General features: G+C 35.9%; 28 protein-coding genes and 1 long non-coding RNA gene across 39 annotated transcripts; 15 read left to right on the plus strand and 14 right to left on the minus strand.

Moving 5' to 3' along the window:
• Nucleotides 1-49,539: 49,539 nt before the first annotated feature.
• On the minus strand, nucleotides 49,540-72,315 carry LOC128857311 (uncharacterized). Its single transcript, XR_008453925.1, has 2 exons — nucleotides 72,053-72,315; nucleotides 49,540-51,186 (listed from the first exon to the last, which is right to left on the minus strand). It is a non-coding gene; the product is annotated as an uncharacterized LOC128857311 (long non-coding RNA).
• Nucleotides 72,316-73,847: 1,532 nt separating this feature from the next.
• LOC128857310 (actin, cytoplasmic A3a) lies at nucleotides 73,848-78,762 on the plus strand. Of its 4 annotated transcripts, none has more exons than XM_054093019.1 (2): nucleotides 73,848-73,971; nucleotides 76,929-78,762. In XM_054093019.1, the coding sequence occupies exon 2, from the start codon at nucleotides 76,937-76,939 to the stop codon at nucleotides 78,065-78,067; it is 1,131 nt and encodes a 376-aa protein (XP_053948994.1). In that variant the 5' UTR covers nucleotides 73,848-73,971; nucleotides 76,929-76,936; the 3' UTR covers nucleotides 78,068-78,762. The 4 variants fall into 4 exon arrangements, with proteins under 4 accessions (XP_053948994.1, XP_053948993.1, XP_053948995.1 ...); XM_054093018.1 differs by lacking the exon at nucleotides 73,848-73,971 and adding an exon at nucleotides 76,058-76,243; XM_054093020.1 differs by lacking the exon at nucleotides 73,848-73,971 and adding an exon at nucleotides 76,058-76,243 and having other exon boundaries at nucleotides 76,932-78,762.
• Nucleotides 78,763-84,018: 5,256 nt separating this feature from the next.
• Nucleotides 84,019-98,462, minus strand: LOC128857313 (putative fatty acyl-CoA reductase CG5065). The gene is made up of 11 exons (XM_054093022.1): nucleotides 98,408-98,462; nucleotides 96,252-96,311; nucleotides 92,824-93,109; nucleotides 88,663-88,813; nucleotides 88,515-88,600; nucleotides 88,284-88,393; nucleotides 85,989-86,184; nucleotides 85,749-85,926; nucleotides 84,617-84,687; nucleotides 84,412-84,537; nucleotides 84,019-84,342 (listed from the first exon to the last, which is right to left on the minus strand). The coding sequence occupies exons 2-11, from the start codon at nucleotides 96,304-96,306 to the stop codon at nucleotides 84,105-84,107; spliced, it is 1,497 nt and encodes a 498-aa protein (XP_053948997.1). The 5' UTR covers nucleotides 96,307-96,311; nucleotides 98,408-98,462; the 3' UTR covers nucleotides 84,019-84,104.
• A 1,353-nt stretch (nucleotides 98,463-99,815) lies between these two features.
• On the plus strand, nucleotides 99,816-109,388 carry LOC128857315 (broad-complex core protein isoforms 1/2/3/4/5). Of its 3 annotated transcripts, XM_054093027.1 has the most exons (6): nucleotides 99,816-100,062; nucleotides 100,132-100,418; nucleotides 100,530-101,103; nucleotides 101,173-101,418; nucleotides 101,481-101,606; nucleotides 108,953-109,388. In XM_054093027.1, exons 2-6 carry the CDS (start codon nucleotides 100,149-100,151, stop codon nucleotides 109,177-109,179), a joined length of 1,443 nt encoding a protein of 480 aa, XP_053949002.1. In that variant the 5' UTR covers nucleotides 99,816-100,062; nucleotides 100,132-100,148; the 3' UTR covers nucleotides 109,180-109,388. The 3 variants fall into 3 exon arrangements, with proteins under 3 accessions (XP_053949002.1, XP_053949001.1, XP_053949003.1); XM_054093026.1 differs by having other exon boundaries at nucleotides 99,816-100,418; nucleotides 108,953-109,387; XM_054093028.1 differs by lacking the exon at nucleotides 108,953-109,388 and adding an exon at nucleotides 102,786-106,005 and having other exon boundaries at nucleotides 99,816-100,418.
• A 52-nt stretch (nucleotides 109,389-109,440) lies between these two features.
• LOC128857314 (serine hydroxymethyltransferase) lies at nucleotides 109,441-116,746 on the minus strand. Of its 3 annotated transcripts, none has more exons than XM_054093023.1 (3): nucleotides 116,464-116,746; nucleotides 111,736-112,597; nucleotides 109,441-110,954 (listed from the first exon to the last, which is right to left on the minus strand). In XM_054093023.1, exons 1-3 carry the CDS (start codon nucleotides 116,668-116,670, stop codon nucleotides 110,410-110,412), a joined length of 1,614 nt encoding a protein of 537 aa, XP_053948998.1. In that variant the 5' UTR covers nucleotides 116,671-116,746; the 3' UTR covers nucleotides 109,441-110,409. The 3 variants fall into 3 exon arrangements, with proteins under 3 accessions (XP_053948998.1, XP_053948999.1, XP_053949000.1); XM_054093024.1 differs by lacking the exon at nucleotides 116,464-116,746 and adding an exon at nucleotides 112,787-112,889; XM_054093025.1 differs by lacking the exon at nucleotides 116,464-116,746 and adding an exon at nucleotides 112,771-112,791.
• A 555-nt stretch (nucleotides 116,747-117,301) lies between these two features.
• LOC128857316 (uncharacterized) lies at nucleotides 117,302-118,768 on the plus strand. Its single transcript, XM_054093029.1, has 5 exons — nucleotides 117,302-117,536; nucleotides 117,591-117,767; nucleotides 117,828-118,016; nucleotides 118,079-118,366; nucleotides 118,426-118,768. Exons 1-5 carry the CDS (start codon nucleotides 117,384-117,386, stop codon nucleotides 118,504-118,506), a joined length of 888 nt encoding a protein of 295 aa, XP_053949004.1. The 5' UTR covers nucleotides 117,302-117,383; the 3' UTR covers nucleotides 118,507-118,768.
• A 1,306-nt stretch (nucleotides 118,769-120,074) lies between these two features.
• LOC128856337 (tigger transposable element-derived protein 4-like) lies at nucleotides 120,075-121,878 on the plus strand. Its single transcript, XM_054091635.1, has 2 exons — nucleotides 120,075-121,505; nucleotides 121,563-121,878. Exons 1-2 carry the CDS (start codon nucleotides 120,407-120,409, stop codon nucleotides 121,787-121,789), a joined length of 1,326 nt encoding a protein of 441 aa, XP_053947610.1. The 5' UTR covers nucleotides 120,075-120,406; the 3' UTR covers nucleotides 121,790-121,878.
• A 1,369-nt stretch (nucleotides 121,879-123,247) lies between these two features.
• LOC128857319 (26S proteasome regulatory subunit 8) lies at nucleotides 123,248-124,741 on the plus strand. The gene is made up of 3 exons (XM_054093031.1): nucleotides 123,248-123,385; nucleotides 123,441-123,582; nucleotides 123,638-124,741. The coding sequence occupies exons 1-3, from the start codon at nucleotides 123,368-123,370 to the stop codon at nucleotides 124,690-124,692; spliced, it is 1,215 nt and encodes a 404-aa protein (XP_053949006.1). The 5' UTR covers nucleotides 123,248-123,367; the 3' UTR covers nucleotides 124,693-124,741.
• Nucleotides 124,742-125,045: 304 nt separating this feature from the next.
• Nucleotides 125,046-126,040, minus strand: LOC128857320 (acyl-CoA-binding domain-containing protein 6). Its single transcript, XM_054093032.1, has one exon. The coding sequence runs from the start codon at nucleotides 125,940-125,942 to the stop codon at nucleotides 125,184-125,186; it is 759 nt and encodes a 252-aa protein (XP_053949007.1). The 5' UTR covers nucleotides 125,943-126,040; the 3' UTR covers nucleotides 125,046-125,183.
• Nucleotides 125,952-126,507, minus strand: LOC128857321 (heterogeneous nuclear ribonucleoprotein A/B). Its single transcript, XM_054093033.1, has 2 exons — nucleotides 126,316-126,507; nucleotides 125,952-126,245 (listed from the first exon to the last, which is right to left on the minus strand). Exons 1-2 carry the CDS (start codon nucleotides 126,379-126,381, stop codon nucleotides 126,048-126,050), a joined length of 264 nt encoding a protein of 87 aa, XP_053949008.1. The 5' UTR covers nucleotides 126,382-126,507; the 3' UTR covers nucleotides 125,952-126,047.
• Nucleotides 126,508-130,313: 3,806 nt separating this feature from the next.
• LOC128857318 (phospholipid-transporting ATPase ABCA3) lies at nucleotides 130,314-153,279 on the plus strand. The gene is made up of 14 exons (XM_054093030.1): nucleotides 130,314-130,548; nucleotides 130,811-131,375; nucleotides 131,439-131,582; nucleotides 133,558-134,775; nucleotides 140,619-140,889; nucleotides 140,952-141,444; nucleotides 144,352-144,695; nucleotides 144,763-144,888; nucleotides 144,955-145,164; nucleotides 147,037-147,175; nucleotides 147,234-147,416; nucleotides 150,329-150,988; nucleotides 152,837-152,902; nucleotides 152,965-153,279. Exons 1-14 carry the CDS (start codon nucleotides 130,331-130,333, stop codon nucleotides 153,155-153,157), a joined length of 4,830 nt encoding a protein of 1,609 aa, XP_053949005.1. The 5' UTR covers nucleotides 130,314-130,330; the 3' UTR covers nucleotides 153,158-153,279.
• A 3,025-nt stretch (nucleotides 153,280-156,304) lies between these two features.
• On the minus strand, nucleotides 156,305-160,664 carry LOC128857322 (probable nuclear transport factor 2). Of its 2 annotated transcripts, XR_008453928.1 has the most exons (5): nucleotides 160,409-160,664; nucleotides 159,993-160,064; nucleotides 159,837-159,935; nucleotides 159,172-159,668; nucleotides 156,402-156,587 (listed from the first exon to the last, which is right to left on the minus strand). XR_008453928.1 is itself a non-coding variant. In XM_054093034.1 (4 exons), the coding sequence occupies exons 1-4, from the start codon at nucleotides 160,514-160,516 to the stop codon at nucleotides 156,474-156,476; spliced, it is 393 nt and encodes a 130-aa protein (XP_053949009.1). In that variant the 5' UTR covers nucleotides 160,517-160,658; the 3' UTR covers nucleotides 156,305-156,473. The 2 variants fall into 2 exon arrangements, 1 of the variants encoding a protein (XP_053949009.1); XM_054093034.1 differs by lacking the exon at nucleotides 159,172-159,668 and having other exon boundaries at nucleotides 156,305-156,587; nucleotides 160,409-160,658.
• Nucleotides 160,665-161,478: 814 nt separating this feature from the next.
• LOC128857324 (inositol polyphosphate multikinase) lies at nucleotides 161,479-163,162 on the plus strand. The gene is made up of 2 exons (XM_054093036.1): nucleotides 161,479-162,700; nucleotides 162,884-163,162. The coding sequence occupies exon 1, from the start codon at nucleotides 161,626-161,628 to the stop codon at nucleotides 162,646-162,648; it is 1,023 nt and encodes a 340-aa protein (XP_053949011.1). The 5' UTR covers nucleotides 161,479-161,625; the 3' UTR covers nucleotides 162,649-162,700; nucleotides 162,884-163,162.
• LOC128857323 (splicing factor 3B subunit 1) lies at nucleotides 163,143-167,746 on the minus strand. The gene is made up of 5 exons (XM_054093035.1): nucleotides 167,636-167,746; nucleotides 167,024-167,422; nucleotides 166,884-166,963; nucleotides 166,623-166,805; nucleotides 163,143-166,554 (listed from the first exon to the last, which is right to left on the minus strand). Exons 1-5 carry the CDS (start codon nucleotides 167,661-167,663, stop codon nucleotides 163,270-163,272), a joined length of 3,975 nt encoding a protein of 1,324 aa, XP_053949010.1. The 5' UTR covers nucleotides 167,664-167,746; the 3' UTR covers nucleotides 163,143-163,269.
• A 2,164-nt stretch (nucleotides 167,747-169,910) lies between these two features.
• LOC128857325 (dolichyl-diphosphooligosaccharide--protein glycosyltransferase 48 kDa subunit) lies at nucleotides 169,911-171,545 on the plus strand. The gene is made up of 2 exons (XM_054093037.1): nucleotides 169,911-170,142; nucleotides 170,215-171,545. Exons 1-2 carry the CDS (start codon nucleotides 169,995-169,997, stop codon nucleotides 171,420-171,422), a joined length of 1,356 nt encoding a protein of 451 aa, XP_053949012.1. The 5' UTR covers nucleotides 169,911-169,994; the 3' UTR covers nucleotides 171,423-171,545.
• A 485-nt stretch (nucleotides 171,546-172,030) lies between these two features.
• Nucleotides 172,031-175,036, minus strand: LOC128857326 (ras-related protein Rab-10). The gene is made up of 4 exons (XM_054093038.1): nucleotides 174,690-175,036; nucleotides 173,942-174,141; nucleotides 172,702-172,791; nucleotides 172,031-172,635 (listed from the first exon to the last, which is right to left on the minus strand). The coding sequence occupies exons 1-4, from the start codon at nucleotides 174,814-174,816 to the stop codon at nucleotides 172,438-172,440; spliced, it is 615 nt and encodes a 204-aa protein (XP_053949013.1). The 5' UTR covers nucleotides 174,817-175,036; the 3' UTR covers nucleotides 172,031-172,437.
• Nucleotides 175,037-176,972: 1,936 nt separating this feature from the next.
• LOC128857328 (glucose-induced degradation protein 8 homolog) lies at nucleotides 176,973-178,582 on the plus strand. Its single transcript, XM_054093040.1, has 4 exons — nucleotides 176,973-177,334; nucleotides 177,398-177,620; nucleotides 177,678-177,849; nucleotides 177,908-178,582. The coding sequence occupies exons 1-4, from the start codon at nucleotides 177,217-177,219 to the stop codon at nucleotides 178,082-178,084; spliced, it is 690 nt and encodes a 229-aa protein (XP_053949015.1). The 5' UTR covers nucleotides 176,973-177,216; the 3' UTR covers nucleotides 178,085-178,582.
• LOC128857327 (nucleoporin Nup35) lies at nucleotides 178,545-179,932 on the minus strand. The gene is made up of 3 exons (XM_054093039.1): nucleotides 179,652-179,932; nucleotides 178,851-179,589; nucleotides 178,545-178,791 (listed from the first exon to the last, which is right to left on the minus strand). The coding sequence occupies exons 1-3, from the start codon at nucleotides 179,800-179,802 to the stop codon at nucleotides 178,650-178,652; spliced, it is 1,032 nt and encodes a 343-aa protein (XP_053949014.1). The 5' UTR covers nucleotides 179,803-179,932; the 3' UTR covers nucleotides 178,545-178,649.
• Nucleotides 179,933-181,734: 1,802 nt separating this feature from the next.
• On the plus strand, nucleotides 181,735-184,153 carry LOC128857329 (uncharacterized). Its single transcript, XM_054093041.1, has one exon. The coding sequence runs from the start codon at nucleotides 182,062-182,064 to the stop codon at nucleotides 183,976-183,978; it is 1,917 nt and encodes a 638-aa protein (XP_053949016.1). The 5' UTR covers nucleotides 181,735-182,061; the 3' UTR covers nucleotides 183,979-184,153.
• Nucleotides 184,154-189,198: 5,045 nt separating this feature from the next.
• LOC128857330 (uncharacterized) lies at nucleotides 189,199-192,622 on the minus strand. Its single transcript, XM_054093042.1, has 4 exons — nucleotides 191,902-192,622; nucleotides 191,543-191,829; nucleotides 191,063-191,285; nucleotides 189,199-190,674 (listed from the first exon to the last, which is right to left on the minus strand). The coding sequence occupies exons 1-4, from the start codon at nucleotides 192,517-192,519 to the stop codon at nucleotides 190,465-190,467; spliced, it is 1,338 nt and encodes a 445-aa protein (XP_053949017.1). The 5' UTR covers nucleotides 192,520-192,622; the 3' UTR covers nucleotides 189,199-190,464.
• Nucleotides 192,623-194,265: 1,643 nt separating this feature from the next.
• LOC128857331 (WW domain-binding protein 11) lies at nucleotides 194,266-196,415 on the minus strand. The gene is made up of 6 exons (XM_054093043.1): nucleotides 196,255-196,415; nucleotides 196,053-196,178; nucleotides 195,897-195,994; nucleotides 195,553-195,840; nucleotides 194,619-195,490; nucleotides 194,266-194,559 (listed from the first exon to the last, which is right to left on the minus strand). Exons 1-6 carry the CDS (start codon nucleotides 196,316-196,318, stop codon nucleotides 194,370-194,372), a joined length of 1,638 nt encoding a protein of 545 aa, XP_053949018.1. The 5' UTR covers nucleotides 196,319-196,415; the 3' UTR covers nucleotides 194,266-194,369.
• Nucleotides 196,416-198,264: 1,849 nt separating this feature from the next.
• Nucleotides 198,265-204,199, plus strand: LOC128857332 (germ cell nuclear acidic protein). Its single transcript, XM_054093044.1, has 10 exons — nucleotides 198,265-198,484; nucleotides 198,550-200,148; nucleotides 200,213-200,791; nucleotides 200,851-201,414; nucleotides 201,510-201,872; nucleotides 202,674-202,784; nucleotides 202,863-203,055; nucleotides 203,337-203,486; nucleotides 203,689-203,796; nucleotides 203,860-204,199. Exons 1-10 carry the CDS (start codon nucleotides 198,412-198,414, stop codon nucleotides 204,116-204,118), a joined length of 3,999 nt encoding a protein of 1,332 aa, XP_053949019.1. The 5' UTR covers nucleotides 198,265-198,411; the 3' UTR covers nucleotides 204,119-204,199.
• LOC128857334 (uncharacterized) lies at nucleotides 204,181-205,510 on the minus strand. Its single transcript, XM_054093046.1, has 2 exons — nucleotides 205,137-205,510; nucleotides 204,181-205,080 (listed from the first exon to the last, which is right to left on the minus strand). The coding sequence occupies exons 1-2, from the start codon at nucleotides 205,428-205,430 to the stop codon at nucleotides 204,277-204,279; spliced, it is 1,098 nt and encodes a 365-aa protein (XP_053949021.1). The 5' UTR covers nucleotides 205,431-205,510; the 3' UTR covers nucleotides 204,181-204,276.
• Nucleotides 205,511-205,605: 95 nt separating this feature from the next.
• LOC128857333 (protein RFT1 homolog) lies at nucleotides 205,606-207,946 on the plus strand. Its single transcript, XM_054093045.1, has 7 exons — nucleotides 205,606-205,767; nucleotides 205,859-206,073; nucleotides 206,129-206,606; nucleotides 206,662-206,925; nucleotides 206,987-207,369; nucleotides 207,430-207,550; nucleotides 207,609-207,946. The coding sequence occupies exons 1-7, from the start codon at nucleotides 205,708-205,710 to the stop codon at nucleotides 207,744-207,746; spliced, it is 1,659 nt and encodes a 552-aa protein (XP_053949020.1). The 5' UTR covers nucleotides 205,606-205,707; the 3' UTR covers nucleotides 207,747-207,946.
• Nucleotides 207,947-215,274: 7,328 nt separating this feature from the next.
• LOC128856338 (uncharacterized) lies at nucleotides 215,275-217,853 on the plus strand. The gene is made up of 3 exons (XM_054091636.1): nucleotides 215,275-215,675; nucleotides 216,072-216,539; nucleotides 216,692-217,853. The coding sequence occupies exons 1-3, from the start codon at nucleotides 215,577-215,579 to the stop codon at nucleotides 217,484-217,486; spliced, it is 1,362 nt and encodes a 453-aa protein (XP_053947611.1). The 5' UTR covers nucleotides 215,275-215,576; the 3' UTR covers nucleotides 217,487-217,853.
• Nucleotides 217,854-219,844: 1,991 nt separating this feature from the next.
• On the minus strand, nucleotides 219,845-223,400 carry LOC128857335 (UDP-N-acetylglucosamine transporter). 3 transcript variants are annotated; one of them, XM_054093049.1, is made up of 4 exons: nucleotides 223,209-223,400; nucleotides 222,618-222,741; nucleotides 222,428-222,547; nucleotides 219,845-221,529 (listed from the first exon to the last, which is right to left on the minus strand). In XM_054093049.1, exons 1-4 carry the CDS (start codon nucleotides 223,227-223,229, stop codon nucleotides 220,616-220,618), a joined length of 1,179 nt encoding a protein of 392 aa, XP_053949024.1. In that variant the 5' UTR covers nucleotides 223,230-223,400; the 3' UTR covers nucleotides 219,845-220,615. The 3 variants fall into 3 exon arrangements, with proteins under 3 accessions (XP_053949024.1, XP_053949022.1, XP_053949023.1); XM_054093047.1 differs by lacking the exon at nucleotides 223,209-223,400 and adding an exon at nucleotides 222,840-223,079; XM_054093048.1 differs by lacking the exon at nucleotides 223,209-223,400 and adding an exon at nucleotides 222,884-222,995.
• A 1,771-nt stretch (nucleotides 223,401-225,171) lies between these two features.
• Nucleotides 225,172-228,076, plus strand: LOC128857337 (activating signal cointegrator 1 complex subunit 2). Its single transcript, XM_054093050.1, has 7 exons — nucleotides 225,172-225,316; nucleotides 225,371-225,454; nucleotides 225,507-225,664; nucleotides 225,723-226,319; nucleotides 226,379-226,543; nucleotides 226,676-226,816; nucleotides 226,885-228,076. The coding sequence occupies exons 1-7, from the start codon at nucleotides 225,287-225,289 to the stop codon at nucleotides 227,924-227,926; spliced, it is 2,217 nt and encodes a 738-aa protein (XP_053949025.1). The 5' UTR covers nucleotides 225,172-225,286; the 3' UTR covers nucleotides 227,927-228,076.
• Nucleotides 228,077-231,343: 3,267 nt separating this feature from the next.
• On the minus strand, nucleotides 231,344-232,442 carry LOC128857338 (farnesol dehydrogenase). Its single transcript, XM_054093051.1, has 3 exons — nucleotides 231,848-232,442; nucleotides 231,606-231,746; nucleotides 231,344-231,503 (listed from the first exon to the last, which is right to left on the minus strand). Exons 1-3 carry the CDS (start codon nucleotides 232,424-232,426, stop codon nucleotides 231,462-231,464), a joined length of 762 nt encoding a protein of 253 aa, XP_053949026.1. The 5' UTR covers nucleotides 232,427-232,442; the 3' UTR covers nucleotides 231,344-231,461.
• A 175-nt stretch (nucleotides 232,443-232,617) lies between these two features.
• LOC128857339 (farnesol dehydrogenase) lies at nucleotides 232,618-240,817 on the plus strand. The gene is made up of 3 exons (XM_054093052.1): nucleotides 232,618-233,245; nucleotides 240,439-240,576; nucleotides 240,642-240,817. Exons 1-3 carry the CDS (start codon nucleotides 232,670-232,672, stop codon nucleotides 240,681-240,683), a joined length of 756 nt encoding a protein of 251 aa, XP_053949027.1. The 5' UTR covers nucleotides 232,618-232,669; the 3' UTR covers nucleotides 240,684-240,817.
• The last annotated feature ends 6,752 nt before the right edge of the window (nucleotides 240,818-247,569 follow it).

Here is a 247,569-nt window from a genome sequence, read left to right on the forward strand (position 1 = left end):
ATTTTTTGTTTGTATTTGTATTTTAACGATGATTTACCTGTATTATATTTTTACATGCCAATTTTCTTCCGAAGGTGTAAACTTTTATTTTTATGATACATAAAATAATATTGTGAACTATCTGCCTTCGAGGTTCGGCAATTTAAGTGTGCTGAGCTGTAAGTTTTTATGTGTGCACACACACACTTGTGCATGTCGATGCGTAAGTGTGCTTGCACGTAGTTTCACAAAATGTTCATACTTCTTTAGATTTTATTTTCTTCCCACCAACATTTCAATAATAACTCTTGCATGTGCCTAGCATAAATAATTTATTACGTACATCCGTTGGTATGTTTATTTTTAAATCCTTAACAAACAAAGTTGACATAAATGGCTTTTTAGAGGGCAATATTTTTGCTGAAAGCGTTTAAGAAAATTATATAAAAATTTTACCGGCGAGAAATGGATATCCGTAGACGTTTAATGAACTTTCTTGTGTACGTTGGATAGGAAGTTTGTTGTTTTTGTAGTAATTAAAATTTGAAAAATAATATTAAAGCTCGATGCTTTCCTATTTCTTAAAAATATTAAATAATACAATACATAGGTATAATCGAATAAATTTGATGAGATTTAAAAAAATTATATAATAATATTAAAAAAAAAATATTTAATAATGTTTAAAAAAAATTTAATAAAAATGTTTAATATTTATATTTATGATCCAGCATTGTCAAAACGAAAAAAAAAACTCTGTATCGATGATAAGTAATAACTTACTTTATGATTACCCAATATCGCAACTTTAAGTCGTTTAAGGCACCTTTCTGGTCTAGAGATGTGAAAACTGAAGGCGTTGAAAATTGAAGAAAAACAGTCGGTATCAATTGAAAATCATGTTTATTCATTAGACCAATTCTTTATTTAGAAAAATTTTTTTTTTTCAATGACACTAAAAAAAATGGTTCCCCTGACGTAACACATGCCACTGGCGTAACTGAATGGGCTGCTCAGGTACGTCTGAAAAAAAAAATTGGTCACTTATTCATCAGGAGATATGTCGCTATGGTGGGTAGCAGATTTACAAAAAAATTTTTTTCTAGATATTTTATCTGCTATTGGAAAAACAAAAAAAAAACGATTTTTTTCACGTTCTCGCTCTTAAAAAAAAATAGAAAAATTGATTATAAATTTATAATTCTGCTACCCGTGAGAGCCTCAAGTATACTCAATAACATATTAAAAATTCGAATCAATCGGTTCAGTACTTTTTGAGAAATTACCAACGCCAACTCGGAAAAAATAGTTTCGAGAAAAACGCGGTTAACGCGCTTATACCTGGGCGTCGTACTCCAAACCGGTCTCGTTTTAAAGGACTGTAACGTCTAAACTACAACGAATTTCTATATAAAAAATTGCAAGTATATTTTTGAAAGTAAATATAAACAATCATAACATGAAAAAAAAACGATTTTTTTCAAAATTCTAGACCAGAAAGGTGCCTTAAGTCAATCGTAATTATCTTGTCAGCAAAAAAGTTTGAGTCGACATATTCACTTTCCAATGTTCTTGTGCCAGTGAGGAAATGCACCGGTAAAAGTAATTTTTCTTATATAAAAACTCCCCCTCGTTTAGAACCGTCGCTTACCCTGGAACCAGTTTCGCATTACTTCAGAGTGACGTTCCATCTTCCTCATTACAAGGTCTATGCTTGTGTGCCTGCTTCTAGGCCCTGTGTTTTCATCTGGAGAATTTAGGCCGCGAAACCACTGATGATTTCCCACATTTCCTCGCTGCTTAGCATCTTGTCGATTGCATTTTCAGTGGTTATGTGACCGACTGCATTCTCCAGCGCTCGACGCTCTTGTTTCCAGCGCATGCATTGGAAAAATGTGTGTTCAGTGTCATCTTCGGCCCCGTCACCGTATATGCATGGGGAAATACTTTAATTTTGAGTTTAAGAAGCAATCAGTAATCTAAAGCTATTCATTTATTCAGGAGTTATAGTAGCTACATTACTTCCCTGATTGAATAAAGTGGCATTATTAATTTTGCATCTGGCTATCTCTGTTGTTTGGCTTTATAGAAGGTGAAGTCCAAAATAAACAAGACTGAGCTAAAATACAAAAGAAAGGAGCTTTGTTCTGAAACTTCGAATTTATTTATTCAAAATAGTCCCCTTTAGGACTTAAAAGCTTTTCGAAAGAGTGTTTCAGGTCATTGCCCGGAATGTCCTTCATAATGTCGGTAAAAGCCTTTTGGATGGCCTCTACGGACGCAAAACGTTTTCCTTTCATGGCCAAATGCAATTTACCGAATAGGTAGAAGTCACAGGGAGCCATATCAGGCGAATACGGTGTGTGATTGATGGTTAAAATGTGATTTCTAGTCATAGAATCAGTCACAAGAGTGGATCAATGAGATGGTGCATTATCATGCAACAAGCGTCAACTTCCTCCTTCGCGGCATTCAGAGCAAATACGACGAGTGCGATGCAACAAACGCTTCAAAACACCAAGATATAAAATTGCATTGACGGTTTGGCCGGTTGGCTAGAACTCCTTGTGGGCAATTCACTTGGAATCGAAAAAACAAATGAGCATCAACTTGATTTTTCCAAACGCGACTTTTTGGGTGGTGGCTCATCTGGGGCCTTCCATTCGGCACTTTGACGCTTGGTTTCAGGTTGATTTTGGGAACACCAGAATGGGCTATGAACCCAAATGTTTCCCACTGAGCAACTGCTTCAACGTAACCTAACCTTTGCAGAACGCATCATGCTAAGTTTTTTACGTACCCAAATTTCTTAATATTCACGACCATTGCATTCAAGCGCGGTAGCTCGCAAGCATTTCCTAGTAAATCTGTAATCAACGATCTACAGGCACAAAAAATCCAAACACATACCATACACTTCTAAGAAAAATCAGTCGCTGAGTCTGAAAATTCACATAACCGCTTGAACAGAATCACAGCGGGTCATGTCAGCCAGTCAACCCTTACCTGCCTGCTGTTAAAATTAGTACTCATTTAATTGCATGAAATTGCACAGAATTGGATCGGTGCTTTTTACGGCATCTAAATAATTAGATTTATGTCTATTTTTTCCAACGGTTTGAAGACTCAAGGTTGCTTTTTTAATCGTTGATGACTATGATATTATTTCCAAGCAATAGCAGGCAAATATCAAGCAACTAATACGACTATTTATTCGATTTGCAAAAGAAAACCCGCAAAATATCAATAGATTAAAAATAAGTTCTTTTTTGTAACAATGAACTTCAACGAGTTGCTTCACAAATATAGCAAACGAAAAGATTTCTCTAAAAAAATTAAGTTTATTCAAACCTCAAAATTTCAGCTGAAAGCCGTCCCGTCGCAATTGTGTTTAACTGAGCGAATTTTCCAATGGAATTGAATGAGCTGATCACAACCCGTCCACCCATTACCCGCTGTCCCGCTGCAATTCTGTTTCGAGTCTACTTGTTTTTTCAGTCACGTAGTTTTCGAAATATCAGTAAAGAAGGGGTTTAAATTAAACAATAAAATTAAATTTAATTTAGTCGATCAATTTTAATTGTTCATCGGTCTCCACAGAAAAAATCCACTCTTTCTGGACAGTTTGCAATGAACCATAAAATGAAATATCGCAAGACACGCTAATCATCTGACAATTTCTGATTTGTCGAAAAAATTGCCCAGTGTTGCCGACTAAGAGAACTTTAGCTAAAACCTCGCAAGATTGTAAAAATTAGTGTATTTCAATTAATTAGCAAAATTAGTGCATTATATTAAAGAAATCTTCTCAACACTCTGTGCCATTTATAGCATTTAGAAGGAGTAAATTATTATTTGAAAAAATACATTTTTTTTGTATTGCTTTTCGAAATGAAATTGCGATTCGAAGGAAGTCATGTCCCATTCCATTTGCGACTTTTCACGCAGACATTAGTACATACTTATTTTTTTCAACGCACAGATGATTCATCAAGCCTTTAACCGCAGATGCATTTTGTCACCCTTTTGATAGACAGACAACGAAGGAGAGGCATATTCGTATAAATAAGGAGCACCAAATAAATACCAAATAAAGTTATGAGGGAGGGAAGCCGCACATGTCTGCGTAGCGTACGTGCATATGTAAGTGCATATGAATCCAATAAAATTAAATGAAATAACAGGAGAACTTAAATGAGTCATTTTTAAGTGCATTATACGAAACACAAACGAACGTATTTGCATATGTATACATGTGCTACAATACTCGTATGTATGTATGTAAGTGTTATGGTTCTGAGTAAAATATTATTTATGTAGAAATTTAACAACCTAATTTATAATATTTTGGTAATACAATCTGTCAAAAAAGTACCAGGAATTGTTCAATAAAAAAAAAAAATTGTTTAATCATAAAAAATTTGTTTTGTCGCCTTCAAAATAGGCTCCATTCGAAGCAATACACATATGCCAACAATTAGACCAGTCATCAAAGCACCTTTTAAACGCGTTTGAAGAGATCTTCTTCAGCTCCTTCAATGAATTCTCCTTAATGATTGATTCAAAGCGGCGTCCGCGGAGCGCCAATTTAAGTTTTGTGAAAAGGAAGAAGTCACGAGAGGCTAAATCCGGTGACTACTGTGGTTGTTCGATGATATTTGTCGAGTGTTTGGTCAAAAAGTGTTCACAATATGAGCCTTAAGAGACGGTACGTTGTCATGGTACAAGATCCATGCGTTTTCTTTCCGCAAATTGGGCCGTTTCCTACCCACATTCTCTCTCAAATTTCGCATAACTTCCAAGCAATATTCTTTATTCACCGTAGAACCATTCGGAATGAATTCCGACTGCACATCATTATAATAATCAAAGAAAACGAGTAGCATGACTTTCACTTTTGACCGACTTTGACGTGTTTTTTTGGGTTTCGGCTCATGTGGATAGCGCCAATCAGCTGCCTGTTGACTGGTTTTCATGTCAAACTCATATACCCACGACTCACATCCTGTTATGATTCTCTTGCTTAAGCATGTCTTCTGCCACCTTCTTCCGATCAATTTTTTGAAAGAATTTCAACTCTGTTGGAACTAGTCGAGCTGCCACTCGTCTCATGCCCAATTGATGGTATAAAATGTTGCGAATTGATTCATGAGACACGCTAAGGCCACTAGCTACCCCTCTTAAACTTAAATAATGGTTTTCCGTCACCATTTTCTTGACTTTGTTGACGTTTTCATCCGTTGAAGACGTTGATGGGCGACCAGATCAGATCGGGGCAAATCTTCCACGACTTCTAAGCCCTCTGCAAAAGCTTCATACCACTCGTAGACCCGTGTTTCTGATAAGGTTTTCTGCAACATTTTCAATAATTCGGCACACGAAATCCCGTTCAAAATACAAAATTTAAGATAAAACCTTTGTTCGATATTTTTATCCATAGTGAAAATCGCAGAGCACACCTGCGGTTGACTGATATAATTATCCTCAATGCCAAAAACAAACTAATTGACAGATCACGCTCAAATTCAGCGCCACTATAGAGGACAATTGTACTAACATTCAAGAATAATTTCCGATATTTTTTTGACAGAATGTATGTATATTAAGAATGCTTCCGATTTCTCTAGATTAAGTGTATAAATACATAATACATCTGAATGCATGTATGTGCCTCGGCATGTAATCGCATATTTTATTTCACTTGCTTTAATGACTCGCTCATAAACTATGCTTTGTTATGACGTATTGATTAAAATATTGTTTTATCAGAGTAGACGCAATAAAAAAATTTCATTACTCGCTTATTCCGCGATAACGAATGGTTTTCTGATGCCATATTAGTGATGATATGTAAGCCAAAATAAATTCCCTTTTATGGTAATGTTTAACGCCACACCATTCAATATAATTAATTTCTTATATGTTTGTATATAAATTTATATATTGTATAAAAAAACCACACATACACACATACGTAGGTACATACGAGTAGAATACATATCCACATATGGAATTCAACAGTTTGTGATGATAAAAGCTAAAATTGTATGAGCGGATAGGCGGTGGCTAAATCGCATATACGTACATATGTATGTACTTGTAGTATATGCCTACATGCATATATCGGGTGATTTTTTTAGAGCTAGAAAACTTAAAATGATAATACAAAACTGCAATATTGTTGGAATGATTTTTTTTTTGGATGACTTGCCAAATGTTACTGAACAGAAATGCCAACACAGTTTGCTCTTCTCAGCTGTCAAATAATAGTTATCGTTAACGATAGTTCTCATGCAACTAAAAACACACCCGATACAATACACATAAATTTATAAAAAAGCTACTCTGACATTGCTTTTCCGCTGATATCTCGAAAATAATGAATTATCTTTATATGGCGACACACTTGCGTACATTTTTGAGTATGCAGAGTAAATATGTTGTGAATTCTTCAATCAACAGTATGCATACATACATATGTATGTATGTAAAGGGTGATCAATTTAAAGGCATCGTATTTTAAATTGACATAAAACAACGAAAATTCTAAATGAATTGGGCAATCTTTATTATTTTTGTGTAAAACAATTCGTGACATTTATTTTTTTAAGATAAAAAAAAAAATAAAATAAATAATTGGCGCGTACACTTCTGTTAGGTGTTTGGCCGAACTCCTCCTCCGATTTGTGGTGTGCGCCTTGATGTTGTTCCACAAATGGAGGGACCTACAGTTTCAAGCCGACTCCGAACGGCAGATATTTTTATGAGGAGCTTTTTCATGGCAGAAATACACTCGGAAGTTTGCCATTGCCTGCCGAGGGGCGACCGCTATTAGAAAAATGTTTTTATTACTTTTGCTTTCACCGAGATTCGAACTAACGACCTCTCTGTGAATTCCGAATGGTAATCACGCACCAACCCATTCGGCTACGGCGGCCGCCAAAGTCCCTTTCAAATGTTGGCCGTAAACTGCGCCGTAATTCAGGCATCCGTAAACACCAATTTTGAATGACTCGCTGGAGGACTTCGGTCGGTATGTCGTGAATAACTTCAGTAATGTTGGCTTCCAATGCCTCAACCGAAGCCGGTATATCTACAAAGCATTTAGAGTTTGCATACCCCCACAAATATTAAAGATGTGATATCCCACGATCTTGGTGGCCAATCCGGACCAATAGACGAGAAATAAATTGCACACCGAAACGACGACGCAGTAAAGTAGCACCACCTTGTTGGAACCAAATATTGTGGAGATCACGGGCTTCAATTTCCGACAAAATCATTTATCATGACGCGATAGCGTTCGCCTTTCACCGCTACATTTCGCCAGCCTCGTTTTTTGAAGAAATATGGGCCGATAATTCCTCCAGCTCATAAGTCGCACCAAACAGTTCTTTTCGATGGATGTAAAGGCTATTCTTGAAAGGCTTTGGATTGCTCTACAGCCCAAATGTGGCAATTTCGCTTATTGACGTAGCTATTAAGCTAAAACCTAGGACGGTTATGTAGTGTCGATTTTCGTAATACAAATGTACTTTGTTAAGGTTAAGTCTTTCCAAGATTAAATGCCAATAAATACTAAAAAAATTATGTATTTAGTTTGACAGTAGACATGCGTGATCTGCCAAAAAAAACCCTATTGGAAAAAGTGCCTACAATCTGATCACCCGCTATATGTATACTATTATGCATATAAGTATAATATACAGTCTGTGTCAGAAGAAAAGAATCGGTTTTTTTTTCTTGTATTTTCAAGATATATTTCGTTCTGTTTTTTGCTGCATAATAGTGCTAACTCAGATTTTAAAGGTACTAGAGAACCCCGGCAGCCGATTCTACATTGCCGGAAAGACCCGTATACGAGTATATGTTATCGGCAAAACTGGGATGTCAGACTATCAGCTCAGCGTTCCCACGGCAGTCAGTGCTACGTTACGGCAACAACCCGATTTATATCCGGCCAAGGATTGTCACTCCAGCTTATTATGCTTTTATAGTTTTGCAACAGTTATATTTGCCTACTCTCTTCCCTAATACGAATGATGTTGTTTTTGTTGCTTATAATGTAAACTTATTTCTCTTGTTAGTGCATATAAAATATAATATTTTTTCTAAAACGCAATAAAAAATATAAGGTAGATTATTGTGCATTTATAATTATGCAACGGGAAGTAATTCAATTGAAATTTGATAAAATCTAATATACTAAAGTGAGAAGTGTTACTGTTTAAATTTTTGATCACGCGAAATACCAGTAATTTTTAATGCGACGTAACTCTTCGAATAAATTGCAAGTTTTTAGAACCAAACGAGGTAAGGCGCACGTGAGGCCTCAAATAATACGATTTGTCACCAATATCAACAAGGTCTCCAATGATTAATCGACGATTTCAGCGCCTTGATTTTCTTGCCGTATAGCACATCCTTAATGTTTGATTGAATTTTTTCAACACATTCTTTGTCTTATCGGAATTGTTTGAACCAATTAACAGTATCTTGTTGGAAAAAGCTAGGCCACCAAAGGTCTTCAGTAACATCGTTAACAAAACTTCATTACAAACAAAATTTTAATAGCATCCATTGGAAAAATCGTAAAATTTAATGTTAGTTCTTAATAAACCACAAACGTAACGAATGATATAATGGCACGAAGTATGAACCAAAACGACAAAACTTCGTAGATCCAACCTAATGTATATGTAGTAAATAAATATGAGGAATCGCATATAAATATAATATTGCTGCCTAAATGCGTATATCTAACAAGGATGCATTTGTATGTCGATCTTATCGCTTCGGTAAAAGAACTCAAGTAGAATTTAAATACGAGTATGGATGGTGCATAATATGGAATATATATTTACATGTGTACATACATAGGTACATATGTTTAATGAGCTAAAAATACGCAGTGCAATCAGTTGGGCACCAAAATAAAATGACAAAGAAACTCTTTCATAAAAATATTTACACCAAAACAGGGGTAAAATTTATTAAAAATACATATGCACATATGTCCAGTTCAAATTAATTGAGTAATCGCTACAATTTGCTTTTAAAACTTTTCAAATTTAACTAAAATGCAATAAAGTTTCTTTCAAGTTCACGTGTGACATCCCCAAAATGATTGGAAATTTTAAAATAAACATTTAATAACTGACCCTCAAGTTATTCGATGAATCTAACAATTTGGTAAAGGTCATTTAGATATATTAAACTTACTAATACTCACATACGGACACGTGTTAGTACTGTCAGTCACGCATACGCATCCACCCACCCTGTTGCACCCAGCTGTCTACATATGGGCCAAATTTCCTGACATACCCATTTCAATTGTGTGTGTATTTATTTTATTAGACATTTCATCTACATATTTCGCTGTCATTGTTATTTTTACTTCCGTGCAATAAATTTTAAGCAAGGCTGTTGTTGCATTATTCACCACCCAGTTGGTTACAGTAGCACGAAGCAGTGCACAAGGATTCTACATTCAACCACATTCAGGTTACCATGTCCGACTTTGTGGACTGAAATTTATTTCGCTGGGTGAGTACTTTCCTCGCAGGCATAAATAATTGTAATATAAAATGAGCAGGGGTACCATAGACATAGCAGAGGCCGAATGTTTGGGGTGTGACTTTTATTCAGTAGGGGGCCGGCTAGCAAATCACTATGCGCATAAAAAACCAAGTGAAATAAAAGGTTACTTCTAAATATCTAATAGCGGTCGCTACTTGGCAGGCAATGGCAAACCTCCGAGTGTATTTCTGCTATAAAGAAACTCCTCATAAAAACCCATCTGCAGTTCTGATGCGGCATATATATTAATTAAAGGTTCCCCCGTTTTTGGAAGAACATCAAGACGTTTACCACAAATTGGAGAAGGAGCTCAGCCAAGCACTTAAGGGAACCCGGGGGTCTAGAAATTTCAAAAAACCGAATTTTTGTTTTTTCGATATTTCGAAAGTATAGTATCTCAAGAATATACTGTGAAATTTTCATGCCGAAATTCTTAATATTATAGCTTCTATAACCCATTAACTAGATAGAGAGCGGTCCGCGCGGTCCTGTACTTCAAACTTTAAACGCATTTATCTCGAAACGACTTTTTTCGGTCTGGTGCTATCAAAAAAAAAACTATTCAACCGAATCGTCTGAAATTTTAATATGTTGTTCACAACATCAATTAATATCGCCTTACTAGAATCGTATTTATATTTCAATTATTTCGTTTTTTTTTATTAAAAACTGAAAAAACCCGATTTTTAGAGTGTCAAATTCAAAACCGCGCCATTTTGTAAAAATTTTTTTTATTCTACTAGTAGCGGGACATAGCCACAGTCATACTGATTAATAATGTTTTTGGTTTTTGTGTTTAAGATAAATAGAAGAGTCAAAATGGACAACACCGACCAGGGCCAATTTTTTGGGAGGGTCAACTTTAGCGCTACTTGTGCGCGACTTTTTGGCCAAAAGCAACACACCAATAATGCCACAGACACCGTATTCCCCAGATCTGGCCTCCTGTGATTTTTTCATGTTCCCGAAACTGAAGAGGCCCATGAAAGGACGACGCTACGCTAGGATTGACGAGATAAAGACGGCATCGAAGGAGAAGCTGAACAAGATAAAAAAAATGATTTTTTGAAGGGCTTTGAAGATTGGAAAAAACGTTGGCACAAGTGCATATCTCATGAGGATTACTTTGAAGGGGCAAAATAGATATTAATTAATAAATAAATACCTTTTGGAAAAAACACCAAATTCGCGATACTTTTTGAACACACCTCGTAGAATTTACGATTGTGTTTTTGCGTGATTACCATTCGGAATCTCGGTGAAAGCAAAATTAATAAAAACATTTTTCTAATAGCGGTCGCCCCTCGGCAGGCAATGGCAAACCTCCGAGTGTATTTCTGCCATGAAAAAGCTCCTCATAAAAATATCTGCCGTTCGGAGCCGGCTTGAAACGGTAGGTCCCTCCATTTGTGGAACAACATCAAGGCGCACACCACAAATAGGAGGAGGAGCTCGGCCAAACGCCTAACAGAAGGGTACGCGCCAATTATTTTTTTTTTTTTTATTTTTATGTTTTAAATACAACATATTTTTCTCAAGGGGTCCCGATGGTCTAGAGCTCGAAAATTTAGGGTATTTTCAGGATTTTTTTTACAATAAAAATGGAAAACGATGTTTAAATTTTTTAAGCTTTTTATTTCACTTCTTTTGCATGCATGAAAAAAAAATTTTAATTTTAATGATTTAAAAAATGGCGCTGAAGTTGACCCTCCCAAAAAATTGGACTTGGACGGTGTTGTCAATTTTGGCTCTTCTATTTATCTGAAACACAAAAACCAAAAAAAATTATTAATCAGTATGACTGTACCTATGTCCCGTACCAGAATAAAAAACATACAAAAATTGTCAAAATGGCGCGGTTTTGAATTTGATACTCCAAAAATCGATCGGTTTTCAGTTTTTTAATCTGAAAAATAAGAAATAATTCAAATAATAATACGATTCTACGGCGATAGCTCTTAAAGTTTCAGACGATTCGGTTGAATAGTTTTTGTTTTTTACAACACCAGGCCGAAAAAAGTTGTTTCGAGATAAATGAATTTAAAGTTTGAGGTACAGGAGCGTACGGACCGCTCTCTACATAGTTAATGGGCTATTATAGAAGCTATAATATTGGGAATTTAAGATGCTATACTTTCGAAATATCAACAATTCGATTTTTTGAAATTTCTAGACCACCGGATCCCCTTAAATTAATTAATTCAACCCAAATGATCTGTAAGTTTTTTTCAAAAAAAATGTAATCCACAGGGGCTCATTTTCCTGCATAACTAAGAATGTATGAGAAAATATACACCGTGGATATTTTTTTGGATTTGTTGTTGTTACCGTAACTGGATAAAACATCACTCATAAATTTTTACCGAATGCTGCTGAAGTGACAGCTCTTGACCGAATTTAAATCCAGGCCGTTCCTATACCGCAAGACCTATTGTCGGGGAACACTTAAGTTTGGTTGTTTTCATTGTAACAGCATAAACATTCTCCATGCAAGTACGGTGAATGCTGCTGGAGTGACAGTCCTAAATCCAGGTCGTTCCGGTATAACCGACTGTTGTGGAAACGCTTTAAGTTTGGTCGACGTTGTTGCTTCTCAACCCGGGTTTATCTTATGGGGTTATTTACAGTTAGAATTTTCAAAAAATCGATTTTGCACACAGAAAATTTAATATCGTAAAGTGCTTCTCAAACATCAAACGCGTTTTTTTTCAAAACCGTATTTTCGTAGTCGGTGGACAAGATTTCTCAAAAGCTGTTGAACCGATCGCCATGAAATTTTAACACAACTTTTTCGGGTTTATTCTCCAGGTATTAATCGAAGGAATAAGAATTCTGATGATTTTTTCTATTTTTTTTTTAGGCAATTTTTCGCGAAAATTTTTGGAGAAAATTCGATTTTTTTTCCTATAGCCGCCATTTTATCAAAAATTAAAATTTTGACTATTCCTTCGATTAATACCTAGCTTTATCTATCCACGAAAAGAATCTTATTGGTTTTTGGATTTCAGATAATCCAAACCGAAGAAGTTTTGCCCACCGCCGAACGCCTTTTTTTTGGAGGAGCCTTGGGAAATCATCTGCAGGAGCCGTGCACTTCAATATTCTCACTAACTTTACGTGCTATAATTGACTTTAAGTAGACATTATTTGAATAATTAAAAATTGCATTTGTTGAATAAAATCGTTCTTTGTAAAAAATTCTCAAAAAAACGTGACTTTTCAGCATTACAAGTGCATATAACCCCTTATGGACTATACTTTATCCTATTAGACTCGCTGCAATATATAATTACAATATATATAATTATAACAATAAATAATTTGAATTTTTAAAAAATAATTGGAGCTTTTAGATCTTCTTTATTTCACTTCATTTTTCAGACTGATTTCTTATTACAACTTATTTGTCTAAATAAACTTATTAGTAAATATGATAAGTGCTATGTTTGCATTCCTATTGGTAATTACATAAATGCTTTGTTTGCATTTCTGGCACTCTTTAATATTTTATGCTGACGTAATGTCTACTTACAATTTTGTTAGTATCGAGTTCGCTCGAATTCTATGGGAAAGTAATAAATTAAATTTAAATTTTACTGGTGTTAACTTATATAAACATATACATACATATACATACATATGTATATTAAATATGGGCATGTTCATATAGCAAAGAAAAATACTTTGTCCAGAAATTAAAAGCGTTTTTTCCTTACAAAGCACATTTCCTCGACAATTCAGTTAGTTTGTGTACAAAAGGGTGTTCCACAAATTTCGGAGTGTACATACACTGAAGATAAAGACATATATGCATACATAAAAATTTCACTTCACCCTCAGTCGATTGCCCTTGAAAGAGGGTGCAGTTTTGAAAAAAAAGCATTCAACCCTCACCAAAAATAACAATTTGCCAAATCCTACCCCAAAATATACCGAAATTGGCTAGTTGCAAGAGAAAAGTCTCGCAGCAGAAATAAAATTCTCAAGAAAAAGGTCATTCGCCCGCACATATTTCTACATGCATAGATATGTATGGACGTATTTTTTTTCAGTAGAGGCGGATTGATATGATAAGTATGTGTTTATACGCTTATGTGTGTATGTGTGTACTATTTTTAAAGACATTTAAAATACACTTCAATCTACTGCTAAATATTCACTGCACTTATAAATTTCCTCCATCTGAGTACTAATATTTTTTCTATTGGAATCTATATCTATATCTATATAATAGGACTATGAATAAGTTCGTGCGGTTTTTTTCGAAATTTGAAACTTTATTGACGTAAAATGGTTACAAATTTAATATTCAAAATATTGTCCATCGCTTACTACTACTTTTTCCCATCTTTCTGGCAATTCACGGATTCCCTTTGTGAAAAATTCGGTCGGTTTTGCCGCAATCCACGAATCGATCCATTTTTTGACTTCATCGTAATTACGGAAGTGCTGGTCAGCCAGGCCATGTTGCATCGATCGGAAGAGATAGTAATCGGATGGCGCAAGGTCTGGACTATACAGCGGGTGGGGTAGGACATCCCATTTGAGCGTTTCTAAGTATGTTTTGACCACTTGTGCAACATGTGGCCGAGCATTGTCATGTTGCAAAATAACTTTGTCGTGTCTATCGGCGTATTGCGGCCGTTTTTCTCGCAGTGCTCGGCTCAAACGCATCAATTGTCGTCGGTAGACATCCCCCGTAATCGTTTCATTCGGTTTCAGTAGCTCATAATACACAACACCCAGCTGGTCCCACCAGATACACAGCATAACCTTCAGGCCATGAATATTCTGCGCCGACGTCGATGTTGAAGCATGGCCAGGGTATCCATACGTTGCCCGACGTTTTGGATTGTCGGATTGCCACATATGGACCCACTTTTCATCGCCAGTCACAATTCGATGCAAAAAAGCCTTTCTTTTGTGCCGTTGAAGCAGTTGTTCGCATGCCATAAAACGGCGTTCAACGTCTCTTGGCTTCAATTCATACGGCACCCAATGGCCTACCTTTCGGATCATTCCCATGGCTTTTAAACGTTTGGAAATGGTTGATTGATCAACTCCCAAAGTTTTTGCAACCTCTTCTTGCGTTTGAGCCGGATCTTGATCGAGCAATTCCTCCAATTCGGTATCCATGAACTTTGGCGGCGCACCCTCGCGTTCTTCGTCTTCCAAGCCAAAATCACCACTTTTAAAGCGTGCAAACCACTTCTGGCACGTTCGCTCAGATAGAGCATGCTCACCATAAACTTCCACCAAGATACGATGACTTTCGGCTGCTTTTTTCTTCATATTAAAATAATGAAGAAGAATTCCCCGCAAAAACACATTATTTGGCACGAAATTCGACATTTTCAAGTGTGGTAAAAATATTGTTGTTTACGCTTCAAATAAAAAACTTATACTGACGTTTGTGCCTTACGACAGTAGCTCTCCAATGAATGTTTGGAAATGTGGATCGATGGAATAATAATCAAGTTACGCCATCTGTTGTAAAACCGCACGAACTTATTCATAGTCCTATTATATAAAAAGAAGTTACATTTCCTTGGTAATCTTATAACTCAAGAACGGGCTCACCTTTCCAAACCAAATTTTTAGGCTTTGTTTGGACTATTCAGTAGATGGTTTGTGTTTTGAAATTTTAAGAATCGGATACCAGGGTCTCGAGAAATAGGCCAAAACGTGAACCCGGGTAACCCTAGGATGTGTTTGTACAATATGGGTAGCAAATGGAAGCTGCTGATGATTCTATAGTATAGAGTATTTTTAATGCCCCTCCGTAACAACGGTCTCGAGATATAGACCAAAACGTGGACCTGGATAACCCTAGGATGTGTTTGAACCACATGAGTATCCATTGTAAGTTGTTGATAAATGCTAATGAAAAGAGGACTTTTCTTTTCGCTGGGTAACTAAGGACTCCAGATATAGACCAATTGGGAGCTCGCCTTCAGGTTAAGAGATTGCATTCTTATGTACTACAACCAGTTAAAATGTTCTTAAAAATTCAGATCCGTTATCTACATATATTTCTCGAACTTTACAGATTCAAGGTCAAATATACCATAGAGCTGGGTCTTTGCTACCATTCCCAGATGGTGACCATCAATTTTTGCAAATATATTTTATTGGTGATGAGAATCGTGAATTAGATCAGCACTGTGCAATTTCGACGAATACGAGAAGATCAATCGTGAATGAATTGCAAACAATGTTCCATCAACACAATGAATTGGTGAAATTGTTCAAAGTGGCACTCGATCTGATGCCCACCGATGGCCACAAAATCATAATAAAAGCCGATAAAACACCAATTGGGAGCACGCCAGACAATTCAATGTACCATCGATTGATGAAGTAGCTATTGTTGTGATTGGTGAACAGTTTCAGCCACGAGATATTGTTTTGTATCGTAGAAATGAGCAATTACAACGTATTTCAGAACTCCATCGCTGTTATGATGCATTGCAATACCCGATTTTGTTTTGGAGAGGGGACGATGGCTATCATATCAACATACCAATGATAAATCCAACAACTGGTACATACACATTTTATTTTTGTTTAAATATAATTTTTAAATAATTTTCATACGCTAATTAATTTTTGCATCGCAGGTCAAAAATCAACGAAAACCGTAAGTGCGATGAATTTTTATTCGTATCGATTGATGATTCGCCCTCAAGAAAACAATTTTATTTTGCGATGCAATCAACTTTCGCATCAATTTTTTATCGAATTGCAAGTCATTTTGGACGCAAATATAATAAAAAATTGAATGCTCCAGGAGGAACTGGAAAAACATTTTTAACTTTATTTATTTTAGCATAATTTATTTAGCGTAAAAAATTGAAATGGAAATTAAAGAATCAAAGTTTAATTACAAGTTTTTATCGGCTCTTTCACCTTACCTGTATATATGTAGGTGACCACAACAATAAAATTTTAAAAAAGTACAGAAAAGGCTATTGTGTCATCTTTAGAAAGTATGTTGAATGAAAAAAATCAACTAATTCAACTGTTTAAACATTTTACGAGTTCTATAAAGAAAACTTAATATGAAAAATTTCTTGCGATATAAAAAAACATTTTATGTATGGTGGTGCGAAGCCCACTGGGTAATGCTAGTTTTAATATAATTTTAAAGTTGGAAAGCTTTTAGGCAGGTTACTTCTCGCACTCATAACAAATTATAATTTTTTGAAAACTAAATGTATTCACAGTTTACATAAAATTGGGCTTCATCGGTATAAAAAACTAATTATTTTAGGTACAACAATATTTTAGTACATTTTGAAGGTCATTCACGAACAATACAAACAGAAGTGCGTAAAGAATTGAACCATTGGAATATCCTTACTTATATGTAAATAGCTGGATATGATGTTACTGGTACGTACAGCTTGTCTACGATCACTGAGGTTTGATTTTATCAAATTCAATGATGGCACTGAAAAATTAAATATTTTTAAGTTTCAAGCCAAGCAGTCCGCGATCAACAGTGTCGAAAGTTTTGGAATGGTCCGGAAGCGTTAGAAAAGTTAAGTGGTTGTTGTCTACGTTAAGCCTGATATTGTCTGACACTTCAATAAGCCGAATGCCGCTCGAGTAATTTAGACAAGGAAGGTAATACTGCGATGGGTTTATAATCTCTATGGGATTTCTTAATTGGTGTGAGCAATTGGAGAAAACAGACGACGTCAAAATATGTAATAAAATTAATGATTTTCCTTCATTATTTCGGTAGTTTTCGCAAATCTACTTATAAACTGCGAGTGTTTTTCTGAAAATAGTGGGAAATAGGAAAAACTAAGATTTTTTAGATCAAATTTAAGCAAATATTCGATTATTAGTGACGAATGAGAGTGGTGGCGCGGCCTGGGGGCTGTGGGAAGGGAGTTCCATCATAAAAACATGCCTATAACCTTCATTGGGTGAAAATATGAATGTATAAAAATTGTTACGTCATTTGGTGTTGTCGTTTCGTAGTGATGCGCGGACAACTTACAGACATTCACCTTTATAGTATAGATATGAAGAAAATACAAGGAGAAGAAATAAATTTAATTGTGCAATTGGCTGCTAATATAGGTAAGGCACAATACGCATGCGAAATTCGATATTACATTTTTTAATAAGTCAAAATAAGCCAAAGCGTTTATGAACACAGGTCTTTGCCTGTAATATAAATGCTTAATTATTAATATCTAACAAACATTTTATTGCCGGCGTCCATTTCATTTAGATTTTACATTACATAACATACAACGTTTCAGATCTGTACAACAAAACTGGTTTGACGCTTGTGTTGAAGATTCCTATTTTAGTGTTTTGATTGTCCGCGCTTGGCCGGATTGTTCCGGTGACGTAGTACCGACTGTCGTAGTTACTCCCACTCATCGCAGTCTTGACAGATTCTGGAATTGAATTCCAGAGTCTCGCAGCATCAGTGAAGAATTGCCTTAACGGAGACAAGTAGAAATACTTGGGGACTTTGATACCTATTAGATCTCTATTTTTTCATAAGGTATTTGGGAGTTGGTAATAAGCCGAGGAAGGAACACCCGGAAAATTTGACAACCCTGGCGAAGGGTTGAAGTGCTTTGCCTACTTTACTAATTTACTTTAATTTCTATAAAAGGCAAATAAAATTGTCTACACTTAAATCTTAAAATATAGTAAAAATGTTAGTATGTATGTACGTATGTGTCTATATATTTATAAAGCTTTCATTGCCAATTGAAATGTTAATATTTTACATTTTAAAGCAGTTAAACTAATTGTATATAAAAAATGTTATGCATACAGTGCATACAACCATTTGTAACAGTCCGTAGATTGTTGCCATGCATACACATGCTCACATGTACATATATGGCAATAAGCTCGTGATGAACGCTTCTGTTTACGGTCTGTTTGGTCCAATGAAAGTACACGCACCTTCAACCAAATTTATTCTTTAATTGTTTTACAATATTTGTTGTTGTTAGCCGTGCACAAATGGCACGTTATCGCTCCCCACCTTTTTTGTCGACGTTACGTACAGATACGAGTGTGCATATGCATACATGCACGTTTGGTGGAAAATATTTCTATTCGTACGTTTGCTGCAACAGCTGCTTTTAACATATTTGGAATTTTTCACTTCTTATTTTATTTTTTTAGTTTTTTTGTGAGTTTTGTTTTTGCATTTTCCAAAGCCAACTCGAAAACAAAGTTTTTGTTTGCAATTTTAACACATCTCAGCCACCCAGAAAACGCTAATTTCACTACTTCGTGTTACAGCTTCGATCATCAGCCGTTAAGTAGCTACATCAGCTACTTAAGCAATTATGATAATGTGAAGTGTTACATTAATTACAATAAATTATAGATAAAACCATTTCTGGGGTTAGAAGAAATATGCGATTTCTGTCTGTTCAAGTTTAATGGTTTCTTTTTCCATCTTTCTTTCATAATTATCATTATTTGTTTGTTAATTAAATGCATGCATTGGAAATCTTTTCAAATACTCATATGTTTGAAGACAAATTACTAATGTCTCTCAGCTATAATTAGCTACCGCGAATATATTCTGCTTTAAGTTTGGCATAAATTTTTAATAGAGATGGGTGAAGAGATAATTTCAGTATTCTTACAACTAAATATCTACAATGTTCCACAGTTAAGGTTTCCTAGAGAAACCAATCGGTGCTACAAGATCGAATATGTTCAAAGTTATTAAGATATAAGGTTAATGTATGAGCCTGTATATCCCCTTCGCTTATAACTTTTCCAAATCACCATTGAATTTGATAAGCGAAGTTCTAAATAAAAATATTCAAAGCTAATATGTTTCCAAATGAGAAGTCTTGGGTTAGGTTAGGTTGAAGCGGGACACACTCAGGCTCATAGCCCATTGTGAGGTTGCGTGGAGAGCTTTCCTATCTCTCCTAAAACCAGTGGGTGCTTTTGAAACATTTTAGAATATCTCAGATTTCTGCAGAACTAAGATCTTCCAATTAGTCAAAAAATTGTCTGCCTAGAATAGTAAATCTGCGTCTAGATAGAGTAGGATAATGGCTCAGAAGGTGCAAGATATTCCCTATTTCTTTCTCATCTAGACAACTTCTACAAAAGTCATGTGCATGCACACCCATCCTTTGGGCGTGCCTACGCAGTGCCTCGTTATGACTGAAATCAGTGTGCTAAGACTGTACTTATTTTCTCTTAGCAGAGATTCTGTGCGTTAAGCATTGAAAGTTGGCCACAATTGACGGGCGATTTTGCAGGTGGTTTCATTACTCCATCTTTCGTTCGCTGCTCTTACGATTTCTTCAAGAATAAGTAGCTTGCATGTTTGGAAGGGTTTCCCTATGTTATTGTCTATGTTCTCATAGATCAATTTGGTGCCGAGTCTCGCTATTTCATCGGCTCTACAGTTACCCTCAATGTCGCGATGGCCAGGAACTCATGTTACCTTTAGGTGAAATGACCCAGCCATCTCGTTAAGAGATGTGCGGCATTTCATAGCTACCTTGGAGGTTGGCAACTGTGAGGGATTTTATCGCCGCCTGGCTGTCAGTGAAAATGTAGATATCATTTCCAGATTTCGCATCACACTGTCCCAGTGTCGCGGCTTCCATTATTGCCATCAGTTCAGCCTGAAATACACTACAGTAGTCGGGGAGCCGAAAACTGAATGATATCCCCAGATGTTCGGAGTATGAAATAACCGAAATAATCATTGAAATTCATAGAATCGGAGTTAAATATCTCCAAAACATCGATTTATCGCATTTTAACTGATCATTTGGGCTTACTAAAGGTCTGTGCACATTTCATTCCGCACAAGTTAGCTGAGGACCAAAGGGACCAAAAATTGCTCAGAATTCAACATTCGAAAGACCTCATTAAAGAGGCGAGAAAAGACGATACCTTCCTTTACAACATTGTAACTGATGATAAGACGTGATGCTTCCAACATGAACATGAAACTAAGTGTCAAAGTGTAGAATGAAAGCCCGCAGACGAGCCACAACCCAAAAAATCGCGTTTGAAGAAGTCAAAAATCAAGTCGATGCTCATTTGTTTTTACAATTCCAAGGGAATTGTCCACAAGGAGTTCGTGCGAATGGGCCAAACGGTGAATGCAGTTTTCTATCTTGGCATTTTGAAGAGTTTAACAGTGCAAAACAATGTATCGAGGCCAGAGGGGGCTATTTTGAATAAATAAACTCCAAGTTATCAGAACAAATCTCCTGTCGTTTCTATTTACCTCAGTCTTTTTTATTTTGGACTTCGCCTTGTATATATATAGAAGTAATTATGGTACATTTATAATAATGTTGGTCCGTAAGAATTTTTTACTTCAAGGCTTGAAATAAATATAAATATAATAAGATTTTTCCTCCATTTCTTTATATTATGATACATACAAATACATGCATAGTTCGTGTGTAGAATATTATTACTTTATATTTTGTCTGAACAAACAATACTCTGGCTTTAATAATTCATTTGTATCGAGGCTCGTTTGCAAAATCCGTGCAAAACTGTAAACTACTTAATTGTTAGGGGTAAACCATTTTTATTTTTCGGCATAGTCTCCTTTTAGTCTTATACATAAATTTCGTCCAACGCTGTTCTAGTTTGTTGATCCCTGTCGAATAATAGGATGTGTCCAAATCTAAGAAATAGAAACTCGTTTCTGCAATCACCTCCTCGTCTCAATAAAATCTTTTTCCTGCCAGCCATTTCTTCAAATTGGGAAATAAATAGTAGACTGAGGAAGCCAAGTCTGAAGAAAAGGGGGGATACGAAAAGAGTTGAAACACTATTTCCATTGATTTTGTGACCACAACTGCTGAGGCGTGAGCTGGTGCGTTGTCGTGATCGAAAAGCGAAATCACTGGACTTCCTCGCATTCAAACTAAAGATAAACAGACAGAAATAGACCGATTTGGCTAAAATTTGGTGTGTGTTCTTCCAAGAGATTTTACTAACTAAACTTACCATCGATAGGCGCCAGTGGTGCCATCTCTCTGACTTTACACGGACTTTTCAAACGCACCTCGTATTTGTATGCTGTGGGAGTCCCATTAAAGCTTAAGTTATTTTAAATAAATACGATTAGAAACTCTCAAAAGTATATTTACATGTATGCACATACATATGTACCTTTGTATGATACAATGTGCATAATGTTGTCTGATCTCATTTCGATACCAAATACGCAACAGGTATGCTACGAGTATATGCTGCCTTATAAGTCGCAATTATTTATTAATAATTTAAGACGCTGGACATACTTTTTTTTTTAGAAGTAAAATGTCGTAATTTTCTTTACATGGTCAGAAATATGCTAAAATGTGTGAATATATAATATATAAGAATACACAAATACATTATCGAGTGGTTAAAATATTGCGAAGGTGGAATGACAATAACTAATTTACATTTTCGCATAAATGTGAGCAAAGAATTTTTCTTGAATCAACTAACAATGGCATAAAATGTAAAGAGGAGAGCTTAATTACATGCCATATGCACATCTATTTATATAAATTTATTATATGTTCGTATATGAAAACCAATATTTTTTAGAAACCGCACTTTAGCTTCACAACTTTTGTAGCAAAGCCTCAAATAAGTTTGCACTTGAGCAGGGGCACATATGACACATGCATGTAAGTATATAAGTACATATAATATGTGCTAGGGTATTCGTGAGAACTACAAATTGAAATTGAATACGATTAAATTAAATTCACTCAAGCAAACATAAGACAGTTGAGTAGCTATGGACTATTCAAGCCCACCAAGTAACCCAAAATAATTGGTCAACCTTGGAGAAATTTGGAACTGGAAGTTGATAGCTAGAATCATTTTCTTTCGGAATTGCAATTGCAACCTTTGATTAATTTCTTTCCATTTATAATTCTCAGATTAAATTCTCATCATTTTTTACTGGATCTCCATCGTTTACGAAATTTTGTATCTCACTCAACTTATAATTATCGAGTTGATATCTCACCAACTTTTGAGAAATTTCCAAACCTCTAATGGATATCAAACATAATTTTCCACTGGTTTGCAATCTGCAAATCTATGTGCAAAAAGTATCTTTTTTAAATTGATATCTGGCATTTTTTTCCAACATCATGGCGTTGGCTTTAATTTACGTAACTATACGGAACAGTCGGCGCATTTAAAAGTGAAACAAATTATTTACTTTAACACTACAGAGTCCGGCCCTGAAAAATGATTTGAAAGTCAAGCCTTACAAGATCCAAAAGGCGCATGATCTCACACCAAAGCAGCAACAAGTCAGACTTGAAAAAGCGAAGGAGAACTTCGATCGGCCGAATGCGGTCAGTTTCCGAACATTGTGACATTCTGACGAGAAATTTTTTTTTAAATTGAGCAGTTCGTAAACTCCCAAAACGATAGCGTTTATTTGACCAATGAATAATTTGAGTCATCGAATGGCCACCAGAAGGCAGGACCCGACACAGGTAATGGTTTGGGCCGCTCTTACCGCAGATGGGCGCTCTCCAATCGGTTTCATCGAGCCTGGTGTCAAGGGAAATGCCAAATATTATCGGCAAAGTATTCTGGAGGTTGTTTTGAAGCCGTGGGCAGACAAACATTTCGGTGGCAGACCATAGGCATTTCAACAGAACTCGACACCGTCTCACAAAACTCAAGTGAACCAAGAATGGCTAGAAATGTTGGTAGATTACGAGGTTATACCGTTGTGCTTGCTTTCAAATTGATTATTGACGAAAGCATGATGGCATATATAAAATCATGGACCGAACTTGGAGCTTGCATTCTATACGAGTATAAAGAGATTCAGCGAGAATTTTATTTTCCAATTAAATTAAGAGCTAAAGGAAAACTATAGAGACGATATCGAGAACACTTCCGTTCCCATGTCGAAAGTTCATAGTGTTGGCGTACGGAAGAAGAAAAGGTTCAAGCGTTATGGGGTAGTCAGAATTTTCAAAAAAATGGATTTTTTTCAATTTCGTAAAGTATAATATCTTAAAAATATTATGTGAAAATTTGAAGGGAATCCGACAAATACTTTTCGAGTTATTCAACCATTAACAAAGGGCGCTTCGGCGCTCCGGAGCGTTCGAGAGTAAGTAGCTACCAGCAGCTGGATGCTAGGTAGAATGCTACGTAGGCAACAGCAAATCGATATTTTGGAAGCTGCTATGACGGCTGAAGAACTATTATATGGCTCAGAAAGAGATAGATGGCACAGTGTAAGTAATTAAATAATTCATATAACTCTACATAAATCGATAGCAAAACTTTAAATGCCTTTTTCTCAAAACTATGTTTTTTGAACTGGTGATCACTGTAACTTAAAAGCCGCTTTTAAAAAGCATAAAAATCGTGCCTGATCGAAGGATTTTTTTTTTTCAAAATTTCGATTTTATATGTAAAAAATGTTTTCCATGAAGTTTGTAATAATAAATATTTTATATCAATTTAATTAAAACCGCTTTTTTTTGCAAAAAGCTTAAATTTTGTTGTATGAGTCAACTGGGCTCACTTCAGTCAAAATAGGTACATAATCAGCACACGTAAATCTAATATATCTGTGGATCCTTGACAAAATTACTTACATGAATTTAACAGGTTTTGTTTGGTCAATAAATTTTGATTATAATATAGCGCAAAAAGCAAGCAATTTAGTGCCCAACGGGTAACAAGGGCTAATTCGACTTAAGTTGTTTTGTCAAAAGTCTACAGATATTTTTGTATCAGAAGCCCAGTGAAAATATACATACTTTCTTCAGCAAATATGAACATAGAATTGTAGATCCAGTAAATAACGAAAATCCACTGAAGCTTGGCGCAGACATTTAACCGTCTTAGCTCATCATAAAATCAAAATTAACGTACATATTCTGAAAAAATTGGAAAACGATTGAGTAAAATTTTTTAATTTAGATACCATGAATTTGTGCAGCAAAAAGCCCAAGCGAATAAATAAAAAAAAATCCAATTATTTTATAGCGTTGCGAATTATTATATTGGGGGCAAGTGGAGAATCTTTTTGAGCACCTGAAATCAAGTTGGTAACTAATTTCCTCATATAAGAAAATGTTTTTTACTGCGATTGCTATCATTTTCAATTAGAAATGTTTTTTCCTTGACAATAAATTGAGTACAGAAAAAAAATGTATGTAACGTTACCATTTAGTATCTTTCCTAATAGGAACATAGGGCGGAGGTTTTAGAAATACCTTAGTTTTAAATTTAAGCTCAAGTTAATCTCAAGCCCGAATGTTCATGGAAAGCCTTTAGTTAGAAAAAACTGCAATGGTTTATTTGAATGCATGTTTTACTCGTTGCATAGTCGTACGATTACACACCCTGATTGTGAACGTGATAAAGTGAGAAATCATTCAGGTGAAACAATGAACTTCGCTTTTTTTTGTTTTGCTTAACTGTTTTTTTTTTGAAATTTCCATAAGTTCATGTACTATATACACCCACATATTTACAAAGTATGACGCACATGGCATAGTCAGTGAGACGATTTTTTATATACCTATAAACGAAAAATCACAAATCTACATATACACTCATAAGTATGCATACAAATAAATAATATATACTTTGTATGTATGTTGTTGGTATGCTGTTAAAATAATTCTGTTGCGCTTATTCGGTGGGTCAGTATAAATTCGTCACAATATGTTGGGCCACACCCTTTAATGATCAGCGAACGCTGATGACGAAGAAGGCAACGCCGACGTTGTCAGCAATGATGATTATGAAGTTGTAGTAGAAGCGACATCAATGACGCCCTGATAAATCTCAATATTGCCATTTCACCGCCAACACCCAGTCGACGACAAGCAAAATTATGCTGAGTAATTTTTAAGTTTAAGACCATAAACAGCTGCACCCCAATACTTAAGTACCAGTTATCTATATGTAAGTACAATAGCTAAATAAATATACTCACATATAAGTGATCTTTCAGAAGCGACGACTAGCTGTGAGTAGTGAATTTTTTGATGTATTTTTAGACGACAGAACAATGCGTTAAAATTATTCGAACTTATTCTGAAATTGGTCGATTTTTAAGAACAGCATATGCCACAGCAAGATTCACGATTGTTTTGGACTAGCAGACTAAAAACTGGACGCACTTTCGAGAATATTGCTGCTGTAGCGCAAAGTGTTGCTGAACAATCTTTAAAGTCGACTTCTCGACGTTCTCTACAATTAGGCATTCGGGAATCAACTGTTTGGCGGATTTTACCATAGCGGTGCTCATGGTGGATATTTAAGTGTTCTAATTTTTCACATATAATTGTTAAAAGCTGTATTTTGCATAAAAATAGTGAAACCTGAAAGAATTTAAATTTGTACATGTTTTCTTTTAAAACAACATCTAGGCGCGTCTTTTGAAAGACCTTCATATTTTACATACATATGTATATGTATAAACATTTGGACTGTTCCACAGGTATTCAAATATATATACAAATCATACATTATCTACACATACGGACAAACACACAACAACTCATTTCGCATTCAATAAAATGTAACTTGAGAAAAAATAATGTATTATAATTAAAAATCTTATTCTACGAAAAATCCACATATTTAATGTATTATTTTAAACTAACATAATCTTAACAAAACTTTACTCCAGGAATGAATGATCATTTCAAGTCTTGGTTACGCGTTATTAACACATCAGAGGTCGGAACAAGCAGACACAACTGAAGCTGATAGAATAAAAAATTGTGCGTATGCCAAATGAGGGCAAATCATGTGCAGAAATCGGTCAAAACGGTGAATTGAAGTTGTTTTACTATTTATAGCATAATAAAGCGTTTTAAAGGGGAAGCAAATCCTAAGAGCCGGTCATAATGATGAGCGTCATATAATAAGAAAAATAAGAAGATAGAGTTCGTAAAGGAGCATACAAATAAGTCACTTGATTTCCGGCGCAAAGTAATTTTTTGCGACGAAAGTAAGTTCAACATATTTCAATCGGATGGAATGATTCAAGCGTGGAGAAAACCCTAACATCATGTGCCTCACATTCTTCCAACACCACCTCAGACTCCAGACTTAAGTCCCATCGAACATTTGTGAGATGAACTCGGTAGGAGTGTCGCTAAAATGAACATAACTAGCAACACCTAACTAAAGGAGGTACACCAACAGGAATGGCGAAATTTGAGTCAAAATGTGACTAAAAAATTAGTTAACTCTATGCCGTAGGCGGCCGCCGTAGCCGAATGGGTTGGTGCGTGATTACCATTCGGAACTCACAGAGAGAACGTTGGTTCGAATCTCGGTGAAACACCAAAATTAAGAAAAACATTTTTCTAATAGCGGTCGCCCCTTGGCAGGCAATGGCAAACCTCCGAGTGTATTTCTGCCATGAAAAAGCCCCTCATAAAAATATCTGCCGTTCGGAGTCGACTTAAAACTGTAGGTCCCTCCATTTGTGGAAAAACATCAAGACGCACACCACAAATAGGAGGAGGAGCTCGGCCAAACACCCAAAAAAAGGGTGTACGCGCCAATTATATATATATATATGCCAAATAGACTTAAGGGGTTAGGGGTAGTCAGAGGCCCGAAAAAATGATGATTTTCAATATTTTTTTCGCTAGTCAATTTTACAAAAATAAAAACATAGCTGATGTATAAATCATATTTCGACTTGACTTTAGCAAAATTTCAAAAAATTAATAATAGTAAGAGTTATCGTAGTTTGTGTGGATCCCGTTTCTCCAGAAGTCCCTTGTGGTCATCATCACAAGTCTTTGAAGATTCATTTAAAATCAATCGGACAAGAGAACTTAGTTTTACTAAAAGGTAATCTTGTGCCTTATCGAAGTTTTTTTTTTCAAAATTAACAATATGGTGGCCTCAGCAAATATTTATCAGATTCTTGAGAAAAAAACCAACAGTTATTTGTTTAAAAATAATCGAAATTTTTGAAAGAAAAATCCTTCAATCAGGCGCGAGCAGTATAAATTTTATTGAAACCTACCAAGCGGTTTTTAAGTTACAAAGTCAAAAACATAGTTTTGAGAAAATTGCATTTAAGGTTTTGCTAACGATTGATGAGAGTTATACGAATTATTTAATTACTTACAATGTGCCACCTATTCCTGGGCCATATAATAGTTCGTCAGCCGTCATAGCAGCTTCCAAAATATCGATTTGCTGTTGCCAACGTAGTATTCTACCTTCTCGAGGGTTATCGTTAACGCGCTCATCTGACACTTTCATACGTGCAGCATCCAGCTGCTGGTACCTACTTGCTCTCGAACGCTCCGGAGCGCCGTTTGCTAATTGTTGAATAACTCGAAAAGTATTTGTCGGATTCACTTCAAATTTTCACACATTATTCTTAAGATATACTTGAAGATAGTGCAAAAAAATCCAATTGTTTGAAAATTCTAACTACCTCTAACCCCTTAATGAAGTCATCAGGAAAAAGGAATGCCTACTAAATGGTAAGATTTCATTGAACTTAATATTTTATTTGAGAAATTGAATTGTGTAAATAATTTTGTCCCTTAGAACTATGAAGAATTCTGTGAATTTTGTTAATTTTTCATTCATGGAGTAAAGTTTTATTAAGTTTATGTTACTTTTAATTAAACAATCAAATTGTATATTTTTCTAAGAATAACATTTTTAATTACATTAATTGTTTCTCAAGATACAGCTTACCGAAGGAAAAATGAGTTGTTGTGTGAATAATTTTATCCGTGTGTGTTTGTACCAGTTACTTATTTTGTTTATAGGAATATTTTATTAATTTTTTTTCTTTTCTCAATTTAGGCTATGATGTCGACGAAAGAACTCAGCGCCGAAGTCATAATAATAGCTAAAAGCAGATGATCCTATTAGAAATACTACTTGTACAATGATAAGTTTATTCGCTTCAATTTCTTCTTCTTGATTGGCGCGATAACCCCTTACACGATTTTCTCTAAGCTTAACAAAGCACGCCTGTCGTTTCTTTCTCGTGCTAATCGGCACCAGTTGGACATACTAAGTGAAACCAAGTCCATCTCCACCTAATCTTTTCAATTCTGACTACTGCTGGTAATGAGCATCGTCATTTTGCATAGCAAACACAAATATTGTGTGTATCGATGATTCTCTTTCTCCAGGTTTAAAGTCCCACGGATAAGGTCCAATCAGTTGGTTGATGGTGGGCTTCAGCCTTTCACACAAGCTCTTATAATTCCTGATTCAAAGCAAAAATATATGAAACCTTTGTGAAAAAGTCAGATCGGAGTTATTAACTAAGATTTCATGACCTAAGCAAAATGTGACTTCCTTTGTCGTGCATTAGTTGCGAGGTCTCACTACGTTTCGACAGTTCATCATATACCATACCAGCATGACCCACTAAATACACAGCACGAGTTTCGAGTCACGATTTTTTTTTCATTACTTGAGATTACCCTTTTTCGAAGCAAAAACATCGTCATATTTTGCGGTTGCATTAGTGGTTTATATGTGAAAAATATTGGTCGAAGCCTCTCTATTTCATTTCTTACGGATTCTTTGTTTTCGGATCATTTCAAAAACTTTGAAGTTTTGTCAATGTGTTAAATGGATTTTCATGCAGAGATGTTAGAGCTCTTTCGTTTCGAAGTTTTGCTTCCAACCGAGATGCTTCTTGTATTCCCCATCACCATTTTTCTACAGACTGTTTAAAGCGTTTAAAACTGAAAACTTACCATAAATTCCCAAAATAATTTGACGCAGTTTTTTTTTTCTACATATTAAAAGCAAAAAGCCATACTATCCAAAAATGACGCTGATTTAGCTGAATGTTGACACTTTTACGCATCCAAAAGGCTTTTGATAAGCATTCGTCGCTGGTGCCATCTATTGCGAAATCTATTGTATTTGTGCACCCAATAATCAACAGATTATTTGAAGTATTTGAGGAAAGACCAACCACAACAATTCTTTTTTTCCTAGAAAGTAAAAGTAATATTCAAACGCACATTCCCACATACATAAATACATACAGATTACGTGCATATATAGCAATCTCGGTACGTAGTAGGTAATGCTAGTGACAGTTTCATAGAAAGTAAAACCCAACAAAGGTATTAATTCGTATTAAAAAAATATATATTGAATAGGAATGAATTGAATGAAATGTTTTTGTGTCTGAAGAAAGCTCTCAAATACAATTGTTTTGTGTTGGTATAAAAGATACATACATACGTACATAACTGTCGTGTACACAATCATAACTCGCATACTAAAATTTTACCCTGTAGAAATATGTGTATACATCTGTATGTGTTGCTGTATAAGCGCAGAAAAGTGGTTTCCTAAAAAGCCAAAGTATTAACACCGTTTTGACGCGAATGGCGCAAAGTCGAAGTCGAAGGTAAAGTTGAAGTTCGCTGCTGAAGTCTTTTATTTATTGCAAGCATTTGTGCGTCCGACTTGCCATTATAACTATGGGTATGTATGCATCTTCTTCTTGTTAACTGCACTACGTATAGACTAAAAAGAAAATGAAAATAAAAATTTGCATTTGCGAAAGTAGTGAGAAAACTTCGAAAAATCACAAGCGTCTAAACAATTTTGCACACTACTTTTTCTCTAACGGCTATAAAATTGTTATTTCTTTACCTATGTATATATACAATACGTTTACATATATGTTTGTATCTATGTTTGTCCACTGCAAACAGTTAGAGCATAAAATGTTGAAGCGTTACTCAGTCAGTTAATTCAACCAGTTTTGGTTGGAGGCAAAAATACATTTGGCGAACAATTTTTAGTCTATGCAGGTCAGCAGGGGAACGCTCGTTCCATTGTCAGTTACAATTAATGCAAATGCGCACAAGACGAGCTCATACAACAATAAGAATCCAAATAACGAAAATCAACAATCAACAATAACCGAGTCAATAACATTTAAATAAGTTAAACGGCAAAAATCGAAACATTGTTAACAACAACAAAAACTAAAAAAAATTAACAAAAATATTCGCAGCAGCCGCAGTTTGTTGGATTAGCTGGTGTAACAGGTGTAGTAGTAGTAGTAGTCGTAGTAGGCTGTGTGACACAGTGAAGAATGTGGCTGGAGAAATGATAACATTGCACCGTATTCATAATGAAGAGAAAGGTGAATTCGCCGATTCGGCTCCAAAGCGACTAAATAAATGAGCATACAAAGCAACGGACATTAAACCAACGAATGGAGAAGCGTGGCTGATGGTTGTGGCAATCATGATTTGAAAATAAACCGTACAAACATACACACGAGTATATATAGATTCACTCTACCAGAAATACAATAGCGAAGCTGTGAAATAAATTGGGGGTAAAAATAGCGAATAGTAGGTAAGACTGATTGGAATGTGTTAATACTTGTAGCATATGATAGCCAAGAAAATATGTACGTAGACTTATATATAAGTTTACTGATGTACACAAAAAAACAAAGAGTAATAATTTCAGTTTAAGTTTAGAACATTTAAGAATAGGGAAAGACCTCTTGAATTTTCAAAAAAAAAAAAAACAAATAAAAACAAGGAAAGTAGGAGCTCAAATTATAAATAATATTTATCAACTGAAAGTTAAAAACGTATTTATTTGTAATATGCAATATTTTTAAAAAATTCAAGAGCTTTGAACATTTTAACAGCGAATTACCAAAAGTTTTTTGATTTATTATTTCTTTATTTCGAATAATTGCACTCGTTTACGCTACTCAAAAAAAATTAAAACGTGGCTACGAGTCGCTGATGAAATGGATCAACTAAAAACCGTTTCTAGGAGTACATGGAATGGGTCCAACAAGCGCCTTTGCTGACCCATCATTATCGTACACAGTAATTTCAAACCCCGGGTGGGGTCAAGAAGTATGTTTTTAATCCAACAGCCTGGAAATTTAAAACCTCTAATTGATGTTGGGCAATTCCTAATTATTTGTCTGAGTATTCCAAAATTTGTGGAGCAATATCCAGACGCACACCGCAAATAGGAGAAGGAGCTCGCCCAAAACAACTAAGATAAGTGTACGCGCCAATTATTTATTTACAATTATTTTTTTTATTCCTAAATTTACATATCTCTAAGTTTATTTTAATTTCAATTATATATACACAAATGTACAGTTAACTTAAGTTAAGTTAGGTTGAAGCGGTTGTCCATTGTAGGACACACTCAGGCTCATGGCCCATTGTGATGCCGCGTGGAGAACTAGCCCTTATGCCTCTTGAAACCAATGTGTACTATTCAAAAATTTCGCAAGATCCTTAATAACTGCCCCGTAATAACTGAAATCAGTGTGTTAAGAAGACTATACTGATCTCTTCTTAGTAGAAGTTATGTGCGTTTAGCATTGAGAGTCGGCCTCATCTGTCGGGCTATTTTGCAAGTGGCTTTATTACGCCATCTTTGATTCGCAACTCTTGCAAGGGTATACCTATATCATTTTCTATGTACTCGTCAGTCAATTTGGTACCGATTGTCACTGGTTTATCGGCTCTGCAGTTCCCCTCAATGTCGCAGTGGCCAGGAACCCATGCTATCATTAGGTGAAATGACTCAGCCATCTCGTTAAGAGATGCGCGGCATTTCATGGCTACCTTGGAGGTTGTCGACTGTTTTGTGAGGGATTTTATCGCCGCCTGGCTGTCAGTAAAAATGTAGATATCATTTCCAGATTTCGCATCACACTGTCCCAGTGTCGCGGCTTTCATTATTGCCATCAGTAACTTTAAATAATAACTTTTCCATTTTTAGTTTTAAGTTTGCGTTATATAAAACATAAATTGATTTTGAATGTTGTATCTTTCAACCAGTTGAGGTATTACAAACTCGTACGAATACAGCCTCATTTTAATAATAAATAAAATAAAAATGTAAAGCAAAAAAAGCGCAACATCAAAATTCGAAAATCAACGAAACTGTTGAGCGACTTCAATCTTACACTTTGTTATACCAAAATTAAATGAGCTAGAAACCTGACTACGCCGAAGCTTTCTAAAAATTCTGATTAAAAAGTTAAGAATTTGCATGTTAATTTTTTGAAGTTTGTTCATCATCATAGCAATTACAGCTCGGGGTGAGCCAGTGCTTCATTCAATATGCTTCCTCCGGGTCAACATCGCTTCTCCTAGCATTTATCAGTCGTAAATCTGCCGCAACATCGTCTGCCCATCTGATTGGTGGTCTTCCAAGCTTTTTACTCCCCACAATAAGAGAGTTGAATATTTTTCGTGATTCTGATTTCGTCCATCCTGAGTGAGTAACCATGTCCAAACCATCTCAGCCGCCGAGCTTCAGCGAAACGCACAATGATTTGACTTGATTTCAGTTCTCCAATCTCATTACCTAGTTCTGTGAGATTCATCAGCTTCCCTTAATGGCCCAAATATCCTTCTTAGGAGTTTCTGCTCAAAGTGGAGAAGGTAGTGTATCTTAGATGTCAGTACCCATATTTTGCTACTGGCCTTATTAGCGTCCTGTATATTTGTAGCTTACACGACCCCGATAGTAATTTATTTTTGAGAAGTTTCAGGTGAGCAAAATAACTTCTATTACCACCTTTTAGTCCATCACTCACACCTATTAGGGGGTATGCAGCGTTGCTAAGGTTTACAAACAGGTATTTAAAACTCTTCACTTTGTGGAAAATATATGGGCCGACTTCTAGTTTGCCTTAGCTTAAAGTGCTAACGAGGTGTTTTGCCTTATAGACATTAGCTTCAACGCCGACTAGCTTTACTTCAGTTACCAGCTCCAGCGCACAGTCAGCAAGTGCGCGTTGATTTCTCGCAACGATAGCAAGGTCATCAGCATAGCTGCAGATTTGGACGCTTTTCGTGAAAATGGTACCGCAAATCAAGTCCATATCGCTTACTTGTTAATTATATAGTATACAAGAAACTAAATTTTTTGTGAAAAATTTCCAAAAAATGTTTAGCATGAAAAGTATTGCGAATATTGCAAAAAGATAAATTGACTTAATTATGAGAGCACTGGTCTACATACATACATATATTGCACAAACAGCCATTCCAATACAATACATTCCATGTTTACTACCCCATCGTCCTTGCGTGGTGCTTCGTCAAGTGAGAGAAATCTCGACTATGTTGGGGAACTACTTCGAAATTTATGTATGACTGTCTATAATAGCATAGCTACTGCATTCGTATTTGTATTGCATACATCCAATGAACAAAGTCTATGCAGATCACTAGGCTTCGAGACATTTTATTCGGTTTGCATGGCGTCTACCACATTCTCGTATGGGCGCAGTTGAATTGCGTTTCCGCCGGTTCGTCGAGGCGGTAGCACAGCCACTGTTGGCGTTAATAGCTTTTCAAGCTTTTCTTAGTCTGTTCGTGACTCGCCGACAGACATAATCTTATTGTATGGACAATCAATATGTGTGCATATGTATATACATACGCATCTACGGTATATAGTTGCATGGTATTGATATGCATAGCAGCCAACCGCCAAGATTACTGAAAGATGGAGAGTGTGAAGTGTAGATATGTGAAAAGTGATTGCCGTTGCTGGCATTGTGATTGACAGTTAGCTTCACATAATGGTGCATTGACGGTCATATATTAAAGTAAGTATTTCCAAGTGTGGGTATCTAAGACTGGAGAGCGTGGGCTTTGTTAGAGACTAACGGCAAACAACTATTTATTTAGAGGAGTCGAAGTGAAATGAAGCGTAAATTTTTTCAAAAATATATGCACATTCGAACACATCAATCCCCATACAAAAAAACAGAATTGGTACTACATATTTTTCCATCGGAATTATAGAATTAATTCTTTTTTAAACTTCCGCCAAAATATTTCGGAAAAATATTAAGATTTATGAGAACTAGTGCGATTTGACAGTAATTTCAAAAATCTCAGTATTTTGCTTCCGTTGGTAAAATTGTTAAACATTTTTATGCAAACCTTTTAACCAATGAACTTTGTTGTGGAAAACAGATGGAGAGGTAGATCTATACTCGTACGTGTCTGCAGCGACAGCCAAACTGCGCTCATGGCCTTAGACAGGTAGTCCAGTCCTGTAAATCCAGGATGAACTATAAAAGCCTGATGCTAACATGGATCCATCTTTAGCCAGAATGGGATCTGAGGCCAACTTCCTTGGACCGGAGCCCGTTCTGCCACTCCCTTCTGCAGCCATTAAAGACACGGATAGCAAACGGGTTACACTAACCCACAAACGAGCTTGGCAAGCTGAGAGCGGCTGCAGATGGACAAAACTGATGTTACCTGTCATGTCCGACCGACTGTCGCAGTTCCTCCTGTCACTAAGCAGAGGGGACTGTAGGCGGCTGGTTGGACTGATGACGTGCCACTTTCTATGGGCGAGGCATATGGAAAAGGTGGGCATCTCAGACAGTGTACCACCACCACCTTGGCTCCTTGGCACCACAAGATCTACTCAGATTTCTTCGGAGGTCGATTAGATTTAAAGAAAATTAAAAAGGGAACGCGAGTGCAGTGCAATGGACTTAATGTGTCTGAGTGATGTACTTGCTAATCTGTCCTGACAAAAAAAAAGCTCTTGCTTAATGCAGACCTTTTAAGCTTAAACTAAAAAAGGACATAAAAATATTCTTGACTTATCTCGTTGGATACCGCATAATTTGGCAATTGCCCAGAAAGGACTCGTGTCGATTGCTGTAGAGAAATAAGAGAAATTCAGCCACGGTGGTTCAAAATACATCTGCGACATCATGACAGGTGGCAAATTTTGGATCTATGGGCATGAGTTGTTAAGAAAGTTGTTCGTGGAAAAAGCACATCAGAGCAAATCGCCTGTTTTTTTCGGAAAATCTGGCCGTGTCGCAACTGTACCACTGAATGAATTTGAATTTGAATTTGAAGAGGTCGAGCCAAGGAGCACCAGGAGATTTAAAAAATAAATAAATAATTGGCGCGTACACTTCTGTTAGGTGTTTGGCCGAGCTCCTCCTCCTATTTGTGGTGTGCGTCTTGATGTTGTTCCACAAATGGAGGGCCCTACAGTTTCAAGCCGACTCCGAACGGCAGATATTTTTATGAGGAGCTTTTTCATGGCAGAAATACACTCGGAGGTTTGCCATTGCCTGCCGAGGGGCGACCGCTATTAGAAAAATGTTTTTATTAATTTTGCCTTCACCGAGATTCGAACTAACGACCTCTCGGTGAATTCCGAATGGTAATCACGCACCAACCCATTCGGCTACGGCGGCCGCCAGGAGATTTGGTGGCTCCTAAAACACTCAGGCTAAAAAGCCCATTGTATTTAAAGCTCTGGAAAGGGGGTAGATAGTTAAGGAGGGAGGGAGAAAAGTATCAGAGAAAGAGATAGGAAAGAATAGAGACAGAGATAGAGATAGTTAGTCCTGTGAGAATTTTCCAGATTCTTTGGCGAATCTGTAAATATCCTCCAGTTTTAGAGAACGAATATTACTCATTCCCATGACATCGGAACCCAATACCCGTAGTCGCGCTCTAGCAAAGGCAGGACACTCACAGAGAAAGTGCTCAGTGCTATCCGCCTCCTCCAAGCAGGACAGGCATACCGGGTCCTCGATGATTCCAATGGTGGTCATATGCTGACCCCATGGGTTGTGTCCTGTAATGATGCCGACCATCAACCGAATGTCTTTCCTTCTAAGTTTTAGTAGAAAGTTTGACAGTTTTCTGTTCGGACTTGTCACAAAACACTTTGCAGTTCTGCAGCGTTCTAGACCGGACCATCGCTCTTTATGTAGATTGCCTACATAATCGTTGATCCAGTTCTTGATTCCTGCGGGACTGATTCCGATTATTAGCTCTGGCCCCTGTGGGGGCACCGCTGATCCACGGTTGGCCAATTCGTCGGCAATTTCGTTTCCTTGAACACCGGAGTGTCCCGGAACCCATATAAGTACAAGCCTATTTTGTCTTGCGACAGAATTAAGCTTCTTCTTACATTCTTGAACAATCTTCGAGGTTTGCTTCGCGTTCTCCAGGGCCTTCAATGCAGCCTGACTGTCACTGAAGACTCCAATCTGTTTCCCGCTCCATCTCCTCTCGATTATCCATTCGGCTACTTTTAGGATGGCAAAAACTTCTGTTTGAAAAACAGTTGCCATTCCCCCCATAGCATAGTGATACTTATTACTATCGTTTAAGTACCATCCGGCTCCAGACCCTATTTCAGTCTTGGACCCATCGGTAAAGAAAATATCCGTCAAACCTCCCTGCATGCATTCTGGATTGCTCCATTGCTCACGCAATGGAAATCTGACATCAAATTTCCTTCCGAACGAAACTGTGGGTATCAGGTCATCTTTAGGTGCCAAGAACAGTGGATACTGCTCCGACAGCAACTTAAAGATTTCTCTGTGTCCCGAAGTTCCATCTTCGTGCCAGAAACCATATTTATGGAGTCTACACATTGCTTTTATTGCTTCCTGTTGTATCTTAAGATCCAGGGGGAGCAGATTAAGCATAGCATTTAGGGCATCACCAGAGGTTGTACTCATGGCACCCGTGATGCATAAACATACACTTCTTTGCAGCCTGTATAGTTCCCGGATTGTGGACTTAACCATGCTCCGTCGCCACCAGACCACAGAAGCGTAAGTGATGATTGGTCTGATAAGTGCCGTGTATATCCATAGGACCACAGCAGGTTTCAGACCCCAAGTTTTGCCAACTGTACCACTAGATAAACTTAAAACAGTCAATTCCGAGGCGTACGGAACCATTTATTTGCCAGAAGTTCTCGGAGAATTAAAGAAAACTAACCACTGAAGACGAATCATCCTTCACACAAACAATGTGAGCGCTCACATATCGGTTCACACGAAAGAGTTTTTGAGCACCCAAAAGATCGAATTAATGGGTCATACACCTTACAGCTCTGATTTGGTACCTATGTAGTTTGCTCTTTTTGTTCTCAAACATCAAAAATGAAATGTGAGGTCTACGTTTTTCAACGCCTGAAAAAGCTTTTGAAGCGCTTAAACAACTCCTTTTGGAGGTATCCAGTTTTGAGCGGCAAAAGTACTTTGCAAATTGACTCAAGGGAATGCGGAAATGTTTGTATTGGCTTCCAAGGTGAATATTTTGAAAAAAAAAATCCATTTTCATTATTACTTTACTGTGCTTTCATTACTGAGCGCAATAAGGCAACCTTCGCATTGAGCATCAGTGGCAGTAATTGATTGATCAGCCTCATTTTCGAAGAATTACGCTCTAGCTCAATATAAATAATAATAAAATAAATAAAAATATAATGTGGTTACATATTACAGTTACTCTCTCCATAGTTGACAAAGATAAATCAATATTCTGAAACATGATAGCCAGTAGACAGCATGCAGATAATATTTCTGCGATAATTAAATGCAACCACGAAAGAACCATAAAGGAATTGATGTTTTTAATATATCCACGCCTACAAAGGCTGGCGTTCCTAAGCATAACAGGGGATATGAGAACTACCCAAACTGCTGGCATGGAACCGCTTTTAAATCTACCACAGCTACATTTAGCAATACTAAAGGAATCTGTTATGCAAGCACTCTCCTTTTATATGAAAGAAAAATTTAAACGAGTAGATCTTACTGCATAGCTCAGTAACCTAAACAGTGTTGAACGTGCAGCATGCTTGACCCAGGCCTATGACCACACGGAATCCGTACTCAATTTTCCTAAGAGATGCAAGGTTATCTTCCCGTCTAGGGAAGAGTGGGCCTAGTAGGTCAGCATGGCTGCATGTTGACTAGCAAAGAAGGTATACAGATGGACCAAAAACGCTCCAGGGGGTAGGAGCAGGAATAGTGGGGCCTAGAGCATACAAATCTTTAACACTGAGTACAGATAAAACAATTATCTATGTAGAGTTTTTCGCTATAAAAGAAACAGCGGAGATCGTATCCTAACGAGAGTTCGAAAAAGTAAGAATAAAAATACTTTTGAACAGTCAATTAATCGTTTACGTTAAGTTTCATTTAAAAGTCCTTATAAAGTGCAACAATACACTCAACAAACTGGCGACTCCTTATCTGATTTGGGACACGAGGGGCACGAAGGAAACGAGAAAGCAGATTTTTATGCCAAAAAAAGAAATCACATTTTAACCATCAAAAACCCTGTGGTTTCTACCTATTCGGAAAATTATATTTGGTCATGAAAGGAAATCGTTTTGCGTCCGCAGAGGCCATCCAAAAGCCTTGCACCGACATCCTGAAAGCCACTCCGGTCAATGACCTGAAACACTCTTTCAAAAAGATTTTAAATCGCGCAAAACAGTGTATCGAGACCAGAGGGGATTATTTTGAATAAATAAACTCGAAGTTATCAGAACAAAATTCCTGTCGTTTCTATTTTAGCTCAGTCTTGTTTATTTTGGACTTCACCTTGTATTATCTATTTTTAAACAGTCACAGATTTTTAAACGTTAAACCTGCCCTGCGATGCCTCTTGGCACGCTCGCCCTTTGACGATTGCAATTTCCAACGCTTACCTCATTTGCCAGTTCATCTTCTTTATTTAGTTAGTTAGCTTTCAACTAAATTAATTATCTGCTTGTGGCCTGAGCTATTATTATTTATTGTTCTCCAGTAGAACAAAAAAAAATATCTGCCTGAACGGAAAAACTCGTTTTCGCGCTCTTTACCTCGTTTGGCTTACACAGAGTAGCCGTTTAGTTAAAACTTTGGCAAAACTGGTAGTTTCTTTTTATATTATATTAGCCCGTTGAAAATAGGGCAAGGCTTTCTCAATTTGCTGGTTTTTAATAGAATTTGTCTATCCTCCCTATAGTGATTGCTGTACTTATACGATAAGTTTATACGATGCCAAATACGCGTTCTCGATTCCTAAATGATCTTGCAACTAAAATCGTAATGGACAGTAGTTCTGAATACGTGGAAAAGTAAATCGAAACGAATTAACTTTCTAAATGCACTTGGACAACTCTAATCAGACGCATACAGTCAAAAATTGGTGGAGTAAAACGTTTAGCCAACCACTTCCGAGTGGATTTCATTGAAATTGCCTGGCAATTTCATATTAAATTTATTTGACTAGCGATATATGTATGTTCGTACGAAAAAGTCTTGGCGATTTTTCTGGCCCATTTTAGTATACTTTTTTTTTATGTGGCAACACTGTACTGTAGTGTCACCTGTTGCTGCTTTCTTCTCTCTCATTACAAGCTTTATTTACATATTTGCTGATCCGATCTGCTTGCCATAGAGAACGCCCCTTGGCGTGCGTTGCTCACCAACAGTGTTAAGAATTCAACTTATTTTTGTGAATGGAGCTTTCAGAAATTAGCGCACGAATTAATGAATGAGTGAGCACCCTGGAAGCGTGTCATATTCACACGATATACACAGATTCACATATGCACATACACACTCACACTCGCACACATGTTAATTAGGGCGGGAATAGCATGTTCGCTTCATCCATGTTCACAGCTGTCTAATAATTATAGTAACGGTTGTTTAACGAGAGTTTGTTTTCCACTTATCTTATCGCTTACCGCAATGCCGTAGGAAAATATTCCGAAAGCAATTATGCAATTTCACAGACATGTGATATTTTGTACGAGCACAGGTAAACGTTTTGGTTGTATGTTTGTAATGAAATTACTTACATATATATTTTTATACCCGTGCACACTCATGCAAAAGGGTATTATGAGTTTGTTCATATAATGAGTGTGTATGTATGTAACAGCAGAAAGGATCGAGGTAGATATAGACGTACATATGTATCTATACCAAAATGCTATGAAGATCCGAGGAGCCAATTTAGCCATGTCTCTTCGTCCGTCTGTCCGACAACTAGAGCAAAAATAAATATATTCTACTGAAATTTGGTACACATATTTACATACATACATATATGTCTTTTTTTTCAAGGTAGTTTGGTATTGAAAATGGGTGAAATCGGTCAATAACTATGCCCATATGCCATGTAATGGTAATTTTTAAACAAGAAAGAAACTTGATATTTCAGTAATAAATGAAGCAAAATTCATTAAATTTGGTACAAGTCATGAACCCAAAAAACGAAATACGACGCATGCAAAATTTTACCACTTATAACTAAATGCGTGCCACTCAATAGCACCTCAAAAAAACACGTCCAAGTGATTTATACTTAAGGGATCCCAGTGGTCAAAAATTAAAAAAAAATCAATTTTTGTTTCGATATTTTGAAAATATAGGCTTTTAAGAATATACAGTATTTTCGATTCTACAGCCGTCTTAGCAGGTAGAGTCAGCTCGCCGCCACTCTCAAAACTTTAAACTCACATATCTCAGAACTACTTTTTTCGGCCTGGTGTTGTCAAAAAACAAACAAAAAACTATACAATCGAATCGTCTGAAATTTTAATATGTTGTTCACAACAACAACGGATATCGCCCTTACTGGAATCGTATTATTATTTCAATTATTTCGTATTTTTTTATTAAAAAACTGAAAAAAGAACGATTTTTAGAGTTTCAAATTCATAACCGCGCAATTTTGCCAATTTTCGTTTGTTTTTTATTCTAGTACGAGACATAGCTACAGTCATAATGATTAATAATGTTTTTGGTGTTTGTGTTTCAGATAAATAGAAGAGCCAAAACACCGCCCAGGTCCAATTTTGCGGGAGGGTCAACGCCATTTTTAAAATTAAGATTTTTTTTATATGTAAAAGAAGTTAAATAAAAAACTTTAAAAATTCAAATATCGTTTTTCATTTTTTAATATTGTAAAAAAAAAATCCTGCAAATTTTCCAGCTCTAGGCCACCGGGGCCCCTTAATATACGCCACCTCGTTTAAATTCCAAATACATTATTCCTGGCTTTTATACGTTCATACTTTCACGTCCGCACAGGGGAATTGCACAACTTATTTCTCATGAGTCCCATTTCTTCACGTGCTATTTCGAAAGCCCTTTGGCCCCAGTACAATAGACACAGGACTCAGAAAGTTTTAGCGACTCCACGCTATTCAATTTACAAACTCGGAGCTGTGTTTACCGGTCATTGGATGATCGGCATGCACGCGGAAAAGCTAGGTTCGCCATTTAACCCCCATTGCAGAAGCTGTAGGGAGGAGACTATTGAGCACTTTCTCTGTAAATCTATGAGTTTGGTAGCTAGACGATTAAGGTCACTGGGTGTTCCTTTCTTCGACAGCCTGAGACCGTGGGCCAACTCATATGCCATCAATCTTCTCCATTATATCAACAGCTCTGTTTGGCTGTAGATATCTTCCTGTTGGAGGTCTCAAAACGGCGCTTTAGTGCTACTAGGGGAGTGCCAGTGTGGTACCTCAACCATTTCACCTATCTACTTACTACTTAAAATGTACAAATTTAAAATATAAAATAAATATAAATAAATTATACTATACTACATATACAGGGTGAACGATATGAAGTGTTACCAACTTCACACTGCTTGTATCTGTAACACAGCTCGTGATATCAACGTCAAAATTGTTCTAATGACAGTTCAATATATTGTTTATAAGCCATCAAAAGCATTTGCGTCTTAGTTTTATTAAATTTTTTTTTCTCTGTGATGGAATTCAGACATTATAATGTGATTGCGTTATATTTGGCTGGAAAATCACAACCAGCCATTGTTCGTGAGCTCAGTCACCTCAAAGTGAATAAAATGTTTGTGTATCGCAGTATAAAACATTACAATGATACTGGTAGCATTGCAAAACGCTATGGAGGTGGACCAAAAAAAACCGCAACAACGCCAGAAATGGTTCGAAAAGTGAGGGCTCGACTTGAACGATATCCACGTCGAAGTGGAAGAAAAATGGCCAAAGAACTGAAAATATCGCAAGACAGCATTCGACGCCTATTCAAAAATGAGCTCACACCATCTTTCAACCCAGCAAAAAAAAAGTTCGGTGCGAAAGAGCAAAGGAGTTGTTGCACTTGCACGAACGTGGCGAATTTCTTAACATTGTGTTTTCTGACCGAGCGCTCATACGAGAATTTGAGCCTACGTATGGCCCCTCGAAGCAATTTCCCATCGCAAGTAATGGTTTGGGCCGCAGTGACCGCTGATGGACGCTCTCCAATCGTTTTTATCGAGCCTGGTGTCAAAGTGAATGCGACTTATTATCGGGAAAATGTTTTAGAAGCTGCTTTAGAGCCGTGGACACGCAAACATTTCGGTCGTAGACCATGGACGTTCCAACAGGACTCGGCACCGTCTCATAAAGCTCGTGTGAACCAAGAATGGTTAAAAAATCACTTTTCCACACTTCATTTCGTCCACACAATGGCTTTCGATAGACTATTCCATCTGGTGAATTTTGGAGAGCAAGGTGAGGACTAAAAAATATGCCAGTATGGCTGAAAAAAGCGATTATACGAGAATGGGCCAAAATACCTCAAGATCACATTCGTGCAGCATGCAACTCATTTTTTGACCGCTTGAAGGCTATAGTCAAGCCAACAGGTGGTCATATCGAGCTAAAGTGAATATATGTTAAAATTGTAATCATTTTTGAACAATTTTGTCTTTGAAAGCAATAAAAACTATATTAATTTCCCAAAAAAAATTTATTTTGTTTTGAATAGGTAACACTTCATATCGTTCACCCTGTATATAATTATTGTATTAAATGTTATTTATCGAAACTATTGAAACACATAATTTGAACATTGAAAACATTAAGATATATTTTAGTTTAATTATAGCACATTTTTTTATTACGCTTCTTTTGAAAATAAAATATCTCCACTTTAATAAAATTCTGCATTTATTGAATATTTTTGTTTTTCATGGTAGGTAGCAAAACAGTTGCCCAAATGTAACGCAACTTGGCAACTTTTACACATCAAATTTGTGATCTCATTTGATGTGGGTATCATACGTGACATCTTCTTCTTTTACGTTTATTAATTGGATAAATTGGAATCGAATCACACGGTAAAAGCTTCTTCGCACTTCAGTAACAAAACTGAATCTGCAGGTTCTGCATCATTTTCACTTGTCTCTTCTAAGTAACAATCGTCGAAATCGTCAGAAGCATCAGAAAGCATATCAGCATAATTATCTTCTAAATTGTTATCTCCTTCTTAATCCATCATCAGGGAATATTTTTACAACGTTACTACCTAAAATTATACACTGAACTTTAATGTGACGCTCTGAAAGACTTTGCAAACGACTTTCCAATAGTACCACGCTGAGGTCATCAGCAAATAACCACATTGGTGTTACCGGACGTGATAATGTTAAGACTAAAACTCCGCCCGTCCCCCTGATGTTACAAGCTATATTTTTTCCATGAGTTTATTTGATTCAAAATTAGCAGCCAGCCCAAATTAGGTTAGGTTAGGTTTGGCAGTCGCATCGCACATAGAGACCACTTAGACCACGAAATGGGTCCGTTGTGAGCCGCGGGGGCTGGGCTAGATTTCCCTCTCCATATTGAACCATCCTGAGCTTTTGACAAAGCATAAAAGGTTGTTGATTTACTAAAGCGTATAGATTATCTATATATATCTATATATATATAAGAAGTAGGATTTTAAAAATCGGTTCCTGCTTCTGGCTAGAGCTGGGCATGTGCAGAAAAGGTGTTGAATTGTTTCCAATTCCTCCTCATTTCTGCAACTACGAGAGAAGTCAAGCGTGAAGTCAAACGCCTAATCTCCTTGCATGATTTTCTATGAGACAATGTCCTGTGAGAGCCCTACTAAGTCCTGATTTGAAGTCTACTCAATTTTATAATACTCTTGGACAGACGTAGATTTAGCCTTGGCCATGTTTGCCTGACAATTTCACAGGTGTTAACGCTAGTCCATCTTTGATTAGCAGAACTGATTAGTGCGTCCTTAATAAGAAGCTTACAAGTTGCGAGAGGCCAAATTAGAGTTTACTAAAATGTGCACGGGTATACAAAATACGGTCCGGGCCGAATTTAGCCGTCCTTACTTGCCCGTCAAGACTACTTATATATTTATTTATTTTAAATAAATTTCCTCTTCTATCGGAGGATTTATAATTTTTGAAATGAAATAGAGTGCGTAAAGATCAAAATAAAGATTTCTATCATTCAAAATCATTTAACCATTTTTTTATTGTATTTAGTAAAAAAGTTATTCAAAAACAAAATTGGATGATTAATTTTACATTTTGTAGAAACTGACATTAAAACTTTATATATGCATATACAAACTCCTCAAATCGAGACTACTAAACAGACAATGCAAATTGATTCTATACAAAGCCATCATTAGACCAGTCTTATGCTATGGCCTGAATCGTGGACGCTAATTGAAGCAGATAAAGTAAAACTGCACACCTTCGAACGAAAAATACTCAGAAAATTTGTAAGAGGAATCAAAGATCACGGCGAGTGGCGTATAAGGTGAAACGACGAGTTAGGCCAGCTTATAAATGGCGGAAATGTTATACGTTTCATCAAAGCGCACCGGTTAAGATGGCTGGGTCATATGACAAGAATGGGTGGTACGGGGGCACAGAAGAAAATTGTAGAAGCCAGTACATTCAACACTAGAGAACACGACCGAGAACAAGATGGGCCGACGAACTAGGGAAGGACATCGACAAACCTGGGATAATGAACTGGAAAAAAGTCGCAAGCGACCGAGATCTATGGAGGCCCTCGTGCAACAGGCCAAAGCACACAAAGAGTTGTAGTGTCAAAAGATGATGATGATATGCATGTATGTACGTATATACATATGTGTGCATGCATCTCCATATCGGATAAAAAGTAGAAAACAAATCATTTGATCATCAAACACATTGCATAATTAATGGCAACTTGTCATCACTGTATAGGTATATTTGAGAAAATATCATCCATCCTCATTTATTTACAGAGCAGTGAACTCAGTAGTGAAAAGGCAGAAATATTTCAACAATAGAAAGAAAAATTGTAGAACCAATTTCGACCAACAAATTTAACACAATTAATTACGTATGTGCATATATGTATTAATAAGAGTATAAACTTATCAATTACATACTTGTTTGTTAAAAAATAACAGTTTCACTCTCATTCCTGACTTAGAGGTGAGATGATGTCATAGTAACTTAGAAAATTAATTTCATCATCAAAGAATTCCATCGAAAACGGTATATATATGTACATATATGTGCACATATATATATAAAAAAATACCTTACCCTATAGGAAAAATTTAAGTTAGTAAAATAAAAGGGAATCTTTTCGTGCGCAGAATTTCGGTCGAAGAGCAAAGAGCCTGCTGAGATTAACTTACTCCCATGCTATTTTAAACCTGACACAAAGACTTTTACAAATATGTAAGTACTTACCATATTTCTAACCAGGCCGTCTTTCACAGTAGAAATCCGTACTGTTGAAATTGCGACATTTTATTATTGTATCCATATGCAATATGGCTGAGAAAGGGAGTTCGAGCCAAGATAATCCGCCTCATCAAAACCCTCTACGAGAACTCCGAACTGGCAGCGCTTCACAAGGCGAATCAGCGATCCATTCACTACCAATGCAGGCGTAAGGCAGGCCTCCTCTCTCACAAACTCTCTGACATGCAAGCGAAAGCGGACAAACTAGTCGTGCTGGCAGACACTGTTGGAGTGGAAGTCAAGATTGGCAAGACAAAGGCTATGAGAGTTAACCACAACATCGCAAGGCAGATATTGGTTGGCGGATGTCCAGTGGAATTCGTCGAAAGCGTCCGCTACCTCGGCTGCATCATCATGGCAGATGGTGGAGCAGATGAATATGTCAACTGCAGGCTAAACACAGCAAGGGCGCCATTCGGGCGAATCTCCAGGCGCACTAAACTACGTATATTCGGTTCTAGCATCATCACACAGAGGCTACAATCCTTCATCAACAAATGCCTTCGCATCAACTGCAGAATATTCTGGCCAAACGCCTTCAGTAAGGACGCACTGTGAAGATTGACTATGCCGAGGAACCCATCCTTAGGCAAATCAAACGCAGAAAGTGGCGATGGATAGATCACACATTGAGAAAGCCACCAGATAGCATCACGAGAAGGGCACTGGACTGGAACCCGCAAGGGATGGTGCAAAAACAACAGCACAGAACCGTGTACGATGGAAGAGTCTTGTCGAGGTCCTACACTCCCGAGACGAGTGGACAAGAAAAAAATTTCTATCTACAGTACATCCTCTATTTCAAAACAAGAAAACAGTAATTTTTTTAATTAGAAACAACCAGCGGATATTTTGTCGAAAAAGTTTATTAATAATCTATATATTCGCCCTCTTCTCCAATTCATCGAACGAGCTATTTGTGGCCTGTTTAGAAATGTTGCTTAAGGTGGTGATCATAGCGGCTTGAAATGCTTTGGTTCATGGTGATAATTGAGATCTGGTGAATACGAATTTTTATTTTTACCAAAAAATCTCTCATCAATAAGAATTATCAATATCTCGATATTTAGGCTAAATATGGCACTAATCAGTTCAAGGCGGTTCTCTAAATCCGCCAATGAGTTTTACATGCATTTTCTTATTATTTTTGATAATATCGCGCCCATTTGGAAGTAATAGAATTCCCTGCAGGGTGGATGTCAAAATATAAGAAAGTATGTGGATATAACCATTCACATTTACATATACATATGCATATGTACATATGTATGTGTGTGTATCAGTCTTGCGGAATGCGAATAAAAATATGAAGTCAACAAGCCTCAAGACCTTTTTTTGCTGTTTTTGCTATTTTTGCTGTTAGCGATAACAAATATCTAAGCACCCACGTCAGCCTTCGTACTTACATATATCTATATTTTGTATAATACCTAGTAAGCACGTAGAGCACAAAAAGACGTTACCTAATTTAAAATAATTGATATATGTTTATACTTTTAAAAGCTTGTTTTTATTTTTTTATTTATTCTTACATACAAACAAACTTCAGTAATGCGTCACAATACATGCATACATACATAGTTGATAAAAAATAAAAAAAGTACACGTATGTACATTTGATATGGATGCATGTGCATACATACCTACATATATATGTATGTATGTATATCGTATCGGATTTAAAGTATTTTGTATACCTACACATACTGATGTATGAATGTATTCTTATGTACTTGTTTGGCGTTTTTTGAATTTTATCATACAGCAGTTAATTAAAGTATAAATGTATAAGTGTGTGGTGTTCAGCGTATATGCCTCTATATGTAGGTATCTGTGTTGTAGCTTTTACGGTATAAAACATTGCTGTTTTTAAAGCCTGTTTACTCTGTTATTATTGTTTTTCTTTTGTTGCTCTTGCTGCCGTTACCATTTGTTTATGTATTAAAACAATTGCTGACATTGAGTTTTCGCCCAAATTAAGCCAACAAAGCGCTACAGATTTCCCCATTCGCACTGATGCGATTGATCGCCAACTCGCTTGATCGCTTTTCGTTTTTGCCTTTCTTGTTGATATGTGCGAGTACTAAGTGCTTTTTTATTGTTGTTCAATTCATCAACAGTGGTCACAATAACATACATATATGTATGTAAGTATGTGTGTAGAGATGTGTAATTTGCTTATGTACACGAGTGTGTGCGTAAATACGCATACATTCATATGAAAGCATACTTGTCATATGTTTGTTCATCAGTTTGCTTTTGACGTTATGTTGACGATTTTTGGCCTAAAATGGCAACACTTTCCGTTCGTTATGATTGTACATGCATACACATATGTATGTCTATATGTATGCATGAGAGTACTTTGTCCAATTTTTTGGTGCGGATTTTAATGAGTAGCTTATAACAATTTTACACACTCACTTCAATGTACCTCCATATCTCCATAAGTACACACATATGTACATATATATACATATATATGTGTAAGCTAGAAACAGTTATTTTCCAAATACGATTTGCACATACTAACGATTACTATGCATATATTGACTTACATAAGTATATACATGCGCATATATTTACCAATTGCTAGTTTAAAATTTACCCACAAAAACCGAGTGCACAGAAATAACTCATTAAATGTGACAGACTCTTAGAGAAAATGGAGCGAGACGACTTTCCCAATGAAATCCTGCCAATTCCATTCGGAGACTTTGTAACAGTTCCTAATTTTTCCCGTAAGTGTTCTCAACTGACGTTGGGTTGAATGAGTTAATAACTTGCAAACCATTTTGATTTTCGTATGGACGGAATCCATAGAAGAGCATTTTTTCTCAGAACACTAAGAGTACTTTTTAGGAATGCATATTCACAGAGAAAGCATTCGGCTGATCCCAATTCCGATTTTTTTAAATATTCACAAACGTCGCTGGACATCTAGATGTTTTAGGCCAGGCACTAAGAAAAATTAAATATAATAGAAAAAAGGAAATTATGTACACATATGTTCACACAAATGTATGTGCTCGTATGTAAATATGATAGTAATAGTGTGGAGTGTTTACCGATTATATTTCAATAATTGCTCTATCCACGGTAATATTCAACGGTAATTTTGATAACCATTTCAGCGTATAAAAACGACAGTTTCACAAATGAAGAAATTTTAATGTAAATATTAGTTTACCAGTTTTTTGGGTAATCCACATACTTATATATGTATGTATGTACAATATATATGGTACATATAAACCCGTAAAAATAATGTTTGAAAAAAGGTAGAACTAATTTTGAATTGCTTTTGTTTGGAAACGGTTTGCATAAATTTAGTTCATTAATAAATAAATGCGTATCCGAACTTTTAATTATTATCCGATTAAAGGTATAAATTAAAGGAAACAAATTTATAATTTACTTACACACAGCCCATAAAGTATGCGTACACCTTACAAATATTTGTAAATGGATTAAAAATAAATATAAATTTATAGTTGAGAACATATTTTATTTATTTACTCTTTCACGCGAATCTTAAGTTACAAAAGCAAAAGAAAATAAGAAGATTCCTCACTTCATTTTTTACATACCGTTTTGGGTACTCAGGTTTTTTTTCATTATTTATTATAATTAATCGGTTAGTGAATACAAATTAAAGGCGATAAATGTAGAATTTACTTATTTAGTCAGCAGCGCAAACATTCAAATTGATACCTATTTTGATCAATTTTGAAATGCCTATCGCTCTTGACGCTTGCCGAACAGATTTTCGTGAATTATCACAATAAGTTTCCAGTTCTTCTTCTCTTGCAGCAATTGTGGATGTACGTGGCCCCACAGAATGCTCTTTAAGCAGGGTTCGGCACTCGAAGTGTAACCAATTAAATTTAGTTTGGAAAACTACTCTTATTCAATTCAAAGTAAAAAATGTGTGAAAATAATACAAAATTAAGAATCAGTATGCTTTTGCTCGACTATGGCCTTGAGACGGTCCAGAAACGAATCGAAAGCTGATCGAATGTGACTTGCAGGTATTTTGGTCCACTCGCGGACAATAGCTTTTTACAGTGCTTCGAGACTGGTGAATCTTTTAGTTCGGACCTTCCTCTCCAAAATGGCACACAGAGAATAATTCGTGTCTGGTGAATTACACAGCCATTGAGTGGACATTATGAAGTTCGGAACGTTGTTTTTTAGCCATTTTTGGTTCACTCGAGCTTTGAGAGACGGTGCCGAGTCCTGTTGAAACGTCCATGATCCATGATCTTCAAAGCAACCTCCATGAATACTTTCCCGTTAATATTTCGCATTTACCTTGACGCCAGGTTCGCTGAACATGATTAAAGAGCGCCCATCTGCGATTACAACGGTCAAAACCATTACCTGTGGCGGATGCTGGCTCCTGGTGGCCATCGATGACTCAGATTCTCGTATGAACGGTCGGTCAAATAAACCCTATCGTTTCGGGAGTTTACGAATTGCTCAATTTGAACAATTTTCCCGTCAGAAAACACAATGTTCGGAAATTTACCGCTTTCGGCCAAGCGAAGCAACTCCTTCGCTCTCTCAAGTCTGACTTGTTGCTGCTTTGGTGTGAGATCATGAGCCTTTTGGATCTTATAAGGCTTGACTTTGAGACCGTTTTTCAGTATGCGGCTAGCATTCAGTCAGATATTTTCAGTTCATTCGCCATTTGATTGGCACTTAGTCGGGGATTTGGCTCAAGTCTCTTCTTCACTTTTTGAACCATTTCACGTGACGTTGCAGTCTTTTGATGTCCACCTTCATGACGTTTCGAGATGCTACCAGTTTAATTGTAACGAAAAATTACGCCATAAAAAAATTGTATTTACTTTACGGTGCTCGAGTTCACGAACAATCGCTGGTTGTGATTTTCTAGCAAAATATAATGCGATCAAATTACGTATGAAATCCATTACTAATTTTCTTTTTTCGCTTTTACTCTCGGTAAAATGCTTCCGCACTCTTGTAAACAATAATCTGGACTGTCATTTAGCCAACTAACAGACAGCTGATGCCCATGCATGAGCTGCGGAGTTGTCTGAAGTTGGTTACACTTCGAGTGCCAGGGTCCGGCATCATGAAGACATCATGAATAATTCTGTCTCTTTCAAACTTGTGCTTGATGCGAGTAGTGGTGAGTAAATTTACGTCTTTCAAGACTAGTCTAATATCAGTTATTCTTGCAAACAGGTTACACCTAGAAAAGAAAAAAAATAATGAGAAAGGATTAGGTAGAATATGGTATATCTAACAAGGAATAAGGTAATAAGCAATAAAGTGTGCAAATGTGTGTACATTATTTTGGCGCAACTACATACATATACACGTTTACATAGGTGTACATAGGAGTTTAGAGAAGATCCTTGAGTTCCCATATAACATCGAATGTTTCTTGCATGATTTTAAACAAAAAAAAGTCGGAGTTCTTAGTAAGTTGACTATTAAATTTTTTTAGTTAGAAGTAAACCCTAAACTGATATGAAGCTATACTAAAACCTTAGTATGTATGTATGTATGCGCAAAATTTATAGCTGCTATAAAATTTTGAACGATTAACAACTTACTTGCGATTAGCAACTACTAACTTACCCACACTTCACCTAATATCGACTAATTTTATTGTTTACAAGATTGTAAATAAAAGTAGCTATTGTTGAAGCGCTTGAACCACTCCATATCAGTAAATTTCTCGTGACTCCGTGAATATATATATATTATATAATTGACGCTTACACCCTTTTTGGCTGTTTGGCCGAGCTTCTCCACCTATTTGTGGCGTGCGTCTTGATTTCTTTCACAAATGGAGGGACCTACAGTTTTAAACCGACGCCGTGCGGCAGATATTTTTTATGGAAGCTTTTTCATGGTAGAAGTACGCTCTGAGGTTTGCCATTGTCTGCAGAGGGTCGACCGCTATTAGAAAAAAAAACGGTTGTAAAAACCGCATTTGTAAAACAGTTTGAAATTACCAAAACAGTTTAAAAGCAAGCAACGAGATTAAAGGGCGCATATAAAGGATGATCAATTTAGAGGTATCGGATTTTAAATTAAAATAAAACAACGAAAATTCAAATTGATTATTTTTGTGTAGAACCATTCATGACATTTTTTTTAAGATAATCCCGCAACTGCGCCGTAGTTCAGGCATCCGTAAACACCAATTTTGAATGACTCGCTCGAGGACTTCGTTTCACGTGATCACCCTTTGCTTCACGAGCTTCACGAAAAACATCTTTACTCCATGCGCAGCACATTGAACGTACCCATTTAGCTCAACCAGATAGCTTCTAAGATGATTCGATATTCTACGATGAGATTAAAATTAGGCTGTAATACAAAGATGTACCCTATAGAGTGGGGAAAGGCGGAATATTCTACCGACAGTGAAATTTGGTAACCTTTCAGCCAGGGTGTGAGGATGGATATCCCGCAAGAGATTGGGTAATTTGGTAACTATAGAAGATAAGATTGATACACAAATATATTTGAATATTCTGCAATGCCATTTGACAAGTACATAGTGCAACTTAAATTGGACTTCCTTGTTCACAACAAACCTTAGTTTAAATTCTACCAGGACAATGATCCGAAACATGAAGCTCATATGGTCAGAATGTGATTTCTTTTTATTACAGGAAAGTATTGGGGACACCAGCCGGATATTAATCTAATAGAAAATTTGTGGGTACATTTAAACGGGTTAGGGTAGTCAGAGGTCCGAAAAAATGATAATTTTCAATAATTTTTTTTGCTAGTCAATTGCTTTATTTTACAAAAATTAAAACATAGCTTTAATACATAATGTTTCGACTTGGCTTTAGCAAAATTTCAAAAAAAAAATTAATAATTGTAAAAGTTATCGCTGTTTGTGTGGAGCCCGTTTCTCCAGAAGTCCTTGGAGATTCATCTAAAATCAATCAGACCAGAGAAATTAGTTTTATTAATAGATAATTTTGTGCCTCATCGAAGTTTTTTTTTCAAAATTAACAATATGGCGGCCTCCGGAAACACTTTTTAGAATTTCGAATTTGTTAAAAAAAATCGAAATTTTGAAAAATAAATCCTTCGACCAGGCACGAGTTTTATGTTTTTCAAAAGCAGTATAAATTTTATTGAAATCTACCAAGCGGTTTTTTAGTTACAGTGATCACCAATCCAAAAAACATATATTAGTTTTGAGAAAAACGCATTTAAAATTTTGCTATCGATTGATGTAGAGTTATACGAATTATTTAATTATAGCGTTTTTCAATAGGTGCGCTTCAACTTTTTTCCGATAGGGAGGGCGAACGACGCAATATTTTTTATTTTTCGCTTGTCATTTGTAAACTTCATTAGTATACATTTCATCATGGAACGCTACACACTTGAGCAACGATTGCAAATCGTGCAAATTTTTTATGAAAATAATCGTTCTGTTGCTGTTACTTTAAGAGCATTACGGCCATCTTCATCATCTTCAGTGATGAAGCGCACATTTAGCTCAATGGCTTTGTCAACAACCAAAATATGCGTTACTGGGCAGAAAGCAATCCACACGTGATTCATGAGGCACCGTTGCATCCCGAAAAAATCACTGTTTGGTGCGGTTTACATGCCGGCGGCGTAATTGGCCCATATTTTTTCGTTGACGAGAACGATCGCCACGTTACTGTGAATGGAAATCGATACCGCGACATGATAAACGATTATTTTTGGCCGCAATTGAATGGTATGGACTTAGACGACATGTGGTTTCAACCGGACGGGGCCACAAGCCACACAGCACACGCTACAATTGATTTGTTGAAGAGTAAGTTCGATGAGCGCATTATTTCCAGAAATGGACCGGTCGAATGGCCGCCGCGCTCGTGTGATTTGACGCCTCTAGACTATTTTCTTTGGGGTTATGTGAAGTCATTGGTCTACAGTAACAAGCCGGCGACGATTTGTGAGCTCAGAGCCAATATTGAACGCGAAATTGCTGGAATTTCGGCCGATTTGTGCAAAAGAGTGGTCGAAAATTAGGTTCAAAGATTGGACTTGGTAAAACGTGCACGCGGTGGTCATGCAAAAGAAATCGAATTTCATACTTAAATGTATATGTTCAAACTCGATAATAAAAAAAACTTAGTTAAAAAAATCAAACCGTTTGTGTTTTATTAAAAAAAAAAGTTGAAGCGCTCTTACTCTTGGTTGCAGCTGCTGGTAGCTACTTGCTCTCGAACGCTACGGAGCCCCCGAGTGCCCCTTTTTTAATTGTTGTATAACTCGAAAAGAATTGGTCGGATTCACTTCAGATTTTCTCACAATATTTTTAAGATAAGAAAATGCAAAAAAAAAGCCAATTTTTTTAAAATTCTGACTACTCCTAACCCCTCAAAGAAAAAAGTTGCATAAAATGACTCTAAAGTCGAGCAGAGCTCAAAAACATTACTTTAGAGGAATGGCACAAAGATGTCCCGGACTATGATGTTCAAAAGTTGAATCATTCTATGAGAAGTCTATGTATGAGAAGCAGACTACAAGGTGTATTGATGTTGTATCCCATACAAAGTACTACTTCACATTTCATTTTTTTGAAACATATAACTTAAAAATATTATAAGCAACTGCAAATGTAAAAGTACTTTTTTGTCAGCTGTGTTTGAAGTGTATATTGTTTTCGTATTTTGTTTTTGTGTTATTTTTAAGCCGCATAAATGTATTTTCTAATATAAAATTATGATTTATTTATACATATTAGTCGAGTAAAACCAAAAGCTGAAAGAAAGCCATAAAAAAAGCATATTTTCTTTAGCAATATGAGTATGTCTACATTTCGCTAGATTAGTAACTGTCAAAACACTTCCTTGGCAAACTGCATTACGAAGGGCGCAATACACACATAAATTCACACATACATAGGCATGTACAAGTATATGATTTGACCAACACTAAGTGTTAAACAAGCAAATAGATTTTGCTAAGGCATTACTCGCACTGACTCATCGAAAGGGGGAAAAATAAATAATAAAAAATCCAAAACACCAAGGAGTACAAATCCATACATATGTACATGTAGATATGTGCATATATTCAATAATAAAATGATTCATCGAATACTGAGGTATATGAATCAACAACGAACACTTGAATCACTTAAAAGAAATAAACAATGAGAAATTAGTTAAAACAATTCGTGGAGAAATGCTGAGTTTCCGCTGAAGTTTAATGTGTTAAACTAAACAGACTTTCGTCTGGTAATGATGAAGCTAATTTGAAACTGTAAACCAGTTCATATTGTTCAAATGTTAAAAAACAAAAAGGTAAGCATTACTACGAGTACAAATACAATAAAGATGAATCGTAAAAAACAACGTCACATATGCAAATGAAACGTCATTTGCGTTGATAATCACAACAGCAGGCTAAGTATTAGTACCGGTTTCAGTACCACTATGTAGACGAGGTCAGCGATTTGATGTTTATCAATAAAACGTGCGCAACGGCAAATGATAAATGTTGTTGTTTTAATTGTGCATTTTTTGTAACTAAACAAATTTTGCATGCAAATGTTTTAATACACCATACATATAAATATGCACTTATGTGTATACATACATACATACATATGTACATAGCATCCAGCTATTCACTTTTACTAGTCCTGCATGCACTTGCACTTGCACTATACGCACCTGTACATACATATGTACATATATATAATATGTCTTTTACTCGCATGTTACTCTGTTCAACGACCCATTCATGTCCATTGACCACGATCAGCTGAAACTGGTGTAACTGGATTTGATTACCTTTTTTTGTACTAATGATCTACTCGTAGACATTTAGTCATACATACATACGTATATACATACGTACATATAGACTCAAGCAAAATAAGCCGCCTCAACGTGTTCCACAGCCATCACTTTCGTATGCACAAACGTGACATGATGTTTTACTAAATATAAATACATTTCATATTCGATTTCAATTCATTCACCATAAAATTACCATTTAATGAGTAACAAGTAATTAAGCAAATTTATAAACGACTTTGTTAATGGCTTGTTGCATATTAAGTGAGGTGGTGGGCATGAGACTATTCAATTCGAAATTTTTCACAGAAAATCTGACCGGTTATTCGTTATACCTTTCGATTGGATGAATTGCAGTTGTTAATCGATCTTGAAAATAATCCAAGCCTATATTGCATTTTTTCAAATGAATGTACTTACACATATGTATGTAATTATTCAGTCACAATATTTTTGTTTTTTAATTTATATTCTTTCATTGTACTGCATAAGGTAAAAACATAAGAAATATACATATGTATGTAATTATGAGTAGCACAAAGTTTTTGTGAGAAAAGATTTAAGCCCTCCTACTTATTTTCTAACAGAACATTTTAGGTACTTGACTTCAAAAGGACCAACTATGAGAGACAATAACGGCTTAAAATGTTTTACAAAAACAACATTATATTTATCTCACATTGAAACTTTAATGTTATTAAATTTTATTATTCGTTATTATTTATTATTAAACGTTATTCTATTATAATTTTGTGAAGCAACTCTCATATTGCGTAAACTTAATTTGACCACCAAAAAAAAGTATCGAACTCCATGGATCGAAGTCTTTTAGAGTTTAGATATACTATATGTATGTATATACAAGCAATTAGAAAGGTCATACATTGAGTTTGGAAAATTACTTTTATTCAATTCAAAGTAAAAAATGTGTGAAAATATACAAAATTAAAATAAATTTTGTTCGATATGACCACCTTTTGCCTTGACTGTGGCCTGGAGACGGTCCGGGAATGAATCTCAAGCTGCCCGAATATGACTTCCGGGTATTTTGGCCCATTCGCGAACAATGGCTTTTTTCAGCGCCTAGAGACTGGTGAATCTTTTAGTTCGGGCCTTGCTGTCCAGAATAGTCCAAAGGGAATAATTCACCGGATTCGCCTCTGGTAAATTTGAGAGCCATTGTATGAACGTTTTGGAGCTCGGAACGTTCTTTTTAATCATTTTTGGTTCACTCGAGCTTTGTGAGTCAGTCCCGAGTCCTATTGAAACGTCCATGGTCTGCCACTGAAATGTGGCTTCACGGCAGCCTCCAGAATACTTTCCCGATAATATTTCGCATTTACCTTTACGCCAGGCTCGATGAACATGATTAAAGGGCGCCCATCTGCGATTACAACGGCCAAAACCATTACCTGTGGCGGGTGCTGGCTCCTGGTGGCCAATCGATGACTCAAATTATCGTATGAGCGGTCGGTCAAATAAACCCTATCGTTTTGGGAGTTTACGAATTGCTCAATTTGAAAAATTTTCTTTTCAGAAAACACAATGTTCGGAAATTGACCTCTTTCGGCTAAGCGAAGCAACTCCTTCGCTCTCTCAAGTCTGACTTGTTGCTAATTTGGTGTGAGATCATGCGCCTTTTGAATCTTATAAGGCTTGACTTTGAGATCATTTTTCAGTATGCGGTGGATGCTATGGTCAAATATTTTCCGTTCTGTCACCATTTGATTAGCACTTCGACGGGTATTTCGCTCAAGTCGCTTCTTCACTTTTTGAACCATTTCACGTGACGTTGCAGTCTTTTGATGTCCACCTCCATGACGTTTCGCGATGCTACCAGTATCATTGTAACGAGTAATGTTGCGATAAACAAACACTTTATTTACTTTACTGTCCTGAAGGACTTTTCGGTCAAGGACCTGAAACACTCTTTCGAAAAGCTTTTAGATCGCGCAAAATAGTATATCGAAGCCAGAGGGGACTATTTTGAATAAATAAACTCTAAGTTATCAGAACAAAGCCCCTGTCGTTCCTATTTTAGCTCAGTCTTGTTTATTTTAGACTTCACCTTGTATGTAAAAGGTGCTCGAGCTAACAAACAAACGCTGGTTATGATTTTCCAGCCAAATATAATGCAATCACACAATTACGTTTACTATCGGCAAAATGTTTCTACGCGGAGGTTGCCATTGCTTGCCGAGGGGCGACCGCTATTAGAAAATGTTTCTTCATTTTGATGTTTCACCGAGATGTTTTCACCAACGTTCTCTCTGCATTCCAAATGACTGCCATGCACTAACCAATTCGGCTTCGACGACCAGTTATATTAAACTAACCAGAATAAAAAATATATATTTTTGGAACCAGTTCGCTTAAAAGTATGCATGGCATGTGAATATAAATAGGTTCCACTATAGCTTAACGATTGTATGGATAATAGTAATGAAAGGGGATTAAGAGAAGAATAATACAAAATATTTGGAGTAGCGTTACTCCTTATTGACCAGTCTAGATTTAGTTTAACTTAATTAATTTGTTGACCAGCCTGCTTTATTGAACACTATGCTAGCGATTAACAAAAAACTTACTGTAAGTAACTAAAAAATTTTTATAACCCATCAAAAAAATAGGTGTAAAAATCATTTTTGAAACGCATTTATTTGATGTAATGTCTTATAGCCTAAACAGACGGTGGCGTTAATCGATATTACCGGCGCAGTTAATTTTGATTAAAATTGTAGTGTTACAGACGGTTATTACGCGGATTAGTGAACAGCTGATTTGCTTATTGGATAGTTTTATCAATTAAAGATGCACCGCAGGGACGGGTAGTAGCTGTTCTGACACCAAGAAATAATTATTTATTAAAAAAAAAAGCTTAAATTGCAAAGCAATTTTTCGTATTAGGCGGCGAACTGTCAAACAGCTAAAAAAGCCAGCTCAAAACTGATATCTCCTTTCAGCTGCATATCTTTGTATGTATTCAACAAATGGCATCCATGGTGAAAAAAATTTAGAAGGTTTGGTCAATATCGGACCGTTAAGCGGCTCTCAGCGGTACTGAAAGAATCAGCTGATTGGCTGATGTCACCAGAGTCATGACAGCGGTTTGTTTACGAAGAAGCCGAGATTGCGTTGGTGATATACGAAAATAATCAACACAGCACTCACTTATATTACTTCGTTAGCGTCTGAACAACGACTTGGCTGGACTGGACGAGTGTGTGAATACATGTGTGATGAGCAGAAAATGGACAGAATTCGGCTGCAGAATACCCGTTGCTCGTACAATTTTGTTTTCCACCGTAGCAGATTTTTCAAACCTGGTAATCTATCATCCTTGAATGACATTGGAAATGAGAAAATGTCATTTTTCCACATCAAAGTCCTAGCAACACTAAATGGGGATGCTAAGGGGAAACGGGCTGAATTCCTATTTGCCCTAACCGCTATTAACAGGTACCCCTACTATTTCTTCTCAAATACACCCCGTTGCAAAATTATGAACACACAACTATTTCGTTCATACTACAACAAAAATCATATAACGCAAAGTTTCAAATCATGTACAAAATTTTTCAACATGTCATCAAAACTTTCAACTTTTTAACCATAATTTTGGCATTTTTCGGGGAATGCAGTTTTATAACCCAATACATACAGTGGCTCACAGCTATTTCATGCAGTTTAAGTTTATAAATTTAAATTATTGCAGAATGAAAAATTTTTGCAACTTAAAAAAAATGTGTATGTAAATATTTAGTTAAATGATTTGCTAACATAATCAGTAGAGCAGAATTCGTGGAAATATAGTCCCACTCACACTTGCTCACAGCTTATTTCATGCAATTTTTTTAGTATGTTTGTTATCGCCAAGTGGACAATATAAAAATATGTATATCAAAAATGGGCCGACGTACTACGATTGAACAGCGAGAACTGGTCATCAAGCATTTTCTAAGCGGAAAGTCGCAGCGAAAAATTTCGGAAATACAATAGTTTGTTTGATTGGTGCTACAGTACAAAGTATCATTGAACGCTTCGTTCATGAAAATCAGGTGCAAAATAAAGGCCGATGTACCCCAAATAAAATATTTAACGAACGTGATGAGCGTTTAATTGTTCGAAAAATAAAAGAAACACCAATGCTATCGGCTCCAAAACCGCTAAACGAAATTCAGCAGGAAGTGGGCAAATCATGTTGCGTCGAAAAAGTCCGACGGGTACTATGTGAAAATGACTTTAATGGTCGAGTAGCACGAAAGAAGTCATTGATAAACAAAAAAAAAAAAATTAAGCCGAGTTGCCTTCACCAGAGAGCTCGAAAATAAAGATTTTGATTTCTGGAAAACGGTAATATTTTCTAACGAGTCCAAATTCAATCTATTCGACTCAGATTAAATGTCTTACGTCTGGCGGAAACCAAATACTGAGCTCCACAAAAGCAACATAAAACCGCCTGCGAAACATGGTGATGGCCATGATGTAATAGTATGGGCATGTATGCCAGCAGCCGGAATAGGAAATTTAGTATTTGTCGAGGGTATTATGGACAAAACAATGTACCTCAATATTCTAAAAGATAATCTACTCCAAAGTGCTGGGAAACTTGGAATACCTCAAGATTTCCGTTTCTACAAGGACAATGACCCTACACATAAGGCGGCAATCGTGTAGACATGGCTCATATGAAACTGTCCACATTTAATGCAGCCACCGGCGCAATCACCTGACATGAACGTCATAGAGAATATATGGTCATTACTGGAAACAAAAATCCGCACACATCACATAAGCAATAGAGATCAGATAAAAACCGTAATTTTGGAGGAGTGGAACAAAATCGGACCGGAAGCAACGAAAAAGCTAGTGGAGTCAATGCCAAAAAGGTTAAGAGCTGTTAATAAAGCCTAAGGATACTACCACACAAAGTACTGAATCATTTTTAAATCATTAGTTTAATTTAAATTTAAGAAAAAGTTAATACTGCATGAAATAAGCTGTGACATACAATTTTTAACTGTTCTGTGTTTTCGTGTTTTATATTTTTTATTTAAAGCTTAAAAAATATATGAAGTACCTTTTTTATACTGCAATTGCGTATAAATTATTTGATATTTAAATTTTTTCAAAAAAATTTTAACTTTCAAAATACAGCATTCGAAGTTTTAGTAGTTCGCCTGCATGGAATGAGCTGTGAGCCACTGTATGAATAGATTATTATTTATTAAAAAAAAAACTTTTTATAGGCGCCATTGTTATTGTTGACATATTAAATATTTCAATCAACCTTAAAACTTGATTTTTTCACTCTTTTGCCACTCTATAGTATTTCGTAGTACCTCAGCACAAATTTTCGCTTAATTCAAAATTTCGAACCAACTTTTTTCACTCACTTGTCTATGCACGCTTTTACACATTGCCTTTCTCGTGATGGTAATACTGCATGCACGAAATGAGAACGATGACTTAAAGTGGCGTTTTCGGCATGGCAGGCACTTAACGGCAATACCAACAACACAAGTGGAAATAAAAGAAACACTCGACCCAGACATTGAGCGGCGCGTCTACAATCAAGTTTGTTTATTTGTTGATGAGATGCTGAGAGTGGATGGTGTTGTTGGAATATATGTGTGTTGTGTGCGCTGGCATACTAGTATGCATGCAAGCGTATGTACATACATGCATACATACATGAACTTGAAGTCATTTACGAGTCTTGCAAATATTCATTACTTAAAAGATATGTATGCAAAAAATTGCTACCGTTTGTAGAAATCACTAAAAATTATAATAACTTTTTATTCAGTAACTAAACGCAAGAATCAAATTCAATTTAATTTATTATTTCTAAACCCATGCGCACTTGCATACTCTTCTGGCATTATTAAATTCAGGCTCAAAATCGAGATATTGCTTTATAATGTCAGCTGCAATAACGTTCGCTGCCCTCTATTTCCTTTCGTGGTCAATAATACTTTGTAGCAAGACCTCTGGGGTTAAATTCATTCCAATAATTTCTTGTAGTCTGCTCCTGTTCACCGTAAAGCGCGGGTGAATACTCAAAGAAGGCAACCTCCCTCGAGACAAAACAAATAAACCTAAACATTAAGAAAATAAATCGCCAGCAATCTCATACCGCAACCCACACGCGTCTAGAAAACAAAATCCAATCTATTTAGGAATCGCTAAGCCGCATATGTATGTATGTGTATAAATATATTGTATTCGCGTCAATACGCTAAAAAACGGTACTCTTAAGCGACGAAAGGAGGTCTGCAAGTCAACTCTAATTATAGACTAGAGAATCCAATACTTCCTGAAGCTATGCACAGTGTAATCCGCTTATGATGGAGGCTCTGTTATAATGCACCCATCCTCCAAGCCTCAGTTCAAACATAGGAAAAAAACTCTGTTAAAATAGACTCGGTTATTCTGGGCTCCACTTATAAAGAATAAGAAATCGCTATTTCGTCCGTTATAACCGGAGCTATCATGAACTGCATGAAAGTAGGTTTTGCGGCTGGAAACGTAACAACCACATTCTGTAGAAAATGTCTATAAAAATAAAGTTCGGTATTTTCCCGAATTCACTCAAATCTGAAGTAAATTATAAATATCAGTTCATTCTTATTTTATACCTATAAGCGATCAGCGACGTTTGCATTGAAAAAATATCGAAAAAATTTAAAGTACGGGCATTTAAACTATGTGAAAACGTACGTGAAAAACATGCAATAATATATTGATGAAAATATGATATTATAGCCACTAGAAACTTCTTGGACAACGACTTAATATAGCACAAACTTACTGACGGAGCTGCTTGAAGGAGACTCAGAAGATGCAAATTTAGAACAGCCCGAAGCTATAATAAAAATCGGAGACGAAAGCCTAGGCAAAAAAAGAAATCCATTACTTTAGATGGCTGTAGTGATGGAAAGTTTATGGAAAATTTGGAGGAAGTTTAGTCTAAGGAAAAAAAAATAGATTTAAGTGTCTGTGTAAGCCAACTTTTATACAGGTCGGCCGTGATGTGGTCGATAGTTAATATAGCTTTACGATTTATTTGAAATGGCATAGGATGGAAATTATATAAAATGGTTCAAGTTAAAAATAAAATCATTTATGTAATGTTTTCGTTGTTGTTGTTGTTGTAGCAGCATAAACATTTCCCATATACACGGGAATGCAGCTAAAGTGGCAGTCCTTGGCCGGATATAAGTTCCGGTTACGTGGAACCGACTATCGTGGGAACGAATCTGTTCTCGTCGATTCGACGGCTTGTTGGAGTTTTATTTAAAAAAAAGTCTGTATGGACCCAGATAAAAATGTATTAAAAAAAATTATTGATCGCTAGCGGCAGCATATTATAGATGTAGTTTTAATCGATTTACGTAGTTTAATCGAAAATATTTACAAATAAATGTTTTGACTTTGCAAGCCAGACCGCTGAAATAGTGAATGGTGTTTATAATGCCGATACTGTAACAGCTAATGACGTGCAATTTTGGTTTCGTCGATTCCATTCAGGCATTTTTAATGTTAAAGAAAATGTCGATGAGGTGGGAAAATCACAGAAATAATCGAGGAACCCATCCTTAGGCAAATCAAACGCAGAAAGTAGCGATGAATAAGTCACACATTGAAAAAACCACCAAATAGCATCATGAGAATGGCTCTGGACTGTAACCCTCAAGGGAGCAGAGGTCGTGGTCGACCAAAAAACACCTGGAGAAGTTCGATGCTGCGCGATTTACGCAAAAAGACTGGATTTCTTTTTCCCCAACCTAATATTACATATCGGAAGATTTACATATAATTTTTGCAAATGGCTTAGTACGTTAATCACATTTGACCCTTCTGAACTATGTAGACAGCTGCGGTATACAAACAAACAAGCGTTGAAGCGCACAAAGGTCAAAATAAAGATTTCTGTCACTCAAATTATTCCAAAAAAAAAATGATTAAAAAACAAAAGTGGATGATTAATTTTGCGCCCCCTTGCATATGTATTATATGTATGTAGAATATTTTACTAATGAAAAAAATATAGTGAACCTAATTTTTGGATGTACATAATTAAATATTCTGTTAAGATGAACGCCCGGTTATAATGGACAGTTCGCATCAGTCCCATGAAGTGCATTGTAACCCAATTGCACTGTGTATAGTTACACATGTACATATGTACATATGAACGTAAATGCCAATTTTCTCATACATCTCATACAAGTATGCGCATACATAGACATTTAAATACACGAGCATCTTTCAATTTCAAATGGCTTGTTTTGCAAATTTTCAAACTCTTTTTACATACGTACTTACATACTTACATATATTCAACAAGTTGATGTGAAGATGTTTTTGTTGTTACTGTTACTGTTGCTTAACTTTTCGTGATTGGCACTTCTTATCATGAATTCCCAGCTCATTTCTACTTTCTCAAGGTGATGCGTGCCTTCAAGGAATGTTGGAATGTGTTTTTGTTACTTTTATTTTCAAGCTTTTTATAATTTACGAGCATTATTATTTTTTATTGTGTTTTATTTTCTGCTTTTGTCTCAAAAATATGTATAAAAAATGAATTTCTGTGACTTTGCGTCTGTGCACAACATCTCTTTTACGATTTATTGTTGTTTTTGAATTAGCTAATTGAGTATTTTTTATAAAAAGTGAAACTTAAGCGCCATCTGCGACTTGGATTGTAAGAAAACGAAGGCGTGCAATAGATGAATAAAATTGGTCAGAAATCTCGCATGCCTTATATACTTGTATAACGGGGGTTTAAAAGATTACATTCAACCAATTTTTATAGAAAAATTTTAGACAATAAATTTGAAGGCCTAAATCGATTTCGGAGAGAAATATTCAATCCCACGAACTCAGTGGCCAGCTGGCGTTGGCGAAATGCGGACATCGGTGCACCTGCGTTGAACCAATATCATATATTTCATGCTGAAGAACTCCAATGGCAATGCCGTCCTGTGCAAGCCTTTTGGTAGATGCTAAAGCTTTCCAAACTCAAATCATCGCATTGCAAATATTTCTTATAATCTATACTATATATATTTTTTTTTTCTTGTTCACTCCTCTTGGCAGCATAGGGTCTCGACAAGACCCTTCCATCGTACACGGTTCTGTGCTGTTGTTTTGCACCGTCCCATGGGATGTCGGCATCTTCTAGTTCGCGCAGCATCGACCTTCTCCAAGTGTTTTTTGGTCGACCGCGACCTCTGCTTCCTTGCGGGTTCCAGTCCAGTGCCATTCTCGTGATGTTATCTGGTGGTTATCCCAATGTGTAACCTATCCTTCGCCACTTTCGGCGTTTGATTTGCCTATAATCTACATATACGAGTATAATAACACAAGAAAAGTCGCGGGCCTAACACATACATAGATGACACTAGTTTTATTGCATTCACCTCGTTTTCAGTTGGTACTAACCTTAACAAGACAGGTATTAAATTTTCATGATATTCTATTCATTAGTTCGTGAGTTATTGTGCTAAGAATGACGCTCCGTTTGTTATTTTCAAAACAATAGATCAAAAATAATTTCATGTTTTAATTGTACACTGCTTCTTGATGGGAAAAATGCCGTTCAAGCGAAGCAATGGCTTCAAAAGTACTATGGGTACTCCGCTCCACCAGAAACAACAATAAACGTGATCGTAGAGACACCGATGATCTATAACGTAGTGGACGTCTAAATGAAGCGGTAACACCAGAAAACATCAAAAAAATCCACAAAATTGTTTTCAATGATCGAAAAGTGAAGTTGCGTGAGTTATCTGATATCGTAAAGATATCAAAAGAAGGTATTGGCTTTGTGTTGCATGAGCAATTGACTATGAGAAAGCTCTGTTCAAAGAGGGTGCCGCGTTTGCTCACTGTTGTCCAAAAATAAGAACATGTTGATGAATGACAAGAATGGCAAAACTACACGAATTGAACTTCGAATTGCTCCCACATCCACCGTATTCATCAGATTTGGATCCCAGCGACTACTGGCTGTTCACAGACCTAAAAATATGCACGTCGATAAGAAATTTCGCTCCTATTTTAAAGCCTATCTTAAAGCAAAATATAAATGGTTCTACAAAAAGTGGTATTGAAATGTTAGAGGGGCGCTGGAATGATTGACGTTGTTCTTGATAGAAATTACGTTGATGCGTAAAGCTAATTTTGAACAGACAAAAAACGTGTTTTACATGTAGGCCCGGGACTTTTCGGCCCATATGTTAATTCTATACATCTATAATTTGCTGCCGCTAGCGATCATACATTTTATCTGTGTCCATATCTACAACTTATTTAGCTCCCAAAAAAACTCTATACAGCTCAAATATAGCACTTTAACATTTGGTCGAACATGCGAACTATTCAGACAGACATGACCGAAATAGAACAGCGGTCGATCGAAAAGCTTGTTAAGATTTAACAGAGAAGCTATAAGAAAAATGATAGGGGCATTAACTGGTCATTGTTTAATAGGCAGGCACGCTAGGAGGTTAGGACTCTCGTACTTCGATTTCTGTAGAAACTGTCTTAATACGGAAGAAGAGGAAACAGTCAGACACCTTTTATGTGAGTGTGAAAGCTTAGCTATAAGGAGGATCCGCACCCTTGACATGGCATTTTTATCTGATGTAGCGGACATAGCACATCTAAAACTAACGAAGCGTTGCTCGTTTATTAAAACTACGGAATGGTTTGAAAAGGAACCCATAGGGTAAGGATAAGTTCCAGTGGTATCACAATGGACCTACGAAAGGTCTAAGTGTGTCATTGCGACAGCCACCCTACCTACCTACCTACATTTGGTCTGTTTTTTTTTTGTTTTAATGTTAATTATTTTTTTTTTAACATAAATAGGTCATGGTCTAACAAAAAAAATATAAATCCAAATTTCATACTATATACAAAAATTATAAATACATATTGCACAAATTTTCAACAAAATTTCAAATTATTTAATCAAAATAAAAAAAATGGGTGCGCATAGAAGTTTTGAGATGATTTGACTATTTCTTTATTTATTTTTAATTAAAACAAAAATTTCTATCAGAATTAAAAAACCACAATTGGGTACGCAGTTTTATAGTCCATTAAATTTTAGTATAAGAAAGCGCACCTTTGAAGTGTCTCAAAACTCTCCTTAGGTTAGGTTAGGTTGAGCTGGCTGGCTGAAAGCCATCACATAGACCTATTGGTCCTTAGTGGTACCAGATGGAGCTTGACCCTTACGTTTCCCTGTAGTAGGCTTCTTGTAATAAGTCTGCGTCTTTTGCGCAAAACTCTCATTGATTTTTTATAATTTTCGCCCTGACGGTGTTGCGTATTTTCTCGATATAACAAATCCGAAATATGCAACACCGTCAGAGAAAAAAATTATCAAAAATCAATGAGAATGTGGAGCCACTTCAAACTTGCATCAAAAATTTAATAAGCAATAAAACTGCATACCCACTTTTTTTCTGATAAATATTTTGGTTAATTTTCATGAAAATTTGTGCAATTCGTAAAAAAAATATTTAAATTAGAAACTAAATAAAGAAATGAAAACTGTTAAACGTTAAAATGTTCAGATGATATATTTTTTTCGCATGCAGTATGTACATACATACATATGTATAAGTGAATATGTGCATTGAGTATGCATTTGAGCGCGTATGCATATAGAGAAGCCGAGATTTGTTGTTGCCACAATGAAAATAGACGTGCATGATAAATAAAAAGGAAACTTGATTAATTTGTTGGAAATTGAAAATATGCCCACATTTGTGTGTACGTAAGTGGCTATCGCACACACGTCGAAATTCAATGACCTTGACAATGCCTTTTAAGGCGTTAACTGAGTACTTACGCATGCAAGTGTTTCGCGAATAAAAATCGTATACACATATATACATACATACATTTGGTAGCATATATGACATTATAGGTTTTGCTTTTTAAATTGATTATTTTGCTGTTTCAATATAGGCAGCTCCACACATATACACACATATGTGCATATTTAAACCATATGACAAATCCATTTGTGACCTTAAACTTTGCAGGCATTGTCAATGCCATATTTCCAAGTATTAAGTAAAAATTTTGCAAATAAAAGTTGTATTCTTATGACTTTTCTAATAAAGCGATGCGAAATTTTTTTTTTTCGTGATCCGCTGTGTAGGAATGCTTGAATTTAAGAAAATCTGCTCATTTCCGCTCAAAGTGATTTTCAGGGGAACTAAAAAGGAGAAGCATAGCAGCTGGGAAGATACTGTGATAATTGAACACTTATAACACTCCTTAAAACAGTTTCCGCAATAAAGACTTGTCATAATATAATATTAGTTTGGGAAAAAAGAAATCCATTATTTTGTATTTTAAAACTTTTTTATTGTAGATCTTAATTCCTATGCGATGCTACGACTACTAACATGCCGGTCGACCTCGATTTTTCTGTGATTTTATCGACATTTTCGACATTTTTGTAACATCAAAAATGCCTAAACGGAATCGACGAAACCAAAATTGCACATAATTAGCTCTTACAGTATCGGCACCATAAGCCCCATTCACAATTTCAGTGGTCTGGCTTGTGTTTTCGCCTTTATCAAAGAAAAACTGTAAAATGTACGGAATTTTTCCTTTATTGACTTCCATTGTTAACTGAATGAAAGAAAACAAAAAGCAGCCAAAGCATTTTTTAGTATGAAATGTCAACTTGACAACGAGCATAAACTTTTTTTTCGATCACTACAGCCATCTATCGAGAAAATAGTGTATTTCTTTTTCCCCAAACTAATATTTTAAAGCCTCTCCCAACATTTTCGGAAAAATATTAAGATTTACGTGAATTGGACCGATTTGAAAATAACTTCAAAAATCGAATTTATTATAAATATCTAATATTCGTTTTTTTTAATTTTTTTTTTTCATAAAATCACACAGGAGATAGAAAAGTGTAGGCTTAAAATTTTTAAACATGTTATCGGCGGGACAGAGGTGAGTTGTTCTTTGCGAAAAGAAAATTAGGACCGTGAATAAATAAGTAACAAAGAAATAAATTAGGCAAACCTCTTCAATGATATTTGGTGAGTTATTCAAAATCCCCTTAAACGTAACTTCAACAAAGTCAAAAATAGCGAAAAAATTTCATTATTTTGATCCTGTTCAATAAAATTTTTATAAATTTTTGTGCAGAGCTTTTAAGCGTAAACTCTTTTTATCATTTGAAGTGATCTTTTGAAAAAAAATTTTTTAAAAATTCATTTTATTTATACTTTACAAAACTATATTTTTGGAGGTATTTCCAAATCGCTTCAGCTCACGTAAATATTAATATTTTTCCAAAATCTTAACCCAAACTATAATAAATCGTATTATTCCGATGGAAAAACAGTACCTACCGATTTTTTTTTTTATATGGAGAGTAATACCCCCTAATGTACATGCTCAATACATGCATTCGGAAGTTAAATACGACAACAATTCTTTACTCTCCCAAGGTGCATTGAGTAGGTACAGACGTGTAACTGGATTTCACTCAACAACCAATCACTTTTATACAAACACGTTTTGCATTTCCATTGATTTAGCAGCATGGAAATTAAATTTTGCTTATTGAACTCACATTCGAACTTAGAAACTTATATGCATGTATGTACATACATATGTGTATCCACATGCATACATACACACATATATATGTGCAAAGGCTCATTCATCTACATATATTACAACTACTACCTCAGCCTATAAAGGAAACGTAAAAAATTTGTATGCAGATGATAATGACGTGGAAGGTTGAGGCGCACACATTATATGTTGATGGATGTTTTATATATTGTACATACATCTTTAATGGCACTTGTGGCTATATGTGTTGCCTTACAGTCACATATACACGATATATACTTTTCAGTGTATTCATGCATACTTATGCATTTATATTTATGCACATTTGCATATGCTAAACTAGACGGCATGCCAAGCATAAACACATTTGATCAGTGAGGTAATTTTTTTAAATTTTTAAACAATGGCAAACAATTTCAAAATTCCTAGGACCATAGCTTTAAATCAAGGCAGAAGACCAGCCTCTTAACTTTGGAAAATAAATGCAATTACTAAAATAGTACAATTGTCTCGAAAAAAAAATGTGATAGATTAAGGGCCCGCACAAATTACTGGTTTTTAAAAACATTTCTTGTTTGGAAGAATGCGAAGTCTCGAGTCGAAATTCTGATACAGCACATTTCCAAGGTCACTGGTTTAGCAACGTTTAGAGTACAATTTATGCTACAGAGTATTCTCGATAGGGACATAACTATTCGGTACATATTTAAATAAAACACAGGTTTATTGAGAAATCGGGCTGAAATGTTTTTGAACTATAGTAAACACTTAAATTTATGCGTGAAACTGGACACCGGTAATACGAAAATCCCGAAAATATCTGCAGCGATCTATTTTGCATACTTTCACACATTTTGTCCGCCGCATTCACAATTTCACATTCGATTCCAGCTCCTCCGGCGAAGTTTCAAGAGTTTCAAGAAGAGTTAATTTGATCTTGCAAAGGTGTAGGCCAAAATCTTTATCCAAAATTCGCCACAATGAAGACTGAGAAATTCCTGCGAAGACAATGTGAACGAAATAAACGCTCCTAAATTGTTTGGCAAGGACTCAGAATTTTTCTGAAACTTGATACATGTACATATATACAGTCTGTCTAATGGAAGCGTGACCGGCAAAGTTCAAGCTTAGATGCGGCTTAATAGGCCTATCCATTCCGCAATACGCGATGTGCAATTTGTTGGTTGTCACTTGTATCTGCAGCAAAATATTTTAAGAAGTCGAAGGCTTTCATAAATAAATGTGTGCAACGATATACCCAAGTTAAAAACGTTGACGATGTCGTCGGACGTGGTCCAAAAAATATACCCCTTCAAAGCAAGATCAAAAGATCATTGATTTGCTCGTGACCAAGCCGAACTTATCGTTGGGTCAAGCTGAAGCGGTTTTATGGAAAAGTGGTGTTAATGTATGCAAAGGCACTATTCGAAACTGTTTACCTGCAGAAAACCTGAAATTTGGGAACACATTGAAAAACCCGCTGTACTCATTATCACACATTGAAAAGGAACTTTTGTACATACATACATATGTATGTGTGTATATATATGGGCTATCGCAAATTCAGATCGGAATCGGACAAACATAATATTCAGAGGTGAACCTTCCTTTGGGCGTCGTGTTTTAAATATAATATTTTGCCGGCTCCGAACTGAAAATGGATTTTTTTGAGAAGCTTTTTCATGACAATGTATGACACGCACAAACGGCAACCACCCGATGTACTTTTCACAAATAGAGGTCACTAAGATGGTGAAATTATAAATTAACATTTATGTATCTTCCAAATTTTCCTAAATTTTTTCCACCCATACATATATTAGAATCTTCATACATCACACGCATATATACATATGTACATACATATATAAAGTCATAAAAAAAACACTCATGCACATACATACATATAGGTGGTGTACAAATGCAGAAGAAATTAGTCAGCTGGTAAAATGATAAACCACAGCACTTTCGAAGCCGGCTACGCCTTGATACTTGCTCAATGCTTGCAACTACATGCAATCCCACATGTGCAAATGTATGTACATACAGAAACAAATGTACACACATATGTATTGTGTTTTTGTATGAAAACACACGGTAAGTGGACTTATGCTTGTGTCCACACAGGCTTCATTACTAATACCAAATGTGCAAAGGGTGTTCACAAACTGTAAGAATGGATCCAAGAAGTGGAACCTACACTGACTTCAACTGTGTTTACACATTTTTATACATATGTATGTATGCATTTGGACCTCCATGCGAACATGGATATGTATGCATAGAAACATATACATACATATAATATGTAGACACATACCAACATAAGTAAAAGCAAATATATATAAATACATTCTTAGACGTTAAAACGAAAATATTTACTTCCATATCCAGCAGTGAGTCACAATGAAATCCAAGCCAAACTTGCATACATAAATACATACATACTCACATATGTATGTATGTATATTCCCACACTTTTGTACATACACCGTACAAGAAAGCAAACATACTATGTACATACATTTGTAGACAGCTAAACTGCTACTTGTTCAATACAACGCTAATGAATGCCGCATAAAGAGACGATATTTTCAACTTGAAAACAAAAAACGTAATAAAACCAAACAATATTCATACCTGAAATAGTAAAATATCAAATGTTTATTTTTTGTTCGTCCATTGTTGAGTTAAAACGCTCACTTTGTAACCGAAAAATCAACTTTAAAATCTTATACGAAATAAACAAAAAAATCAAGCCGACATTTCGTATTCACTTTCCGGCTTTCCCCTCTCAAAACGGCCTTTTGCACAAAAAATAATGAAATTCTCTTTTGCGGTTGAACACTATTATTTTCTTCTCCTTTTTTGTGTGGGGAAAAGTTGAGAGCAAAAGAGCGGTTACAAACAGGCACAATGCACTGAAATGAGTACAGCTTACTGTAAGCAAGTGTTGCATTTAAATCAAAATTCAATATGTATATATGTACATATGCATATGAAAAATCAAAAGACGATTTTCTCAAAAATTAGAATTAAATAAAATAGATAGCAAAGCATAAAATCATAGCTCAGATAAGATTCGGATGAAAAACATTAATACATACAATACAAAATTACAATTATTTTATAAGCATATGGATGTAAATAGATAGATTCTTTTATATAGAGTACTTATTGATTATTATAAATATTATATTTGAATATGTCGAAGAGAATTGGAAATAATATTAGTTAGCACTATCATTGAATTTGATGAATATGTTCCTTAAATGTTACATTTATATACACGATATATTTAGACCGGTTTTTAATAAGAGACTAATTTGTGGGCCAAAATGTAACCACATATAATGGGTACATGCACGGATGTATATTTTAGCTTCTATTGCTCTTTACTGTAAGCTTAGTTCTGTATTTAGATAAAATTAAAAAAGTACTAGAGATTAATTAGAAAATGTTAGAATCCATGCTTTTGAAATTATTCGTTTAATAAACAATTGTATAATACATACATATCGTTTGTTTGGTCGAAAACATCGAGAGAACTAGGTCTAAAGTTTTTGGTTTGCTATTCCTTTCTTAGTAAAAATAGATATCTGTTAAAAGATACCATTTATTACACAGCGTGTAAGAGCTGACAGTTAATTCTGCATACCTATCTATAACAAGAAATGTATTTAAAGAACAATTCAAAGAGATTAAAATTGAAAAAAATTATTTCGGAGATCACTAGATCTTCTTATCAAACATTTTTATAGGCTCTAAATGAATGAGAGTCACATCCGCGTCTCTCCGCATACTAAAGGCATGCTGAAACTTTTCATAAAAACCAAATAAAATTTTCAACATTAATTTGATTAACTGTTGATTAAGTCCGCTATGTTTAGCAAGTGGCGCCCCTATTGCTTATGACGGCAAACACAGTCGGATTTAATTTGATAAGATAGGGAAATTCCCCTTTTTGTCCATTATTGATTATAAATTAATTGATAAGGTTAAGCAATGTAAAATATAAGCAAACAAGTTTCCAATTTAGCCACTAGGCACATTTAATTGGGCCGAAAGGATTATTTATCAGCTGCAAAGAGTAAACTTATGAATGTATGACTAAAGAAGCAATACTGGCAGGCCTTCGTTTTGGAGCGTATAGAGAGAGTGTAATAACATGAAAGAGCTCGCGCGTTCGAAAAACCATACATTCCATCTCTGTTTATTCGCTCATTCTATACTGTTCGCACAAGTGCTATTTCAAGCCTGGTGTATGACAAATTCGTTAGCTTTTGATTTGTACGAGTACGTCTAGCGAGAAATTCTCCAGTATCTACGGCCGGCGGTTTCACATCCATATATGGTCAAAGTTGGAGTCGTTACTGATAAGGAGCTACTAGCGTAGTTGGGGCCTTTATAAGAGCGTGTTAACGTGTTTTGGTATCATTACATTTTGCGTTCTTGTAGTGTGTGCGATACAGAAAGGCACAGCAGCAACTCAATATAAAGTCCTATAAGACTTCAAATAATATTAATTAATTTTAGTACACTTAAAACTTAAACAAAAAGTAAGTATATAATAGTTGAAAAGAGAAAAAAAACCTAATTTGTGAAAAATATCGCTTAAAAGTGCATAGGTACGATAAAACAAAAATGAATGGAAAAGTGAAAATAACGGTGATTAGAAGATATAATGCTGGCTTAAAATCGCTAGCGAAAGAATACATTTGAATTGCAATATAAAAAGAAAAAAGAACAAAGTGCATATTTGTATGTATAAATGATGAGTAAAAATAGAAAAAAGTGAAGTTAAGACACTGATGGATATTTATCGTAATCCCTTTTAGTTGTCACGTGCAGCAAATCGCAAAAAAGTAAAATTATGCAATTAAGAACTTGGACCTTGAGAGCAGTTAAGTGTGAAATTGATAAGATAATACGATTCCTAGACACTTCTTAATATGTATATGAGAATGTGCAAAAACTCACACCTATACATAACTTCTTCCAGAAGTATATAAGAAAAAATGATCAATGAGAACACCGCTTCGTTCAGACGGGCGTGGCAACTTACCTGTGGGTTCAAGAATGAAATCGCCCCATATTTTAAATTTTGGATTGTGAACTTCTGATTGTGTATATATACCTAAGCATTGACTGGTGCTAAAATGAATCAGATTAGAGGCAATTGGGGTTGTAGACATTGACCTCGACAACGCCCTTGTGTTTCCGGTGACTCCTACGTTCACCTTGTTTTGCTAACACGCAGATATATATTTTTTCGGAAGTTAACGACTTGTATTATGTACATTTGTATGCCCAACGTACACTTTAATTGAATTCACTTTCATTTCGTATTTATTCATTAATTTTCTCCCAATCTATTTTAGTAGCGCAATGACTACTTTCGCAATACTCATTTTAGAAAGAAAGTTGGCTGTATCTACTTGTGAATTTTACCTGCTGTTATTGCGCTACAGCTGTGCTGATGTGTGAACAAGAGAAACACGTCATTCCACAAGCCGGCTTTGTCCCCTATATACAGGTTTTGAATGTACATTTTGCAAATGGAAAAGAAAGAAAATTGAAAGATGCGAATTTTCGCGCGACATGCATATACCTGTATATACATATACATAAGTATATTTGTGTGGGTATACTTATAAGAACTGTATTTACTGCATGACGGACATCATATTGGATCTATTGGATATTGACGTGTAAAACTGGTTTTTACGCTAAATTTCTATATATGGATGAAGCTCTGCCGCACCCTGAAAACGATCATGAATTCAATCCCCCACATGAACATGCAAAGTTGCATATGTATGTATGTATATACGTAAATCCATATATAGTATATGTACATACATATTTAAATGTATACATATAATGACCAACGCTACCTACATTTGAACTTGACTCATTTTTTTGCGCTTCCGTTCTTACAATTTCATTGGTTTGCACTACTCTTTAATTCAAGAATTCTAAATTTTTGAAGTAATAACGGAACGTTTATTCGTTTCAGTTGCCATTTTAATCAAACAAAACACGCAAACAGGCATAAGTGCGGTTGTGTGTGCATGTGGGCTAATGCAAACGTAAAACATAGGCAAAAGATGCCGGTTTTGTCGAAGAAACTTTTAAGGCATCAAATTGGAATCGTTCCCTCTCTTTGTCAAATGACTTGTTCTTTTACTCGTATATTTATCTCACTCACTCATATCCACGGCACACGCACCAAACTCGTGATAAGTAGAAAAATGAAGTTACTTCTTTTCACCGAGCCTGTCCGTAGGGGTAATTCGAGAAATCGTGTAACGATTTTTCACTGCTGTACACCAAACATGACCATATATGGTCACAAAAATGGTATCGCCTGAATTGCACAACTACTAATAGGCAAATTGAGAGAGTGACAAGTGGGGGTTAATCGAAAACTCAATTCAGCGAAGTGGTTTGACAACTCGGGAACTAATACTGCGCACTCGCTCACTCTTTATGTATTGCTGAGCCGAAAGAAAAAGTCGCCTAGAGCTTAGTTCAAAGACTCTCTCGTCGTTCGTTTTCGAAAAAGTGGGGGAAATAATGACTTGGTACTCGTTCGTTTAGTCACTCGTTGAAATGAATAAATTTTAACTGACATTTTTTGCTTAACGGCGTCCCATTCGTTGTTGGAGTGTCAAAGTGTTCGGTTGAATTTCTATTCCCAATTTACAATCCGAGATTTCTAATTTAGTGCCAAGTCAGCAGCTAAAAGCAGCCGCGAAATTTAAATAAAGCGTGTAGTGTGTCAATCAACGAGTTTTAATTTAATTTGATTGTAAAAAAGATTTAGAGGTGAGACATTTTGAGGATTTGCTGTTTTGTATTTCGTTTTTTTTTTTTTTTGTTTTGTATTTTACCGGTTTGTTAATGGAGTCCCGTTTTGAATATTCGTCAGCCGGGTTTCGGTAACGAATTCGTTGGGCAATTGTCTCTTAATCCCTGCTTTTCCTGTGTTTCATGGTTATAAATCGGGCGTTGGCCTTCTAGAATTCTTATATTACATTAATTGCACTTTCTTCAGGAACTGGTACGGAGGGAATTTAGCTGCGGAAATGGCTTAGATGCAAATATTCAAATTATTGGAATATAAATTTTCGTTTTAAATTTTTTTTTTTTTGTTTATTTTGGTCAAAGTGATTTCTTGTTTTTTAATATTGCTAGTTTGCTTCGTTGCATGCTTCAAAAGCTGTCATTTTGTGCTGAAATTATAGTGAATCTAATTTAAATTTAATGTTTGTACTTTTCTCGCGTTTAATTGATTTTCGATTATTGAGTACATTAGATAATTAAAAACTATTTACAGTTACACACAAAATTTCCCTTAAAATTGGAAATAAAAAGTCTAAGCCCCGCTGTAAATATAGAAAAAAGAAGACTAACTGCAGGCACTTAAAGCGAAAAAGTCACAGCTAAAGATAATAGAATTTCATAGGCATTTGTACTAATAAGTTTTCTTTTTTGTACTCGTTTATTTCAGCAGACAAAATGTGTGACGAAGAAGTTGCTGCCTTGGTTGTTGACAATGGTTCCGGTATGTGCAAGGCCGGTTTCGCCGGTGATGATGCGCCACGCGCTGTCTTCCCCTCAATTGTGGGTCGCCCACGTCATCAGGGTGTCATGGTCGGTATGGGCCAAAAGGACTCGTACGTCGGTGATGAGGCACAGAGCAAACGTGGTATCTTAACCCTGAAATACCCCATCGAGCACGGTATTGTGACCAATTGGGATGATATGGAGAAGATCTGGCATCATACCTTCTACAATGAACTGCGTGTAGCCCCCGAGGAGCACCCAGTCCTGCTCACTGAAGCCCCCTTGAATCCAAAGGCTAACCGTGAGAAGATGACACAGATCATGTTCGAAACCTTCAACACACCCGCCATGTATGTGGCCATCCAGGCTGTGCTATCGCTGTACGCCTCTGGTCGTACCACTGGTATTGTGCTGGATTCAGGTGATGGTGTATCCCACACTGTACCCATCTATGAAGGTTATGCCCTGCCACACGCCATCCTTCGTTTGGATTTGGCTGGTCGTGATTTAACCGACTACCTAATGAAGATCTTGACTGAGCGTGGTTATTCATTCACCACCACTGCCGAACGTGAAATCGTTCGTGATATTAAGGAGAAGCTGTGCTACGTCGCACTTGACTTCGAACAGGAGATGGCCACCGCTGCGTCCAGCTCATCATTGGAGAAATCATATGAATTGCCTGATGGTCAAGTGATCACCATCGGCAATGAACGTTTCCGCTGCCCAGAAGCCCTCTTCCAACCTTCATTCTTGGGTATGGAAGCCTCCGGCATTCACGAAACCACATACAATTCGATCATGAAGTGCGATGTGGATATCCGTAAAGACTTATACGCCAACACTGTGCTGTCTGGTGGTACCACTATGTACCCAGGTATTGCTGACCGTATGCAGAAGGAAATCACCAGTTTAGCTCCATCAACAATGAAGATCAAGATCATTGCGCCACCAGAACGTAAATACTCCGTCTGGATCGGTGGTTCTATCCTTGCTTCTCTGTCTACCTTCCAACAGATGTGGATCTCGAAACAGGAATACGACGAGTCCGGCCCATCAATCGTGCACAGGAAATGCTTCTAAACTGGTTAATGGTATTTCACATAACTGTAACCAACCAAAATTTTAGAACTTTAAATGATTTTTTTTTAAGTTTCCATTCAAATGTATTATTTTCTAATTATTTAAAATGTTACAAAAACTTGAGAGAAAAGAATAAGATTGGCAAACTCTTCTTGTCATGCATTCGTCTATGTGCGAGTGGGACATGAGGGAATATTACAACCAAAAAGCTAAAAATGTCGATTTTTTCTTTTTATTTTTTGGAAATTTTCAAAATTCACAAATTCAAATAATTGTACCAATAAAACACCACAGTTCCATATGGAGTTTGAATCATCTTCATAAATGCATAAAACACATTTCACAAAATGTTTTCATTACATACATAACTGACTAGTATATTCATATGCACCATCAGCATAAAAGCTTTTTGTGTTCTAATTCATAAAGAACAAATTTGCTAAGGTAGATGCTAACGATGGAATTAAGCTTGTGCAGCCATCGCCCTTGGCATCCAACTGACGCAAATTTCCATTTTTATATGTACTTGCAAGAAATGTAATGTTAACTTCAATGTTTATTTTTTATGACATTTGGTTTTTAATTACATGCGTATTGATTTTCTTACGCTAAAATGTTAATTAAACAAGAAAATTACTAAAGACTTGAACAACAAAAAATATTAATAAAAAAGAAATATTTTCTTAAACAAGTAAGACTTTGCCATCTGGCCTACTTTTCATTATTAAGATGGTAAGGTGCAGTCGGAGGGACATACTTTATGCATAATAACCGCATGACCGCACACCATTCTCGTGGAATTATTAATAAGAATTGTAAAACCATGTAATGATGTCACGATCAATGTCAACTTTTTCTGTAATGAGACGCGAAGCTGGCAAAGGGTGATGATTATCTTAAACTATGCATATGGATGTATGTTTTTCCTGACGTAGAAGAGATGTAAAGAGGAAAGATAAATTACCAAGTATGAATGAAACGTATTGAATTGCTACCACAAAATCACGAAAAGCAAAAACCAGCAAATAATTATAATAAATTTGTCAACAAAAATAAACCAACATATACATACATAAATAAAATTGACATTTTTATTCCGGGGGAATAAGTTACATGGTGCGATTCTTGTCGGTGTGTTAGTTGAAATGTAACAGCAGACGTGGGAGCATCCAATTCATTGGAAAACCAAAGCCTCAATTTAATGATCTAATACTAAACACAACTTGCTTTCGTCTAGACATTTCCTGTGGGGGGGTTTTTCAGTAAGAACCGTTTTGTTCCTAAAGTAGTGTCCTCAGCCAGTTGAAGGGATGAAGCAAAACTCCAAAGAATGAACAAAACTCATCGCAGGTCGGAGATTTCTTTCTGCAATAATATCGAAAAGAGGCTGTTGGTCGTTCTCCCGACATTAACAGAACGACTCAGATGTATGTCCGTCCAAACAATACACCTTCAGTAGCCGTCCTCTGGCATATAGGAAGAATAGTTTTTCTGATACAACAAAAAACCTACTTTGAATTTAGTTAAAATAAACCGCGCGGCTACTAGGATATGCCGACACTATGAATAAACAGTCGGTTTGGACGAAGTAACTAACCAGTCAATATATAAAAGTTATATGTATATCACATGTGTACGTATGTAAGTATGTTTACTAAGGTGAATAAAAAAATTTAGGTTCAGGGTAAGTTAAAGGGAATATTAATCCTTTTTTTTCAGAAGATTTTCAGAAAAAATTTAATACAAAATCGTTTAAAAATTGTATTTATGCATATGAATGTATATAACAAACAAATCTATACGCCTTAAAGTATACTCTGCCACACAACTATACAGAAAGCCGTCCGACAAAATCCAAATATTTCTACAAATGAGATCATCCAAAAACAAAAAACTGAAAATATACTTCAAAAGAAGATATACCTACATAAGTATTTTGGCGATTTTTTTTTAAATTGGCTTCAAAGTTTGCACTTAGAACGGAAATTTAATACAAAATTTGATTTCGTTTCTCTCAGAACAATTCCGGCGCCAGATGGAGCCACTATGCCATGGTAAGGGTAGAGGTTGGAAATAAACGAATTAAGTGATTTCTTATATTCAGATTCAGCAACTGCAAAACTTTACTCCGTAGAAGAAAAATTTAACTCTTTTTCATTATACCTCTAAAGGATTAGCTGAATTCCCATATGAACGTATTTTCGGCACAATAATAGAATCAACTACTCTAACGTAAACGGTTTCTTATAAAATATAAATACAATAACAAGCATCCGGTGAATTTCTGTACTTGGCAATTAAATAAGTGGCTAAATATACTTAAGAAAATGTTTACTACTTCTGAAGCAAACATTAATTGCGCAGCTGTTAAAAAGGATCGGCTTTTTAAGTATGGTATTCATTGTGTGTCAAAAACTTCTTAGCTCTAATAAAATGGGAAAGCAGAGAGGTTTAACAGATCGCGATAAAGGACAAATCGATATATTGACCGCAGAAGGACTTTCAAATCGCCAAATTTCCAAAAAGATTGGTCGAAGTCAAACGTTGTAGATCTTTACTTGAAAAAAGGTGCTCCCTATGGTAAGAACAACAAATGCAGCCATCGCAACCGTAAGATTGCACCAAATACCGCCCTTTCAGTAGCAAACTAAAAGAAATGGCAAATGTTGCAGCCAGCAAATCCCTTACCCGAAGGGCTATTGTAAAAGTGCCTCATCTAAAGGATAACAAATTAAAAAAAAAACACCTTTGAATAAATTTCGCAAAGAACGCCGCCTCGATTATGCAAGGGACCCCAGAGCTTGGAGTTCTGTTACAAATAACGATGCCGGTGAATGGAAAAAAATAGTGTTTAGTGACGAAAAGAAGTTCAATCCGGATGGATACAATTACATTTCCATCACTTAAGAAAGGAGGAAAGGTACATGAGTCGGCATCACAGCCGTGAAGGTCGTGTTACGGTATGGGGAGCAAGATCGTACTACGGCGCGTTCGACTTGAAAATTGTAGACCACAAAATGACGGGAAACAGCTATAAAGCTTTCTTGGAATCACCTTCTCCCAAGATTCGCGAAACATTTGAACCTATTAATTGGATCTTTCAACAGAATAATGCGCCTGTGCACAATTCAAGTGTTGTCAAAGCTTGGTTTGTGTCCCAAAACGTTGGAACTTTAATATGGCCAGCGTATTTCCCAAATCTGAACATTATTTAAAAATTAAGAAGATGGCTTGCTCGTAAGAATTATGAGAATGGGCAACAATTTGAAGACAAAAATACTTTAATTGGAATCATTAAAACGGCCTGGTCTGAAATTTCATTCTATCTGAAGGACCCATTCATCAACATATTTACGAAGTAATTTATAAACAAAGTGGCAGCACAAACTATTAAGTTTTAAATCGTTTCCACGCCAGTCGGTTCTATGTAACCGGAACGACCTGGATTATATCCGGCCAAGGACTGTCACTTCAGCAACATTCAACAGCATTAACAGCATTAAGCTTTAAATAATAAATATAAAAAAATGCCTATATTTATTATTATTTTTTCGTATTTGGCTGGTGCCTCTATTCAAGTGAACCAATAAATCAAGCACAGTATTACACTGCTAAAGTTTTACTGCTGCGAAATACCGTTAGATGGATTAATATTTTGATACATGTTTATTTTCGAGCAAGGTACAGTCTTCAGTTGAATTATCAGAAAACCTTAAAAAAAGAATAAATTTTAATGTTCCTCGGAGATAACTGCGTGCTCCGTTGCCTTTCTATTCAAATGCAAGATGTGTGCAAACCTTCCTTGGATGATGTAGTAATATGAAACATGCACAAATAAATTTTAGGGAATGTATATTATTTAATAGTTTCATTGTCCCATATTCGGTCACCGTGTCCGCATGGATTGGCGCGTGACTACCATTCGGAATTGGGCAGGGTTCGAATCTTCGAATCTGTAGGTCCCTTCATTTATAGCAGGAGTTCGGCCAGACACGTAAAAAGGGTGTAAGCGTCAATTATAACTGTCTATAACCAAACTCTGTTTTTACACGGGAGATACGTTCCTTAGAAATGCGCGCAAAAAACAATAGTGTAAAAAAATACTTGCGACATATGGTAAATTTGGGGATATGTTCCAAAAATTAAAAAAAAAAACGTGTAAAATGAGAAAACTTTAAAAATTTTCCCAAAAAAATTGACAAAAGAAATAATAAAGAAATCTATATTAAATATATAAGTATTTATAAAACAAAAGCTATTGATTTTTATTACAAAAAAAAAATTACAATTAGTGTACGGTTAAAATTCAATCCATAAGTACAAATCATATAAAAATTCAGAACAAAACTAAATTGTGCAACTATTCAACTCCACAACAAGCGTGCAAATTTATTATGGACTGGACCAAAAATGCTATCATCAGTAGATATGACAAACGCTATGTCTGTCACTTCAGCAGCATTCCCCATATATATATGTATGGGGAATGTTTATGCTGCTACAACAACAACGGTTCCCAGGACAGTCAGTTTTACATTAGCGGAACGACCCGGATTTATATCCGGCCAAAGACTGTCACTTCAGTAACGGGAACTACCCATATATGGGGGAATGCTTATGCTGCTATAACAACAACAAACACTATATCAAATATGCCTAGCACATCTCTCGGGTTTTATTCAAATTAATAACGGCTTTTCTTGGCTTTTTCGTTGTAACAAAGTTTGTTATTGGCGACTGTTTCTAGCTTTCTCTAGTTGTTTACTCAAGGTGTCGAAAGTTAATCACCCTATCGGAAAGTTTATATTTTTTGCAAATGGCGTCGTATGCCAGTCATACCTATTTGGCACTTCTGAACTAAACAAGTGCAATATACAAACAGACAAGCAATGGGGTGCGTAAAGGTGAAATAAAAAAATTCCATCACTCAAAATCACTTGTTTTGTATTTGTAAAAACTGATTCAAAAACGAAATTGGATGATTAATTTTGCGCCACATTGTTAGATATTTGTACTTTTTTTTATTGACACTATAAAATACAAAAAGCTTATAGCTATGGCTACGTGGCCTTAAGCTAATATACTGGATGTGTATATATGTGTATGTAGGGTGTTAGCTAAATTTCATTTAAGATATTACAATATTTTAAATAGCTTATAAGTTTAATAATGTTCTCTGTAGAATTGTTTAAAAGTAGATCAGTAGGTTTTGTGTTGTTTAGAGATTTTCTGTGGTTTGTAAAATGTGTACAGTCGTCTAGGATGTGTTTGATGGTTGGAGCTGAGGTATTGCAGTATTTGCAGATATTTAGGTCTTTTTTTATTGAATATTCGTGTGCTAGTCATGTGTGCCCAAGTCGTAGTCTAATTATTTTTGTTATTTCCCTTCTTAGTATTATGTGTGAATGTGTGTTCATTGATTGCTTGCTTCTTTGGGTTAACAAATTTGTACCAGCTTGTTGTTTGTTCGAATGTGGAGTGCTGTTTATTTTTGAATATTTTTGTTATATGTTTTTTAATATCTGTGTGTAGGAGGTTCAGAGACATAGTTAGGGGCGGTTTTGTGCTTCTTTTGCTGCTAAATCTGCTAGTTCGTTGCCCTTTATTTTCGCGTGTCCTGGTATCCATATGAGTTCGTTATTTTTGAATTTAGTAGGCAGTTTCTTATGTAGTCTGTATAATAATTATTATTGTTTATATTTTTTACCATTTCTAATGAGGCTAAGGAATCGGAACAAATTGTAAATTTTCCAGGTGTTCTGCTATCTTATTATCCAGCTAGATGCTACCTAAAGATTACGTTGAAATTTTAATGCACAGTTGGACTTGTACTTATTGCTCTTACACAAAATTGTTTTAGCTTCTTAAGATATCCTTTTAGGAATTATGTTTTGTTTAAAAAAACCGTGTAAAAAGAGAGTTGGGTGTATTAGCATATATTAAAAATAATATTAAAAATTCAAGAACATTTATTGATAATAAGCATTTGCTGCATTATAATAAAAATGGATTTTTCTTTTAATATTTCAGTTTAGATCTATACGAATGTTGCATAAAATTTTGCATAAAGAAAACGTCCTAAGCAGCGCAGAATCAGTACACTTCCAACTAATTTAATTAGGAAGTGCAATGCTTTGTAGATTTTCATGCGTGTCAGAGCGCCTTGAGAACACTCTGGCGGTTCATTTAATAAAAATACCCTTGCGCCGCGAATACCCATGCGAAAGAATTGTTCATAATCCACATTTGTATATTGTAAAAATCCGAATTGATCACTGCAATATTAAGAATTTGTATATACAATTATTTTTTATTTGTATTACAAAACGTATGTAGGTACTTACACTTCCGATTCTGGCACAAATGAGTTCAAAGCGTAAAAATTATCGTACCGGAAGTCCCATTCTGTGGTTACAAACAAATGCAAAGCCAAAGTAGCAGCGTAAATGCGTCGTTGTAATTTCAAAAGGCTTACAAAAATCATAAAAGAAAAATGTTTACTTTTATTTATAATATTTTCTATCAGATATTTAGAAATTTGCTACTTACAATGGTTTCGTGTTGGTAAACCGCAAAGCAAAATCAGCCAAAATTGCCACTAAAACATGCAGAGTAACGAACTGGAGGGAAAAAGGAAAAGCAAATATATTAAAAATAACTTAAAAGTGTATACAAATATAATTTTTGAGAGCGCTAACCATTCGATTTACAAATGGCAAAAAGAGAAATGCATCTACCAGATGAATCAGTTCAATGCACTCGATGAATATATAATAATATATATAATATATAATCAATATATTTGTAGATTTGAAACTGAGCTTAAAGAAAACCCCAAAGCCTTTTGAAAATACATTACTTCCAAAATTGGTTGCACCAACATACCTACCTATGAGAATTTCAACGAGGTGCTTTTTTGAAATTGTTTCGAAAGTTTAGTATCTTAAGAATATACTGTGAAATTTTCATGCGGAAATTCCCAATATTATAGCTTCTACAGCCCATTAACTAGGCAGAGAGTAGTCCGCGCGCTCTTTTACCTCACAATTTAAACTATTTTTTCTCGAAACTACATACTTTTTCCGGCACAGTCTGCATGATAACTCACACAGTTTTTAATATTTTTTGATGCGTTTTTTTAATATTCGAAAGTGTTTTCTCTATAGATTTGATTTTTGATATTTTTGTTAAAAAATTTTATAAACATAATTAAAGTGTAACATTAATGACGTAAAACGCATACTTTTTTTTTAAATGCCGTAAATTGCAAAATTTTTCGAAATTCAAATATTTCGGCTCTACAAACTGTAACTACAACTTTATTTTACAAGATTTTTTTTTTACTTTTTACAGATCCATCAACATTTCGAGGAGACATGATTCTGACCTGGGGTAACTTTTCTTCATTGTACTTTGGGTCACGTGATTTTTTATATACTAAGTTTAGTAAAGAAAAATTAAAATAATTGTTTTTATAAAGTTTAAGTACTAATAAACAATGTATACATTTTTTTTTATATTTCTATTGTTATCCCTTCTAAAAACAGTTTCTCCTTTAGCGCATTTTTGGCGCTGCTGGACGTATGCAACCCTTTAATGTTTCAATCCCGAAGATTCGAACCTTCGCTCTTTCGAATGGTAGTCACGCACCACGTTGCAGTGGCTGCCGTATTGTACTCACTCGTATAAAATTCCATACTGGGCAACGCGTTATGCTTCCACCTGGTACCCATAGTGTTTTTTCAAATGGTGTTTCCTTGATAACTTTTGTGCCAATTTCGATGACTTCACCAGTCGTTATGGGGCACATTTTTGAAGCAGCGCAATTGATTACTTCCATTTTTGGATCTTGTTTATGACTACCAAGAAAAAAAGTATAGATAAATTAGTTTATAATAAATATTCTCAAATAAATATCTACCTTTCTTCAGTACCCTTACGATAGGTTGCAATCAGCATGGCGCGCACCACTATGTCCACCGGTACAAAATCTGAAACAATATTCGGTTCGCCACAGCTTGTGCGGAAAATACCAATGCCGCAAGCTACCAGCATCCCAATCGGACCATTGAAGTTATCTACCCAGCCGGGTACGGGGTCTTCAATCGACGAAACAACTGTGAGATACAAATAAATGTTTAGTTAGGACAGTTAAAAGTACATATATATTAGGGCGGGTCGATTTAAAAATCGCTCATTGCTCTGTGAAAATCGTATTCTAGGGATCAAAATAAGAAACTTTGCCGAAGGAACCATACCTCTAAAACGAATTTTGATGTCCCCCAATTTGGGTCGAACTTTTGGGTAGGGGCAAATTTTGAAAAATCCCACTTTGACCCATTTAGAGTGCTCCAATCGAGTCCAAATGTATGGCCGACCCCCACTTTGTTTGTGACTGTCCAATTTCAATCATCAATAATAATCAATAATCAATTTTAATGTTCTGCGGAGGCATCTTCGAGATTCGTTGCCTTTCTATGCTGATAATTGTACAACGAATTATGTCCGCAATGCCCCTATTGGCAGTGCTAAAGGGTTTTCCAATAACAGGTGTTATTTGGAATAGCCCGCTATTTCGGTAGGTATCACTTTTGAAACTGTCATTTTTTGATATATGACAAGTAGAAGCTACGCCATTAATAAAAATGGAACGATACACGCTTAAACAACGCATTGAAATTATTAAAATTCACTATAAAAATGGTGAAAACTTGGCAGAGACGGTTCGTAAAACTCGAATATTTTGGGTCACCGTGAAGCACCTTGTCGGACCGCAATACAGAAATTGGTGAAAAAATTCGAGCTGTTGGGAAAAGTTAGTGATGTGAAGAATAAAAAAAAGAAAATATTGCTGTTGTAGCCGAAAGTGTTGAAGGAAACCCAGGTTTGTCCATTCCTCCTCGTTCTTTGGAATTAGGCATTCCGCAAACGTCATTACACCGTATTTTGGATAAAGATTTGGGTCTTAAGGCTTATAAAGTCCAGTTAACACAAGAACTCAACGTCGTGCCTTTGCTGATTGGGTCGTTGAAACGCATGAAAATTATCCGGAATTCTGTCGGAAAATCATCTTGAGTGATGAGGCCCATTTCCACCTCGGTGGCTTCGTCAACAAGCAAAATTGTCGGATCTGGGGCTCAGAAAATCCTAAAGTTATTATTGAAAAGCCTCTCTATCCTCAACGTGTGACTGTTTGGAGCGGTTTATGATCCGACGGATCCATTGGACCTTACTTTTTCGAAAATGAAGATCGAGCAACAGTTACGGTGAATGGATTCCGCTATCGAGAGATGATTAACGATTTTTTATAGCCGGAGTTGGATGGTATTGATCTGGACAACGTTTATTTTCAACAAGACGGTGCTATGTGCCACATAAGCAGCGAAACCATTGATCTTTTACGTGAAAAGACCTCCAATAACACCTCTTATTGGAAAACTCTTTATAATCAAATCCCAACATCAATCGATTTTGATTTTTTTTTTGTTTTGCCTAAAATAACTTTTACTGATATTCTTAATTCGTTGCCCTGGCTTAAGGGGTTATATACAGTTAGAATTTTCAATATTTTTTTTTTCTTAATGTAAATATATTTAAGAATACACACAGGAAATGTAATATCGTTTGGGTGAATATTTTCGAAGTTACACACAAATTTGAAAAGGTGTTTCTAAGTGCTTGAAGGCGAACTTTAAACGCGTTTTTCTCAAAATGCTGTTTTCAAAGTCGGTGACCAACATTACTCGGAAACGACTAAACCGATTAGTCTCAAATTTTAACACGAGCTTCTTAAATATATTTTTTAGTATTTAATTGAAGATTTTTCTCACCGATAAATACTTTTATTTATTTATATAAACAATTTAAGACCGAAATTTTGACCTTGTTCAGAGACATAGTGGTCACCGCAAAACGTCTTTTTTGAGAGGAGCTCCCGGAGATCAGGTGTAGTTCATTTCTAAATAAATATTTTTACTAACACTAAGTCTTAAAATACAGTTAAAATATTATATAATATGTATAAAAAATTTTAGATCAATAAATTTAAAAATTGTCTCAGAAAAAATTCTGGAAAATTCGCTTTTTTGCTTGTAACTGTATGTAACCCCTTAAACATTATTGTTAAATAGTCTGTAAGGAATTGTTGTTTCATAGACTTACTAAGAAAATAAAGATATAAATATATATACGTATATAATTAACTAAGTATTCCCACCTATTGATGGACGAAAAATCACCAATGGTAGACGATCCTTATACTCTTTGATAATTTGCTCAGCTAAACTTTTCGTGAATGTGTAGGTGTTTGGTTGGAAATCGCTATATCTGAAAAATTAAACGAAAGAGTTTCCGTTATAAACATATTACCATATACATGCATACATTCATACACATACATATGTACATATGTCTTGTAATAAATATAATTTGCAAACGATCAACTTACTTTAAATTTAAGATGTTCAACGATTCTGTACTGTAAGTTTCTGCCAGTTTAATCGTTGTACGCCAATCAGCATACGGTGGATAAAACTAGAATAACGATTTGTTTCATTTAAAATTTGATCAGCCTAAAGAAAGTTTTATAGCTGTACCTTCTCCTCAACAACACGTCTGTTTGGATAACAATAAGTGGTGGAAACATGCATAAAGACCTTAAGATGCTTGAGGGTTTCAGCAATTTTGATCAGCTCATAAGTACCGCGTGTATTCATTAGTATGGCATCACGCAATGGATCATCGAATCTGAAATCGCATTGAAAATTCCGAAGCCTTTAAGTTATATACATAAATACTAAATTTTATATTTCATTGTAATTTCATGTTTCATAGTAATTTCATGTTTTTGAATGTGTACTTGTATGAAAGCAAAAGTAACCTGTAGACTGAGTTCAAAAAATTAAAGCCTTAAGTATTTAAATGTGACCTTCATTGTAAAATGAATTACTAGTGATCCGATTTTTATGCAAAATATATGCAAAATATTTATAAAAAATGTGGTTTGTTTAATTATAATGCCCCCTTTTTTTTAGTCGGCTGGCACAGTCCAGAGTGTAAGTTATGGATGTATGCAGCTATTAATTGGAATTGTTCATTTAAAAGCGCGCGACACACATATAATATGACTAAATTTTTTTACTGGAATGCTGGTACAACTGTCATCTATAGTGCCGCAGAGTTTGAGCGTGATCTGTCAATTAACTTGTTTTTGGTATTTAATTATATCAGTCAACCTCAGGTGTGTTCTGCGATTAAAAATATCGAGCAAAGAATTTGCTTTAAATTTTGTATTTTGAATGGGATTTCGTGTGCCGAATCGTTGAAAATGTTGCAAAAAGCCTATGGCGAGTGTGCTTTATCAAACACACGGGTCTATAAGTGGTATAAGGCTTTTGCAGGGGCCGAGAAATCGTGGAAGATTTGCTTCGATCTGGTCGCCCATCAACGTCTTCAACGGATTCAAAAGTCGACAAAGTCAAGAAAATGGTGCTGGAAAACCTCGTTTAAGTTTGAGGGAGGTAACTCGTGATCTTAGCGTGTCTCACGAATTAATTCACATGAGACGCGTGACAGCTCGACTCGTTCCAAGAGAGTGAAGTGGCTGAAGACATGTTTCAGCAAGTGGATTCGGACCCAACGTTTATCCAGCGTATCATAACAGATGATAAGACGTTTGACATGCAAACCACTCAACAAGCGGCTGAATGACGCATCCACATGACCGAAACCCAAAAAACCACGTCAAAGTCGGTCAAAAGTGAAAGTTATGCTACTTGTTATTGTTGTTGTTGTAGCAGCATAAACATTCCCCACACTTACATACCATTTCATTTGACATTTTTCAATTTCAGACTAACTCAATTTGAACCATGGAAAGATACATAATCGAGAAAGGCGTTAAAGTTATTCAGGCTTATTATAAAAACGGGCGTTCAAATCAAAATGCATATCGCGCACTTCGTGATTTTTTCGGTCAATTGAATCGTCCAAATGTGCGTACAAACGGAAAAATTGTGCAAAAGTTTGAGCAAACCTGGCCTATAGGAGATGTGAAAACACCAGTGCATGCTCGTACAGCTCATACTCCAGAAAATATTGCTGCTGTTCGCGATAGTGTGGTTGAAGAGCCGTCCACCTCAACTCATCGTCGTGCCCAACAATTGCACCTCTCGCGCTGGACGTTGATGAACATTATGCATAAAGACTTGCATTAACACGCTTACAAGGTGCAATTGACTCAAGAACTAAAGCCTCTTGACCATTTCAAGCGGCGTCAATGGTCAGAATGGTGGCAGGAAATGGCAACAGTGAATGACCAATTTTCGAAGAAAATCATCTTCAGTAATGAGGCACATTTTCACCTCAGTGGATTCGTCAAAAAGCAGAATTGCCGCATTTGGGTGAATAATAATCCAAGAGTAATTGCCGAAAAACCAATGCACCCACAAAGAGTGACTGTTTGGTGCGGTTTATGGGGCGGCGGCATCATTAGGCCGTATTTTTTCCAAAATGAGGCTGGTCAGGCAGTTACTGTGAATAGTGTTCGCTATCGTGAGGTGATAACGAACTTTTTATGGCCCGAATTGGAATATATGGATGTGGACGATATGTGGTTTCAACAGGATGGGGCCACTTCTCACACAGCTAACGAAACAATGGCTCTTTTGCGCGAAAAATTTGATGACCGAATGATCTCACGTCACGGCGATGTGATTTCACACCAGTGGACTTCTTTCTTTGGGATTATTTGAAAGAAAAGGTGTACGTCGATAAGCCAGCAACAATTGAAGAGCTAAAGGATGAAATAATTCGGCACATTAACGGCATAGAACCTCAATTATGCCTCAGCGTCATCGAAAATTTGGATCATCGGATGGAGGTGTGCCGCCGAGGTCGCAGCGGCCATTTGACCGATATTTTGTTCCATACGTAATTGAGCCATACTATTATTATCATAATTAAGAGAAATGAAAATAATTTTTTAAAAAAATTGTATTTTATTCAAAATCAACACCGGCCCTTGAAACTTAACCACCCTTTATAAGTACTCATATACATATACTATACATACAGTAGGGAGCAAAAGTGTTTCCATAGTTGACATTCTCAACTTTGTGGGCCAATAAAATGCAAACGAAAGAAGCAAATCAAAAAAACTTTTTGTAATAATAATATGTCTTTAATTCTTAACAAATTGCCGTATATGATAAAAACAAAACAGAATCAGTAAAATATTCAAACAAAAAAAACCAAAACAACTCGCATGTGTACAATTTTGCACCTTTAGTGAACAAAATGAAATATGATATGAAATTAATATTTTGTCCACAGACCCTTATTAGCTATTACACCTTTTATTCAGTTTGGCATACTCTCGGCCAACTTCTCTATGTTTTCTTTTGGAATTCGGTTCCACTCCAGTTCTACACGCTTCCAAAGATCGTCTAGGTTGCATGGCGCTGATTGATATTGCCCGAGCCGTCGCTTCACGATTGACCACAGGTTCTCAATCGGATTGAGGTCGGGACTTTGAGTTGGCCACTTCATCAACTTAAAATTTTGGCTTTTTAACCATTCGCGGGCAATTTTGGCAGTGCGCTTCAGGTCCCCATCTTGTTGAAAAGTAATTTCCTCTTCGGGATGTGCACACTTGTCCAGAAAATTTGATAGTTGGGTTTGTAAAATATTGAGGTAGTCTTCTTTTAACATTATACCATCAATTTTTTGTAATGGTCCAATGTGCCACCAAGTAAATCATCCCCAAACTTTGACATTGCCTCCTCCATGCTTGACGGTTTGCTTCACATGGTGTTTTTGAAGCTTGTCGCCGGGCCTATGCCAATAGTATTGCTTGCCATCCGACTGAAAATGGTTGAACTTGGATTCATCTGACCAGATAACACGTTTCCAGTCATCTAGAGTCCAGTTTCTGTGTTCCCGGGCAAATTTCAATCGAGCCTTGACATTCTTCTCGGATAGAGCTGGGTTATTTTTTTTCACCCTTGCCACATATCCAATCTTAGCCAGTGCTCTTCTAGCTGTCCACCGACTCACGTCTTTTCCTATGCTCATAGATGCCTTCTTTGGTGTTAGGAACTTATCAGATCTCATTTTCGACATCATTAGTCTGGCGTCAGAGTCTTTTAAGAGGCGTTTACGGCCGTTAATAATGTTTTTGGGTGCAACATTTCGTCTTTTTTGGACCTTGGACACCGCTGAATGGGAAATCTTAAGCTGATCTGCAATAGCACGAGTCGAACAGCCACTTTCAGTTAGGCTAATAATACTATTTTCGACATCAGACGAAAGTTTCTTCATTTTTTCGCGGTACTTTATAGACTAATTGCCAAAATCAACAAATCTGTTTCGAATAATAAGAAACACGTGATTTTCTGGATCATATAAGTGAATAATAAACAAACAAAACATATAATGGTAAAACTGCATGTCTATTACTGAAAAGAGAATTAAGAAATCAAACAAAAGTAAAAATAACGGAAGGTGCAAAATTGTACACATGGGAGTTGTTTTGGTTTTTTTTTGTTTGAATAATTTACTGATTCTGTTTTGTTTTTATCATATACCGCAATTTGTTGAGGTTTAAAGACATATTATTACAACAAAAAGTTTTTTTGATTTGCTTCATTCGTTTGCACTTTATTGGCCCACAAAGTTGAAAATGTTAACTATGGAAACACTTTTGCTCCCTACTGTATATACATACTTATATATATATAAAACAAGGTATACAATACCGCACACTGGCTGCCGAATGATAAATTATGTTCACATTCTGCAATCGCATCAAATCGGCTTCACTTATACCCAATCCCAATTCAGTACAATCACCGGCAATTGGGTGGACTTTCTGCAAATTTTGCGGTTGCTCTTCTCTCAAACGTTCAAATAGTTTTGAATTCAATATACCATCTAGGCGATCTTCGATACATTTGCCCTTTTTTGGACGCAACAGCACATACACCGCAGCTACATTTGGACAAGAGCGCAATATTTTTTCAATTAGACCCTTACCAATGAACCCTGGAAAAAAGAGAAAATAATTAATCGAATTTTGTATAGCTGGTGTATAGTTTTAATGGTATGACATGGTCATAGTCATAAAGGGTGTTTCAAAAGTGACGCCTAGATGTCAGTAGTGAATAATTTCTACACGGTATCTTTTTTTATTTCATCTTTGACATTTGTCAGGTAGGCAGATGTACAATTTTACACGATAGAACAATGCGTTAAAATTATTGAAACTTATTATGAAAATGGTCGATTTTTAAGAACATCATATCGCAAAATTCGTGAGTTTTTTGCTGGAAATAATTATCTGAATAAGTCGACAATTCAAAGTTTTCAATTTTCAAGAAACTGATTTTGTCGAGGATAGAACAAGGACTAGCAGATCAAAAGCTGGACGTTCTGTCGAGAATATTGCTGCTGTAGCGCAAAGTGTTGTTGAACAACCTACACCTAACAACATCGGTATCTCGACGTTCTCAACAATTAGGCATTCATGAATAGACTGTCTGGTGGATTTTACCTGTAAGTGTGCTTACGGTGGAAATTTAAATGATGTAATTTTTCACATATAATTATTAAGAGCCCCATTTCGCATAAAAATAGTGAAACCTTAAAGAACTTATATTTTGATATATTTTATTTTAAAACAACATCGGGGCGCATCTTTTGAAACACCCTTTATAAGGATCGTGTAGGATTTAATATTGTTTGAAATATAGTAAAGAACTGGAGGACGAACTTTTTACAGCATATGAGTGAAATGAAGTATATTTAAGAAGGCAATACTCGTAGTATAGATCTAAAGAAACCAAAAACAGGGATCCGCAAAATAATGGTTTTGGAGATATGGCAAGTTATTCTCTTCTGAAGCATTTATTTTCAATCACTTGTAAGGGCTGATCAGATTGGAGGTACTTTTTCGAATAGGGGTTTTTTGGCAGATCACATGTGACTACTGCCAAACTTACAAATCGTACAATTATATTACGAAAATCGACGCTTTATGAAAAGTGTTCATTGCTCGCTCAGGCCGCTCAGCCTCTTGTCGGTATATCTAAGTCGACATCCTCTGGAACACTGTTTCATGTTAACTTTAGCATTTGTTGGGAAGTTCGGTGTGATCAGACGAGGCGCAGGGCGTTAATATTATTTTGCTCTAGCTGCCGGTACTGAAACAGCTACATATATTGTTCGCCTTTCTTCGACCTGCTTCGTCCTACGCAATACTTGCTTGAAAAACTTGCATGCAGCATCCCAGCAATGTTTTAAAATGCACATACTGCCAGTTAAATTTGTTTCATTTGGCAGGTAGGGCCGCTTTGTGAAGCGGAGAGACCATACCTATGTAGATAATACTGAAAGCAGCCGTGTCCGCTCACCATCTGGAATAGGAAGTAAACCACTTTTACGTGTCTTCGCAGTAACCACGTGTCAAGGTTAGGGATAAGTTCGTGCGTCCAGCGGCCTTTGGAAGAATGATTCCATCTTCGCTGCCATTCGTCGAGTGACGCCATTCGCTGTGCCAACTTTTGGTCCCTTATAGGTTTTGCACCTTGCCTTAGATAGAGACGGTTTAGTTCACGTGCTGGGATATCCAGTGGAATTTTTCCCGCATTCACTCAAATTACATCATCCGATATGTCCGGTATGCACAGCCTACTTGCAAAGCACACACCCTATAAACCGGCCTGGCTCCTTGTAGGTGTGTTTCTCTTATGGTGTACGAGTACATAACCGTTTAGCGATGAGGCCCATTTTTTGCTTAATGGCCACGTCAATGTAACAGTGAGTGGCGAACGCTATCGCGTCATGATAAACAACTTTTTGATGCCGGAAATTGAAGCCTCCTCCTTGTGGAGGTTCCGACAAGAGGGCACTACTTGCCATACAGCCCGTGAACAAATGGATTTACTGCGTCATCGTTTCGTTGCACAATTTATTTCTTGTCTCGGACCAGTGGATTGGCCACCAAGATCGTGTGATATCACATGTTTGGACTTTTATTTACGGGGTGTGTAAAGTCTAAATACTTTCTGAATATACCAGCTCCGATTGGGGCATTGGAAGCCAACTTTACTGAAGTTATTCACGAGATACCGACCGAAGTCCTCCAGCAAGTCATTCAAAATTGGTGTTTACGGATGACCGAATTACGGCGCAGTTGCGGCCAATATTTAAAGGGATTATCTTTAAAAAATAAATATCATGAATGGCTTTTACACAAAAAAAATAAAGTATGTCCAAACGTATGGCGCAGAAGCGTGGACGATGACAACATCCGATGAAGCGACGCTTGGAGTATTTTAGAGAAAGATTCTGCGCCAGATTTTTTAACCTTTACACGTTGGCGACGGCGAATACGCAGGCGATTGAACGATGAGCTGTATGAGCTCTACGACGACATAGACGTAGCACAACGAATAAAGATCCAGCAGCTACGTTGGCTTATGATTGGGTCATGTCGTCCGAATAGATACAAATGTTCCGGCTCTGAAAATATTCGATGCGGTACCAGTTGGTGGTAGCAGAGGAAGAGGAAGGCCTCCTTTGCGTTGGAAAGATCAGGTGGAGAAGGTCTTGGCTTCACTTGATGTGCCCAACTGGCGACGGTTAGCACGAGAAAGAAACGAGAGACGCGCTTTGTTAAATTCGACCAAGATCGCGTAAGCGGTTATCGCCCCAATTAAGAAGAAGAAGAATAAAGATTGTGTAATCAATTCGAATTTCGTTATTTTATTTCAATTTAAATTCCGATACCTCTAAATTGATCACCCTTTATGTATCTGTAAATGGGAAAAATGCGCGTTTGCTATTGGATTTCAATGAAATCGAATAAAAATTCAATATGAAATCCAAGTTTGTTAGTGTTCGACATTATTTTAGATATATAAATGTTTCCGAAAAAGTTTTAAATAATAATTTATTTGCTGAGATATCGTATATTATATTTTTTTTTTAAATTAGATTGGATTATTATCGGTTTTAAACTCCCAATTGTTTCGTGGATAAACAGATTCACCACGATATCTCAAAATTTTCTCCGACATACTGAAATGCATGCTTTGAAATCTAAATAATTTTTCTTTTTTTGTCTTAATTAACAGTGCCAAATTTGTAGTATGGATTGTCTTAAATTATCATATATTAGACTTACCTGAGGCGCCAGTAACAAAAATCTCCTGATTTGCAAAAAAATTAGCTATTGACATTTTTTCTGAAAATATTAAAACATTTATTTCTCATTTCAAGCACTGTTACAATATACCAAACAAAAGTAATGTTATTTACAATATTACAGCACAACAAGTTCTCACTCAAAAAAAAAAAAAAAACAAATCACATAAATACGGTTAAGTTTTATTGAACTTGGTATATTATAATTTTCGTATAAAATCAAATATTTATGAAGATTTCAAACGCGCAATCATTGACACTGTACTTGCGTCACATGGACTAAGGGCCATCGCTGCACCAATTCGTCATAAATTTGCATTTTTTTCGATAGGCTAAGTGTTCATTAGCAATGCGCATACATATGTATGTATGTATGATAGAATATTTACATACATTAATGCAATTCATTTTTGCATATACGTACATACGTGCATGCACATACAAATGAAAAAGATATTGAAGCAAAATTTAGTTTATGAACTCTCAAAATTTCACTCCATACAAACACTCGTGCAAGTAAATTTATGTAAATAAGTGCGATAAGTCATCGAACCTTAAATATCGTACTTTGTTGCATTTAATTTCAAGTTTGACTGACATACAAATAAGTTTAGAATAAGATATTTAATTAATTTCTACTGCAAGTTCTTGATTTATTAATTTTGGCATTTTATAATTTCTTGCCTAATTTTTATGTATTATTTTTAGTGTTTAATATATGATTTTCGTGTTTTGAAATTTTTTGTAAGACTTTTTGCTCGGTATTTTAAATTTGTATGGCATTTTCAATACTCATTTAATTATTAAAACGGAACATAAAAGTTATCCAACGCTATACGAGTATTTTTTATAATAAAATATAATATAAATGGTATTTAATTACTACACTTTAGGGCTTTTTAAATACAAAACAAAAATTAATAAAGCTATAAGAATATAAATACATATTTTTTTGGACGGCGTTCGTTGCTACTGGGTAAAATATACCACAGAGGTAATAAAACCACTTCTAACTTTTTTTCTACAAAATATCGTGACCTGCCGCTTCAAGCACCTTTCTGCACAGAAACAAAAGACACGCTCCCTACGTGAAATAAATATTTAATTAATTATACACTTGTATATTATGTGGTAATTTTTACCCGGTTGCGCCCGTTTGTGTTTGTATTTGCCTAGCGACACACCCCGGGTTAAAAAATGTTATTTTTATGTAACGTTATTTTTGGTAATTAACATATTCCACCAATTTTTGATTTCTTCCACAAGAAAACATTAATATTGCTTTACATACATACGTATACATATAATATATACCCAACTCTTTTCTTATATGCTCTTTTTTTATACCGTTTGAAAATAGCCCGGTTTACCAGTAAATTTTTTTACACGAAATACCAGATCATCCGAAACATTCGGTTAACAGAAGTCGTTAAAAACGAACGAGATCCTATCTTTTGAATTAAACCCCACAGATGAGCTGGACATGCATATTAGTGTTTGACATATCTACTGATGATGCACTTTTTATCCGCTTTATAAAGCTAGAGACCGTGAATTATTTTCAAAGATAGTTCAAAATTTAAATTAATATTGTACTTATACTTTTAAATTGTATAATCGCTTACATTCGATTACGAATAGCAAACAAAGAAGAAGAAAGTAGCGCTGAGTAGTGCAAAACTGATTTTTATTCCTAATTGCCATTTCAATTTTTATATTTATTTGTGGACTGAATTTTAGCTTCACACAAATTAAAATTTTGTTTGTTTTATAATTAGATAACATGGATCTGATTATTACTTTATTTGGAAAAATATTTGAAGTTATTTCATCTTACACGATTTTTTGAAGTTGTGAGGTACATATATTCCTAAATATATATTTTTTAACACTGTTTTCTTTCACGATCTTCAAATAAACGTATTTCCCATGTAAAAAAAGTGTTAAGTGTATGTACCAGTTCATATGTATGTATTATATATATTTGAATTTAAATGTAAATGAAGTATTTTTCGATTTTTCGACAAAAAAATTATTCACTTATACAAATTTCAATTTCAAAACACCATCACATTGAAGTAAATACGTTATTCTGGTATAAGTTCTTCATAAATAAGAATAAAAAGCTCATATTACAATTTAAAATATTACTGGAAGTATACTCTGTCGTTGTCAAATTGAAACTGATTGCACCTTTCAACTAGTGCAGCCTATTTGGCTTTGCTTCTGCAATCGCTATCAATACTTTCTATTCGACTATCAATCATTATCATATCATTATTTTCTATTCGACGAACAATCAAAAGAAAAGAGTATAAGAAGAAAAAGAAGCACTTAGTACAATTTAATTAAATGCGTAAACTCCACCGATCCTTTTTATTTTTCTCTTTCGTTTTTGTTCAATATATTTTTTTTTATAATTATTTAATTTTAGTTTGTTTACTTTATTTTATATTATTTAATTTTAGTTTATTTACTTTATTTCATTTCTTAATTTCTTCCACACACGTTTATTTTATTATATTATATTTTATTTATCTTATTTTATTATAATTTTTTTGTTTTATAAAAATAAAGTAAATGAATAAAAACCCGGCAAATCATGTAGACCAAAATCTACGAAAATTATTAAATAGATACAATCAATATTTTTTGTAAAATTCCATATTAACTCCTAATTTGTGGCAGGAAAAATACTCCTAGCGAATTGTCCACAATATCGTATGAAACAGAAGGCGTGTTTTATAATGCAATTCAATGCACACTTTCAGGCGGAGGCAGGATGCTTTTTTTTGTATTACATTCTTTTTTATATTATTTCATATTTAGTTTTAAATTTACTGTGTTTGGAAGGTTGAATTTTATATGATCTCCACAGACGGACGCTCAAATAAGCGAATATCCTTATAAAGATGCACATTATTTGGAAACATTCTCTTTTTTTTGATATTGGTGTTTGTAGGTAATTCGACGAATTTGTTTCTTTTTTATGAAATTACGTATACTTTTTCTGCGCTAATTACAGTAAAAGAATTATCTCAGCGGTGTTTAATGCGCACTCTTGTGCACACAATAGCACCGATTGAAAAATAGCGGCAGAACCCAGCAGCGTCGATTGTTAGAAAGAAAGAGCAATTCAAATTTCAGTGAAATAGTGAAGTAAATCAGAACGTAAACTCGTGCAAAGTGATGATCTAAAAATTTATAAGCCGTGTTTGGGGCCCAAAGCAATAGGAAGCGCTAAGCATTTAGGAGTCGATACATTTACGACACCCAATTTTATTCTTTAGTTGACCATCAATTCCCGCTTATGGCAGCTTTCACTGTATTTCCTCCATCGATACCTGCTGATATTAACAGCTTCCCAATTTTTCCTGAATTATCAAATAGAAGTTATTTAATTGTTAATTTTTTATTTTCCAATCTTCAAAATATGCGCCTTTATGTGTGTAAAGTAACCATAGCACACGTACCCATTAACTCGCTACTCGTTACTGCATATTTATCTACATCACTATTGACAACCAAGCGTAGATAAAAAAATTCAGAAGAGTTAATCGACTGTCAACTAGCAAGTAAAAGAAAATTGTAATTTTCAGGCATTACTCTTAAAGAAAACAAAATAGTGAATCTACTCTTAATTGTTTAAATTTTGAAAAAGTTTAAAAAGTGTACTTTACTAAGAAAATTAAATATAACAGAGTTACTCACATTATACTGCTCGAGATACTATATTCATATACAAGCGTCGTTGTAGCAAGGGTGCAAAGGCGCCAGCGCTAACAGCCGCAGTCAGTATAATAGCATAAAATAAACCCCGACAAATATTGAACAATATATGGTTTGGATTGTTTCTGAAGCGGCAATTAAATGAAGAATGGCCACTACACAGCAATACTCGCTACGTTGGAACAACTACTTTCGACATTTAACATATGCTTTGGACAATCACCGCAACAACGATGATTTTGTTGACGTGAGTTTGTGCTGTGATGGAAGAAAAATCAAAGCACATAAAGTGGTGCTCTCGTCCTGCAGCTCTTATTTTAAAGAAATATTCAGGGATAATCCACATCCGCATCCAGTGATAATTTTCAAATTCATTAAGTTCGAAGATCTCACCTCAATCATTGAGTTTATGTACCAGGTAGGAATAAGAAAAGTAAATGTTGCTTTATGGTTCAGGTATTTTCAAAACATTTTTAAAGTTCATTTTAATTAATATTATAAATGAGTATAGAGTGTTTTTTTCACATAGGGAGAAGTTAATGTACAACAGGAAGCCTTGCAGTCATTCCTGCAAACCGCCGAATTGCTTGCAGTGCAAGGTCTTACTGCTGATGAGAAGGAGAAACCAAAATTGCCTCCAACACCTATCATTGATGAACAAAAACTTATCAAAACCATCCCCAGTACTATAAGAGCGGTGAACGATGTAACGACTGCAACACAGACTACACCGCAAACAATCGAAATTCCAACTGCGACTATTTTGCAACAATCGCAGTCTCAGCAGCAGCAACATACCGCCACTCAGCATCATCATGTACAAACACAAATCCAGCACATTCAAGTGCAGCATCAACCACAGACTCATGTGCAAACCGTTCAAGCAGTGCAAACTCAGGTGCAGCAGCAACAAACTTCAGCAACTCATCAATTGCAACATCATCAACAACAGCAACAACAATTGCAACAAACACATTTAGGTACGCTGCCTTCAACGAATACGATCAAGAAACGTAAAATGACTTTCTCAGATGATGATGATAACATTTATACAACAGAGGGTGTCGATTACGGAGTCAAGGATGATTCGACGATTGTTAAAAGTAATAAAAGTTGAAAAACAAAAAAAAAACTTAACTATTTGCCGCTATTATAAAATTCCTAAATTTCAGCGGCGGAGATGACATTCCTACGAAGCGCCGTCAAAATGGATATACCCGAATACATCGTTAGTGAAGTGGATGATGGCGACCAGTTAGCTGACGGTAGTGCGCAGCATACATCGCAGGACGGTGGCACGACGGGCACACAAAATGTTACACAATATACATCAGAATATGAAATTTTAACAGAATCCGAAATCGAGGAAAAATTTCAGCAGGCCGATGCAGAAAACGCTGAAATAACAATAGAAATGGGTAATTCAGCTAAACAATTTACATTTGTATTGCCTTTATTTATAACCCATTTATGTATGTAGGTCGTCTTTTAAATCCAACGACGAGTACACCATCGAATACAACACCGCAAACGTCGTTAGACGAATCGGGCAATAGTGTCACTAATGCTGTGATGAAAATTGATAATAAAGGTGGCGGAACTGCAGGTATGTTGAATACAAATTATATGAAAATTCAAAGTTATGCCAAATAATAATAGAATTACCGGGTTTAGAATATAAATTAGACAGTAAACCTTTGGCGAAACTTGTGTTCACATAATAAATTATAGGCAACCATTTTTTATCACTTAATGTTCTGTTTAGGTACTTTATTATGGGACTGTGGCAGCGTAGTGGGCTTCTGCATTGATAGTTCAGAGGGCATGGGTAAAATATCTAAAAAAAAAGATTTTAAGAGAAATAAAACCCCTTCAAATACCCTATATCTACACACTTAGCTTTCTACACAGAATGTACCAAGCTATTTTTCTGTTTCTTTAGAATGGCACAGCTTTCGAGTGATTGATTCACAGTTTACTTGGGCCGATATGCAAAAGTGATATGATTGGGAAATTTATTTTTCATCTTGTATATTATTATTAGTTGGATACAAAATTGGTCGTTTTGGGATAGAAGAACCGACTATTGAGTGTCATATCTTATGATTGTAGCAAGAAATAAATGCAACGAATATCAGCAATTTATTATCTCTGAATCTATGCGAGTTTCTCCAACTCGAACTACTAATGTTCGGCATTCGACGACAGTCGGTTCTACATTACCAAAACGACCAGGATTTATTTCCGGTCAAGGGATGTCACTCCCCTGATATATGGGGAATGTTTATGCTACTACAACAACTAATTTTCGTAGAATGACGTTATTAGCTTGTAATTTCGAACTTTTTTCATCTGATGCAAATAATGGTTCAGTATTTTCATTTTCCACAATTACAATTTCTCTCTTGATATGGACATTTTGTAATTTTTTCATGCAAGACAGTCATTTGAAATCTAGTTCATCGCAGATCGCAGCTGCAGTCATATTAACTATATAATTAATTAATGGTAAATTAAATTTTTTTTAACTAAATTGTATGTCTACTACGATGAATATGTCTCCAAATATTAACATTTTTGTTTATAATTTTTTCTATTGAAATAATTGCCGTTTCATCACAAATTTATATCACTATTGGCGTTTTTCAATGCTAGCGCATTAGCTGCTAATTAATATAAATTATAAGACTTATTTACAAAATAGAAAACAAAATTACTATAAAGAATAGAAACAAGCTTAGTCACCGCATAACATAATTTTTGTGCTATTTTTGTGTATTTTTAGATTTACCAAATAATAAGTGGACAGAATGTCAATTTTGCAAAATGGTCATAACCACGGTTAATCTTTGGAGACATATTCGTACGCAGCATACACCACAACCGCCACGCAAATGCGAGTTATGCAACAAAAATTTCAAAAACAAATACAGCTTACGCGAACATATACGAATTTCGCACGAACAAAAAATCACAGTGAAGTCAGAAAACTGATTGACAATATTTCATTTGCGTCGCTAAATTGCCACGCAGGAAATGACGATATTATTAAAAAACACTGAACTAATAGAATGAATGAAATGAGACAGAGGAAAAGGATGAATTTTGAAAAAAAAAAAATTGTATGCATTGGAGTATGTAAAGAAAGCTCGTTGACGACAAACAAAATGGCAACTAGAGAAAGAGTGAGATATGTATTCAAGAAGATGCGCAATAAAAGAATCGTTGTAAAGTTAAAACCGTTACAACCAGTGAGCAAAGTACATAAATACGTCCAAATAAAATGTGTAAAAAAAGAGTAAAAATACATTCTTTAGAAAAATTTAACAGTCGCTAAGTAGTGGGAATGAAGTTCGCTGAAGGCTTATCCTTAAAAGTGCAAAATAAAATTATTTTAATATTTTCCAATATTCAATTATTTAACTGAATTTCATTCAGCCATACTCTCGCACATGTTGGCTGACTGGATTTCTTTTTGTTTTTGAAGTATAAAGTATTTGCAATTTCCCATGAGCCGTTATCACGTTAATATTTATTGAAAACAATACGTTGTAAATATTGTAAGAAATACTTGACTACTTGTTAACATCCATTTAATATCCGATTCTTTCCCCTTAAGCAATATAAACATTTTAATTGTTGTAAATAAAAAAATTTCTAGAGGACACAATTTTAGGGCAATTTATCATTACTAAGCATCAGTCGCTTTTATTTCTGATTCATAAGTTATGGTAATGTGCAATCCCGGTGGGACGGTAGTTTCCAACTAAGTTACGCAAATTGGACATTTCCATCGCCCTTTGCAAATTTCGAACTTTTAATTAACCAAAAAACTATAGCCGCAGTATCGGACTTGTGATCGAATGGTATAAAGGCCAATAAATTGTTTTATTCAATATTAAATAACTTCCACAGGAAGTAGCGCTCATCATGAAATGAATTGAAAATTCAGGGCAAGCTCAACCGCCTATAGATTTATCTGTCCCTTACAAGTGGCGTTTTTAGAACGTTTGCCAATTTCCATTAAAAAATTCTATCTATCAACAGAAAAGTTATTGGCTTATTTATCAATTTCAAAGGTGCGGAATAAACTTTTGAGCATACTTATTTTCGTATATTAGTAAATTAATTAAAGTTGAAATATATATTAAAGGTCATTCTTTAAGTTAAAATGTACAAATTTACAGCGTCTGCCATTGTTTGGGTTTTCAATTATTTATTCAAACTTGAACAGCGATGCGAGCTAAACTCTATTCTCCTCCGCTTATCTAAATATTAAATTATGAATGAATTGCTTTTCACTCTACTTAGCTATTCCAAATCCGGAAAGAATAAATAAAAACAAGCATTATACGCTGTAAGGTAAAAGTAAGGATGTATATGGATGTATAAATTTGGTGAATATAATGTTCCAACAATTAGATATCAGCTGTAAAAAATATTTATACACTTAATATTTAAATCAATTTCAATAGAATATGAATGTAGCATATACAAAAATAGAATAAGAATGATTAACAAGTGCATACATACATATGTACAAATAGTGTAGACTTAAGTGCAGACGTGCAAAACAAGAAGAAACATATTTGATATATTTAACTTGAAGTATTTGCAAAAACAATATTTAACTTTATATGTTTGTAAATATTTATTTGTGGGTGAATTTTTCAACCAACCCCAAAAACATACATACACTGTAAGCATAGAAGAATTTTTGATTAATTTCATAAGATTAATATTATATTAATTCGCAATTTGTACAAATTAATACATAAACATAATGCAATGCTGTTGAACAACTTGAGCAAAGCAGAAAATGAACTTCAAAATCATAATTTGCACGCAAATGGCATTAAGAAAATCATTGGAAAATTACACGAAGAAAAATACGCAACTGCCTATTCGATTGAACGAACCAAATTTCACCAGCGGATAATTAAATGTATTCAATCATTTACGGCAAATTACAAAAAAACAAAAAACAATTTTTGTTGTTGACTGTAAATCTTCAAAAAGAGAAATGTTATCAAAACCGTTTTACATTTTTTATAAATGTTCAGAAACTAATAATATAGAAATTTTCCCACATTTGAGGTAAAAAAATTTTTTTGAGCTATAACGCTCACTTATCCAGCGTGTAAAATATATGGGTGTCTCCTCTAGCATAAATTCAATACAATTCATATAAAACTTAACAGACGCGGTTTTCAGACCCGTTCTGCATTTTGAAAAAAAAAATTGTTCTGAATAGAAATGAATTCCGTCTATTGCCTATGAGACGTCAGAATGAAATGTATCGATTCGATCCAAGGCGCATTTATTAAAGGTGGTGGCACTAGCCCAATAACAATGTTTCGTACGTTTGATTATCACCGGCAAAGTATTGGAATAGTAGAAAAAAAAAAATTAATTCGCCTTGTTTTATTCTGTGCTGACAGCTAAATGGGCACAGCGAAATAAAAAAAAATCAAATCAGCTGATTTACCAACACCACCTTTAATAGATTCGCCTTGATTCGATCTAACTCGGAATCGAAAACTAATACACAAACAGGAAGATAAACGGTATCGTTTTCATTTCACGACCGAATCGATATGCGGAACCGTTCTGAATTTCTGCGAAAATTATTATGGATTTGATGGCTCCGAATTAAATAAAGAAATAAGAAATTATTTTGAACTGCAAAATTCAATTTTTTTTAATATTTATATGTATTATCATTTAGACTTCCCATTAGTATCATTGAAATAATTTTTCTTCAAATCCAAATCTCGATCAATAAATCGTATTAAAAGTAGCAAAGATAATGAAATTTTGTGTAAAAATAGGAATTATTGACACGAAAAATTAAAGAGTTAATTAAAAGATAATTTAATTACTTGAAATGCGAACAAACGACTTAATGAAACAATTTTTTTAAATCATTGTAATATTATATTTATGTATAAGCAGAATAGACTTTTATTATAATTTTCAAAAATATAAATGAATGTCGAAAAATATATACACAATGTTGATAATTATTATTATTTGTACGGGATATATACAATATAACCCTAACTTAAGGGGTTCAGAGGCTCGAAAAAAAGGATGAGTTTCAATAATTTTTTTTTTTGCTAGTCAGTTGCTTTATTTTACAAAAATAAGAACATAGCATTAATTCATCATGTTTCGACTTGGCTTTAGCAAAATTTCAAAAAAAAAAAAACAAAATCAATAATTGTAAAATTATCGCTGTTTGTGTGTTTTTAAATTAAGAATATGGCGGCCTCAGGAAATATATTTCAGATTTTCGAGAAAAAACCAACAATTAATTGTTAAAACAAAATCAAAATGTTTGAAAACAAAACCCTTCGTTCAGGCACGAGTTTTTTATGTATTTCAAAACCAGTATAAATTTTATTGAAATCTACTAAGCGGTTTTTAAGTTACAGTGATCAGCAGTTCAAAAAACATAGTTTTGAGAAAAACGCATTTAAAGTTTCGCTATCAATTTATGTAGAGTTATACGAATTATTTAATTACTTACACTGTGTCATATATTCCTGTGCCATATAATAGTTCTTCAGCCGTCATAGCAGTTTCCAAAATATCGATTTTCTGTTGCCTACGTAGTATTCTACCTACTCGAGTGTTGTCGTCAATATCGTCAGCGCGCTTATCTGCCACTTTCATACGTGCAGCATCCAGCCGCTGGTAGCTACTTGCTCTCGAACGCTTCGGAGCGCCCGAGCACCCTTTGTTAGTTGTTGAATAACTCGAAAAGTATTTATCGGATTCACCCAAAATTTTCACACAATATTTTTTTTAAATTCTGACTACCCTTAACCTCTTCATGAGCACACTGGCTATTAGGGCCTTCGGTGAACATGTTGAAAATTATTTCCAATCCTCTAGACATTTCTATCACACTTAAGTCCGGTATTACCTAGTTAATGAAATTCAAGCCTTTGAGTGGAATTTTTCGCCTTACATATATGTAAATATGTATATACGTATTACTATGAAAACTCTAAATATCCATATTTGTAGTATTTTGTTAAAACAAACATATTTCGACTTAGCACGTTCCACTCGTAATGCATTCAATTCTACCTCTCTGGCAAGTTTTCTATGATCTTTTCAAGTGATATATATAGGTATATATAGTAGCTTTAACCCGCGGCCTCGCTCTCGTAGGAGTATTTTTAAGGGATTTAGGATGTGTATGTAAAAGAATTACAAACAATAATTTCATAGAAAATATTTTTTTATTAATAACCATAATATTACAATACCCGGCATCCGTTGCTATGCCTCGTTGAATAAAATCAAAACAACCAATCAGAAAAATATCAAGCAAAATTATTTTTATTAATTTTCTATCTCAAACCGTTTTTGAACTTTGTCTTTGGGTCATAGTTGAACAGCTTATGCGGATTATGAAGTCTAGAGTGTGGTATAAATAGTGGGAAATAGGAAAAACTAAGATTTTTAGATTAAATTTAAGCAAATATTCGACGAATGAGAGTGGTGGCGCGGCCTGGGGGCTGTGGGAAGGGAGTTCCATCATAAAAACATGCCTATAACCTTCATTAGGTGAAAATATGAATGTATAAAAATGTTTACGTCATTTGGTGTTGTCGTTTCGTAGTGATGCGCGGACAACGTTTAGACATTCACCTTTATAGTGTAGAAGATATATATATATAATATGTACGCGCCACCCTTTTTTGGGTGTTTGGCCGAGCTCCTCCTCCTATTTGTGGTGTGCGTCTTGATGTTGTTCCACAAATGGAAAAGTGATACAAAATAATAATTAACCTTTCAGTTTTCTTACCCCAAGTACACTTAAAGTTGCAATTAGTGGTGCCGTAGGCATAACCATAGCCGCAATATTACAGCATTTGTCGATTAGTCATGTCTTAACCATAAATAGCAGATATTGAAGAAGAATTAATGGCAACATTTGCATTTTGTCATAGAAGCACTGATAATTTTCCATTAAGTCAATTAATTTTTTGTCGTTTCTAATATTGAAATTTTTGTCGCAAATCTTAAAAAAAAATTTAAAGTATTTCATAACTGCTTATGGTTACGGCGAAAAACCAAAATTCAATTGATACATACGGCTACGGTTATGGTTACGGTATTATGGTGGGGCACCTGTAAAATCCAAAGTAGAGGTATAATAACCATAACGCCATAAGTGTTCTGACCGAATCAACATATGGGTAACACTGTAATTTATTAGAGGTGACATGCCCGAAATCCGTAGTTATAACCATAACCGTAAAGACCAATTGAATTTTGGTTTTTCGCCGTAACCATAGCCAGTTGCATTGTGCTATACATTTTATTATTCTTTCTTTAGTTTCTGGTCTTCGAAATACACAAATAAGTGATAGTAAGTGTAAATATCAGCTACTTATGGCTAAGGCACCAATAATTGATGATATATATATTATTTTGGTTAATCCTACGGTTAGGGTTATGGCGTTATGGTATCGCACCTCTACTTTGAGTTGAATACTTTAAAGTTATGTCCATATGTTTGATTAGAACAGCTGCAAATAGCTCTGCATTTTGTTAAGAAAATAATCTGCTTATAGATTTTTGACATTTTATTATACTATCTTTTTTTATTTCTCTTGTGTAGTACATAGATGGTAGATACCTCAGCACTAATGCTAGCACTGAAAGATTTTTAAAATACCTTTCATTGGATTGGATTCAAGAAATGTCAATATAATCAATATTAATTTCTTGGAGCCCATTTTTCATGTCAAGATAGAATCTTGTTGTTGTTGTAGCAGCATGTTGTTGAAGTCACAGTCCTTGACCGATTATAAATCCGGGTCCTTCCGGTTACCTAGAACCGACTGCCGTGGAATCTCTCTTATACTACATAAATCTAATTCAAAAAATTATATGTGTAATTCCCCTAATAGTTTTTACTTTATTTTCCAGTCGATGAACTTAATTTAACGTGCAAATTTTGTAAACGAAAACTACAATCGATGAATGCCTTACGCCGCCACATCACTTCACGCCACTCAGAAATTTCTGGAAAGGAACACGAGTGTACCATCTGTAGCAAGAGCTTCAAAACAAAATGGTCATTGTCAACGCATAATTCACGTTTCCATCGAGACATGCGTGTAACAAAGGAATGTATCAAAATGGACTTCGCCTAGTGGAGCACATCTTATATTACAAATTACGCAAATTCAACGTACCGAAAATGCACATATTTTCGTTGTAAAAATTCGTAATTCTTCTTCAATTTTACCTTTCAAATTATAATTAAAGTAGGTCAAATCATTAGCATACATCCATTAACTGTACCTACATATAAGAAACCTTTTTTCGTGGAGTCCATAATATTCGATAGTTTTACAAAACGAAAACAAAGCACAAAGCACAAATACAAAAAAAATAAAAACTAGTATGCAAAATTAGTTTTTTATGTTTATATTTAATTAATAGTAGCAGACATAATACAAGAAGGCAGTTCCATTTCTAATTTGTGTAATTAAAAAACATATTTTGTACATTTAACCACATGCAAATATCTGGCACATTTTTTTTTTTTTTTGGCAGAGAGTTTCACATTATACTTATACTTATTAGACTTACATTGACAACCCGGAAAAACTTTTACCAAAAACATCTAAAAAATATTCTATATAAGTCTTCATTTTGCCTAGTAATTAATTGTGGATATTTTTTTCGAGCAGTGGTTAATAAATCCCGAGTAATTTCGGTAAATCTCAAGTTAGTCTCTTCGTAAAAAGTGAGGGGTATATATGGTCTCCTGTTGTTGTTATTGTATCAGCATACACATTCCCCATACATAAACGGGGAATGTTGCTGAAGTGACAGTTCTTGGCCGATTATAAATCCGGTTCCTTTCGGTTTCCTAGAACCGACTGTCTATGGTCTCTTCTTCGATGGTAGTTAATTGCCGCATGTAAAATTACATCCGGTGCTTTCCAATCTATCGAACTCAACAGTATTCTATGGGGTTATATGATTTCAAAAATCAATGGCTTCTTACTGTTCTTTATAAAAATATTACTCTAAAGCTGCTCTTTTGAATGCAAGAATTAATTGATTATACAGGAGCATCATTCATGTCTTTAAAAATATTGAGGCACTGTTTCGTCTCAAATATTATCGAAAAACATTTTGCAAAACATTTGTTTACTCCATACTTATGATAATCAACTAATTTATATGTTTTTGTTTCCTTTTGATTCGAATACAAGACTTTCACAACTCAATATCGAAAGATTTTTCCGGGAGGTTTGGTAGATTTAAATGTCATGATATATTTAAATATCAGGCGATTACTGACGATGGAACTACCTTCTTTATTGTTGTTGTTTTTGTAGCAGCTTTTTTATTGTACATCATGGTTGTAGTTAAAAGTCTTCAAGACCCGGAAGTGGAAATTTCGCACTAAACTTTTCAATGTTGCTCCGTAATTCGCTCAATTGTTTTGCAATTTCTTTGTTAGACTTTAAGACTTCTTTGAAGTCCACCAATTTCGGACCGGATATTTTAGTAGCTACAATACAAATTTTCAGTGCACGATCAATGAAATCCACGACAACATCAATATCAGACTCTACTAATCCACGAGTAGTTAAAGCCGGTGTACCAAGTCGAATGCCAGATGGATTCAAGGCAGATTTATCGCCTGGTACAGTATTCTTATTGCAGGCAATATTCACTTCCTCTAGTATATATTCGCCTTTCCCACCGGTCAAACCGATGTTGCGTAAATCCAGCAGTATCAAATGCACATCGGTGCCGCCTGTGGCAACATTGTAACCACGCTTTATCAAACCATCGCAAAGACGACTCGCATTGGCGATAACCTGCTTTTGATAGTCAACAAATTCTTTTGTCTGCGCCTGTTTCATGGCGGTGGCAATACCAGCAATAGTGTTATTGTGCGGGCCTCCTGCAACAAAAAAGTATAATTACAATAATAATAATATAAAAAAAAGCTTATGCATTTGGAAAAATTATAGAATATTTGTTGGTTGTAGGATATAATTTGTAGGATATAATTGGATCTCACAGCCTTTATTGGGAGCTCTACACCAATTTGTGGTGCGCATCTTGATATGTTTCCATAAAGGGAGGGACCTCTCAACGGCAGATACTTTTTTTGAGCAGCTCTTCATGGCAGAAATACACTCGGAGGTGTGCGTTTGTCCGCCAAGGGACGACTACGACGTAGATTTCGTTTGCAGATTTGAGTTGTTGTTACAACAGCGAGAAACTTTCCTCAGAAACATATGGAAATGTTTACTACCATACTTCTGCTTGAGCATTAGTCCTCTGGAACGTAAACGCGACTGTATAAATAGACCCCAAAAATGTTTAGAGAATGCCACTGGTGAAGTGCCAGTAGAACGCGACTGTCGCCCACACATCTTCTCACGGTTAAGTTGTTATTGTTTTTGAAGATCCAGTGATCACACCACAGTGCATGTAAGATGATCTTTGCTGTAATATAAGCACTTATACTCGTATAAATATTTCTAACTATTTCCACTTTTCGGATTTATTACTATTGCTATAGAGGTCTTGTTTTCTGGTTCAATTCTAGAACAGTGGTTTGCCAACGTTTGGGAAGTTCACAACTTTTTCTATCTTCCCAGCCAAAGGGTATACAAGCAACCTCACCCACCATCAAAAAAAGTATACCAAATTCATCTTATTCTGCTGATACTCACCCTGTAGACCTGGGAATACTGCTGCGTTTATGCGATCTTCCAAATCGTATAACACTTTTTCGCCATTTGGTAGCACCTTGCGTACACCCTTACGATAGAAAATTGCGCCAGCACGTGGACCACGCAATGTTTTGTGTGTCGTAGTGCTCACCACATCAGCATATTCAAATGGCGATGGAATTAAACCGGCTGCAACCAGGCCAGCAACATGCGCCATATCAGCAAAAAGATAAGAATCATTTTGATCACAGATCTTACGAAAACGAGCATAATCAAGACAACGGGAATAACATGAAACTCCAGCTATGATTACGCGTGGCCGGAAGAGCTTAGCATTCGCCTCCAGGTGATCATAATCGATTAAACCTGACTGTGGATCCACCTTATAGGGCATACTCTCGAAGAATATGGATGTGGCAGAAATACGCTTTTTAGCTGTCATAAATCCGTGTGTTAAATGGCCACCATCAGGCAAATCCAAACCCATAATACGATCATGTGGTTGGCAAAGTCCGGTGTACACTGCAAAGTTGGCAGGGGAACCCGAGTAGGGTTGAACATTTACACCCCATTCTTCGGGATTAAGACGGAATGCTTCGAGGGCACGCTTTTGTGCAAGGCGCTCTATTTCGTCAATGAATTCGTTGCCCCCGTAGTAACGCTTACCGGGCATACCCTCCGAATACTTATTGTGCAGGCACGAACTCAAGCATTCCAGCACCGAAACCGATGTGAAATTTTCGCTGGCAATCATTTCTAAGCCCACAGCCTGTCGTTTCTTCTCTTCCTTTATGATGGCGTACAACTCAGGATCACTTTCGCGAATGCCATCACTTAATAGTTTTAGATTTCCAGGCATATTCTTGAAAAAAATTAAAGAAAAATCAGTTTATTTAAAAAAATATTGGGCGATAATTATTATATTTATATGTAAGTATGCATATTTTTTTGTATATATGGATGCATTTACAAATATACATACACTAAATTGCTAGAAAATCATACGTATAAGTAAAATAGAATATAAAAACTAACAAAATGGGTATTATACTTTTCAGTTTTCCGGTTTCCGTTTAAAAATATGTTGCTAGCAATGGACGAATGAACAGTTAATAATTGCTAATATATTTTGTGAAATCACACAGAGCTGATTGTTATTACTTTTGTTACATTGATAAAGAAATCTGGCAAAAACAACGGTTGCATGTGTACACAGGTCACAGGTTATTAAGATTATTGACGTTGAAAGGCACTTGTATCTGTGCTCGAGCAATTAAGTGTATTTTAAAACTCTGGACGCGTTAACGGACAACATCTCTACAAATATATTTTGTAAGGCTGTTTCTAAAACAACAATTTTAATATGCTGTGCTCTATATATGTATATACAGATTTAACGTTATTACTTATCGATTTAAAAACGTGCAAAAAAATGTGCAAAGTGAGGAAAACAATCTGTTGTTCATTAGCGAAAAGGCCTTGTCAATAGCTTGGAATACTTAATGGTACTAATGCTGCAATTTTTCTCTTATAAATATATACATACATGGCATGCGAGTGGGATATGTAAGCTCTAAAATACATTTTAAAATGCTTGAAATTAGATTCAAAACTAGCGAAAAATTATAACGTTATGCAAATGCCAGAAGTGTCAACGATAAGTGTTTGCATACGTATATATGTACACTCAACCGCTAAATCTTCGCTTATTAAGATTTCATACCGATAAGAAAGTGAAGAGTGTCTTAAACAATTGAATGTGCATATATCTGTATGGCTCATTGTAACAATAGAATTTGTTATACTTGTATGAACATATGTACATTCGGCGTCCAATAATTGGAATTATACTTATACAGTATGTCTAATAGAAGCGTGACCGGTAAAATTCATGTATGTATATGCTGATCGCACACTGTCCTTCTAGTAACATTTATTTTCAACTCATTTCATTTATTAAGTCTATAGTTACAAAACCTTACTTAAATATAATACTTAAAAATAATTTGATTCCACTTTGATAAAAATAGAGATGTATGAAGGACTATTAAAAATTCTATTAAGTTCGTTAAAAGATGTAGACTCTTTTTACCTTTTGTCGTTTTTATTTAGTTTACTGTTCGATTTGATCCGGGGGTTAAAAGTGAACGTAATCAGAGAAAAGAGCGTTTAAATTTATAAATTTAATCTTGGCAATAAAAATTATCAGTAGTTTAAACCCATTATAAATATGTTAAGGAATAATTCAATAGAGCGTCCATTACAAGCATCATTTGGTTAATTTACCGTTCTGCACACAAACATTTTTGTATTAACAATGTAAGCAATATTTAACGAGTTTTTTGGTAAATAGAGTTGAAATATATTACAATATGTATAAAGTGAGGTTTGGTCCTTAAATGTATTTACTTATGGAAAAGAGCAACTTTATTTTTTTTTCTATTAACAAATTTTGAACGGAGGAAAAAAGTCGTTTCGCTACCTCAGATGCAGATACAAACATAGAATACATTTTGAAATGCAGAAAATTTTTATGGTTTCTATTGAAAAATAAATCAAATATACAAAACGGTCTAGTACTGTACTGGTATACAAAACAGTCATAGTACTGTTCTGTATAATACAGAACGTATGGTCACCGTTATTCCAATACTCTGCCAGTAAATTAGCGATATGTTAATTTACTTGTTCGCCGAATGAACCAATTACAAAAAAACCTCATTTCGCACCACCATATATACGTGTGCATATACATACACATGGTAGAAAAAGTCTGCGTTCACCCACTGTTATAAAGTATTAAAATATTTTAACGTGTTTATCTTAAAACTCTCAGTTATTTCTTTTCACTTATTTCAAAGAAAATTATTCGTAGAGGGTATGACCAAATTTTTTTGGAGTTTGAGCTGCGTCGTGTTCAGATAACGGGATTGTAATACAGTTTCTTAAATAGGCTGAGCAGAAAAAGTGTGCGTTCATTTCGAATAGTGACGATTATTTGCATGGCAATTACGTTAAATTTAATTTTAAATCATTCATGTAGTTGACGCGGTTAAGAACAAATCTAAAGAGGGAAAAATTGATATTAGAAATACATTTTTTGCTACTGTGGACCAAAGGCGAAAAGAAATAGATATTGGTGAAAGGAAAATCATTGTAAGTTTGTGGCAAAATAGTAAGAGCTATCGGGAAATCGCGAAAATTGTTGGGAGGCAATACTCCTCGGTCCAAAGAGTGATAAACAACTTCAAGCAAACGAATTGTTTGGAGTCTAAGCCTCGTTCTGGGCGTCCAAAAAAAACTGACGGAAACAGAAGAACGCAACATAACTATTCTTGTGAAGTCTAATCCACGACTAACAGCAAGCCAAATTTCAAAAGACATAGAAGTAAAATACCAAAAGAAAGTACATCCAGATACAGTAAGAAAAATTCTAAAAAGAATCGGATTTCACGGCAGAGTGGCCCGAAAAAAACCCTTCATATCGCGAGTAAATCGACTTAAGCGGATGGCTTTCGCCAAGGAATACGTAAACAAGCCACCAGAGTGTTGGAATAGTGTGATTTTTTCAGATGAGAGCAAGTTTTGCATTTTCGGGATAAAAGGTCGTAAAATTATTTGGAGGAAAAACGGAACGGCACTTGGAAAGCAAAATCTGGTATCTACATGGGGTAAAGCATGGGGGAGGAGGTGCCATGATATGGGGGTGTATGGCTAGTTCGGGCGTTGGAAATATACAGTTTATTGAGTCGATAATGAACAGATATGATTATCTCGATATTTTAAAAACGAATTTGAAAGAAAGTGCAATCAAACTGGGACTCGGTGAAAGATTTGTTTTCCAACAGGACAACGACCCGAAACACACAGCAGAGATTGTTAGGTTGTGGTTGTTGTATAATGTTCCAAAACAACTTCGCACACCCCCACAATCACCTGACCTTAACCCCATTGAGCACTTATGGGACGTTCTAGAAAAAAAAAAACGAGAGCGTATAATAACTAGCAAGGAAATGCTTAAGAACGCGCTTAAAGAGGAATGGGAAGCCATAAGTCCAGAAATAACAGCCAAACTAGTTGGATCAATGAAAAGACGCCTTCTAGAAGTCATAAAAAGGCGTGGATATCCAACTAGCTATTAATTTTAAAACATTCCTATGATCTTAAGCCTTTTATTTTATTATTATTGAAGTGAACGCAAACTTTTTCCGTTTAGTTTGAATGGCCTTTTTAATTTTATGTGATCTCATTTTAAATTTGATTTTGTTATTGGTAGCGAAAAATGTGTGATAGTTACGTTTAAGTGAACTAAATAAAACTCATTAAAAAAAATGTCTGAAATATTTATTGTTTTGAACTTTTTCTAATGCAAAGAATATTTGCATAGGTGAACGCAGACTTTTTCTACTATGTGTATGTAAGTGAATAATTTCTACCCCAAGCTTTTCGTCAAATTCCAAACTCTTTTTTTATTTAATTTTGAATAATAATAAATTCGTTTACATACATATATGTATGTACGTACTAAGCACAGTGCATAGAATACAAAATATTCATCATTCTTGCATTAAGCTTATACACATGTTCATACGGAATTTGACAAGTACAACAATAAACAAATCCACATGCGGTGTACAAGTTGATAAAACCAAACATTTTACTTAATTTAAATTATTGTAATTTTACACCACTGCCATTTTATTTAAATGTAAACAGAAAATTGCTTACCGTTGAATAATTCGCCACAAAACTTTTAAATCCAGACTTAATGTCATATAATTTACCAGCCGCTGAAAAATGTGATCGTAGGCGAATAGCTACAAATAAAGCTTGAATACCGGGCCGCTGATTGATCATTTTATTGGCGGCGTTAGATAACTGAGTTCGCGAACCGAGTATGCAGATGGCACGGGGCAATTTATTGTGTAGTTGCATTTTTTATCTAAAGCTAAACAATTTCGATATTTATTCACTTTGAAACCCGTGTATTTTGGTTGTTTGTTTTCTCAATACTGACTAAATAAATGTTAGTTAATATTCATTGATTGACCAGAACACTGATAACCTTTGACTTGACTGAAGCGATAATACTATCTCCGTTAGTATTGATAAAGACTGCCGAAAAATCAGTAGCATGAAAACTATACATTATGTACGTTTTTGCGACGACGTCTGTGTTTACATATCACAATCTCATGTTGAACTCTAATAAAAATTTATAAAAAAAACATTGGAAAAGCACATTTGTTATTCTTAGTTCCATTCACAACTATCAACATTGCTGATATTGTTCCATTGCGCCCGACTCTGATCTTCATTTATAGCGATTATTGTTAAAGCATTGTATAAGCCATAAGCTTTTTTCACAATATTTCTAGATATAAAACCCAAAATGATATATACTTAGTGCTCAATAAGTTCTCCTTTTTAAAATTTATATAATATAATATCTAGCATATAATTTGACATTTGACCAGCCATTAAAACCAAACCACAAACAAACAAAAAATATAATCATAAACATCGACTTTTATACTTATAAACACTAGTATTGACCCATCGCTATTCGAAATACCTACATATATTCGAGCAAGGCGAATGCTTTGATTCATAGTGTTATTTCGAAAAGAGTCGCGCCTTGTAATAACATGGATATATTGGATTCTCAACAAGAGAAAGATGGGATGGAATTGATAATAGAGCCTGGATATACATGGGACGAATTGCGTGAAAACATTGCAAATAGTTGTCTTAAAAAGAAGTGTGACTTTCTTTTGCAAGATGACCTTAAAATCGAAGACGTAAGGACTCCTTTTTCATTGAAAATGAAGAAATTTTAAATATTTTAATGCTAGCGGTATAAAAAAATACTGGATTTACTGAACGCCGAACTGAATTTGGACGAGATTACGTCCCTTTTCGTAATAGCGGGAACATTATACTTCATTGAAGCTAGGCCAGAGAACATGGAGTGGCGAACCCTTCTCTTACAGAAAACATTCAACTATACAGACACACTGAGCCCGATGCATGTAAGAAATTATTAAATACCAGCACGCTAAAATCGAACACAAATTTCATTATCGCTTCAGCTCCATTTAGCTACTAAACGGCTTTGGACAAACTTAAAAAAAAAAGATACTGATGTGTTCAATATACTTGAACTGTGTAACCAAATGGTTATCATAAGTGAAACAGCAAGAGCTATATCTATATGTCTTATGTGGACTATATTATCTGAAATAACAGAAACCCCTAGTGAAATGTACTGCTTTCGACAGGTAAGACTAACAACATAATCTGTGTTACTGATTCGCTTTTTAATGTGTCAATATGTAAATAGTTCTCCAAATTGCTAGAAATGCTAAATAATATCGATAGTGAAACATTGCAAGAGGAAGAAAATACGAAAATTGTATATATATTAGTACGTGTATTAAGTTATCTCATCAATGTTACACTTTGTGACGCCCAAAATGAGGATATAATTAAGGCCGGTTATCGAATGTACTTCAAATACACTTCACCATTTTTAAAGAAGCTGCACGAATGGTGCGAGAACTTTAAAAAGACTATAGACTCATGCCCAAAGCCAAAGCAAAATCAAACAGATTGGGATCTCCGTATGATGGTAAAACTATATTTTGTTCTTATTATATACACTGAATGAAACTAGATTTTATATTGCAGATTACAGAACACATCAGTTTTAACATCATTAATGTTCTACAAGACCGAATAGAGCATATGAGTGCACCAGATTATTCCTAGTACAAATCCTAAGTATGAAATAAAGAAAATCTACAAAAATTACAAATTCTTTTAGATATTTTTCATTAAAAATGGCATGGATTCAAAATTTAATCAAGAAATCCATGTAAATGAAATAAAAGAAAAATTATTTTTGTTGTAATTGTAAGAACCTCAAAATTTGAAGGTATGCTCCTCAAATAACAGCCCCTGGACGGATACAAATCCTGGTTGTTCCGGTAACGTGGGGCCCAACAAAATAAAAATAGGCAATTTGCCCCTACAGTTGAAAAAATTGTTTTTATATATTCAGCGATGCTGTAAATAATTCTTTAGTGTTTTTTTTTCGCAAAAAGTAAAATCTAATTAAATTGAATGCAAAAATTACTTGATTTACAGCTGTGTTTTGTTTTGGTTAATAGATTTGATACATTTTCGATAAGAAATTAGAGATGACTGATTTAACACGAAAGATACATAGGTATTTCCAATGAAAAGCTTGTTCGCATTATCTCATTAGATTCGAGGATTACAGTCAGATTTGAAGTTAATTAAATTAGCTCTCGTTTTTAATGGTCGCAAATTCACGTTGGTCAGTTCATATTGAGTTGAAGGAATAATATTAGAAATATGGCTAGTTTAACTGTGACGAATTTTTAATTCCGCAAAATCGAGGATTTAAATTTAGTTTAGTTAGAAAGCGGAGTTAAACCTGCACTAAAAAATTGGTCCTTAAATGTTGCAGAGATTGCAGTAATACGCTTGCAAAACTCATTGTTATGGTTTATGCTATGTTCCCTACGTGCTTTGGTGAGTAAGTTAAAACAAGTATTTTACTTTCCAGTAATAAGGATAAGTGCCGGTAAATGAGAACAGGCCGCCAAGAGGGCTATTGTAGAGATAAGGGGCGAGATAATTTCTAGTGAGAAGTAACACTGTCTACTTTTTGGCTCTTGTTTGTTGGTGCAAACTTGTAGGAAATATATATTTAGTGCCTACTTTTTGGCGTTATATTTCCTTGGTGCCTACTATTTGGGACGTATTTGGTCCCAATTTTTTTGGCGTTTTTTTTGGTGCCTACTTTTTGGCGCTTATTTCCGTTTCCTGACTAGTGCTTGTGCGTACTATAAAGTACTATCCATTCCGGCGTCGGATTTATTGGTATTGCCTTGCGGTTATTTGTGCCGTTGCTGCGGTCCTGGAATCGCTGCGTTTGTGCTGGTGATAAACGCTCGGAGTAGTGTGCGTTGTTGCCACGGTTTGTGTCCGGGGTTTACCTATACCGGTCGACCCTTCTCCGTTTTTTATAAATTTTGTCTATTTGTATTCTCTGCAAATGTTGTGAATTTATTTACATATACAGTCGAACTTCTCTACAGTGAACTTCCATATAATGAAGCTCTCCTTATAATGAACTGGTTTCGAAGACACAGCTTTTTCATTCTACTTTCGGTGTATTTTTGTCTCCTTATAATGAATTTCTATATAGTGAAGTTATCTATATAATGAACAAATTTTACAGCTGGAAATTCAAGCGTCCTAAGTTTTTATCTCCATATAGTGAATTTTTTCAAAAGTTTTCTGTTGCAAAAAATTACGGTTAGATGTGGACAAACTGTAATGAGGGGAATCCCAAAATTAAAACAGAAAAAGCTGAGCTATTACAGTTTTATTCAGTGATTGAAGTTAAAATGACGCATCGAAGCAGCATTTCGCTTGAAAAAAAGTTATTAATGATTAACAAAGTTTATGAAGGAAAGAAAAAAAAAAAGATATTGCCAATGAATTCGGAGTTCTTCCCAGCACTTTATCAAATATTTTAAAAAATAAGGAAGTGATTTTAAAAAATGCGGAGGATTTGGCAATAAATACCAAACGCAAAAGACTTCGACCTTGTCATTTTGAGGATATTGACGAAGCAATGCTGAAATGGTTACTCGTTGCACGTGGTAAGAATCTCCCTTTATGTGGACCATTATTGAAGCAAAAGGCCAAAGATTTTGCGGAAGCACTAAGACACCACGAATTTGAGGCAAGTACAGGTTGGTTAGACAAGTTCAAAAGTCGGCATGGCGTTATTCAAAAGACATTATGTGGGGAAAGTGCTGACGCCAACATAGAAAACCGTGATGAATGGGTAACGAACGTCTTACCGAAATTAATTGAAAATTACAACATTAACGACATTTTTAATGCCGACGAGACTGCTTTGTTTTTCAAATGCTTGCCAACTAAAACACTGGCATTCAAAAATGAAAAATGCTTTGGTGGGAAGCAAAGCAAGGAGAGAATAACTGTCCTGGTGGGAAGCAATATGACAGGATCAGAAAAGCTAAAATTGCTGGTAATCGGAAAGGCCAAAAATCCGAGGTACTTCAAGGGGATAAAATCTTTAGGTGTCGATTATGAGTTTAACAAAAAAGCATGGATGACCAGTGAGATTTTTACGAAATGGATTGTAAAACTCGACAAAAAATTTTGTGATCAAAACAGAAAGGTGTTGTTTTTTGTTGATAACTGCACTGCCCACCCTAAAGATGTAAGAGACAAGTTGAGAAACATTCATCTCGCTTATTTTCCTCCCAACATGACTTCGTTACTGCAACCAATAGACCAAGGCATTATCTACAACATGAAACAACATTACAGAAAACGAATTTTAACGAATATATTGACTCAAGTGGATGAGGGAAATTCTGTTATGGCCATAGACTTGCTGCAAGCAGTTCGAAATCTTAGCAATGTATGGAATGTCTATGTTAAACCAGAAACAATTGCCAACTGTTTTAAAAAGGCTGGATTTTCAAAAGATGCTATGCAGATTCCATTTGAGCATTGGGATGAAGAGGTCCTTCTTTCAATATCGGATTTGGCTGCTTTACAGTCTTCATTTAAAAAAGTAGCAAATATCGAAGCATCGTTTGATGACTACGTAAATGCTGATAATGGTGTGCAGACTTGGGACAACCCATCCGAAGAAGATATTTTCAACAGCATTTTTGAAAGTCCAGCTGAACCTGGTAAGCATTTATCTTTTTATAGTCAAACAAAAATTTAATATGTAAATATTATTTCAGATAACGATGAACACGATTTGACCGTTGAAGAATTGGCAGAAACTGAGGAGGCATTACCTACGTTGATACAAGCTGCTTCATCCATTAGCGTAATTAGAACCTTTGTGGAAATGAGGAGTGACGTGCCGATTAATGTTTTCAACTCTCTACATGATTTGGAAGCTTTTATTGAAAATGAAAAATGGAAGACTGTAATTCAAACCAAACTCACTGATTATTTTAAATAAAGTTACATAAAAAATCAATGTTTCTTTATAATGAAGTTTCTATATAGTGAAGTGATTTTCAGGTCCCGTGCGAATTCACTATATGGAAGTTCGACTGTATGTATATATTCTTTCTCTCTCTCATTCTTTCTCGGGTCTCTCCCTCTTTCTTTGTCTGCCTTGAAAATTCCATTATTATAAAATAACTTTTTCTGGTTATTATTTAACGTTGGTTTCCTTTTTTTTTTGCTTTGGCTTAATTTTTTCGTTCGGGGTTAAGATGGCCACACACAGGGCATAAGAAAAAAAAATTTTGCGTAGCCTAGGCGTCCAGACAGTTATAAAAACAATTCACTTTTAAGCAACATCCGTAAGTGTCGCTTCATAAAAATTACTTGCTCTGACTTCGATTTTTTCACGAACATATACGAAACTTCACCGAATTTGCCAGTTACGACACATCGTCGAAAAATCTTAGGCCGTGACGAAGAAATGAGAGAATTGTGAATATATTGAATGCTATTGTCTTGGCAAAACTGTACCGTGTAATCAAGTAACAAATGAGATAATCCGCTCTCAAAACTTTGTACATCGAATTAAGGAAGTGAATTACGAATGAGGGAGCAAATTACGAATGCTTGAAGAAGTCTACATTTTCTGTTAAACAAATTGCTTTGAAATGTTATATATCTGCTCCTCTATCGAGTGTGTTTAGTGCTACAGGTCAACTCTATACTTATTGACGGTGCCGATTGCAGGTGAAAGAACTGATAAGCTATCGCATTTACATCACATTACATGAAGGAATAAAACTTTCGGCCTGGTACGGCTAGAAGACAATAACATTTGCTCAGCCATACCCAGATCCACCCTAGATGTATGGGGGGAAGTTCAATCTTATGTTCGCAGTGTAAATCTCCCTCCTTCATTCATTCATTCATTAAAATATAAAACTATAAGTATAAAGTAATTACAACTTGTAACATAAAAAAGATGCCATTTGCAGGCAATATAAAACATTAAGACCCTTCATTTCTAAAAAAACATCAAGACGCACACAGTAAATTGGAGAATTTCCGCAAAACACGTACCAAGAGATGTATAAATATTTATATAAATAATAATGATTACTTATATAATTAAGCTCAAAAAGGGGTATTTAATGTGCTTATGTGAGCAACCTATTATTCGCGAGGTATTACCTCAGTTAGTGTAAACTAAATTTATGTAACTTAACATAGTAGTATGCCCGACCTGTTATATGGACATCTGTGTGAGCGGTTAGTTTAAACTTATTTTAACAGAAGAAACTTCGAAAAAATTTCATTTGATGTGTATTACGGGCGAAATTTTAAATAAAAACTATCAGCTCGCCAGCACGACTAATATCGATAAAAAATAGCTTTTCTGTCCTTGCTTATGCATGACTATCGTTTGCACTGAACATACTAGTGGACAAAACAACCCTGGATATATTAAACTTCGAATGGATTCCGAAAATTCATTGTGACATTAAAAACGTAACTTTTGCACAGTCATTTTAATAAAAAGGAATAATTTGCATTCATCCCATAAATCATCAATATAAAATAAAATACAATGACCGTCACTAATCGGGTAAGTAATTGCTTATTCAAGTTACACATTTACTATAATCTATTTCATTTTGCAGATGGAAATTGACGCTGCTCTAAAAGGCGAGGGCTTTCGTTCCTATTACATTCAGAAGATAGAAGAATTACAACTGATTGTTGCCGAAAAGAGTCAAAATTTGCGGCGTCTGCAAGCCCAGCGAAATGAGTTGAACGCTAAAGGTAATTGATGATGATTACAAAAAATTCTATTTATTTATTTTATTTTTTGATTTAGTTCGTATGTTACGCGAGGAACTTCAGCTTTTGCAAGAACAAGGGAGTTACGTAGGCGAAGTTGTTAAACCAATGGACAAAAAGAAAGTGCTTGTAAAGGTACACCCAGAGGGAAAATTTGTTGTGGATATCGACAAGAATATCGATATCAACGATGTGACTCCCAATTGTCGTGTAGCTCTACGAAATGAGAGCTATACTCTACACAAAATATTACCCAATAAAGTTGATCCCTTGGTATCGCTTATGATGGTTGAAAAAGTACCTGACTCCACTTATGAAATGGTTGGCGGATTGGACAAGCAAATAAAAGAAATCAAAGAAGTTATTGAATTACCGGTAAAACATCCAGAGTTGTTTGATGCATTGGGCATAGCTCAACCGAAAGGCGTTTTACTTTATGGGCCACCTGGTACTGGAAAAACTCTACTGGCACGAGCAGTAGCTCATCATACAGAATGTACTTTCATACGTGTCTCTGGTTCGGAGTTGGTACAAAAATTCATTGGAGAAGGCTCGCGCATGGTCCGTGAATTGTTCGTAATGGCACGTGAACATGCTCCATCTATTATTTTCATGGATGAAATTGATTCAATCGGTTCGTCGCGAATCGAATCTGGTTCAGGGGGTGACTCTGAAGTCCAGCGGACAATGTTAGAGCTGCTTAATCAGTTGGATGGTTTCGAGGCCACCAAAAATATTAAGGTCATTATGGCCACAAATCGCATTGATATTCTAGATCCCGCACTTCTTCGACCTGGTCGTATCGATCGTAAGATTGAATTCCCTCCACCAAATGAGGAAGCGCGTTTAGATATTTTGAAGATCCATTCCCGTAAAATGAATTTGACCAGGGGCATAAATTTGCGGAAAATAGCTGAGTTAATGCCTGGAGCATCGGGAGCCGAAGTTAAAGGTGTATGCACAGAAGCTGGTATGTATGCTTTGCGAGAACGACGAGTGCATGTAACTCAAGAAGATTTTGAAATGGCCGTGGCGAAAGTAATGCAAAAAGACTCGGAAAAGAATATGTCGATTAAAAAGTTGTGGAAGTAAAGGAAACGTACATTTTAGTTTTAGATGTTGAATTTTCTTATGTGGAAATCCGATTTATAATACCACAAATCACAAATAAATTATAATAATAAAAAAAACGACTTTTTATATACAAACCACAATCATAATTTCAATGATGTGGACTTCATGATGCTACTTATCTATGCTTCTTTATAAAAGAATCATAAATAAATTGGTGGAGCAAAATTTTCAAAAAACAAAATTCTGTTCTTATACTATTCTCTCTGATTGCACTTTCCTCGGTATTTATTGAATTCATAAAATAAAATAAAAATACCTGTGTACTTCGTAGTTTTAAGTCAACTTTAAATTGAAATAACTTTTTTGTTCGATAAACAAGGAAATTTTATTTAAACAAATCGAGCCCGAAAATATTTTTTCTTTAATTTGATTAAAATAAAACCAGTTTAAACGTTATGTGCGAAAATATAAGGTAAGCAAAAAACTTATGAAATAAGCTTTGGTTTTTATCAATTCAAATCAAATTTTAGCAATTCATAAATGTCTGTATTATCGGCAGCATCGAGACACGATTTTCCATCAGCATCTTTTATTGAGGGATCAGCGTTTGCATCGAGTAAAATACGTATACATTCAACATGGCCGCAACTGGCTGCATAATGCAGAGCCGTCTGCTGCTCAGAATCGCGGAAATTAACATCTGCACCATTTGCAATAAGATGTTTTAATATTTCTGCAGCATTACGGTCAGTTGCCCAATGTATAAGCCCCATACCATTTTCATCTAGTAGTTCCAAAGCTTCCGATGTTAAGGTTTTTTGAAGTTGAACCAAATTCCCTTCTTTGATGTAATCAAAAGCATTTTTTTCATGTTCCTCTTTTTGATCTGTGTCATCTTGCCGCTGAGGAATGGAATGAACGACCCAGCCTATTGAAGATGTTTGCTTATTAGAAATTTTATGTTTCGGTTGCCAATTCGTGTCGACCTTTTGTACTTTCTCAATATATAAGCACTTTGCCTCTGCGCAAGACATTTCGCCCAAATCATTCCACGCACACCACTTGCTTCGATTCTGCATATTGAAAATACTTGGTTTTTGTGTATTACAGCGGCCGACAGTAGCCTGTTTATACAAGCCGTATATTTCTAAAAGATCAGTTACTTCGATAGAGTGATGAATTGTTTGTAAATGACCTGCTGCTTCGGAGAATACTTCATCAAGAGGGTCTATATCCATGTCACTGTCAGAAAAATCTGTTGTAGACATTATGAAATGCTATTTATCGTTGGTTTTTTATGGACTTCGGGATTCGATTTTTTTATATATAAAATATTTGTTTACAAATTTAATTGTAAAGGTGAGATAGTTTATCTATGATTTTTGAATGTTCAAATAATTGCCCTCAAGCACGTGCTTTTGTTCGCTCTCAATCTTCTCTAGTGGCGTAATATCAGTGAACACAACGAAACCGTATCCACGTGAACAACCTGTCTTCTTATCAAATATTACGTTCGCGGAGACGACGCGTCCAAATTCCTTAAAATAAGCACGCAATTCTTGATGTCCCACCTACAAGTATGTTAACAAGAAATTTAGAGAATTCAGTGTTAAATTGAGTGTACTCTTAATTTTTAGTTACCGTCCACGGTAGATTTCCCACGAAAAGTCTTTGCAGGCTTTTGCCTAATCTATTTGCTGTGGCCATTTGCTTAAAACACTAATTATTAATTAAATACACGACTCCACACCTATATTTGTTGCGTAAATTTGTGCACAATAAATATTTGCGATATTTCTAGCCCGTTCCAAAAACAAAGTGTAATGCGTGACAAGTGAAACAGCTGCTTACGAGTTTAGAATTCGAAATTCGGACTTGAAATGTCACATTACGAACGTTCTCAGTTACTATGCAGTCACACGATCAATAACTTGCTCTCATGTTGACGAAATTTATTTGAATTGATAGCTGTGACGCAGCCTCGAACATAACTCGATAGATAATTTTAGTTTCAAAATGCCGTCGTAAAGAAAAAAAACTTAAACTTCTCGTCTCAACGAAAGTGCTGCCAGAACTAAATAGTTCTTTTCTATCGTTTTGGCATTCCGTTTCCATAGCGGGTTTCGAATCCCATCACCAAATGGTAGTCATGCACAAATTAATATGTTGGCCGCCACCGTAAAAACACAACCTACGTCGTATTGAAGTATCTCTTTTGCAGGCACAATCGGATTACCTGAGCTCCCGAGCCAAATAATACTAAATATATACCACTTAATATGTACAAAAAAAAGTACATATCAAATATAAAATATTTAATTTGAGGAAAATTATATTTATCATTAGGCTCTATGACCACAAAATATGATTAAACTTCCAGGTTTGAGGATGGAACACGATTTGAAGAACCTCATGGCTTTTGCATAGCTCTATGAATTGCAATACTTCGCTATTTATGAATTTTTTTTCCATCGTTTGAAAGAATGAATAAATTGGAAGCTTGGCACTTCGATCTATCCACACTGTCGAAAAGGCAGCCTTCGATACCCACGCGACCGTTCTTTATGTTATCGTTGGCCTAATTATTATAATGCACATCCATCTTAACTTTATTGGGCCACAACCACAGGATTTTTCTGCTAAACGTTTGCATAGCATGAGAGCTTTAGTTGCGTTAGTCAAGGTTGAGTCAGCGTGCCTGTTCCAGTTAAGCTTGGCATCCAGGATAATGCCAAGGCACTTAACTTCGCGACCATTCTAGCAGTAAACCCGCCCATATTGATTTCCCTCATGCCTGGTGGGGCTTATTTCCTGATGACTGTTTTGGATGGATTTATGTTCAGACCCAACCCAGCACACCATGCTGACGAAGAGAGCATGTCGTAGAGTAAAAGAGTATTCTGGAACTTACTTCTTGCTATGATTTCAACGCCAACCGCATATCCCTGACAGCGGATGCCATTGTTTATCAGCAAGTGCATTAAGTCAACGATAGGGGTGCCCCTGCGGGCACTTTTTACTTGTTTGAAGTAGAATTGTACTGTCCACCGTTGCGGTTTCATCTATCTTTGTCTGTAGCAGGGACTCTATGCATTTGCAGATAAGTCTTTGCACGTTTCTCATCTCTAGTGCGCGATATACTTCGGGGTGAGAGGCGATCACAGTCCAAATCACTCAGAATCTCCGTAGATAGCTGATACAGTATAGCACCAGTAGAACTTCTTGCCTTGTAAGTTGGTTTGGATGGAAGGATGTTGTTCACAGAGTGTTTGATCTGAGCTTTTTTTTCGTGTTCACTCCTCTCAGGAGCATAGGGCTTCGACAAGACTTCCATCGGACACGGTTCTGTGCTGTTGTTTTTGCACCGTCCCATGAGATGTCGGCATCTGCTAGTTCGCGCAGCATCGACCTTCGCCAAGTGTTTTTTGGTCCCCCGCGAATCTGCTCCCTTGCGGGTTCCAGTCCAGTGCCATTCTCGTGATGTTATCTGGTGGTTTTCTCAATGTGTGACCTATTAATCGTTTCTGCGTTTAATTTGCCTAAGGATGGGTGCCTCGTCGTCCTGCGTCGTTACTCATGGTTTTTGGTCAGAATATTCTGCAGATGATGCGGAGCTATTTGTTGATGAAGAATTGTAGCCTCTGTGTGATGGTATTAGAGACCACCCCTGTTTCGCTTCCCTACAACAATTCGAACATCCCGCATGAGCCGAATATTCGTAGTTTAGTGCGCCTGGAGATTTGCTAACTCCCCCCTAATGTATGCATTCGCCCGAATGCCGCCCTTGCTTTGTTTAGCCTGCAGTTTACATCTTCATCTACTCCACCATCTGCCGTGATAATACTGTCGAGGTAGCAGAAGCTTTCGACAAATTCCACCGGGCATCCGTCAACCAATATCTGACATGCGTTATTGTGTTTAACTCTCATAGCCTTGGTCTCGGCGATGTTGACCTCCAGTCCGATAGTGCGTGCCAGCGCGACTAGCTTGTCCGCTTTTCGCTTGTGTCGCTTGCATATCAGAGAGTTTGTGAGAGAGGAGGCTGATGTCATCGGCGAAGTCTGTGATCTGATTTAATTGCCAATAATCTTCTCAACTGCTTTTAATAAAAATAAGGTAAGACTATCCGGTCCGAAGGAATTGGCCAATGAATAGTCCTTTTTTCTTATTTTTGGTATGAAAACAACTTCTGCTCATCTCCGCACTCTTGATACATATGTGGACCAGTACGAGACTATCTCGATTATTCCAGCAAGATGTGGTAAAATTACAACACCGTCTTGGTGTAATACTACGGCGCAGATTCCATCAGCCACCGGAGTATTGTATTGACTAGGTGATTAGGTCGGTCTTGAGAGCCCAATACAGGGCTCCGGGATATGGGTCACCGCTCTCGAAAAATATGTAGCCAGTAAGATGCCCTTATTGCTCGTATATGTGCCATCTGTTTTTTTTAGCCAAAGCTCGTGGAATGTTGCCGCAACGGGGGTTTAGGTGATTTCTGCGCAGAACTTCCTAAAACCATCCCTCTTTGCTTTTCTTATCTTATTACTATGTATATTTAGTTAGAATGGTAGCATATTCATTCCAGCAGACTGTGCGTTTGGTTTTATTAAATTCGCACGCGCTGGGAGGTTCTTGTTCCTGTGGTTTCTTCTCGGGTTCCCTTAAGTGATATTGATCATTTTGAAAGAGACTAACCCTTCTAACTGGAGTTGGTACATGCCAATGCGTCGCTGTGCGCATAGGCATCGCATCCTAATATGAGTAGTAGCTTTCTTCAACTGCAGTTTCCTACCTGGTGCTTGTAGGTCTTGAGTAGGTTCTTGAGTCGGTGTTATGCCCAGATCCTCCCAGACCTACGTGCTATGACGGCCGAAGCCGCCACTGTCTGATGTAGGTTGATCTGGGCTACTGAAATGTGCTGAGGTGCATTATCGAACTCGGGTTTCCCTTAGGTCCAGTCACTCCATTATCATTCATCGTTTATTTACAGCAGAATCTTCGTAAAGGGAAACACGAAAGTGTATTTACAAATTCGTAATAGTCAGGTTGTAAAAGTGCGAGTGTGTTAGTAAAGGAGTGCGAGTTTATTGAAATTTGAGAGCAAATTCTTGATGTTGTTGTTGTAGCAGTATACTTAACCCTGTCAGTGTAGTGTAGATCATCGGTCGCCTTCGTCTAGCTCATCTAACGGTAGGCCGAGGAAACTTGCTGTTTCGACAGGTTGGGTCTAGAGGGAGAGCGGTCTTAGATGAGTGGGTTTGATGGGGCATGTGAAATTTCCCCCCACCTTTAAGATGATTAGTGTCGTGCGGGGTGCCTTCTCATGAAGGACATATGTTTAGTATGTCAGGGTCGATTCGGGATAGGTAGGAGTTTAACCTGCTACAGTATGCAGAACAGAAAGATCTTGATCTTTAAGGTCAGTTATGTATTGGATGAGAAAATAAAATAATTATTAATTAATAATTTTCGGGCAATTTTTACTGGAGTTCTCTTTATTTAAAATTAGTTTTAACTTCTTTCAATTTCAGGCAGTCAACATAGCTGCCACATTTTCGAAATTTGAAGTTTTTAATTCCCATAGTTTTTATATTGAATTTGGATACTTTGATATGTACAATTATTTTCAGTTCGCGAAAAGTCTGCTACAATGCCTGCCACACTCAAAACAATCATCTCTAAAAATTGGAAAGTTGAAATTCGTTCCTTAAAGAAAACCATAGCTGAAATAGTAATTGTAATCGTTTGTTTTTTAATTGTTGTTTTATTTCCCTCAAACCCGACGGAACCACAAGATTTGACTGAGGATGAGCATGGAAAACTTGTGATTCATGATGAACAAAATCTGGATAATCTGGAAATTTTGAAGTAAGTTGCGGCTTGCAAGAAATTTAGTTTTCTGTTTTTGAAATTAGAAAAAAAGATTTAAACGTATTTTATCGTTTTTTTTGTGTAGTTTTCATTAATACAAGAATAACATAATTACGCCGAAATGATTCAATTTGTATAAGAGCTTGAAATAGTAGCAATGAAAATAATCAAAATTAAAAGCTACAATATTTTTATAAATGCTATCACGATTTCAGCAAGCCATTAATTTATTTTATTTTACCATAATATTTCCACTAAGGACTTTATTGGGTGCCGCTGGAGAACCAGTTCCAGTAAAACTTGTATATAGTCCAGAAGAAACGACGGCTACCAATTTAATGAAGGGTGTTGCGAGCAGTTTGGCATTATCGGAACCAAAGGCATATAAAACTGAAAGTGCAATGATGCACAGATTCCAAAGCAATAAGTCACTAGCAGCTATTGAACTCACTTCAACAACTCCATCTTGTCTAAATGTTACCATACATTTCCCGAATGAGTTTCGTACAACAGGACCAGATCATGACGGTGAAAAATTGTGGGCCACTCGATGTAGCGGTATAATTTTGAAGGACGCAAGCAACAGGGAAAACCATATGCAAGTTGATTTATATATACGAGAAGGATTCCTTCAGTTACAACATCACATCTTTCTGGAATGGCTAGCACAGGTGCATAAAAAAGATACAAGTGCTATAAAGGTTTCAATTCGTTCGTTTCAACAACACACCAAATTTAAAACGTGTACCAGAGCGGTCGATACTAATATTTTGATGTTTCTTTACAATTTCACCTTCTTTTTGCCATTTCTAAATTTGCTTTGGGTAAGGAAAATGTGTATGTGTCTTTTTGTTTTCTTTTTTATTATTTTATTTCAATTACTTAAGACATATGGACGCGAGCGAGAAGAAAATATTTTAGCTCATCATTGGCGTTATGGATTTGATTATGCGAAATATTGGATGGGCCGCGGTATTGTTTCTTTTATGCACTTGTTGATCTTGGATGTACTCATAGTCACTTTGGTATCGGTGAGTAATTGCTTTTATTCGCCAGGCTGTATTTTCTTAAATACTTTATTCACATATCGTACAATACGCAGTATTGTTTCATCGATGTGTAAATCTATCGCAGGTATATCAGCCAGAGCATAGCTTCTAGTCAATGAAAATATTTAAAGCCTACATACAAACACCTTCTGCTTATCATCTGCTTATTTTGACTTTCATCCATACGCTTCACAAAATTACTAAGAACAATTTCGGCCGCCCTGGCCGAATAGTTGGCGCTTGACTACCACTCGGAAGTGCCCGGGTTTGAATTTACGGGCATAAAACAGCAAATGATCCGAGTGTATTCCTACCATGAAAAGGCTTCTCATGAAAACCATTAACCGTTCCGAGTCGGCTTAAAACTGTATGTCACTCTGTTTGTGGAACAACATCAAGAGGCATGTCCCCAATAGCGGCTGGAGCTCTGCCAAACACCTAACAGAAGTATACGCGCCAATTATTTACTTTATTTTCTAGGAAAATTCGAACTAATAAATTATTCCATTTCAATTTTCTCTTCATCTTTGTCCTCTTGTTTCCATCTCTAGTTTTACCTCTGTTTCGACCCTGTTCTCCATCTTTACCTTTCCTTGCTTAATCTTTATCTTTGCCCTTATATTAAACTAATTTGAAATATGATTAATTTTCATACCTTCAGCATGAAAATACATTTCGGATGACCATAGATATATATGTGGGTTAGCTGTAAAAGGGATGTAAGGAAAAGATTTTAACCTATCAGAAAATAAGCAAATAAAAAATGTACGCGTTCTTCCTACTTCGCTATTGATGGTGTGCGTCTTGTTTCACAAACGAAGAGAACTACAATTTTAAGCCGACTCTGAACGGCAAATGGTTTTTATGAGGAGGTTTTTCTTGACAGAAATATACTCGGAGGTTTGGCATTGTCTGCCGAGGCGCGACTGCTATTAGACATTTTTTTTCCTATAATTTTGCTGTTTAATGCACGGAGATTCGAACCAATCCATTCAGCTACGGCGGCCGCCTTTTTTTATCTGTAATGGGAGTCCCATGTAAATGAATTCTCACCACCTTTCCGTTCCGTAGTATCGTAGATTTTATCGTAGGATTTTGGAAATTTCCATAGAATCGTGTGAGTTGATTGCTCTTTCTCCACACAGTGTTGCCAAACAGAACATTTCGATATCATTTACAAAATAAACTTGAAAAATTTTAATTTTTATTAAAATAACTTAAAAATAATATATAATAATGGTAATTATAGATAAATGAACTATTTGCATTTGTTGGTTTTGGCTTATTATACAATTAAAAATTGTAACTGATAACGCGGATGTGTGAAAAAGTGTGAATGGAAAAATATCAATAGCAACATTGTGTCGATACAACCGAACACAAACACACACAAACCGATGTATTGTGTAAATATGCGACTAAAAAAACGCAGTTGTTCTCTACGGGATAAGTTTTGCTCAATTTTGTGTATCCTACGGGCAGCGGAAAGGGACTACGATACGTTGGTGAGTGTGAGCACGTTAATACTCGGCATACGTAAAGTATATACGTGAGCAACTCTAACAACAACAACAAATCAGCGAGTAAAGAAAATCAGAGAGCATCTATTTTTCTCTTCACTTTGCGGACATACCGTAAACAGCAATTTTAATTAACGCAGAGTGGCAGTAAATATTTCAAAATCTTATAGCAAAAAAAAAATATTACAATGGGCTAGCAACGGAGGCTTTCAGCTAGTTTGAAAATTAATTGTGTTATTGCGTATAGATTGTATCATTTTTGAACATATGTACATATTTTGGCTTTTAGAGACGCCTCTTTTTTAAGTTTATACAATTTATGTCTTCCATATTTAGAACTATATTTTACAAATCGTAGAGATAGTAGTAACTACTATATACAAGTATATCTATATGTACACATACATTTACTCAGAAACTTTTTTCTAATTTAATAGCTTCCACTTGAGGGTAAATTCTCCGGTTCATCACTGCTACTGGCCCTCTTTCTAATAGTTTACAACATAGCGCTCTTGATTTCTGTCGTCTTTTTGGTGTCAGTTTCAAATAAGGCTTCGCACACTGTACTATTTGGTGCCACGATTTGGTTGACCATGTTCTCGCTATTTTCGATTTTAGTGGAACATCATAGAAGTATGGACCCGATCTTGTCCATTTGTTTCATTGGGTTTTTCAACAATGGATTTGCGTATGGAATGCGCGCATTACAAAGTGGGGATGAATCTTTATATCCCACTTTCACCATGGCCGGAAGCTGCCTCTTTTATTGGATACTAATCTCGTTAGCTGAGTATTTCAATCCGGGGCCTTATATCAAAACTTTGCCATTTTCTTTATGTTTCTCTGGCTATTGCCTTACCACAATGAATAAACCAGCCAAGAAATCAAAAAATAGTTTAACACCTGAAAAAAGGTTAGTTTGGCAAGATTCTGAATTTGGATCTTTAAGTTCTGTTGAATTCATACGTTTAAAAAATGTGCATACGACATATAGTTCAGGAAGAGTGCATTTGAAAAATATTACAATGCGTATTTATGGTAACGAGATCACAGTCATATTGGGACCACATTGCTCTGGCAAAACGGCAATTATTCAACTACTGGCAGGTTGGAACCGACCAGTTCTTGGACGAGTACAAATTAACAATGAAGATTTGTATGAATGTTGGAATAAATACCGTCAACAAATAGACGTTTGCATGCCCAACAATGCATTATTTGATTTGCTAACTGTCGAGGAGACTTTAATTTACTATATGCATATTAAGCTTTCGAAAAAAGACAATGAAAAAATCAACATGGAATTGGATAATTTTTTTGAATCGGTTAGATCAACTCGAATAGAACGGAAATTATTGGTAAAGAATTTAACATTTAGTCAAAAACGTTTGCTTAGCTTGGGTTGTGTACTTGCTGGAGGAACAAAAATCATATTACTTGATGAACCTACACTTCATATGAAAAGCAAAGAGCGACGCATATTCTGGAATATTTTGCATAAGGAAAAAGCCGATCGCGCTATTGTATTGACTACTTTCGATGTAAATGAAGCCGATGGTGTTGGTGATCGCATTGCGATGCTCGGAGGAGGCGCTCTCCAATCATATGGCACACCTTTTTTTCTCAAAAATAAATTTGGTGTGGGTTGCGATTTGGTAAGATTAAAAAACTGCTTAAAATTTTTTTTAAGCAAATATATGTATATTTATCCCGCAAATACTTGGCATGAGCTACTCTACCGTTAAGGCAGTTTAGTGAGCAACACAGCAAATTAGCAGACATGAAATCAGAAGCATATTCGTATACTTGTGTTTTTAGACTCGCGCTTATTTTGTACACATAGTAGCGTAACGGAATTGAGATAAATGTAGATATATATACACAAAAATGCTCAGAATGATGAGAGCAGCCGATTTAGCTGTTATAATATGGTATACTAGTACTGCCTGTGGTCAAAAATTCGACAAATAACAGTTCTCACTGTAAATCTATATATGTATATAAAAATTAAGCCAAAAAAAAGTGTGCATTTGTCCGGGGTAATCTCAGCAACGCGTGTAAGGGAAACAATGAAAGTTTCACACATTGTTGGTGTTGCTTTAGTAAAGGTTTCTGTGAAGTTTGGTTGAAATCCGATAACGCGTGTGTGTGCGGTGCGTCGGTTAAGTGAGTGTGTTTTTGCTATTTGCCGCACGTATTTTTTGTACCGCACATAGCATTCATTAGAATTGAATACATTTTGGTCGTGTGTGTCTGGGCCGATTATTATGAAATTTGGTATATATATATTTTTCCACGGTGAAGTTTAGTATAATAAAATCTTATTGATTCCACTCGCTACCAGGTGGCGCTGCCGAAGGCCAAAACGAGGACCCGGGTAACCCTAGGATGCGTTCTTACATTGTGGGTATCAAATCAAAGCTACTGATGAGTGCTTTAATACAGAGTATTTTTTAGATCTCTGAGTGACCAGGGTCTCGAGATATAGCCGAAAAGGTGGACCAAGGTACCCTTGGATGTGTTTGTACAATATGGGTATCAGATGGAAGCTGTTGATGAAAGCTTTTAAGTGAAGTAATTTTTACTACACGTTTCCGGGATAAAGAAAGGAGATGGAACTGGAGATGGAAGAGGAAAAGGAATAGCTACAGGAAGAGGAAGAGGAAGACCACTTATTATTAAAAATTAAAAAAAAAATTCTAAAAAAATTTTAAAATGTTACATATACGCTTATTATATAAACGTCAGTTATAGTGAAAAATTCATTGTATCATTGCCGGCGTGATTGGTGATCGTTTCCTTAATTTTTTGCAGAAAGGTTAAGCTAATATGAGATATTTCCTATATCATTCATATATTTACGTACTACCTGTGTGCTCACAAATATACGGTTGAAGCAAATATATGCCAGTTTTTTTTACTTCGCCTGGAAAAGCTTATATAAATTTAAGAAGAGTAAATAGAACTTATTTTATATATTATCTTCGCGCAAAAAAGTCATTTCCACCTGAACACATAGGAAGCGCTTGATAGGACATTACGAGATTTACGTAGTAAAAATGAAATGTTTGGTCGTGCCTTAGTGCTGCTGGCAGGTGATTTTAGACAAACACTGCCTGTTATTCCTCGAGCAACTGTAGCAGATGAATTGGCTGCATGTTTGAAATCACCATATTTGTGGAGACATGTTCAAACACTCAAACTAACTACAAATGTACGTGTTCTAATGCAAAATGATCTATCAGCTGCTGAATTTTCACAGCAATTATTGGATATTGGAAATGGCAAAGTTCCTGTCGATAATTTAACTGGCTTAATAACTTCACAACTAAACTTTTGTCAAATAAGTCAAACGAAAGAACAATTGAAAGTATTTTCCCAAATTTGCCTCAAAATTACAAAAATCATGATTGGCTTCACTAAGCCATCATGGCTGGCAAAAATAAAGATGTGAATGAAATGAATGCGGCTATTTTGGCTAACATACCAAGTCCAGAACAAACATATATCCGTTGACACTGTTACAAATCAAGATGATATTGTAAATTATCCCACTGAATTTTTGAATTCCTTTGATTTACTGGATTACCGCCACACATGCTAAACTTGAAAATAGGAGCACCGATTATTATGTTAAGAAACATAAATCAACCACAACTATGTAATGGCACTCGATTAACAGTTAAGAGATTGATTAATAACGTCATTGAAGCAACAATTTTGAATGGAAAATACTCTGGTGAAGACGTTTTAATACCGCGAATACCAATGATACCATCGGATATGCCGTTTGAATTCAAACGTTTTCAATTTCCTGTTCGCCTTGCATTCGCGATTACTATTAATAAGTCACAAGGCCAAACTTGATCAATTTGTGGTATTGATATGTTTCATGTTCAAGAGTTGGCAAGCCATCGGTATTGTTCATTCATTCAACAACGCATGGAAAAACGAAGAATATTGTATACCAAAGAGCATTACAATAAAAAAAGTAATAAAGTAAATCACATCAAACGTTTTTTAATTGCTACTACTATTTAAAATTTATTTCATTACTATTCATGCGCGAGAATTTTTATAAAATACACACAGTATTTTTCGGCTTAATTTATTTAATTAATCTAGACTGTTTTAAAGACGACCAGCGGAACGGGCGGGTTTTCGCTAGTAGTACATAGATTCTCTCCAATTTGAATTGAACTCTGCAATGTGGAAGGTGATATGCCCCCTTTTCCAATATCTATCACTTTTCACAATAATTTACAAAATATGTTAACATATAGTATGCAGTAATTTCCAATAAATCCACAAAATTAATCTGCCCGTTCACATATGGCAGATTACCTGCTAAATTGACAATCAGCTGTCAATACTATTGTGAAAAGTTTTTATTCATAGAAATTATTTTGGTGGAATATTTCGGTGTTTTTGGTTTGTTTAATTATTATTAACAAAATGGAGAAAAGAGGAGAAAAGGAGAAGGAATAGCTAATTTAATTGCGCAATTGGCTGCTAATAATGAACAGTTGGAGGAAACACGTAAACGACGTTTACTGAGGATTCAAAACATTAAGGCAGCAATACGCATTCGAAATTCGATATTACCTTTCCTAATAAGAAATCAGAGGACACACGTTAATGGGCACACGCTTTTTTTCTGTTATATGAATGCCTAGTTAATAATACCTAACAAACATTGTATTAGAATTATGTCTACAAACCTGTTTTCTTTGCCGGCATCCATTTTATTTAGTTTTTACTTTGACATTTTTCTTTCCGCGCGTAAAAATAATGATCTATTACATAGAAAACACAGAGTTGTATGTCGAAAAGTATGGTTATTATCTAGGAAATTTTGTATCTATAGACATTTTATATGGGGAATCTTGCTTTTTAATTGCGGATTGGGAGTTAAGCACGAAAAAGTAGATCATCTACTTATATGTGAACGTATTATAAGACAAGTATTGGCAATTTGTGTAGCTGTAACTGTAACAGTGGTTTCGGATACAAGCGATTTGGAAATTTCAATTTATTTCCCCATAACTATCACTTTTTACTATAAGTGCGGTATATACAATTTAAGCATTCGTGCCAAGTTTCAGTCCCTAGCTCATTTTTTTACAGATACTCGTGCATTGGTTTTTAAATTTTGGGTTGCATGTCAGATGTCACGCTCCTATATGTCGGGGTTAACATTGCTGCAGGAATCTATTTTCTTTAAATTAGTGCAAAAAAGGGGTGTAAATGCTTCAAGGAAGCTTGGTACCCTTGCCCTTATTACCCTTTGTCCTAGGCCCTTCAGTATTGAAAATGGAAAACATTGGTCAATAACCACGCCAGTGTTGTTGGAGCACGACAAGTTGGTTAACCTGGAAGAATACATCTCCCATAAGCTGTACTCTCATATTCCCAAGGAAGTCAGATACATGTGACGAGGAGGAATTTCGATGGGTAAGTCCCCTTACTGAAGAAGTTTATCAAAATCCACTCCAGCAACAAGCATATTTTATATGATTTGTTAATTTGAATTGAATGTGCAAATGCCTTGTATGCATGGCAGTTTTCACAGAGGCCGCCTTCTGAATAAGTTGAACATGTTTTATTAATTTAAAGCACATAATAGGATATTTTGAAGAATTTTCCTCAACCTTCAACAGATCCCAAGCAAAAGCTGAATTTTATGGTACGAATTCCATTAGAGCAATCATTTGAGTTTAGTTTACAAATGACGGTCGCGAAATGTCGTTCATGATGGTTGCGTATACGCCCGGGCTGTTGGAAAATGTGTGAATAAAATCGAGAGCTCTGTTTGTAACATCAGACGGAGGAACAGAAATTTAGTCTTAACATTTAAAAGTGGGCATGGATTTTATCCCATCTCAATGATACTTAGTCGGATCTAAATGAGGTGGGGAGCAATACGTGTACCACAATTGGGCGAGTTTTTTTAAATCGTGACGAAATAGCACATTTACCCAAAAATAGGCGCGTCACCGCAAATTTCTTGAACTTCGCTTTTATTGTCATTCTTTTCATGGGTTCATCATTTGTGCGAAATTTTAGTAATTTTTCGTCATTAAAAAAAATATCACCTTTCAAAAATTACCGCAATAGGAGAGGTGGGCGTGGTTTTCGACGGGATTCGCACATTTGCAATATCAACCCACTTTGGACAAAGAGTAATAGTATAATATATGTACTATCTCATTAAAATATAATATAATAATTTTTACTCGAGTTATCGTACGTACTAAGGGATGGGCAGACATGACTAAATCGACTCTTCTCATAATTCTGAGCAACTACTATAGGGTTTTCCAATAACAGGTGCTATTGGTGAATGGATTGCGCTATCGAGATATGATTAACGATTTTTTATGGCCGGAATTGGATGGTATTGACCTGGACAACGTTTATTTTCAACAAGTGTGCCACACAAGCAACGAAACCATTGATCTTTTACGCGAAAAGTTTCTGGACCGTGTTATCTCTCGAAGAGGTGATCACAATTGGCCACCGAGATTTTGTGATTTAACACCTTGTGACTTTTTTCTTTAGGACCAAGGGACATCAAAGATGGAATTCGTGAGGCTATCGAGAACATAGGGCAGCTACTTTGCAATTCGATTATGGAAAATTTCATGAAAAGGATATTGTCCTGTAAGCGTGGTCGTAGTGGTCATTTGCCTGATGTTATTTTCCACTATTAACGGCATACCTTTCTCTTTATAATGAAATAAACATCCGTTCATTTATTTAAAAAAATTGCATTTTTCTTTGAATATCAAAATAATATCTCTTATTGGAAAACCCTTCATATATCTATCTCATTTTTGCATCTTGAAAACACTCATTATTATTATTATTATTAGATTATCTCAATTTTTAATCAAGCTACCACCCGCGCAAACGAACGGAGAAAGAAATATAATAAAACTATAATATCTTAGTTTTTCATAGCGTAAAGCGGGTGCCCTTCAGAAGGCAAGAGCAAAGCTTCGCAAAAACCAAACAAACATCAAGAAGCACACCACAAATAAGAGGACGAGTTCGGTCAAACACCCAACACAGGGTGTAAGCATCAATTATTATTATTTTTATTATTAAACTGTTTTTCTACTTTAATTTTTTTCACGTTTGAGTACGTATATATATTAACGCGAATTTTTAGGCTTAAGTTGACTGAAAGAGATTTATTTGCTTATTTAATCTATAAATTAAAAAATTTACATAAAAGTAAAAATTAATTTAATAAAAAATCCGAATTTACAAAAGAAAAGTAAGCAAAACAAAGTAAGTGTAACCGACCCACATACTGTACTCGTAGAAATAAATGGGAGATGTTCAGCATTAAACTAGCCGGCGGAAATTGTATGCGACATATTGCTTGTATAAGTATACAAATATTTTTTGACACGGTCATCCACATATGATACTACTTATTCATGATTCACGATAAAATTTAATAAATGTTCAAATCACTGTCGCTTCCTAGATAATAGTTAAATTACCAACAACATCCACAGAAGCGATAACCGAGCTAATTGCTAAATTTATACCAGGAATAATGCCAGAAAATGAAATTGGTGAACTGCTATACTATAAACTACCAATCATTATGCGTCCGAAATTTCAAAATATGTTGATACATTTAGAAAAAGAACAACGCAATTTGGGAATAGTTGATTTGCGAGCACTTAGTAGCGAACTAGCTGAAGTTTACATGTCAATGGGAATTAGACACACCAAACAAGTCATTAGTGACGGTATGTGTTAATCTTAGTAGAAATAATAATTTTAATATGTATATATTTTCGTTTAATTTTAGAAAAACTAAAATATAAATTTGTTCCTCCTAACAAACTCGGTCGGCAACAAACTTATGCTTTATTAAACAAAAAACTAATACATCAAGTACCAAATTATATTCCCCTCATAACGATTGCTGTGTCATTCCTCTTTATCATCTTAATTGCGATAATGGCTAAACATAGTCTGCGTTTGCCAACAGGGCGATACAATCCGATAAATTTGGGTGCTACAAAAGATCTTAATTTAGACACGATAAAAGACTGTAAAAATATTCAAATTAAGAGTGTCATCAAGAGCAAAACTTATGGTGAAAAGTCAATGAAATTCGATGAAAAATCACTTGACTGCTTAGATACACATTACGGGCAGCTCTTAAAAGAATCAAGAAGTGTAACAGACAAATTTGGTGCAGTGGAAGTTAAAGGCGACACATACACATGTTGGATTAATCAACGTATATTTCATTCAGCTCCAGTAGTTCTGAATTTAATGCATAATATTTACCTTGCGTAAGTTACTTATTAAAACAAAAATACTTAGAGATTAATAAGTACATATATCTTTCGATGAGGGAATCAAAACTGTTAATTCAATTTTTTCAACTATAGAATAGTTTGATAGTTTTTACGAGTATTCTATAGTCTACCTATCACTATTTAAAGTAAATTTAAGGATATAAAATCAAAATCAGTTGTTCTTCTTGCTGGCAAATTGCTACTGGTAAAAGTTTTAGCAGCTTCTCCTCAAAATAAAATTCCACTTCGCGCTCTTAATATATCCACCTTTACATGTATTTGGGATATGCGAAAACCATCGATAATTATCACAAACTTGGTACAAACTAAAAAGTGGTCCCTAATAACTAAAATTTGGCATGTCACTTATTGAAAATATGGAACAAGTATGTTAACACAATTTTCTTCTTCTTCTTGACTGCTTAAGGGGTTACATGGGCTTCGTCGGGTAAAAAAAGGCCTATTTTCAATTTTTTTTTTCTGTGTAAAAAATTATTTATTTAATTCAAACTTTCTTCTGTCTTATAGATACATATTTAAAGAATAATTTCTGAAATTTTCAAAAAAAAAAAAAAAAAAATTAAAACTCCTCCATTGTGACGTCCTTTCCGGTGACCCCTCGAAAAAAAGGTGCACCCGCGTTGTCAGCATAACTCCTGACAGGATTATCGAAAATAAAAAAACTAAAATAAGTGTTTTAGTTAAGACTATAAACTCGTGCTTGAACGAAGGAAAGAAAATAAAAGTAAAAATTGGAATTTTGGCAGACATTTTTCCAAGGAGCGCACACTTTCCAAAGGCTGTATCTCCGAAACTACAATATTATTCGGATCGACTTGAAAATTTAGGATAATATTCTTGAGATGTTGTAGAAATTAATATGCCAAAAAAAAATTCGATTTTTTGAAGCCAGGAAGTCCATGTAACCCCTTAAGCAATTTCGGCCGAGTTTAACAAAGCGCTTCAGTCAAGTCTTCCTCCACCTGATCTTGTGCCCTGACCAATGCAAAAAAACAACCACCAGCACCTCTCTTCCCTTGGCTTGTAGCCATTCGGACGACATGAGCAAGCCACCGAAGCCGCTGAATCTTTATTCGATGCACAGTCACCGTAAAGCTCATACAGCTTATTGTTCCATCGACTGCGATATTGCCGTCGCCATTATCCGCATTATCTTTTCCCGAACACTTTCATCGGTTTTTTTCATCGTGCATGCTTCTGCGCCATACAACACGACGTCATGCACGAAAGACTCATAAAGTGTGATTCTAGTTCGTCGATAAAGGACTTTACTACTTGGTTCAAAGAAGCGCCTACTGACAAGAAAATCTCCATAATTCAAAATAAATATAGCTGTCAGCAGTAACATGGATCGACACTCAACCCGACTTTGCCGACTGTTTGTTTGATGACAGACGGTACCTCATCTTGTTCTCGTTTAACACCGGACCCATTCGCTTCGCTTCTTTAACTGGCTTAGAACAGGCAGAACTAACAGCTCGATTGTAAGGCGGATGATGTCAATATCATCGGCATGCGCCAGAAATGGTACGCTCTTATAATAAATCTTCTTCTTCTTCTTAGCGTCACAGTCCTTGGTGAACTATTGCTTCCTTCACAGCTTCTTGACATCGATCTCGATTTAGAGCTACTTCCCTCCAACATTGCACGCGCATTTTCCTAAGATCAGCTTCCACATCTTCTAGCCACCTTTTCCTCGGGCATCCCCTTTTTCTTTCTCCAATTGGGCGAAGATCTAGTGCCTGATCGTTCCCTTGGCATTCTAGCCACTCTTTATAATAAATGATTGACACAAATTTGCACCAATGAAAAACGGAGGATTTTGAGCATCCAATATTTTTTAAATTCTGTACTTATGGTTTGAGGATAAAACTATATGTTTAAATAGTAAATTTTTATTGTTTCGTTCATTAAGTAATTTTCAATAGCTATTTTTTTGATTATAATAATAGCTCTCATAACTCTGTCATTTGTAAAAGTAATAAACAAATTTAATTTCCGTGGGTTTTGATTATAATTATTTTTTACCTGTCACAGCTTTGGTCATATTTTTAAAATCTGCTGTCTGTTTAACGTAGAGAGAGTTGAGATCGCATGTTATATAATTTTCATGACCATTAATTATTGGCTTTACAAATTGGGCGACTTCGCTCTGATTTTTTACCGTTAGTCCATGGGGCACCTACACATCATGTTTTTTTGTTTTGTTTTGGAATACGGTTGGAGGTTTAGTTTTCTAGCAAAGTCATGACTACTTGTATTTGTGCCGTTCTTCATAAATTTTTTCTTGAATTCATTGACATTTTAGTAATTGGTTGGCCAGAACGATGTTTATGTCGACCAAACCATTTGGTTTCTATATTAGAGAAACCGCAAGCATACATTTTTGTGTCCGCAAGCATAAATTTTTGTAGAACACTTCGCCGTATTCTTCTTTTGTTTTTACAAATTGGTATGAACATTTTCCAGATTGTTCACTCATTTAAGGAAAATACATTAAGGCTTTTCAGCTAGACACAGTTGGTTCAGTTAGAAGAATTCCTACAGAGCTAAGCTAGATTCAAAAATCGCTGACATTAGACCGTATATTCTACTTGCCTCACCCATCTGACACCTTGCGTACTCTCTGCGACATAACTTACAGGAGTACGATTTGAAAAGTGATCAAAAAAGCAGTTTGCAGTTTGAGGTTAAAGTGCAGCATTTATATTACACGAGATACTCAAGCTTTAATCCATCTAATTTGGTACCAAGTCTTCAAATAAGCTTATTTTGTGCTTTATTACAATTTACTACAGTTGATCACTTCATAAATTAATTAGAAATTAATAATAAGTTTAAATAATGAAATATAACAAATATTTGTAAATTTGTCTCTAGCAAGGAGATAACCGATAGATCCATAACCACCATTCAGAACCATCCAGAACACACTCCATTATGGGCCAAAATTCATATGATTGACCAACAGAAGACTCATTTACTATTACCAATGGTCTTAGGTATTGCTATACCGATCTCAATTGCTTGTTTTATTGTATCACTGGTGGAAGAACGCAAATATCACTTGCTGACATTACAAAAAATAGCCGGTGTCGGCATGGCACGCTATTGGTGTATCAACTTTATGTGGGATTACATAACTTTCTTCTCATATATTGGCATATACACAATCATACTCGCATTATCGCCTGTCGAGGGATACTCTTTCTCAGACAAATTATGTTAGTGTCTCAAGTAATGAAATATAAACTTTTAAATTGATCTAACTGTAAAATATTATATTCCTAGATGCAATGTTACTAATGACTATCTATGGCATACCGGGATTGGGCTTAATATATGTTCTATCTTTATACTTTTATTGGACAATGTGGTCCGCATTTTTAATAGCAGTTATAATACAAATTGTGACAGGTAAAACTAAATATTTTCACAAGTAACCTCAATATAATAATGATTAATTTGTCATTGATGTTACAGGCATATTTTCGTACATTATATATTGGGACGTTTTGGCAAACAATGAAATATTTTTTTATATTTGGTCAATATTTCCCACATTTTCGCTAATGGAAGGTATAAGCAATGTATATACCCAAACCAAGGAAGAACTATATTGCGACCAAGCATGTGAGGAGGATGATGACTGTTATATGAACGATATTTGCGCTTATCTGTCGCAATGTTGTCGTAAGTAGCTAGTTAATACATATGGCTTTAAAAGCTTGCGTATAAACTTTTAGCAATTGGCTGAAGTTTAAGAAATGCCGAGTGCGAAAAATGGTGAAACTTTTTATGCAAGGAAAGAGAAATCCATTACTTTTTGCGTAACATTTTTGCGCGATTTTTGCCGATCTTTAGCTACTGGGCGATGCTACGACTACTAACATGCCGGACAACTTTGATTATTTCTATGATTTTATCGAAATTTTCTTCGACATATGTGAAGTGCTTGAACGAAATCGACGAAACCCAAATTGCACGTATGTAATTAGCTGTTACAGTATACATAGGTACCATAAACATCATTTACAATATCAGCGGCCTGGCTTATATTTTCGCCTTTATCAAAGCAAAACTGTAAAATTTACCGAATTTTCCCTTTGTTGACTTCCATTGTGAGCACGCTGTAAATCACTACTGAATGGAACAAACCAAAAACAGGAGTGTGAAATGTCACGATCTATACTTTACGAGATATCGATCACTATAGCCATCTACTCAGAAAATAATAAGCCTCTTTATTTCGCCAAGCTTAGCAAGTGGCGAATAGATGAAGCAAATGAACATATGCACATATATCGGCAACGCGGGAAGAGAACTGCCTTAAATTACATGTGCTGGTAAGGCAGTGCGGCCTAATGAGCTAAGCGGCGAATCTTACTCGATACTTTGTTGTTGCTTTCGCATGCAAATTTTTCGTCAAGTTAATCGAGCATAGAGATAGCGAGGAAATGGCAAACAGAAGAGGCCTAACGATTTCTTCTTCCCCAAACTAATATTTGCATAAAATATTTCGAACTATAAACAAGTTTTTCATACAAACCCTTTTCCATTCAGATGCAGCATAGAACTTTACAACCGTTGAATGTTAGCAATCAAATGTCCTCCCAAAAAGCGGTATATTTTTATCAAAAACTTCTATATTACAATCCTTAGTAGAGAATTAATCGTGGAGCGATGTTATTACTAACAATAAATGCCAGAGATAAGATAAGAGCAGCTCACCTATAATCGTTGTTGATTGCTATGGTTAAGGTTATGGCTAAGGAAAAGGGCTGTGCGTTGACCTAGTTTAACAAAAAAAAACGTCATCTTTGAGTTTAGAAACAAAATATACGCTAAAACTTATTCGAAACAATCACATTACCTTATCAAGCGCGAATGAAAATTGCAATCTAATCAAAAAGCGAGGCTTCAATTTTAACGGCTACATGAGAATTTTTCCCATCTGGATAGTACACAACAAACTCTGTAAATTTTAACATTCTGTTGGAACGGCCATATGAAGAATGAAAAATTAAGTTTCGCTTGGAATCCCTAATTACTCTCAGCCCCATCCAACACTACTTCCTCTACTTTCACTCTTTGTTAAAGTGGGACAAACTTCTCTTTGACAGTTATAGCTCTTAGCAGCTAAAAGAAGATACATGTATGTACATGATTTTAATGACCGATGCCTCCAGTATATGTCAATTGTCGCTCTTAGACACGAAAGTCTAATCGATTCTCAGGGCCGTAGAGAGCATATCCGGGCCCCGGGGGAAAATTGCAAATGCGGCCCTTTCCAATTATGTCTAATTCATATAATTCGAATAGGAGTTTGTGCATATACTTTATTAGTTCCTTTTCACCATATTCGAATAGCTCAACCGGCAGTTCATCAGATAACACGGTCAACCTATGCTGTTCTCACTTGGTAATATGCAGATAATGAACCTTTCACATTTAACAATTTGTGGTACTGCAAATCTCTTGTCTTTAAATGTTCATATAAATGTACAGATCTACACTATCGTTTACATATCTTATTTCTTTTGTTTTAATTTAATTCTTTTGCAGTGAAAACTATTTTCAAATTTGAAAATCCAGGAATTTTTGGAGCAATTTGTTATATGCTGATTTCTGCTTTATTTCTGTTTATTGCGCTTTATCTTATCGAATCAAGGAGAGCTCGTAAAAGATTTGCATCGAAAAGAGAGTGAGAGTATACTTAGTTCTTTCAATTAAAATAGAAAATTTACACCAGTTTTTTATAGTGTAAAAACTCTTCATTCCAAAACATACCCTTACGATGATCGCGATGTAATGGAGTTAAAGCAATTTGTTGCCCATCAGAATATGCAAAGCAGTCTTAAACAACGTTTTATGGTTGATCAATTGGAATATAAAATACCGAAAAAAGAGAACTCGTTGAACACAATTTCATTTTTAGCTGAAGAGTGAGTACTCTTACTTCAATTATTTAATTTTAAAATGTTACCTTGTTGCTAATGTAACCAGTAAAATAATAAAAGATTTGTTCACGTACGCGATAATTCGTAACAATAAACAAACTAAAAACTCCAAAATATTCCACCAAGGCAATTTCTATGAAGAAAAACCTTCCGAAACATTAATGACAGCTGATTGTCCATTTTGCAGGTAATCTGCGATACGTGAACGGGTAGATTATTTTGTGGATTTATTGCTAATTACTGCATATGTAAATGTACTTTATGTCTTTGAAGGAAGATTATTATTAGTCGACTATGTTGTACAATATCGTAAATTTTAAAAACGAGTTGCATTCGTTTGACAGCTCCCTTCACTTACAAACTATCACGTTTTGGTGTTCTCGTGGGCAAAAATATGCAGAAAATTTGCAAAGGGTAAATTGAGACATTAAACTGGCAATTGATTTTGAGGGACAGTAGTTGCATGTTTTTCTAGATAAATTTTTTACAAGTAAAAATTTTCCAGTGAAAACCAGCTGTGCAAAAAAAATGTAAAACGAGTGCGCACTTGTGACCGATTTCAATATTACCATAGTTTTGTCAGTAAAGTTGTGTAGCGTTACATGCATCGGCGGATATACCATTTCTGAGTAACAATTCATTGGTGAACCCATGGCCATCGGGGCTTAGATTCAATAGGAGCAGTGCTCTTAAAACTTTCGGACGATATTAGACTCAATATTGGCAAAAATAATATGACCTTTCTTACTTTACTTGATTCTATTCCAAAATGTTTGACTCTGTGAACCATAAACTTCTAATCTTAAAACTTGTTTAATTTCACTACGTCGTCATCAAATCTTGGGAATATGTATCTCAGCGATCATTTACAAGCAGTATGTGCTAGTAACACCTTATCCAAATGTTCACATATAACTAGAGGTGTACTTCATGGCTTTATTCTTGAACCCTTACAATTTGTGCAGATGATGTTCAGTTGTATAAGTATGTTAGTTATCTCCTTGGCTCTATTGATTTTAGTATAAATAATTTAAACACTGACTTCTAATTTATAACCAGAAGGCCTTCTGACAATGGATTAATGCTCAATCCAGATAAACCTCAGTGCATCTCTATATACTTGTATATGTATACAACTTTTCAAACTTGATAACTGTACGGAAGTTAGACTAAATAAATCACTGATTAAATATTGACATTAAATGTGTTGACATTGTCAAAAAGTTAGAGGTTATGTTTAATAGAACTTTGACGTGGAGTAACCAGATTTTTTGCGCTATAGACGAAATACATATATCTATGATCGCTCCGAAATCTATGGACTACTCAACACTTTAGACCTGTGAAAAATTGACTGCCATTTACTACATTGTCGACGTTACTGTACGGCTACGAGTTGTACATGTACTAAATAGTTGTGATAGTGTGCGTCGTAGTAGATTTAATGAATTGAAGAGGTAAATTGTGAAAGCGCAAATTTATATAAATCCTTGCAGGATAAATTTTTTTTTGCGTTTTTATACGGATGAAGCCGTGTGTGTGTGTGTAATTTCTGGTCTTTGGTAGTTTCTACATATTGCTTTCGTATACTATTTTTCTTCACAAACAAGTAGTTCCCCTTCCTTTTGTTCGTTTATTCACGGGCTCTGACGACACAGCGAATTCGGAAGGCTCAACCATGTATTCTATCATCCTTGATTGTATTTTATAATGCGTGTGCGCTGTTGAAAATTCCGGCAATAAAGACGTTAATGCCCTCTTTCTTTTTTCTTTTAAAACCAGCTCGAAAAGTCTTTACGTTGGCTTGTAAATACCGAAACCACTGAATGAAAATCTGTTTTTCCAAGTGTAGAAGTTTTTCCCATTTATTGAATTTTATTTTTTTGGACACTCATCAGACACATTTTGTTTTTTTTTTTTTCTTGGGATAAAATATCTAAGCTGTACAGATGTGCCTAAAAATCAGTAACATCAGCAAACAAACATTAGATTCTTCTTTTATATTCAGAATTGGCCGCTTTCAAGTTGTATATTTTTAGAACTGACGAACTTATCTTAGAAGTCCCAAGCAACTTTCGTTCAAGGATGATAAAAATCTTTCCACCATGACTTTCGTTAGAAATATTTGAATATATTAAGATATTTAGTCTGTTCGACAACCTGATAATTATTGAAATCGCTTACGCAAGGAACATGCAAAGTGGGAAAATTGAGAGCACAAAGTGGCAGTTGACTTGAAGGGGATGTTGCTAATTCCTCCTAGAAAATCTCTAACTGTCGATTGTTTTCATGCAAAAAAAACTACTGGTTAAAGACAGTTGCCATTTAAGCAATCAAACAAAGCGACAAACTAATTTTAAAATTCATGAAAGAAATTCAATAGAGAGTACTGCAGATGCATTAGTATTAAAGGAAAATTCAGATTGTTTAGTAAAATTCAACTATTGAAACAATATGCCTGCCAAAAGTGTATTCTTTGTGAAGTGCGTTCTGCTTGCGATTAAGAAAACAAGACGCCAATCAGTTGTCCTCGATGCCAGTAAATTTTGCATTCGCGTCCTTTTTTGGGTATTTTTCTATTTGAAAGAGAATTGTGCGTTACTCGCTTGCAAGTTACTGCTGGATATTTTCTCTGTACATTTATTCGAACAGACTAGCTAAAAATTCAATATTTTTTTGCATTACTCGTTTACATTTTTTTTAATTGCTCTACAAAATACCTCTCAACATTTTTAAACACCATCAAACCCTAAAAATTTTAACTACAACAAAACATACAGGCTCAGATCTAATGATTCTGAAACCCTATGTTAAAAAGCTTCTGGTATTGTTAGATAGTGCTAAATATTAATAATATAATTATTATAATAAACTTACCTAATAAATGCATTCTCCAGGGGTCAATGCCTGGCTATATATGGCACACATCATTGTGGTAAATCTTTTGTGGCGGGACAGCTTATTGGGGAAAACAAATTCGCCTTTGGTGATATTTTCGCTGATGGAACCGAAATGAAATGTGAACTTAAAAAATCCCTTGCAAAAATGTCATTTGTGCCGCAAGACCACGGTCTATGGATAACCTTTACGCCACGTGAGATTTTACGTTTCTTTTGCATGCTGCGCGGCATTGAAGAGAAAGATATCAAAGGAGTGTTGCGCGATCTTTCCAATTCCTTCATTATGAGTTCTTTTATGGATACGAAAATCCGTCTTCTTAGCGTTGATCGCCGTCGCAAAATTAGCATAGCACTCGCAATGATTGCACAACCAACAGTTATAGTACTGGACGAACCCACCCGTGGACTTGGACCACAAGCTCGCCGTGAAATATGGAATGTTCTGCGCTTTAAGCGTTTCTTAGGCAAAACCCTTGTGTTCACAACATCGAACGCGAATGAGTTGGAGGCATTATCCGATCGTGTCCTTATCTATAACGAGGGCGAGATGTGGGCAATTGGTAATGTTCAATACCTCCGAAGTAGATATACAAGAGGCTTCTACTTATATGTGAAATTGAATATTGATGGAACAACAGCTGAAGAAGCCAAAGAGAAGTATGTAGACCAAATATCGTTAACTGTTCATACAATATCCGACAAAACTATGTATACTCCTCAAAGAATTATTTCGTTGTTTCAATATATTGTCCGTAAGCACAATAATAACTAAACTAGGTATGTATATACAATATGTACTTTCTCTGGAGTCTAGGTCAACAAAAATTAGGTGTATCATTTAACGTTAGCTTTGGTTTCAACTGTGCAATGAGCGCATTTTATTGATTAGTGGAGCGCGATAATACTTGGGTCGTAAAGCTGTTGTGTACATATTTACTTAAAAATTTGCGGAAAATATTTTGTCTAAAAAGTAATTAGTAACTATATTACAAAAACAAAAACTTTTAGTTTGAAAATGCTCAAATGACCCGTCGACAAAGAGTAAAAGAAGGAACAAATAGCTTCATTCCCATGGCAGCCGATTCTACTTTACCGGAAGGACTCGGGTTTTTCCCGACCAAGGTCTGCCGCCCCAGTAAACTAGCCCTGTCTAATGTACCGTACCGTACCCAATAGCTTCACCTACATTTATAAAGGAAAGTTTTGAAATCGATTTTCATATGCGACACGGCAAATTTGAGAAGAAAGATTTTCAAGCCATTCCAAAACTATTTAGAAATTCTGGAATGACCCGTGCAAAGTCCCGATGTGAGCCCAATTCAACATTTGTGGCAATTCTCGTATATACGATAAAAGTAATCGATCTTGTTGCCACACAAAAATACAATTCATGATGCTTGGAAAAGATTATTACAAATATGTACACTCAAGAAAATACTAATAATATTATATATTCAGAGTTTTGTTCACAAGATGCCTTATTTTGTCGTTTGAACATTATTTTTTACATATAAACAAGGATATAGAACTTTTCAGTAGATATTGAATCATCTTAACTTGAGGAACTAAGGCAAAAGTAACAGAGGGCTTAATCCGGTGAATACGGTGGTTGTTCGATGATATTTGTCGAGTTTTCGGTCAAAAAAGAGTTCACAATATGAACCTTGTGAGGCGGTGCGTTATCATGGTGCAAGATCTAAGAGTTTTCTTTCCACAACTTGGGCCGTTTCCTACGCACATCCTCCTTCAAACGTCGCATATATATATATATATATAATTGGCGCGTACACCCTTTTTGGGTGTTTGGCCGAGCTCCTCCTCCTATTTGTGGTGTGCGTCTTGATATTGTTCCACAAAACATTTTTCTAATAGCGGTCGCCCCTCGGCAGGCAATGGCAAACCTCCGAGTGTATTTCTGCCATGAAAAAGCTCCTCATAAACAAAAACGTCGCATAACTTCCAAATAATATTCTTTGTTTACCGTAGAACCATTTGGAACGAATTCCGAGTGCACAACACCATGATAATCAAAGAAAACGAGTAGCATAACTTTCACTTTTGACCCACATTGACGTGGTTTTTTGTGTTTCGGCTCATGTGGATAGCGTTATTCAGCCGCCTGTTGACTGGTATGCATGTGAAACTCTGCCACCTTCTTCCGATGAATTTTTTGAAAGAAATTCAACTCTCTTGGAACGAGTCGAGCAACCACGCGTCTCATGCCCAATTGATTGTGTAAGTTCCATTCGCAGAGCTCACCTGCGGTTCACTGATATAATTAAATGCCAACAGATCACGCGCAAACTCTGCGACACTATGGAGGGCAGTTACATCAACATTCCAGCAAAAAAATTTAAACGTATGTGTAACGCGCGCTTTTTAAATGAACCATTCCCGATATTTTTCTCACAGAATGTACATACATACATATATTTGTCGGCTACTGTATGAGTATATACAATAACTGCATGAGTATAAAATAAATTTCATATTTTTTGTTTACAGTTTGTATAAGGATTCCGAAAATTTAGTTCGCTTTGTGACCTTCTTGCATGAAGAATCGGAATTACAGTTAAGTGAAATTAACAGGTTTTATTAGTATTGAATTCATTATATAGTTTTTGGGCCTGTAGGATACGCATCGATGATTTCTTCAAATTTTATTTGCCAGTTCCAATTGTTAGTTACTCGTTTTTGTATGGTTCCATGGAGAAAAACAAGCGACGCTTGAATATTGCCGATTATAGCATCAACCAGGGTACCCTTCAGGATGTTCTCAATTCAATTGAAGAAAATCGGAGTAAACAACATGATAGTAGCGCTTGATTGCGTTTTCGGATTTCCATACGCTTCATAATAATTCCAAATGAAGTCTCTTATATGTGGCCATAAACTCGTAGATAGAAATATGAACAATCTCAAATTTGAAATGTTTCATAAAGGAAAAAAAATTTCAATTTTAAGGCATTTTCAAGCTTGTATTTTAAATTAAATTGAAACATGGTGAGTATCAGCAGAAATCGTTTAAAAGCTACAAGTTTTTTATAAACCGCAGCGTATTTGATGGTCAGACAATTGGATATCAAACACCTACTTACCATAAAAACCACTCGCGCAAGAAATCAGACAGCGCTAGTTGATGGCCATACACTACGGAATGGAGCTTTGGAGATCAGCAGGCAAGCAGTAGACTGGAATCCTCAAGGTCGCCGGCACCGAAACAGACCTAGGAGCTCATGGCACCGTTGCATTGAAAGTGAAATAAAAGCCGTGAACCTAACGTGGCAGCAGGTACAAGCAAATCCAGGGAACCGAACGGAGTGGAAAATTTTTTCTTTGGCCATATGATCCGCAACGGAGCTCGAGGAACTATGATGATGATGATTTCAAATTACGTATTTTTAGTACGTGGTTTCGACTCGCATCTTGTAGACCCGAGATTTCAGTAAAAATTTTGGAGTTGGTTTTTAATGAAAAATTATTTTCTATCGTACTTTTTTTAGCCCATTTACATATGTATATTTGGTGTTTTTTAGGAGAAATTGAACACAGCATTAAACGATTGTTAAAAGCGCTTTGTGGCAAGTTGCGCCGTCTTGTTAAAACCAATGTCGTCGATGTTTAGCTGATACATTTTTGGAAACAATTATTTAGTCAGCATGGCTCGAAAGCGCCCCCCCCCCCCCCCAATCCTTGGTAACGGCTGCTCCTTCCTCAAGGAAATAAGGACGGATGATGCCGCCAGTGATTTATGAACTTCGCGAATAGATATACATATTTATTTATTTATTTTTTTTTTCAAAATAAATTTCCACAATTTGGAAGCATTGTTCTGTCGTTAAACGATTCATGACGACTTGCTAAACCTTACTGAATGTCAACACATACTCAGCTGTCAAACCATAGTTACCGGTACTGATCCAGGATGATAGAATACCAGTTGCGAATTCCGAATTCGCTGTGTCGTCAGAGCCCATGAATAAACGAACAAAAGGAAGGGGGATTACTTGTTTGTGAAGAGGAAGAGTAGGGGAAAGCAATAGAAACTACAAAACACAAGAAATTACACACACAGACATAAAAATGAAATAAAAACTGCATTTGGTGGATTTACACAATTGAACACAATATTTCCAAGCCATTCACTGAATTTTCACGAACATGAACGCTCTCTTCCTTTTGTTGGTTTTGTATTGCTAAGGAGCCTGATGACAGACTTGTCAAAATCACGAAAAATAAAGCAACTGTTTTGGGAAGACTCCACCTTCAGTATTCGATTGGCCTTGATATATAAATACATATAAACATTTACAGTTGGCATCATTAGAGTCCTTAAAATCAAGTTTTTGCTGCATATTTAAGGGCGCATACTGAAAACAGCACCATCCAACAACTTGTATATAAAGGGTGGTTAAGTTTCAAGGGCCGGCGTTGATTTTGAATAAAATACAATTTCTTTAGGAAATTATTGTCATTTCTCTTTATTATGATAATATTAGTACGGCTCAATTACGTATGGAACAAAATATCGGCCAAATGGCCGCCGCGGCCTCGGCGGCATACCTCCATCCGATGGTCCAAATTTTCGATGACGCTGAGGCATAATGCCGTTAATGTGTCGAATTATCTCATCCTTTAGCTCTTGAATTGTTGCTGGCTTATCGACGTACACCTTTTCTTTCAAATAACCCCAAGGAAAGAAGTCCAACGGTGTCGTTGACGTTTAGGTGTGGTTCACATTCAACATCGGCCCTTAAAATTTAACCCCCCTTTATAAGTACAGAATGTTAATGAACACAGAGCAGAGAATGTTAATGACATGATAAGACGCAAATGTTAAATAACATGTTCTCGAGTACTAAATTGAACATTCGCTAGCAAATCCCAAAGAGGTGACCAATATCAGACCGTCAACCAGCTCTCAGCGAATTTGAAAGAACCAGCTGATTGGCTGACGTAATCGGTGTGTGTTTACGAAAAATCCGTGTCAGTCGAAATTCCCCTCATAATTTGGTTTTTCACCATAGTCATTGGCCAAACCCATCCAAATCCATCACCCTTGAGCTCTATCTTAGTATTCGGTGCAACAATTGCACGGTGTTCACCAAACAAAATTATATACATACGCAAGACCTAATAAATCTAAATTGATTGAGCGTTTCCACGGCAGTCGGTTCTCTGTTACCGAAACGACCCGGATTGATATCCGGCCAAGGATTGCCACTCCAGCAGCATTCCTCGTATGTAAGTATTCCAGTATCCAACAAGACCGATAAGCAGTATCTGTATCAGTGTCTTTTCCCTCTATTTTTGTACCGTAAACGCATTTTCTGGATCAATTCCCTTTTTCATAATTAAAATGATATTAGGGGCATTCATTTTAACGTCACTTTGATAGATGATGTCGTTCCCACGACAGTCGGTTCTACGTAACCGGAATGACCCGGACTTATATCCGGCCAAGGACTGTCACTTCAACAGCATTCCTCGTATATGCACGGGGAATGTTATGCTACTACAACAACAACAGGAATAATGAAACGAACGATCACAGGAAGTTAACTTTCAATTAGCTTCCAAGTAAAATGTTATTTTCGAGCATGAAACCATTCTGCTTACATAAAAATAAATGATTCTTCAGAAAATTTTCTAATCAGATTTCATCCATATAAAACATATAAATTAGTTTATCCAAAATTTTGATTCGAAAAGCAAAATGTTCACACTAATTCTACAAAAATACTATTGATGTCCTAATAAACTCTTAATAAGTCGAAAAATTATTCCAGAGCTGAGTATTATTTATTTATAATAAACTTTAAAGTGTTTAAGCTAGTCTTTCTGAATATCTGAAATAAGCAACGACATGCATTTTTTCTCACTTTAAAACTAATTATGCGGTATGGATGGTACAGCTATTGGTTTTTACTTCAGACGTTGCACCATTCAAAGAGTCGTGACAAAAACAATCCATTTAAATGCAATGCAATATTATTCTCGTAAAATGATAACCTCATGTGACAGAACTATTACATTTGCACGAAATAAATGCCACAAAATTTCTAACGTTATTACAATCACTTCATTTTTTTAATATATTTATATCATTATCATTATAAATGTAATCAAAATATTAACACAACTAGGCTGTGTCGTGTATATTTAAACGAAAGATGTCATGTGCACAGAAAAATGTACCGCCGAGTGGCCTCAATACGAAGACTTGCGAGAAAGCATGAGGTGGATCCTCATCACACTGTAAATAAAAAAATTACCCAAGTTATGATATGTTTATAGATACCAATAATATATATTAAATAATAATAAAGTAAAAATTGTATACATATGTAAATTAAAGCAACTCCATCTGCATAAAGACAGCGGAAATAATGAAGAATTAAGCATATAAATAACAATATGGAATGGTTAGCCAAATATTAGACGGTTTGTGCATAGTGTTAGGTACGTTATATCTTTTTATAATGACATACGATTGCTAATTGCGTAACAACATAGAATTGATTTCAAAACTTTTCTGATTCACAAATTATATCTACTGTCATCTGCAATTCTTGTCAGACAACCCAATCGCGGTCACTCCTAGTCGATGTTGATTCATTATGCAAAAATATTTTAAGATTTAGTTATTAAGCAAAATAAAGTAAACTTTCAGGCACTTAACTTTGTGTTGGATATTTTAACATTGCAAAGCTATTGAGAACAGAAATATATAATAGTTAGATTGTGAACAGGTATTAATAATGGAAGGGGCAGGGGAGTTCTGTTATTTTTTAAGCGGCCTAGCGTCCTTTAATAATTTTCCGTTACACACTTGTCACAATGCAAGAACTATTGACATAAAATTTGGACGTACATAAATCGAATGTATTAATACTTTAAAAATGCTTATGAGTATGGGTCAACATCACCCACAAAGCGCTACATGCAAAATAATCTAATATTAGGTTAACAAGAAGTTCCATTACAAAAATGAATATAACTTTTTCAACGTAGAACATTGTTTATGTTACACTAGATTTTCAGTTTAAATTTGTTGGTAATTCGTTTCCTTTTTAAAAAGCTCCATATGTAAGGGCTAGATCATTATTTGCTGATCCCTGATATTTATAATTTACTTTCAGAAGTTAAATTTTTTGCAATGTTCTAAAGATAGGTAATTAACTTTAACAAAACTGGTAAAACTAATCATTTACCTACTCATTTTGCTATTTTTTTATTCGGAGTTGGGGAAACCATGACCTCTTTCAAAATGTGTATTATGTTTTTGATTGTAACAGCATAAAACGGTGCCTATAAATTTAACATACTACTAAATTGGTAATCGTTAACGTAAAACCGACTGCCGGAGAAAAGTGATCATATGGGAGAGGTATTAAATTCTACATTACAATATAATACATCAATCAACATTTTGGAAAAAATGTAATACAAATTCTAAATAGCTTAGTTTGTGTCATAATTCTGTATTTTTTAAATTTCTGTTTTAAAATTCTGTATAAAAATTCATTTTAGGCCGCAATTCTTAAACAACTTCCCTGTCCACATACAATGCATTTTGTGAATGCTCCACGCCGTGTTTTTTTCTGATACGCTAAATAAGATCCATTTATGTACATACATATGTCATAATATATGATTTTAATAAATTATTTTGTAGATTTATATTATTTTAGGTTAGGTTATTGTATAAAGAAATTAGTCACATATGACTCATGAACTTATTTTAAAACGCTCGCGTGAGTCACATATGACTCATTGGACAGGGAAGTTCTAAATAATATTTTTCCAAATACTGTAAAGAAAAAATTGTATGTTATGTTTTCAATGAAAAAGGTACATATGCATCTTAAAAATCCAAAAAGAACATTCTGTATTAAAAATTATAAGAACGAATAATAAGAAGTGCGCATTTCCGTAATTTTGCAATGCAGAATTTTATAATATATCAGTTCGCAATAAAGAATTGCATTAAGTAGAATTTTACAATATAAAAATTTAACAGCCATAATCTTGAATGCAGAATATTTTACCAACATATACTACTATGTATTTGAAAACGTTTGTATTTGACGTTTCCACGACAGTCGGTTCTACGTTACCGGAACGACCCGAATTTATATCCGGCCAAGGACTGTCACTTCAGCAGCATTCCCCATATATGTATGTATATCATTGTTGTGACGACATATTTCATTTCCCCTAACTTTCTAGGAATGCTATTTTATTACTATTTGCCTGGATATAACTCCCAATGTATGTATGTATGTAAATATTTCGGCGGATTTGAGTATCACATATATATATATTTTTTTTTAATCCCTCATGCTTGTATATAAAATTTTGGGCACCTTTACAATTTACTAACATATAATTTTTTGACAGTTTGAAGCAATTATAAGAAAGGTTAGCTTTGTTATCCTCCCATTTCAAAATAAAACGTACTTATTGATATTTAGGATTGAAAATTTATACATATTTGCGTCATCGCTTGCTCGAACTAACTTGTTAAGTCAAATCGATCCTTTACATCATTCAGAACTTTTTTACATTTATTAATATTCTCTCTTGATTCGGATGAGCCTTATTAAGTGGGTTATGTTATATTACTCTAGTGCACTAGTGAGTTGGGTATAGTTACAAATTTTTTGAATCACGCTACAAATAAATACCATATATGTATGTTGTTAATGCCATGATTAGGTTTTTAGGGTTTAAATCCCAATGTGTAAATAAAATAATATAAACACATAAAGCATTAAAGGGAAAAGTAATATCTATAAGGGGCAGTTAATTGAAAGTATTCCCATAATTTTACATACGTAAAACTCATGTTCGTGACCATCAGCTCGTAACCTATATGATTTCGTTTATGGTTGATTGAACACCGAAAACGCTGAATAGGCTTCATGTAATAATCACACTTCATGCCGTATCGGCAGCGACGGCAAAGGCGATGATGACGGCAAAGCTGGCGACTTTACGCGCGACACAGTCACTAGTCAGTCAAATTTATTATCCTAAATTGTTGCCATTTTATTCGTTTTTTTTTTTTCTTTTCATTTCGTTATCGTTAATTAAGGTAACATAAGTTAGCAAAATAGCATAGTTTATTAAAAATTTTCTTCTATTTAACGAGCAGTAACTTTAGCGTTCACTGTCGGGAGCGAGTCGTGGGCAGTTTACGCGTTGCTTATTGTACGCGGTACTATACATCGTGCAGTGACAGCCTGAAAATATCATGTTGTACGAAGAAACTACCACCTATTGGTTTAAGAACAAATGTCTGAATGTACGCATGTGGCTGATCATCATCGGTCTAATGAAGCGTCAATTGCAGCGTGTACACAAATAGATCAATAAAAGGAACAAGTTCGACAACTTAAAGATATACATGTATATAGCAAATGAGATATGAATTTTTGATGGGGTAAAGGGTTCAAAGAAAGGACGATAATCTATATTTATTTTGTACAATTACTATTACCTTAAGCCTTCCTAATACGTTGATTAATACACCGCCATCAAACATAGGTTGCGAGTCAATGGCTGTTATAACTCGCGAGATTTTCTGGAACGATAAGCTCTACATAAAAGATTAGAATTAATTTAAAATCATAAAAATTATATAAAAAATACTCACAGATAACTTTTCCATTATTTTAGGAGCTCCTTGTAATTGCACTCCTTCAAAGGACATAAATGAATCTGTTGCCTATAGTACAATTATATTGTTTGTTAAAATCTTCATTACTACTTATAAATAACACTCTTGCGCCGCTACTGCTACTTTGCCTATGGAATGGTCCAGAAGAAATGCACATAGTTGGAACGTGCAATTCACTTCATGGCAATGCTAAAAATAGCACAAACGGCGGCTCTGGACACTTCAACGTTTTAAAGCAAATATATACTTTAAGTAAGTAACATTTGGCCGGACATATAAATTAGTCATATTTACTTCCGTAGAGACCAATAGGTGGAGCAGCAGTAGCGGACACCGATTTGGGCGGTAAGACAACAGCGGTCACACCAGCTGCAAACCACATTCACACTCACACTATAAAAATTGGCCACATTCGCTCTGAGGTTGGGATCGTCGAAAGTCGCATAATATTGTTGCACAAATCCTTTACCGATATCCTCGTACTGTGGATTCAACGCCATGATTACTTTACAATCAAATAACTAAAACAATGCAAAAATACGAGTAACTTATAAAAAAAATAGGAATTTATTCCCGTGCAAATTTCGACGGATTTGGTTCGTCTCTCTGCCGTATGCGGAATTGGTTGATTGAGCGCTGCCAGTGCAGCCAGATGATTTGTGGTGTATTTCAACATTAAAGGTTAATTCACACTCAATATGGTATCACTGAATGCTGTAAGTTCCACTCTCGTTTTTACTCTATTGTGAACTAGTTTGCTAATTTGATACTTGAAAAAATCCATATATCCGTGATTACAAGTTTGCCGTCAACTTAAGATATTTACAGGAAACTCCTACCTTTTTAGTAGTATTTGATGTTGTTATAAAAATATATTGAATAGGAAGTGGTTTTCTCGAAAGTTTGATTTTGTCAAACCCTTTGTTGAAAACAGAAGAACTGATATATAATAATAAATATATTCTGACAAATGATGTTGAACAGCTGAAAAACGAGTTGAGGATGCATACCTCTATTCTGTCTTAAAAGTTATGTCAAATTTTCATATGGCAGCATGTGAACTTTCATACACTTGCTCCAACATACGACAACAATTGCTAAGAAAACATCAACCCAGGTTTTTGGGTAGAAATCTAAATGAATAAATTATCTATGTCACGTGCATCCTTTTTTAGATGTTTGACGAAGCTCCCCTTCCAATCAGCAGTGTACTATATGATTTAATTATATTTAAATACGACTAAAATGTGATTAACGAAAACCACCTTTGCCTAAAGTTTTTTTTTTTTTAGTGTTTTTAACTTGTTCGATATTTTCCAAAAAATCTTTATGCAACGTATATATCAAATAACAGGCTTTCTAAATATCTCATTTGTATTATATTCAGACGAGCTCGAAAAAGCAACTTAACAAAACAAATAAAAGTTTTTTTCACATATGTGGCAACGTTTTTCAATACACCTATCGGTTTCAGGCTGAATTAACTGTTGGGATAAGTCATGATATGAATTGGCCAGAGTGATTGAAAATACGTTTGTATTATTGGATATCATTACTCATATGTACTTTCAAGTGAGTTTAAGATAAAGTAGCGGGGGATTATCCACCGATGCCAAGTCAAAGTTGTACAAAAATGTTGAATATAGACCCAAGCAATAGATCACTTGCTGAACAGTTCGATATCCAACTTCCTGCTGGATTTGCTGCAATGGAAACGCAAGTGGCTGGTCACACATTTGATACAGCTCCAGTAGGCCTTTTACAAGATAGCAGTGGATGTGTACTTAAGCCATTAGGTAAGCCAGAATGTGGCGAACGTGAACTAAATTTTTACGAAAATTTGCAACAGGCTGAAAAATCAAACGATTCAAGATCATTATTGCTGCCGCTACGTTCACTTGTGCCCAAATACCATAAAATGGTAAAATTAGTTGTTAACAACTGTCAGCATACTTTCCTAAAAATGGAGGATCTCACATACGGCATGCAAAAACCTTGTATAATGGATATTAAAGTCGGAAAACGTACTTGGGATCCTATGGCATCAGAGCACAAACGTCGCGTAGAAGAACAAAAATATGTACGCTGCAAGCAGGTGTTGGGTCTTTGCGTACCAGGTTTCCAAGTATATACACTTAAAGAGAGCAAAGTACTTCGCTACAGCAAAGAGTATGGAAAAAATTTGGATGCTGACGGTTTCCGCGCCACTATTGCGCTCTTCATAAATGCTCAAAATGGAAAAGTTTACAGACCACTTGTATATGAAATACTCAAACAACTATACAGAATAGAAGACTGGTTCAAGATGCAAACACTTTACAATTTCTATGCCAGTTCCTTATTAATAGTTTACGACTTTGAAAAGTTGGAAGAATACTTAAAACAAAATGATTTAGATCATTGTAATGGGGTGCAACAATTGGCCAATGGCGATGGACATAGCAATTGCAGCGCACATATAAATATAAAAAAAATCCCCGAGGGATATTCTCCAAGTATTGCACAGTGGGTTAAAGTAAAAATGATAGATTTTGCGCACGTGTTCCCCGCCGAAAACCAATCATTAGATACCAATTATATTTTTGGATTAAAAAATTTAATTTTGGTATTCGAGGAACTCATGGAACGATAACAGTTTGGCATAAACAAGCGAACAAATATTAAACTTTAGATTAAAAATTCGAGTAAGAATTTTTGCTATTACTAATTTTTTTATAGGAATATTGTATTATATTTTCTTGGTATAAATATGACCAGTACTGTGTATGTATATATGTCTATGAGTAGAGGTTCAATAATATAATTAAATATTCTTCAGAAATGAAGAGCAGTGTACTAAAACTAATTTACTCTTTTTAATATTTGAGGTCAAATTTAGTATCGGCCCATACACCTGAAATCAAAGGACCAATATGATGGAGATAATGTCGGTTAGGTTTTTGTTACCAATACCGCTCGGTTTTATAATCAGCCAATGTCTGTTACGTCGAGAGCATTCCATTCCAAAAGTATATGGCAAACCTTTCATGTTACAAGAACAACATGGAAAAATATACAATTTTACCTGATTTTATTGAGACTCAACTAAATCACTAAGCAAATAAATAAATAAAATAAGTGCAGAAATTGAGCCAAATATAACTATTTATATATAATTGTTTCGGAATTCTTGTTACATCTAAAACATTGTTCTGCTACATAGTTTGTATTAATATTGTAAAAATGTTACATTCTCACTGTTTATCGACGCCTTTTAAAGCATATAGTCCAATTCATAACGCTCATATTGATTCTTTGGGTCATTAGTAATCCTTGGATAGCCTGCAATTAATGCGTCCTGCCCCCCTATGTATAAAGAATTGTAAATCTTCCAATACACATCACGCACCTTTCGTGCTGGATGAAATAGACCTTGTAGTGTATATTGCAAAATTTTTATAGGTCCTAGCGAAACACGCAATCCATCTACAGCGTCCATGAATGCCTGAACTAAATGAGGCGAAGTTTCGAAAATATTCGGCCATACATAGTTGAGTAGATGAATTAATGCATCCTCACATCCAAAGCCGTATACGCCGAGAGCCATATGTTTGATAGCAGCACAAGCAGTTTGTCGATGTACTAAATCGCGATCCATTAATGCGTCCTCCAGCAGGGGACAAACAGCATAAATATAGTCTTTGCCCATTTCGCCAATATATTCAAAAAGGAAAGAGAGCGATTTAAGTACACCGTTTTGTACATTCAATTCGGGTACGCGGTATTCATTCATTAACGCCGGGAGCACTGTGAAGGGCCGACAAGTTTCAGCTACAATAGCAATAGCCACTGTGGTGCATACACGATTCTGACGTTCTTGAACCTTTAAATTATTAAGCAAAGTTGCGAGTACATCATGTGGACCGATTGCTTTGGCAATATAGCCAAAAGTGTTGACTGTAGCGCGGCGAATAGCTTTCTTATGTGCTTTAAGGAGTTCGAGTAACTCGAAGCATATACGCATCCATTCGCGTGCTGACACATATTCCGGCCCTCGATCAGCAATCCTTCCGACTAAATCAATGCAGTTCTCTTGTACCTTCTCATGTCGATTCTTCAAAATAGGTGTTAGGCGGGGTAGTAAATCTTTAATGGGCGGGGTCATTTTTGTCATACCTATAACGTTAACGATTGCCTTAAGGGCACCTAAAATACTGCCCAAAACCTCTGGGTATTCCTCACCCAAATATTCATATAACACAACACCCAAATGTCCCATCAACTTTTCTTCCTGACATGTCTTCATCACTATGGCAATACGGGATATCAAATCGGCGGCTTGTTGACGCACTTTAGCCGATTTATTATTTAGACGCCAAAGAATAGTACCACATATCTGTGGTAAGTAAGGTTTAACTCGTTTGCCCAACTGGTTTACGATTGTGCCGAAACCATTTAACATGACCACGTCTTCGGTTGTTTGTTCTTGAAAAGCGTATAGTATGCCATCGATAAGCTGTTCTTCTAAGCGAGAATCAATGTCGGCAGCGCCTAAATTGCCCATAATCTTCTCTATAGTCTCCATTACCATCTTACGATACTGCTCATTCTCATCCTTTAAATCATCCACTACCCGATTAATTATTTCAGAAGCGCCAACTTTATTGGCGATTTCTACCGTCGTGTCCACTAGTTGGCGATAATTTCGGCGATCTAAAGCCATACGATGATTCCAGAAAAACTTAAAGAAATGCGGTAAAATTTCTTCCTTGATGTATTGAGCCTCCACACCATCAGTGGCACAGCATTGTTTCACTACCTTCAAAACAATCTTTTTCATTTCCTCGTCTGGCGATTGAAACTCGCGAATTAAAATCAACATCACTTCACGGGTGTAGTAGTTGGCGTATTCAGCATCCATTAACGGAATTAAGTACCCAATCGCTTTCAAGAATGCAGCCAAGCCTTTTCCACGATGCGTACGAATACCCTTCCAGAGGGGCTTCAAAACGGAATCAAAGGACTCAATGCCATAAGGTGTAGCTGCTTCCGCTAAGGCAGCAATGGCCAAGGCCGTGATAGTTCGCACTTTCTGTTGCTCATCCACCAGCCCATGCTCAATGATTTCCACTAAAGCTTTTAGATGTGGCAGTATAGCACAGCCCATTAATATGGCAATTTGCTGCACAATCTTTATACCAGTGTGACGAGCTTGCCAAGATTTTTTTGATTTGCATACGGCTTTTAGAAAAGGTAGTAACGATGGAATTCCCAAGGCTGATGCCACAACGGCAAATGCACGCGCTGTTGTGTTACGCACATATTCATCGATATTGTCGATATCTGGACGCATCGTGGAAATCATAGTGGCAAGACCTGCTGCCTTGGCTAGATTCGAAATGATTTCACGGCCCTCTACACGAGCATAATAGTCTTCATCGATAAGCAGTGGCTCAATGACTACAAGAATTTTGTGTACATAAGGACGCACCAAGTCGTCTAGCTTATATAACACGCGGTCAATAACCTTAACAAGTAAATGGCGCTCTTGGTCTTCCAGTGTTGGGGACATAAGCAGTGGAAGGATTTGATTAAAAAGTGGTCCAGCGCCAAATTCACGTGCCTTGTCTGTTATTTGGCGAAGTGATGATTTACGCATTGGGGGCGAACCATTTTTGATAGTCAAGAGTAATTTCATAATTTTTCGTTCCTTTGCTTCCTCTGGAGAAAGACTGTCTTCGTCCACATCTACCAGTAGTTTGTCAAAATATTGGGCATCCTCTGGTTTCATAAATGGTAGGTTTTGACCTTTTGGTTGGTTGTCCATAAATTTGGCATTTTTATCTTCAACTTGAATAAAAAATCCAGCGGGTGTACCCGCTATTGGGGTTGGTGTTGCCATCAATTTACGACCAGGTGTGCGCAGTGGCACATATCCAGCAGGGGGCGGTAATATTTTATATCCTGGCGGAAACATCTGATCAAGTTCCTCATCTGTTAGGGGCCGATTGCGTTCATCGATCTCTTTTTCCCAGCGGTATGCCTGAAGTTGCTCTGGCGTCATAGCGGCTAACGCGCCCGGAGTTGGGGTAGCCATGGCCATTGCCTTGACTCCAATAGGCGTAGTACCACCGGGAGTTAAGAGAGGGGTAATATGCCCTGGTGTGGTATGTGGGGTCATACTCGGTGTGAGATTGGGAGTCATTGCCGAAGAAGGCGTCATTGAAGGTGTCGCATTTGATGGGGTTTCGTCCCAACGTGATCTTCGTTTCGAAGCACCGGGAGTTAATTCGGCGACAACATTTTCACTAGTGCCACGATCTGGCTTCGGTGTTTCAGCCCATCCGCTATGACCGGGTGTTTCGCGCTCTGTTTTTGGTGTTTCGTCCCATCGATTGCGTCGTGCTGACTTTTCATGACCTGGCGTCTCATGACTTGGAGTCATAGGATGTGCAGGTGTGGCATCCCAAATGCGGGTCCCAAGACCAGGCGTGGCACCAGGAGTTTCACTGCCTTTATGACCCGGTGTTTCATCCCAACGATGATCGCCTGGAGTTTTCTGAAAAAGATAATTTATAATAAAATAAAAGTTTTGTTTTTATACAATATCCCCATTTGAGAGCTTACATCTTCCCATGTTGGTGTTGATGCACTATTAGGTGTTGCTACTACTTTTGCGGGTACAAAGCTCTCGCTTACTGTTTGATCCCAACGACCCCGCTTGCGTGTAGTTGTCTCTTTCGGTACCTCTCCATTCGAAGATTTTACTAAAGTTCCGTCCTTAGATTTCTCTTGGATTTTTCTCCTTAACTGTAAACATTTATTAAATATTTAATTTGAAGTTGCATCCAGAGTTATTTTTTATATAAATGTACTCATTGTAATCACCTCATTTTCTTCCCCCTTTAACATTTGTTCACGCATAATATCGGGATATGTCCTTGAACCAATATCAGGAGTTTTTCCACCTATAGATGTAATTAAGGCACATGTATTGTACGTACAATGATATAATATATTGTACTCACCATCAGCAAAAGGGTCAGCACGCTCAGGTGAAATAATAATGCGGCGCCGCTTTTGCCTATATTCATCTTCCCTGTCTGCTATTGTTGGTCGACGTCTATCAGCCATAGGATCAACATCTTCCTTACCCTGGGTAACATCTTTAAGGACAGAAGAGGGTGCCGTATACGCTGTACGTTTCTGAGGTACTGGAAATCCATCGTCTTCATCTTCATCCATTTCATCATTGGCCGCAATAGATGTATTATAACCTTCATAGCGATTCTTTCCTTTACCGCCTCCTTCGTCATATAATTCTGTATCATAGAAACCTCCACTGTCCAGTAATCCGACCCCAGTCGCTGAATTTTTCTGTATTTCTTTTTTCTTGGTCTGAATATCGGCAATTTGTGCCTCAATATCTAGAAAATATATAAATAAATATGGATTAAATATTCCATAAAATGGTTTGTACGGTGGGTGAAAAGGAAAATTAGTATGGCATTGAGTGTGAGTGAATCGATGAACATTACATCTTCCCAAATATGTACTACTACTTCAATATTGCTTGAAATTACTGATGTACATGTGAATTCTAAACTAATAATAGTAAATATTCAGTAATAATTACTTACCTTCGTGCGTACGCGGGATATTTTCCATTTTTCCAAACGTTTGTTATACCAAATATAATGCTGCACTGTGCGTAGAATGGGAGATGGAAGCTAGTGAAATAAATTAAATGTCACAATTGGCATAACAATGCTGCCAGACACTTGAAAAAAGTTAAAACTGATTAGTTTGTTAAAGGTGTTGGCCCAATGCAGATTGGCATTTCTTGCTGCTCTTCTTCTGCTTGGCTATTGAAAAGTTGTATGACAAAAGGGGCGCTTTGGACGTGGTCTCACAATCAGATTCGTAAAAAGAAATAGGAGGCAGAGCTGTTAGCCATATTCAATAACACATAATACATTTTTGAATCATGATGTTTGATAGACGCTGAGAAAACATAATGTAATATTTTTTTTTAATGGTATAAGTTGATACACCAATCATGTCAACGGCGAAAGTTTTGGGTGCGCGAATTATATTTAGATCGACAAAAACGTGGACATTTTCAATCCAAGAATTATATACCTATACATCTATGCTTTTCAATGGCATCTATTAACTTTCCTTCAATCTCTCTAATCTACCTAAAATTCACAAATGAAGCTAAACCAAATCAAATTAAATGAAAGCAGGGGTGTTCAATTCAAGCGCTTCAAGCAAAGCTGTCATTTGTTCTCATTTTATATATTTTAGTACTGTTTTATTCATTTTTGATAGTTATCGAGGCCCAGCTAGCAAAGCCAGCCTGCATTTTGCCAGCACCTTAATCTAGGTACTTATAGTCCCAACCCAATGGGTTTGTTCCGTCAGTTGCGGCAACGAATTTCTCTGACAGCAGAATAGATAATGTAATGAACCAAGAGTGATAGCGCAACAGATTGTGCCTTCCGGATTCGCCGTGTCATATAAGAGTCCATCAATAAACAAACGAAGGGAAAGAGAAGGGGAATTACTTGTTTGTGAAAAAGAAGAGTAGAGGAAACGACCAAACACAAGTTTGGTTTTCATTTGTTTCGTTTGTCGTTTCCACGACAGTCGGTTCTACGTTATTGAAACGACCCGAATTTATATTCGTCCAAGGCCTGTCACTCCAGTAGCATTCCCCCAATGTAAGTATGGGGAATGTTTATGCTGCTACAACAACAACCAAACACAAGAATTGGACGCACATACACATACTTTCTAGCCATGGCGTTTTCCAAATAAAAAGGCAAAAACTGAATTTGGAGGCTTTATATTCATTTGTGCTTTGACAATTAAACACGCGGCTCTTCGTTTGCATTAGATTGTTTAGTTTTGATCTCACAAATTACAATATTATCCAGAAAAGGTTAGGTTAACCAAGTTGTTCTGAAAAATGAATTTGCATGCCGACGTCGAAATTATGGTTTCACCCACCGTCTACGATTACTATAAATTCCATTAAAATCCTCTTTCGCTTCAATAGGCATCTATTTTATAATATATTTCACAACCAACAAAAACGTGTTTATGAACAACGAAATCTATATATATATATATAAAATATTTGCTTTAACGACAATACCATCTGTTGTTTTTTTTGTTTATATGCGGCAATACTTTCATTGTGGCGCCGCGGTACGTTTTACACGTAATGTCAGTCAAATGTGTTGCCGTAATAGACGCAACGGACCGATTGGGGGAGGCCTGTTACGTCCATTCGTCACTGTCACTGTCAATGTCAGCTTCAACGATGCTATGAACAATCCGCTTGACTTTGCACCTTACCAAAAACGGGTTCATTTTTACAACTTCTTTTGGAGATGTGGAGCACTCCTATCATGTGAATATTCCAGAGTTTATTCTATATTCTTGGCGTCGTATTCACTTTCGCTTATTCTTTCTCTTCTTTTTGTTTATTTATCTACTGTATTGATATCACGGCCGTCGTAACCGAATAAATTGATGCTTTAGTACCAGTCGGAAGTGCGCAGATACGAATCTACGTGTATGAAACTACAAATGATAGAAAACGTTTTTTCTAATAGCGGTCGTTCTTCGATAGAAAATGCCAAACCTCCAATAGTATTTTTGCCATGAAAAAACTCCTCATAAAAAACCATTTGTCGTTCGGAGTCGGCTTAAAACTTCACAAGGCACAAGTAGGAGGAATAGCTCGGCCAAACACCTAAAAAGAGTGTAAGTGCCTATTATATATGTATATCGCCAACTTACGTCCTTTGGAAAAGTGCAATCTTGTATTATACTATTCTTGGGCTTTGCTCAAGTGTTCCCTTTTGATTATGGTACTCTTTGAATGCAACCTTGCTGAAAAAAAATTAGGCTCAACAACTCTTTTGCCGGGTGGATAATTTTTTCACACTAGAAATTTTTGGAAAAGATTTACGGGAAGCGTATTCAATGGGGAATATGTGGAAGTATTATATATTTATTTTCTTTGCTATTCAAGTCTCAGACGCAGTATTGGAGACCGATGCTAATACCCTAGTGTTACTGGACAATTTGGCCATTCGTGAAACACATTCTATTTTCTTCAAATCTTTGCAAGGTAAACTCAAACACATTTATAGTGACGTGGTCAAATACATTTATCAAATATTGAAAAATGTTTCTTTAACAGAACGGGGTTTTAAACTAGTTTATAAATTGGCTGATGATTCCGGACTAGTTCTTTCGCGTTATGGTGAATATCTTTACAAGAATGTTATTATCTTTGCACCAAGTGTTGAGGAGTTCGGAGGAGAACTTAGCGTCGAAAAGTTAACCGAATTCGTTGACGATGGTGGTAATGTGTTAGTAGCTGCCAGTGAGCAATCGGGTGATGCTTTACGTGAATTCGCTTCAGAATGCGGTTTTGAAGTGGACGAAGAGGGCGCAGCTGTCATTGATCACTTAAACTATGACGCGTCTGATGCTGGTGATCACACTACTATTTTAACTGCAGCGCGTAATCTGATAGACGCCCCAATCATTGTAGGTACAAAAAAGAGCGCTCCTTTAATTTATCGAGGTACTGGTCTGCTAGCCGACAAAGAAAATCCTTTAGTATTGCAATTGCTCACTGGTGAGAGTACAGCATACAGCTATAATCCAGAAAACCCCGTGAAAGAGTACCCACATGCAGTGGGACGCGAAACATTACTCATTGCCGCTTTGCAAGCACGAAATAATGCGCGTGTAATATTCTCGGGGTCACTACACTTCTTTTCTGATGAAGCATTTACCGCACCTGTACAATATGCGCAAGATGGTATAACCCACAAGCAAGCAAGTAATCAGGAAGTGGCTACTGCGATCAGTAGATGGGTATTTGGTGAAAGTGGACGACTACGTGTATCTACGGTGAGTCATCACAAGGAGGGAGAATCACTGCCACCAGAACAAGCTTACACAATAACTGATCCAGTTGTCTATACAATAACAATAGAAGAGTTGGTGGAGGAAAAATGGCAGCCTTTCAAAGCAAATGATGTGCAATTGGAATTCGTTCGCATTGATCCATTTATACGCACTACGCTTAAGCAAATAAACGGAGGCCGTTATGAAGCCAAATTTAAAATACCTGATGTATATGGAGTGTACCAATTCAAGGTAAACTACGATCGAGTTGGTTATACACACCTTTACAATACCACCCAAGTATCGGTTCGTCCACTTGAACACACTGAATATGAACGTTTCATACCAAGCGCATTTCCGTACTACACTAGTGCTTTTTCCATGATGATTGGTGTGTTTATATTCTCATTCGTATTTTTACATTTCAAGGAGGAAGGCAATGTAGTTTCCACAAGGAGTGGCAAAGGAGAAGATAAAAAAATACAATAAATATAAAAGAACTTCTCACAATGTGGGGAAAACTAAAAAATAAATTTATTAATTATATAAAATAATTTGTTTACACAAATAAAAACTATAATTTCACATTAATATAAATGAATTACGCTTGTATATCGAGTGGGTAACTTTTTTTCTTGGGATTTGATTGTAAAATAATGCTAACGACAGGGTTTAATACCTGATGTACATATGAGTATTTCAAAAAGTGATGTGTGATGTTATTCACACATTCAACCTATTTCAGAAAAATTTTAGTGGGTTATGTTGCTTTCGCTTTTTCAATTTTCAGTAGTACTAAATTTGACAGTTGCGCGGCAAAAATGAAATTAAAATTCCCCCCATTGAATCCTTCATAGCTAATTTGGTTTACAAATAAAAAAAAAGCTAGGTAAAGTGTTATTTCCTACTGCATTTTCACCTCGAATACAATAAATGTGTTTTGTTATGGAAAATTGAATTCCAACCAATGTTAACTGACAATGTATTTGAATATTGATGAGCTGGTGTTAATTACCTTAAATATATATAAAAATATAGTTTACCTGTTGTTTTACCAATTTGATTTGCAAAAAATAGTCAACACCAGGTATATTTTAATTTTTTTAATTTAAAGTTTCTTGTAATTGTTTACTTTCTTCTTTCAAATTTCTTTTTAGAAGCGAGTAAGCATATGATGATCACCTATTTAAATCATTGCACAAGCAATTCCATTTTTTATTTCTCTCTTTTTTACAAACATTTGATCTCTTTTCATCTTATTGCAAAAATTACAATACACACATACATATAGTAGTGAATTGAGTAGCTGTTGATAATTAATTTCTCTTTATGTAAAAAATTGATAGTATCTTATATTTGTTATTAGGCAATACTATTCTAATAATTTTGCATCCGTCCTTTGCCTCTTACATTTTTTTAGTAGCAATGAGGATTTAGAAGTGGTAGTTGGTGGTGGTGCTGTTGGTGGCTGGTAGGTTGTGGGGGGCTGTTATGATAGGCAAACTTAAGAACAACAACTTTTGTAGGCTGGTGCCTTTTCATTATTTCGACGATCAACAACTAAACGATCAGTATTTTCTGCAGCCTCACGACTAGATGTTTTATCTAGTATAGCTTCAGCCAACTCACAAAATGCGCGTTCGATATTGATGTTAGATTTGGCAGATGTTTCCATAAATCGTATACCATGTTCCCGCGCGATCTGTAAGCAGGCGTAATGAATAACTATAAAAGATTTGTAATTTGCGTAAATTTAATTTCAACCAACCGCTTCTCCGCGTTCTTTGCTCACGACCCGTTTATCTGTCATGTCGCATTTATTGCCCAAAATCATTTTCTCCACATCTTCGTTGGCATGCTAAAATTCAAGTTAAAGTATGTACGTATGTAGGTATATGTACCAAATAAAATATAAACTGCAACTAGTTTTATTACTAAAACTATCGGAGCCACAAAAGCACCTTGCATGGCATAGATAATCCAACAAAACTAACGATATACCTAATTTTCAATTAAGCCAAAATACATTCATACAAAAACGTTGCCTCTTATGTACTGTGCAAACAACCATTTTTATCTTTCGTATTCTTAAGAATGTAGATACGCCTGTTGTCAGCATGAGTAGTTTTGTTTACTTAAGCGAATTTTCCAAATATTTTTTGCGCAGATAAGATTCATTACTTTGCTGTTCAAAATGTTTGGCTAAATATCTACTTCTGCTAACATACTACATATAATATGTAGTTACATGTATACGCACAATAAATATTTATATGCGAAATTTTAACAAAACTGTCCTTTCCGACTTTGTGTTTTTTGCTGCGGTTTAAGCAATTCATTTTACCTTAAAATATTACACACACTTTAATAAGAAATCTGATTGTATGTATTGTACATATGTATAACATCGAATGCCTATTAAGAATAACAGGGGAAGGCTGGAGCAGCTTCCTCTAACCCACCAATATATTAAGCTCAAAATATAAAGCTCCATTGTTAGACCCACTTGAGCCTTTAAATATGTATACATACTTGCATAGTTGAAGAAAACCTCTATTAAAAATGAGCAATAACATAAAATTATTGGAAACTTGCATCTAGAAAATGATGTCGGAATACGCTGATTGACCTAATATACATAAATATGTATGTATGTGCACATATAACCGCTTTAACAATAGTCAGAGTTACACAGGAAATTATTTTATAAGGCTTTAAAATATAATGTCAGGCATAATTTTCACTTACTTATTATTGCTCTTATTATATGAAAAGTTGTAGTCTATCGTAGTTGTACATATGTACATATACTCAAGTAAATTGCCATATTTGTGAAAATGACTTCATTATATGAAGTTTGGTATAGGTATGTGTGTATGTTTATGAATGGCCCAGACTATCCTTAAAGTAGAGCTCCACACTACTCGTTTATTGTGAAATATTATCGTTAGTAATGCATAGAATGTATGTACAAATGTACATGTATACGAAAACACACCACTACTTACCTCATCTATATTTCGTAACCATTTTACTATATTCTCGAAACTTTTTTCATTTGTTATATCATATACCAGCATTATCCCCATGGCCCCACGGTAGTAGGATGTTGTGATTGTGTGGAAACGTTCTTGGCCGGCAGTGTCCCATATTTGAAGTTTGATTTTTTTACCCCTCAACTCGACTGTTTTGATTTTAAAGTCAATTCCTTCAATTACACAATAAGGATATTTATAGTTTAATGTACTATATTGCTAAGATTTAATTCAATGACTTAAAATTTTCCAAATATGTAATTAAAGTATATCATTTGACTGACTAAGTTTAAGCTAAGTGATTTATGTAATAAAATTGCTTTTAATATACCATCCAATTAAATAAAATAGCAAAACAAATAGACTTTGGTTCAAAAGCAATATACATATATGCATATTTGATATACATGAATACATACATATTTATATTCATTTATATATAATATTCACACACATATATATAGTATGCGCATAGATATGTAAACAAAGAAAATTTTGCCGGGATCACATATATTTATGCACATATGTATGCACTTCTAAACTCATAATTGTAGAAAATAAAATCGCGTTGAAACTCAGAGTATTGGAGCGTAAGGTTACCCCGAAACAGTCATTAGCAACAGCGGAAGGCTTTGCCACGCCCATGTCAGTCAATGTTCTCCCTCATATGTGTTATTTGTCCCTAGATTTCTGACCTCGACAGCACGTCAACTTGGCTTACCAATGGTCGAAATAAAGGTGGAGGTGAATGCATCGTCCGAGAAACGGAAGAGTATGCAAGTTTTTCCAACGCCCGAGTCGCCGATCAGCAACAACTTAAAAAGTAAATCGTAGGTTTTCTTCGCCATTATACCTAACGTTTGTTATTGGCTTTTATATTCAACAAATCTGTGAGTTTAGATTGACTGTACGAGCAATGGAAGGTTTTTGATGATTAGAAGTTTTATATTTTTTCGCAAAACTTTGTCGAAACCTCCAATAGCACAGCACAAAAATATTCACAGTGAAGTTAAATCTATTTTTTGTTCTTTTTCGATTTCTTTTGTTCGTGCAATGAGTCAAAGCAGAGCAAAGTGTCATTTTTATCCTCCTGTCATGAGTGCAATTCTTTGCGTAGTATGTTCAGTCCCTATTTATACGCAAACTGCACACGACTAGCGTTCAATCTTATCGTACAACTATGTTGTGCAGTAGGTTGAACGCCGCTCGATATAGCATCAAACGTTAAGAGTTAATGTTGTGTTCGTTTTACGGTAACTCGACTCGCCTCCTCTTTAAAATGAAAGTTAACCCCTTGCCATGGACAGACATACAATTCACGTTGACTGCTCTCTGACGTGCAATGCTCGCCTTTCGACAAGCAATTATTTTCAAAATTTCAACTTTACCTTGAAGAAGTCAGTGAAACTGTATGGGAATATAAAAAAGTCTTGTTGCACTGCCATGGTAAAAATATTGTATCATTTTTGTTGTACTGCACAGTACGAAATTATTAATAAAATTCTTTAAAATATTATTCATATTATTTAGATATTTTTAAATACTGTGACTATATGCATTTGTTAAACACACTCTGCTTAAACACACTCTACACAGATTTACATTCTTTTATTGTTTCTGTTCGTTTACTATTTTAAATACTTTTCCTTTTGAGAGAGATTAGATGGAAATTCACTGCTAGACAATACTTATTGGCAACCTATCCGAACAAACTTAATGTTAGTATCCGGCGGTATACAGTGGTTTAGAGCCAAACGTGTTACATAGAAGACCTGAAAGCTTCAGTCGCGGAGTGTTTCCTCGGAGCAACGCTCCGAGTTCCAGGCAAACTCTTCTAAGACGGGGATCCACCAATGAATTCTCATCTATTCCGTGAACATTTTCAAGCCCATATAAGAAGAATCAGGTCAGGTTTTATAACTCACCACAGTCGACAGAAACCCTTTTTGCTTCAAAGAGTTGCCCCCATTCACCATGTATTTTTGAGAGTCGATGCAAACAAACGACCTCTTGGACAACCGTATTCAGGTCCGCACAAAGTCGTCAAAAGATTGGATTAACGGGTCATCGCAATAGAGGTAAATGGCAAGGAAATGAATGTGAGCATTGAACGCCTTATCCAGCCCATTCGGAAAGCAACGAAGTTTTCGACAGTACACCCCACAGACACGTTCTCTTCAGACCAGGGAACTCGCAGCAGCCTTGCATGTCAACGAGCCTACCCATGCAACGGAGAAGGGGAGAATAGCGCCAGGGCTTAGTTCGGAATATTAAACTCGACCTTATGGGTATCCACCTAAGCCTCTCCTTTGGGGGAAGTTGTATGGGAACTCAGCGAAGAGGATCGCATCTGACTAAATTGTTTTCTTTATTCTTTATACATTTTAGTTATTATTCGTTTTACTTACTAATACTCGTTAAGTGCTTCCAAACAAATGTAATTCTTGGTGGCCCTTTTCCAATACTACCAATACATGTTTATTCATACCAATTGCTTCATCTATTCTATTTCACTTGCTAACGTTTGGCGAATCGAAGACGTCTAATAAGAACTTAACGCTCTCGGTGGGAAAGGCCTTATGTTTTTTCTGGTAGTCGAATGGGGTGTTTACATAAGTCCATTTTATAGGTAAATTTTAGGTGCAAAACAATATCCTGGTGTAAAAGGTCTTTCAACTAATCTTTTTAAGCAAATTTCATCGCAAGCCAAGTCCTTTATTCGCCACTTCTCTGCTCGCTTGACAAAAAATTTGCAAGAGAAAGCAACAATAGAGTTATTGGCCAGATTACCAACTGGCGAGTATGGTTATATCTAATAAAATCGGTAAACTCACCACATTCTTTATTTCCTTATTCCTATTCAAATAAAAATCGTTTCGTGTGAACAGTGTAAGCAACTTTTTCAGATTCAACTTTTGGTTCAACTAATCGCCTGTAAAATCGCTTTATCACCTTATTATCCACGCTGGCAATGACACAATGCAAACTACTGTACTCAACACTGAACACACTAAATTAACGAAAGCTAGGAGCAAAGCAAAATACGGTTAAAATTTGCTCCAGCTTGTGAAAACGGCAAAAAAGTAAAATTTTTATATTTTTAATGAATCGAAATTTTCAAGAAAAATTATTAGATACGAACGAATTTGAAATTCGCTTATTTGCAAATCAATTGGAAGCAAATTTATTTTGACTATCAGTGTTTCAAGAACGGCCTCAAAATTGGCAAAATAAGGAAGAACAAGAAAATGAGCTACAACGAAAAGTGTGATGGTATAACAAAGGAAGATTGGATGCGAAAGTTGGAACAATTCCCATATAAACAAAGCGATATGAATCGATTAATTATGAATTATTTAGTGACTGGTAAGTAAACATTGAAAACATAATATGAAGCGTATATATGTGTGTAATTTTTATTTTTGACAGAGGGGTTCAAAGAGGCTGCCGAAAAATTTCAGTTGGAGGCTGGACTCGAACCGAGTGTTGAATTGAGTTCATTAGATGATCGCATATTGATACGCGAAGCCGTACAAAGTGGACGAATTCAGGAGGCAACACATCTCGTCAATCAATTGCATCCGGAGCTGCTAGACAATAACCGTTATTTATTTTTTCACTTGCAACAATTGCAACTTATTGAATTGATTCGGTAAGAACTTCTTTATACGCCTTTGACATGAATATAAAAGTTATTCATAATTTGTAGTGCTGGACAAATTGAAGAAGCTTTAACATTCGCTCAAAATAAATTATCTGAAGCCGGTGAGGATATACCTGAAGCGCTTAATGAACTTGAACGAACATTGGCTCTATTGGCCTTTGAAAAGCCACAAAACAGTCCTTTTTCTGATTTATTAGAGCAATCGCATAGACAAAAGGTAATGGTTATTATTAAAACTTAATTAAAACACGACTTATAAAATAATTTACTCTCAGATTGCCAGTGAACTTAATGCAGCAATACTTAAATGTGAACATAGCACTGATTCTACTCCTAAAGTGATGTTCTTACTAAAATTAATTCTTTGGGCTCAGTCAAAACTCGACAGTCGAGATGTTCACTACCCAAAAATGGTTAAATTGGAAACTGCTCTCATTGAGAAGCCGAAGTAGCTCGAAAAGGAATTTTGAAAAATTCGAAAATCATCAGAAGCAAAGTACTTTCTAAGGTTATATTGACTGGCGCTGCTTCATTAGTAAAAAAAAAAACAATAAAATATATGTATTCGTGTGTACATCCAATTAAAAAATAAAAGAGATTAACACAAATATTTATATGCAACGGAGCGAGATTTAACAGATTTGGCGCTGTGTGTGGAGATTAGAGTATATATTTTGTTTATAAATATGTCAAGAAAATTTTCACATTTTACATCAATCATATATTAGAAAGTTTTAATGACTTGGGGAAGGATTATTAATTCTGTATTTTGTCTTTAGCACTGTAACAAGAATAGTAAGGTATATTAGTAAAGTAGTAATGTTTGTTTTTCCCCTAAAATACGATTAACATTTCTACAATTATATCCACAAAATATTTGCATCAGCAAAATTTATTAAATGAAGAAAATACTCTTATTTTGCAAATATTTGCTCTTGTATTTTGTGACCTGAACAAGTAAAATCAATTATCGGTAAATCAAAATGTACATATAATCAAACCAAAATCGTGTTTATTTTACCAACCAAAAAACAAATCCATTGCCTTATTCATCAATCCAGAGCTTTTTTGGGGCATGTTTGCATTATTGACGACAGCAGAATCATTTTGCGCACTTTTGTAGGCAGTCTGCGATAATGGGCGCACCTTACACGGTTTCCTGCAATTACATATAATGAGAAATGTGTATTTATAAGATCACTTTTTGCCTCGACTTACGTATTATTCTCACAAACATTTTCTTTGTCGATGATGTTTTTATCCTTGCATTGTGTAACACCGATCATAATGTTATTTCCCAATATCTTTTCGTTATAATTTAGTGCCTTATCGCATTCTAGCCTTGAGGCGTATTTGAGGTGAACCCAATTACCATTTTGCGGGGGAAATACTTTGTCAACTATAGTACCGCATTGCGCAAAGTGCTGCAGAATCGTTGAAATCGCGCTTGGCGGGAAACCATAAACAGTCACCCAAAACTCTGTGTAGCGTGGTGTTGGTGGACATTGAAGCATATATGAAGTATTAATTGCACCGCTTGCATTGGGCGTGCCAAGCGCTCCTAACGGCGATGTTATGCAGCGTGATGTATTATATGAAGTGTTAGCTAAGTATGGTGAATCATTATACGGTATTGTTGACTGTGACGGAAATTGTTGTTGCTGCTGCAGATGCTGTTGTTGAAAACTTATATTGCCGCTGAAGGTACTCAGATTTTGCTGATTTGAAATTGGTGTACCAAATCCAAGGGAAGATTGTGCTTCTATACCACGAGTTGGTGTCTCAACAAGATTGCGTTCGTTGCGTAAAGAATCAAATAAACCCTGCGTGGGAGGACCTTGTGCACCTGAATAATTGGCACTTACGCTACTATTGAACAGTTGCTTCTGGCCTATCGAAAAACGATTGTGATCACCAAGCGGACCGGACGAAGGAGAATTTTGTATTGGCGACGTTGCTAACGTGGATAAAACAGGAAATTTAATACTTTAGTATGTAATACGAATAATAATTCCTTACCAAATGAAATGTTTCTGCTTCCCTTATTAGGAGAAAGCGTGTTGCGTGGTGTTGAAGGAATTTGTGCATCTCCCATAAGGAATGGCGGCAAATATGGACTTGGGTTGGTAGCTGGACTACCGCCGGGGCTTCCTAAAGTCATAGGCTCCATTTTCTCGTTGATATTGCTTTTCTTTATAATTAAATTAGAATTTATTCGGTATTTTTGTCGGCATCACTAGGCAAAATAATGTAGAATAATGAATCTGTCAGTTTAATTTAAATGTCAATTTTATGTTTGTTTCCGTACATATCACTATTTATAGTGCAGTTACTCAGTAACGTAAGCTCATAGAACGTGTCCGCTAATACGTTCATTTTATATGAGTGCCCCCACAGACGAAGGCGAATTGAGTATCGAAGGTGGCGCCATTAAAAATAGTTACTTTATTTTTCGCGATCATGACAAGTCTGACGTCAGATCCCTTTGTAATACAAAGCAAATGAACAAAACAATCAAAAGGAGAAGAAATTACATGCTTGTAAAAATTCAGTGAACGGCTTGGTAATATTGTGATGTGTGTGATTTACAATAAACAAATTAATGAAGGCGAAATGCCGCGTGTTAAATTGTGAAAGCCCAAATTAATATAAAGTCTCCAAATGCAGTTCATTTGCGTTTTTATGCGGAACACACCGTAGCACTTGTGCATGGTGGTTTCCATTGCTTTCGCCCACTCTTCTTCTTCATAAGAAAGTAATTCCTCTTCTTTTTGTTTGTTTATTCAACGCGGTGAGTTCGGAAGGCGCAATCTTGTATTCTATCATTCTTATATTTATTATGATATTTAGAGCCAATTTAATAATAAAATTCCCTGCCATAGAGCAGGACAAGCAAAATAGTTTGCGATCGGAAAATTTGCCATAACTTGCAAAAACCGGTAGAAGAGCAGCTGATATATACTCACGTTTTTTATTATTACATTTTCCATTTTTCGTTTGTGACTATAAGCTGCAAGCCAGCGCAAGACCAGAAGTTCATAAAAAAACATTATTCTACCCAAAATAAATTTATTTGCTTACATTCATATATTTTCAGATAATAAAATGAGCACCGAACTGTATATTTATAGAAAACAAAAGGAAATACATTCAAAAATAAATATAAAATAAATAAAACTATTCATTGTGAGTGAAAATAAGGACTGATGAGTTTTAAAAGTTCCAAATATGCTAAGTTTTTCTCAAATAAAACGCTACTCTATAATTCCTCAGATAACACTGGATTAAATACAATCGAATTCATAAATTAATAGTAACCCAACTTCTTCGCTTAATTTCATTTCAGTATTTAATCTCTTTATATATATAAACTAAAATCAAAAATAACCCGAAAACCTTCTAGAGTTATATAAGATGTAAAATATCAAGTTCAAGTATTACTCCATCGGTATATATTAACGATAAGCACGCGACTTCTTCTGTTGATGGTTTTCAAAAAGTTCTCATCGTATTTTCAGTAAATCTTTAGCAACTGGCATTAATATAGTTGAGTGGAAAGGGAAAAGGAAATCTATACCTACAGTTTTGAAGGGCGGCAACAAAAGTGATGCTAAAAATTATATACCTATTTCGAAATTATCCACGGTGTCTAAAATTTTCGAAAGCGTTGTCAATGAGAAACTTACATTCGAGATTAGTGGTTTTATTTGTTCCAACTAACATGGATTTATCAACGGCAGATCAACAATAATAAACCTTGCTTTTCATAAGGACTTCCTTTCGTGACGGGAAACCAGTCGATTTAAATATACTCTACAATCAAATCTATAAATTACGATAAATATATTAAGCAAGGATGATATAATACAAAGTTGCCCTTCCGAATTCGCTGTGTCGTCAGGTTCCATGAATGAACAAACAAAAGGAAGGCAAACTACTTGTTTGTGAAGAGTAAGAGTAGTATAAAGCAATAGAAACTACCAAACACAAGAAATTATACACACACATATATATTCTTGCCACGATGTCATCGATAAAAACGCAAAAAAAAATGCATTTGGAGACTATATGTGTATTAATTTGTGCTTTCACAATTTAACACGGGGCACATGGTTTTCATTAGTTTGTTTAGTTTATATGTATAAATCACAATATTACCAAGCCATCCACTGAATTTTCGCAAACATGTAATTTCTTCTCCTTTTATTTGTTTTGCTCGATTAGAAAAAAGGCTGACTTATCAAAATCACGAAAAATAAAGTAACTGTTTTGAAAAGACGCCACCTTCAGTATTCAATTAGCCTTGGTTATAATATATACATGAATTCGCTTTGCGTGGTGCACTGGATGTGGAGAGATTTCGTGCAAGAGAAATCTTTATTTCGTGTGTTACCATAAAATCCTTTATTATCTAATACTTTTTAAATTTATGGATTTAGTAGAACAAAGAGTACAATATGAAGTTCCAAATTGCTTTGATGGCGAAGTTGTATATGGTGACAAGTTACTGGTCAATCGCAAACGTCGTTGTATTGTTTTGGCGCGTAATTTGAAATTATATGAATTTTGCAAGAAACAACTTGTTAACAGCATTGATTTGTCTAAGACTTGCTTGAAAAAGGTTGGTAAAAATGTGCAAGACTACAAAGGGCCAAAAGGAAAATGGTTTAAAAGTATTGGCACTCGAAGTGGAGAATCTTTCGGCAGCACAGTAAAACCAATGGGGCTAATGGAAACTTCAGAACTACAGAACTCTGTCCTACTGGAAGAGAAAACCATTGCTAATGTAAATATTACCTTTGGAAAATATGTTTACAGAAATTTTGATATCAACAAAGTATATTTGTTAATACATTGTTGGGATAAATTGGTAGTAGTTGACCTACCTGATTATAGCTTTATAACAGAGAACGAAGGTGTTAAAAGTTTTCGAATAGTACATGGTAAAGGAAAGTTTGAAGCTATGCTGGAGATTCAATTTGAAAATGGTGAATCCCAATGCACGGACTTTCAAAAACATGAAAAGTTGGTGAACCGAACATCTCCTTGTAACATTGCTAGTGATAGGAATAGTTTAAAACAGCTGCTGGAACGAGCACGGTGCTCCCAGGCAGAACTTCAACTGCATAAGTCGATCACGCAGAAAGAATTTGATGTATTACGTGATGAGAAAACGTTTGGCTGTAACTATATTCGGAGTGATCAGTTAGAGGAAAAACACATGATTTCCCGGTGTGGTGACATTTGGTTACGATTCGTAACAAATGATACTATGGTATTTGGTGTGCCACTGGTTAATAACTGTTCTTCAAATAGCCTAACAATACTTAAAAATTTAAAACCAATTTTAAAGATAAATGACTCCTCTGTAGAAAACATCATTTACAAATACCGTTTATATCAACTACAGCTATTTTTTGAGGATTTAGACACAATGGAAACATTTTTTCAGATTGAAGATGAAGAATTACGAACCGCTGCACAGCCTTGGGTGAATTGTGAATTACCGCAATTGCTGCCAGCTTCCTTTGCTGTACTATTAATTGGCATAAAAACTTCCCAAATACTTCTAGTCGAGGACTGTCCTTTACTTTTATATTTTGAAGTCGAAAAAGATCTACCACGTCGTCATGGTCATCACATGAAAACCGTTATTTATGAGCAACATCTTTTTTTGAAATCTTTAAAAATTTCGCATATACTTCTCAACCGGGGGAAACATGAACTTAATTTTAGTTCACCGAGTTGTCATCAGGACTTCCTGGCTACTGCATTTATAAACAAAGAGGCAACTCTCCGCATCCAATTCGCTTCTGTGCCAAATGCTTCTATATTCGAGCAATTAATTGCTGAAAAATTTAATTTCAATAAAGTTGAAAGAAAATTAACTCCTCATGGATATAAAGCTAACAATGAAAATGCATCTAAGTCAGAACAAGTGGAAGATAAGTTAATTCGAAAACCTTTTGTTTTGAGCATATTTTTTAACAAAGATCCTACGTCGCTGTGGTTTGGTTCTATGATTTTACAAACAATTTCAGATGTTGAAGATATTCAAACTTGGAAACTATATTTATACAACAAAGAAAAGACATTCGTTTGCCTGAAATTGCTGTTCAATGAGCTCATGATGGTTAATTGCCAGATCAAACACATGGAATATTTCGATAAAACACATGATACCACTGATAGTTCTTTTCTCAAAATTAAAAATGCGCTTATTGGTGAATACGAGAGTTTGAAACATTTGAATGATCGCACTGATGCGGGTGAGAAGAAAAAAATGTTTGAAAAATTGATGAAAGCCCAAATTAATTCGGATATATTGGTAACAAGTGTAACGTGATTGGAAAAGGCTAAGGCGTGCGCTGACTATGTATTTATAGATAAGCATATTTTGCATTTTTGTACATATAAAGAGCTTAACATTTTTTGATATTATACTCTATGCCAATCATCACAATAAAACACTTAGCAATTGTAAATTAAATATATTAAAAAAGCTTATGGCTAAAACTTTTCATTTGTTATCTTTGTTCAATTCGATGGACCCCAAAATAGCTACTATTGAGTTTCAATCCGATTAAAGACCAACCTGTGGAAAATCACGTACCAAAGAAAGAATTACAATAGATGCTTTCCATTTCAATTCAACCGGGCTATTCGGGTCATGTTCTTCGATTTCGATGTAACTTAAATATGTTGCTCTCTGGTCAAAATAATGAGACACGTATTTTTTTGTTCGCCCGAAAAAATTTTTTTCAAGAGTTATCGGCAATTTTGTTTTTCGCCTCAAACTCGATTTTTTTTAATTATATAAGAAAAAATTTTTTTTAAATGCCCATAACTTAGTCAAAAATGAACCGATTTTAATAATTCTGGGTTCAAAATGATCGTAATTACTTACACAAGCGACTTCATGTAGAAACAATTGCAAAAAAGTAGTTGAAAATTTTTTATTTAGCAAAAAAGAAAAAAAATTTAAATTTTTTCAAAATTCAATATTTCAAAAAGTGTATTTTTTTTTTTTATAACTTTTTCCAAATCAAAAAAACATCTCAAACTTTAATTGAGCTGCATGCCTAGTAGCTAAAATGAGTTGTTTTTGAGTAAACACCCTGTTTCGCACTTTTTGTTTTTTGCTAAATAAAAAATTTTCAACTACTTTTTTGCAACTATTTCTACATGAAATCACTCGTGTAAGTAATGACGATCATTTTGAACCCAAAATTATTAAAATCGGTTCATTTTTGACTAAGTTATGGGCATTTAAAAAAACTTTTTTCTTATATAATTAAAAAAAAATCGAGTTTGAGGCGAAAAACAAAATTGCCGATAACTCTTGAAAAAAATTTTTTTCGGGCGATCAAAAAAATACGTGTCTCATTATTTTGACCAGAGAGCAACATATTTGAGTTACATCGAAATCGCAGAACATGTCCCGAATAGCCCTTTTGAATTGAAATGGAAAGAATCTATATAAGAAAATTTTTTTTAATTGCTCATAACTTAGTCAAAAATAAGCCGATTTGAATGATTCTGGGTTCAAAATGATCGCCATTACTTACACGAGTGATTTCATGTAGAAATAGTTGCAAAAAAGTAGTTGAAAATTTTTTATTTTGCAAAAAACAAAAAGTGCGAAACAGGGTGTTTACTCAAAAATTCATTACTCAAAAACAACTCATTTTAGCTACTAGGCATGCAGCTCAATTAAAGTTTTAGATGTTTTTTTGATTTGGAAAAAGTTATAAAAAAAAAAAAATACACTTTTTGAAATATTGAATTTTGAAAAAATTTAATTTTTTTTTCTTTTTTGCTAAATAAAAAATTTTCAACTACTTTTTTGCAATTGTTTCTACATGAAGTCGCTTGTGTAAGTAATTACGATCATTTTGAACCCAGAATTATTAAAATCGGTTCATTTTTGACTAAGTTATGGGCATTTAAAAAAAATTTTTTCTTATATAATTAAAAAAAATCGAGTTTGAGGCGAAAAACAAAATTGCCGATAACTCTTGAAAAAAATTTTTTTCGGGCGAACAAAAAAATACGTGTCTCATTATTTCGACCAGAGAGCAACATATTTAAGTTACATCGAAATCGAAGAACATGACCCGAATAGCCCGGTTGAATTGAAATGGAAAGCATCAATATAATTTCCATTTCATATAATTTTATTTTATACACCACTTAGCAGCGATAAACCTGCAGAATTTATGTGTATGTGACTTATTTTTGCGGCCGCCGTAGCCGGTTAGTTTGTGAGTGACTACCAATTGGCAGGGCCGGGCTCGCAACCCACTGTTGCCACGAAGCAAGAAAAGACGTATGATACAAATTTGAGGAGGAGCTTGGCCAAACGCCAAATAACGGAAGTAGATGAAACTTGTGCATACATACAGTATGTCAATTAATTGTTTGCAACATGATAAAAGCTTCTTAAATATATTTTAATAACTTTATTTTACCAACTTAAATAACATTTTCGAAATTTTAAATACACATTATTTTTGTCATTTTTATTTTTAACATATTTATGGCAGTAAAACTCAAAACTTCAGGACAATAAGTAAAAAAAAAACATAAAAATCTGTAAAAAAGTTCATTCTGTGCTGTCAATTAATTGTTTACATTTTCAAATATTATGTGACTTTTGTAAGGAAAATAAAGGTGTGTGACTTTAATATTTAGTGTGACGGTCTTTAGCTTCCATTACAGAATGCAGACGACGGGACATGGAATGTATAAGGTTCTTCAGGTCGTAAGTCTCTGGTATTTTCTGCCATTCAACCTGAATTGCGTTGATGAGAGCGGTTTTATTAGATGGGCCGTGTTTGCTCACTTTCTTCTTTAAGTCCGCCCACGAATTCTCTATTGGGTTCAAGTCGGGACTCTGGGCTGGAGTATCAATGACTTTACTGCAATTATAAAGTAGCCATGTCGTGCAAAGCAACGACTTGTGTTTAGGGTCGTTATCCTGGTATAACTTGTATTTTAGTTTATTAGGGTTTTCTGGGTCAACAAATCCAAACTTCATCGCGCTTCTTGTCAACTCATTTTTGAGAATGTCAAGGTAATACTCCTTTGTCATTATATCATTAAAAATTCGCAGCTCACCCACACCATTCGACGAGATACAATCCCATACCATCACTGAAAGTTTGCCAAATTTTACTGTGGGTATTATATTTTTTGTTGCAGAGCTGTGCTTGGCTTTATCCAAACTTTACTGGGTCCATCATGACTATACAGCATAATTTTTGTCTCGTCACAAAAAATTACGTCATCCCAATATTCCAATGGCTTGTCTATATGGGCAACAGAAAAACTAAGCCGCTTTTCTATATTAACTGCGGACAGTAATGGTTTTTTTCTGGCTATTTGCGAAGAATATTTGTGCAGTCTTAAAACTTTCCGGACAGTCTCATGACTTACAGTTTTTCCACAGTCATTTTTTATATCAGATGCCAACTGCCTCAGACTCGTTTGAGGGGATTCGCTAATCTTTTTTAAAATGTTTGAGTGATCTCGTCTAGAAAGCTTTGGTGGTCTGCCTCCTGACTGCTTTAATTCAAGCCTGTTTTCTTTTTCTGCGCGTTCAAAAATATTATAAATAGTTCTGAGCTTAATTGAAAACATTTCCGCCAACTCTTTAGCCGACTTCCCCTTATAATAGTTAAAATAAACTAACTGAATAACATTTTTATTAATTCGTTTGCCCGGCATTGCTTAACTGATTAAAATGTTCACTTTTTAAAAGCATAAGTCATACTAAATGTGTGCTAACAATGAACGACTACGACACGCGTTTATTTGCGTTCAAAATAAAAGTACCGTTAGCTAGCTTCAGTTTAATTTCAAGTTGTGTTTGCATTTTGCAAAGAATTAATTGACAACGCAATATTTGCCGAATTGTAATGCTGCTTGTTTATTTTACTGTTATATTTTGGTTTTTGTATATGTTGTACGTAAAACGGGTAACGAATATTGCCTTTATTAATATTGTAAAAGAATTGTCTAAGAAAAGACATTTTAGATGATAAGGCGTAAGCCTAAATATGAGCTTATAGAATTATTTTCATTTTGCAAGCAATTAATTGACATACTGTATATATATATATAGGCGTGTTTCGTCTGCCGTGGCGAAATTAGAAATTAATTTATCTGCATTGACTCATTTTATGAATATCAGCTAAGGGAAAATTTCTCTATACATATACAATATTTTTGTAAAATAAAATCTGTAATGCAAACATAATTTTCCTAACAAAACTTTATTCCTACATACTACATACCATATCCGAGGCTGTTTCTTAACATAAACATTTTTGTAAGTGTGAGTTGTTAGCCCAACGACTAACCCCTTTTTTAAGGCAGTGAGGACTACTAAACAAAGGACACATTTATATAGCGAGCCGCTTGCTACAAGACAGACGCCCGCTCTGCATGTTTTGGTCCACGGGTGGTATTTTATTTCCCACCTACCCTACATATCTGCCGAGCATTCCCCTATCCGCCACCTGGGGACGAGTCCGATGGAAGACTGCCAACTTCACACGAGCTCCAGGACGTCCAAGGTTAACCTGGCTTGACCAAGCCATAGCCGATCTGATAAAGCTACGAGTTAGGAGCTGGAGATCTGTTGCTGTGAACCGTGCAGATTGGAAGAGGATTGTGGATGAAGCTTAAGCTCACCCTGAGCTGTAATCGCTACCTGATGATGATTACTACATACCATATTGCTCGTTTGTTGTAAAAGTATCATAATCAAAAAACATATTTTAGATAACTGCAGAAATGACCACCACACAATTAACAGTATCTCATTAAATGATACTCACTTCTACTTAGGGAGGCATAGTAAACTGAAAACTTTGAAACCGTTTTTTCTACATATTACATCTTTATTTCAAAAGGTAGTTCTTGTAAAAAGAAAAAATATTATATTTCTTCATAACCTAAAAATGAGAGTCCTTAGCCGGATATAAATCTAGGTCGTTCCGGTATTGAGGATTCGATGGAAATCATATGAAGACTAAAGACTACAATTTTAAGGTGATACGCATATAGAAAATAATGTTTAAGAGGTTAACACTAGTTATCTTTTCAAACACTCTGTGAATTAAGCACCTTATTGAAGTTATGTAATCTATTTCAATATTTATGAAGACTGCGGAGTCATGATAATTTTTAATATTACGAGTTAGAAAAACTTATACAGCATTTATAAAATTTGTCAAAAATGTATTTCTCTAAATATAATTTTATATTATATATTATATTACATAATACATAATAATCAACATATTCAGGGTTGCGTGTGCATATTTCTATATCGATTTCGAGTTTTATGTAAAGCTATGGAAAGCAATACATCCAACATTATCTCATTGAAAGAGCGTCCTCTTTGTGAATTTTATCATCAAAACGGCTCAGTTCCGGTGAGAATATAGCATATAATACCAGAATGTTTTCAATTTATACTTCGGAGTCAGGCTACGTGTTAGATGTTGTAATAAAAATATAATTTTATTCAAATGCAAAAATAAAAATTCATATTCACTAGTTTTCAGAAAAAGATTTATTAATTATATTCCATCGAAACAGATTTTAAAATAAGTTGCAGCCATCTGTTCTGCACATTACTCTTTAGCAGTACCGTTTTTAAATTAATTATCATCTTTATGATTATAAATATAATATTATTGCATTAAAAGTAAATGCTTACTAAAATTATTTAGATGAACTTTCGAACGCTGTTTTTACTGCCCAAGTTACACTGTGCTAAAAACAAATTAACGAAAAACAAAACAATTCATAACTATGTAATGTAAGAACTTATATAATGAAAAATATATACATATGTATTTAACTAACAAGCATTGGTTAAGGGATGCTCTTTATTCTTAAAAATTTTACAGTACAATAAAAAAAATAATCAGTTGTAATTAAATTAAAGAGCATTTAATGGCCAGTGTTTGTTTCTTTGAGTCTTAAATGTGTTTGTTTTTGGTTGATTTCTTAAATTATACGAAATTTTATACTATAAACTAAAAATTAAATGTTATAAGTACGACACCCAAAGTTTGAGAAATTTTTGTTTATGCTTAAATAATTTCCGTTAATATAAATAACTAAACCAAAAAACTAATATATAATATCCAGAACAAAACATCAACTTTAAAAGTATTTATATGTATGTGTCGAAAGTATAAACAATAAATTATATGTTTAAACTATCACAGAAATTTATAAAAATCCAATAAAACAAAAAAATAAATTAAATGAGAGTCATCAAATTGAGTACATATAATTCGTGTACATCTAAGTACAAACTTATGTACAAATATAAAATAAATTTTGAATATACAAATATAGGAACAAAAATTACTAAATTGTATGGCGCATAAATTTGGCTTATAAAAGCGAAAATTAGGTAAATTTTAAATGATTAACATTTATTCATATACATTTGTTTTTTCCGAAAAATTATATTTTTTAAACTGAATATTAATTTAGTCGTTAAGTAACATAATAAAAATTAAATAGGTAATTGGGTCACTTATCTTCTGAGATCCGTGCGTTTTTGGCATTGCGTATTTGCGATCTATCAAATTTCGATTGTCGATGGGCACTGCACGTTCCGTTTGATTGTTCGTATGCCTGCTGCATGTGAACAAGTGTATAAATTGGTATGTTTGCGTGTATATGTGTTCATAAGCGTTTGTGCCATCAAGCAAATTTTATTTGTGTGGGCATATGAACGTGGACGTTGATACTTAGAAAGATTAAATAACCTACTCTTGTATCATCTGCATTATTGAGATTTTTAGTTTTTCCTGTGTCTAAGATTCCGCGAAGACGAACCCGTCAAAGTCGAAGAAGCGGAAAAGCCTTTAAGGGACCGCATGGCCATGGCACGATTGAAGTGTCGCTGCGTTTTGGGCTCATAGTCATTTTGTGTGTTATTGCCATTTAAACTGTTGTATTTATCATTGTTGTTGGATGATGTTATTATTACAATGAAAACTGCAACTACCTGCAAAAGAAATACTCGTATATTTACCAAAATATTCTGTTCTGTGATATTTTGTGTCTGAGAACTAATCTGGTTAAGATTTGCATATTACCTAGGCATAATATCTAATTAGAAGTATTTAAAAAAAGACCTTTTCTAAATCAACGACTTTTGAATTCATGGCAAGACCTCCGTGGCCTTTTAAGAATTTTTTTTAACTTCCTCATCGGACCTTTCCTCTATTACTGCTTCTCTCCTAACTCAAAAAAGTTACCAGAACCTTCGTCGACTGTAACTTATTTTTTACAACCAGGACTCGTATGAATATCCCCACATTGAAAATCGTTATTTAAAATTTTTACCGCGTTATATCTAAGGTGTTGAAAACCTTTCGAGGAGTTTGACTTACCAAAGCAACAATTATGACAACGGTGTATACATGCAAAGTTGATGAAGGATTATTCTCAACGTCCCGCAACGCCTTCAGTATGGGTTCATGCTGTGGATAAAGCTCAAGTGCATGTCGCAGATGTAGAACTGATTCCTGGAAATGTCCGTAAGCCTTGAATATTTCACCGAGTGTAAAGTATTGTTGCCAAGCAGAGCGTCCAGGTGGTTGCATTTCCAATGACCTGCAAGAAATTGGCATTGATTATTCCAATCTTATAACATTTTTGTCTGCCACGAAGCCCAATATCAATTAAGTTAAGTGAATCCAGTAATGCAGTAAATGAAAAAAATAACGTTTCGTTATTCGTCATGTTCGAGGATGAGTGATGCAACTAATGGAGCACATTCTATGAAGGTAATAGCTTTCATTTCTTGCTTTATAACTGAATTGACTGAGCAAAATCGATTGGAATTTTGGCTTTAAAATCAGCGGTTCTACCTCCTAGTCAAATGTATAGCATCATCCAGATATTGCAGATTGTAAAGTACACGTGCTAAGTTTAGAAGAACTTCGGCATTTGTGGGCGACATTGCTAATGCACGCCTGAAGCATTCAATGGCCTGTCGAGCATCGCCAATAATTCGCCAATAGTTCCCGATTTGGTTATATAATTGTACGGATCTAGGCTTTTCGCGCTTGGTTCGCTTAAGTCGTCGTTCCAGAGCGGTGATGTCAAAGTTTTTATATGAATTCTCATCCTTGCTTTTTAGAAAAAGGTATGCAACCTAGAGAAATGTGTTATAATATTTAGTGATCATACGTCAATCAATTATTGTTGTTCATGCAATAAAATTTACCTCTGGTTCCGGTATCTTTGGATGATTAAATCGCTGTCCCACTCCAATGAGATAATCGTAGTAGGTAAAATTTACTGGTTTGCAATCTAGAGTTTCATCAACAACTAATGCAGTGTCGGCATTTGTTACACTTGGCAGTCCTCCATTACCGACAGTTACAGTTGCCTTCTTGCTTTCAGCCTCAGCTTCGTCATTTTCATGCTCCGCGGTCTTGCTTTCGTTGGAACGTTTAGAAAGTGCCCCTAAAGATTCCAAAGAATTTTCGGGAGACTCCCTTACCCATCCATAAACAGCGCCTCTATTAGTGCTACCGTTCCCCTCACTATTGTCAACATCAGTACCACTTGTTATAGCTGTAGCGCTTGTGCCCAATGTTAAAGTCGATGCGATAATATAAAACACTTCATCTTGAGCATAGACATCTGCGCTGGCATCAAACATCGGGATGCTGAACTCTTCCAACATTGAGTTATCGCCCTGGCCTCGACTAGCGGAATAATGTCCTGTTATTTTGCCACTGTCTGTATTTAATTTCCATAAGGTAGATGTACGGGAATTTGTCAATTCAAATTGCCAACATAAAGCCACTACTGTCAAGTAGACAACCATCCGCATCATGTTCTTTTTTATGATGCTGTTCTTTTCCAAAAAATAGTCCGAACTATTGCCAATGAGGACGATATCAAACTTCCATAAATATATCACAAAACGTCAAATTTTCTTTTCGAATTCACCACAGTTGCGATTATGAAAACAAAATAAGTGGGGAAAACAGGGTAACCATTTCTCTAAAAAATCACTCTTGAACGGTGAGCAACATGATTCAATTATAATTGAATCATGGGTGAGCAAGATAGCATCAAAATGCAAAAAACGAAGAAGCGAAATAGTCACGAGAGAGAAATAGTGGGGTAACGTAATTTTTTCAACATAAACATGATTACAGGTATCCCTCGTATAACGCGATAGTTACGTTCCAGAAGAATTGCGCGTTATGTAATTCCGCGTTATCTAAAACATAGTTTTCATATAAATTTGGGGGTTATGTTCCAATAGGTTTTTTTTTAAATAAAATACATACAAAATAACAGATGCACATCTATTTCAACTCAATACTAAAGTTCAGGCTTTATAATACAATTAAAAACACAAAACAAAAAATTTAAAATCAAACTAAAACAAATTAAAGGTTTATTAAAAACTTTATTGTTATTCTTCAAACTTCATATGGTAATTAATCTGTTTCACTGTCTTCAAAGATCTTTGCACGTGGGCGTTTTGGGGGAGCAATAGCTTCATCAGAAGATATTTCTTCAACATAGTTTTCGCTATTGGATAAGAAACTAGTTGTGGGACCTTGTGGTTCTTCTACTGGTTTTATAATTGCAAAATCTGTTATCAGTTTTTGGTGGGTGGTTTTTTTAAGCTCCTTTTCAATTTCGTAATAAGGTGCTAGATTAATATCTATTCTATCTATCTAAGGCAAAAAAGGGTAATTCTCGGTTTACATTAAAAATACATTACATATTATAAATATGTGGTACGCAAATTAGTGTTACCAGATTTTATAATTATGTATTTTCCCCTTCGCATTATATAAGCCTAAATTTCGCGTTGTACTGAAACCTAATTTTTCCAAATCGCGTTATATCGAAACCGCGTTATACAAGGGATACCTGTATATATCTTGTGAGCAAGCGGAATTGAGAGAACAAAGAGACATTTCATTTTGAGGAGAATCTTCAAGTTCATAGTAGATAACTATTTAAATTTTTTTTAAATAAATTTAAAATTTTCGCCTACTGATCTTGCAAATTTCAAATTCGACAATCAGTTTCATGTTGAAGAGCGAATAATTGTAATTAAAGAATTACCGAGCTTCGACTTTAACCACAAAAGTTCAATTCGATTTCGGTATAAAAAGGATCCGAAAATTTTTAATTATTATTCCTTCAACTACAATGTACAGCTTTTGGACTTTGCATGATAAAGATATGATTTCCCTTAATAATTTTGAATTTATTTTTTCATTAATTTCAATTTCATTTAACGAATTAGACCGCAAGAAATTGCAACATTATTATCAAAGCGCATATTTGCTGTAAACAAAATCTATAATATATTTTATCTAGTGAGTGTACGAGTGAGCTATTGTTTTTTTTTTATGAAAACTACTGGATTTTAAAATCATTGCTTTCTTATTACTTGGGCACATGAAAATGATCGGTTCGTCATTAAAAATCGATGTTCGTTCGTTCTCTACTTGTAATGGTTGCCAAATCCATCATCTTTGTCCTTAACGGGATGCTAACGTTTTTGATTTATGTATGTACATTTGTTTCGTTTATTACAGAAGCCAAAAAATTATTCTTCATTTACAATGGGACTTTATTATTTATTGACTATAAATTATTTGTTTAATTTAGGTTAATATATAAGTTATAGTGTTATAATGCATAATCTGAGCATTAAAGTAATCCTTGCATTTCATTCATAAATTGCATATAGGCATCGTCCTTTGTGGCTGCTTTATTAGCTTCTGCGGTTTGATTGCTTGGTTCTTGAACCAACTTGGCTCGACTACCTGGTTTTCGAGTCTCCTCCCGTTTTACGCGTAACGTGGATGGAACAAAGCGAGTAACATCTGCACTTAGATTTCTAAAAACATATACAAGATATTTACAATTAAGAAATGTGTATATTTTGAAATTTCTTACCTAATCTGTGGCTTTGCCGTTATTGTAGTTACACCTTTACTTTGGTCTTTGTGCATTTGTTGTTGTTTATGATGATGTGCCATTCGAGGCGGCATACCAGGTGGTGGGCCGGGTGGCATTCGTATTCCCATTCTTGGTGGCATGCCTCCCATGCCATGCGGTCGTGGTCCTGGTGGAGGACCTGGTGGCATTCGAATACCAAAGCCGTGTAAGGCTCCAGGTGGGCGTAAAGGTGGTGGTCGTAAAATCATAGAAGGTGCCAAACCAGTTACTGGTGGCATGGGTGGAGCGGGTATGGCGAGATGTGGACCTGCATGAGGCGGCACTGGTGGCAAAGGTATAGTAACAGGTACTGCCGCAGGTCCAGGAATAGTTGTGGCAGAAGTAGATTCATGCTGTGGACTAATTATTTCCTTTCGTTTTCTTTTAGGAGAACGATTAGCATCTTCACTTCCATCACCGCTATCTGAATCTTCTGAACTACGGCTGCTTACTGGTGTACCATCTTCATCATCAGATTTGCGAAATATTTTGGGGTTGGCTTCTTCATCAGAAGTAGACACTTCATCTCCACGGATAGCAGCCTCACGCGCCTTTTCTTTCTTCTTATGCACGTTTTCCATTTCCTTCATAAATTCATCAATATTTTGACCAGAAATTGCCAACATTCGTTGTTGCAAAGAATTAGGTTTATTTATTGACTTTGACTTGCCGCTTTTTAATTTTGGATTATATTCTTTGATCACAACTTCATCATCTTCGTTATCAGTGTCTAAATCTTTCAATTCGAGGAGATTGGGCGGAGGTCCAGGTGGAACACCCAAAAGTTCCTTCCTTTTAGTGTCATTAGATTTGTCCGATGTTTTTATAATCTTTTTTTGTTAAAAAAAATCAAAATATTTACTAATGAAAGTGTGTATTCAATATAACTTACCGATTCAGTGGGTTTTTTTATTGCGCTTGGTGGTGCACCTGGTGCGAATGGGGGCAGTGATAACGCCGTTGGCGGTGGAGGTAATCTATTTGCTACATGGAAGGCTATAGCATTGGTTGAACCAGTAGTAGCCGGTCCCTGTGTGGATGAGGGCAAAGGAATTTCATCAATTTGTACGCTTTGTGCATGTTTCACACTTTCGTAATATTGTTGCTTTTTAAGGCGTTTTTTCTCGTATTCCACTTCCTTACGTTTTAATTCTGCCCAGTGTTCGGGTTCATCATTATGCTGATAGAAATTATTCATTAATGCTTTTTTGTTTTCAAATGTTTCACGTAACTCACATAAAGACGCATCACTCGGTCAAAAGTCTCTTTCAGTTTCTTCCTTTTATCCCGAAGAACCTTTTCATTTAAAGGTGATGGTTGTAGCACATTGTATTCTGTTTTATTTCTCTGTATAGTATAGTTACACACCTCTTATAAGCATTTCCAACTTACCCATTTCATCGATTTTCTCCATTTCTTCCAAAATTTGACCAGGATCCTTATTTTTGAGAACAGCAGCGCGGACCATTTGCCTTTGTCGTTTATTTTTCTTCAGTTCCTTTTTTCGAGCCTCCTTACCTGAAAATAGTTTAGGAGCATGCACCAATGGGGATTATTAGAGCATATTTCAATAGTGAAAATTAACTCTACATACGTGCTTGATCTGTCGGATTCATGTATTTCCCACTTTTCGTGGTGTTTATAGAACGTCTACCCATTTTTATGGTTTTAGAATGTTTGAATCCTAAAAGTAAAATTTAACGAAATGCTTAACAAATCTTTATTTACCGGATTGCTATTACCTTCTGTCAATCAGATATTCTCATTGTTGACATTTAAAATTATCGATTATGTGATGTTGCCATCTCTGTGGAATAGTTGTAAAGTTGGAAATTTTTGCGTATAAAAATTAAAAATTTTATTTATTTCTTTATCTTTTTGTTCTTTATGTATGTATTTAGAAATAATAAGCTGGACTGAATTAACCTCAATTCAAATTATGGGATTATGATAAGTAGCCCTTACAGGATTACAGAATTATGCACACCAAACTTGTCTTTCGTTACCCTACATCTACACCTTCTACTAAATATGTCTTATTATCTATTAAATTTCCGTTTTCTCATGTGGGCAAGAAGCTGTCTTAAAATATCAAATGCAAATGGCGCTGTAAAATGAAAATTAAGTTGTCGAAGTAAGTTATATGTTAAAACAGTGATAGTAAGAAATTAGCGATTTCCACATTTCTATTTTAACAGAGCATTTTTCATTAAACGATGGCGATAGCCTGTACTGTACGACCCCGTACAGACACTTACCTCAATTATACCGCTTGTAGCACGACGGTTTAGAGAACTTGGCAGCATATATCTAACATAATAAGCTGTACTCTTAGATTCACCAAATTAGGGAAGACATTTTTATGGGTAAATTATATCACCGTAAATTATATGGACCATACCAACAATGATGAGAGTCTTCAATAAATTGCAACTACAACCGACACGTGTAACCAAAATAATGGTAGTATTCATCTAAGCCCCTAAAATTATCAGACGCACAAAATTACACTTTGTGTAGTTTTAACCGATCAGCTGAGCAGTTGTAAAATATTAAAGTACTAAATGCCGAAAGTAAATGAAAAACAAAATTTATTAATCTTCATAATGAAATTCAAAACGGCATGTATGTAGCTAATATTTATTGTGTTTACTCTTGAATTTCTATTTAATTCCTTTCTATTGTAGAAGGCCAATGTAAGCTTCAGAAAATTTAGAAGTATTAAGTCTTACATTTTGAATTTATTGCATTTTTTAAATTTATTTCACCATTTCAATTTTGTAGTTCAATTCAAATTTGTTTTGTGATTGATCAGCTGATAACCGGCAGTGTCGTATAATTTGATGTATAAATTTGCACGCATAGTTTATACAACGAAGTCAAAGCATAAACTTATCTCAGTTAGTTTATTTTGCGGTAAACTAATACTGTCTATAATGTTTACGTGGTTTAAATGAATACTCTTAATTATATTAATTATTTTTTTTTTTTATGAAAACCATTAAAATACAAGTATTTAACAAGCCCCATGTAAATTAATTCCCACCACCTTTCCGTTCCGTAGTATCGTGGGATTTTGGATAGTTTCCGTAGTCAGTTTTCGTGTCAACTGATTACTCTCTCACCACACAGTGTTGCCAAACAGTAAATTTCGAAATCATTTACAAAATAAACATTGAAAAATTAGAGTCTTTATAAAAGTAACTTAAAAACAATGTTGAATAAAGTTAATTATAGATAAATGAAATTTTTGCATTTGTAGTTTTTAGCTTTGGTTTATTATATAGTTAAAAATTGTAACTGATAACGCAGAAGTGTGACAAAGTGTGTATGCAAAAAATTAATGGCAATATTGTGTCGATACAACCAAACACAAACACACACAAACCGATGTATTGTGTAAATATGTAACTAAAAGAACGCAGTTGTTTTCTACGGGATAAGTTTTGCTCAATTTTGTGTATCCTACGGGCAACGGAAAGGGGCTACGATACGTTGGTGAGTGTGAGCACCATAAGTATACATTCTTCGTTCTAGACTAATTTCCCTATTATGCTTGGACGCTGGTATAATTGTAAAAGAATCCATTTCTTTCAAATGTCACCTAAAAAGTATTTCTGTCTTGAGAAGAATAAGAGCAAATTATTTACCGACGCGTTGAATTTGAATTTATTGTTGTGTTGTATTTTTATGACTTACTTGCGGTTTGGTTGTTATTTTTGTTTGATAATAAGTCGATTTGATTTGTTTAATGGACGACGAACAAAAATATAAACTAATAACTTGTGTTGATCCCAGAAAAATCAATGTTCCTATTAGAGATAGTATGATTTGTTCTAAAACATTGCATATGTTCTAAGAATATTGAATTAAGTTTCATCGTTTTCAGGATTTGCAAAGCTAACCTTGTCGAATAAGAAGAAACAAATAGAAGTTACAGACGAGTATGAAGGAGGCGTTGAAAGGGTTGTTGAGCCTACAAAACGAGTTAGCCGCAATCTTTTGGAAACTTTGGATAATATGAATGATAACATCCCCCTCACCGAGTGTGAGTCTTTTAATGGGAATGTTGTAGCTACCACCTCCACACTTTCCAACCTTGAAAATATGCTGCAGTATATTAATCCACTTCTACGCAGTGATAGCAGTGGAAGTATTCCAGTAACACAAATAAATTCTTCCTGTTCAAGCTATAACAATGATGCTTTATCGGCAGAAAATACACAGTCTGATGATATGCAACCTTTACAAGTAAGTGAAAATTTTGACCAATCGGCCCATGATAGTTTTCTGGAAAATGAGATATCTGTACTGACAAGGGAAGTGTCAGTAATGGCGGTGAGTGTAAAAGATTTGGAAATAACTAGGAATGATAAAATTGCACACGAAACTACTTTATCTATGCCTACTGAAAGTCAACGAATGACTTCTGAATTTCAATCACTCGCTCTTCAGAATCTTACGGTAAATCATGAAAATGAAAGCCAAATCACAGGGTCAGTATTGGCTGTGAGTGCAAAAGATTTGGAAATAACTGAGAATGATAAAATTGCAAACGAAACTACTTTATCTATGCCTACTGAAAGTCAACGAATGAGTTCTGAATTTCAATCACTCGGTCTTCAGACTCTTACGGTAAAATCTGCAAATGAAAGCCAAATCCATATTAAAACAGAATTCCTTCAACCAGAATGTATATCGTTATCATCTACGGAAGATAGTCACAGTGCAATAACGGTAACGGACAGTAGTGTTTCCGAAATCATGGACTTTGATTGCATGACTTCCGAAATACCAGAAAGTGGTCATTCTGCTAATGCTTTTATCCCAAACACGTTTAGTAATGAAAGGGCTGACCGGATGGAAGCGTTTTTACGTGATGTATCGCAGCAACGTAGAGAATTAGAAAATCATGAAATCGAGGATGATAATTTTGATTCGCATAGAGTGGTTGATAAAAATTATTTGAAAGAATGTTTTAATGAAGCACATGGATATAAAAAACTTGATGGACTGGCATATGCTGATACAGAATCAATGACTAGTTTCTGTAAGGAACAACCAATATCAGAGGAGTTAGACAAGATAATAGATACAAAGCAAGTGCAACCACCACAAAAAGAAACCCTATCAATGAGTCAAATTGATTCAGAAGAGTTTATAATTCCCGAGCAAAACGTCAAAGAAAAAAGTGAACATCCTCGTCATATAGCACATGATGAGACACAAGCAAACACTTCTGCATCCCAATATGCCACAGAGCACAGGCCAGCAGTTACATTAAATCAAAGTACTAATCAGCAGGAACAGGACTGTTCTATAGTTTGCAGCGAGAAAAGTTTCATCTCTGATGTTGCTGGCCCGGATGTACCCGATGACTCAGTTGTTATCTCAGAGACTTCCAGCGAAAATTTGACTAGTTCTTCAACACATGATAGCAAATGCAGCAGTAGGGAAGTAGGGACCAGTGAATATAGCCCAGCGATAGGTAAGTGTAAGCAGCATATGAAGAAATAAGCTCCAAATACTGTGAGAATATTGTTTACTTTCAGACGAAGAGAATGCTCAACAATCACTACGGTGTATGGATATTGGTAGCATCAATATTTCGGCAAAGATCAATATCAAAATTTCAATATCACAATTGGATAGCTCTGAAGAAATATGTGCCAACGAAACGGATTCAGCAAATGAGAGTAATAGCTGTAGTTTTGAAAACAATAATATGGATCGAGAAAACCAAGAAAACAAAACTACCCTAACTTCTACCGTTCAAGAATTGGAAATAACTTGCGATACACAGAAGCAAGATAAAAGTATAGACTTGGTCAATGCCATAGAAGACAATATGAGTGAAGATGTTAATTCAGATGACAGAGAGGAGGACGTAAACTTCCTCACACATGCTGAACGTCTTCTCAACCAGGTGTACGGCAAATCGTGGCAAACTCCAGAAGTAATACGCACACTAAAACGAACCAGTCGTACACCTAAGAAATCTGATTGCACACCATCGCCAGATACATCCAAAATACCGAATTTATTTAAAGAAAAAAAGTTGGATAATAATGGTAGACATAATGATGAGTCAGCCAGCGTCGAGCAAAGTATCCTGGATGATTTTTCTATTTGTGCGTGACAGTTTAAGGAACCTAAGTATGTGAAACTAATTTTTCTTTTTTACTTACAGTTCGTCGCGATATCGTACGCACAAATTTAGATTCTACTCGCTTTGTGACGCCAAATACGCCTATGCCACGTCGTGGTACGGCAAATAAATGTTCCAATTTTAACAGCGAACCGCGTTGCAAGTCTCAGGGTAACGAACGCCAGGAGCAAGACTTCCAAGTTCCAAGAACCGAAGTGAGAAGAAAATGTTTGACAAAGCGACAGCAAAATGCAGCTGCAACTGAGCGTTGGCAGCAATTAGTTGATGAGGACAGTGAAACGTCAGGTGATAATGCTTCAGATGATGATACATTAGAAAAGACGGATATCATTGACAACGAGGAATGGAGTCCCACCTCTGGTGATAGTGATGACAGTGACTACAAAATCTCACGTCCCATTAAAAGCAATAAACAGAAAACTAAGAAGCAACAGCAACGTAATTTGAGCAGTAAACCTGAAACCAATTTCAACATTCGTAGAGGGGTTCAAACTACATCGAATGATGATTTGATTTACTTAGATTTATCTAAAGATGAAGTGACAATACAAGAGGGTGAACCGAGTTCACCACTTGCAAATAATGGTAATTTGTTGAATTTGTTGGTATAAGAAATTTTTTATTTTTTAATACGTTTTAAACAGTAGTTTCTGTTTTTCTATTCCATTTTAAATATTAAGATGCCAAATTTAGCTCTCATTTGGAGGATATTTTACGTACCTGCAAGGCAACTGATAAAGCAAAATTACCAGCTACTCCAAATACCGGAGGTAGATCAAAACGAAAATTATTTACAGCCAATTTTGGTGATGAAGATGTGGATTTAACAGTTGGTGAAGATGGAGTACAGCCCCGTACACCTGTTAAACCTGCCCCAACCACCGACGATGAGCAGCTCCTACGAGATATGGAACAAATAAAGTTAAACGATGGTTCATTGGGTAGTTTTCCTATCATCAATAAGCATTTAGAGGCCATAAAACGGGGAGATCCTATTTTTAAATTGACATCACCGCTTGTTTCAGCTACACCGAAATCAACAGGCAAGACACTGAAATGTTTAAATATTTAATTTTGACAGTATTTTTATTGTAGATATTCCATAAGTTTATATATAATATATCTTAGCTCTAATATGTAATAGGAATCAATTTCTTTCAAATAATGTTCAAAGATAGAGGGAAAAGACAGAATTTAGACCCCTAAGGGACTCATTTTGTTGTGAATTCAACAAAGGCCAAATTATACCTAGAAGATGATGTATGGACTATCTTTTTCAACCACGGTATTTTTGGCTGCAAATGTTTAGCTCACGCGGCTATGCTGTTTTTGACCTAACTACTCATATTCGTACTTAAAATTAGTCGAGTAACGGAAGAGATTTTAGCCGCGAATTTGTGAGATCCGCTTAACCTAATATATATAATTACAATCTGAATATTGTAGTATGGTAAATTTCTACCTAACCAGAATATACTATGATATTCACTTTACGACACTAACAAACTCTTCTCGTGGTTAAACAGACCAACTACCTTAACATCTTCATGGTCCTGATAGAAACAGTACAAATCTTGGACTTACTTTCAGATCAACTTAAAGGTAATGGTTAATGGTTAATGATTTATGATTTAGGTAGCTCCTAGTAAGGTTGCTACAACAACAATAAATCTTAGTCTTCTTATACTTTATAGAAGGGAGAAGTGGTTACCAAGCCGTAAAGTTTTAAGAATGTTTCATTAATTATTATAAGCATCTGTTATTTCAAAAAAGGCTATTAATTTTAAGTAAAAAGCAATTTTCTGTGACCACAATGATAGAAAACTATCTTTCACTGATTTTAGAAACTCCTAAGCAGATTAGACCCTCACGGATACTAAGGGAGAGAGAAAGGCTAACGGATCAAATTTGGCCTACACCGAAAAATAAATATGGATTTCTCAAATCGCTTGATGGTAAATACATGTAGTAAGATCCATATATCAAAGGATACAAATTAAATAAAATATTTTTTTGCATATGTATAATTTTAGTGTGTGTTGCTAAAACGCTCTGTCATCCAGACGCGTTGTGTTATCGCGAAAATTATCGCACCAAGAAAGAAGAATTGGCGAAGTTGCTATATGAACTTTATAATGAAAAATTATTTGAAAACAAATTGCACGTTCCACTTCAATGGAACAAAAAGCTTTGCAATACGGCCGGAAGGTGTTTAAATAAAAAAAGGTAACATAAAATACAAATTCAAAAAAATGCAATTTGGCAAAACAATAAAATTGATTAAAGTCGCTTCATTTTTTATAAGACACTTCGTTCATTTCATTTAAACATTTTTCTACTAAGATTATTAAAGCCTTTATTGGAATAATATTTTTTGTATACTTAGTAATTAAAAATTAAAATTAATATTTTTTGGAGAGACTGAATAAGCAAGCATGTATGCGCCAGTATACTGTAAAATCTTTTTGAAAAATTCTAAAAATACATATTTCCGTTATTCAATGCAGAATGGGTGTGCGGACGAGCATGATAGAATTGAGTGAAAAGGTTCTTACGAGTGCGGATCGATTGCGGTGTACTTTAATTCATGAACTGTGTCATGCAGCTACTTGGGTATTGAATGGCGAGGGTGGACATGGAAAAATTTGGAAGCAATGGTAATTAGTATTTGATAGAAATTAAATTAAAATTTCAAACGTAGAGATTTAGTACCAAGTGAGTTGCCTTAAAGTGTATGTAAGTAGAAGAAAGCAAGAAGAAATGGTACACTTTTGGGGTACGGTATACGTTCTTTTATTAATGTAATATCAACAAAGTACATTTTGAATATGAAATAAATAGTTCTTGTTTTACTTCTAGGGCGTCGAAAGCCAATAACGTTTTTCCGGAAATACCGAAGATCGGAGTGTGCCATCAGTACGACATTGAGTACAAATACACTTATAAATGCACTTTATGCGGCGCCAAGTATGTTCAAATTAAATATGTATGCATATTGTTTATTTATTAAAAAACCGAAAAAATTTACAGGTCACATGCTCATTCGAAATCGAAGAAAGTGGAAAATATAAGGTGTTCGTATTGTCATGGCGCCATCGAGATATTTCTAAATAAAAAAGATAAGGAAGGAAATATTTTGCCTACACCAGTTCGGGAACCAACTGGTTTTGCTAAATTTGTTAAAGACAACTATAAACAGTACAAGAGGCCCGATCTCAAACACGCCGATGTCATGAAGATATTAAGTACTGAATTCGCTGCTTTAAAAGTGCAGGATATTGGAACTTGACTTGGAGTGTATATGTTTTATTGGCTGTACAAACATTTAGTTTAATACATTTATGTTTTAAGTATAGTCTAGTGCAAGATGGATTTGTGTGCTTTATTTTATATATTTTTTGTATTATAACTGAGACTTTTAACAATTGTACTTGCCATAAAAAAATTTCAGTAGCAGTTTTTGCAAAGCTTCTGCCTTCGCTGTTCCCCATTATCAATATCTGTAAGTAGAACTTCACAGTTTTCGGTTAAATTGGCTCCAAGGCATATTTGCATTGCATCTAATTCTGCAAGCATGTCTGATATACGTTCTGGGGTTAAAACTTCTCTAGGCCAGTGCTCTTCTCGAATTAACCGCTTTGTCAAATATATTTTAAGGTCACCATTATCATCCACAGTCAACATTTTATTAATATTTAGTTGTTCTTCATCTATGCAGACGAACATTACATTTTTCTGCAGTGTAGAGCGATGAACACCCCAGAGAGTAGTAGGTAATACTACTTCAAAAACACTGTCGAAGAGGTCGAATGATTCTCCCTCGAAAGAAGTTGGAGAATCAGCACAATGCGTAGAGTTTTCATTAACCTTATTGCTTGTATTTGTCTCCACTCCTTTTTCTGGAATTCGTATAATGTCAACCCCTTCCCTGACGTTTTGCCCGTTGTTGCACTCGTCAAAGCTGGTTTCTTCATAGTTGTACAAGACAGTTTTTTCTCGACTTTCAGAAATGTCAGTTGGTCGTAGAAGTGGGCACTTAGATAAGCTCTGCTCTTTAGTTGGCTGTTCAATTTCTGTAATTTCAAATGTTTCACGGATAAGTGGTATTTGGCCACTGTCCTCAAATGTGACTGCCTCATTTTCCGAATTCAGTTGTTCACATACCCTCTCATTGATAACATTGTCTTTCTTAGATGGCTCCGTTCTAAAATGCTTTTTTTTCGATCTCGTTTTACTTCCCCTGGTTGTGATCTATGAAAACGAAAACATGATAAATCAGTATTAGGATACATCTGAACTTTTCTTACAATCTGATCGCTCCGTAGATTTTTACTGGGTATCACATTTGGTTTCAGTCTTGGCCTCTCTCTTTCGATAAGATACACTTCTCCGCCAATAGTGTGACTAAATGCGTCTAAAATGTCCTCAGGTTTAAAATGATATTGGCAAACGCGCCAAGAACTCTTGATTGGTCGTTTAAGGTTCGGTATTGCTTCAAGCCACTTTTGTAATAATTCCTCCTTTTTGGGAAAGGTAAACATGCAACGTTTATTTTGATTCTTGTTGCCCTTTACGCAACCCGGAACCGAACAATAAACCATTTTAAATCCTATTTAATTTCCTAATTTGCAGAAGTTTTTATAAACAAAACCAAATGCTTCTTTTTCGTATCAGCTTCGTAGCCATTTTATAGCAAAATAGCATTTTATTGTGAATAGTAATGAATTGTTACGAACAGCTGTGCAATGCATTGACGTGTGTTTTAAATCCTTAAGATTTGTTTATTCCGTCCAGCAACTGTTGTTTTGTTTCTGGCCCGTCTAAGAGAAATGTTGAACAACTTAGCTTGGTACTGTAAGTAAAACAAATCGGAGAAAAATGCAACGCAATGTGCTTCATAGCAGCTTACTTAGTGCGGCTTTCAGTATTATATTCCAGGTGCGTTTTTCAATCTATATTTAAACAAGCTCTAAATTAATGACTGTTGTCAATGATGGTTGATGAGCCTATTTTATTTCGTTTTTGAAAGGTGTTTTGCCGTGTGATAACCTTTGCCATCAATGCATTCATTGTACGAAATGTTGGACGAGATGTGTTAGGTATCATGAACGTTCGTTTGTTGCTTTTGGAAAGTACTCTACTGTTTTTGTCGAGAGAAGCCTTTAACCGAGCGGGATTGAGTGCCACCACTCAAAAAAATGACAAGTGCTCATGGGCGCAGTTAATCAACCAAATGTGGCTTACGTGTGTACATCCAATATAATTTCATGACTACCTTAGGTTAACGTATTTCTTTTAGAGCTCCTACTTGTGTGGTCATATGCATTCCTTGTGTCTATATTTGGTTGCATCTGCTGTCACCGGTTGATGATCAATTCAGTTTACAATATCAGTTCGGTTGCTATTCAATGGCTATTTCATGTGTAATTGAATTATGTGCTGAAGCTCCTAATTTTGTTTCGCAAGTTTTTTGCTTCGTCCGTCTTAGAATTGTACTGAGCACCTTGCATATATTGGTACGATCAGCAGTATTTCTCTGGATTGTAATAAACGACAAAAGCGCTGCGATTAATGCGTTTGCCATTGCACAACTTATGAGCACTGCAACAATAATACTTGGTAATTATGGCTTCTTTTACTTTTACATTCGGAGATTCAATCAAGAAAAGGAAAAAAAAGAAAGATGTCCGAAATTGGATTCGACGATGTACAACGATATGAATGACTTTCCTTTTAAAAAAATTACTGATTTTCTCCCTGGAGTTATGGAAAATCAAGTGGGTTAAATTATTTTGAAAAATTTGAAATACTTATGCAATCCATTCAAAATAGGGAAAGTACTTGAACTCCGAGCTGCAGATTCTTACCCTAAGCTTCGTTAAACAAGGCGTGCTGAAACAAATCTTAACTGAAGGTGAGAAATACGTAATGTCTATAAGCCCTGTGTTAAGCTTTAGTGAACAAGCGACATACGACGTGGTAAATAATTTGGGCAGCTTGGCGGCACGATTTATTTTTAGGCCAATAGAAGATAGTAGCTACTTTTTCTTTACACAAACGATAGCTCGTGATGTTGAACTATATAAACAAAAGCGGGTAAGATTTCTAGAGAAATTAAATTTAACTCAATTTGTTGTTATCATATTACTGCTCCTAGGAAAATGTTTTACAAGCAGCAAAAGTGCTAGAAAATCTGTCATTAGCAGTTACATCTATTGGTTTATTGGCTCTAACTTTTGGGCAAAGCTATTCGCATACTCTACTCACGTTGTATGGCGGTGTTGACTTCGCTGCTGGGGGACTGCCAGAAAAGTTGTTGCAATGGCATTGCTTAGCTATATACTTTTTAGCGATAAACGGTATTACGGAAGGCTATATGTTTGCCACGAATACTAACAGGGATATTGACAAATACAATTACCTAATGGCTATATTCTCAATTAGTTTTCTAATACTCTCCTACATTTTAACAAGCTGCTTAGGCCCGGTGGGATTTATATTTGCAAATTGTATCAACATGTTTTGTAGGATCTGCTACAGGTTTGCATTTGGGATATTTTTTAGATTCAAACAAGACTAACCTCATTTTCGTATTTTAAGTACATGTTTCATTTTTCGGCAATACAAGCCGACAGGTTTGAACCCACTGCAGGGTTTGTTGCCTGGCAAATGGTTTGCCATCACTGTCTTGATAACAGGTATATTTTGTAAATATTCAGCGGTAAGTTCATGAAATAGTATCTGTTAATTAAAGTAAATTACATTAATTGCATTTTTAGCACTACTCGACGTCGCTATTGGTGCACATCACATATGGCTTTTTAAGTATTGCTTCTTGCCTTATTGTTTGGGTTATAGAAAACAGTGAACTAGTGAGATTAGGTTGGCGATATGGACGACGCATTAAAACTGATTGAACTGAACTGCGTATGTAGTATTAATATAATATGTGTATATGTACATAAGATAAACAATCCTAGCAGAATTTGACGTTATGTTATTTTTGATTTGCAAAAAAGTTAAGGATATATTGTTAAAAAATCAAATTTTCTTTTAATTATGTTATTCACGTTCAAATATATTTAACATTAAGCGCACTTACGGCTTTAAAAATAAATCTATGTATACTCCTTTCGTCTCAAAAGGGTACCAAGCAAGGTTTGTTGAATTATCAAATCAAATATTTGCACAGAGCATACATCGAACATACACAGAGAACGTTTTAGAATGTCGATCATTAAGAAGACATAACTACATGGCATCCGGTTCTACGTTACCGGAATGACTCGGGTTTTTCCCGACCAAGGGCTGCCGACCCAGTAAAGCAGACCTGTCTATTGATCCGTTTATAGTAGAGATAGTCGACTTTATAAGCCGACACGGAATCCCAATAGCTGCGGTCCAAGAAACCAAGTTACACGCTAGCTCTTCTCTGATAACCAGGTTGCACAGTAAAGATCGCGAGCGAGACAACGGTGGCAGCCTAGCGTTCATAGTCCACCACACAGTGCAGTATCGTCTGATCGACGAAGGCTGGATATCACCCTGATATTGGTGCTCTTATCAGAGGTGAAAACCGATTGGTCGTAGGTGATTTCAATGTGCATCACAATCTTTGGCATTCAAGATCAAATCGGTTGAGCATCTGAAGATCTGCAACTTCACCATTGGTGTGAGTAAGTTCTGGTCCACCGTAAGGTCCCTGTCGAACCCGACGGAGCACAACGATAAGGTGGCCATCACTATTAAGGGTTGCACTTCGTTGGACTTGAGGAAATGCGCGAGCTATTTTAGCGGACTATTCAAACTGCATCCTCCGGCCGACAGATCCAAGCGTCGCGCCACCAGACGGCTGCACAAACTAACGAACGACGGTGCGCCACTTACTTTCTCCTGTGATGAGGTTCAGACGGCCATCAACAAAACCAAATCATCTAAATCCATTGGTCCTGACGGACTAAACTTACAAGGGTTTTCAATCTGTCCTTCGCCACTCTCATTATCCCTGACAAGTGGAAAGCAGGGAGAGTGGTCTTACTACTGAAACCTGGGAAACCCGCCAACCAAGGGGAATCTTATCGGGCGATAACTCTCCTTCCCCTAGTAGTGAAGACACTTGAAGCACCAGCATGGTTTTCGCTACTAGATGATATTTTTCAGTCGACACTCCCGCCAGGGCTAAAGAGGTGGTCGGGCAACTATCTAAGCGGTCGTCACTCGTGAGTGATTTTTCGAGACCAAACAGAGGTAGATCAAGTAAGGTGCTCCGCAGGGTGGTGTCCTTTCACCCTTGTTATTCAACTTCTACCTATCGAAGCTCCCCCAACCACCAGAGGGAGTTTCCCTGGTCTCATACGCTGACGACTGCACGATAATGGCGTCGGGCAATGACATTGATGGCCTGTGCGCCAAAGTGATCGTCTACCTCACCGACCTTTTTGGCTTTTTCACTGCGGGGAATCTCCAACTTTCCCCCACAAAGTCCTCGGTGACCCTTTTTACCACCTGGACAAAGGCAACTTAAAGTAAAAGTCGACGACACACCAATTTCGCTTCTGTAAGAAGCCGAAGTAAGCGTTTCGGTTCGTCTTTCTAATCAAAGTAGCGTATTTCTGATTGAATTTCTAGCCATTAGTGAGGTAGCTGTTTGGTTAGGCAAAATTGGACTAATGTGAGGAAGATGAATAAGCGAGAGGGGGTACTACTACCCGCCTCCCTTTTGTTACGGAGATTGTAGGTATACTCCTATCAACAAATAGCATTGTAACTTCAGCCAACACGAGATGGGTTGATAGTCTGACATGTACCGGAACAAAAAGAATTGGTCCAAAATGGGTCGTCAGGCGCTCAGCGGCGCTACTCAAGCAGTCAAGGAAAAACGTTTCTATGTTAACTACTTTGATCACTGGCAACTATCTCCTAGTTGACATGCTCAAAGATTGATTCTTCTTCTTAATTGGCGCTATAACCGCTTACGCGATTTTGGCCGAGTTTAACAAAGCGCGCCAGTCGTTTCTTTCTCGTGCTAACCGGCGCCAGTTGGACACACCAAGTGAAGCCAAGTCCTTCTCCACCTGATCTTTCCAACGCAGAGGAGGTCGCCCTCTTCCTCTGCTACCACCAGCTGGTACCGCATCGAATACTTTCAAAGCCGGAGCGTTTGTATCCATTCGGACGACATGACCCAGCCAACGTAGCCGCTGGATCTTTATTCGCTGCGCTATGTCTATGTCGTCGTAAAGCTCATACAACTCATCGATCCATCGTCTGCGATATTCGCCGTTGCCAACGTGCAAAGGTCTAAAAATCTTAGGCAGAATCTTTCTCTCGAACACTCCAAGCGTCGCTTCATCGGATGTTGTCATCGTCCAAGCTTCTGCGCCATACGTCAGGACGGGCATGATGAGAGTCTTGTAGAGTGTTAGTTTTGTTCGTCGAGAGAGGACTTTACTGCTCAGTTGCCTACTTAGTCCAAAGTAGCACTTGTTGGCAAGAGAGATTCTACGTTGGATTTCAAGGCTGACATTGTTATCGGTGTTAATGCTGGTTCCTAAATAGACGAAGTCTTTTACAACCTCGAAATTATAACTGTTTACAGTGACGTGGGTTCCGATACGCGAGTGCGCCGACTGTTTGTTTGAAGACAGGAGGTACTTCGTTTTGTCCTCGTTCACCCCCAGACCCATTCGCTTTGCCTCTTTATCCAGTTTGGGGAAGGCAGAACTAACAGCGCGGTTGTTAAGGCCAATGATGTCAATATCATCGGCATACGCCAACAGTTGTACGCTCTTATAAAATATTGTGCCTGAGCGATTAAGTTCTGCGGCTCGTACGATGCTCTCCAACATCTGGTTAAAGAAGTCACACGACAGCGAGTCACCCTGTCTGAAACCTCGTTTGGTATCAAACGGCTCGGAGAGGTCCTTCCCAATTCTGACGGTGCTGCTGGTATTGAGCAACGTCATCTTACACAGCCGTATTAGTTTTGCAGGGATACCAAATTCAGACATAGCGGCATACAGGTAACTCCTTTCCGTACTGTCGAATGCAGCTTTGAAGACGACGAAAAGATGGTGTGTGTCGATCCTCTTTTCATGGGTCTTTTCCAAGATTTGGCGTATTGAGAATATTTGGTCGATGGTGGACTTTCCATGTCTGAAGCCACACTGATAAGGTCCAATCAGTTGGTTGACGGTGGGCTTCAGCCTTTCACACAATACGCTCGCTAGAACCTTACAGGCGATATTTAGAAGACTAATCCCGCGGTAATTGGCACAAATTGCAGGATCGCCCTTCTTATGGATTGGGCAGAGCACACTTAAATTCCAATCGGCAGTCATGCTTTCATCCGACCATACTTTGCGTAGGTGCTGATGCATGCACCTTACCACCTCCTCGCCGCCATGTTTGAATAGCTCAGCCGGCAGTCCGTCGGCGCCCGCGGCTTTGTTGTTCTTTAGCCGCGTTATCGCTATTCTCACCTCGTCATGATCGGGTAGCGGAACGACAATTCCGTCGTCAACGATTGGGGTATCGGGATCTTCACTTTCTCGGTGACATGCGCAGCTGTCACTGTTTAATAGGTTCGAGAAGTGTTCCCTCCATAATTTAAGATTGCTCTGTACGTCAGTCACCAGTTCGCCGTCTTTGTTCTTACAGGAACACGCCCCGGTCTTGAAACCTTCTGTAAGCCGCCGAACTTTCTGGTAGAATTTTCGGGCGTTGTTCCTGTTGGCCAGCATCTCAAGCTCTTCGCACTCACGTATTTCGGCCTCTCGTTTCTTCTTTCGGATAATACGTCTCTCTTCCTTTTTCAGCTCTCTGTAGCGATCCCACATGGCTCGCGTTGCGCCCGATCGCAGCGTGGCTCTATAGGCGGCATCCTTTCTTTCTGCGGCAGCATGACATTCCTCGTCGTACCAATTGTTTTTTCGGGCTCGCCGGAATCCGATTTCTTCTTCGGCGGCGGTACGTAGAGAACGAGAAATGTTGCTCCATTGTTCGTGGATGCCGGTTTGTTGGGCAGTACTCTCTGAGAGCAGGAGTGAGAGTCGAGTGGCGAATCTTCTGGCTGTCTGTTGTGATTGCAGCTTTTCGATGTCGAACATTCTTTGCGTAGGTAGATGTACGTTTTTTGCTGCACAGAGGCGTGTGCGCAGTTTGGCTGCAACAAGGTAGTGATCCGAGTCGATGTTGGGTCCTCGGATCGTACGTACATCTAATACACTAGAAGCGTGTCTTCCATCTATCACAACATGATCGATCTGGTTTCGTGTTTTTCGATCAGGAGACAGCCAGGTGGCTTGGTGAATCTTCTTATGCTGGAATCTGGTGCTGCAGACTACCATGTTTCAGGCCCCGGCGAAGTCGATCAGCCTCTGTCCGTTACCGGATGTTTCGTTGTGCAGGCTGAATTTTCCGACTGTGGGACCAAAAATTCCCTCCTTGTCCACCCTGGCGTTGAAGTCGCCAAGCACGATTTTTATGTCATGGCGGGGGCAGCGCTCATAGGAGCGTTCCAGGCGCTCATAGAAAGAATCTTTGGTCGCATCGTCCTTCTCTTCCGTCGGGGCGTGGGCGCAAATTAGCGATATGTTGAAAAAACGGGCTTTGATTCGGATTGTTGCGAGACGCTCGTCCACCGGAGTGAACGACAGTACTTGGCGACGAAGTCTCTCTCCCACAACAAATCCGACACCGAATTTGCGCTCCTTTACATGGCAGCTGTAGTAGACGTCGGAAGGTCCTATGGTTTTCTTTCCTTGCCCCGTCCATTGCATCTCTTGGATGGCAGTGATGTCAGCCTTTACTCTCACGAGGACATCAACCAGCCGGACAGAGGCACCTTCCCCATTAAGGGACCGGACATTCCAGGTGCATGCCCTCAAATCATAATCCTTAGTTCGTTTGCAGGGTTCGTCATCAGTATAGGGAGGTCTCATCCGAGGCTTTTTTACACTTTTCATTGGGGGCGATTTTTAAGTGGCGGGTCCCAAACCCAACGCACAACCAGCTATCCTGGAATGTTTACCATCACTTAATATCTGCCCTCCTAAACGCACTCACCTAACCCTCCTCTCGCTGTGGACCCTACACATCGAAACAGCATATTTCCTGGGAATATCTTTAGATGAGCTAGACAATTGGTGACTACACCGCAAAAATATGTTTATGTTACACTTAAACACAGAGCGTTATGAAAAAAAGGATTCTTTGGTTCAAACAAATTTAGTGCTTTTAGTAAGCAATATGGTAAGCAATGTCGCTTTTCCTTCTCTCCCTCTTTTTGAAACTCAAAAGTTGCTGACACTGTGTGTACGTGATCGAGAGAGAAAAATTTAACCCACGTAGCGTAGCTATGAAACGGCCAGCTCTGATATAATTGATGATACTTGCTGTTCGTACGACATATTTTTATTTTCAGGAGTTGCATTACTACCCATTAACTTATGGTGTTTTATCGTCTCATATATGAATGTGATATCTCTCTCATATATATTATATTTATATATGACTAGCAAACCCGGCCCCCTTCGCTGGCCACACTAAAATAGAATAGATATGGTTTAGAACAAAAAATATATGGTTTTCATATTATTTATTTCTTTATTCTTTATTCAAGCGCTTTGGCATAAACAATATTTTTTGTTTTTCTATTTGTTTTTGAGTAAATATAAAATATAAATTGAAAATCAGGAAAAAAAAGATTGTTTTTAAATTTCAAATCATCGCAAATGAATAACTAAGAAACAATCGTCTTTTGTCCTGATCATCCATGAATTTTTCGTTTCAATTTATATGTTTTATTAAGCATTGGAGCTTTTATAACCATTATCCATTTATATTTTTCAAAAAAAAAAAACACATAATTTCATTTGAACATTCGGATTTCACATTAAATTCTCAAATTTCGTAAGAAATTATTCACTGTTCCAAAATCCACTCCAAAAAAATTCACAAAAAATGTTTACACTTTGCACTTACGTCTTCTCCTTATGGCGTCCAAATCAGAAAGAAATATTGACACATTGTAACTCACACTGTCAATTTGACAGTTCAGTTCCGCCCCAAGCGTTAAAAAAGTAAACGCCACGTTTTGGCATATATTTCGAGACCCTAGACATCAATAGGTATGAAAATTACCCCGTATTAAAACACTTATCAACAGCTTTCATTTGATACCCATATTGTACATACACAACCAAAGGTTACCCGGGTCCACGTTTTGACCTATATCTCGAGACCCCAGTCACGAAGCGGCATGAAAAATACTTTGTACTAAAGCATTCACCAACAGCTTCAATTTGATATCCATATTGTACAAACACATTCTAGGGTCTACGTTTTGGTCTCTATCCCGAGACCCTAGTCACGGAGCGGCATGAAAAATACTCTGAACTAAAGCATTCACCAACAGCTTCCATTTGTACCCATATTGTACATACACGTCCGAAGGTTACCCGGGTCCACGTTTTGACCTATATCTCGAGACCCTTTCTACCAATAGGTATTCAAACTATACGGAAACCATCTTCAATACCTACTTAACAATGTGTGTAAGTTTGGTTTAATTCGATTCAAAGACACGGCGGGTCCACGTTTTGGCATATATTTCGAGACCCTAGTCATCAATAGGTATGAAAATTACCCCGTATTAAAGCACTTATCAACAGCTTTCATTTGATATCCATATTGTATAAACACATTCTAGGGTCCACGTTTTGGTCTCTATCCCGAGACCCTAGTCACGGAGCGGCATGAAAAATACTCTGAACTAAAGCATTCCCCAACAGCTTCCATTTGATACCCATATTGCACATACACATCCGAAGGCTACCCGGGTCCACGTTTTGACCTATATCTCGAGACCCTATCTACCAATAGGTATCCAAACTATACGGAAACCATCTTCAATACCTCCTTAACAATGTGTGTAAGTTTGGTTTAATTCGGTGCAAAGACACGGCGGGTCCACGTTTTGGCATATATTTCCAGACCCTAGTCATCAGAAGGTATGAAAATTACCCCGTATTAAAGCACTTATCAACAGCTTTCATTTGATACCCATATTGTACATACACAACCAAAGGTTACCCGGGTCCACGTTTTGACCTATATTTCGAGACCCCAGTCACGGAGCGGCGTTTAATCTCAACTTTTAAACCTTCCCTGGATCTTCACGGATATTTCAAGACCAAGATAAGATAAATCCGTTCAGCCGTTCTCGAATTTTAGCGAGACTAACGAACAGCAATTGATTTTTATATATATAGATATATCATAAAATTTAATGATTTCCTTCGATTTATTGTAACAATTAAAGGTATTGCTAAATGAAACCATATGTGTCCGTATGAAAGTTTAATGGTTAAGCTTCTTATTGTGAATGGTCTCTTACAGATGCAAGGAAGAAGAAGTACCAGATTCGAAGCCAACTTTATGTTTGAGATTCTCGATTGTTGCTGTATATCGGTTTTATTGTTGAAAGTGCTCACTTCTCTACGCAGAAAATTAATATTTATAATTTCGCTACCTGCTAGAAGTAAGTGATAGTGGAAGTTAAAAGATATACCATATCAGTTACTTTCTGTATCAAAGGCGAGTCGTGTGACTTGAAGAAAAGTTGTGAACTGCGAAAATTCTCACAAGATACATAAGAAATCAATTGATTCTGGTGTAAAAAAAAAACAAAACAAAAAAGTGGGAGCAGTCAATTATTGTTGAAATCAGTTTGAAATTAAGTAAAGATGAAGAAAGTGGCTCGCCTGCGTATTGCACAGCAAGATGATGCCTCCAACACAGGAAGTCAGGAACATGTGGGCGTGCGCACTACAGGACGCATAAAAGTAAGTTTGCTTTATATATATATATATAATTGGCGCGTACACCCTTTTTGGGTGTTTGGCCGAGCTCCTCCTATTTGTGGTGTGCGTCTTAATGTTGTTCCACAAATGGAGGGACCTACAGTTTCAAGCCGACTCCGAACGGCAGATGTTTTTATGAGGAGCGTTTTCATGGCAGAAATACACTCGGAGGTTTGCCATTGCCTGTCGAGGGGCGACCGCTATTAGAAAAATGTTTTTCTTAATTTTGGTGTTTCACCGAGATTCGAACCAAAGTTCTCTCTGAATTCCGAATAGTAATCACACACCAACCCATTCAGCTACGGCGGCCGTTTGCTTTCTTTCCATTAAAACATAAAATGTGTTCTATAAACTTATGTATATTTATTTGCATTGCAGAAACCTAAGGCCGTATTTGATCCATCTGATAACTACTTGCCCCGTTCACAACGTGCTAATATTGCAGCATCTCACTCAAGTGGTGCAGGGTCGCCCGCCGCTGGCACATCTATTCTAATAGATCGTAAACGTGATACACCAACTTCAAATTTATTACAAGGCCAAGATGCTCAGCAAAACAAACGCCTATCACAATCGTCTACTACTTCGGGTACTACAACTGGTGGATCCACACCTGAAATCGCTACTGCAGATGTGTGTGATGTGTGCCAAAAACGTGAGGCTAAACGAGGCACACACGCCAGGAATAAACTGATCACTTGCTTGGAGTGTGAACGACGCATACACAAACTATGTTTACCGATAGATTTCGAGGATATTGATGTTTTGCGTCAGCACTACAAATGTGAAAATTGCCGCACGTGTGATGTATGTGATGCGTTTGCCGATTGTGAACCCAAAATTAATGTAAGTGTTTATATTATATATACATACATATTTTTTTATTTTATGATTTATTGGCTCCAAGCGTGCAAAAATAAAAAAAAAGTAGTTCCCATACAAGCAGCCACCCAAAAGATAAAATAAATATATAGTTCTTTTTTGGCATTTCCTTTTAGCAACCGATGGTCACATGTTCGAAATGCGTAAAATCATACCATCTTACCTGCCACATTCCCAATGTGTACAAATTTCAACAGATTTTTCGATGGAAATGCAATAAATGCCAGCCAAGTGTTAATAATGGGGGCTCTGTATTGCCGGTAAAAACTATACGAGAAATCATAGGTGATGAACCGGAGCGAGCAATCCGCAACCAAATCTCTCAACAGCAGCAACAACAACAACAGCAACAAAATGTGAACATTGCCGCAGCTGCAGCAGAGGCAAAAAGTACAGCTACAAAACTTTCGCTACAGAATGTCCAAAAAAGCAACGAAAACGGACAAAAACCAGGGAATGGAGAAGCAGAAACTGATGCTAGTTACTTGGAAAGCGGTGGTAGTAGTACAACGAGCAGCATTAGCACAGTCAGTAGCAACATTACTAGTGGTAGTGGTGATGGAAAAGTTACTGACGCCACAGCACCAAAACGACCAAAATCTAATCAGGATGAAACTGCTACTACCACACCATTCATACGCTACAGCCCGTACGAACCGATCGATGTACCCGATGTAAAGGATTGGAATATTGATCAAGTCTCTTCTTATTTTGCCAAGTACTTCCCAAATGAGGCGCACGTTTTTAAGGAACATGAGATCGATGGAACTTCATTGTTGTTGCTGAAGCGCAGCGATGTCATTAAAAAACTGCCAATCAAACTAGGGCCATCATTACGCATATACAGTTTAATATTAAAAATACAGACACAATTAAATGATCCAACACTCGGCTGGAATTGTGGTCTATAAGCCAAGCCAATGAAGTTTGCGTTTTAATCAATTAAACCATTTTTTTACTTTACCACATTAACGCATTATCATAAACTATATATGTTATTGTTCTTTTTAAGCATTATATGAATTCAGCTTTGTATCAAAAAATATTTTTTTTTTTTAATTATTTGTTTCGATTAATTTAAATATGAGTTAAACATTTCCATTTTTTACGACTGATGAGTTGTATTCAAAAGCGCATATTGTAGAAATATATCTACACACTTGTCTGGTAATATCCGATCATTTACTGATAATGGACAGTATAAGTTGGAGATGGACCTGTATCATTTTCAAAGAAAAATTAATGTGAATAAAAATATTACTGTTAAAAACATAAAAATATCTTTCTTTTAAGAGTATATTTTTTTATTATATTCAGTAATAGCAGACACAAAGAAGATGGCCCTTACTCACATTTTTGGGATAGCCCTTATTATTTTTCCTAACCCGATTCACCATTCCAAATATATTCTTTTACGACTAATTACATTAGGACGGATTACACGTGAATAGTCACGACGACTGTCGTGGGAACGATGCCTCACTGATCTCAACAGCACCTCATATCTTACCCTGCTAATACCGATACTACCAAATCACCACTGGTGATAGGTCACCGCCCACTAGTGGGACGCAGAGAATGAAAATAATGAAACTATAGACTTGTCGATCGTGCGTGAACCTGGACGAATGACGGATAGCTGCAGTTAAAGCTAAAAGCTGACGATTCACCAATACCACTTGTAAACAGCCTCAAAATTGTTGGGGGGTAACCTTCGACAGATGTCTTTCCTTTTCGGCATATAGGTTCAAAACTGCAACAAGTTCCTTAAATCGCTAGCCTGCAGCACTGTGGCAAGGATAAAGAAATGTTGCTGGTGACATTTAAAGTAATTGGCTGGTCGGTGAGTTACGCTGTGTCTGTCTGGCTGTTGTTGTTGTAACAGCATAAGCATTCCCCATACAATTACGGGGAATACAGCTGGTGAGCTGGTCCTTCGTCGGATATAAATCCGGGTTGTTCTGGTAACGTAGAACCGACTGTCGTGGGAACGCATCCGTCTTGTCGCCCGGTACTGGTGATTCGCAATGGATTAAGCTTCAGATCTGTAAGAATACTACCATCAGGACAGCTTCGGGATGCCTCATGATGTCTCCCGTGCAACTTCTCCACAACGAGGCAATTATGCCTCCGGTTAACGAGCATACTAAGGTGATTAGCAAGCAATTCTGCTTGGTTGCTAACGTAGGAAGGCATTTGCTTGAGCTGAGCCACCACCCAGGCGAGTTAGAAGACAACTCGTCAACTGAGGCACGGTACACTGGACAGGCCTAGTTTACTCAGGCGGCAGCCCTTGGTCGGGGAAAACCCCAGTCATTCCGCTAACGTAGAACCGGCTGCCATGGAACTCACCTAACACACCTCTCTCTCTCTCTCTGGACCCAACCTGTCGAAGCATATGTTTCCTGGGCCTACCGTTAGACGAGTTAGGCGATGATGATCGGTGACTACACCGCACAGGGAGGGGTTGATTAACTGCTACAACAACAACAACAACAACTCTTCAACTAAACTGACGAGATCCAGGATTGAACACAACTACAACTAATGGATCAGATAGTTTTACAGACAGGCATTAAACGACTTCAACTTGAAATTCTTTAGTTTTTCCGCGTGATTGTACATCTCAAATATGAATTTTCATATTATATTAGTTGGCTAAATAAATAAATAAATAGAAAAAAATGAAGAACCTCAGCTGCCCCTGGTACTCGCATTGGCACAGCACTTCCATTCTCTTAGGCATAATCTCCTCGAAAGAGGACGTTTCTTGAATCTGCAGATGACAACGATGACGAGAACTAATTGATTAAATGGCCTGAATGGGACTTGGTAAGTTGCTAAAATAACAACACCTGCACGATTTTTGAAAGTCGAAATTATCAAAATTTAATATAAAATATCGTACATAGCTTATTATTCCAGTAATGGAGGTTTAAATTTATCACTAACATCAGGTTAGTCCTATCGTCTATATCCCCGTTGCGAACAAAAGAACCCACGGTCCGGAGGGATCCTTTCCAAATCTAATCTTGTAAATTTAGAAAATCTCTTATATTGTTATTATTACAAACCTTTCAAAAAAAATTGTGAAATCAAAAGATCAGCATTTGTAGGCAATACACTGGCTTAAAGTGTTTGTTATGCTGCATAGTTTTGAGAGCAACATCAATTGTTTTTTTTTATTTTTTTTAGAATTTTTTATTATAAATAATTTTATTTTACAGATCACGCTAAAAATACAAAAAAAAAATATTCGTAGCAATTACTGTAAATTGAAAGACTTTTTAAGATACTTAAGTAAATAATTACTCTTAGTTGCATAAAAAATATGCTTTAGTTCTACATAAAAACTTAATTAAAATTCGTGACGTGAATATTAACAATTATTGTATTAATTCTATATATGGGGCATTCTTCGCCAACCGGACACCCCCATTTGCCCAGAACAGTTTTTATAAAAAAAATTTTTCCCTATGCCGAAATAAAAGCTTATGTCATGTACTTTAATTTGTCATGTGGCACTTTTTAAATATTCAAGATGGACGACGAATATTGACAAATATGTTGGAAGCTTAACAAAAGATTCGAGTCTGCAGCACCAGTACCAGAAATACTAAAAAGCCATTCCTTCCAAATCTCAAACAAAAAGGAAGTGATTATTAAAAGATTTTCCAATTCTCCAGAAGAAAAAAAAGTTTTACTGTGGAAAAAATCCTGTATTATGAAAAAAAAATTCCAATTTCAGCAATTTCCTTCAATATTTATATTCAGCAGCGAACCCACAAACCCCCGAGCATCATGTCAATATTCGTCGTCCATCTTGAATATTTAAAAAGTGCCACATGACAAATTAAAGTACATGACATAAGCTTTTATTTCGGCATAGGGAAAAATTTTTTTTATAAAAACTGTTCTGGGCAGATGGGGGTGTCCGGTTGGCGAAGAATGCCCCATATATATTTTAACCAGTAAGTTGTTAAGTCTGGATTCAGTTACTTAAAAATCAAAATTTCGAATACTGTTCTTAACACCGATATTTAAACTCTGGGCAAGAGTTTCTCCTCATCTTCCGATTGAATAGATGCGGGTGCTTGTTTAGAGTTTGTAGAAGCTTTCTTAGGATCATAGCCATAGAGGAATATGGACGCAATTACCAGCCCAGCTCCGAATGCAAAGCGCATCGTCAATTTGAAATCGAAAATATAGATAGAAGCAACACATGAAACGACGATAGCTAAGGAGGTGGCAAATCCTTTTAATATATTATCAGCATATTTAACAACGACAGCAACAATAAGGCCACCACCCGCCTGTAGGAATATCAAATACCAAATGAATAAGTCATAGCCATTGAAGAAACCGGCTTTCGTAATTTGTCGGCCATCGTTGATGAGGCAGGTAAGTATGCCGAATGGTATACTTAGCAAACTGAGTTGCACGTTACGCATCCACACGGATATATCGGCGCCTTTAAGAATTTTTTCAAAGTATATTCCAGCGAAGCCAGATAGGAAGCATGCACCAAGTGCTGCCCACAAACCAAGCAAACGATTTTGTTCCGGTCCAGTTGGTGGGGCAGTTCCCACTTTATCTTCCACTGTCTGCGCCAATTGCACCATCACAACGCCAGCAATAAGCAACACCAATGCTCCCCATTGCGTATGTATTAAACGCCGACGTAGAATGAAAACTGCAAACATGGCTGTGGTGAGAATTTTTAGTTGGTAGGTCACTTGATAAGTGGCCGCATCCAGATGCGAGGCTGATACATATAGTAAATTATTTTGTACAATGTACACTAGAGATGGAACACACACTTTCAGAGTGTCCACAGGATTCGCAATAATAGTTTTGTGTAGAGTGCGCACAAACTTTTGTGCGTCCTTACCCTCCTCATTGAATACCAGCGCTAGACAGGTGACCAGTTTAACCAGTTCGGACATAAGCACGGCTACATAATACAAAATAAAAAAATAATACGAATATGAGTATGTATATATCGGTATGCAAACTATTATGGAAAATATTATTTTTTTATCAATAAAAATTAAAAGGCAACAGAGTTCAAATAAACGGGAATACAAATCATATTGTAAGCAATTTGTTTTTAGGCTATGATATCGAACTGTTTCTCGCCTTGCTTTTAGTGCAATGGCTTTGGAACTAAAGTGTAAATGCCTTTTTGGTAGAAGTGAAAAGGCTCTATCTACCTACGCGTCATGATAAATTTCATATATAATACATGTACATGCTATAAGTTACGAGTATTGCTTCAATAGCAAAATAGTGTTCAATCACTTCAGAAAAATGTTACGAGGAATACGAAATAAGTTGAAAGAAATATTAGTATATGAAATAAAGTAATTTCGTTTTTGACTCCTCTTGCAAAATTATCGTATAAAACTATTTTATTTTGCTCAGACAAAAAAGAGCTAGAACTGACTCATACAATTTGTGCGCCATCTACTTTAATTCTGATTTGTCCAATCATAATAAACTTAAAAAAAAATATAGGCATCTAAATGTGCGAGTTATAAAGAGCGCCAAGTGGGAAATCTCCCTTCGACGAAAACCCATTGAGATTTGTATCAGCACAAATGTATGTACATATACCTATTTGCACATAAATTACGGACCAAGTACTTAACAGAGTATTTTGAATTTATATGATGGGTAAATAATTTCTCTTTCTGATTAGGAAACAGGAAATGTTTCTTATCAGCACCGATTTCTGTAGTGTAAAGACGCATTCTTATAAAATACAAGTATGAAAAAATAAAAGAAAAACGACAAAAACAAAACAAAGACTAATCAAATTTTAATTATTAAAATAGTAGCTATATACGTACCTGTAGAACTGATAAAAATTTCACCGGGTCGAGTACGTGCATATCGCATACTAAGTCCAAGTATCGCATTTTGCAATGTTAATGTAATTAAGCTGATGTATTTCAGCGTGTTGGCATTTACTACAAATCGAAAGAAAATATTTGTATAAATGCGGAAATGCCAACATCCGTTTGATATATACATACTTACCGTGTATATTCATGGCAGTTGTTGGTATAGAAGTTGAGGTCATGGAAGTATGTCTAGGGATTACAACTACGACCGATGAACTTCCACCAAGGTCTTGAATGCTGGCCCGTCTATGATCAAACACCTGTAAATAATTAAATGCTAACTGTAATTTTCACAGAATGCGACCCATTCTTTTTATATCTTTTCATTTATGATTGTTCTCAGAGCACCCTGGAGAACCTTTAGTATAAGATCGCTGTCAATCCACCAGAGCAGACACGTACCGTACCACGTAAACAGAAAAATGGCATGAAGGCAAAATGCCGCAAAAGCAGCACACAAAACAAAAGAAAACAAATAAAAGGCAAGAGAGATGGTTGCACGTTGCTCAAAAGCAAAGCGCAAATTAGAAGGGGTAAACAAAAGTCGCAATCTTTCGCTGTGTAAGTGAAATAAATAGCGACGTTGCATTTTGGTTTCGCGGACGGCGGCCTTAACTAAACTTAATAATTCGATGAGGTGAAGTACCGCGTTTTCTTTTTATTTACATAAGGATTCCACAGAAGGCAATTAATAAAATGACACTATTTATTTTGGGCATATACTCACGTTTTCATTTGCTTTTCCCATTTTACTAGTAATCTCTTCTGTCGGGGTACGTGTGTGTATGTTTATAGGTAATATATCTTCTTATTGATATTTACTTTCACTTTTTTATTACCTAATTTCGTTGTTTACCTACTGAACTATTATTAACTACGTTTCCATGCGTTCTAAGTGAGACTGAATTATTTTTCAAATTTTAATGTCACGTTAGCTCAAAGCGCCCGAGAGTATTTATTCAAGTGTTTCACCTGAGCAATTATATCAACGATCTCCTATATTCTCATCCACGTACTTCTACGATTGTTTATCTGCACATATACTAACATGTAATTAAAACGTTTATATGCTTATCAATGACAAAGTTTTTGTTTTTAGCTCTCTTTAAGGTTCAAGATTAAACACCAGTTGTTGTAGTAAAATATACATACTATCTAGCGTATTAGCAACCGAAGAATTCGACTGCTACTTCGGCCCGACTATAAAAGAACGAATATTTCACCGAATATATGCCAATACGTATTTAAACTTTTTGCATAAACGCGCTGATGGTTACTCGCCCAATTTTAAAACTGATATCTTTAACAGTTCGTGTCTTAAAAAAGTTCTATACCCTACTTCCTATAAAATAAACGAGAAGGTAGCTAGAAAATATATAATTTATGTTAACCCAATGAATTATCAAACCATATTGCAGTTATGTTAAAAAAAAAAAATATTAATGTATATACAAATATCCGAGCTGTTGTAACGGTATACAATTTTCCTAATTTTTTTTGGGAATGTTGCTGAAACAACAGTACTTGACAGGATTGATCCGAGCACATTGATTCAACTCATTTTGATTCGTCTAATTTACGTATTTACAACCAATTTGGATATCCACAGTGATATTGCTAAACAAATTGCAGCAGTGAACATTTGTATTTTAATAGGTTAGTTAACGTTAATGGTACTAAGTAGTATATACATATACAAAATTAGCATTAGCATGTTTACAGATGGTTACAGAAACTGTAGATGCTCGCCGTTCGGGATCAAGCGATAATTCATTTGTTTTTAGTTTGTCCAGTATAAAGCGACCTCTGTTATGAAGTCGGTGACCACAGCTCCTGGTTGGTATCGGATTGCGACTATGAATTAGAACCATTTTTGTGTGTCGATTTTTGATGAATGATGACGCTGCTTCGCGATTTCAAAACGGGGAAAAATGGCACATGACAGATCGTTGCAATTTGATGTTTGAAAACGAAAACATGAAAATTCGTTGTTAAGACGACGACGAAGCAATATGAGAAAAGACCGCGTTTAGTTTTTCGAAAATCATCAACACAAACCCAATTTTTTGTTAAACTCATGACCCATGTGGCGTCAGCCAATCAGCTGATTCTTTCAAATTCGCTGGTTAACGGTTTGATCTTGGCTACATATCTAAACTTTTTTCACCATGGCTCCACGAAAATTTTGAGTAACTCCGGCCGCCACGTTACCGCCGGGTACTCAGCAGCATAGTTGTACTTATTTCACTCTAATTCACACACTCGACCTAATTGGTCGTTGTTGGTTGTTTGTTTTTCAGTCGGCGAAAGAGTATCATGAGCGTAGGCTGTTTTAGTTTCCTCGTAAACAACCCGCTATCATGATCTCGGCTATGCCAGCAAGTCAAATCTTGGCCAAATCTTCTGAATTCTCTTCATCGTGACCCATACCCGTATCTGTCAATAAGAATCATGGTCCGTTCTGAGTGACGTGCCATCTACATTAATTCCAACATTTTGTAAATTACTTTAAGATGTTTCCTGTTATTTGCCTTATTTTGTTGTTGTTGTTCATTTGTTTGTTTACGTTAAATTTTGATAATCAAACTACCAAAGCAAAAACTAAAGCTTGAAAATATAGTTGTTGCTCTAGCAAAGTCACCTTCTATGATTTCTCTTTAGAACGGGGAGTTAAAAATGTGTGATGTATTTGTAAATACTTAAGAGTGGCAATATTAACAAAAGTTGGTGTGTGAATTTTGCATTTTGTGATTTTTGCGTAAATTTTAATTCAACATTTTCAACCTTGACAGTTTCTGAAAGGGAATGACTACCACAATCTCTGAAGAGTTTCCGGTATATAATAATAAATTGTAATTGCTATTAAATATTCTATCTGGCTATTTACAGAATCCGGAAAAGAAGTCACTCGATCAGCTAGTCTTTCGCTTATCAGCGGAAGATGGATTGGCACCCCGTTTCATACCAGCTTTGGTAATAATTTTTTTAATTTGTACCTAAGTTATTTAAAAAACATATATTTCAGCACAAACATTGGGCGCCTCGAGAAAATTTTACCATTTATGTAGGTTTACTGACACAATATGGTCGCGCAAAAAGTGGCGTTGAACTTGACGAGTGGCAGTACAATTCAAACTGTTTTTGCAATGATATGAACTTCTTGCTAAATTGTCACCATCACGAGTAAGCTGAGTAAGATTACTATTTTAGAGTCCAAAAACATATTTTTCGGTTTTTACAGATTTTGGTCGTATATGGTGTTCCAGAAGACAGCATTGGCGGCGGTCGTTTCCTTCTTACAACGGTCAACGCCATTTTATTTAAACGTTTGGACACAGTTGGTTTCCCAACAAACAATTATTGATTTATACGAACAGATACTGCAACTTGTGCTGCGTATCGTATGTCGTCTCATTACCAATCGCGAGTCTGATGAAGCATGGCTAACTATTGAGCATCAGCGCGAACTCATTTACAAAAACTTTTTAATATCAGTGCCAATGTTATTCGATCTGCTTATGGCTGTAGGGGATGCCGATGCGCAAAACACTGCCGTGCTCCGACGAATTTTCGATTCAATCTTGCGCATTGAACCAAATTATAAGAAGGATCTTTTAGCTGCGTCTGCATTTTTCCGCACCGCTTTTCGCAGTATACAAACGCAAGCGGAGAATGAAGGTTTCGAGGGTGCAGGTGGAGGAGATTTGGATGAAAATGCTGAAACGCCGTACGATGATGTTGCGCTATATACATTAGATTGTGCCTACTCACTGAGTGTGCTGCTAGAAGTCTGCCCAGAAGTGCAGTCTATGTGTACTGAAATTAAATTAGGACAGAGGTATAAAAACATATTTGCGAAATGTATAACTATTTTGGTTTAAATTTTAACTCTTTCAGTATTGCACAGTTCTATGATAATACTATTCCATTTTTGTACAAAAATATATTCCTCATAAATGAGGCCGCTTCGAGTTTGGGCTGGCTTAATCTGGCACGTTTACAATACCTAAAGGCCTTTCGCAGCATTACTTGCAGTTTCATTGAAGCAGTAATGGCGAATCCGTAAGTCTGCTTTGATCATTCCCGATATATACACATAACTTTAGCAAATAATAAGTAAATAATTCACATTCGTTACCAACTGCGATATTTAAGCTTCGAAGATAGAGATAAACATAATTTTTTTTCTTTCAGAGCCACAAGTATTACAATGGCAGAACAATTTATAGGACTACTCACTGAGTGCCTATCTGAACAGATTTTCGTAAACGACTATGGCCGGTTATATCCTGTAGAGCTAGATGTGGATATACTGAAACAAGCCTGTAAAGAATTGTATGTATAAAAATATTTTGGAATATAAAATTTATAGGCAAATAACCATTGCTTAACTCTATTCAAAGGGACGACTATAAAGCTTCGTTCATTGTGCAAGGCTATAAACAGGAATCAAAACCTACTGGCAAAAAAATCAATTCGAGAACTAATAAAGCACAAAATTCAGGGAAATCCCATAAGAAAAACTCGCCAGCAAATAGCAATTCCAATGTCACAACTGCTACCAACCTTAGTAACGAACGTGATATAGATTTAGAAGTTACTTCAGTATTGGATGTGCTACCTCACTTGGGTACCGGTTTTGTGCGTCGTGTACTTTCACGTTATGATAACAGTGAAGAGGCGATCACTGCCATACTTGAAGCGAACTTACCACCCGATCTAGTGAATGCTGACCAATCGGAAATATATATACCACCCGATCCGCAAGATAAAACTTATCAACAAACTGGTGTTAAACATTTTAATGTTTACGATGGCGATCAGTATGATGTTATGACACAGGACAATCCAAAGTGCATCATAAAACAGGGTAAAGGTATGCCAAATGCACCGAAAAATGCTGCACAACTACTGGATGATAAGAGTGATTTAGCACAAATTAAATCACGTTACCAAGCTTATTCACTAGTCAGTGAAGGTGAAAGTAGTAACGATGAATACGAAGATGAATATGATGACAGCTATGAAGCGTTATTGGAAAGTGAAACGCGAGTTGTTAAATCGAAACAGTTCAAAGCTGGATTAGCGAATGTTGAAGACTTTTCCGATGATGAAAGTGAGGATGACGACGCAGCCACCGACGATAAAACAAAGTCCGAAACGCAATCGGGACACAATAAACAATTAAATTTCTGCGAGAATCCCGAGGATGTCCGAGCTCGTTACGAGGCGCGTCGGCAGGCTAAATGGGGTAACCGTAATCAGGGCGGAGCTACAGATTATAACAACAAGGCACGACATGTCGTTGGCGCGCCAAAGGGACAAGGTCAAGACAAAGACACTTTACGTAATCGTGACAAAAAAGAAAAGAATAAGTCAATGCGCGCAAATCACAACCGCAAAGCGGGTGCATCATTTAAACGTAGCAGAGGAATGATGGGTTAGATGTGTCTATATTGGGGATTTTCACTCGTTACAGAGTAATAATGATATTTATTATATATGTATGAGTGTTTGAAATGCTCCTGAAAAAATTTTGATGTGATATTTGTGTTTGAAAATCAAAATTTGAAATGAATTTGAAAAAGAAAATAATTCTTCTGCCTCACTTTTAATATATATAGGGCGAATTTCATATTTTTGTATATAGAACTTGCTGATATTTAACCTGTTTTTTACTTTTATTAGCTTTTGTATAGGATTAGTATATGCATGAACCAAATATGTAAAACCCAAAAATTTGAAAATGCGTTATTGTAGCATATAAGGGGTTAGAGTAGTCAGAATTTTTAAAAAATTTGATTTTTGTTTTTTTATATTTTCTTAACGTATATACATACATATATAAATACACTCGGAGGTTTGCCGTTGCCTGCTGAGGGGCGACCGCTATTAGAAAAATGTTTTTCTTAATTTTGGTGTTTCACCGAGATTCGAACCTACGTTCTCTCTGTGAATTCCGAATGGTAGTCACGCACCAACCCATTCGGCCACGGCTACAAAAATATTGTGTGAAAATTTGAAATGAATCCGACAAATACTTTTCGAGTTATTCAACAGTTAACAAAGGGCGCTCGGGCCCTCCGGAGCGTTCGAGAGCAAGTAGCTAGCAGAAAAAAGGGATGCTGCACGCATGAAAGAGGCAGATAAGTACACTAAAGACAATACTCGAGAAGGTAGAATGCCACGTAGGCAACAGCAAATCGATATTTTGGAAACTGCTATGACGGCTGAAGAACTATTATATGGCCCAGGAATAGATAAGTAATTAAATAATTCGTATAACTCTACATAAATCGAAAGCAAAACTTTAAATGCGTTTTTCTAAAACTATGTTTTTTAAACTGGTGATCACTGTATCTTTAAAACCGCTTCGTAGATTTCAATAAAATGTATACTGCTTTTGAAAAACATAAAAAAATCGTGCCTGTACGAAGGATTTTTTTTTCAAAAATTTCGATTTTTTTTAAACAATTAATTGTCGTTTTTTTCTCGAAAATCTGAAAAATATTGCCTGGGCCGCCATATTGTTAATTTTGAAAAAAGGCTTCGATCAGACACAAGAATATCTATTAATAAAACTAATTTCTCTTGTTCGATTGATTTTAATTGAATCTCCAAGGACTTGTGATGATCACCGCAAGGGACTTCTGGAGAAACGGGCTCCACACAAACTTTTACAATTATTATTATTTTTTTTTTTTATTTTCCTAAAGTCAAGTCGAAACATTATGCATTAATGCTATGTTTTTATTTTTGTAAAATAAAGCAATTGACTAATAGGACTATGAATAAGTTCGTGCGGTTTTACAACAGATGGCGTAACTTGATTATTATTCCATCGATCCACATTTCCAAACATTCATTGGAGAGCTACTGTCGTAAGGCACAGTTTTTTATTTGAAGCGTAAACAACAATATTTTTACCACACTTGAAAATGTCGAATTTCGTGCCAAATAATGTGTTTTTGCGGGGAATTCTTCTTCATTATTTTAATATGAAGAAAAAAGCAGCCGAAAGTCATCGTATCTTGGTGGAAGTTTATGGTGAGCATGCTCTATCTGAGCGAACGTGCCAGAAGTGGTTTGCACGCTTTAAAAGTGGTGATTTTGGCTTGGAAGACGAAGAACGCGAGGGTGCGCCGCCAAAGTTCATGGATACCGAATTGGAGGAATTGCTCGATCAAGATCCGGCTCAAACGCAAGAAGAGGTTGCAAAAACTTTGGGAGTTGATCAATCAACCATTTCCAAACGTTTAAAAGCCATGGGAATGATCCGAAAGGTAGGCCATTGGGTGCCGTATGAATTGAAGCCAAGAGACGTTGAACGCCGTTTTATGGCATGCGAACAACTGCTTCAACGGCACAAAAGAAAGGGTTTTTTGCATCGAATTGTGACTGGCGATGAAAAGTGGGTCCATTACGACAATCCAAAACGTCGGGCAACGTATGGATACCCTGGACATGCTTCAACATCGACGTCGGCGCAGAATATTCATGGCCTGAAGGTTATGCTGTGTATCTGGTGGGACCAGCTGGGTGTTGTGTATTATGAGCTACTGAAACCGAATGAAACGATTGTTACTTCTGTCTTTTCCAAACTGAATAAAGAAGCAAAGCTAATGGGTCTGGTGGTGAACGAGGACAAAACGATTTACTTCCTGTCTTCAAACAAACAGTCGGCGCACTCGCGTATCGGCACCCAGGTCACTGTTGACAGTTATAATCTCGAGGTTGTAAAGGACTTCGTATACTTAAGAACCAGCATTAACACCGATAACAATGTCAGCCTTGCAATTCAACGTAGAGTCTCTTTTGCCAACAAGTGCTACTTTGGACTAAGTAGGTAACTGAGCAGTAAAGTCCTCTCTCGACGAACAAAACTAACACTCTACAAGGCTCTCATCATGCCCGTCCTAACTTATGGCGCAGAAGGGTGGACGATGACAACATCCGATTAGGCGACGATTTGAGTGTTTGAGAAAAAGATTCTGCGGAAGATTTTTGGACCTTTGCACGTTGGCAACGCCGAATATCGTAGGCGATACAACAATGAGCTTTATGAGCTTTACGACGGAATAGACATATTGCAGCGAATAAAGATCCAGCGGCTACGTTGGCTGAGTCATGTCGTCCGAATGGATACAAACGCTCCCGCTTTGAAAGTATTCGATGCGGTACCAGCTGGTGGTTGCAGAGGAAGAGGAAGGCCTCCTCTGCGTTGGAAAGATCAGGTGGAGAAGGACTTGGCTTCACTTGGTGTGTCCAATTGGCGTCGGTTAGCACGAGAAAAAAACGACTGGCGCGCTTTGTTAAACTCGGCCAGAATCGCGTAAGCGGTTATCGCGTCAATTAAGAAGAATAAGAAGCAAAGCTAGGATATCCGCTTTTGATGCGTCCTCCAGACCCTCAAACAGTGAGGCTTTTCTTCCTCAGCTGTATTTATGCTCCCAACGCTTTCGTGGTCCGAGTCTTCGTGGACAACGGCACCTCCGCGATGAAGAGCGTTATGCCTGTGTTTGGTAGTAGCATTGCGGCCACTGTAACCTGCTCCCGTTACAGTGGAAGTTTTATCGCTTAAGTGAGTATTCGAATGCATATTTTTCATACGACCACCTGTTCGACGAGGCGAGCGCATTGGTCTATGGATATGTCGTGGCAAGGCCATAGTTACTCCCTACGGCGGCCCGGTGTTAGGAAGGCGCCGTTGAAATACAACTGGTCTGGTAAGCCCTTTGCTGCAAACCGTCCAATAGGCACGGTGTCGCATATCCCCCTGGATTAGGGTGCCCACCCTAACGGGATGACGGGGGTTTAGGAAGAACAAGGGATCTTCGTTTGAAATTAATAACAAAGTATAACTAATTTTGAATCACATTTTATTCTACACTCAATTAACAACAAACTGTCTAAAACAGAACCAAACGTGTCGGAAATGCTTGCAGGTAAATTCAAATTACGGTCGAACTCAAATCAGGAATCAAAATTTTTCGCCCATTGGCTTTATAGTAATGTTGTGAACCTTATTAAATATAACGAAAAATAGGCATAAATAATTTGTAAAATAGGAGGCTTATCATTTGTAAACGTGCACAGGTCCACATAAGCACATACGTATACACACCTGTACATTAGGTGGGGTGCTTATCGCCCATAATACAGCATCAGCTACATCTTCCGATTTAAGGCTCGGCACCATCTCTTTAACTACACGGCGAATGGGGGATGGCAAAATATCCGTATCGACTAAACCGGGACTAATTGTCTGTGAATGGAAAGAGCCAAAAGTTAATAAAGGATTTTCAATGACTTACACTTGCACAATCCCGCAGCATAACTTAATTAGTACTTTCACTATCCATTTACCGTTATTCGTACTCGTGTCTTGTGCCGCTGAAATTCCTGTCGGTATATTTCATTCATGGCCCGTAATGCGAACTTCGTTGCCGGATATACATTGAGCGATGGCAAATCTGGGCCCAAATTAGGTACTTGTAATCCGGCCACACTGTTGATGATGACCACATGACCCTCAACATTGCGCTCGCGCATCGAGTTGAAAGCCTCGCGTGTGCAAAAAATTGTACCCATCAAATTCGTATCAATCGTGGTGCGTATCTCGTCCGTATTTTTCAAGCCACTTAGCTCTGTGGTCGCTATAATACCGGCGTTATTCACCAATATATCAACGCCGGCACCCAGTCTCTGTAGGGTCCACTTAAATGCATCGCGCACACTCTCCTCACACGTTATATCACATTTGTAGGCATGTAAGTTGGAGCGAAATTGAGTTGGCAGTTCTTGTTGCAGTTGCGCGATGCGTTCCTGGCGACGAGCTAGACCCACAACAACACATCCGGCGCTGACTAACGCCTTAGCACAAGCAGCACCGATGCCACTGCTGGCCCCACTTACCATAGCGACTTTGCCCTGCCAGCGTTTCATGATGAATGTGGGTGCATTTACAATTTACACATCAGATGTCACAGAGAAGCCCAACAAGCGCTATTGTTAATCGATATTGCAAACAAAAAAAAAAAACAACAAAAAAATTATATCGACCCAAATCTCCACTCGCGAGTGCATAAATAAGTATGTAATTTTATTTATCCATTATGAGAGGCTTACAATACTTTGAATTCTTCATTCAGTTGCTAGCGAGCTGTCTTTCAAACTGCTCTCAGCCCTATGGAACGTTGGCAAGGCAAATTGGCCGTGGTCACTGGCGCTAGCGGTGGCATTGGTGCGGCCTGTGCGCGTGCATTGGTCACAGCAGGTCTTCGAGTGGTTGGTCTTGCACGACGTGAGGCTAAGCTGCAGGACCTAAAGAAAAGCTTACCTCCAGCCTTACAACCTCAATTTATTCCACGTCGCTGTGATGTCTCTAAAGAAGATGAAGTTATAGCGGCCATCGATTGGACTGAGCGAATGTTGGGTGGCGCGGATGTACTGCTCAACAATGCTGGCATCACACGTGAAACGGAACTGGTAGCGGGCAATAACACGGAGAAGATACGCCAGGTAATAGATACCAATGTCATGGCCGTTTTATGGTGCACACGTGAAGTGTTCCGAAGCATGCTAAAGCGTGGAAACGAGGGCCATATTTTGGTCATTAATAGCATAGCGGGACAGCAAGTGTTGAATTTTATCGATGTACTACCGAGCTTTAATATATACCCGGCGACTAAGTTTGCCATAACAGCAATGACGGAAACGTATAGGCAAGAATTCCAGTTGCACAGGAGTAAGGTTCGCGTGACGGTGAGTTCATAGTAATATGGCAGTGAATGTATTTAGTTATGCTTGCATTTTTGTACAAGCAATGCATTTTACTATCGCTAAATCGCATCAAAGTCACTAGTGAAGCTTCGTACCAAGCATAACGAGCTAAGCTCTCATCGCTTTGGATTTTTGAAAAATTGATAAAAAGGGAAGGTAGTCTGTGGCTAAGGAATTACTATACTTTGTTGCGATAAAGGGTGCAGACATCTACGTTATGTATAGAACACAATATCCGATAAATGGTCATATAGTGCCGTTGGTCATTTTAACGAAACTTTAAAACTAGTCAAGGATATAAATTCGAAGGCTTCAACTCATCTTGGCTTAGTGGCTCAACTTGAAGCTTAGTTGAAGAATGAAATTTTCAAGCTGTCATTTCGGCAGAGGACTTACGAAATTTCGTCTGCATATTTTTTAAAGTGCGGTTGCTCTTCGGCAAGCTATGGCGAACCTCCGATTATATTTCTGCCATGAAAAAGCTTCTCATAAAAAATATCTCCCGTTCGGAGTCGGCTTAAAACTGTAGGCCCCTTCATGTGTGGAACCACATTAAGACGCGCGCCACAAATAGAAGGAGATGCTCGGCCAAACACCCAAAAAACGGGTGTAAGCGCATATTATACTTATATATAAATACTGTCTGTGTCAGAAAAAAGGAACCGCGATTATTCATGAAGTATAAAAGATATATATTTAAAATTTTTGTACATGAAAGTATGTACAAAACTACGAGTCGCAATTACTCAATATCGTTGTCGAGTATAGTCTGGCATCTTCTTCATACTTTAAACCAGCTTTTCTGCGTAGCTCGGCGAGGACCAGATTTTACGACCTTAAGGTACGAGTTGCTTTAAATCATGGACTGGCTTTCCGGCAAGATACGTTTTCATACACATTTTCAATGGGGTTGGCATCTAGGGACTGGAAAGGCCAGTCCATTACTGTGACGCCATTTTCTAGTTTTGTTGTTTCTCAATGTGTTTTTTCTGAGAGCAGTGGTTTTGATGATGTGGGACATTCACTCGTCATTCGATGGTGTTGATACTCACATCTATTCCCTTTTAACGAGAATTGTGCGTGCTTTGCGTAGTCGCAAAGAAGGGTTCTACTTAAAATGTTGGGCGATCACTTTATCCCGCTTTTTTGTCGTCACTCGCTTCAAGCCGCGCTCGGAAAAGTCATCAACATTTTTGTACACCTTATACCGCTGATTTCACATCACAACAAACTTTTTGATTTTTGAATTACTTTTGCAGCTGCAGCGTAAGATAATTTCGGTTCTTTCGAATGCGTGCATAAAAATACCGCCTAAGTAGTAAAACAAAAATAAAACATTTTTTTAATGAAAATAAAGTAAATCTAAATCTCAATGGAGAAAATGATGATATTTAGTCAAATAAAAACAAAAAAAATTAAAGTTTGATTTCAAATTGTCGCTTGTTTTCAGCAAATTTTTCTAATGTTCTTTCCACCATGGGAGTTTGAGTCTCTATAGATATAGAAATTGCTGAGATGTGCTGCCCCGTTGAACCGCTCATGTCAGGTCGTACTTCTTAAATACCTTATTAAGGCTCTCGCTTGATTGAGGCGAAATAACTATTCTCCTTTTGATTTTTTGTCAAATTTCTTTTCGGAACAACATCAAGACGTAGACCACAAATAGGAAGAGGAGTACGGTCAAACACCCAACAAAGGGTGTAGTCGCCAATTACTATTATTACTCATAATATGGATGACCATCATTTTTTACAATTACATTAAAAATTCGATTAGAAACAGAGTCATAAAATGTTTAAGGTAGTTTAAAGAAATCGTAGACGAAGTTGTTTTAACTTCACCATAACCAAGTGCAAGTAGGTTTGTGTAAAATGCTTAAGGGGTTCCGGTGGTCTAGAGCTAAAAAATTTATGGTAATTTAGAATTTTTGTTTTTACAATAAAAAAAATGAAAAAGGATATTTAAACTTTTTAGGCTTTTTATTCAACTTCTTTTACCTACAAAAATGAAAAAAAAAAAATTATTTTTAATAATTTTTAAAATGGCGCTGAAGTTGACCCTCCTGAAAAATTGGATGTGTACGGTGTTGTCCTTTTTAGCTCTTCTTTATCTAAAACACAAAAACCAAGAAAAAATATTAATCAGTATGACTGTAGCCTTCGAATCGCAGATTTTAGATGGAGAGACCAGACGAAATGCAAAATCAGCAGGACGTTATGGCTCACCTACAACCTCAAGCAATGGTCGACATTGATAAACATCCCTCACAACACATACTGTCATAGTTGTAAAAAACCGGAGAAAAAGGAAACAATCTTCCATTTCCTCAGTAAATGCCGTTCCCTATGGAAGGACAGAGTGTTAACCTGGGCAAACCGCTATTCGAGAGTCTCGAGCAACTGTCTGCCTTAGACGTCAACAGCCTAATAAGGTTCCTAAACCACACAGACTGTAACTAAATAAATAAATAACTGTTAAACAAGTTGGTAACGAGGACGATTCGATTGAATATTTTTTTTTTTGACAACATCAGGTCGAAAAAAGTATTTTTGAGATAATTGAGTTTAAAGTTTTGATCATTTAAATGCGATCATTAATGTCGCCGCGTCAAGAATCTGACTATAGAATCGCAAATACTGGGAATAACCTTCCAAAAATTTTACACTATATTCTTAAAAGTATATACTTTCGAAATATCAAAAAAAAAAAAAAACGATTGCTTAAAAATTCTAGATCATCCGGACCCCTTTAGCAAAATCAATTTTAATATCCGAAGTTAGTCTATAGTAAATTGGTCAGACATTTTTTATTCTTACAAAAGTGTTTACATGAAGGGTTTTTGAAAAGACGCGCCTCTATGTTATTTTAAAATAAACATATCTTCAGGTAAATCCGCCAAACACTCGATTCATAAATGTCTAATTGTTGTGCAAGTCTAGATATCGATGTTGAAGGTTGTTCAGCAAAACTTTGCGCTACAGCAGCAATAATCTCAATAGAACGGCAGTTTTTAGTCTGCTAGTCCTTTTTCTATCCTCGACAGGAACCATTTTCTTTAAATTTTTTCACCAAACTTTGAATTGTTGACTTATTCGGACAATTATTTTCACCAACAAAACCCCAAATTTTATGATTTGTTGTTCTTAAAGATCGAGGGAGGTATAGTGGTTGTCAATTGACACACCTATGCCTGCTGTAAGCCCATTGTTCCCTCTCCTCACTCTCCTTTGTCCTCATTGAACCAACTTGTGTCTTTAATGTATCTGACAAGTCTTGTTTGTTTTTGGCTACTTCTGGCCAAGTTATTCAAGGAACTTTTTCCTAAAATATTGTGCCCTGTTAGAACCGCAAGAGGATTTCTCATGTCCTTCCTGTTCAGTTTCAACAGTTGGTTTGTGCGGCCCATGTTTATTCTGGCCACGTCATTCTACTTGTTGCACAGGTCAGGGACTGAGTCCATAGCCCGTTGGCAGCTTTGATGGTGTGTTTGTCTATTGCTGCTAAAGGTATGTTCGCTTTGTCTGGTTGGATAGGTAATGTGGTACCCAATCTCGCTAGTTCATCTGCTTTACAGTTGCCTGCTATGTCGCTGTGACTCGATACTATCATCAACGTTGTAATGCTTTCAGAGCCGATTGGCTAACTGAATACTATTTATTTCTCTTGTGGTGAGAACACTTTTCTTTAAGGCTAACAGGCTTTACTTAAAAGCCAGAATTTCAGCTTGAAATACGCTGCAGTGATCCAGTAGCCGGAATGAAATATTGACCCTCATTGCCTCAGAGTGAAGGCCTCCGCCTTCTTGTTCATTGAGCTTGGAACCATCAGTATGGATATTGAGTCCACTTCTATTGTTCATTACCCCATTGTCCCAATCTTCTCTCGTAGGGAAAGTTGTGGTAAAGGATGTATTTAAGTGCAGCTCTACTGAGTAACAAAAGTCTGTCGTTTGTTGTAAGATCATCTAGTATTCTTGTCTGACCCTTCCTTTTAGTGGCTAGGTAAGAAGATTCTCTTAACCTAAGTGCAGATTTCGCCGCCAGTTGTTTGCTGTAGCTCTCAATCGGTAATAAGTGCAGCATGACTTTCATCGCTGCCGTGGGCGTAGTCCTTACTGCTCCACTTATGCAGATACTAGCATCCCTTTGAATACTTTCTAAACATTTTACTATTGTTCTTTTCTCAAATGTTGGCCACAAAACTAAGACACCATATGTCATGATAGGCCACAGCTGTATATAGCCAGAGTATTATTTTCGGGGTTAAGCCCCATTTTGCTCCCACAATTCTTTTGCATGTATAAAGTGCTGTTTGCTTCCACGAAAGCTTCCTGTCTAATACTAGTCAAGGGTGGAGGGTTTAGAACATGATTAGTTCTGTTTTGTGGGGATTTATCCAAAGACCACTCAATACAGTCTACTGGCTTACATAGTTCAAAGCGTTTTGCATTATATTGCAGAGGGTATCTGGAAATTTTCCTCTTATTAGTATTGCAACATCATCTGCGAAGGCTACTACGTGTATCCTCCTCTCTTCTAGATTCTTTAACAATCGATTCATTGCCAGTATTCACAGCAGAGGAGAAAATACTCCGCCCTTTTCAAAATAAGTTTCAATAATTAGTCCAGTCAAAAGAAGATTTAACTTAGTAATTTTAGGAGTATGCGAGTTTATGGTTTTATTATGTAAAACCCATCACTGTGAACTTAAATTTGAGTTTTCGGGGTCGGGGGTTGTGTCCCGCGGCCACCATCTTGGAAATAAGGGTGCAACTGGTTTTTGCGATTATCTCGTGAATTTCGAAAGTTACGAAAATTTTGTAAAATACTTTTTTGTAGATAATAATGTTATCTACAACTTTCATTCAAAACTTTTTATTGTAAAATTAATAATAAAAAAGTTATAAACAAAATTACGCGAAAAATTAAGGGATGAATTGTTTTAAAGCGTAATAACTTTTTTTTTATTGATTTTATGGAAAATATACATCAGAGCTTTTTTATAGAGAATTCTTTTGTGAAAATTTTTGTCTATAAGTTTTTTCCGCTATCTTTATTTAGTCGTATGATTTTGAGCTGCTAAGCGGAGCAACCAATACATTAGCGAAGCGCGTACATGATTACACAGGCCGACAAAATTTAACCAACATTCGGACCCAGAAACCAGACTATATACTTCCGAAGGTTTATGATGCGCTGAATCCAAATCTGGCCTCGGAATTGCTCTATCAGCTCTGGTTTTCGAGATATCCTAACCTAAAAGTGCAAAAAACACCATTTTTGCCCATATTTGAGGTTATGTAGCCTTGCAGGTGTTTTCTTTCACCAAAATTAAAGGATGACATCTTTAAATACAAGCCTTCTTTTTTCAAATGGCGTTTTGTTTGCTCAAATATCATTTTTTTTCGCAGAGATATCGCATTTTGAAATTTTCATGTTTCGAAATTTTCCTACACCTGAAAATCGATTGAGATAACATAGACATGATATAGTCTATGTTGGCTATTTTTTTTGTCTCTTTTGACTGGACTAAATTTTAATGCGTCATTCTATCGTGTAAAATTGTGCATCTCTTTACTTGACAAATAGAAGATTAGCTGCAAAATTGACAATCAAAGGTTTTTCTTAATAGAGATTGGTGGGGTGGAATATTGTTTTTAGAAATTTGCTGCTAGTAATAGACATTTGGAGGAAATCCATAAACGACATCTACTGAGGTGTCAAATATAATAAGCAAAAATAGGCCAAAGTGTATATGGACACTTATGGTTTTTTTTGGAATATGATGGCATAATTAATAATAATATATGTAACAAAAAATTTATTAGAATTATGTGTACAAACCTTTTTTCTTTTCAATCATATTATTTAGTTTTTACTTTTACGTTTCTCCTTACATTTGTAGTAATAATAATCGACAACACATAAAACACAGGGTTGTACAGCAAAAATTATATTTATAATCTGAGATTGTTTCATAATTTCGGATTTCCGGGAAGAAATTTTGCATGGCTAATCTCGCTTTTAAATTACAGATTGGGAGTTAAGCTCGAAAAAGAGCAAAATATTTAAGTGATTTTATTGAAAATTTTCTCAATTAGATAGAATAGATACTGAAATGTAAAATAAATAAATAAATGTAAATAGGAATAACAAACAAAAAATATTTTTATATGTTTACATGTAGTAACTATTTAGTACTCATAGATGAGTAATTTTACTTTGCAATGTAAAAACATTAACTACAAGGTGAAGTCCGAAATAAACAAGACTGAGTTAAAATAGAAACGACAGGAGCTTTGTCTGATAACTTTGAGTTTACTTATATTATTAAAAAAAAATAGTGCGTGAACTAAAAGCTATTAGAAGGAGTCTTTCAGGTCATTGACCAGAATTTACAAACAATCTCGATGGAGTTTTCGGTGATTACTGATCATTGTCATTTATGTCCTCGCAACCATCTCTGAAACGTGTAAACCACTCATGAACTCTGGCACGAGATAGACAATCATTGTCATAAACTTTTTTTTTAAAACCAAATTTGATATTAGCTCTTTGTTCGAAACTCATTTTTGTACCGATGACGTAAACATACTGACACTTTAGACGCAATAACTTCGCCTCCACTGAACCGAATGTCACCAAGATTTCACTGGAAGTCAGCTAGGGATGCAACTAACTCATTAAAAACATGGCGCCATCAAAAACATTTTTATGACGCTGGTTTTGTTTATTTTGGATTTCATCTTGTATAAGCATTTTCACCTTGCTAGCGGCACCGTCTATCGGTATAAAGCTGATTTCCAGCGCGGAACAATGAACCACTAGATGTATGATATATCAAAGCATTTCAAAAAATATTACGAAAACTAAAAATTTGTAAAATTTAGGAATAAAAAATGTAAAGAAATGTTCGACAAAAGTTCGGCTGTTTCTTGCCCGAAGCCGAACTCAAACGGAATTGAATTTTTGTACAGTGAGTCTCAGTACACTGAGTTTAACATTCATGCCATTATTAAAAATTGGGTATTTTAGGGGCAACACTTTCACCGTATGTGCTACTTTGCTAGAATAAAATCCTCAGAGAATGGTAGTCTAAATTGCACTCATATCTCGTTCCCAACTGCTTGATATACTTCAATTATTTTCTAATTTTACCTTGCCTTACTACAAAAGGGTATTTGCCCAGGTGCCGTGAACACAAACATATTTCCTGACGAGATACAATTCTATGTGAAACATATGGCGCGTTTGGAGCCGGAAAATATAGCCGATGCGGTTTTGTATGCACTGCGTACTCCCCCTCATGTACAGGTGGGTAACGAAATAGTAAGAACATAATTAAATACTATAAAATTGATTAATATTCTATTATTTAGATACATGAGATCACTTTGAAACCAATGGGCGAAATATTTTGAATTAGTGTTACATATACTTGTACATTGGTACATTTACTTATTCAGAATACAGGTAATAATGAAATATATAAATACCAACAAATGTTACCCCAAGTTTCGTTAATAAAGAAGGAATTGTGAAATGACTAGCTGAATATGAGGTGTTCACGAAATTTCTTTTCTCATTTAAAGTACCCATACACGGCATAGACCGCGTGCTAGTGAATTGGATTCGTTCGATGCCGGTCCAAAGACTCGTCTCAGTGCGAGCAGAGGAAGATCTGCTGGTGTCATCCGGGGTTGCCCCCAAAGTGGTGTGCTGTCTCCATTGCTCTGGTGCATGGTGATCGATCCTCTTCTCACCACAATAAATGATACTGGAGTCTACACACAGGAATATGCGGGCGACGTTGCCTGTTTGTTAACGGGCCCTTCGCTTATGAACATCTGTAGAAAAGTGCAGAAAACTTTGGATATAATTGACAATTGGTGCTGTGCGAATGGGCTTTCAGCCAACCCCACCAAAACTGGTACTGTCTTCTTTACCAGAAGGAGGTAGCTTGATGGACTCGTTCTGCCTAAGCTAAAAGGAGTAACAATCCAGCTAATAAATATCTTGGAGTAATCCTTGACGGTAAACTCCTCTGGAAATCACACGTTGAATCACAGACATCCAAAGCACTGACAGCCTAATGGCAGTGCAAGGGTGTTTTTGGAAAAACGTGGGGTCTTTCTCCTAGCAAGGTCCTATGGATCTACGTGGCTATGATAAGATCTCCCTCTCGAGTCAGGAGGATATTATCGAGACTACAACGCACTGTGGCCATCTGTTGTGTCGGAGTTTTTCCGCCTACTTCAGGCCCGGCATTAGATGCTCTGATTAGTGTACCACCACTTGATGTTTTCATCCAAGGAGAGGCTTGAAGACCATCTGCAGGCTGAGATACAATGGGAATTGGTACGGCTTCTGTCCGGCATTGGACATCAAAGTATGCATGTCACTTTTTAAACTATTAAAATTAAAATTTTTTTCTCACATTTGTATGTAAAAGAAGTTAAATAAAAAGCATAAAAAATTTAAATGTCGGTTTTTATTTTTTTTATTGTAAAAAAAATTCCTTAAAATGCTCTAAATTTTCGAGCTCTACATCACCTTGGACTCTTAATGGAGTGCGATTTAGATCTATTGTACAGGCACTGTGCCCCACGAGAAGATCATGACAGCTGTAAGTAAGTATGAGAAAAAAATATAACGCCATCTCAGAAAATTGCGTTGCAGAATTAAGTTGTCATACGATTGTACTTATGGGGCTAGGGGTAGTCAGAGGCCCGAAAAAGTGATGATTTTCAATAATTTTTGTTTGTAAATCAATTGCTTTATTTTACAAAAATAAAAACAAAGCATTAATACAACATGTTTCGACTTGACTTTGGCGAAACTCCAAAAAAAAAATTATAATTGTAAAAGTTATCGTTGTTTGTGTGGAGCCCGTTTCTCCAGAAGTCCCGCGGTGATCATCACAAGTCTTTGTAGATTCATCTAAAATAAATCGGACAAGAGAAATTAGTTTTATTAATAGATAATCTTTTTTCAAAATTAACAATATGGCGGCCTCAGGAAATATTTTTCAGATTTTTGAGAAAAAACCGACAATTAATTGTTTCAAAAAAATCGAAATTTTTGGAAAAAAATCCCGCGACAAGCAGAAGTGCTTATGCTTTTCAAAAGTAGTATAAATTTTATTAAAATCTACCAAGCGGGTTTAAGTTATAGTGATCATAAGTTTAAAAACATAGTTTTGAGAAAAACGCATTTAAACTTTTGCAATCGATTTATGTAGAGTTATACGAATTATTTAATACTTACACTGAGTCATCTATTCGTGAGCCATATAATAGTTCCTCAGCCATCATAGCAGCTTCCAAAATCTCGATTTGCTGTTGCCTACGTAGCATTCTTCCTTTTCGAGAGTTACCTTTAGTGCGCTTATCTGCCACTTTCATACGTGCAGCATCCAGCTGCTGCTAGCTACTTGCTCTCGAAAACTCCGGAGCGCCCGAGCACCCTTTGTTTATTGTTGAATAACTCGGAAAGTATTTGTCGGATTCACTTCAAATTTTCACAAAATATTTTTAAGATATTATACTTTAAGACAATGCAAAAAGGATTCAATTTTTCGAAAATTCTGACTACCCCTAACCCTTAAATAAGTACATATGGTATGTATGCACTTAATATCAACAGTGAGCATAGTTACAGGACTAGCAAGTCTGCGTTTAGTAGAATTCCCTAGCCTCAAAAATTCATTCTGGGTGAAATTTGATCAATGTTGACAGATGCAATGCTTTAAATCTTGTAATCTTTGATACTTATGCTGAGTAATATACAGGTATCCCTCGTATAACGCGATAGTTACGTACCAGAAGAATTGCGCGTTATGTAATTCCGCGTTATCTAAAACATAGTTTTCATATAAATTTGGGGGTTATGTTCCAATAGGTTTTTTTTTTTAAATAATATAAAATACATACAAAATAACAGATGCACATATATTTCAACTCAATACTAAAGTTCAGACTTTCTTATACAATTAAAAACACAAGATATGAATAATAATACATATGTACATACATATTTCAAAATTCAAAAAACAAAATTTAAATAATTATGTGCACATTAAAAAATTTAAAAACAAACTACAACAAATTAAAGGTTTATTAAAAACTTTATTGTTATTCTTCAAACTTCATATGGTAATTAATCTGTTTCACTGTCTTCAAAGATCTTTGCAGGTGGGCGTTTTGGGGGAGCAATAGCTTCATCAGAATATATTTCTTCAACATAGTTTTCGCTATTGGATAAGAAACTAGTTGTGGGACCTTGTGGTTCTTCTACTGGTTTTATAATTGCAAAATCTGTTATCAGTTTTTGGTGGGTGGTTTTTTTAAGCTCCTTTTCAATTTCGTAATAAGGTGCTAGATTAATATCTATTCTATCTATCTAAGGCAAAAAGGGCAATTCCCGGCTTACATTAAAAATACATTACATATTATAAACATGTGGTACGCAAATTAGTGTTACCAGATTTTATAATTATTTATTTTCCCCTTCGCGTTATATATATAAGCCTAAATTTCGCGTTGTACTGAAACCTAATTTTTCCAAATCGCGTTATATCGAAACCGCGTTGTATAAGACCGCGTTATACAAGGGATACCTGTACATTTTAAAAGTTGCCCATGCGCAGCCACTAAAAAACATGAATACCACTATTTCTCAAAATATCCTCGTCTTATTTTGGCTGTGTGGATCGGCGTATTGTTTTTCTGTAGCTTAAAAATAGGTCCCATCAACCGTCTTCCCTTCGGAATGGCGCTTTGCCACCTCCTATGCATACATACGTATCGTATAGGCAATCACGAATGTACGAGTATTATGATATAATTGATTTCGAATGATTAGTTAGTTTTGTTGTCGCACTGCGAAGTATAAATCGATTAACTACTTAATTTAATTTTCCAGTATTGCAATTGATATTAGTCATTGTTGACGCCGTATTTTTGGTTTAGTTAAGATGTTAGTTGAATTATGGAAGTGAAATCAATTACATAAATAAATGGATCTTACATAAACTTCTTTTTTACTTATACTCGTACACGCGGCCTATTTAAAGGGCGTTAAATGAAAATCAGTTGGGGACACTAAAATCAAAAGTAACTGTATAAATATTAGTAAAATTCAACACGTAATTCATATTCGTTGCATTCGCTTCAAAATTAGTTGTTTTTTTCTGATTTTGGTTTTGTTGTGAAAAGATGGAAGTCAAATATATGTAACTTTTTACTGTTTCTGCTGCTTAAGTGGATGACATTCGCAATTCCAACTATTTGAGCTTCCTCTACGGTTTTAAAATTATGCTTGGCATTTTCAACAAGATGGGAGCATTATTGGTCAAGATTTGGAAAATTCAGACTGAATGAGAATATTCTCGACAATGGAGAACAATACTTTGTAATGCTCCAACAGCTGCTGGTTTTGTCGTCATTGGCTTGCCATTTGACAAATTTCCACAGAAAATAGTAAAGTGGCATCATCATAGTCAATTAATTTAAGATACTCTTCCGTCGCAACTCTACCAAACAAAATAATAAACGCGGCTAGTTATTATATAATCTCTCTTTTGTCACCCCCGCAATTTAGATTACTGGCTAAAAAATGAGACTGTAAATAAAATATTTTATACATTTAATATGAGACAAAAAATGAAATATTTTATTTAATATTTACACGTGCTATCAATGCTTTGAAATTTACCATTAAATTCCAATGGGTAAAATTTATTTTTCCGTAAATTTAGTATAAAATATTTACAGATCGATATTATTAATCTCCCCTTTAAATTACTTGCGCAAATTTTCAAAATGGCACGCAATATTTTATTTAAAAAAAGTGTATTTAAACTATTTTTGATAGAGATCCAGATAACCCCCAAAAATTAAAAAAAATGCTAAAAATTAAAAAACAAAGTTTTTTTATGTTTGGCCTTAGAAATGAATGTATTATTATATATTTTTTTTTAATATTATAGAAAATTTATTCTATTTTTTTATCATACCTAGAAATTTTTAATTTTTTTCAGGATTCTAATAATCCCCAACTAATTTAAATATATATATATGTATATAATTGGCGCGTACACCCTTTTTGGGGAGTTTGGCCGAGATCCTCCTTCTATTTGTGGCGCGCGTCTTGATGTTGCTCCACAAATGGAGGGACTTACAATTTCCAGCCGACTCCGAACGGCAGATATTTTTTATGAGAAGCATCGAGATTCGAACCTACGTTCTCTCTGAATACTGACTGGTTGTCACGCACCAACCCCTTCGTCTACGGTGGCCGCCATAATAACTAATAGGGTACCATTTTTTGAACATTTTTTAATTTACCGTTAAAAGAGGAGATTAATAATATCAGTATGTAAACGTTTTATAGTAAATTTATGGAGGAAATGTATTTTACCCATGGGAATTTAATCGTTGGCGGCACGGTAAATTTTAAACAAAAAAAGAAATAAATAAAAAATAAAAATTTAAGAAAGCATCCAAACATCCAAAAACTTTTTTAAGTGACTTTTTTACCCAGTTGAAGAGTTTTTTTTTTTTTGAAAAACCACTTTTTTTTTTCTATAGGACTATGAATAAGTTCGAGCGGTTTTTTTTCGAAATTTGAAACTTTATTGACGTAAAATGGTTACAAATTTAATATTCAAAATATTGTCCATCGCTTACTACTACTTTTTCCCATCTTTCTGGCAATTCACGGATTCCCTTTGTGAAAAATTCGGTCGGTTTTGCCGCAATCCACGAATCGATCCATTTTTTGACTTCATCGTAATTACGGAAGTGCTGGTCAGCCAGGCCATGTTGCATCGATCGGAAGAGATAGTAATCGGATGGCGCAAGGTCTGGACTATACAGCGGGTGGGGTAGGACATCCCATTTGAGCGTTTCTAAGTATGTTTTGACCACTTGTGCAACATGTGGCCGAGCATTGTCATGTTGCAAAATAACTTTGTCGTGTCTATCGGCGTATTGCGGCCGTTTTTCTCGCAGTGCTCGGCTCAAACGCATCAATTGTCGTCGGTAGACATCCCCCGTAATCGTTTCATTCGGTTTCAGTAGCTCATAATACACAACACCCAGCTGGTCCCACCAGATACACAGCATAACCTTCAGGCCATGAATATTCTGCGCCGACGTCGATGTTGAAGCATGGCCAGGGTATCCATACGTTGCCCGACGTTTTGGATTGTCGTAATGGACCCACTTTTCATCGCCAGTCACAATTCGATGCAAAAAACCCTTTCTTTTGTGCCGTTGAAGCAGTTGTTCGCATGCCATAAAACGGCGTTCAACGTCTCTTGGCTTCAATTCATACGGCACCCAATGGCCTACCTTTCGGATCATTCCCATGGCTTTTAAACGTTTGGAAATGGTTGATTGATCAACTCCCAAAGTTTTTGCAACCTCTTCTTGCGTTTGAGCCGGATCTTGATCGAGCAATTCCTCCAATTCGGTATCCATGAACTTTGGCGGCGCACCCTCGCGTTCTTCGTCTTCCAAGCCAAAATCACCACTTTTAAAGCGTGCAAACCACTTCTGGCACGTTCGCTCAGATAGAGCATGCTCACCATAAACTTCCACCAAGATACGATGACTTTCGGCTGCTTTTTTCTTCATATTAAAATAATGAAGAAGAATTCCCCGCAAAAACACATTATTTGGCACGAAATTCGACATTTTCAAGTGTGGTAAAAATATTGTTGTTTACGCTTCAAATAAAAAACTTATACTGACGTTTGTGCCTTACGACAGTAGCTCTCCAATGAATGTTTGGAAATGTGGATCGATGGAATAATAATCAAGTTACGCCATCTGTTGTAAAACCGCACGAACTTATAAATAGACCTATACCTTCCCCAAAAAATCGAATTTTACGTGTTTCTTAGTTCACATCGAAGATAATTACATCAAAATTAATAACCTTTTTTTTTTTTGTTTTCAGACGAAAATTGCAAGTTGTATCTTGTACAGAAGTTGGATACAGGCGCTCTGGGAGTCTCTTGATAACTCGGCTTACAATATATTGTTGGAGATTGTACAAATTTTTTGTTTTAGTTCAAATATATATTAAACTATCCCCAAAACTTCATTTGGCTAATTGTTTTTTTTCTCATCCTACAACGCTTCGCGAAAACTACTGAATTTAGGACATCTAATTGGCCCGCCGGCCTTAAGGGGTTGGACGTAGTGAGAGTTTTCAAAAAATTGGAGTTTTCTTTGAATTTTTTTAAAGTATAATATCTTAAAAATATTGTGTGAAACTTTTAAGTGAATCCGACAAATA

Source organism: Anastrepha ludens, chromosome 3 (genome assembly GCF_028408465.1).
Source record: "Anastrepha ludens isolate Willacy chromosome 3, idAnaLude1.1, whole genome shotgun sequence".
Taxonomy (NCBI): domain Eukaryota; kingdom Metazoa; phylum Arthropoda; class Insecta; order Diptera; family Tephritidae; genus Anastrepha; species Anastrepha ludens.

What these genes read in the sequence shown, in the direction of transcription:
- LOC128857310 (XM_054093019.1), top strand. Translation starts at nt 76,937, where the DNA reads ATGTGTGACGAAGAAGTTGCTGCCTTGGTTGTTGACAATGGTTCCGGT.
- LOC128857313 (XM_054093022.1), bottom strand. Translation starts at nt 96,306, where the DNA reads ATGTCAATAGCTAATTTTTTTGCAAATCAGGAGATTTTTGTTACTGGC. An exon ending in CATTCGGCAGCCAGTGTGCG is followed by an intron (nt 88,814 to 92,823) that starts GTATTGTATACC and finishes ATGCGATTTCAG; the next exon opens with ATTCGATGATCCATTGCGTG. An exon ending in GACGTGTTGTTGAGGAGAAG is followed by an intron (nt 88,601 to 88,662) that starts GTACAGCTATAA and finishes TCGTTATTCTAG; the next exon opens with TTTTATCCACCGTATGCTGA.
- LOC128857315 (XM_054093027.1), top strand. Translation starts at nt 100,149, where the DNA reads ATGGCCACTACACAGCAATACTCGCTACGTTGGAACAACTACTTTCGA. An exon ending in TGATTCGACGATTGTTAAAA is followed by an intron (nt 101,104 to 101,172) that starts GTAATAAAAGTT and finishes CCTAAATTTCAG; the next exon opens with CGGCGGAGATGACATTCCTA. An exon ending in TGAAATAACAATAGAAATGG is followed by an intron (nt 101,419 to 101,480) that starts GTAATTCAGCTA and finishes TTATGTATGTAG; the next exon opens with GTCGTCTTTTAAATCCAACG.
- LOC128857314 (XM_054093023.1), bottom strand. Translation starts at nt 116,670, where the DNA reads ATGCAACTACACAATAAATTGCCCCGTGCCATCTGCATACTCGGTTCG. An exon ending in TTGTGGCGAATTATTCAACG is followed by an intron (nt 112,598 to 116,463) that starts GTAAGCAATTTT and finishes ATTTTTTTCAAG; the next exon opens with AATATGCCTGGAAATCTAAA. An exon ending in AGTATTCCCAGGTCTACAGG is followed by an intron (nt 110,955 to 111,735) that starts GTGAGTATCAGC and finishes TTTTTGTTGCAG; the next exon opens with GAGGCCCGCACAATAACACT.
- LOC128857316 (XM_054093029.1), top strand. Translation starts at nt 117,384, where the DNA reads ATGGATATATTGGATTCTCAACAAGAGAAAGATGGGATGGAATTGATA. An exon ending in ATGACCTTAAAATCGAAGAC is followed by an intron (nt 117,537 to 117,590) that starts GTAAGGACTCCT and finishes TTTTAATGCTAG; the next exon opens with CGGTATAAAAAAATACTGGA. An exon ending in ATTGGGATCTCCGTATGATG is followed by an intron (nt 118,367 to 118,425) that starts GTAAAACTATAT and finishes TTTATATTGCAG; the next exon opens with ATTACAGAACACATCAGTTT.
- LOC128856337 (XM_054091635.1), top strand. Translation starts at nt 120,407, where the DNA reads ATGCTGAAATGGTTACTCGTTGCACGTGGTAAGAATCTCCCTTTATGT. An exon ending in TGAAAGTCCAGCTGAACCTG is followed by an intron (nt 121,506 to 121,562) that starts GTAAGCATTTAT and finishes ATATTATTTCAG; the next exon opens with ATAACGATGAACACGATTTG.
- LOC128857319 (XM_054093031.1), top strand. An exon ending in AAATGAGTTGAACGCTAAAG is followed by an intron (nt 123,583 to 123,637) that starts GTAATTGATGAT and finishes TTTTTGATTTAG; the next exon opens with TTCGTATGTTACGCGAGGAA.
- LOC128857320 (XM_054093032.1), bottom strand. Translation starts at nt 125,942, where the DNA reads ATGTCTACAACAGATTTTTCTGACAGTGACATGGATATAGACCCTCTT.
- LOC128857321 (XM_054093033.1), bottom strand. Translation starts at nt 126,381, where the DNA reads ATGGCCACAGCAAATAGATTAGGCAAAAGCCTGCAAAGACTTTTCGTG. An exon ending in TGGGAAATCTACCGTGGACG is followed by an intron (nt 126,246 to 126,315) that starts GTAACTAAAAAT and finishes ACATACTTGTAG; the next exon opens with GTGGGACATCAAGAATTGCG.
- LOC128857318 (XM_054093030.1), top strand. Translation starts at nt 130,331, where the DNA reads ATGCCTGCCACACTCAAAACAATCATCTCTAAAAATTGGAAAGTTGAA. An exon ending in TTGGTGTGGGTTGCGATTTG is followed by an intron (nt 134,776 to 140,618) that starts GTAAGATTAAAA and finishes GTCGCTTCCTAG; the next exon opens with ATAATAGTTAAATTACCAAC. An exon ending in AGATTTGCATCGAAAAGAGA is followed by an intron (nt 147,176 to 147,233) that starts GTGAGAGTATAC and finishes AGTTTTTTATAG; the next exon opens with TGTAAAAACTCTTCATTCCA.
- LOC128857322 (XM_054093034.1), bottom strand. Translation starts at nt 160,516, where the DNA reads ATGGCGTTGAATCCACAGTACGAGGATATCGGTAAAGGATTTGTGCAA. An exon ending in ATGTGGCCAATTTTTATAGT is followed by an intron (nt 160,065 to 160,408) that starts GTGAGTGTGAAT and finishes ATTGTACTATAG; the next exon opens with GCAACAGATTCATTTATGTC. An exon ending in ACGTATTAGGAAGGCTTAAG is followed by an intron (nt 156,588 to 159,836) that starts GTAATAGTAATT and finishes TTTTATTTACAG; the next exon opens with TGTGATGAGGATCCACCTCA.
- LOC128857324 (XM_054093036.1), top strand. Translation starts at nt 161,626, where the DNA reads ATGCCAAGTCAAAGTTGTACAAAAATGTTGAATATAGACCCAAGCAAT.
- LOC128857323 (XM_054093035.1), bottom strand. Translation starts at nt 167,663, where the DNA reads ATGGAAAATATCCCGCGTACGCACGAAG. An exon ending in TATCCCGCGTACGCACGAAG is followed by an intron (nt 167,423 to 167,635) that starts GTAAGTAATTAT and finishes TATATTTTCTAG; the next exon opens with ATATTGAGGCACAAATTGCC. An exon ending in TGCTGACCCTTTTGCTGATG is followed by an intron (nt 166,964 to 167,023) that starts GTGAGTACAATA and finishes TTACATCTATAG; the next exon opens with GTGGAAAAACTCCTGATATT.
- LOC128857325 (XM_054093037.1), top strand. Translation starts at nt 169,995, where the DNA reads ATGGGGAATATGTGGAAGTATTATATATTTATTTTCTTTGCTATTCAA. An exon ending in TTTCTTCAAATCTTTGCAAG is followed by an intron (nt 170,143 to 170,214) that starts GTAAACTCAAAC and finishes TTTCTTTAACAG; the next exon opens with AACGGGGTTTTAAACTAGTT.
- LOC128857326 (XM_054093038.1), bottom strand. Translation starts at nt 174,816, where the DNA reads ATGGCGAAGAAAACCTACGATTTACTTTTTAAGTTGTTGCTGATCGGC. An exon ending in GGTTACGAAATATAGATGAG is followed by an intron (nt 172,792 to 173,941) that starts GTAAGTAGTGGT and finishes CTTGAATTTTAG; the next exon opens with CATGCCAACGAAGATGTGGA. An exon ending in GCAAAGAACGCGGAGAAGCG is followed by an intron (nt 172,636 to 172,701) that starts GTTGGTTGAAAT and finishes GCCTGCTTACAG; the next exon opens with ATCGCGCGGGAACATGGTAT.
- LOC128857328 (XM_054093040.1), top strand. Translation starts at nt 177,217, where the DNA reads ATGAGCTACAACGAAAAGTGTGATGGTATAACAAAGGAAGATTGGATG. An exon ending in TATGAATTATTTAGTGACTG is followed by an intron (nt 177,335 to 177,397) that starts GTAAGTAAACAT and finishes TATTTTTGACAG; the next exon opens with AGGGGTTCAAAGAGGCTGCC. An exon ending in CAACTTATTGAATTGATTCG is followed by an intron (nt 177,621 to 177,677) that starts GTAAGAACTTCT and finishes CATAATTTGTAG; the next exon opens with TGCTGGACAAATTGAAGAAG.
- LOC128857327 (XM_054093039.1), bottom strand. Translation starts at nt 179,802, where the DNA reads ATGGAGCCTATGACTTTAGGAAGCCCCGGCGGTAGTCCAGCTACCAAC. An exon ending in AAGCAGAAACATTTCATTTG is followed by an intron (nt 179,590 to 179,651) that starts GTAAGGAATTAT and finishes TATCCACGTTAG; the next exon opens with CAACGTCGCCAATACAAAAT. An exon ending in AATGTTTGTGAGAATAATAC is followed by an intron (nt 178,792 to 178,850) that starts GTAAGTCGAGGC and finishes ATGTAATTGCAG; the next exon opens with GAAACCGTGTAAGGTGCGCC.
- LOC128857329 (XM_054093041.1), top strand. Translation starts at nt 182,062, where the DNA reads ATGGATTTAGTAGAACAAAGAGTACAATATGAAGTTCCAAATTGCTTT.
- LOC128857330 (XM_054093042.1), bottom strand. Translation starts at nt 192,519, where the DNA reads ATGATGCGGATGGTTGTCTACTTGACAGTAGTGGCTTTATGTTGGCAA. An exon ending in CAAAGATACCGGAACCAGAG is followed by an intron (nt 191,830 to 191,901) that starts GTAAATTTTATT and finishes ACATTTCTCTAG; the next exon opens with GTTGCATACCTTTTTCTAAA. An exon ending in GCTATACATTTGACTAGGAG is followed by an intron (nt 191,286 to 191,542) that starts GTAGAACCGCTG and finishes AATTTCTTGCAG; the next exon opens with GTCATTGGAAATGCAACCAC.
- LOC128857331 (XM_054093043.1), bottom strand. Translation starts at nt 196,318, where the DNA reads ATGGGTAGACGTTCTATAAACACCACGAAAAGTGGGAAATACATGAAT. An exon ending in GAATCCGACAGATCAAGCAC is followed by an intron (nt 196,179 to 196,254) that starts GTATGTAGAGTT and finishes AACTATTTTCAG; the next exon opens with GTAAGGAGGCTCGAAAAAAG. An exon ending in ACGGCAAAGCCACAGATTAG is followed by an intron (nt 194,560 to 194,618) that starts GTAAGAAATTTC and finishes ATATGTTTTTAG; the next exon opens with AAATCTAAGTGCAGATGTTA.
- LOC128857332 (XM_054093044.1), top strand. Translation starts at nt 198,412, where the DNA reads ATGGACGACGAACAAAAATATAAACTAATAACTTGTGTTGATCCCAGA. An exon ending in AGGTGTTTAAATAAAAAAAG is followed by an intron (nt 203,056 to 203,336) that starts GTAACATAAAAT and finishes TATTCAATGCAG; the next exon opens with AATGGGTGTGCGGACGAGCA. An exon ending in TGCACTTTATGCGGCGCCAA is followed by an intron (nt 203,797 to 203,859) that starts GTATGTTCAAAT and finishes AAAAATTTACAG; the next exon opens with GTCACATGCTCATTCGAAAT.
- LOC128857334 (XM_054093046.1), bottom strand. Translation starts at nt 205,430, where the DNA reads ATGGTTTATTGTTCGGTTCCGGGTTGCGTAAAGGGCAACAAGAATCAA. An exon ending in ATCTACGGAGCGATCAGATT is followed by an intron (nt 205,081 to 205,136) that starts GTAAGAAAAGTT and finishes TCGTTTTCATAG; the next exon opens with ATCACAACCAGGGGAAGTAA.
- LOC128857333 (XM_054093045.1), top strand. Translation starts at nt 205,708, where the DNA reads ATGCAACGCAATGTGCTTCATAGCAGCTTACTTAGTGCGGCTTTCAGT. An exon ending in ATCAACCAAATGTGGCTTAC is followed by an intron (nt 206,074 to 206,128) that starts GTGTGTACATCC and finishes TATTTCTTTTAG; the next exon opens with AGCTCCTACTTGTGTGGTCA. An exon ending in AACTATATAAACAAAAGCGG is followed by an intron (nt 206,926 to 206,986) that starts GTAAGATTTCTA and finishes TACTGCTCCTAG; the next exon opens with GAAAATGTTTTACAAGCAGC.
- LOC128856338 (XM_054091636.1), top strand. Translation starts at nt 215,577, where the DNA reads ATGAAGAAAGTGGCTCGCCTGCGTATTGCACAGCAAGATGATGCCTCC. An exon ending in GCACTACAGGACGCATAAAA is followed by an intron (nt 215,676 to 216,071) that starts GTAAGTTTGCTT and finishes TTTGCATTGCAG; the next exon opens with AAACCTAAGGCCGTATTTGA. An exon ending in ATTGTGAACCCAAAATTAAT is followed by an intron (nt 216,540 to 216,691) that starts GTAAGTGTTTAT and finishes ATTTCCTTTTAG; the next exon opens with CAACCGATGGTCACATGTTC.
- LOC128857335 (XM_054093047.1), bottom strand. Translation starts at nt 223,070, where the DNA reads ATGCAACGTCGCTATTTATTTCACTTACACAGCGAAAGATTGCGACTT. An exon ending in ACAGCGATCTTATACTAAAG is followed by an intron (nt 222,742 to 222,839) that starts GTTCTCCAGGGT and finishes AATTATTTACAG; the next exon opens with GTGTTTGATCATAGACGGGC. An exon ending in AACTGCCATGAATATACACG is followed by an intron (nt 222,548 to 222,617) that starts GTAAGTATGTAT and finishes TTCGATTTGTAG; the next exon opens with TAAATGCCAACACGCTGAAA.
- LOC128857337 (XM_054093050.1), top strand. Translation starts at nt 225,287, where the DNA reads ATGACTACCACAATCTCTGAAGAGTTTCCG. An exon ending in CCCGTTTCATACCAGCTTTG is followed by an intron (nt 225,455 to 225,506) that starts GTAATAATTTTT and finishes CATATATTTCAG; the next exon opens with CACAAACATTGGGCGCCTCG. An exon ending in AAACAAGCCTGTAAAGAATT is followed by an intron (nt 226,817 to 226,884) that starts GTATGTATAAAA and finishes CTCTATTCAAAG; the next exon opens with GGACGACTATAAAGCTTCGT.
- LOC128857338 (XM_054093051.1), bottom strand. Translation starts at nt 232,426, where the DNA reads ATGAAACGCTGGCAGGGCAAAGTCGCTATGGTAAGTGGGGCCAGCAGT. An exon ending in AGACACGAGTACGAATAACG is followed by an intron (nt 231,747 to 231,847) that starts GTAAATGGATAG and finishes TTCCATTCACAG; the next exon opens with ACAATTAGTCCCGGTTTAGT. An exon ending in GCACCCCACCTAATGTACAG is followed by an intron (nt 231,504 to 231,605) that starts GTGTGTATACGT and finishes ATATTTAATAAG; the next exon opens with GTTCACAACATTACTATAAA.
- LOC128857339 (XM_054093052.1), top strand. Translation starts at nt 232,670, where the DNA reads ATGGAACGTTGGCAAGGCAAATTGGCCGTGGTCACTGGCGCTAGCGGT. An exon ending in GGAGTAAGGTTCGCGTGACG is followed by an intron (nt 233,246 to 240,438) that starts GTGAGTTCATAG and finishes TTACTACAAAAG; the next exon opens with GGTATTTGCCCAGGTGCCGT. An exon ending in GTACTCCCCCTCATGTACAG is followed by an intron (nt 240,577 to 240,641) that starts GTGGGTAACGAA and finishes TCTATTATTTAG; the next exon opens with ATACATGAGATCACTTTGAA.